At 40.2% G+C, this 219,460-nt stretch overlaps 3 protein-coding genes and 1 pseudogene across 21 annotated transcripts in view; 2 read left to right on the forward strand and 2 right to left on the reverse strand.

Moving 5' to 3' along the window:
* Positions 1-73,090: 73,090 nt before the first annotated feature.
* Positions 73,091-73,220, forward strand: LOC112448948 (uncharacterized; annotated as a pseudogene).
* Positions 73,221-76,166: 2,946 nt separating this feature from the next.
* On the forward strand, positions 76,167-202,364 carry ITSN2 (intersectin 2). Of its 11 annotated transcripts, none has more exons than XM_059891815.1 (40): positions 76,167-76,245; positions 104,712-104,775; positions 105,865-105,893; positions 115,955-116,047; positions 119,126-119,189; positions 119,922-120,085; positions 122,147-122,353; positions 122,470-122,566; positions 123,626-123,765; positions 126,454-126,517; positions 127,076-127,213; positions 127,677-127,762; positions 128,532-128,794; positions 129,618-129,767; positions 132,480-132,620; positions 133,618-133,705; positions 136,690-136,829; positions 146,596-146,732; positions 149,564-149,700; positions 150,701-150,798; positions 154,493-154,659; positions 154,954-155,098; positions 158,250-158,455; positions 160,372-160,436; positions 163,128-163,294; positions 165,880-165,925; positions 166,104-166,225; positions 167,224-167,320; positions 167,737-167,928; positions 188,421-188,542; positions 190,198-190,304; positions 191,187-191,370; positions 193,909-194,007; positions 195,652-195,819; positions 196,217-196,432; positions 197,016-197,137; positions 197,781-197,863; positions 200,329-200,412; positions 200,813-200,986; positions 201,451-202,364. In XM_059891815.1, exons 4-40 carry the CDS (start codon positions 115,966-115,968, stop codon positions 201,606-201,608), a joined length of 4,920 nt encoding a protein of 1,639 aa, XP_059747798.1. In that variant the 5' UTR covers positions 76,167-76,245; positions 104,712-104,775; positions 105,865-105,893; positions 115,955-115,965; the 3' UTR covers positions 201,609-202,364. The 11 variants fall into 11 exon arrangements, with proteins under 11 accessions (XP_059747798.1, XP_059747797.1, XP_010808589.1 ...); XM_059891814.1 differs by lacking the exon at positions 105,865-105,893 and adding an exon at positions 112,626-112,894; XM_059891813.1 differs by lacking the exons at positions 76,167-76,245; positions 105,865-105,893 and adding exons at positions 76,370-76,591; positions 112,626-112,894.
* Positions 202,365-204,116: 1,752 nt separating this feature from the next.
* Positions 204,117-216,191, reverse strand: FAM228A (family with sequence similarity 228 member A). Its single transcript, NM_001077061.2, has 8 exons — positions 215,835-216,191; positions 213,506-213,574; positions 212,386-212,577; positions 209,946-210,026; positions 208,324-208,411; positions 208,049-208,205; positions 205,013-205,157; positions 204,117-204,318 (listed from the first exon to the last, which is right to left on the reverse strand). Exons 1-8 carry the CDS (start codon positions 215,910-215,912, stop codon positions 204,172-204,174), a joined length of 957 nt encoding a protein of 318 aa, NP_001070529.1. The 5' UTR covers positions 215,913-216,191; the 3' UTR covers positions 204,117-204,171.
* An 806-nt stretch (positions 216,192-216,997) lies between these two features.
* Positions 216,998-219,460, reverse strand: part of FAM228B (family with sequence similarity 228 member B) — a 42,431-nt gene continuing 39,968 nt past the window's right edge. For 5 of the 9 annotated variants that reach the window (XM_059890989.1, XM_059890984.1, XM_059890983.1 and 2 more), the window contains one exon: positions 218,873-219,460. This exon is cut by the window's right edge and continues 437 nt beyond it. Coding sequence is in view for 4 of the 9 variants with exons in the window: in XM_059890985.1 (XP_059746968.1) it covers positions 218,834-218,861 (28 nt within the window). In the remaining 5 variants the exon portion in view is untranslated. 9 annotated transcript variants of the gene reach the window in all.

The raw sequence follows: 219,460 nt of genomic DNA on the forward strand, positions 1-219,460 counted from the left end.
TAATTTTAATTTACATTTCCCTGATGATTCAAATTTAGGAAATTTTCATGTGCTTATTTCTTGTGAAGTATCCGTTCAAGCCTCTGCCCATTATTTACCAGGTTGTCAGTATTTATCTTATTAATATGAAGGAGTTATTTGTATACCCTTGGTAGGAGTCATTTGTCAAGTTCAGTTCAGTAGCTCAGTCGTGTCCGACTCTTTGCGACCCCATGATCGCAGCATGCCAGGCCTCCCTGTCCATCACCAACTCCTGGAGTTCACTCAAACTCACGTCCATCGAGTCAGTGATGCCATCCATCCATCTCATCCTCTGTCGTCCCCTTCTCCTCCTGCCCCCAATTCCTCCCAGCATCAGAGTCTTTTCCAATGAGTCAACTCTTCGCATGAGGTGGCCAAAGTACTGGAGTTTCAGCTTCAGAATCATTTCTTCCAAAGAATACCCAGGGCTGATCTCCTCTAGAATGGACTGGTTGGATCTCCTTGCAGTCCCAAGGGACTCTCAAGAGTCTTCTCCAACACCACAGTTCAAAAGCATCAATTCTTGATGTACATTATACATCAATGTATACCTGACATATACATTTGTCATGTATATGCATACAAATATTTTCCCAATCTGTAGCTCACCTTTTCACTCCAATGATGTCTTAGATGAAAAATTCTTAATTTTAATTAAGTCCAACTTGTCAATATTTTATTTTATATTCAGTCCTTTTTGTAACTTGTTTAAGAAATCATTGCCTATAGCAAAGCCATAAAAAATATTCCTCTACATTCTTTTAAAAATTTATTAACTTTCACAGTTAGCTCTATGATCCATCTCAGAATGCAAAAGTAGGAAGCCAAGAAACACCTGGAGTAACAGGCAAATTTGGCCTTGGAATACGGAATGAAGCAGGGCAAAGACAGAGTTTTGCCAAGAAAATGCACTGGTCATAACAAACACCCTCTTCCAACAACCCAAGAGAAGACCCTATACATGGACATCACCAGATGGTCAACACTGAAATCAGACTGATTATATTCTTTGCAGCCAAAGATGGAGAAGTTCTATACAGTCAGCAAAAACAAGACCAGGAGCTGACTGTGGCTCAGACCATGAACTCCTTATTGCCAAATTCAGACTAAAATTGAGGAAAGTAGGGAAAACCACTAGACCATTCAGGTATGACCTAAATCAAATCCCTTATGATTACACAGTGGAAGTGAGAAATAGATTTAAGGGCCTAGATCTGATAGATAGAGTGCCTGATGAGCTATGGAATGAGGTTCGTGACATTGTACAGGAGACAGGGATCAAGACCATCCACATGGAAAAGAAATGCAAAAAAGCAAAATGGCTGTCTGGGGAGGCCTTACAAATAGCTGTGAAAAGAAGAGAAGCGAAAAACAAAGGAGAAAAGGAAAGATATAAACATCTGAATGCAGAGTTCCAAAGAATAGCAAGAAAAGATAAGAAAGCCTTCTTCAGCAATCAATGCAAAGAAATAGAGGAAAACAACAGAATTGGAAAGACTAGAGATCTCTTCAAGAAAATCAGAGATACCAAAGGAACATTTCATGCAAAGATGGGCTCGATAAAGGACAGAAATGGTATGGACCTAACAGAAGCAGAAGATATTAAGAAGAGATGGCAAGAATACACAGAAGAACTGTACAAAAAAGATCTTCACGACCCAGATAATCACGATGGTGTAATCACTGACCTAGAGCCAGACACCCTTAAATGTGAAGTCAAGTGGGCCTTAGAAAGCATCACTACAAACAAAGCTAGTGGAGGTGATGGAATTCCAGTTGAGCTATTTCAAATCCTGAAAAATGATGCTGTGAAAGTGCTGCACTCAATATGCAAGCAAATTTGGAAAACTCAGCAGTGGCCACAAGACTGGAAAAGGTCAGTTTTCATTCCAATCCCAAAGAAAGGCAATGCCAAAGAATGCTCAAACTACTGCACAATTGCACTCATCTCACACACTAGTAAAGTAATGCTCAAAATTCTCCAAGCCAGGCTTCAGCAATATGTGAACCGTGAACTTCCTGATGTTCAAGCTGCTTTTAGAAAAGTCAGAGTAACCAGAGATCAAATTGCCAACATCTGCTGGATCATGGAAAAAGCAAGAGAGTTCCAGAAAAGCATCTATTTCTGCTTTATTGACTATGCCAAAGCCTTTGACTGTGTGGATCACAATAAACTGTGGACAATTCTGAAAGAGATGGGAATACCAGACCACCTGACCTGCCTCTTGTGAAATTTGTATGCAGGTCAGGAAGCAACAGTTAGAAGTGGACATGGAACAACAGACTGGTTCCAAATAGGAAAAGGAGTATGTCAAGGCTGTATATTGTCACCCTGTTTATTTAACTTATATGCAGAGTACATCATGAGAAATGCTGGACTGGAAGAAGCACAAGCTGGAATCAAGATTGCCGGGAGAAATATCAATAACCTCAGATATGCAGATGACACCACCCTTATGGCAGAAAGTGAAGAGGAACTCAAAAGCCTCTTGATGAAGGTGAAAGTGGAGAGTGAAAAAGTTGGCTTAAAGCTCCACATTCAGAAAATGAAGATCATGGCATCTGGTCCCATCACTTCATGGGAAATAGATGGGGAAACAGTGGAAACAGTGTCAGACTTTATTTTTCTGGGCTCCAAAATCACTACAGATGGTGACTGCAGCCATGAAATTAAAAGACGCTTACTCCTTGGAAGGAAAGTTATGACCAACCTAGATAGCATATTGAAAAGCAGAGACATTACTTTGCCAACAAAGGTTCATCTAGTCAAGGCTATGGTTTTTCCTGTGGTCATGTATGGATGTGAGAGTTGGAGTGTGAAGAAAGCTGAGCGCCAAAGAATTGATGCTTTTAAACTGTGGTATTGGAGAAGACTCTTGAGAGTCCCTTGGACTGCAAGGAGATGCAACCAGTCCATTCTGAAGGAGATCAGCCCTGGGATTTCTTTGGAAGGAATGATGCTAAAACCAAAACTCCAGTACTTTGGCCACTTCATGCGAAGAGTTGACTCATTGGAAAAGACTCTGATGCTGGGAGGGATTGGGGGCAGGAGGAGAAGGGGATGACAGAGGATGAGATGGCTGGATGGCATCACTGACTCGATGGACGTGAGTTTGAGTGAACTCCAGGAGTTGGTGATGGACAGGGAGGCCTGGCGTGCTGCGATTCATGGGGTCGCAAAGAGTCGGACATGACTGAGTGACTGATCTGATGTGATCTGATCTATGAAGGGAGATGGGAATCAAGGTCCATTTTTGTTTCCTATATGGGAAGCCAACTTGCCTAGCACCACTATTGAAAATAGCATCTTTTCCTCTGAATTAAATTTACAACAAATCATGGAACTGTACATGTGTGGGTCTGTCTCTGGGCTTCTTTTCCTTGATCTATTTGTCCCTCCTAGTATCTACACCACACTTTATTTTAACTTTATGAGAAATCTAATGCCTAGAAGTCTAAGTATTCATCTTTATTCGTTTTTTTAAAATGGCCACCTTCAAGAGTTCTCTAGGTTCTTGGAAATTCCAGATAAATTTTAGAATTGACTTGTAAGGTTAAGTTGGTGTACTTCTAATCCAGATGTTAGTGGTCAAATCTTTGTCTGATTAGTCCTTATACATTACATGTAGTTTATAATTTCATAGATAAAATATTGCATAAAAGTTAATTTTCAAAATTAATTGGAAGAATTCAGGAAAGAAGAAGCAAGGAAAAAGCATTTGCCATCATATAACTGAGGATCACAATAAGAGCAATGAAGAGAACAATGAACACTTGAAAATGTGCAAAGAACACAGAAGAAAGTCTTGAGAAAAAAAGCAAAACAAATGAAAATGAACATTTTGAATCATCGACAAGAATATGTCCCAATAAGTTTACTGGACTCGAATGACAAAGAAGAAAATACTTCTGAGCATTCATGCAAAATTATCAACTCATATATAAAGGGAAAAACTTTCAGATGAGCTTAAGACTTCTCCACAGTCACACTCAATGACAGTGAGGAGCTAGAAAGTAGGAGTTATAAAGAAAGGAATGTGATCCAAGATTTTCATACTCAGCATATTAAGTATAAACGCAACAGATAAATATTGTCAAACATGCTAAAAGTCAGGATATATACAACTGACCCTTGACCAACACAGAGGTGTGGTTAAAAATTTGCACATAACTTTTGACTCTCCCCAAATTTAACCACTAGTAGCCTACTGTTGATCAGAAGTTTTACTGATAAAGTTAACATATATTTTATATGTATTTTTGCTTCTTCATTTCTCTTGACATGTTTCTATATGGTGCCAATCCTTGGGGGAACTTCCCTGGTGGTCCAGTGGCTAAGAATCTGCCTTCCAATGCAGGACACGCAGGTTGCATCCCTGGTCAGGGAACTAAGATCTCACATGCAGTGAAGCAACTAAACCCAAGAACCACAACTAGAGAGACTATGTACCACAATGAAGATCCCACGTGCCATGACCAAGACTCAACACAGCCATAAATAAACAAACAGATTTTTCAAAATGTTGCGTTATGGGACCAACCCTTCCTCCATCACTTGCTTTAGTTTCAGTGCCCGTATCATAGAAGGGTCCCTGCCATAAAAGAAGTCAGAAGCTGGGGACTTGCCTGGTAGTCTAGTGGTTAGGAGTCTGCAGGGGACGTGGGTTCAATACCTGGTCTGGAAGGATCCCACATGCTGTGGGACAGCTAAGGCCATGCACCACAACTACTGAAACCCATGCTCTAGCCCCTGCAAGCTGCAACCAGAGAAGACCAAGTACTGCAACTAAGGGTAGCCACCGCTCGCTCCAACTAGAGAAAGCCCACACGCAGCAATGAAGGCCTGGTGCAGCAAAATAAATAAATAAAGGTCAAAACCAGTTTTGAATAATCTAAATCCTTCTGCCAGATTGGCTAATGTCGATTTGTTTCCTGGCACTGCTTCCTCTACATCTTCTTCCTCGTTGTCTGGCACTGGTTCCGAAGCACTCATCTCCATTAAGTCATCTTCTGTTAATTCGTCTGGTATGATGTCTACTAGATCTTAAATTTCTCCAAGATCTATATCCTGAAACCCTTCACCCCTCCCCCAACCTTTTTTTGCCAAACCCACAATCTCTTTCTTTATTCCCTTGATTGGCTCTGTCATAAATCCCCTAAAGTCACGCACGACATCTGGACATAGTTTTCTCCATCAGGAATTTATTATTTGGGGTTTGATGGCTTTCACAGCTTTTTCTCTTACAATGATGGCATCTTCAATAGTGTAATCCTTCCAGACATTCGTGATGTTCTCTCTCTTGGAGTCCTCTTCCATAAGGTTGACAATTCTTTCCAAAGAGTATCATGTGTAATGAGTCCTAAATGTCCTTATGATCCCCGACCTACAGGCTAAAATAGACATGTTGTGTTTGGGGGCAAGTAGACCACCCAATCACCTTTGGTGTTGAACTCATGGGGCTCTGGGTGGCCAGGAGCATTGCCCAATATCAAAAGAATCAGTCTCTTACTGTAAAGGTGCTCCCTGACATTGATGGAACCAATCCAGAAAAAGGGTTCTCATTGTCCAAGCCTTCTTGCACAACCAAAAGACTGGCAACTGATGTTTATCTTTTCCTTCAAGGCTCAGGGGTTAGCAGTTTTATAGATAAAGGCAGTCCCAATCATAAACCCCACTGCATTTGCCCAAAACAGTAGAGTTAGTCCTTCAAGCCTTAAATCCTGGTGTCCACTTCTCTTCCTTACTAATAAAAATGCCCTTCATGGCATTATTTTCCCCCATAAAAGGGCACTTTCATCTGCATTAAAAACTTGTTCAGGGGCTTCCCTGGTGGCTCAGTGGTAAAGAGTCCACCTGCCAACGCAGGATACACGAGTTCAATCCCTGGTCTGGGAAGACCCCACATGAGGCTGAGCAACACAGCCATGCACCACAGCCACTGAGCCTGTGCTCCGGAGCCCGGAAACCACAACTAATGAAACCTGCACACGCTAGAGCCTGTGATCTGCAATGAGAGAAACCCCGCAACGAGAAGCCTGTGCACCGCAACTAGAGGAAAACCTGTGCAGCAACAAAGACCCAGCACAGCCGATAAGCAAATATATATATAAACTCTGTTCAGGCAGATATCCTTTCTCATTAATGGTTTTCTTAATGATGTCTGGGAACTTGTCTGCTGCCTCTTGGTTGGCAGAAGCAGCTTCTCCTGTTATCTTAACGTTTTAAAAGCCAAATCTCTTTCTAAAATTATCAAACCATCCTTTGCTGGCATTAAAATCTCCAGCTTTAGATTTTTTACCTTCCTTTTGCTTTAAGTTTTCATAGCATGACTTTGCTTTTCCTCGAATTATATGAGTCTATAGGTGTGCCTATCATAGCAAATCCTGCACCCACATAAAAACTGAATTTTCAATACCAGATAAAAAGGTATTTCTCCAAAAAGTACAAGGTTTCATCCTTGCTGGTGAAGCTGCAGCAACAGCTTCATGAGTTTCCTTTTCTTCTTGTAAAACAGCCCTTACACTGGATTCATTTATCCTGAAATGGCTGCAACCACAGATGCAGACCTCAATCTTTGGTACATATAAAGCAATTCAATTTTTTCTTGTAATGTCATGCCTTTTCTCTGTTTTGTGGGACCACTTCCAACATCAGTAGTGGCACTTCATATGGATCCTGGGTGTTACTCAAGGTTTACGGTACTGCAGTAAACACGAAGAAAAATACGCGAGACCCACAAGAGATCACTTTTTACTACAACACGGAATTTACTGGAGCTACCAACTGCTCATGCAGAGAAAATGTGTCACCGAGTGCTTTAAGCGACTCAGCGTGATAGCAACAGGAGATGGCTACAAAATTATTAGAGCCATGCAGTAGGTTCCACAGTTGATTGTAGGCAGTTATGACTTAATATTGTATCTTTGTTACTTTTTGTTTACATTTCTCTTGACTGAAAATGTCACCATGTACAGTGTTTGTGTAAGTTTTGATAAACATTAACTTGGCAACATCTGCTGAATCATCGAAAAAGCAAGAGAGTTCCAGAAAAACATCTATTTCTGCTTTGTTGACTATGCCAAAGCCTTTGACTGTGTGGATCACAATAAACTGTGGACAATTCTGAAAGAGATGGGAATACCAGACCACCTGACCTGCCTCTTGAGAAACCTATATGCCGGTCAGGAAGCAACTGTTAGAACTGGACATGGAACAACAGACTGGCTCCAAATAGGAAAAGGAGTATGTCAAGGCTGTATATTGTCACCCTGCTTATTTAACTTCTATGCAGAGTACATCATGAGAAATGCTGGGCTGGAAGAAGCACAAGCTGGAATCAAGATTGCCGGGAGAAATATCGATAACCTCAGATATGCAGATGACACCACACTTATGGTAGAAAGTGAAGAGGAACTAAAAAGCCTCTTGATGAAAGTGAAAGAGGAGAGTGAAAAAGTTGGCTTAAAGCTCAACATTCACAAAACGAAGATCATGGCATCTGGTCCCATCACTTCATGGGAAATAGATGGGGAAACAGTGCAAACAGTGGCAGACTTTGTGGTTTGGGGCTCCAAAATCACTGCAGATGGTGATTGCAGCCATGAAATTAAAAGACGCTTACTCCTTGGAAGAAAAGTCATGACCAACCTAGATAGCATATTCAAAAGCAGAGACATTACTTTGCCAACAAAGGTCCATCTAGTCAAGGCTATGGTTTTTCCTGTGGTCATGTATGGATGTGAGAGTTGGACTGAAGAAAGCTGAGCACCAAAGAATTGATGCTTTTGAACTGTGGTGTTGGAGAAGATTCCTGAGAGTCCCTTGGATTGCAAGGAGATCCAACCAGTCCATTCTAAAGGAGATCAGTCCTGGGATTTCTTTGAAAGGAATGATGCTAAAGCCGAAACTCCAGTACTTTGGCCACCTCATGCGAAGAGTTGACTCATTGGAAAAGACTCTGATGCTGGGAGGGATTGGGGGCAGGAGGAGAAGGGGATGACAGAGGATGAGATGGCTGGATGGCATCACTGACTCGATGGACGTGAGTCTGAGTGAACTCCAGGAGTTGGTGATGGACAGGGAGGCCTGGCGTGCTGCGATTCATGGGGTCGCAAAGAGTCAGACACAACCTAGCAACTGAACTGAACTGAACTGAACTTTTATAATAGATTTTTAAACATTTTATGATAGTGAATGATGAAATTGACTAGTATCTACATATATGTTATTCATTCATGGCAATCCTAACTTAAAATTTTTTTTTACTATTCCTAGACCACTTAGTCCATCTGTGAGTTTTTTAAATTTTGTCATAAATCTCCAAAGTTTTTCCAATGTATTTATTGAAAAAAATCCATGTATAAGTGGACTCTAACAGTTTGAACCCATGTTGTTCAAGGGTGACCCATTGTTCCTTTTGGAAAGTCCTACAGGACAACCTTCAGCCAACCAAGAGAGATGGAGAATTTGGAGCGGTGCATTCATTAGATCAGAGCATAACGCAAAGGACGAAAAAGAAGACTCTTGTCCAGAAACTTACTGAAGACAACTGACAAAAGCAGAGTGAAGCTTGTCAGAGGGGACAGCCAAAGTGAGAAAGCCATGGCTCTGCATTGAGAGAATACAGAGAAAACTGCCTGGACTGGGCTAATCTGGAGAAGCAGCCAGACCTCAGGTGGGTTATAGGGCCAGGAGGAGAGGTGAACGACCCAGGAAGTGCCATCAGGCCTCACCTAGCTGAGAGGCGAGGCCACAAGTCCTGGAGCCCAGAATTCAGCTGTGAAAACAAAGCAGCAAGGGGCACCCAGGCACCCTTGAGATCAGCAGGTACCCGACAGCATGTCTACAGCACAGTCCCTTCTGCCAACACCACGAGAGAGAAACAAGAGCTCCCCTCCCTCTGCAAATTGAGAGCAGGCCTAGGGACAGCCAGGAGGGCACACGGCACTTTATCCAGGAAGAATAAACACTAACATATATCAAGTGCTTGGAGAAGGCAATGGCACCCCACTCCAGTACTCTTGCCTGGAAAATCCCATAGATGGAGGAGCCTGGTGGGCTGCAGTCCCTGGGGTCACAAAGAGTCAGACACGACTGAGCAACTTCACTGTCACTTTCCACTTTCATGCATTGGAGAAGGAAATGGCAGCCCACTCCAGTGTTCTTGCCTGGAGAATCCCAGGGATGGGGGAGCCTGGTGGGCTGCCGTCTATGGGGTTGCACAGAGTCGGACATGACTGAAGCGACTTAGCAGCAGCAGCAGCATATCAAGTGCTTAATGTGTACTAAGCATGGTTATAAGCTCTTTACATACTTTGACTCATTTAATCGTCACAACTCTAAGAGGAAAATATTCTTACTTCTGTTTTAGAGAAACTAAAACTGCAATGGAGGCACAGAGAGGTTAAGTAGCATGCCTTGGGCCACACAGCAAGTAAGTGGTTGTGCTAAGACATGCACTCTGACAGCCTGGTTCCAGAGCCCATGCTCAAATCCTTATGTAAATAGGTTATTTAAATCAGTCAACAAAGATAAACCTGAATCTTTATATATATGGAACTGGTAAGTAAATTATGTTACACTAATTTCAGATTTAATGTAGATGTGACAAAGAAAAGAGATCTTTGCATCATACATGGAGAGATCTATTCAATGATATATCAAGTAGAAAGAGCACAGTACAGGAAGGTGTGTTACATGCTGCCTTAAAAAACCAAAGGTTTCATAGACACGTATACTTGTATCTCTATAGATACCTCCGGAAATATACTCCACATCTCAAAATAGTTGTCACTTTTTGGAGAGATGGACCAGGAATCCAAGAGATCAGGGTTGAGGAGAAACCTGCTTTTCTTGCCATTCCCTTTTGTGCCTTTTGAATTTTAGACCATGTACATATGTCATTTAATCAAAAACAGGTGACCTAGGTAAAGAAAGAAAGCTGAGAGGCCTCCCGGGGACAAGAGAGAATAAAGGCCACCTCACCATTTTGAGTGATGACCTCTGGCAGGGAGAAAGTTTCATTAGCAATCACCCCGTAAGTGGAAGGAATTCCCTTTGGAGGAAAAAGAGAAAACGAACATGACAAGATATGTAACTGGGAGGTTGGGCTGAGGCACCCAGTTTTGATAGATTTCAGATTCCAAAGTGAGGTGTGAGGCCCTGTGGGCATTTCAAAGCAGGTGCCAATAACAGGTTAGACAAGGAGCCCACACTGAGGCCCCAGTGGGTTGGGAGGGGAGAAAGGGAGAATTTTGTGAGGAGGGCTTCTCTGGAGGGAGCTTTGAAACCTTCTCCTCAAAGGGAAGGGAGCTACAGCTGGGGGCCCTGGAGACCCACTATGCTGTCCGAGCAGGGTTGGTTACAGGGACCTGTGATGGAGAAAGCTAAAGGGGAGACAGGTGCTACCTGCCTCCCACCGAGCAAGAGCCGGTGGTAATTTTAAGTGGCTCCTGCCCTGAGGTAATTTTAAGTGGCTCCTGCCCTGAGGTAATTTTAAGTGGCTCCTGCCCTCAAGGGCAGCTTTGTGGGGTGAGAGGACACAGACAGAAAGCAGACTGGCAGGAGTGGTACCAAGAAGCACACAGGTGCAGCCAACCAGAAGCAAGGGCGTTTCTCAGGTCCCAGGATGGTGAAGGCCCAGGAGCAGAGATGCACGAAGGGCCTAGAAAACCGCCCAGGAGAGTGGACGTCACTGGGCCAGAGAGGGGAAGCCAGCCAGCACCCGCCAGTAGGTACTTTCCTACTGGTCACTTCTCTTTGTGCTCCCATGTCCACTCCTGGCTCCTCACAGGCAGCAGCCAGCGGGCAGGGGTCGGTGAGGGCCACAGAGAGCAAAGAGAAGCTATCCCCCCCTCTGACACTTCCTCGGTCACAGATTTTCACCTGCAACCGGTCGCAGCTGAAGGAAGGGATAAGCTTTAATTACTAGGTTGAGGTTGTGTTTGGAACTTAAAGGCACCAGAAAGATTTTTATTACCTGAGAATGAGCAGAAATGTGATCGAAGCGCTGGAATCTCCACCTGGCGGGGAAGGCAACGGCTTCCCTCCCACAAAGAGCTTTAAAAGGAGAGCAGGAGATAACAATAAGCTGCTTCTGTGGTCACAAAGCTCAAGTTCCGCTTGTTCGATGAGCTGGTTACACAAAAGGATTGGTTAACACGGGTATATTCAAAGACCCAGATTTAGTATGTGAATTTTTCCTTCTAATTATGAATGAGTAGATTGTATCATAAATGATTAGAAAGAACTATTAAATAACATTAAATGTAGATGGCAGTGAAGATATGTGTAGTCATCGAGAAAGAATTAAAAGGCTGCTGATGTGTATGACTTCGACCAATTATCCATTTTGAAAAAAAATCAGTTATGATGACAGTTTGCAAAATGTTTAATATCAACACACAAATTAAAATCAAAGGCAGTGACCACAGCTCACTTGGTTCAAGCTCATAATGGATGACTTAATTATATTTTTACGTCTATCATTCCACATATAAGAAAGGATATTGAGTCACTTGGGGCTTCCTTGGTGGCTCAGACAGTAAAGAATCTGCCTGCAATGCAGGAGACCCGGGTTCAATCCCTGGGTAGAGAAGATCCCTTGGAGAAGGGAATGGCTATCCACTCCAGTATTCTTGCCTAGAGAATTCTATGGACAGAGACGCATATGGGCTATAGTCCATGAGGCTGCAAAGAGTTGGACATGACTGAGTGGTTAACCAGAGAAGGCAATGGCACCCACTCCAGTACTCTTGCCTGGAAAATCCCATGGACGGAGGAGCCTGGTAGGCTGCAGTCCATGGGGTCACTAAGAGTCGGACACGACTGAGTGACTTTACTTTCACTTTTCACTTTCATGCATTGGAGAAGGAAATGGCAACCCACTCCAGTGTTCTTGCCTAGAGAATCCCAGGGACGGGGGAGCCTGTTGGGCTGCCATCTATGGGGTCGCATTGAGTCAGACTCGACTAAAGTGACTTAGCAGCAGCAGCAGCAGCAGAGTGGTTAACACACACACACACACACACACTTGAGTTACTCTTCTCTATTTCCACCTCCTTCTTCCTGGAGTTTCTCTCTTAAATGTTCTACAAATTTATTTATCCAAATAAATCAAGTAAAGTTTTCTGCACCCCCATTTTTAGTTCACAAGCTGTCTTCTGCTGTATTGGGAGCCAAATAACACATTTTATTTCTCCATGTCATGAGAAAATAAAATAATTTTTAATTTTCTTACAGCTCATCTCTTCTCCATTACATCCAGAGATATAAAGATCTCTATTGAATATTATGTGTACACTCTGGAAATCAGATCACTGAAACTGTGAACTTATTCTTCATTTTAATATGATGTAATCGTCCTGGACAGATATGCAGGAAGCACCCGGAGATGACTTTATATCTTGCCATGTGCTTGAAATGAACTGATGGATATTCTCATGTATTAATGAGAGAGACCCAGGTCAGTTATATTACAGATAATAAAACATTTACTTTTAATCCTTGGAGATTATTCAAAGACTACACAGTTAATTGCACAGACACATGCATTTTATTTTTGTTTCCAGACAATATACCTCTGATTCTTTTACAAAGCATGACGGTCTTCTAAGCCAAAACCTAATTTTGGAAGTTTAGTTCTCCTAGAGTGGAATTTTATATATGCAATATTCTCCCAATGGTTGACAAAGGTTTAAGTGTTTGTGGGGGATGCAGTTCATACTGATGTTTCTGCAAACAGCAAGTTTCCCAAATTTTTGTAATTTATATACCAGCCAAAGACTGATTTCAAACATATCATGAGTCCCTACTGGAGAAGGCAATGGCACCCCACTCCAGTACTCTTGCCTGGAAAATCCCATGGACGGAGGAGCCTGGTAGGCTGCAGTCTATGGGGTCGTGAAGAGTCAGACACAACTGAGAGACTTCACTTTCACTTTTCACTTTTCATGCATTGGAGAAGGAAATGGCAACCCACTTCAGTGTCTTGCATGGAGAATCCTAGGGACGGGGGAGCCTGTTGGGCTGCCGTCTATGGGGTCGCACAGAGTTGGACACGACTGAAGTGACTTAGCAGCAGCAGCAGCTACAGCATGAGTCCCTACTTGATATGAATAAGAAGACCAACCCACAGTAGAAAAATGGGCCAAAAAGAAAAGATACGGATCATTCCGAGAAAAGAACATCTATATGGATCTTATACAAATGATAAGGTGCTCAGCTTCATCATAATAAGGGAAATAAAATTTTAAATGACAATGCAATTATCAGTTTCATCTACAGATTGATAAAGACCAAAAAGTTTGATGACATCTGAACTGACAAGACGCTTACTCCTTGGAAGGAAAGTTATGACCGACATAGATAGCATATTAAAAAAGCAGAGACATTACTTTGTCAACAAAGGTCCATCTAGTCAAGGCTATGGTTTTTCCACTGGTCATGTATGGATGTAAGAGTTGGACTATAAAGAAAGCTGAGTGCAGAAGAACTGATGCTTTTGAACTGTGGTGTTGGAAAAGATTCTTGAGAGTCCCTTGGACTGCAAGGAGATCCAACCAGTCCATCCTAAAGGAGATCAGTCCTGAATATTCATTGGAAGGACTGATGTTGAAGCTGAAACTCCAATACTTTGGCCACCTGATATAAAGAGCTGACTCATTTGAAAAGACCCTGATGCTGGGAAAGATTGAGGGCAGGAGGAGAAGGGGACGACAGAGGATGAGATGGTTGGATGGCATCACCGACTCAATGGACATGGGTCTGGGTGGACTCCGAGAGTTGGTGATGGACAGGGAGGCCTGGCGTGCTGTGGTTCATGGGGTCACAAAGAGCTGGACATGACTGAGCAAATGAACTGAACTGAACTGAACTGAACTGAACTGACAAGCTTGTAGAAAAGCAGACACATACACCTATACAACTTTCTCAAGAGGGCTATTTAGCAATATCTATCAAAATGACAAGGGAAGTCAAAACCTGCAGAACCGTATATTAAAAAGGGTAAAATCTGCTGTATATAAATTATACCTAAATCTTTTTCACAAAAATGTTAATGTCAAGTTTCCTCATAAGAAAGTCTCTGTTGCCTTTAAAGAGAATGAGATTGTTCTATATCAAGCATTAGACAATACATTTTAATATATATTAAGTGAAAAATGATAGTGAAGGACAGGGAAGCCTAGTGTGCTGCAGTCCAGGGGGTCGCAACGACCCCCGCCAAACACACATACGCAACTTAGTGACTGAACAAGTGAAAAAAAGCAGAATGTAGAATGGTGTGAGTCAGATGTTCCTTTCAAGCAGACAAATGACATATACTTGTTCACATACGCAGGTTTGCATGTGCATATGCTCTCCAGAAGTGTGCACACAAACAGTGGCTGCCTCTGGGGAGGGACCCAGAAGCCAAGAGACCAAAGGGAAATATTTTCCTCCTGTATGTACTTTCATAACCGCTTAATTTTGTTCCTTTTAAACATATGCATGTATTACTTTTTCAAGTATAATAAAACTGTAATACGTAGGGGAAAATACAAACATACATACCCTCAACCCACAACTCCACTTCTAGAAATTTATTCCAAAGATACACTCGTTCACATGCAGATGGCATTGTTTGTAAGAGCCAAAGATTGGAAATAACCTAAATGACCACCAATAGGACCTTGTGAAATCGTGGTATTATGAAATTGTGGAACATTTAGAGGCTGTAAAAAAAGATTGAGGAACCTCCTTACGTACTAAAATAGAAGTAGATCCAAAATGTTGTTTAATTGCTAAGTCATGTCCAACTCTTTTGCCATCCCATGGACTGTAGCCTGCCAGACTCCTCTGTGCATGGGATTTCCCAGGAAAGAATAGTGGAATGGGTTGCCATTTCCTTCTCCATGGGATCTTCCTGACCCAGGGATCGGACCCAGATCTCCTGTATTTGCAGGTGGATTGTTTATCTCTGAGCCACCGGGGGAAGCCTGGATCCAAGATACATTAAGTGAAAAAAGCAAGATGCGGAGTAGTACATACACCATGGTTGAGATAAAATGAGGAAGACAATATTCATGCGCATTCATTTAAATATGTATAAGTCACTCTGAGAAGATGGATCAAAAACCATAAAATGGTTGCCTCTGGGAAAGAGAACTGGGCATCCGGGGAACAGAGGTAGAAAGGAAAAGTTTTCACAAATGTTTGTTTGTGCTCTTTGAATGTTGAGCCATGTGAAAGAATTACCTATTAACATAAACTCTCGGTTTCCCTGGAGTAGTATTACCATTATAGCTGCGGGATAATATGACAGAGCAGCTCGTGATGAAGATAAGCTTCTTCTAGCGCAATCATCGTGTCCTTCCCCACTGTAATGAAACAGAATCTGCCTTACTGTTTCATTCATGCACAAAAATGAACTGGGTCTGTTTCTCGGGAACACTCCAGGTTGACAAACTGACCGGCCACTGTCTTCACAATCACCATGTGTCAGTTGCTCAGTCGTGTCCGACTCTTTGCAACTCCATGGACTGTAGCCTGCCAGGCTCCTCTGTCCATGGAATTCTCCAGGCAAGAATACTGGAGTGGGGTGCCATTTCCTTCTCCAGGGTACAATCATCGTGGCCCATCACAAAAGGTTTCTCACCCTTTGACAGGGATGCCTGGCGTCTGGCGTGGAGAGTGCAAAGGCCACCACGGGGAAGGCTAGAGGCACTGATTTAGGAATGAAGCTTTTCCGAAGTGAACAGCTTCTTCACACTAATCTCCATCTCCAGGCACAAATAACTCTCAGCCAAGCACAATGGTCACACAGCCGGGTCAGCCTGCTGTGCTGTTTCCCAGGACAGTGCTGTCTGAGCCAAAGAAATAGCCAGGGAAATTCAAGCACAGCACTATACCACTACTTCTTTTACCAGCAATTTATCAATATTTCTAAATATCTTCCAAGATAATGAGAAATAATTTAAAGAAGAAACAAATGTATATGCTCAGAACCTGTCTCCAGAGCATATCACCATAATAATGATTAGAATATAGCAAGTATGTGAAAAGGAGAATCCTAATTGAAACTCTTTCCTATATTATATTATATGATGAGTGGACATTATTACTTGGAGAAAAGACAGTAAAAATACTAGACATGATAAGCTATGAGTGCATTTATTCCCTAAAAGTATTTTCCATATTAATTTTTATGACACATTCAGTATCTGAGTATATTTCTTGGTCATAAGGGATTCTGAACATTTGTACAGCTTTTGATAGCAAGTTAGATCTCTTTTGACAGCAAGTGAGAAGAGATCTGATCCAAACACTGGCTGAAACAAAACAGGAACTTACTTGATTATGTAACTGAACAGTCCAGGAATAGGGCTTGCTGCTCTGCTGCTATCTTGGATTGAAAGCTGAAAAGCATCACCAGGGTGCCTCTCTCTCTCTTTCACAGCTCTTTTCTCAGACTGGTTCCCACTTAAGATGTCAAGATGGCTACAGCAACTCTGAGCCTTACATGAAACATGAAAATATAGCAGGACAGAAAATGAATCTCTCTCCCAGAAGCCCCAGCAGAAATATCACTACTTCTCATTGATTCTGCCTCAGGCTGACCAGGGGATTGCAATATCTGGATTGATTTAGGTCACAAACTCTGTGCCTGAGCCAGGGGTGAAGCCCCAGCCTGAGCAACCACACTGGAGGCAGGGATTTCCACAGATGGGAGCGAGAGTCCAGTTACCAGCAGCAGGCTGGCTGTGTGGTGGGCAGTAAAGAGAACAGCTGACAGTAAACAGCTGTAGCCTGGGATAATTGGTGTGCGATGGAAATCCAGTAGAAATGAGGATCTACCGAGAAAGAGGGGCACACTGAGAGAATGAGAGTTAAAAGTGGGAGATGTTTACATCCATCACTTGACATTAATATTTAAAATTTTAAGAGTCTATATTTCTGGACTTGGTATGCAATTTCAAAAAGAAAGAATAATTTATGTTCCTAGACTTGATGTGCAATTTCAAAAAGCAAGAATAATTGCTTTATTCTTCAAAATTAAAAAAAAAAAAAAACAACTTCATGAAATGAGCTTTGAGAAGAAAATTTTATCCTGAGAATTACTGCAAGTATAAGATTACTCTCATCTAAAAGCATGTCAGAAATAAAAGACAGTGCTGGGAATCAGCTACTGACAGCTCTAGACAGAATGTCTAATTTGAAAATGATTTATTCTTTTCCATGTAAGGCTCTTCTATAATATGTAAATTGGAGGTGATTCGTACAACTCATGTAATGCTAAGATAAGAGCTAGAGTAAGAAGTTTGGGTTAGAAGCAGAGTGACTTTTAAAAATAGTTTTACAGTCAGTTTCCATATTCATCAAATACTTAATGGCAAGAAATGTAGTCCAAGAATTTTTCTAAGTCACTGCAGAGAATTAATAATTATCAGAAGAAGAAAAACATTTTACTAGTTTCTGAAGAGGCATTGTCCTGCCCTTGGCACAGGACCGGGTGGATTTAGCGTGTATAATTTCTCCTGAGTGCCTCTGGCAAGGCTATTAGTAGCCTACCCAACAGCTATTACCCACTTCTTTCTGCTTAAAAAAACCAAAAAACAAAAACAAACAGACTACATACTTAAGACAAAAGCCCTATTTCAATTGGGTAATGATGTGCCCAGTTTCAGGGCCTAAGCAAATCGTATCACTCTCATTTCCCTTTTGTGATCTCGCAATGGGCATGAGGTCAAGTTCAGGCCCAAGATGTTTGCTGGAAGCCTCAATGTTTCTTCCTGCTTAGGGAGATTTAAGAGAAAGAGAAAGCCCTTCTCTTGTCTCCTTCCTTCCTGCTTGGGACTTGGCACTCTGACGAAACCATGTCTAGAGCAGCTGCGCCATCTGGTGGCCAGAACAGGCAGGACATGGGAGCAGCCCTTGTGCGCCCAGTCATCCAGCTGTTGAGCACCCCAGTCGTCACCTGCTTTCACACGTTTCCTTAAGTGGCATATTATGGGTCATGTGGTTTGAGCACTTTTAGTCGGCTATTCTATTTCTCTAGCCAAAGCCATTCCTAAATAATACGGCTCCTCCTCAAATTTCTGACTTGGGATTGCCATACTAAATACCACACAGCTAAATTTTCCTTGCAGAGTCAAAACTTCATTCTTAAAGAACCACTATTTCTTAAATTGTCTTATTTATTTAAGTTTGATCCAGTGGTTGCCTTCAAAAAATAAAATTCAAGCCATATCCTTTTTAATCATTTCTTTTGGCCAACTATTAAATATATTTATTACTGAGATAACATTCCCTCACAGCTGACACCTGTCCTCCTGTTTCAAATATGACAATCAGTAAGCCTTGAGGAGGAAAGTGGACAAAGAGGAACTTTCACTCAAAGCCATGCAGAAATACAGCAGACCTCACCCACAGAGGACCTTCAGTGTAAGCAGAATGACAGGACTTCATCAAGGAAATTTAAGCATCAGATGGAATGCAATTAGATGATCTTTAAGGTTTCTCCTTAGAAGGAAAGTTATGACCAACCTAGATAGCATATTAAAGAGCAGAGACATTACTTTGCCAACAAAGGTCCGTCTAGTCAAGGCTATGGTTTTTCCAGTGATCATGTATGGATGTGAGAGTTGGACTGTGAAGAAAGCTGAGTGCAGAAGAATTGATGCTTTTGCACTGTGGTGTTGGAGAAGACTCTTGAGAGTCCCTTGGACTGCAAGGAGATCCAACCAGTCCATTCTAAAGGGGATCAGTCCTGAATATTCATTGGAAGGACTGATGTTGAAGCTGAAACTCCAATACTTTGGCCACCTGATGTGAAGAACTGACTCATTTGAAAAGACCCTGATGCTGGGAGGGATTGGGGGCAGGAGGAGAAGGGGACGACAGAAGATGAGATGTTTGGATCGCATCACCGACTCAGTGGACATGAGTTTGGGTAAGTTCCGGGAGTTGGTGATGGACAGAGAGGCCTGGTGATGGACAAAGACTTGGACACGACTGAGCGACTGAACTGAATCAAACTGAAGGTTTCTCTCAGTTCTAAGATTAAAGGGTTTTAATGGTCTCGGATCTCACATCTTAAAACTAAAAACAGCTCTTTGTGTTTGATTCTGGAAAACATTTTATTACCATCTTCTCTCCTTAAATATTTAATTGAAAGTGAAAGTTGCTCAGTCGTGTCCAATTCTTTGCGACCCCATGGACTATATAGTCCATGGAATCTCCAAGCCAGCATACTGGAGTGGATAGCCGTTCCCTTCTCCAGGGGATCTTACCAACCCAGGAATCAAACCCAGGTCCCCTGCATTGCAGGCGGATTCTTTACCGGCTGAGTCACCATGGAAGCCCATACGTACCCATTTTTTGCTTTCTGACTCCCTATCCGTAACGTTGTGTAACTGAAATTCTATAGCACATTTGAGTACTAAAAGTGTTCTTAGTTTACTAACAACTGAAGATTAAAATTAATCCAACACATTTTTCTTAATCTTTTTTTAAATTAGATAATTTGTTTATTAGATAGTTTTTTCTGCAAATGTGCAAGGAATCTCCATGTAGTTTTAGAATCCTCCTTCTAGTATGTTTTGTTTTTGTTTAGTCACTAAGTCATGTCCAACTCTTTTGCAACCCCATGGACTGCAGCCTGCCAGGCTCTTGTGTTCATGGAATTTCCCAGACAAGAATACTGGAGTGGGTTGCCATTTCCTCCTCCAGGGAATCTTCCCAACCCAGGGACTGAACCTGTGTCTCCTGCATTAGTAGGCGGGTTTTTTTTTTTTTTTACCACTGAGCCACCAGGGAAGTTCTCATTCTTGTATGAAGACCTACAAAATTAAAATCTGAATTTCTTGGTATATTTGTAGCCCATATCTTTCTTGTTAGTTTTTGCATAAGCCTTGCACTATTTTTTCCAGCTTTATATTGAGATACTATTGACATATAACATGCAAGTTTGAGGTGTATGATGTGATGATTTAATACATGTGTATATTGCAAAATGATTATCACAATAAGGTTAATTAACACCACCATCCCCTCATATAATCATCTTTTTGTGTGCATAGCGAGGACATTTAAGATTCACTCTCTTAACAACTTTCAAGTATATAATTCAGTACTGTTAATTATAGCCACCATGATGTACGTTCAATCCTTGGAACTTACTCATCTTAGAGCTGGAAGTTTGTGTCCTTTTAAATCTTTATCCTCCCTGGACTGTCTCTTTTCCAACCCCTGCTTAAAATTCTGTCCTTCCTTTAATCCCATTCATGAAACTTGAGGGTTTTTTTCCTTCTTTGTAGTCTTTATTAAGATATAACTAAATAATCTGGGGAAACCTTTTTAAAATTGCACACATCCAAGTTCGAGTGCAAGAATTATGATTCAGTGGGTCAAATGTGGGGTGCGTTTTGCCAAACAACCTATGTTTTAGGGTATAGTTTTCCCTTAATCTGTTCTTCTGTCAATTCTGTTTTTAAGCTGAAAAAAAATGGGAAATGGCTGTTGGTTAGACTACCAAGTTCTGTTCAGCATCACATGGTTAAATTTGGATTTTAGACTACTGAGGGAAAAGGGTTGGCACTGCTATCAAAAAGAGACAAAGGGGCAACTTCTTCTCAGAAGGGAAACATTCACTCACCAGGAGGAAAAGAATGATAAATTATGCTTCATTAAAAGTAATAACTTCTATTTATCAGAAGATACCATTAAGAGAATGGAAAGGTAAGCCACAGGATGGGAAATTGTATTTGCACCAAGTATTATTGAAAAGAGGCTTGTATCTAAAATGTATAAAAAACTCTTGCAAAGCAATAAGAAAAATATGGACAACCCAATATATAGATATTCATATTAGCGTGTCTGTGTACTCAGTTGTGTCCAACTTTTTGCAACCCACCAGGCTCCTCTGCCCATGGAATTTTCCATATAAGAATACTGGAGTGGGTGACCATTTCCTCCTCCAGGAGATCTTCATGACTCAGGGATTGAACCCACATCTCCTGTGTCTCTTGCATTGGCAGGCTGATTCCTTACCACTGAGCCACCTGGGAAGCCTTAGCTATTCACGAATAATACTAGAAACTGCCCATGGGAGAGCCAGTTCTCAAACATTTACTAGCCCAAGAGGATGTGAAGCCATATTATAAAAATGTTAGCCAAGTAAGAACTTTCTCACACTTCATCTCACTCCTAGTGTTATCTCTCTCCTGGCTCTTTGCAGAATTAAAAACAAAGAGCACAGAGCTTATAGTCTGGAGAGAAGGTAAGAACAAAAAAAGCAGTACACACAGGTGTGTACTGCAGCAGGTACCAGCAGGGAAAAATTTTAATTACTGACTTGAGGCTATTTTCACACAGCGTTTTAGGAATATTTTCACAGGGTATATAATTCTGGGTTGGCAGCTATTTAGTTCAGCACATTAAAGGTATCATTGCTTAATCTCTTGGCTTCAGTGATTGCTGCTAAGAATTTAGCCATCAGTCTATCCCTTCTTTTGTGGTAAACTGTCTTCTTGCTTCTGGCTGCTCTTAACAGTTTCTCTTTGTCTTTGGTTTTCCTGGTTTCCTTATGATGTGTGTATGTGTGGCTTTCTTTTTATAGGTCTTCTTGTGATTCACGAGCTTCTTGAATTTGCAATTTGTTGACTAAAGCTGAATGACTCCCAGCTAGTATCTCATTAGACGTTGCTTCTGTACCACTGCCTTTTACCTCTTTGCTGCTAAGTCACTTCAGTCGTGTCCGACTCTGTGTGACCCCATAGACGGCAGCCCACCAGCCTCCCCCATCCCTGGGATTCTCCAGGCAAGAACACTGGAGTGGGTTGCCATTTCCTTTTCCAATGCAGGAAAGTGAAAAGTGAAAGTGAAGTCGTTCACTCATGTCCAACTTTTAGCGACCCCATGGACTTCAGCCCACCAGGCTCCTCCATCCGTAGGATTTTCCAGGCAAGAGTACTGGAGTGGGGTGCCATTGCCTTCTCCATTTTACCTCTTTAAAAACTCCAATTAAACAAGTTAGACCTTTTGATTCTGCTCCATTTCCCTTTGCACTTTGTTTTCTCTCTTTGTGCTTCATTTTGAGTGGTTTCTTTCAACTGGTATTCATACTCTAATTCTTTCTTAAATGTGTCTAATTTGTCCTAAATTCATCCATTGGTTTCATTTAGGTTACTCTACCTTTTACTATTAGAAATTCTATTTGGTTATTTTTTAAATCTTCTGTGCCATTTTTTAAAATATAAAAATACTTTACAATTTTCTCCTAAAATATTCAAGCTTCTATTTTAAAAATATATATTTATTTATTTGGCTGTGCCAGATCTTAGCTGTGGCCCACCAGATCTTCAATCTTTGTTGTGGTAGGATCTAGTTCCCTGACCAGGGATCAAACCTGGGCCCCCTGCATTAGGAGCACAGAATCTTAGCCATTGGACTAAGTGGCTAAGTTCAAGCTTCCCTTTTATCTACTTGAATTTGATAAACATAGATGCTTTGCAATCTGTATCTGGAATCCTTGAGGATCTGTTTTTGTAGTCTAGTGTATCATTCTTGTTCACGGTGTTTTTCCTCTTGTATACCTGATTCTTTTTTTTACAATGTCCTGACAATTTTAATTATTTGTAAAAATAATTTGAGGCCTCTGATGATGTTCTCTTTCTCCAAAAAGAATTTTCATTGCTCCTGCCAGGCAGTTGGAGGTACCAACAACCTAAGTTTACCCTAATCCAGTTTCACAGCTTGACATTTTCTGGGCTACATAGATGAGTCGAAAGCAGATGACAGTACAGTTCACCCTTATTCCTGGTGTCTGTCCTTTTCGTCTCGACTTAAGCTGGAAGGCACTTATCTCTAGTGGGCCATGGACCACAACTTTTGTCACTCTAACCCAAAGGCAGTTAAGCCACTCAACCCCTGCTCTGTATTACTAAACATCCTCAGAACACAGTGGCACCACTTCCAGGCACTTCTCTAGATGTTCATCTTCTCCAGGACCTTAGCCTAGGAATTCCTCACTATTTGTTAGTTTGCTATTTCTAGAAAGATCATGTTATATCTTGTTCTGCATTCCAGCTGTCTTCAATGGGAGGATTTATCTAAATTACTTAACTCATCATTCCTGGAAGAAGTCTACTGTTGACTTTTTTTTTTTTTTTCCTTTTTTGGCTGTGCTGTGTGGGATCTTAGTTCTCCAACCAGAGATTGAACCCAGATCCTGGCAGTGAAAGCACCGAGTCTTAACCACTGGACTGCCAGGGAATTCCCTACAATCCACTCTTTCATCTCCTCCTACTTATCATCCTATAACTTTTTAAGGAAAAATAGACATAGAGGAAACAAGGAGAGCTGGATTCTGATATGGCCTTCTCCATTAATTTGCTGTAGAGCTTACAGCAAATTACCTAAGTTTTGGCTCTTAATTTTGTGGAAACAAATTAAAATTAAGCCTTCCATTTCTTTAAGGAAATTAAAGAAAAATGTTAAAGGGAAAATATATTATGTGGTACTGAAAGAACTTTGGTGCTGTTCTCCAAAATGGCTTAGTCTGTGCTGATACAGATAACAAATTGCAAACTTATAAACTAAACTTAAAATGTTTTGTTACCTAATCATTCAGATTTAATCAAGAAAATCTGACCATGTTTCATACTGATCATAGATGATACATTTTTCTACAGGGCTTTCTTCTTACTCAACATGAAAAAATAAGAATTCCCTTGCCATCATTTTTTAAAACAAGAGATATATACAAATACTATGCTTTCAAATGTGTATGAATGTCACAGCTTATAAATTATGTTTTAGATAATAATGGCAAGTTTTAAAATGTAGCTAATGTAAGACGGTATTGTTAATGTATTAACCAGGATAGACTAGTTATGTTGCAGAATTAAACAATCCCAAACTTTCATATCATGGTTTCCCAGTTGGTAAAGAATCTGCCTGCACTGCAGGAGACCCCGGTTCAATTCCTGGGTCAGGAAGATCCGCTGGAGAAGGGATAGGCTACCCACTCCAGTATTCTTGGGCTTCCCTTGTGGCTCAGCTGGTAAAGAATCCACCTGCCATGTGGGAGACATGGGTTCGAACCCTGGGTTGGGAAGGTCCCCTGGGGAAGGGAAAGGCTACCCTCTCCAATATTCTGGCCTGGAGAATTCCATGGACCATATAGTTCAAGGGATCACAAAGAACCAGACATGACCAAGTGAATTTCACTTTCAAACTTCCGTTGGTTTAGCCCATTACAGTTTATTTTTCCCTCACATGAAGTTAGCCATAGGTACCATGGCTCTTCTGGACACCTCCCTTCCAAGCATGCCTGACATCCAGGCTATCTCCCCTATTTTTGGTTACACCATCTCGACATCTGGCTTCTTCTGCTGGGGTGGTAGGAAAAGAGAGGCATCAGGAACTAACAAACGCTGTCTTCTCTATGCTTTGTCCCAGAAGTGACACACATCACTTCTCTTCACATCTCATTTGTCACAACTAGTCACATAGACCCACTTAACTATTAATACCTGGGAGCTGGGAAATGCATGGGAGCACATAGATACTCAGTGACTAATACATTATAATAAATTACATCGCTTTAGATGTGATTGAACTTAAAATGAACTCCTTGAAATATTTCCAAGTAAGAGTTGTTCCCAAAGCAATAGGAAAATCATGGTGTAATTTCCAAAGTTTGAAGAAGCAGATATTCTGCTGTCTGCCCCCTGCAGTGGTTAATTTCTTAAAGAGGTTCTGACAGCTTCAAAACATAAAACACAGCATGGAATTTTGTTTATTCTTGGATAGTTGCCTTCTATTTAAAAGGCAGGGATTGGATTGAATGATCGCTAATGTCACTTAAGAACCCTTGAAATGATTGTTTAAACAATCAAAACGAACTATTGTCTATTTCAACTTGGATTCATTTTTATTTCAGAATTCTGATTTTTTTTTAACCAAGATGAATTATATACTAGAAGTTTCAGTCCCTCAGAAAAAAACATTTGATAAGTGAACTAGAGATAAGGTAAATCTTATGCATCTGGTTTGTGTCACACACGATTTATATATTAGGACCTTCACTTTTTTAATGAAGGCCTTTTCTTGGCAACAGAAGTTAAAAAACGGAAACCCCATTTCTCAGGTGCAATGGCAGGGGGTAAGATCAGTCTGGGCTTCCAGGTGGCTCCATGGTAAAGAATCTGCTCTGTGATGCAGACACTTGAGTTCAATTCCTGGGTAGGAAAGATCCCCTGGAGGAGGAAATAGCAACCCACTCCAGTATTCTTGCCTGGAAAATTCCATGAACAGAGGAGCCTGGAGGGCTACAGTCCAGAGTCAAAAAAGAGTTGAACATGACTGAGCACGCACGCTTAGAGATCAGTTTATTCAAAAAGTTAACATGAGCTTACATCATTAAAACTTTGCTCTTCATATATAATTTTGCGTGCCTGAGTTTTAGCAAGAAAATTCTTTAGCAAGATAATTTTGCAAAACTTGTTAATAATGTGTCCTGTGTTCTGTTTATTGGTAAGATGTTGAGAGAACATTGGTAATAATCTCTAAACTTGTGACTGCAAAATCAGACCCGAGAGGGTTCAAACAGGTAGATGAAGCAGATAACGTGGGAGTTATGGAGACAGGATGGAGCTTGTTTAAAGTGGAGACCCACTACCAGCATATTGTTATGCTAGAATTTGGGTTCACAGTGTCAAGATCTTCTAATTTAGGAGTGAAGGAAAGAGCTGTTAAGAAAGGGGGAGAATGGAAGAGGCAGGATTGTTGGCAAGAGGGAGAAAGACATTAGCTTATTTCTACTCTTTCTTTCCCTCTCTCGGGCAAGCAATTTCTTTCTATGTGGGAGAGGAAGGGAAACTAAGAAAGCAAAGGCTGTTGGATAGACAAAATTAAAATAGTAACAAGGCTCAAAAACAAAAGGGGGCAAGGATTAATAACAATAGTAATAGTAGTAACTAATAGTTTTTGAGAACTTACTATGTTCCAGGTCATATTTTAAGAGCTTTACATGTAATTATTATTTAATCCTTATACTCAGTTCAGTTCAGTTGCTCAGTTGTGTCCAACTGTTTGTGACCCCATAGACTGCAGTTGCCAGGCCTCCCTGTCCATCACCAACTCCCAGAGCTTACTCAAACTCGTGTCCATTGCATCGGTGATGCCATCCAACCATCTCATCCTCTGTCGTCCCCTTCTCCTCCTGCTTTCAATCATTCCCAGCATCAGGGTCTTTTCAAATGAGTCGATTCTTCGCATCAGGTGGCTAAAGTAATGGAGTTTCAGCTCCTAGCACTGGGTAATAAAGTATTTGACCTCCAAAGAAAGGTTTGTCTTTAATCCTAACTCCAGGAGATAACCTTTACATTCTTGGAATTTTCCAAGTGGTAAAGTGTCTTTGTTATTCATGGTGAGCCCCCTGGACCACACTGAACATTTGTGCTAACAAGGTGACCCCTGGTGGGCCCCTGGGTAGTTTATGCTAACAAGATGATTCAAGCTGGGGGCTGACCAGGGCAATAGACCAATTATGTGGTTAGAAGGCTGGGACTTTGGGACACGTGGTATCAACCTGACTTCCAAGGAGGGAAGGGAAACTGGAGATTGAATTCAATCACATGCGCAATAATTCAATCAATCAAATCTCTGCAATGAAGCTCCAAAAAAATTCTGGGCACCAAAGCTCAGGTGAGCTGTGGTTGGCAATACTTTTTGAGAACTGTCACACTTCAGTGTCTGGAGGGTAACATCCTGAGGATGGTGGAAGCTTTGCATTTGGAACTCTCCCATACTGAGCTCTATGTGTCTCTTCCTTTGGTTCTAATTTGTATTCCTTGCTTATAGAAAAACATGACTCAGTATGACATCTTTCAGAGCACTCTTTCTGCTGTTGTTCAGTCAGTGAGTCATGTCCCACTCTTAGTGAACCTGTGGACTGCAGCACACCAATCTTCTGTCCTTCACTATCTCCCAGAGCTTGCTCAAACTCATATCCATCGAGTTGGTGATGCTATCCAACCAACTCTATGGCATGTTAGCATTCTCCATTGATAGTTAAGTGTGTTTCTGGCCTTCAGCTTGGGAATTGGCAACAGTCAGGACCAAGGAATGGCCTGTGGGAATTGTTTCCACTTCTCTTTTGGTGTTTAGTGGAGAGCAGCATCCTTGGAGGCTGGGCATCTCTGTGAGCCTGTGTGCTTTGCTGCTGCTGAGTCAGTTTGGTTGCTCAATTGTGACTCTTTGCGACCCCATGGACTGCCAGGCTCTCTGTCCATCACCAACTCCCAGAGCTTACTCAAACTCGTGTCCATCGCATCAGTGATGCCATCCAACCATCTCATCCTCTGTTGTCCCCTTCTCCTCCTGCCTTCAATCTTTCCCAGCATCAGGGTCTTTTCCAATGAGTTAGTTCTTCACATCAGGTGCCCAAAGTGTTGGAGCTTCCTCTTCAGCATCAGTCCTTCCAATAAATATTCAGGGTTGATTTCCTTTAGGACTGACTGGGTTGATCTCCTTGCAGTCCAAGGGACTCTCAAGAGTCTTCTCCAGCCCACAATTCAAAAGCATCCATTCTTCAATACTCAGCCTTCTTTACGGTCCAACTCTCACATCCATACATGACTACTGGAAAAACCATAGCTTTGACTATGGGGACCTTTGTTGGCAAAACGATGTCTCTGCTTTTTAATTTGCTGTCTAGGTTTGTTATAGCTTTTCTTCCAAGGAGCAAGCATCTTTTAATTTCATGGCTGCAGTCACTGTCTGTGGTGAGTCTTTCTAGTGAATTATCAAACCTGAGGATGGTCATGAGAATCCTGACTTTGTAGCCAGCTGGTCTGATGTGAGGGTGGCCCTGAGAACCTTGAAATTTTTGACAGGTTTCTAGAATGAGGGCAGTCTCCTGGGGCTGTGGTTTGTGACTGTGCAGTTTGCTGAACTCTTTTGCAAGCACCCAAGGGATTATTATGATGCAAGAACTAATACCAAGAGGGTCATTTACCTGAGGGCATAAGGGAAAAAGCCAGGTTTCAAACTCTACAAAGAGTGTGATATTGCTGTTCCATCATCTCAAACTCTATAGAAAGGATATCTATTATACCTTAAAGTAGCTTTGCTTAGAACTGTTTTTCAAGTGTACTGTGTAATAAATCCTGTATTTTATATTGCCATTCATTCCACACACACACACACACACACACACACACACACACACACACAAACACACACTCTTGAAATAAAATATGATACACTCTGATACTTTCTAATCCAAATTCTTTTTATTTCCTAAATGTTAGAAACCTACCAAATTGATTTCTGATACACTTAAGAATTTTGCAACAGCAGTATAAAGAATGCTGGTTGAGAAATTTATTTTAAAATAGTACTTTACAATTCTGGCTTCAAATTAGAATAACTTGGGGAATTTTTGAAGAAAATTCTGAAGCCCAGGCTCCATCCCTATAGATCTTGACTCACTTAGTCTAGATGGGGCTCAGGCATTAACATTTTATGTTTTTAGTTTCTGGGTGCATCTAATGTACAGCCAGGAGATAAGAACTGTTGTTCAAAAATATTATCTTCTTTAAGATTTCAAGCGGACGTTTTAGGGAATAAATATGCTCTTTTATTTTGAAATAAAACTGCATGAAGAAAATGCACAGTTAAATCTGGTGACTTGAAACTCTTGCAGCTCACTTTCATGGCTACAGCACTGTTGACAGCATTTTACCTAAACTGGAAGGGTGATTTTTTTTGACCAGTTAAAAATAAACATGAAAACTGACTCTGTAACTCTAAAGACATGTAGTCATGTCTTGGTGACTTTTCTTTTCACTTAAAAGTGATTTTATTATCAAGAGGAGAAAAAAAATTACAAAATATTTCAAAGTAATATTTTATATTATATATTATTTATGCTACATATGCAATCAAGAAAGTCATATTTAAAAGCATACCTGTATAGTTATTAATCTAAAAAATAAAGTATATTACTATTACCTGTGTGCCTCTCTCTGCCCCACTTTCCTTTCTTTTTTAGAGATAAAACACTATCCTAAATGTTGTTATTTCATAATTTTTCAAGCCTTAATACGTTTGCATACATCTATAAAACAGTGTTTAGTTTTGCATGCTTCTGAATTTTATTTGAATGGAATCATAGTCTAAGCATTGTTTCTTGCACATTTGCATTAAAAATTATATTCTTGAGACTCATCCATGCTGTTATAGCTTTTGTATTAACACTGTTATGTGTATTGCACCCTATATTGTTACAGGGTATCCATTCCACTGCTGATGGACACTTGTGCTGCTTCTAATATGCTATTATAAACAGAGTCACTCTGATTAATTGGCCCATGTCCCCACGTACACGTGTTTGAGGGTTTCTTTAGAACATATACCTTGCAGTGAGAACACTGGGTTGTATAATATGTACATCTTCAACTTTACTATATAATGCCAAATTGTTTTCCAGTTACCATCTCAATGTACACTCCCACCAACAGAGTATGATTATGGCTTGTGCTGTTCCACGCCATTGGCAACACTCAGTATTATCAGACATCAATTTTTGCCAGCCTGACAGGTATAAAATTGTACCTTAATGTTATCATTTCCCTGACACAAGGAGCAGCTATAAAGCACATTTTCCACATGCTGCTCCTTTGTCATCTAATTGTGTTTTCTCTGCTGTGAAGTCCCTGTTTCATCTTTGGCCCATTTATCCACTGGGTTTTCATTCTGGTTAACTCCCTATATGTCAACCTACCAAATTCTCTTAAAACATACCACAGTGAGCTGCCTCCAAAGATAAATCCCTCCAAAGCATGTCTGTATGGAATTCCTTACAAAAAGTTTTCAGGTGATCATTTTAAATATGCTGAATTTGTAAGTTTAAATCAGGACATTGAAAATTATCCAAACTACCCATATATAGTTGGAGATTCCTGTTCTTTTCCATTCCAGATCTCCCTTAGTTTAGTTAGTACTGAGCTACAGTCTCTAGGCAGATAAATCACAGTGGATCACAGGCAAGATTCTGTGTTAACTGCAGGACAGAAACCTGTGTAGAGAAGAAAAGCTTCTGACAAATACAAATATTGTGGAGGAAAATAGGTGATAATGTGATTGGAAAGCAGCTTGTCAAATGGACTGTTATTTATGCTTTCCCGCCAGAGGATAACAATCATTCCCAAATCTAGACCAATGCATTAACTCAAAAAAAGTTAACAATGATTTCAGTAGTACAGCTAGAAAAATAAGAACAGAAAACTTGCCCTGCTGGGTCATATCCACACTAGGAATCAATCCCAGTAATCACGCCCCTGGGTTTCCCTGGTGGCTCAGTGGTAAAGAATCTGCCTGCCAGTGCAGGAGATGCACAAGACATGAGTTCTACCCCTGTGTTAAGATGATCCCCTGGAGAAGGAAATGGCAATCCCTTCCAGCGTTCTTGCCTGGAGAATCCCATGGACAAAGGAGCCTGGCAGGCTACAGTCCGTGCGTGCATGCTAAGTCACTTCCAGTCATGTCTGACTCTTTGTAACCCTATGGACTCTATCCCGCCAGGTTCCTCTGTCCATGGGATTCTCCAGATAAGAATACTGGGCTGGGTTGCCATGCCCGCCTCCAGGGGATCTTCCCGACCCAGGGATCGAACCTGTGCCTTCTAAGGCTCTTGCATTTCAAGCGGATTCTTTACCGCTGAGCCACCAGGGAAGCCCAGGCTATATATAGTCCACTGGGATCGACTTAGCAACTAAACAACAACAAATCATGACTCTAACAGAACTACTGGGTTGCTTATCCAGCTTAGATTCCATCTCATCTTTATAACTATTCTCACATGTAAAGGTTCAACTCCTTTGTCCTCAAAGCTCTCCAGTTCACTCACCTAACAAACCCCAACCTTATTGGTATTTTAAAAATAAAATAGTATGACTTTTCTCTAAAATGTTATAATTCTGGATGTTCCAAAGAACTCCAAGGAACTCAATAATTTCCCCCCTTTTCTTCAAATTCCTAACTTGAAAATTTTTAGTCTGTTGATGTAGTAGAGAGTGTGTGGATGTGTGTGTGTGTGTGTGTGTGTGAGTGATATTTGACTATTTCAGTGAAGAAATGTGCTGCAGAAGAAATCTTTGAAACATACTATCAGTGTTGGCTTCCCTGGTGGTTCAGATGGTAAAGAATCTGCCTGCAATGCAGGATACCCGGGTTCAATTTCTGGGTAGGGAAGATCCCCTGGAGGAAGAAATGGCAACCCACTCCAGTATTCTTGCTTGGAGAATCCATGGACAGAGGAGCCTGGTGGGCTATAGTCCATGGGTCACGAAGAATGGACACGACTGAGCAACTAACACTTTCACTTTCTTTCATCAGTGTTTCCTCACTGCTGCCTTCTTTATTCAAAGTCCTCTCTGTTACATTAGTTCTTAAAGTCTTGTCAACAAGTGCAAAATGTAAGATGATTTACTTGACTATTTGAGCTTCCCTTATCTTATTTTTAGGACTTCCCTGATGGCTCAGAGGGTAAAGCGTCTGTCTGCAATGCAGGAGACCTGGGTTCGATCCCTGGGTCGGGAAGATCCCCTAGAGAAGGAAATGGCAACCCACTCCAGTACTCTTGCCTGGAAAGTCCCATGGACGGAGGAGCCTGGTAGGCTACAGTCCATGGGGTCACAAAGAGTCGGACATGACTGAGTGACTTCACTTTCACTTTCTTTATCTTATTTTTAACTGCTTGCCAATTCTATTATATTTCACTGTACTGTAAGAAGACAGATATTTCCTTCTTCATTGTTTTAGGGAAAGCAACTCTAGACCTGAGCCTGCTACTGTGTTCTGGTGAGAGGGTACCCAGAGAAGGCTACTGTGAACTGTGAAGATAAGGTGAGACTGCAGTTAGATGAGCTGGCTCAGGAGGAGAAAGCTTCATTCTAACCTCCCACAGTGAGAGGAAATCTAATTCTGCTGACTCCAGGAAACCCTCTAAGACAGAAGAATATGATGTTCCTAGCAACAGAATCAACTCTGCCTGGTTTTCCAGGGTCCTCAGAAGCAGAGTCATCCCTCTTCCTCCTATTTTGTCTAGGGAAACGTCTAAACACTATGTACTTCAGGTTCATTCCAGGCCAGACTAATACTAACTAGACTGCTTTTGGTGATAAAGATAAAAAATCACTAGTTCTGTTAGGTTCAAAAAGCACCAGTCTTTAAGCCCCAAAGAAGGCAGTGGAGAAAATCCTAAGACTGCTGTTCAGAGGAAGATCTAGGAATTGCTACCACATGAAAGAAACCTGCCTCAGATCCCATGACAAATGATGAGAACCCTGCTCCATTCTGGTACTATGTCAGATTTGTGAACTCATCAACATCAGGAATTCTTTCTAGTGGTCATGAGTTTGTTTTCCCAACCTGTTATTTTGACATTTTTCAGTCATCTATGCTGCATTAAAACAAACAACCCCTCTCCACACACACAAAAACAAAATAGCAACAGTCAAAAACAGGCTTGAAACAACAATTTATTATTTTTCACTATGCTATGGGAAGGCTGGGCTGGCCTTGCCTAGGTCACTTGTATGGCTGTGGTCAGCCAAAACCTCAGGTAGATGGCCTGAGATGATTCACCTTCATACAATCCAGGCCCTCATTTGGGATGTATGGAATGGCTGGGATTCTCAGCCTCTCTCTCCATGAAATCTATCACTAAAGGCTTTTTCCATGTTGAGAGAAGCATTCTCAGAGGGAGAGAGCAAAAAACAAAGTGTCCGGAGGCCAAGATCAGAAATTTCTAAGCTTCTTTGGTCATATTCTAATAAAACAGAACAAAAGGCCAGAGCAGATTCAACGGAAGGAGATTTCACCTTTTCAGGGGATCAAGAGCAAAAAGGATGGGAGGAATGGTTGTAGCCATCTTTGCAAACAATCTACCACATATGTTTAATATTAGAAAACCCATCATGGTAAGAGCTGAAAAGAAAAAATATATATATCTTTTCAATACATGAAGCAAAGACATGTAATAAAATCCAATACATATTTAAGATTTAAACAAAAACAACACAGTAAGAAGACTAGAAAGGAATTTTCTTAACCTGATAATATATATCTACCAAAACCTACTCCAAATGTTTTTACATTTAAAGGTGAAAGAGAAAATATTCCATTAAGGACCAGGAAGAACATAGGGATATCATATCATGATTTCTAATTTATCTTTTTGTCCAGAGTTCTTAGCAATACACTCATGTAAAATAAATAAATAAGGGTTGGAAAGATAGAAACAAGCCTTCATTATATGCAGATGATAAAACACTAGAGTTAAAAAGAATTTAGCAAGTTCACAGGAAATCAACATTTAAAAAATCAACTGCATTCATATTCATCAGCAATAATAATTAGAAAATGTAAAGAAACTCTTGTAAGTATTGAAAACTAGCAAGTTTCTGTTTTCAGGTAAAATGAAGAAAGCATATTTCAAATCTCTCCCACTGAATGCAGCTATAAAATGGACAGAGTGCATGAGGCAGCCTATTGATGACTCTAGACATAAGTTGGAAAAATTCTCAACATCATTAGCTACCAAGGAAATAAAATAAAAATCACAAGATATCACTTTTCCCACTATGATGGCAATAATAAAAAAGATAGGCACTAATAAGTATTTGTGAGGATGTAGAGAAATTAGAACTGTCATGCAATGCTGAGAGGAATGTAAGATGGTGCAGCCACAAATTGAAGAGACATCCGAGAGAACTGAAACTTGCCCCCACAAAAACTTGTACATAAATATTTATAGCATCATTATTCATAATAAACAGAAGTGGACAGAACTTCTGTCCACTTAGACAGAACCCAAACAGACAGAACCCAAAAGTCCATCAATGAATGAATGGATAAACAAAATGTGATATATCTATACAGTAGAATATTATTCAGCCATAAAAAGGGATGAAAGATGGATTCATCTATTTTTCATAGATGAAAAAATGCTAGAACATGAATGAACCTTAAAAATAATATGCTAAAGTGAAAAACATAGACAGAAAAGGCATATATTATAGGATTTCCAACTCTGTATTAGTCAGGGCTCTCCAGAGTAGAAATTGGCTCACACAGGTGTGGGGACTGGTGAGTATAAAACTGGCCAGCAGGCTAGAGATTCAGAGAAGAGTCGAGTTGTAGGCTTGAGTCTAAAGCAGAATTCCCTCTTCCTCCAGGGGACTCAAGGTTTTTTCCCCTAAGGTCTTCAAATGATTGAATGAGTGACTGGTAATGAGTATGGGCTTTCTTTCTGAGATGATACAAATATTCTGGAATTAGACAGTGATGATGGTTACCCAACTTTGAAAATATTAAAAAGCCACTGAAATGTATACTTTAAAAATGTGAATTTTATAGTATGTGAATTATATCTCAGGTTATGACCAACATAGACAGCATATTAAAAAGCAGAGACATTACTTTGCCAACAAAGGTCTGTCTAGTCAAGGCTATGGTCTTTCCAGTGGTCATGTATGGATGTGAGAGTTGGATTATAAAGTAAGCTGAGTGCAGAAGAATTGATGCTTTTGAACTGTGGTGTTGGAAAAGACTTTTGAGAGTGCCTTGGACTGCAGGGAGATCCAACCAGTCCATCCTAAAGGAGATCAGTCCTGATTGTTCATTGGAAGGACTGATGTTGAAGCTGAAACTCCAATACTTTGGCCACCTGATGCAAAGAGCTAACCCATTTGAAAAGACCCTGATGCTGGGAAAGATTGCAGGCAGGAGAAGAAGGGGACGACAGAGGATGAGATGTTTGGATGGCATCACCAACTCAATGGACATGGGTTTGGGTGGACTCCAGGAGTTGGTGATGGACAGGGAGGCCTGGCGTGCTGCGGTTCATGGGGTCGCAAGGAGTCGGACACAACTGAGCGACTGAACTGAACTGAACTGAAAGCTGTTTTAAAAATTCTTAAACATTTTTTTAATTTAAAATTTTTTAAAAAGCAGAAGTTTTTATAAATATAAACAAGCCTATTCTAAAATTTATTGGAAAGACAAAGGAACTAAAATGACTAAGACAATTTTGAAATGGAAGAATTTGAAGGAAACACAGTATCCAGTCTTAAGATTTGTATAAAGCTATAGTGATCAAGACAGCAACCATGAATTCAGTCCTGATTCCTAAGATAAAGGGATTTTAATAAGGAGAAATTTTTTTTAATCTAAAAATTTTTTGTCATTTTTATTCAATTATTTATATTTTCCCATTTCCAAAAAAAAGTTTAGTCACCTTACCAAAATAAATACAGTATTGAATGAAGAAAAGACAAGTGAAAACATAAAATTAAAAGTCTAAAAGTCACAAACACAAAAGGCATAAGATCCTCTTCACCTCTAGAATTACAAGTAGATTTAGCTAAGAGCTTTTCTAGAAGCCAGTCCACCAAAAGAAAAGTGGCATGCTCATAGTATTCATAAAAAATAAAAGCAGATACTCAGGAGAGAATATTGTTCCCTGATTTTGCAAACTGAGAGAACATTCTCCCATTTAGGAAAACACAAGTGTGTGGGGGCAGTAGAGTGTAAAATATTGACGGCCTTGGAGCCAGCAGCTTCAGCAGTGACAAGAAGTAGCATTGTTGGCACAAACATCAACAATTTGACACCAGGTATTGGCAGTCTGGGAGCAGAGATCAGTGAGAGTCAGCAGCCAGCAGGGGTGTGGCCTTCAGTTTGCCTCTGAAGAGAAGAGTAAGAACAGAAATGTCAAGGCAGCCAAGAGAACAAATTCACAGAACACTTGTGATATACCACATAGATTCCAAGAATTCTTTACATGGAAACAGAGTTCTTAGAATATGGGGAGAAGAGAGAGAGAAATATTGCTATGTGACTTCTCAGACCACCAATGTGATAGGTTTTTCTTTTCATTTTTTATAAGACCAACCCATATATCTCTTTTAAAAAATTAAATAGAAGAGTAGAATTCTGACCCTGTGAGCCTTATTCTCAAATTCCCACTTCTTTTTAAATATTTATTTTTACTTATTTGACTGTGCTGAGTCTTAGTTGCAGCATGTGAGATCTTCTTCTGATTGAACCCCAGCCCCCTGCATTGGGAGCATGGAGTCTTAGCCACTGGACTACCAGGGAATTTCCTTTCATTCCTCTTAAGCAATTCTTTTAGCTATTATGGTAAATGAAGATTTAGCTGTCTTAAATAATCTCCCTCAAATATATTTGCTCACATATATTTCTGCATATCCATTTACCAAATTAGTTACACTGGCATTTTTATTTAAATAAATGTTTATTATTTACATCATTATGATTAGTTTATATTATTCACAGTTATGATAGTGTGTACTATGATAACAATTCATTCCTGAACAACTTTTATGTTTTTCCCAGTACTGATAACTGCCTTGGGGGTCTTTTGGTTGTTTGCCTTTTCCCATGTCAAAATCAGTAATTCAACTCCAAACTATCCAACAGAACTAAAAAATCATTTCAGAACACATTAAAATACCTCAGATACTCTACATGTAGTTTTCTCCCTGGAAATATCCATCTTGGAACCCTCTTATCTATACTGGTTGCTCACTAGGTTTACTGCCCAGCTAACATCCTGAAACTTCCCAGCACTAAAATCCTGGGAATTCTTTCCCCCTTGCTTATATGTCAGATCTTCTGTTTCCTGGATACTATGCCTTTCTTTTTCCTGGCTTCTTCCCTTTTCACATCACTTAGTGTTTCTGAACAAAAGTGTCATTATTTAATCTTCCTTACCAGGGTGATCATTTGCCTAGGTATAAAATTGTAGATTGGAAATAATTGTTCTTCAGAATTTTAAGGCACTGCTCCATTTTTCCTCCAGACCAATCCAATGTTCTTGTTTTGTTTGCTTCTTTTCTGAGTCCCAGATTGCTTCTCCTGCCTGAATTTTTGTAATGGTTTGTTTGTGCTTCTACTGTTGGTTGTCTTCGTCTCTCTTGCTTAAATCTTCCTCAACTACCTAGTGATCTTTTGTTGTTCATTCACACTTTAAAATAAGGCTCTAAAACACTAAAAGATTGTGTGCTAGACTTTCACCTGGTGAGTTTCACTGTGGAATGATGAAGCATATATGTTAAAACTTTCTAATTTTCTATATAGCTACTTTTTCCAGGGAAAAAAAAATCTTGAATCTTCTGATTGGTGGGTGCTAGGGAATAAAGCTGTCAGCCTTCTGGTTTTCAGCTTTTTGGGCACGGAGAAACTCAAGAGAATGAGTGGAGGGTCATCCTGCACCATATGGACTTTGTCATTCTTTACAGTATGATGCTTCTGCTTTGCCTACCTCTGTGCTTGTCCCTGAATTGGAACCTGTCTTTTCAGTTTGTAGATCAAGCCTCCAGTCTTTGCTTTGGGCACTGGAGATAATCAGTATGTTATATCAAAGAAAGCAAGAGTCAGATACTTCTGCATAGGAAAAGATATTGGAAAAAAAGAATATTTAACAGCTAAATACAGCAGATTGAACATATGGCACTTATTTCTGTTGCCTCTAGAAACTCTGCTAAAATGAGAATAAAATTCTTGAAACGAATAAATACAGTAAAGGGAGAACATGAACAGTGATGAAGCAGTCAGAGTTCTGGCAGAAAACCAGTTGGCACACCCAAAGGAGACCTGAATAGAATTTAATAAGGAAACTATTTACAAAGGTGTGGGCAGGATTAAAAGAACCAGTAAGGGATGGTGAAGTATGTTGGGGGAGCTATCACCATCTTTATGCCTGGAGGGGCATATGGAAAGTGGACTTTTTATGTTGGCTCACAGATTAAGTCTCAATAGATTAAAAGATTGATATCATACAAAGTATCTTTTCTATTATAGTTTTATCACAAATAAAACTGAAAAATTCACAAATTTGAGGAAATAAAATACTATACTCTTAACAACCAAGAGATCAAAGAAGAAATAACAAGGGAGATTAGAAAGTACTCTGAAAAGAATGAAAATAAAAACACAACATACCAAAACTTACAGGTGTAGTGAAAGCATTGCTAAAGGGGGGGGAAAAAAACAAAAACAAGAAAGATCTCAAAACAATAACTTAACTTTACAATTTAAGGAACTAGAGAAAGAAGAACAAACTAAACCCAAAGTTAGCAGAAAAAGGAAACAACAAAGATAAGGGCTTCCCTGATGGTTCAGATGGTAAAGAATCGGCCTGCTAGTAACAGATGTAAGTTAGATAGATCCCTGATACAAGAAGATCCCATGTGCCATGGAGTGGCTAAGCCCACGCACCACAACTATTGAGCCTGTGCCCTAGAGGCCAGGAGTTACAACTGCTGAGCCCATGTACCATGACTTCTGAAGCCCACATGTCTTAGAGCCTGTGCTCAGCAACAAGAGAAGCCATTGCAATGAGAAGCCCTCATGCTGCCCCTAGAGAATAGCCCTTGCTCACTGCACCTAGAAAAAAGCCTGTGCAGTAACAAAGATCCAGCACAGCCAAAAATAAATAAACAAAATTTAAAAAAGAAATGAAAATGGAAATATTACCAATTCGACAGAAATAAAAAGGATTGTAAGAGAACACTATGAACCACTGTATGCCAATAATTTGGATCAGTCAGTCAATCAGTTCAGTTGTTCAGTCGTATCTGACTCTGTGACTCCATGGTCTGCAGCATGTCAGGCTTCCCTGTCCATCACCAACTCCCAGAGCTTGCTCAAACTCATATCCATTGAGTCAGATATAATATAATTTGGATAATCTAAATTAAATGGACAAATTTCTACAAACACAAAATGAACCAAGAGTAAATCACAAAGAAATAGAAAAATCTGAATAAACCCATAACTAATAAGGATGTTGAATTAGTAATCAAATATCTGACAAAATCCCTAGACCTGATGACTTCATTGGTTAATTCTATAAAACATTTAAACAAGAATTAATACCAATACTTCTCAAACTTTTCCCAAAAACTGAATGAAGGGAAACTTCCTAACTCATTCTGAGGTCAGCATAACCCAGATACCAAAGTCAGACAGACACTGCAAGAAAAAAACAGCAGACCAACATCCCTTATGAATGGATGCGAATATTCTCAACAAAACACTAGTAAACCAAATTCAGCAGAATATCAAAGGGATTATATACCATGACTAAGTGGAATTTATTCCTGGAATCCAAAGATGGTTCAACATGTGAAAATCAATGTAACATTCTACATTAACAGAATGAAGAAAAACCACATAAACACTTCAACTGATGCAGAAAAAGCATTTGACAAAATTAACACCATTTCATGATAAAAACACTCAACAAACTAAGAACAGAAGACAACAAATTTCATATAATAAAAACCACATATGAAAACACATAGTGAAAATCATACTGAATGGTGAAAGTCTGAAAGCTTTCCCTCAAAGATCAGGAAAAAGACAAAAACACCTGCTTTTGCCACCTCTGTTCAACACAGTACTGGAAGATCTAGCCAGATAAATTAGGCAAGTGAAAGAAAGTGAAAAGTGAAGTCACTCAGTCGTGTCCGAATTTGGCAAGAAGAAGAAACAAAAGGCACTCATATTAGAAAGGAAGAAGTAAAATTATCTCTTTGGAGATGATATGATCTCATATGTAGAAACCCTAAAGACTCCACAAAGAAACTGTTACAACAAACAAATTCAACAAAGTGGCAGGATATAGTGTCAACACACAAAAATCACTTGCATTTCTATATACTACAATGAACAATCTGAAAACAATACACAAGCTGTCCCATTTACAACAGCATCAGAAAATATAAAATACTTGGAAACTAACTTAACCAAGGAGGTGAAAGGCTTTTAACAATACAGTGAAATCCAGAAAACATTACCAAAGGAAATTAAAGATATAAATAAATGGAAATAACCTATGTCCATGGATTGATAGAATTAATATTGCTAAAATGTCAATACCTAAAGTAATCTACAGATTCAGTGCAATCCCTATCAAAATCCCAATGACACTTTACAAAAAATAGAAAAATTCATCCTAAAACTCATATGAAACCTCAAAGGACATTGCAAAGCCAAGAAAATCTTTAAAAAGGAAAGAAAAATAAAGCTGAAAGAGCCAAAACTTCTGATTTCAAAACATATTGTAAAGCTACAGAAATCAAACTCATTTTATTTATTTATTTATTTTTAATTTTATTTTATTTTTAAACTTTACAAAATTGTATTAGTTTTGCCAAATATTGAAATGAATCTGCCACAGGTATACATGTGTTCCCCATCCTGAACCCTCCTCCCTCCTCCCTCCCCATACCATCCCTTTGGGTCGTCCCAGTGCACCAGCCCCAAGCATCCAGTATGGTGCATCGAACCTGGACTGGCAACTCGTTTCATACATGATATTATACATGTTTCAATGCCATTTTCCCAAATCTTCCCACCCTGTCCCTTTCCCACAGAGTCCATAAGCCTGTTCTATACATTAGTGTCTCTTTTGCTGTCTCGTACACAGGGTTATTGTTACCATCTTTCTAAGTAATCAAACTCATGTGATATCGCACAAAGACAAACATCAGTTCAGTTCAGTTCAGTCGCTCAGTCGTGTCCGACTCTCTGCGACTCTTTGCGACCCCATGAATCGCAGCATGCCAGGCCTCCCTGTCCATCACCAACTCCCGGAGTTCACCCAGACTCATGTCCATCGAGTCAGTGATGCCATCCAGCCATCTCATCCTCTGTCATCCCCTTCTCCTCCTGCCCCCAATCCCTCCCAGCATCAGAGTCTTTTCCAATGAGTCAACTCTTCGCATGAGGTGGCCAAAGTACTGGAGTTTCAGCTTTAGCATCATTCCTTCCAAAGAAATCCCAGGGCTGATCTCCTTCAGAATGGACTGGTTGGATCTCCTTGCAGTCCAAGGGACTCTCAAGAGTCTTCTCCAACACCACAATTCAAAAGCATCAATTCTTCAGCGCTCAGCCTTCTTCACAGTCCAACTCTCACATCCATACATGACCACAGGAAAAACCATAGCCTTGACTGGACGAAGCTTTGTTGGCAAAGTAAAGTCTCTGCTTTTGAATATGCTATCTAGGTTGGTCATAACTTTCCTTCCAAGGAGTAAGTGTCTTTTAATTTCATGGCTGCAGTCACCATCTGCAGTGATTTTGGAGCCCAGAAAAATAAAGTCTGACACTGTATCCACTGTTTCCCCATCTATTTCCCATGAAGCGATGGAATCGGATGCCATGATCTTTGTTTTCTGAATTTTGAGCTTTAAGCCAACTTTTTCACTCTCCTCTTTCACTTTCATCAAGAGACTTTTGAGTTCCTCTTCACTTCCTGCCAGAAGGGTGGTGTCATCTGCATATCTGAGGTTATTGATATTTCTCCTGGCAATCTTCATTCCAGCTTGTGTTTCTTCCAGTCCAGCATTTCTCATGATGTACTCTGCATATAAGTTAAATAAGCAGGGTGACAATATACAGCCTTGACGAACTCCTTTTCCTATTTGGAACCAGTCTGTTGTTCCATGTCCACTTCTAACTGTTGCTTCCTGGCCTGCATACAAACTTCTCAAGAGGCAGATCAGGTGGTCTGGTATTCCCATCTCTTTCAGAATTTTCTACAGTTTATTGTGATCCACACAGTCAAAGGCTTTGGCATAGTCAATAAAACAGAAATAGATGTCTTTCTGGAACTCTCTTGCTTTCTCCATGATCCAGCGGATGTTGGCAATTTGATGTCTGGTTCCTCTGCCTTTTCTAAAACCAGCTTGAACATCAGGAAGTTCACGGTGCACGTATTGCTGAAGCCTGGCTTGGAGAATTTTGAGCATTACTTTACTAGCATGTGAGATGAGTGCAATTGTGTGGTAGTTTGAGCATTCTTTGGCATTGCCTTTCTTTGGGATTGGAATGAAAACTGACCTTTTCCAGAAAGATAAACATAGAGACCAATGGAATTGAATAAAACCTAGGAAAAAAATCCTCACTTATATGATCAAGTAATTTTTGACAAGGGTGCCAAGACAATTCAATGGGGAAAATACAGTCTTTTCAATAAATTGTGCTGAGAAAACTGGATTCCTACATGCAAAAGAATAAAGTTGAAACTTTACCTAATCCCATATATAAAAACTAACTCAAAATGAATGAAAGACATTCATTTTGAATGTAAGTTTGGTGTAAGACTCCGAACTATAAACCCTTAAAAGGAAACAGCCAGAAGCTTTACAATAGTGAATTTGGCAATGATTTATTGGCTATGACACCACCAATGGCAACAAAATAAAAAAATAGGCAAACTAGACATTATGAAAATTTTTAAATGTTGTGTATCAAAAGACAGTATCAACACAGTTAAAAGGTAACCCACAGTTGGACTTCCCTGCCAGTCCAGTGGTTAAGACTCTGCACTTCCACTGCAAGGGGTGTGGGTTCAATCCCTGGTAAGGGAACTAAGATCCCATATGCCATTCAGTGCAACTGTATTTAACAAAAAAGGCAACTCACAGAATGAGGGGAATTTTACAAAACTACATCTGATAAAGGATTAATATCCAGAATATACAGAGAACTCCCATAACTCAACAACAAAACTCCAATTCAAAAATGGGAAAAGGCCTTGATTAGACATTTCTCCAAGAAGATATACAAATGGTCAATGACATGAAAAGATGCTCAATATCAATAATCACTAGGAAAATGCAAGTGAAATCTACTGAGATACCACCTCACATCCATTAGGATGGTAACTAACAAAAAAGAGAAAACGACCAGCATTGGCCAGGATGAGGGAGTGTAAAATGGTGCAGTCCTTGTAAAAACAGTCTAACAAAAAGTTAAACTAGAACTACCTCAAGACTGTATAGTTCTATTTTTAGTCATATACTCAAAAAAGTATTGAAAACAGGGACTCAAGCAGATACTAGCATGCCAATGTTCATTACAGTACTATTCACAATAGCTACGAGATGGAAACAACCTAAATATCCCTCAATAAATGAAAGGATAAATGAACTGTGATATAAACACAGTGGGTATTCCTTAGTCATGAAAAGGAATGAAGTTCTGATACATGCTACAGCATGAAAGAACCTTGAAAACACTATGCTAAGTAAAATAAGTCAGACACAAAAGGAAAAACACTGAATGATTCCACTTGTATGAAATATCTAGAATAAGCAAATTCATAGAGACAGAAAGTAAACTAAAAATTTCCAGGTATAGGATGAGGAATGGGCAGAGAAGGTGATGGCACCCCACTCCAGTACTCTTGCCTGGAAAATCCCATGGATGGAGGAGCCTGGTAGGCTGCAGTCCATGGGGTCGCTGAGAGTCGGACACAACTGAGCAACTTGACTTTCACTTTTCACTTTCATGCATTGGAGAAGGAAATGGCAACCCACTCCAGTGTTCTTGACTGGAGAATCCCAGGGACGGGGGAGCCTGATGGGCTGCCGTCTACGGGGTTGCACAGAGTCGGACACGACTGAAGTGACTCAGCAGCAGCAGGAGGAATGGGACCAGATGCCATGATGTTAGTTTCCTGAATGCTGAGTTTTAAGCCAACTTTTTCACCCTCCTCTTTCACTTTCATCAAGAGGCTCTTTAGTTCTTTGCTTTCTGCCATAAGGGTGGTGTCACCTGCATATCTGAGGTTATTGATATTTCTTCCAGCAATCTTGATTCCAGCTTGTGCGTCATCCAGCCCAGCGTTTCTCATGATGTACTCTGCATATAAGTTAAATAAGCAGGGTAACAATACACAGCCTTGATGAACTCCTTTCCTGACTTGGAACCAGTCTGTTATTCCATGTCCAGTTCTAACTGTTGCTTCTTGATCTACCTACATATTTTTCAGAAGGCAGGTCAGGTGGTCTGGTATTCCCATCTCTTTAAGAATTTTCCACAGTTTATTGTGATCCACACAGCATGGCAAATAGATGGGGAAACAATGGAAACAGGTACAGACTTTATTTTGGGGGGCTCCAAAATCATTGCAGATGGTGACTGCAGCCATGAAATTAAAAGACACTTGCTCCTTGGAAAAAAAGTTATGACCAACCTAGACAGTATATTAAAAAGCAGAGACATTGGTCAACAAATGTCCATCCAGTCAAGGCTATGGTTTTTCCAGTGGTCACATATGGATGTAAGAATTGGACTATAAAGAAAGCTGAGTGCAGAAGAATTGACGCTTTTGAACTGTGGTGTTGGAGAAAACTTGAGAGTCCCTTGGACTGCAAGGAGATCCAACCAGTCCATCCTAAAGGAAATCAGTCCTGAATATTCATTGGAAGGACTGATTCTACAGCTGAAAGTCCAATACTTTGGCCACCTGATATGAAGAACTGACTCACTGGAAAAGATACTGATGCTGGGAAAGACTGAAGGCAGGAGGAAAAGGGGACGACAGAGGATGAAATGGTTGTATTGCATCACCAACTCTATGGACATGAGTTTGAGTAAGCTCTGGGAGTTGGTGATGGACAGGAAAGCCTGGCATGCTGCAGTCCATGGGGTTGCAAAAAGTTGGACATGACTGAGTAACGTAACTGAACATAGGGAGAATGGGGAGGATAAGGAGTTACTGCTTAATGGGTACAGAGTTTCTGACTGAGGTAATGAGAAAATTTTGAAAATAGATTGTGGGGGTGACTGCACAACCCTGAGAATGTAATTAATGCCACTGAACTGTACTTAGAAAATGGTTAAAACGGTAAGCATGTTATATATATTTTACCATGATGAAAGTAAAAACCTATGAAAGAAAGTAAGAAAGTGAAGTCACTCAGTCATGTCTGACTCTTTGCGACCCCATGGACTGTAGCCTATCAGGTTCCTCCGTCCATAGGATTATCCAGGCAAGAATACTGGAGTGGGATGCCATTTCCTTCTCTAGGAGATCTTCCTGACCCAGAGATTGAACCTGGGTCTCCCGCATTGTAGGCAGATGCTTTACCATCTGAGCCATAAGGGAAGTCTATTGGCAGGTTGGTATAAACCCCTGACAGGGTTTCTGCCATAAACCATATGAGGTCACCGCAAAACACAGAGCAGGGCTCCTCACTTGCTTTGTGCAGGGCGTGTCATTTATTCACACACGCACACTGTAGAGTTAGTAAAGTACGGCAGAAAACATGTTTGTTAGGAGAACAAAGAACTAGAGCTCCAAGCCTCCTTACCTTAACCTATAGTGCGGGGAGCGAGCTCCGCCTGTGGCAAAGGTCATGAAGGAGGCTTGGCATATGCAAAGGCGGGATCAAGCCTCAGGAGTCTCCCTGGAAATTCTCGAGCATCTACCCCCAAAACCAGAGTCTGCCTACTTTATGCTTTGTGCTTTCACCTACACCTCTGACTTTACGGGGGGCTGTCCCCCACTACCTCTCTCTGAAAAAAGAGTTAGCTTACAGCTCCAGTTAATAATTCCTGGGTCTGACAGTGTTTAACCTACAAACTCCTTTGGAAATCCTCTAGCCTGCCTGAATAGGTTTTTCTGGCCACATGTGATTGTTCAGAGCCTCCCAACTGTGAGAGGCAGGAGATGTTCTAAGCTGTCTAAACACAGATTCCTTTGAGTAGTTAAAAGATTGATTAGAAATTGTATTGGTGAAGGGTTTTTCACTTATTGGGCCAATGTTTGCTGCTAAGTCTCCATACTCCTTACCTACTGTGTCCTTGGCAGTGTATTGATTGATATAATGGGTGTATAGAAATGTAAGTAGTAGCCTCAATGTTTGTAACCTTGGACCCTTGAGTTAATTCTTTTCTTGATTGAGCCCACCTCACCTTTGCCCTATAGGAATGCAGCTTTGTCCAATGCTTTTTTGGAGGCTGGTGCCTGACTTTGGAATAAATCACCTTTAGAGAAAGATAAGTTTCTTAAAATGTTAACAGGCCTCCTGGCCAAAAGATGATGTAATTCATCTGAACTTTTGCATATGATAAGTTTGAAAGCCTGGCTTCGATTAGGACCAGGAACTGCTGTCCTTGCATGACTCCACCCCTTCCCCCATTATCCTCTATGCACAACTTAAGGTATAAAAACTACTTTGGAAAATAAAGTGCGGGCCTTGTTCACCGAAACTTGGTCTCCCCATGTCGCTCTCTCTCCCAAATTCTGGCTGAGTCTCCATCTGGAGCGCGGAACCGCCATGCTTGCTAATTATGCCTGGGCTTCTAAGATCCAACTGGGGAGGCCTCAGTGTTTCCTCTCCTTCGGGAGAACAGAAGGATGCCTGCGGCCTACGTAAGTGGTGCAAACTTCTTGTCTTGAAGTTTTATTGGTCTCCCGCGTAAACCAAGCTACTCAGCCTCTTTTCTCCACTGAATTTTCCTACTGAGCTATCCTCATCCTACTACTCTTTATATCTTTGATAAAATATTAAAATAAATAGGTCGCCGACGCCGTCCCCGCTTCGAATACCCTGGATCAGCCGGGGCTGGTCCCCGGCACTATAGGAAACAGAAAAAAGGGTGAAATTAAGGTCTCTATGCATTATTTCTTCCCTGGTGGCTTAGAGGGTAAAACATCTGCCTGCAGTGCAAGAGACCCAGGTTTGATCCCTGGGTTGGGAAGATCCCCTGGAGAAGGAAATGGCAACCCACTCCAGTATTCTTGCCTGGAAAATCCCATGGACAGAGGAGCTTGGTGGGCTACAGTCCATGGGGCCGCAAAGAGTCGGACACGGCTGAGCGACTTCACTTCAGTATGCATTATTTATTATCCCAAGTCTACTGCCTTTCTCCAGATTAATAATTAAATATTTTCTTAGAACTCCCCTGGTGGCTCAGACTATAAAGAATCTGCATGCAATGCGGGAGACCTGGGTTCAATTGCTGGGTTGGGAAGATCCTCTGGAGGAGGGCATGGCAACCCACTCCAGTATTCTTGCCTGGAGAATCCCCATGGACAGAAGAGCCTGGCAGGCTACACTGCATGGGGTCTCAAAGAGTTGGACACGACTGAGTGACTAAGCAGAGGACATGCCATTATTTATTGTCCCAAGTCTACTGCCTCTCTCCAGATTAATAATGAAATATTTGCTTAGAACTCTAGTTTACAAGATTCACATGGGAGTTGGTTGTAAAATACTCTGGCAATACCATACTTGTTTGGGAAACTCCGGCATACAAGGTAGGTTCTTAAAGTACAGTCTGAGAATCACCAGTATCAGAGTTACCTTAGGATGCTTGATAAAAATGCAGATTCTTGGTTCCAACCAAGATCTACCAAAACAGAGTAAAGCTTATGAACCTACATTTTAACTATCCTTCCAAAGAGAAACTATGGCTAGATTTTAGGCAATTGTATTTATGCACAGTGAGGCTTCCTAAATTTGGAGAGAAGGCCTATGCCTGATAGCTCCCTGGAACTTTGCAAAGATAGAACACTTGAAAGACTTGGGCTAAATTAACCCAACTTTGGAGTTGCTGAAGGTATGAATAAGACTTTTTTGTCTAGACTGAAGAGAATAAAATTTTAAGAGTGAAAAGTTAACCATTTTCTACATATTTGAGAATTTATATTCAAGAGCTTGAATAACAGAAAGGCATTGGCTGTGTTCTGTTTTCAGGGTGAAAAAACTGGCATACGATATTATTGTGCTCATTGTGTATGCAACTCTGAGTCTGATTATGGCATCATACAGCATAATTTTAAATGAGACACAGAATAGGGGAATGCCTCCTTATGTAGTGTATAGCACTGGTTTTCAAACCTCAGTGTGCATTAGAATTGCCTCACCTTCCTCATGCCCCCACCCCTACCCCAGAAATTCTGATTCAGAAGGCTTAAAGCAGGACTCAGAAATCTTCATTAAAAAAAATAAATAAATAAAGAACTCTAGGATATTCTTATGCAGATGGTCCATACTTGGAAACACACTTGAGTTGCACTTGATACGTCCTGAAATAGCTCTCTGGCTTCCTGAGTAGAACATCAATGGAACACTTGTAAAAGGACTGAACTACCCATTTCACGAGTCCTAAGCAGTGAGCTAGCAAGGACTGAAGAATCAGCAACAGGTAGGTAGAGACTGAACACTTTTGATACTTGGTTAAGCTCCTTGGAGAGGGAAAGCAACATTCTAGTCTTCCTGACTTTAACAGTAAAACAATAGCAGTAACAATAAACCCATCCCCACCACCCCCACCACACACACACACACACACACACAGACACACATACACACAAATTTGCCAGTCAGTGGTGGATGCACACTTCATCCACTAGGGGGAGCCCAAGGATTTCCACACACAAGCTTCATACCCTAGGGGAGGAAATCTGATACAGGCCAAGGACGTTTGGGGACTTTATTGCTAAGGATGGAGCAAAGAATGAAAGTATCTAAAAGGCTAAAAGCCCTTGCTTACATGCAGAATGTCCTTTCTTTATGGCTGCCATTCAAATCTTTGCATCTTAAAAAGTGGTGCTCTGAGGCAGCCTAGGCCAGATTTGCCGGGATTGTTAAAGAAGAAATTATTCTAACAATACTGTACTGTATACTTCAAAGTTGCTAAGGGAATACATCTCAGAAGTTCTCAGTACTCGTTCCCCCACTCCCCAAAAAGGTACTGTGTGAGATTAACCTTATTGTGGTAATCATTTCACAATATATTTGTGAATCAAATCACTATGTTGTACACCTTAAACCTGCACAGTGGAAAATGTCACTTGTATTTCAATAAAGCTGGAAAAAGAAGAACAAGTTATTCTGACACTTTTTTAAAATGGTAAGGAAGACTTTATTCAAGACTATTGCAGCAGATGTCAAGATTATCCCAATGGGGAGAGAGATCAGGCTCAACTCTGAATATAGTAACAAATGGGGATTAACAGCCAAGGAGCAGAAAGGGGAGATCAGTGGATAGAAAACTCAGTGGATGTAAAATTATTAAAAGGAGACATCAAAAATAGGGGGTCTTTGTAAACTGACTTAGCAGGATTCTGTCTGAAGGCTGGGCAAGGACTTTAGACATCAAAGGTAAAGGGTGAAGAACTTGATCAGATATTGAGAGTTATCAGGTATTAAAGAGACTTGAGAGTCTCTAAACTAATCCGGCAGGATTCTTGTAAAAACTAGGCTATGCAGGCCTGGGCCTATTTGCTGCTGTTGTTGTTCAGTCGTTCAGGTGTGTACAACTTCTTGCGACCCCCTGAATTGCAGCATGCCAGGCGTCCCTGTCCTTCACTATCTCCCAGAGTTTGCTCAAACTCATGTCCATTGAGTCGATGATGCCATCCAACCATCTCATCCTCTGTTGTCCCCTTCTCCTCCTGTCTTCAATCTTTCCCAGCATCATGGTCTTTTCCAGTGAGTAGGCTCTTCATATCAGGTGGCCAAAATTTTGGAGCTTCAGCATCAGTTCTTCCAAAGAATATTCAGGGTTGATTTCCTTTAGAGTTGACTGGTTTGATTTCCTTGCAGTCTAAGAGAGACTCTCAAGAGTCTTCTCCAGCACCGTAGTTCAAAAGCATCAATTCTTTGGTGCTCAACCGTCTTTCTGATTCAACTCTCACATCCATACATGACCAACGGAAAAACCATAGCTTTGACCATGTGGACCTTTGTTGGTATAGTGATGTCTCTGCTTTTTAATATGCTGTCTAGGTTTGTCATAGATTTTCTTCCAAGGAGCAAACATCTTTTAATTTCATGGCTACAATCACCATCTGCAGTTATTTTGGAGCCTAAGAAAATAAAGTCTGTCACTGTTTCCATTTTTTCTCCATCTACTTGCCATGAAGTGGTGGGACCAGATGCCATGATCTTAGTTTTTTGAATGTGTATGCGTGTGTGTAAGCGTGTGCATGTGTGCTCAATTTCTCAGTCGTGTTCAACTTTTTACAACCCCATAGACTGTAGCCCCCGAGGCTCCTCTGTCCTTGGAATTTTTCAGGCGAGAATACTGGAGCAGGTTGCCATTTGCTATTCCAGAGGATCTTCCTGATGCAGGGATTGAATCTGTATCTCTTGCATCTCTTGCATTGGCAGGTGGATTCTTGACCACTGCACCACTTGGGAAGCCTATACACATATATATATGTATATATATACATATGTGATATGTGTGTGTAAATATACACACAAACACACACATACATACAGGGGAATATTAGCCATTAAAAAAATGAAATAATACCATTTATAGCCACATGGATGGACCTAGAGATTATCACACTAAGCTAAGTGCTAATAAGTCAGAAGAGAAAGACAAATACTACATTACACCTTGTGGAAAAACCTGAACAAACTTATTGACTAACTCAATACCATATATCACTTATAAGTGGTATCTAAAATACAACACAAATGAACATATCTATGAAACAGAAATAGACTCACAGACAGAAAACAGACTTGTGGTTGCCAAGCGGGAAGAGGGGTGCAGAGGGAAGGATTAGGAATTTACGATTAGCAGATGCAAACTATTATATATAGGAAGAATAAACAACAAAGTCCTACTATATAGCACATGGAACTATATTCAATATCCTGTGATAAACCATAGTGGAAAATAATATGTATATATGCATAACTGAGTCATTTTGTAGCATACTAGAGATAACACAGCACTGTAAATCAACTATACTTCAATAAAATTTAAAATGAAAGTAGTATATTTTAAACTGAAATAAGATCATAACATGTGCTTTGCAACTTATTTTATCCAAATGATAAATCATGAATGTTCTGCTTTATAGCCTTCAAATACACTGGTTTGCTTTTCATAAAACTTTTATACTTCTGGGAAAAAGATGGTGGTTTGAGAAGACATAGCTAATTCCTCTCCTTCTGGTTTTCTCTCCCCCACCAAAATGACTAAAGAAATGTAAAATAAAGAACAATCTGTGTCCTTTAATTGAGATAGAGAAAAGCACCCAAATATCAGATGTTTTGAGGAATTTTACTATATTTAGGGCAGATGATATTAAAGAACATGCAGATACGTTTGCCAGATTTAGCAAATAAAAATACAGGGTGCCCAGTTCAATATGAACTACAGATACCAATATACGATAAATAATTTTTAGTATAAAAACTGTACTACTGGCTCAGGCAATATTTGTTGTTTATCTAACATCTGAATTTAACTGGGCATCCTGTATTCTGTCTGGACTGTCTGAATGGACTCATACTCAGAGTCCATTCACAGCTTCCCTGAAGGAACTTCAAGACCAGGAAGGAAGGAAAGAGAGAAGAAAGAAAGAAGGGAGGGAGTGTGAGACAGAGAGGGGTGTTAAGAGTCTAGATTTGGAGGGACAAGCACTGGGATTGACAGGCATGGTGAGGTCGACTGGAAAGGCTGCATCTGGGGTTCCAATTAGTTGTTAAGGATACTTGGGCTGTAGTGGCCTTTCGCTCCAAAGCTGTCAATGATACTAAGTTGTATAAAGCCTAAGGTAGGAAAATGGGCCCTCTCATACACTGCTAGTGGATGAATAATTTTAAAGCAGTTTTTCCAGAGGACAATTTGTCTGTCAAACTCTGTCAAAAGCTTTAAAACATGTATACACTTTAACTTATTAATATCACTTCCAAGAATTCATTCAAAAGAAACTGTGTGGTCTTTAGAGTACTGTTTATAATAACAAAGTAATGGGCACAACTTAAATGAGAAACAATAGGGGAATGCTCAAGTTATGGTACGTCCATACAGTAAGAAATATACTATGCAGTCACTAAAAATTATTCCATAGATTATTTATTGACAGGAAGATTTTTTTTCACATGTAGTTTAATTTTTTTTAAAAAGGCCAACCTACAAAACTGCATTATGATAAGATACTATTTTTGTAAGAATATAGATATTTAAACATACATGTACTTTATGCATAAAAAATGACTGAAAGGGTATATACTAAATGTTAACAGTGGTTTTCTCTAATTAATTGAATATGGGTGGTTAGTTTTTTCTTTTCACTTATGTCTATTTTATATATTTTCTTCAGAATGTTTATTACCAGGGTTAATTTTTTTAAGTTTTAAAAACTTTCTGATTGGTGATTTTATACTTTTGAGCAATTATAAAATGAGATTGCAATTATAAAATAGGCTTTAACATGAAGGAGCATCTAGTCCAGATAAATCAACACTGAGTTTCAACTGGATGCAAGGCCCTGTGATACAAGCTGGGGATAGACATGAGTTGGACACACTTTCTGGCCCGCCCACCCTTCCCCCACCTGCCAAGAGTCTAAAGTCCACGTTCTTTGGGGAGGTTCCTTGGTTCTTGGCCTTGCTGGCTCCAAAAACCCATTTGTCAGCCCATTCAAGATCATCCCTCATTTTAACCAAATTCACAGAAGTTGATGAACAAACTAAGATAATGTATTAATTTGTGCTGAGAATTATCACAGTCACATGGGCTAGGATAATCCTCTAAGCATGACCAGAACATTTTTCACCCTTACGGGGTGAACTACGTAGGGAACCAAAATATTATTAGCATCTTGTTTACTGAGACTGGAATCCTGCCAGAGGCAGGGAGTAACTTAAAAGTTCAATGAGACCTGGTGTTAGTACCTTTCCCCTCAATAAACATAGCCCTGCCGATGAAACCAGCACACAATTGCACTCATCTCACATGCTAGTAAAGTAATGCTCAAAATTCTCCAAGCCAGGCTTCAACCTGAACCATGAACCGTGAACTTCCAGATGTTCAAGCTGGACTTAAAGGCAGAAAAGGTAGAGACACCAGAGATCAAATTGCCAAAAGCAAGAGAGTTACAGAAAAACATCTATTTCTGCTTTATTGACTATACCAAAGCCTTTGACTCTGTGTGGATCACAACAAACTGTGGAAAATTCTTCAATAGATGGGAATACCAGAGCACCTGACCTGCCTTCTGAGAAATCTGTATGCAAGTCAAGAAACAACAGTTAGAACTGGACATGGACTGGGAGGAGCCAAGATGGCGGAGGAGTAGGACGGGGAGAACACTTTCTCCCCCACAAATTCATCAAAAGAGCATTTAAACGTCGAGTAAATTCCACAAAACAACTTCTGAACGCCAGCAGAGGACATCAGGCACCCAGAAAAGCAATCCAACTCTTCGAAAGGAGCGCGACTGAACAAAGAGAAGAAATACAGCTCCACCCATCAGAACACCGACACAAGCTTCCCTAACCAGGAAACCTTGACAAGCCACCTGTACAAACCCACACACAGCAAGGAAAAGCCACAACAAAGAGAACTCCACAAACTGCCAGAATACAGAAAGGACACCCCAAACTCAGCAATTTAAACAAGATGAAGAGACAGAGGAATAGCCAGCAGATAAAGGAACAGGATAAATGCCCACCAAACCAAACAAAAGAGGAAGAGATAGGGAATCTACCTGATAAAGAATTCCGAATAACGATAGTGAAATTGATCCAAAATCTTGAAATTAAAATGGAATCACAGATAAATAGCTTGGAGACAAGGATTGAGAAGATGCAAGAAAGGTTTAACAAGGACCTAGAAGAAATAAAAAAGAGTCAATATATAGTGAATAATGCAATAAATGAAATTAAAAACACTCTGGAGGCAACAAATAGTAGAATAACAGAGGCAGAAGATAGGATTGGTGAATTAGAAGATAGAATGGTAGAAATAAATGAATCAGAGAGAGTAAAAGAAAAACGAATTAAAAGAAATGAGGACAATCTCAGAGACCTCCAGGACAATATTAAACGCTACAACATTCGAATCATAGGGGTTCCAGAAGAAGAAGACAAAAAGAAAGACCATGAGAAAATACTTGAGGAGATAATAGTGGAAAACTTCCTTAAACTGGGGAAGGAAATAATCACCCAAGTCCAAGAAACCCAGAGAATCCCAAACAGGATAAACCCAAGGCGAAACACCCCAAGACACATATTAATCAAATTAACAAAGGTCAAACACAAAGAACAAATATTAGAAGCAGCAAGGGAAAAACAACAAATAACACACAAGGGAATTCCCATAAGGATAACAGCTGATCTTTCAATAGAAACTCTTCAAGCCAGGAGGGAATGGCAAGACATACTTAAAATGATGAAAGAAAATAACCTACAGCCCAGATTATTGTACCGAGCAAGGATTTCATTCAAGTATGAAGGAGAAATCAAAAGCTTCTCAGACAAGCAAAAGCTGAGAGAATTCTGCACCACCAAACCAGCTCTCCAACAAATACTAAAGGATATTCTCTAGACAGGAAACACAAAAATGGTGTATAAATTCGAACCCCAAACAATAAAGTAAATGGCAACGGGATCATACTTATCAGTAATTACCTTAAACGTAAATGGGTTGAATGCCCCAACCAAAAGACAAAGACTGGCTGAATGGATACAAAAACAAGACCCCTACATATGTTGTCTACAGGAGACCCACCTCAAAACTGGGGACACATACAGACTGAAAGTGAAGGGCTGGAAAAAGATTTTCCATGCAAATAGGGACCAAAAGAAAGCAGGAGTAGCAATACTCATATCAGATAAAATAGACTTTAAAACAAAGGCTGTGAAAAGAGACAAAGAAGGTCACTACATAATGATCAAAGGATCAATCCAAGAAGAAGATATAACAATTATAAATATATATGCACCCAACACGGGAGCACCACAGTATGTAAGACAAATGCTAACAAGTATGAAAGGAGAAATTAACAATAACACAATAACAGTGGGAGACTTTAATACCCCACTCACACCTATGGATAGATCAACTAAACAGAAAATTAATAAGGAAACACAAACTTTAAACGATACAATAGACCAGTTAGACCTAATTGATATCTATAGGACATTTCATCCCAAAACAATGAATTTCACCTTTTTCTCAAGCGCACATGGAACCTTCTCCAGGATAGATCACATCCTGGGCCATAAAGCTAGCCTTGGTAAATTCAAAAAAATAGAAATCATTCCAAGCATCTTTTCTGACCACAATGCAGTAAGATTAGATCTCAATTACAGGAGAAAAACTATTAAAAATTCCAACATATGGAGGATGAACAACACCCTGCTGAATAACCGACAAATCACAGAAGAAATCAAAAAAGAAATCAAAATTTGCATAGAAACGAATGAAAATGAAAACACAACAACCCAAAACCTGTGGGACACAGTAAAAGCAGTCCTAAGGGGAAAGTTCATAGCAATACAGGCACACCTCAAGAAACAAGAAAAAAGTCAAATAAATAACCTAACTCTACACCTAAAGCAACTAGAAAAGGAAGAAATGAAGAACCCCAGGGTTAGTAGAAGGAAAGAAATCTTAAAAATTAGAGCAGAAATAAATGCAAAAGAAACAAAAGAGACCATAGCAAAAATCAACAAAGCCAAAAGCTGGTTCTTTGAAAGGATAAATAAAATTGATAAACCATTAGCCAGACTCATCAAGAAACAAAGGGAGAAAAATCAAATCAATAAAATTAGAAACGAAAATGGAGAGATCACAACAGACAACACAGAAATACAAAGGATCATAAGAGACTATTATCAACAATTATATGCCAATAAAATGGACAACGAGGAAGAAATGGACAAATTCTTAGAAAAGTACAACTTTCCAAAACTCGACCAGGAAGAAATAGAAAACCTTAACAGACCCATCACAAGCACGGAAATTGAAACTGTAATCAAAAATCTTCCAGCAAACAAAAGCCCAGGTCCAGACGGCTTCACAGCTGAATTCTACCAAAAATTTAGAGAAGAGCTAACACCTATCCTGCTCAAACTCTTCCAGAAAATTGCAGAGGAAGGTAAACTTCCAAACTCATTCTAAGAGGCCACCATCACCCTAATACCAAAACCTGACAAAGATCCCACAAAAAAAGAAAACTACAGGCCAATATCACTGATGAATATAGATGCAAAAATCCTAAACAAAATTCTAGCAATCAGAATCCAACAACACATTAAAAAGATCATACACCATGACCAAGTGGGCTTTATCCCAGGGATGCAAGGATTCTTCAATATCCGCAAATCAATCAATGTAATACACCACATTAACAAATTGAAAAACAAAAACCATATGATTATCTCAATAGATGCAGAGAAAGCCTTTGACAAAATTCAACACCCATTTATGATAAAAACTCTCCAGAAAGCAGGAATAGACGGAACATACCTCAACATAATAAAAGCTATATATGACAAACCCACAGCAAACATTATCCTCAATGGTGAAAAATTGAAAGCATTTCCTCTAAAGTCAGAAACAAGACAAGGGTGCCCACTTTCACCATTACGATTCAACATAGTTTTGGAAGTTTTGGCCACAGCAATCAGAGCAGAAAAAGAAATAAAAGGAATCCAAATTGGAAAAGAAGAAGTAAAACTCTCACTATTTGCAGATGACATGATCCTCTACATAGAAAACCCTAAAGACTCCACCAGAAAATTACTAGAACTAATCAATGATTATAGTAAAGTTGCAGGATATAAAATCAACACACAGAAATCCCTTGCATTCCTATACACTAATAATGAGAAAACAGAAAGAGAAATTAAGGAAACAATTCCATTCACCATTGCAACAAAAAGAATAAAATACTTAGGAATATATCTACCTAAAGAAACTAAAGACCTATATATAGAAAACTATAAAACACTGGTGAAAGAAATCAAAGTGGACACTAATAGATGGAGAAATATACCATGTTCATGGATTGGAAGAATCAATATAGTGAAAATGAGTATACTACCCAAAGCAATTTATAGATTCAATGCAATCCCTATCAAGCTACCAACAGTATTCTTCACAGAGCTAGAACAAATAATTTCACAATTTGTATGGAAATACAAAAAACCTCGAATAGCCAAAGCGATCTTGAGAAAGAAAAATGGAACTGGAGGAATCAACCTACCTGACTTCAGGCTCTACTACAAAGCCACAGTTATCAAGACAGTATGGTACTGGCACAAAGACAGAAATATAGATCAATGGAACAAAATAGAAAGCCCAGAGATAAATCCACGCACATATGGACACCTTATCTTTGACAAAGGAGGCAAGAATATACAATGGATTAAAGACAATCTCTTTAACAAGTGGTGCTGGGAAATCTGGTCAACCACCTGTAAAAGAATGAAACTAGAACACTTTCTAACACCATATACAAAAATAAACTCAAAATGGATTAAAGATCTCAACGTAAGACCAGAAACTATAAAACTCCTAGAGGAGAACATAGGCAAAACACTCTCTGACATACATCACAGCAGGATCCTCTATGACCCACCTCCCAGAATATTGGAAATAAAAGCAAAAATAAACAAATGGGACCTAATTAAACTTAAAAGCTTCTGCACATCAAAGGAAACTATTAGCAAGGTGAAAAGACAGCCTTCAGAATGGGAGAAAATAATAGCAAATGAAGCAACCAACAAACAACTAATCTCAAAAATATACAAGCAACTCCTACAGCTCAACTCCAGAAAAATAAATGACCCAATCAAAAAATGGGCCAAAGATCTAAATAGACATTTCTCCAAAGAAGACACACAGATGGCTAACAAACACATGAAAAGATGCTCAACATCACTCATTATCAGAGAAATGCAAATCAAAACCACTATGAGATACCATTTCACACCAGTCAGAATGGCTGCGATCCAAAAGTCTACAAATAATAAATGCTGGAGAGGGTGTGGAGAAAAGGGAACCCTCTTACACTGTTGGTGGGAATGCAAACTAGTACAGCCACTATGGAGAACAGTGTGGAGATTCCTTAAAAAACTGGAAATAGAACTGCCATGTGACCCAGCAATCCCACTGCTGGGCATACACACTGAGGAAACCAGAAGGGAAAGAGACACGTGTACCCCAGTGTTCATCGCAGCACTGTTTATAATAGCCAGGACATGGAAGCAACCTAGATGTCCATCTGCAGATGAATGGATAAGAAAGCTGTGGTACATATACACAATGGAGTATTACTCAGCCATTAAAAAGAATACATTTGAATCAGTTCTAATGAGGTGGATGAAACTGGAGCCTATTATACAGAGTGAAGTAAGCCAGAAGGAAAAACACCAATACAGTATACTAACGCATATATATGGAATTTAGAAAGATGGTAACGATAACCCTGTATACGAGACAGCAAAAGAGACACTGATGTATAGAACAGGCTTATGGACTCTGTGGGAGAGGGAGAGGGTGGGAAGATTTGGGAAAATGGCATTGAAACATGTGAAATGTCATGTATGAAACGAGATGCCAGTCCAGGTTCAATGCACGATGCTGGATGCTTGGGGCTGGTGCACTGGGACGACCCAGAGGGATGGTATGGGGAGGGAGGAGGGAGGAGGGTTCAGGATGGGGAACACATGAGAAATAAAGGAATTTTTTTATTTTTCAAAAAAAAAAAAAGAAAGAAAAATTCTGATACATACCTGGCTGAATGTTCAGGAACTCACAATAAAATACTGTTTTTCATTTAAAAAAAAAAAAAAAAGAACTGGACATGGAACAACAGACTGGTTCCAAATTGGGAAAGGAGTACATCAAGGCTGTATATTATCACCCTGCTTATTTAACTTATATGCAGAGTACATCATGAGAAATGCTGGACTTAATGAAGCACAGGTTGGAACCAAGATTGCCGGGAGAAATATCAATAACCTCAGATATACAGATGACACCACACTTATGGCAGAAAGCATAGAAGAACTAAAGAGCCTCTTGATGAAAGTGAAAGAGGAGAGTGAAAAAGTTAGCTTAAAACTCAACATTCAGAAAACTAAGATCATGGCATCCGGTCCCATCACTTCATGGCAAATAGATGGGGAAAGAGTGGAAAAAGTGGCTGACTTTATTTTTGGGGGCTCCAAAATCACAGCAGATGGTGACTGTAGCCATGAAATTAAGAGATGCTTGCTCCTTGGAAGAAAAGTTATGACCAACTTAGACAGCATATTAGAAAGCAGAGACATTACTTTGTCAACAAAGGTCTGTTTAGTCAAAGTTATGGTTTTTCCAGTAGTCATGTATGGATGTGAGAGTTGGACTATGAAGAAAGCTGAGCACCAAAGAATTGATGCTTTTGAACTGTGGTGTTAGAGGAGACTCTGAGAGTCCCTGGACTGCAAGGAGATCCAACCAGTTCATCCTAAAGGAGATCAGCCCTGAATATTCATTGGAAGGACTGATGTTGAAGCTGAAACTCCAATACTCTGGCCACCTGATGCAAAGAACTGACTCATTGGAAAAGACCCTGATGCTGGGAAAGACTGAAGGCAGGAGGAGAGGGGGACAACAAAGGATGAGATGGTTGGATGGCATCACTGACTCCATGGACATGAATTTGAATAAGCTCCGGAAGTTGGTGATGGACAGGGAGGCCTGGCATGCTGCAGTCTATGCGGTCGCGAAGAGTTGGACATGACTGAGAGACTGAATTGAACTGAACTGCCAATGAAACCGTAAGTACAAATGTGAGACCGTCTCGTCCCAGGACAGTAGTAGCTGGATGGACCCTGCCAATATTCATCCCAGATGCTCTCTTATGAAAATCTTCCCAGAATAACTAATACACCTTCATTTACTTCCGATTTCACTGTCACCATATACTCCCATAATTTGCTCAGATCTGGCCATTGCATTTCTTCAAAGTAATTTTTGTCTCTTTTCTTCTCTGCAATTTTTTTGTTTATGTAGTTTAACTCTAAAGATTATCTTATTTTCTTAATTTTCCTTTCTTAAAAGCCATCTAATTTATACACTGACATACAACAAATTTTAACTAGTAAATGTATTTTTTAATTAGGAAAAAATATTCCAAATTTAGAGGGGAAATAATGGAAAGCGTTTTGGTGAAGAAGTTAGGAACCATCACACAAGGCCTTCTATAACTGCTCATTTGCCCTTCAACCATGATCATCCTGGGGTAAAATTCTTATGCTCAAAAGTGAAACTAAGCCCCTACCACATGAGATAGAAGACACGAGGCACAGCTCTCTCTCCTGAAGCGGTCATAAGGAGTTGCCACTGGTGTAGCTTCCTTGGTTGCCAACTAAGCTACCCAAATTTTCTGTAATTGGAACCCAAGTCCGCACAGTCTACTTCACATTCAAGAACATGATGTACCCACTGTGGGTCATCCAAAAGGCAAATTAAGTACATTCCTAGGGTGCTGGCAACGCTTGTGCAACACACACACGCACACAATTTGGAAGTATTCAATATTTGAGAGATTTTTTAAAAAAGGCATTCAAATAGTCATCATGCAAAATTCAAAACAAACAAACCATAGAACTTATTAGATTTCTTGATGTTTACTTTAAGGTTTAGTATATTTTGATGTTTTGTTTTTTAATTTCACACATGGATTTAGAGCCTCTAAACTCTTAATCCAGTACTAGGGATATTAATTCTAGTATAAATGCTGTTAGAATTTTTAACATCAAAGCCATGTTCATCAGGCAATTACATCTATGAATTCTAAATTTCAGCATGTTTCAGCCACTGGATACATACTTGACTCCTTCTAAGAAGCCATGAGAAGTTTTTCACAACTCCTTTCATCATACATCAAAATAGCTCTCAAAGTTAATTATACTTAGGGTTTTGTGCCAAAACCCCAACACTTAACAATCATTATTTTTTAAGTATTGAGAGTACAGTATAAACTATCAAACTACATGTCAAAACCTGGGCCCTGCCCCAAGGCTTATCAGATAAATTACAAAAACAAACTCATTCAGACTACTCACTGCATCAAATTAAAAAGGCTAAACTTGAATGACACAAACTTCAGGAAACTTTTCTATAAATCCCTAATGAGTTACCATAATTCTAACCAGAATTATTTGTTGGTTTGAAGGTAAAATTCTGTAATTTTTTAAAATCTACTAACAATGGCACTGCCAATGTTTCAGGAAATAATATTTAACTTAAAAAGAGAATGCTAGAGTTGTAATATAATTTCAGCTACTCTCGTTGTCCCAAATGAAAAAAATCAAACAGCATCATAAAACTCTTAGATATCACCTAGATTCTCCTTGATCATGAGTGAACTGAAATATATCAAGCTATTGTAACAAGAGCCTCAACAGCAGTAGCATACTGCAAAGAGATTTTAATATTTACTTTTCTTTCATTAAAAAAACCATCCATCAGTACCAATATGTCTGCCTGACAAAGATATTACAGGAGACATCTTTTGTGGCATCTGTCTATTCCTATTGTTCCTCCTTTTCCCTTGGCCTCCAGAGACTACAACCTCAATCACAAGACTGGAGCTGAGTCAGGCTTGTTTATACAAGGCTTAATCAACTGTGGCCAAGGGTGATATCTTAGGAGAGGCCTAGTTTGTTTTCATTGTATAATACTCCACACAGTAGAACTCTTAAAACATAATAAAAATGTTTGACCCACCCTTGACCACAGTTGAAAAAGCAAGAGAGTTCCAGAAAAACATCTATTTCTGCTTTATTGATTATACCAAAGCGTTTGACTGTGTGGATCACAATTAACTGTGGAAAATTCTGAAAGAGATGGGAATACCAGACCACCTGACCTGCCTCTTGAGAAATCTGTATGCAGGTCAGGAAGCAACAGTTAGAAGTGGACATGGAACAACAGACTGGTTCCAAATAGGAAAAGGAGTACGTCAAGGCTGTGTATTGTCACCCTGCTTATTTAACTTATATGCAGAGTACATCATGAGAAACGCTGGGCTGGAAGAAGCACAAGCTGGAATCAAGATTGCAGAGAGAAATACCAATAACCTCAGATATGCAGATGACACCACCCTTATGGCAGAAAGTGAAGAGGAACTCAAAAGCCTCTTGATGAAGATGAAAGAGGAGAGTGAAAAAGTTGGCTTAAAACTCAACATTCAGAAAACGAAGATCATGGCATCTGGTCCAATCACTTCACGGGAAATAGATGGGGAAACAGTGGAAACAATGTCAGACTTTATTTTGGGGGGCTCCAAAATCACTGCAGATGGTGATTGCAGCCATGAAATTAAAAGACGCTTGCTCCTTGGAAGAAAAGTTATGACCCACTTAGATAGCATATTCAAAAGCAGAGACATTACTTTGCCAACAAAGGTCCAACAAAACCATAGTCGAGGCTATGGTTTTTCCTGTGGTCATGTATGGATGTGAGAGTTGGACTGTGAAGAAAGCTGAGCACCGAAGAATTGATGCTTTTGAACTATGGTGTTGGAGAAGACTCTTGAGAGTCCCTTGGACTGCAAGGAGATCCAACCAGTCCATTCTGAAGGAGATCAGTCCTGGGATTTCTTTGGAAGGAATGATGCTAAAGCTGAAACTCCAGTACTTTGGCCACCTCATGCGAAGAGTTGACTCATTGGAAAAGACTGATGCTGGGAGAGACTGGGGGCAGGAGGAGAAGGGGAGGACAGAGGATGAGATGGTTGGATGGCATCACTGACTCGATGGACATGAGTCTGAGTGAACTCCAGGAGTTAGTGATGGACAGGGAGGCCTGGCGTGCTGTGATTCATGGGGTCGTAAAGAATCAGACACGACTGAGCAACTGACTTGAACTGAACTTGACCACAGTTGATTGGGCCAGGAGCAGACACATGACCCAAACTAGACCAATCAGAATCTCATCCCAAGAAATCTGGAATTAGATCTAAGGGATTCAACTTTTCTTTAGATGACTAGACCTAAAACATGGAGGTTGGGTCCAATGGGGATGGGGTGAGGGCATCTTCACCTGTGAGGAGAACTGGAGAAGGATGGGAAGTCAGTCTACAGACAGAAAATGAAGCACAAGGGCAGAGATGAGAGAGAGAGGGTGTCTATTGAGTATTTAACACCATACCCTCCTATAACCTTATATTGTGTTGTTCAGTCACTCAGTTGTGACCGACTCTTTGCGACCCCATGGACTGCAGCACACCAGGCTACCCTGTCCTTCACCGTCTCCCAGAGCTTGCTTAAACTCATGTCTATTGGGTCAGTGATGCCATCTGACCACCCTATCTTCTGAAAAAGGTAGTATTCTATATATAACAGGCTTCCCTGGTGGCTCAGACGGTAAAGTGTCTGCCTATAATGCGGGAGACCTGGGTTCGATCCCTAGGTCGGGAAGACCCCCTGGAGAAAGAAATGGCAACCCACTCCAGTACTCTTGCCTGGAAAATCCCATGGACGGAGGAGCCTGGTAGGCTACAGTCTATGGAGTCACAAAGAGTTGGATACCACTGAGCAACTTCACTTTCACTTTCTATATATAACCTTATATAGAATACTACTTTTTGTTTTAAGCCCCTTCAGTTGACTGCTGTTATTTCCAATCTAACATCTTAACTCAACCTGGTCACTCTGACATGGAACTGAGAGTTTTATGTTTCCTTTACAAAGACTTAAGAAAAACATTTGCCTAGGGGCTAAATCCTTTTGAAACACATGAAAAAAACTCTCACCATGGTGAACATATGGGTAAAAAAAGCTTCATTCAGCAGACTTCGATCATCAAAGGAGTTTTCTCTAAGAATTTGATAAATAGCCTTGCCCAGTATAACATTATTTTCAATATATCAAAAGCCTTGAAAATACTGAATTTAAATTTGTAAAAATGAAGGTTTTTATTATGTTTAAGAGAGCTACTGCATAGAGTATTATACAATGAAAACAAACTAGGCCTCTCCTGGGATTCCCTGGTGGCTCAGCTGGTAAAGAATCCGCCTGCAATGTGGGAGACCTGGGTTCGATCCCTGGGTTGGGAAGATCTCCTGGAGAAGGGAAAGGCTACCCACTCCAGTATTCTGGCCTGGAGAATTCCATGGACTGTATAGTCCAAGGGGTCACAAAGAGTCGGACTCGACTCAGTGACTTTCACTTTCACTTTATCCTAGGAGATAGTATCACTGTCTCCTAGGATACCACCAATAGTTTGTGTTCAAGCAAAAAATATACCATAGTAAAAAATAAAATATAGTACATATACCTTAGGAAAAAAAATTTTAAATAGAACTTGGAAAAGGGCCATCTGACTATTCTAATCAGGTAGGAGAATCTTAGAAACCTCTTCAAGGACTCCTGAGAACTATTCAACAATAATTAGAAATGTAGATGACATTATCTTCTGTCATAACACTTTTTTCAGCATCCAGTGACATTTATTGAACATCTAATATGGGCAAGAACCATGTTATCTTGTTTACTGCTATATTCTCTTTGCTTAGCACAGTCTTGGCATATAGAAGGCACAGTAAATATTTCTAGATAAGCAAATGAATGTTGAAAAATAAGAGTCAATCCATGTTATCTGGTAAGTAGAGAAATAATATGTCCAATGAGATAATGACCAAAAGATGATTTTAAAGCAATCCTTTTGTATATATTATATTAAAAATTCATATGAATTGGTAAAATGGGAATACCATAATTATAAATGGATCAGATCAGATCAGTTGCTCAGTCCGACTCTTTGCAACCCCTTGAATCGAAGCACGCCAGGCCTCCCTGTCCATCACCAACTCCTGGAGTTCACCTAGACTCACGTCCATCGAGTCAGTGATGCCATCCAGCCATCTCATCCTCTGTCATCCCCTTCTCCTCCTGCCCCCAATCCCTCCCAGCATCAGTCTTTTCCAATGAGTCAACTCTTCGCATGAGGTGGCCAAAGTACTGGAGTTTCAGCTTTAGCATCATTCCTTCCAAAGAAATCCCAGGACTGATCTCCTTCAGAATGACTGGTTGGATCTCCTTGCAGTCCAAGGGACTCTCAAGAGTCTTCTCCAACACCACAGTTCAAAAGCATCCATTCTTCGGTGCTCAGCTTTCTTCACAGTCCAACTCTCACATCCATACATGACCACAGGAAAAACCATAGCCTTGACTAGACGAACCTTTGTTGGCAAAGTAACGTCTCTGCTTTCGAATATGCTATCTAGGTGGGTCATAACTTTTCTTCCAAGGAGTAAGCATCTTTTAATTTCATGGCTGCAATCACCATCTGCAGTGATTTTGGAGCCCAGAAAAATAAAGTCTGACACTGTTTCCACTGTTTCCCCATCTATTTCCCATGAAGCGATGGGACCGGATGCCATGATCTTTGTTTTCTGAATGTTGAGCTTTAAGCCAACTTTTTCACTCTCCACTTTCACTTTCATCAAGAGGCTTTTTAGTTCCTCTTCACTTTCTGCCATAAGGGTGGTGTCATCTGCATATCTGAGGTTATTGATATTTCTCCCGGCAATCTCGATTCCAACTTGTGCTTCTTCCAGCCCAGTGTTTCTCATGATGTATTCTGCATATAAGTTAAATAAGCAGGGTGACAATATACAGCCTTGACAAACTCCTTTTCCTATTTGGAACCAGTCTGTTTTTCCATGTCCACTTCTAACTGTTGCTTCATGACCTGCATACAAATTTCTCAAGAGGCAGGTCAGGTGCTCTGGTATTCTCATCTCTTGAAGAATTTTCCACAGTTTATTGTGATCCACACAGTCAAAGGCTTTGGCATAGTCAATAAAGCAGAAATAGATGTTTTTCTGGAACTCTCTTGCTTTTTCCATGGTCCAGTGGATGTTGGCAATTTGATGTCTTGTTCCTCTGCCTTTTCTAAAACCAGCTTGAACATCAGGAAGTTCACGGTTCACATATTGCTGAAGCCTGGCTTGGAGAATTTTGAGCATTACTTTACTAGCGTGTGAGATGAGTGCAATTGTGCGGTAGTTTGAGCATTCTTTGGCATTGCCTTTCTTTGGGATTGGAATGAAAACTGACCTTTTTCAGTCCTGTGGCCACTGCTGAGTTTTCCAAATTTGCTGGCATATTGAGTGCAGCACTTTCACAGCATCATCTTTCAGGATTTGGAATAGCTCAACTGGAATTCCACTACCTCCACTAGCTTTGTTCATAGTGATGCTTTCTAAGGCCCACTTGACTTCACATTCCAGGATGTCTGGCTCTAGGCCAGTGATCACACCATCGTGATTATCTGGTTTTGTGAAGATCTTTTTTGTACAGTTCTTCTGTGTATTCTTGCCACCTCTTCTTAATATCTTCTGCTTCTGTTAGGTCCATACAATTTCTATCCTTTATCGAGCTCATCTTTGCATGAAATGTTCCTTTGGTATCTCTGATTTTCTTGAAGAGATCCCTAGTCTTTCCCATTCTGTTGTTTTCCTCTATTTCTTTGCATTGATCGCTGAAGAAGGCTTTCTTATCTCTTCTTGCCATTCTTTGGAACTCTGCATTCAGATGTTTATATCTTTCCTTTTCTCCTTTGCTTTTCGCTTCTCTTTTCACAGCTATTTGTAAGGCCTCCCCAGACAGCCATTTTGCTTTTTTGCATTTCTTTTCTATGGGAATGGTCTTGATCCCTGTCTCCTGTACAATGTCACGAACCTCATTCCATAGTTCTTCAGGCACTCTATCTATCAGATCTAGGCCCTTAAATCTATTTCTCACTTCCACTGTGTAATCATAAGGGATTTGATTTAGGTCATACCTGAATGGTCTAGTGGTTTTCCCTACTTTCTTCAATTTAAGTCTGAATTTGGCAATAAGGAGTTCATGGTCTGAGCCACAGTCAGCTCCTGGTCTTGTTTTTGCTGACTGTATAGAGCTTCTCTATCTTTGGCTGCAAAGAATATAATCAATCTGATTTCAGTGTTCACCATCTGGCGATGTCCATGTATAGAGTCTTCTCTTGTGTTGTTGAAAGAGGGTGTTTGTTATGACCAGTGCATTTTCTTGGCCAAACTCTATTAGTCTTTGCCCTGCTTCATTCCGTATTCCAAGGCCAAATTTGCCTGTTACTCCAGGTGTTTCTTGATTTCCTACTTTTGCATTCCAGTCCCCTATAATGAAAAGGACATCTTTTTGGGGTGTTAGTTCTAAAAGGTCTTGTAGGTCTTCATAGAACCGTTCAACTTCAGCTTCTTCAGCATTACTGGTTGGGGCATGGACTTGGATTACTGTGATATTGAATGGTTTGCCTTGGAAATGAACAGAGATCATTCTGTTGTTTTTGAGATTGCATCCAAGTACTGCATTTCGGACTCTTTTGTTGACCATGATGGCCACAGGATAGAGAATATGAATAGTTCATAGGAGAAAAAATTAACCTTATTAATAAAAAAGTAATAACAATGTTGATCATTAGGACTGATCTAAGAGAAACAAGTTGAAAAATTACTCTGTCTAGTAATTTAAAAGTTGATGAAATATAGCTTTGAGGAGGATATAGTGAAACTGGTATATTCCTACACTGCTTTGGCAGACTAAAATACATTTTATGGAAACTATCAGAAATTATTTTGCTGAAGTAAAGTTCTGAAAATTGATTCTGAGGATGGCCATCAAAAGAAGGAAAAATGGTATCTATGAAAATGTTTACTGTGAAATATTTTTATATATGTTTCAGTGTTTAGAAATTAAATGTTATTTATAATAAAAAACTAAAATCAGCAAATAACAGGAGAATCATGCAAATTACAGTACTTCATCAATAGACAGTATGCAGTTTTTTTAAGAAATATGGAAAATACGTGGAAATACAAGAAATACAATAAAATACACTAGGAAAATATACATGGAAAAATAGCTATGATATACATTAAGTGAAAAAAAGTTAAAAATAAAATTTTATTACACTATGACCTTACTAAATTACACTGTGACAGTCAAATAATAAATATATATCCATATACACAAGTCCTAAAAGTAAAATGAAAGTTTAATTTGTTAGAATGGTGCAATTGTATTATTTGGATTCTAGATATAATTCTAAATCTACTGATACAATGTTATTTGAGTAATAAAATAAAATAAGAACTCCATTTTTCTGAAGAAAAAATAGAATTTTAGGAAAAAGAACAGAGAGAGTTAGAGAGACATACACAGAGGGTTAAGACTTAATGGCAACCAAGACCCAATACAGGAAAATAAATAGATTTTAAAAAATGACAGTCTGAAATCTTTTTAAATTCCACTTCCCACAAATGAGTAAATTCTAGGCAGACTATTTCAAAGTATGATAAAAATTCTGTTGCTTCAAAATGGAGTGTCTACAACATTGAACAAAAGAAACCAGGTACAGATGGGTACATACTGTGTGATTTTACTTATATAAAATCTGGGAGCTGGCAAATTTATGATGTGCATACTTTTAACACCTGAAAATTATACCTCAATAAAGAAGAACAGAAATGGTCTGTAATCAGATAAGAACATTTCACAGAACTGAAAACCAGACACAGCATTGAGAAGATTTTATTTTCCTTAAATTGCCTATTTGGAATGTAATAAAGCTTTTCTAGGTGTTTTGAGTCAGACACGACTGAGCAATTTCACTTTCAATTTTCACTTTCATGCATTGGAGAAGGAAATGGCACCCCACTCCAGTGTTCTTGCCTGGAGAATCCCAGGGATGGGGGAGCCTGGTGGGCTGCTGTCTATGGGGTTGCACAGAGTCAGACTTGACTGAAGTGACTTAGCAGCAGCAGCAGCAGCAGGTGTTTTGAGTAATCTACCCTTACTAAACCACCTTGGTCAGTGTGGGTGGTCATGAATGGTGAGATGTTTATTTAATTACTCCTTATGGCTCACATTGGCCAGACAGAGTGTACATCTTAAGGCCACTGCTGCCTCTCCTCTTCAAATGACTGGGTGGATTCTCTTTCATAAAGAGTTATGTTATGTACATGATAGACTCTTAAAGGAATCCAAGAAATATGACCATGTAAGTTCCAGCCTGGAAATCTGGAACTGTGGCCAACACAAAGAGGAATTGCACTGCAACCTGAGATCCTGGCTGCAGAGGCAGGCATCCCAAGCTCCGGGAGCATCACACAGTGTATCTGACTATAAAGGGAACTTGACCTACTATTTGCATCTTCATGTTTTGGGTAATTGTTCTTCCAAGATAAATTATTTTGGAAGTTCTTTATACACATTTAATATGAAAACAGAGAAATTATTAAATGCTGTAATAGAGTGAGAAGAAGCCTCGTAGAGTAGAAAGAGCACGGACTTCAGAGTCAAAAAAATCAGGAGTCAAATTCTAGCTCTTCCACTTCCTAAATATGTGACTGTGGAGAAATGATCCAATTCTTCTGAACTTCCATTTCTTTGCCTGTGAAATGAGGTTTATAATACCTGCCATGCATTGTTATCTTAAGGATTGGAAACTACATGAGTGCCTGGCATGCTGAGCAAACAATGGTGTCAGTAACTGTTAAATATTAAGAGAACTGGATACCAGCCATTCTCAGCACTTCTGGCTGAATGGCTTTGTTCAAGACACTCATGTTTTTCATTTATAAAAAAAGCCAAAAACATCTACCTGTTGAAGAATGGCTTCTGAGCTTAATTTGCAAGCAGTCTATTTTTATTCTTTCTTGTGCTCCTACATGTGTCTACTGAAATAAGTACTTTAACACTAGATACTAGAAAAGGGGGGAAAGGTCTATTTATTGGATAAGTACAACACAAAAGGAAAAAAAAATCAGAAATGGTAAATGGCAACAGTACCTAACCTCCATCTGAGGCCCAAGGCAGAAAATGCTCCGGAAAGGGTGGATGAGAATGGCAACTGACTTCAGGTTGCTGCCCTCATTTTTAGCAGTGATTTCATTGCTCTAATTTTTAAATGTTCATTTTGTTCTTGAATGAAATCAAGATAGGGAAAAGTTCAAGTATATCACTCAGGGTCACAGGCAAGATGGCAGAGTAGAAGGACATGAGCTCATCTCTTCTTACCGAAACACCAGAATCACAACTGCTGAACACCCATTGACAAAAAAATACTGGAACCTTCTAATAAAATACCCTACATCCAAAGACAAAGAAGAAGCCACAATGAGATGATAGGAGGGACGCAAGTGCAATAAAATCAAATCCCATACAGGGTGGGTGGGCGACCCACAAACTGGAAAGTATACTGCAGAAGTTCTCCCATAGGAGTGAAAGCGTGAAGTCTGCATGCAAGTCTCTTAGATAGCCTCATCCACCAGGCTACAACCACAATCACAGAAAGACAAAATGAGATGGCAGAGAAATATGTCCCAGATGAAAGAACAAGACAAAACCTCAGAAGAACAACTAAGTGAAGACAGGCAATCTACCTTTAAAAGAATTCACAGTAATGATAGTAAAGATGATCCAAGATGTCCAAAATGAATGGAAGCATAGATGGAGAAAACAACAAGAAATGTTTAACAAAGACCTAGAAGAACTAAAGAACAAACAGATGAACAATAACTGAAATAAAAAAATATACCAGAAGGAATCAAGTATATCACCCAAACAAGCAAACAGTAGCTTCCTATTGGCGAAGGGTCTATCTTCCTACAGTTCTTGACTCCAGAGCAAGGATGGTTACCCCATCTCATCTCTCTCTGCTGAGTGGGCATAAGGCCAAGATAGGGGCAGTTATCTTTCTTTTATTTCACAGGCTCAAGATGCCTTATTTAGGGAGAAGAAAATGGCAATACTAGAAATAAAAATGCTTGTCCCACCAGTCTGGGCCAAGTAGTACAAAGTGATCTGATCCACTGTATATTTTAAATTAAAACACTGTTGCTTTCTTGAACCCAGAATAATGTGGCCTGTGTTTCTCTATTTAAAAGGGGAAAGAAAATCACAAATCTGCATGGGAAAATTCCCAACAAAAGGCTTATGCCTGACTTTACCCCTTTTTAGTCATACCAACCAAGGTTACATAATCACAAACAGAACTTTACCCTACTTCCTAGGATTGTTGTTAAGTATTAAATGAAATAAAATTACTCTGTCAAGTGCAAAATGCCACATAAATATTAGTCAGGTTATTACATGAAGGAAACTGGTATCATTCCAGGTTTGTGCTGGAGATAGCAACAATGAACTAAACAGACAGCTGGGCAAATCTGCCAGACAGGAAGCATGTCTGACTCTTGAACACAGGCTAGATTCCCTTCTGCTGAGCTATACCTGCCAAACTGGAAGCCCCTGGTGCTCTGGTCATGAATGGACATGTCCTGTCCAGGGCTTCCAAGGCCTCACCCCAGTCTGGCCTTTGGCTCCACCCTGCAGTGCTGGCCCAGGGCCAAGTCTGGGTTAACTTCCCCTTCTAGTTTGCCTGGTACTGCCTTTCCGGTACCATCAGGCATTATGCCAGAGTCAGGTTTTGTAGAGCAGAAGTGGCCCAAGAATGAGAACATTCCTTCCTTCATACTAGGGAACTTCCCTCCTCTTTCCCCTAAAAGCACTCCTATTTCTACTACTTCTCTGGTTCTCATCTGCTCCAGGGCTCCAGATTAGGGTGTGGGAGGTCAAGAAGCTAAGATAAGAGGGAAGGAACTAGTTTGTCTCATTGACCATTCCTCTAAATTGAGTCTCAACTGCTCTCCACTAGTGCTACTTCCTTGCTAACTTCTTGCTTTCAGGAGCTGGAACGTAATAGGTTCTTAATAACTATTAACCAAAGGAACACAAATATCAGATTAACGAATCAGCAAACATAGGTATACCTTGGAGATTTTGTGGGTTCAGTTCCAGACCACCACAATAAAGCAAATATCTCAATAAAGTGAATTTTTTGGCTTCCTAATTCATATAAAAGTTGTGTTTACACCACACTGACATCTATAAAGTCAACAGCATTACACCTTAAAAATATACCTATCTTAACTAAAAATACTGTATTGTTGAAAACCCTAACCATCATCCGAGTCTTTAGCAAGTCAAAGTAACATCAGAGATCACTGAACAGAGATCACGATGATAAATAATGATCAAACAGTTTGAAATACTGTGAGAAGGAATAATATTGAAATATTTGAAATATTGTGAGAAGGACTAAATTGTGACACAGAGACATGAAGTGAGCAAATACTGTTGAAAAACAGCACCAACAGACTTGTTTGATATGCAGGGTTGTCACAAATCTTCAGTTTGTAAAAATGCAGTATTTGTGAAGCACTATAATACATGCCTGCATGCTCAGTTGCTTCCGTCCTGTCTGACTCTTTGTGCCCCATGGACTGTAGCTCACCAGGCTCCTCTGTCCATGGGATTATTCCAGCAAGAATACTGGAGTGGGTTGCCATTTCTTCTTCCAGGGGATCTTCCCATCCCAGGGACTGAACCTGCATCTCCTATGTTTCCTACATTGGCAGATTCTTTACCACCTGGGAAGCCAAAGCACAGTAAAATGAAGCGTGATAAAATGAAGTACACCTGTGTCAAACGAAGTCCAAGGCCTTTTCTTGGACCCTGACCTCCCCTATTCCTGCCTGCTTTTCATCTGTTTTTATATTCAGAAACTAGGGCAGCTTCAGCTTGGTTTCCCAGATTAACTTTGATTTTAGTTCTTTATGCACAAAGGATCACTTTCAGCACATCCATACTTTCATGTGAGTTTTAAGGAACTTAAAAAGGGACAAACCTTACTTTCTATCTATTTCTCAGAAGGGACAGAATCAAGGTGGCAATATATAAATGTGTGTGTGTGTGTGTGTGTGTGTGTTTAGGAGTGGCATGAAAAGATTGAGAGGTTGTGTTATTTTCTATAGGAGAATGGAAGAGACACCCTAGCTGGAAAGCACAGTTGCTAACAGTAGAGGCAGATTAACTCCTACCAAAGACAGAAGGTAAAGGGGGCACAGCTTTTAAAATCATGCTGCTGCTGCTAAGTCACTTCAGTCGTGTCCGACTCTGTGCGACCCCACAGACAGCAGCCCACCAGGCTCTCCCGTCCCTGGGATTCTCCAGGCAAGAACACTGGAGTGGGTTGCCATTTCCTTCTCCAATGCATGAAAGTGAAAAGTTAAAGTGAAGTTGCTCAGTCGTGTCTGACTCTTAGCAACCCCATGGACTGCAGCCTACCAGGCTCCTCCGTCCATGGGATTTTCCAGGCAAGAGTACTGGAGTGGGGTGCCATTGTTTTCTCCGTAAAATCATGCTACTCACTCCTATCTCCAGATGCCCTAGATCAGGAGGGGAGAGCCAGGGTTTTCTGGTGTTCAGTGGTGGAATAGTGTTCCACTGCTGCAACACATCAACTATGAAACCCAGGTGGTATCAAATACTCAGATATACATGTAGTTGGAATGACAGAAGGAGATGAGAGAGAATGGGGCAGAAAAAAAGTGTTTTAAAAAATAATGGCAGGAGGAGATAAAGCGTTCTCTTCTGAGCGTGAAGTCGGCTTTTGGTGTTGCTTCTGCAGCTGCCGTTAGCCATTGATGATCGTTCTTCTTTTCCTTTTAGGAGATGAAGAGGGAGAGAACGTAATCTGAGTGGTTTCGGGTATTTAAAAAAAAAAAAAAATAATGGCTAAGACTTTGCTTAATTTGATGAAAGACAGAAATTTGTAGATACAAGATTATAAATGAACACTAAGCAGAATAAACACAAAAAAGGTTCACACTGATGTACACCAGAGTCAAATTACTGAAAGCCAAAGCCTAACAGCAACTCTCAAAAGCAGCAAGAGAAAATAACATATTACACAGAGGGAAAATGATCCAATCAACAGCCAACTTTCATCTGAAACCATGGAGGCCAGAGAGAATGGAAAAACACCATTAAAATGCTGAAACTAAAAAAACCATCCTGTCAATCCAGAACTCTATATTCAGGGGATATGTTATTCAATTATGAAAGAAAAATAACAATTATTTTCAGATAAAGTACAACTAAAAAGATTTGTAGCCAACAGATCCGCACTAGTAGAAACACTAAAAGAAGCTCTTCAAGTTGAAGGGAACTATAAGATGGAAACCTTCATTCAACGGGGAAGAATGAAGCACACCAAAAATGCTAAGCATCTGAATAAATTTTAAAAAAACCTATTTTTTGTTCCTTTTCTCTTAATTTCTTTATAAATTGCTTATAGTACTGTCTTGGGAGATTTATTACTTGCAGAGGTATTACATATTAGCTCATAGCCTTCCTACTCTGTATTTATCTTATGGGATGCTTAGAGTCTGGAATTGCTTCTGCTCTCTATTTGAGCCTCTTCCCATTACTAAGAATTTGTTATGTGGGTTGACTGGGTAGTAATGTGGTGAGGGACAAAAATCTTTGAAAACCAACAGAAACGGAGATTGCTAGAATATGGAATATATATGGTTGGGAGGGAGAATCACTGCAGGGAAGGAAAACATTGAGATTAAATGCTCTCATGGTAAAAGCGAAGTTACCAGGAACAGGCCTTCACTCTGTCCTAATCTGTGGCAGAACTTGGGGAAGAGAAATGTAACATACTTAGTCCACTACCTAATTTCTCAACCTTCTCACCCTACAATAATTCCTAATCTTCTTAAGGCTTGACAGGTATGTCTATACGTCTTTAGATAGTACTTAGTTCCTCCAGGTATCTGATTTCCAGTTGGTGCAGGAAGTGAAAAAGAGGTGGTAGGATTTGGGAAATATTAAGGGGAGAAATTACAGATACAGTTTCAAGGCGCACCCCGTGATGAGAAGAGGAAGTCAAAGAACTGGGATTGTGGTGCTATCACCCATATGAATCATCAATGCTGAAAGAGTAGGATAGGATGGACACACTAGCCTCAGAGCTCTGAATGGAACCCTGGGATATAATTGTTTTAGTGTTTGGGGTACTATAGGCTTCCAGTTGTATTCAGGACCTCAATTTCCATCTGAGGTTCTTAGCTTTTTGGTCTATTTTAGGAAGACTTAAATTTTTTCCTTAAATTTCTTTATAACTATTCCTTTCTATAAGGTTCATTTTTGTCCTACCAAGGATTTGGCCTCCTCCTTTAGAAAGAAAGAGGACTCAGGGTGAATGGTATCAGGTCCAGAACCCAGAAACACAAATGACATTGATCAGACAATGGGAGGGAAATGGAGACTGGCTATCAATTGGCCTATTGGGAATAAAAATAGGTTTCACCTTACAGACCAACCCTTTGGAGATTTTCGTTGAGAAGGATTCAGAGGCTTGGACTGAAGCACAGACTCCAAAAGGGATCATAAATAATTGGCGATGTCTGTCATGGGAATAAGACCATGTGCTCAAGAGTGCTGTCTGTAGCTTGGGTGGTTTGTTTGCAGACTGATTGGTCCCTAGCAGATACAGGAATAGACTGACTGGTCTCTAGCAGATAAATGACTTCCTAGGCTAACACAAGGAAGTCAGGTTTTTCTGTGTCACTGACTCAGGACCTGTCTATCAAGTCTAAGTCAGGTCCAAATCTAAGAGTTAGGAAAAACATCGAATATGAGAGCGGGAAAAGCCTGTTTATCATTACTGATGTTTGCTAAGTTCCTCACAGGAGTTGCCTGTTTAGTTCAGATAGGCCTGGTCTCCGGAGTCACGCCTCTTAAGTCTGCTGGCTACATTCACATGCCCCAACGTGTAACAATGAAAGGAAGCCATGGGATCTTTTGCTCTGCACAGATTTCTCTTTTTCCAACAAGTCATGGTGTATGAGTTTTGTACATGGGTCTATCCTACGTGTAAAGCCAACAAAAATCTTGGGTCTTGCACCCCCACTTTGTTATGCCCATAGAAACCACCAACGCCACCTCTAACCTCAAATAACGAAAAGCCTTTCTCTTGAAGGAGTGCTGTGTCAAGGGCAAGCCCCCCATAAATGGTGGTGACTTGAGTTATTTAGTCTTTTGTGAAGAGACTAGGAGCTGAAAGGGGAGAAAAAACAGATGCTGAATTTGAGCTTCACCTGTCAGACGGCTCTCAGGTGGGGAAGAAAGTTCAGCACCCGGCGGAGAGCCGCAGGTCGTGGAATTCACGGAGAGATGACTGTCTTCTTACTGCTTGGCCAGAGTATTCGAGGTAGCTGCTCTGCGTGTGGATGAGGGCTGGAAGGCTCCTTTCTTGTCCTTTTTTGTTTGTTTTATAGAGGAGGGTGAGGGACGCTGAATGGACGACTGTTAGGTACGATGAAAGTGAGTCCTTCTTGGGTATTTGAAGGAAAGGCCGGTAACAAACCCATGAACAAAGGTGGGAATAACCTATGCCCGCCCCATCCCCATTCCAGGGGAATTGAGCTCCCAGGTGAGAAGGCTCCAGAGAGAACCCCACAGGGACTTGGGGTGGGGTGAGGCGCCTGCATCAGGGACGTGCTGGACACCCCTTGGCCCTCTTCCGAAACCTTGGGGTCTGCGGTGGCAGGAAACGCATCACCCAACCCCAGCATGTCACCTCGGGGAGGAGGAGCCAGGTGGGTCGGCACCCCTCCAGGAAGGGCTGCGGGTCCAGGGCTTCAGGGCCTCCCCGAGGGAAGAGACGAGCATGTGGACCAGGCCCGCGGGGTCCGCGGCCTCGGGACTTCGAGGGTGAGGAGCCGCACCCGGGCCAATTTCGGGTTCCCAAGGGAGTACGAGTCAGTGCCCGCCAGCGAGCGGGCGGGCCGTCAACTGCCCGGCCCGTCGCCTCCCTCCCCGCCCCCCGGCTTCCTGCGGAGGCCGCGGCCGCCATGTTGTGGGGCTGAGGCGGCGCCGCGGAGCCCGAGCGGCCGTGACAGGCTGCGCAACAGGTTCGCTGTCGGCGGCCTGACGACGAAGCAGGCGCGCAGCGGCGGCTGCCGAGCAGGTCTCCCGGCATCCGCCCGCGCCCGCGCCGCTGGTGCCGAGGGGCGCGGGGTCGCGCTGTGACGTGCGGGAGGCGCGGCGGGCGCGCCAGGTGGGTGAAGCCGCTGCTCGGGCTGCGGCAGGGCGCGGGGCAGGTGCGGGCGCTGCGGCGTCCGCCGCGGGGAGGCTTGCGGGCCGGGCCGGGAGGCGGCTGCGCGCCCCGCACGACGCGGACGGGCCCTCGGGAACCCGGGAGGCCCCCGAACTAGGCCCCTGGCAGTCTTGGCGGCGCCGGGCGGAAACCTCCGGCCCCGGGTTCCTGCCCCCGCGGCGCGGCCAGGGCGGACGGCCAGGAGCCGGGGCCGGGCTGCCTCTTCCCCGCGGCCAAACCCTGGACCCCTAGCCGCGGCCTCTTCTGGCAGGTGCGGACGCGGCGGCTGGCCCCCTGGCTTTCGGGGTGCGGGCAGAAGCGAACCAGCCCTGAGGGGCACCCGCCCGCTTCCTCGGGGCCCCATTTTATTTTCACAGAGTTGGTTTTCCTCCTTGGCAATGGTTGGTGCGGAATGTCAGGTGAGCCGCATCCCAGTGCGTCAAAGTAGCCCGAGTCACGAGAGGCCAGTGGGCGGATGCTCTGAGTCCGCCGCTCTCATTAAACCAAAGTTGGGAAATGTTACAATTTGAGTTCAGCGTTATTGACTTCCAGGGTATACAGGAAGCACGGAGAGCTGTAATCTCTTGGACCAGAGTAAAAGTTGATTGCTTTTATAATTCTTTTTGAAGACGCCTGCATGTGTATAGTGAATGGGTAAACCGAGGCTGAAATGCAGATGGCGTGCATTTTATAAAAAGATGATGTATTTGGATTTATTAATCCTGTGCGTTATAGTCGAGTGATTGCTGATGGCAAGTATGCTTGAGACTTGTATTTATTAGGAATATTTTTGATAGAATACTTTGTGATAGGAATTAAACTTAACACAAAAATGTTTGCTTTGCTAAATGCACTAGTTTGTTTTTGCTAGGGTTTACTTGCTTACCCAGAAATAGGCGAGTGTGCCTTGAAATTTTGTGTTGTCCTAGTCAGCTTAACTTAGGTAGCATAGACTCCAGGTTAAGCTTCTTAAGCCTCTTAAGAAAAGTAATTGCCTCTCTCCCTGTACTTCTTTGCTATGTTGTTAATCAGTGGTAAAACCTAAATACAATCTAAAAACATCACGTAAAACCCTTACATAAATTAATAATGACGTCTCTCAAAATTTAAAGATAGTAGCAATTTTGATGTGCTAGGTTTCTTTGGCTGTGCCTACCATTCCCTTGTAATTTATTTCCCCCAGCTTTATTGAGATATGCTTGAAATATATTCCTTATTACTTCAAAAGTAGGTAAGGTGAAAGTTGTTTCTAAAAGCTTCATTTAAGGACAAACAGAATTTTGTGTTTTTTTGGGATGCCATGGAAAAAAACGTGCATGGCTGCTGATTTAATGTGGTAGTAATGAGCCTCACGAACGCTTGCATCTTTTTATAGTTTAATGCATGTAATTGTTTTTTTTTGCTTACCTTTATAACAAAAGGTAGAATTGTTTGAGAAAACTTGACCTGTACTGAATTATTGAGCAGGGAGGTACTATTGTTAGTTCAGTATATCTCATGGCTAAAATTCAGATCTCACCAGAATATGAGAAAATTTATTCTACAATTGCTGGGATTAGAATTATAGTTTTTAAAAAATTTGTATTTTCACAAAATCTGGATAGTAAAAGGAACTTATATACATCCATCACCCAAACTCAGCAGCTTTCAAGACCTTCTTTACCCATCTCTTTCTTCCTTTATTTTTTTCACTCTATAGACTTACCATATCTCTTTTTTAAAGTGTAAATTTTCTTACATAACCTTAAGATTTTTACTTTGTTGTATCTTTAATGCAGAGTTTCAGAAATTTCTATCTAGTAAGACAAAAAGACCATTTATTGGATATCTACTTCAGCTACTTTCCTCAGTATTAAAATATATTTACCATTTTTGTCATTTATTGAACACTTACTGCCTCCCAGGCTCTGTGTTGTGTTATATAATCATTTAGGCTCACAGAGACCCTATGAATAGTTCTTTCCCACCCATCAAATAGATAAGGGAAATGTCAACCTGGAGGTTAACAGAGCTTCTTTAGGTTAACTGAGTTACTCTGGGTCACTGAGCTAGTAAGCCAGGTTTCAAACCAAGATTCTTCTAACTTCAACACCTGTTCCTTATCTGGTACATTCATCTTGGTTCAGAAATGAAAACAAAAGGTTATTTGGGCATTCAGTATTTGTTGAGTAAATGAATGAAAGTTTTGATACATATTATTCCATCAATAAGTAGCATTTTTATATACTGTATTTACTTGTAAAGCATTTATATTAGCAAGTTCCAAAAATGATTCAGAATAAACTAATTACCTTACTCAAAAAATGGTGGTATTTTATTACCATACAACAGTGCGTGTGCCTGTTTTTCTTTTTTTATATTCTAATATTTTCAGTACCTTATTTATGGAAAAATGTATGGAATAACTATTAATATTTATGAAGAAAGGCTAAAAATAGGCAGACGTTTTTGTGTGCCAATTGTTAAAGGCAGGACTCCAAGTGTGAAGTATAAAAATAGTGTTTAGGATTAGTTCTGTAAAAGAATAGTCCTATAGATGAAGCTGCATCAGAAACGCTATATTTTTTACTTGAGTTTGTTTTTTACTTTTTACCATTCTCTATCTACAGAGCACAGCGACTAAATTAGAGTCCTGTTGGGTAGAGTGTGCATATAGGTATTCTTGAGAAGGAGGAACTGAACTGGTCTTAAATGACCTACAGGCAGAGAGGAAGTGGGGGAGGGAGGAAGGAAACTGAGCAGAAAAGAATACATCTGAGCGAATACATCAAGAAATAATGTATAACTCTAAGAGGGCACCATGTTTCATTTTCAAATATTCTGAGAGATTAATTAAAAAAATGAATTTCACAGCTATATGAAGACACTGAATGATTTGTTTGTGAAGTTATTCAGCAGTGGTTATGGTAGACATTTAGAGATCTAATACCAGATGGCAGACTTTTAACTTGTTTTACTTAAGCAACTGTTTTATGTTTTCTAGATCATTTTTTTCACTAGTGCATATTCATTTTAGAAAAAGTATATGTATTTCAATAAAAATTTTATTTATTTTGGTCTGGATAAAAGTACAGGCCTTTAAGTTAAGCCTCCTGCTTATATCTGTTTTGAGCAACTTATTTTAATTCTCTAAGCTTCTGTTTCCTCATATGTAAAATGGGGAAAATAACAGTACCTATCTCAGTGCTGTTGTATGTAATATAAAGTCCTTACCACAGTGATTTCTGCTTGGTATAAGTGCTTAATAAATGTTACATATTATTATTCCAACTTATTTCAAAGAGAAATTTCAAAACTGAACTTAGTCGTCTTTCTATTTTTTATTTATTAAAGAAAATTTTGCTCTTGATGTTTAATCTTACCATCAAAACAATCCATAAAAGAAGGCTGGAAAATAGAGTAGAACTTAGCCACAATCCTTTCTCCCAACAAAGAATCTGCATTTTTAGTCCCCTTAATTTGGGGGAGGGTGGGAGGCATAGCCTAAAAGAAGCAAACGTTCTATATCTGGAAAAGAAGCTACTGCTTTGGTTTATTACTTCAAAGTCTTTGAATCCACATGCTTAAATAACTTCTACTTTTCAGTGTGAGGAGTATTTGGCTACTATGAGGTTGATAATGGGAAAGAATGACCAAGAACAGTGTCAAACTGCAGAGCCCACATAGATAAGGACCCATTCGGGTTTGCTTGGACAGTTTGGAGGACACTGATAACTTGCTGTATCATTTCATTTTTGCTTAAAAATAGGTATTTGGACACTTTCTTCACCACCTTGCCACTCCTCCACACTTAAGAATGATTGCTTAAATATGAGAATTAAGTAGGTCAAATTAATAAATTTCACAAATTATGCAACATTTGAGGACTTTACTTTTAGTGAGTGTGTGCTAAGTTGCCTCAGTCGTTTCTGACCCTTTGTGACCCTATGGACTGTGCCTTTGCGATGCTATGTATGGACTGTAGCCCACCAGGCTCCTCTGTCCATGGGATTCTCCAGGCAAGAATACTGGGGTGGGTTGCCATGCCCTCCTCCAGGGGCTCTTCCTGACTAAGGGATTTAACCTGTGTCCTTTACGTCTTCTGCATTGGCAGGCAGGTTCTTTACCACTGGTGTCACGTGGGAAGCCCTTTTAATGAGTATGAAATACTTTTTGGTGAATATAAGTGAGAACTTAGAGATTAATGAAGTTTGCTGGGAATGAAGCAGACTAGGAATGCTTGTGTAGCATTCATTCTCTAACTTTATGGTAAGCCCTTAAAACCTGAATGATAAAGAAGACTTGAGATTTAATTTCCCTTTATTCTCTTCTTCTCACTAGAAGCATTTTCAGCTTTACCTCTGCTAAATGTCCAGTGAAATGCTTAGACAACCTGTATTAGAAGACTTTCCCTCCCCACTTCTCCTTTCTTCTGGTGTCTGGTCTTCATTCCATATGTGTGTGTGTGTGTGTGTGTGTGTGTGTGTGTATATTTTTTTTTTTTGGCTGTGCAGCATGTGGGATCTTACTTCCCTGACCAGGGATTGAACTCATGCTCCCTGCCATGGAAGTGTTGTGTCCTAACCACTGGACTGCCAGAGAAGTCCCTTCCTTCCATGAATATGAAGTTTTTTCCTCCTTCCAGCATCCTAGTTCCTACATCCAGAATCTAGGGTTCCATTGTTCCCTGAAAGCTGAGTTACTTGGATGATTGAGATGGAAAGAGCCATGCCATTCAGGTTTGAGACAGATACAGATAACTCAAAGCTTTCTGACCACTCCTTTCCGGGACCTGGGTTTTATAGTCTTTATAACCTGGTGGTCATCCCATCTTGAAAAAGTACGTGCTGCAGCTGCCTCTTATATCCATGTTTACTATTGCTTTCCTCATTAGGTTGACTTTACCCCAACTTTATCTTTCTAGGGGTTTCAATGGGGGGAAAAGAAGCTCCTCTTCCCTCTTTTTCTGCCCTCTGCTTTAACTTTCTTTTATTCTCAGCCTCTTTCTTCTTTAAAAAGTTAAACCTAACAGAAGTCACTCATAATTCTTGATACTGAATTCATTCGTTCTTCTAGCAAATAATGAATGTCTTCATGCCAGGAACTGATCCAACCACTGAGAGTATAAACAGTAAACAAAACACACAAAAACCCTGCCCTGTGCTACTTGTATTCAGGAATGGGGAGTGGAGACAAAAATGGCTAGGAGTTAGAATTTGCTGAGTGCTATGGAGAAAAGTAAGGTAGGAAATGGGGCTAGGGAATGTGTGGGCAGTTGGGTGGGGGTAAATGGAGAGAAGAGTTTGCCTCATTCAAAATTATTAAAGAATTCAAAATTGGGAGGATTATTGTACACATTTTATGAGTTAATTTAATAGTATTTCAGATCATTGTATTTAACAGAAATGTTTATCATTCACTATCTGGTTTGGACCTGGTAGATCTCTTAATATTTCTATTTTCTAGTAACTTAAGCCAGAAAACAAAAAACCTCAGGTACAACGTGAACCTAGAGCAGATAAACTATTTATCAAATAGCATAGAATAGATACCTTAATTTGATTTTTTCTAAAAGTGCTATATTGTGTTTGTTTTTAAATTCTATAGACTTTTGGTTTATGCTATTTTTGTTATGAGTAGCATAAGGTTCCTTGTGTAAAACTGGAAAGCTGCAGGGAAATTGAAGGAAGAAAATTATAGTCCTTAATAATCATATTATCAGAGAAATGTTGAGTGTTAATATTTTGGTAGATCTCATCTAGAAATTTTTCTTTGGGAAAAATGGGGATTATATATTCTGCTTTTGTTATCTGCTTTTTAGTTTAGTAGCACTTATCAAAACCATAGTTCTACTTTATATTTATCTACAATAAAATTTTTATTGGCTAAATAATATTGTCTTGCTTATGCTGCTGCTAAGTCGCTTCAGTCGTGTCCAACTCTGTGCGACCCCATAGACAGCAGCCTACCAGGCTCCCCTGTCCCTGGGACTCTCCAGGCAAGAACACTGGAATGGGTTGCCATTTCCTTCTCCAATGCATGAAAGTGAAAAGTGAAAGTGAAGTCGCTCAGTCATGTCCGACTCTTAGCGACCCCATGGACTACAGCCTACCAGGCTCTTCCACCCATGGGATTTTCCAGGCAAGAGTACTGGAGTGGGGTGCCATTGATACTGGATGTTAATAATGTCTAACGTCTATTGATACTACTGTATCCTGGTTACTTTTGAGACACTTTACATACTTTTGCTCATTTAGTCTTTAGTCTCTCTTTAAGAGCTGTTCTATGATTATTTATTTTACAGCTAAGAAAATTGAGCAAGGACAAGTTTGGTAATTTTCCCAAGATCCCACAGCCAGTAAGTGGGAGCCATAGGTTATGAACTTATTCTGACTCCATAGCCTGTGCTTGTATCACTGTCTCATATTGTTTCTCAACATTAAGGTAGTTTATAGTTGTTTTTGTTGTTATTTTAAGTTGTGCCACAGCTAACATCCTTGTAACCATATCTGACTTTATGATTATTTCCTTAGAATAAATTTCTAGTAGTTGCAGTAACATTGGGTCAAAAGGTGTGGGTACTTTCTAAGGCCCATGTAAATGTATTGCCAAGTTGTCTTCCAGAAAAACTTGTCAGTACCAAAGTGTTCTCTTAACCAGATAAAACCAGATTCCCCACATGCTTAGGAACACTTCTTTTTAAATCTAATAATTTGATAAAGACCCTTGTTTTAATTTTTCTTTCTCTGAATATTAGTAGTGAAGTGAAAGTTGGCCAGTCGTGTCCACCTCTTTGCAGCCTCATGGCTATACAGTCCATGGAATTCTCCAGGCCAGAATACTGAAATTGGTAGCCTTTCCCTTCTCCAGGGGATTCTCCCAACCCAGGGATTGAACCCAGGTCTCCCGCATTGCAGGCAGATTCTTTACCAGCTGAGCCACAAGGGAAGCCCAAGAATACTGGAGTGGGTAGCCTATTCCTTCTCCAGCCTATTTTACCCAGGAATCAAACCAGGGTCCCCGGTGTTGCAGGCAGATTATTTACCAACTGAGCTATCAGGGAAGCCCTAATATTAATAAGGTAATACTTAAAGTTTTTTTCTTTGAGAAATATTTGTCTCTGTCCTTTTCTCACTTCATTGGCATGTTCATCTCTTGGTTATTTCTAAGATTTCTTTAAATACTAAGAATAGTAACTCTTTGCTTATAGGTATAAATTTTTTTTCCAAGTTTGTATCTTAGCTTTGTAAATGAATTCTTATCAATTGTAATGATAATAGCTAGGGTTTATGTAGTAATCACCGTGTGTGTGCGTGCGCACGCGTGCGTGCTTAGTCACTCAGTCATGTCCAACTCTTTGTGACCCCACGGACTGCAGACCACCAGACTCCTCTGTCCATGGAATTTTCATGCCAAGAATACTGGAGCGGTTTGCCATTTCCTATTCCAGAGGATCTTGCCAACCCAGGGATTGAATCTGTGTCTCTTGCATCTCCTGCTATATTAATTGATTATATTAATTAACTCATTTAATTTTTATAATATCTCTTCTCTATGAGGTAGGTGCAGTTATTAGCTCCATTTACAAAGTACTCTGACAGCATGTTTTAAATTCTCAAACGGTTTTTTCTTCTGTGTCCTTGCCCATTTCTGTTCTCAGTTCCTTAGAATCTCTTTTCCTAGCCTAATGGGTGATACCTTTTGTTCAGTTTTTCATTTCTTAGTTTAGAAGTTATTTTCTCTGGTATTAGTCATCTAACAACTTTCTAGTTCCCCAAGGCAAAGTTAGGTGCCCATCTTCTGTCTTTTCTTTATACCTGTTGCACTTACATGCAGTTATCATTTTTGGTCTTATTCCTCTTGTGTATTCCCTGCTCTTATACATTTTATACAGATGCTGTACATCTGAATACTCTGTAAATATTTGTTGATTTGAATTAAAGGTGCTCATGATACTGTTGGTGATATAAGAAAGAAATCAACTTTCCCAGTATGTAAAATAGAGAAACTTAAACTAAGGAAGTTAACTCTGGAACTCAACTTTGAAGGCCAGTGGGGAAGGAGGCAGAAAGAGGGGGGCCTAGAGACTGAGTGCAAACACACATGGAATTTCCCGTTCTGGGAACAACAAGTGATTTACAGTGATTTTGAGGTTTATCAGCTTTGCCTCTGGGAAAGCCTGATGTAATAAATCCCTCCTTCACCCAGCATACCTGGTCTAGTGTTAGTATTTCAGTCTTTCTTCTGGAGCTCTTCTGTTATAAAACAGAGCTCAGTTTCTTTTCTGACTTCCTCATTTTTCCAGTGTGACAGGAGCGGGGGAAGTTGGCAGGTCCTGGTATAATCTTGATAAGATCTTGAAATGCCCAGGGAAATTTTGTGACTTGGTGGGGAAGGCCCACTGGCAGCCTTTGCTGAAAGTGGAAGCCTTGGGCTTGGGGAGAGAGGAAACCCTGCAGCCCTCTGTGAAGACTTGGGTTCCTGCACGCCCTTTGCTGGTTGTCAGCACATGGCACGAGACCTCAATGTCTTTTCTCTCTGGCCTTCATTATGTTTCTGTTCTTCTAGCTTTGATACAAGACTAAGAGACGTTCTTCTCTGGCTGTAGTCTTGAGGTATACTGACTGCTGGTCTTGAGGAAGAAGTGAGCACTTTACAGATTGACAATATAATTTATTTGTCATTTAATTTGATATTTTTTCAAATCCTCCTCTTCACATCTCATCGTGTAACTAAAACTTTTTTTAATTATGAAAATAATTCATGCTGATTGAAGAAACTTTGTAAAATAGAGGAAAAGAAAAGTAAGAGAAAAGTTATTCCAACAACCAATTACAACCACATTTTGGTGTCTCCCACCACCCTGTTTTTGCTCTTTGTTTTTACATACGTATTTTTGTACATGTTTTACAATACAGCACTGTAGTTAGGAACATGGCTTGTGCTATCTGGGGTTTTAGTTACAGCTTAGCCTTTTATTAGCTTTGTGAGTATAACTGTCTCAGTAAGCCTTAGTTGTCTTTTCTTTAAAAAGTGGCAGTTTCATAAAATATTTATCCCTAGAGTTTTTGTGAGGATGAAGAAATAATATGTGTTCAGTGTGACCATCTCATAATGACTTTTCAATAAATCTAACAGTAATAATCAGGCCTGTCCTTTGGTTAGGTCATCGAGGGGTGCTCCTCTGGCCTGTGCTTGGAGAGAGGAGGTAGGTCAGGTTACTGTACCTTTCTTTTCTGAAATAATTAAAATTCAACTTCAAAATTTTTTTTAACATTCTCAAGGGGCCTATGAAAATGTTTACACTGAGACCTCCTTTAAAATATGACTTTTATCTTGGCCTAGCCTCACAATGGGTGAGTGGCCCTGGGCCTCAGACTTCTAGGCCCATCTCAGATACATGGTGATGATGGTATCAATGATGTTTCAATAACAGTGGCAAGTATAGACCTGAGTGTCAGGCTTGGTGTTTGGTAAGTATTCAGTGATTGTTAGCTGTTCTTTTTAATAATGATAAATACACATTTATAGTATGTTATAAATTATAAATTCCAGTGGATGTTGGCAAATTTTATATGCAGAGTACATCATGTGACATACTGTGCTGGATGTAGTACAAACTGGAATCAAAATTGCTGGGAGAAATATCAATAACCTCACATATACAGATGACACCACCCTTATGGCACAAAGTGAAGAGGAACTGAAGAGCCTCTTGATGAAAGTGAAAGAGGAGAGTGAAAAAACTGGCTTAAAACTCAGCATTCAAAAAAGAAGATCATGGCATCCAGTCCCATCACTTCATAGCAAATAGATGGGGAAACAGTGGAAAAAGTGAGAGACTTTTTTTTCTTGGTCTCCTAAATCACTGCAGATGGTGACTGCAGCCATGAAATTAAAAGACACTTGCTCCTTGGAAGAAAAGCTATAACAAACACAGACAGCATATTAAAAAGCAGAGACATTGCCAACAAAGGTTTGTCTAGTCAAGGCTATGGTTTTTCCAGTAGTCATGTATGGATGTGACAGTTGGACTATAAAGAAAGCTGAGCACCGAAGAATTGATGCTTTTGAACTGTGGTGTTGGAGAAGACTCTGGAGAGTCCCTTGGACTGCAAGGAGATCCAGCCAGTCCATCCTAAAGGAAATCAGTCCTGAATATTCATTGGAAGGACTGATTCTGAAGCTGAAACTCCAGTACTTTGGCCGCCTCATGCAAAGAACTGGCTCATTGGAAAAGACCCTGATGCTGGGAAAGATTGAAGGCAGGAGGAGAAGGGGATGACAGTGGATGAGATGGTTGAATGGCATCACTGACTCAATGAACATGAGTTTAAGCAAGCTCTGGGAGTTGGTGATACACAGGGAAGCCTGGCGTGCTGCAGTCTGTGGGGTTGCAAAGAGTCAGACGTGACTAAGAGACTGAACTGATAAATTATAAAAGCATAAACAGTTTCCAGATTATTACATAATCTTCCTGAAATTTTTTTTAAAAAGTTATTGAGGTATCTATCTAGATATAGATATATCTGTATATTTAGATAGATCAATCTATCTACCTATATATATCTAGATAGATGTCTATCTATATATATCTAGATTGATCGATCTATATATATCTAGATCAGATCTATCTAGATATATAATTCACATATCACTATGAATTTGACTGAAGTGGCAGCATAATACTTGGCTCAGTGTGTTCTCCCCTTATTGGATACTCATATCGTTTCCAATTTTTCTCTAGTAACTAATAATAGCTGCAGTAAATGTCACTGTAAGTAAAGCACTTCCCACATTTATTATTGTTTCCTTGTGACAGATTTCCAGAAATGAAATCATTGACTTACAGGATAAGAATTTTATTAGGATTCTTGCTGTATATTTTCACACTACCTTCTGAAGAGCTCTGATGGTTTGTACCCCCATGAGTATGTCTGTAACCCTCCTCTCTTCTCACCTTTGCTAGCCCTGAATACTGCTAGCCCTAGGGTCTGGTTTTTTTTTTTTTTTTTAAAGTAAGTCTGTAAGGAGAAACAAAATAAAAATTTGCATTTTCTCGATTGATTAGTAATGTTAACATCTATTAGCCAGTTTTATTTCCTCTTTGGAAATTGTCTATTTAAAGTCTTAGTGTTTTCATTATCTAAGTAGTTCTATGTACATTAAACATGATAACTATCATATTTGTTTTGCTTTTTCTCCAATTGTATATCTTTTAATTTTGTATTCAGCAGAAGTCTAAAAATATTTGTATGGACGAATCTTTACTATTTCTTTTGCATATATAATAGCTTCAGGACTTAGTTATCTTTGTTTTAGGGAGGTGATATTTTACTTGAAGGTAAAGCATCTACCTGAATTTTTTCCCTCTATACTATTTTTTAGAATATTTACTTATTTTTTTGACCGTGTGGGGTCTTAGCTGTGGCCCACAGGCTTGGTTGCCCCATAGAATGTGGGGTCTTGCCTCCCCGACCAGGGATCGAACTCATGTCCCCTGCCCTGGAAGGTAGATCTTCAACCATTGGACCACCAGGAAAGTCCTCTCCTTCTATACTTCTTAATCAAGTCAAGGAAATAGTTTTGCTTTAATATTTAGTCCTAATATGAGACGGAAGAGGATAGACCAACTAGCCAGCTCCCACCAGCCCACCCCTTACAGCAGTGCAGGCTGAGTCACAAGCTATTCTTAGGTATTTTTTCCCCTTTCATGTGGGTGAATTGTCTTGTTCAGACTTGTTGACTAATTCTTCTAAAATTGGTCTAATTTAGATCTTCATTATCGGAGCACTAGCTACTTCAGTTATTAGTTTACCATTTCTGTTCTTTTTTTGCCCTATTGGTCGATTCTTTGTGGACTAAACTTAACATTTATAGAAGTCCAAGTTCACAGCTTATATTCAGACACCTTAAACTGAAGATGTTAAGTTGCAGAACTAGAACTGAGAACTAAATTTGTGTAGAGCAGTTCTCTTTTTGAAGCTTTTGAGTCTCAACATGCTTTGTGTATTTGGGGCCCTAAACCTCTTAGTAGAAATAATAATCACCTTTTACTCAAATGTAATCAATATTTGTAAGAAAAACATCTCCTTTTTATTAGTAATTGGTACAACTGCAGTTGTCATACCAATTCAGTGAAATTAAGCCAATTCTTAATAGTTGAAAATGAAGATGAAGTAATAGTAGTAACAGCCATCATTTATGAGCACCATCAGTGTGCCAGCTGTTTTACAGACATGATACCTGAGCCTTAAAAGAGCCTGGCATTTAGGTGCCATCAATCACATTTATAAGTTAGAAAACTGAAGCTATGTCATGTGCAAGTCTCCTAAACTAAAAGTAACTACACTGGGATTAGAACTCGAATTGGTTAATCTGCTTTCAAAGTTCAACTTCCAGATTGTCAGCTTGCTTGTCCTCAGTGCAGTTGAAAGGATGCTAATCTCTCAGTGTCAAAGCTTTTGTATTAAAGGATATTTTAGTACCCACCCTATGGCTGAGCACTAGGTATATGAAGATGAGACATTCACAGGAACTCCCAGTCTGATAGAGATGGGCAGGCATGAAAATAAAGGTTACAGTATTTGGTGGTATGTAGTTTATTGGAGATATATACAAAATAAAATGAGGATGTGGCAAAAGAAGGTTTTTAAGTGGAAGTATCACTGAGAAGTGTCAGATTCAGAGAGGGGGGTAATAAGAATAAGATGGCATAGAGGTGGAGGGGGAAGGTATTCTAACACTGGAAATGTAGGCAGAGGATAAACCCTAAAATATCTTATATGCCATGTGGAGAAAATTAAATACTTTTTGAAAATATCAGTTTTATCAAGATATAATTCATATACTATAAAATTCACCCTTTCAAAGTTTACAATTCTGTTATTTTTATTACAATCACAGAATTGCACAAGCATCATCACTAATTTTAGGTTACTTTATTTGTCCCAAAGAACCCCCTATGCCCATTAGCATCCTCTCTCCATTTCCCAGCTCTGCTGCTGCTGCTGCTAAGTCGCTTCAGTCGTGTCCGACTCTGTGCGATCCCATAGACGGCAACCCACCAGGCTCCCCCGTCCCTGGGATTCTCCAGGCAAGAACACTGGAATGGGTGCCATTTTCTTCTCCGATGCAGGAAAGTGAAAAGTGAAAGTGAAGTCGCTCAGTTGTGTCCAACTCTTAGCGACCCCATGGACTGCAGCCTACCAGGCTCCTCCGTCCATGGGATTTTCCAGGCAAGAGTACTGGAGTGGGGTGCCATTGCCTTCTCCGTTTCCCAGCTCTCAGTTCAGTTCAGTTAATTCGCTCAGTCGTGTCCGACTCTTTGCGACCCCATGAATCGCAGCACACCAGGCCTCCCTGTTCATCACCAACTCCTGGAGTTCACTCAGACGCATGTGCATCGAGTCGGTGATGCCATCCAGCCATCTCATCCTCTGTCCTCCCCTTCTCCTCCTGCCCCCAATCCCTCCCAGCATCAGGTAACCACTAACCCATGAATTTGCCTCTGTGAATTTGCCTCTTCTGGACATTTCATATAAATGAGACATAGAATACATGGTCTTTTGTTACTGACTTCTTTTACTTACTGTAATGTTTGTTTTTAAAGTGCATCCATATTGTACCATGTGTCAGTAATTCATTTCTTTTTATGGTCAAATATTCCATTGTATGGGTATACCACATTTTGTTTATCCATTCATCAGTTGATGGTCATTTAGGTTTCCACTTTTGAGCTATTATGAACAGTACTGTTGTGAGCATTTGTATACAAGTTTTTATATGGACATAGGTTTATATTTTCATTTCTCTTGGGTTCATATCTGAAGGTGGAATTGCTGGGTTTTATGGTAACCTGTGCTTAACATTTTGAGGAACTGCCAAATTGTTTTCCAAAGCAGCTAAATAGTTTTACTTTCTCACCAGCAAGGTATGAGGGATCCAGTTTAGTAGGAGATCAGATCCCCTGGAGAAGGAAATGACAACTCACTCCTGTATTTCTTGCTTGGGAAATTCCATGGGCAGTGGAGCCTGATGGGCTATATAGTCCATGGGTCACAAAAGAGTCTGAAACAACTTAGCGAGTAAACAACTCGCTAATAGTATAAAATAGATTTTATACTATTGGTAAGCACAGTCACAGTGGTTGAAAACTATTGGATTCTGTTCCTGCTTCCCAGTGTCTTTCAAGACATAGGTCAGAAACCTTTTTCTAATGAATGGAACTAAAATGCAAATAATTTCCTCAATTCTGTGGGCTACTTAAAATCTGAGTTATTAAGGATTACTGAAATTTAGTATTTATGTATTAAAACTAACCAATTTCTAGAGCTTACTGAGTGTCCTAATTCAGTTTTTTTCTAAGAAATCTGTTAACTCTACAAAACTTTGGCAGCATCAGGTTGAATTGAAAAATTCCTACTATGCACTCCCACAACAGTGGATGCTGTTTCAGTGTATCATTGGGTTGTCTTGAGTTTGACTTGGTTCCATTTCTGCTATTCTTGAATTGATTGCAGTCACAGAATTATGTTGTTTTAATTTTGTTGACCATTTGTATAACTATTTCATTGCTATAACTTCATCATAGAGTTATTTTTCTACTGAAAAATAGGAGCACATAGGTAGGTTGAATCTCTTTCCTGTTCCACATAGGTAGGCAATAGTTAGAATAGTTTGAGAATGAATGGCTTACATAATTGGAAGGTTTCTTTCCCACTCTAGTATTCCACTCTAATACATTTTTAAAGTGGAAATTAATGTATGTTATAATTAAGGGTTTTAACTATGGAGTACATGCACTCCCCAAATTGGCTTTGAAAGTCTGAAAGCTTTGAAATTGTTCACCACATTTTGTGCATTTGTGTTTTTTCCAGAGAGAGAAACTGGGTTTGCCAAATTTCTTTTTTAAAAAAGAAGTCCATGGCCCTCAAAATTAAAGAATTCAGATGGATGAAGAGAATTTGTAAATTTGAGATTTGGGATATTTGGGGGAAGTGAGATCTTGCTTTGGTTATGTGTTGCTTCTCAGTGATAGATATTTTCTGGATACACATCTTTTAAAAGGGTGACTCATTCCATGTTAGAATAGCTCTCTTTTATTCTTTCCTGATAATTTTTTGTCCCTGTCAGTACTTTGAGTTTGCCTTGAAAGTCCTCACTGCATATTTATTATTACTATTTTCTATTTTATTATTAAAGTAATATTTATCTATTATTTTATATTTACTTTCTTGTATGATTGGATTGCTCTTTATTCAAGGTGTTATTTTTGCTGCCCTGATTGCATGCTTTACTTGAATTGGTATTTTTAAAAAATGGTTTGATAGAATAAGAAAATGAATGCTTTTCTACCCATTGACTTCTAATTTCTTTTTCCTTTACTCTCTTGTTCTGTTTGTGTTTTGATTGAGATTGGAAAGTACCAGTAGCTGGTGAAAGCTCTTCCCATGCAGGCCTTGCTCGGGTGTTGTGGCATCAGCTTGGATATTGGGTTCTCAAGGCCTCTGCAGGACAGTGTGGCTGGAGGAGTATACTTCTTCTCTGTAGCTGTTTTACCATCATGTGCAGCATGGTTGGATTTGAGATATGAGACTGGCAATTTCGGTTAAATGTTTTTGATAAAACAGACTTGTTACTTAATATTGTTTATAATAGACTAAGAAATTGTCAGGGGGAAAAGAAAAAGAGAAATTGACAAGGTGAGGTTCTGGATGATATTGGCTATAGGGTTAAAGTATGGTTATAGTATAATACAAGTATATTTGGTCTGTGTCCCTGGTTCCTGGCACAGAGCTCCTAAAACCTTTGAAATTCCCTGAGTGATAGGAAAGTTGCTTTCCATCATACCTGAGCTTATGTTAATGAGGTGACTTAAGAGTGGCACCTCTGGATAGCCTCAGTGTAAGGCTGCTGCTGCTGCTAAGTCGTTTCGGTCATGTCCGACTCTGTGCGACCCCATAGACGGCAGCCCACCAGGCTCCCCCGTCCCTGGGATTCTCCAGGCAAGAACACTGGAGTGGGTTGCCATTTCCTTCTCCAGTGCATGAAAGTGAAAAGTGAAAGTGAAGTCTCTCAGTCGTGTCCTACTCTTAGTGAGCCCATGGACTGCAGCCTACTAGGCTCCTGCATCCATGGGATTTTCCAGGCAAGAGTACTGGAGTGGGGTGCCATTGCCTTCTCCACAGCGTAAGGCTAGATAACCAGAAAGACTTAGAGAACTAGAGGATTGGAATTTTCAGCCCCATCCACCAACCTCCAAGAAAAACAAGTGAGTGTTGGAGTTTGAACTTCTGTTTATATACATAAATTCGCAATTTTGAATATTTGCATCCTATTCCAGAATTTTATATTTTAAAAAAATTTCCATTGTATCATAAACATTGACTATCTACTATAACCTTGAAATTATCATTTGTGAATAGATGCATTTTATTCTAAGTGAATATAACCTTATTTTCTTGTTCCTTTCTTCGTTAGATAAATTACCTTATTTGTATTTTTTCTGCTGTTGATGACTCTGTGATACATATCTTTGCATTCTATTTTCCTCCTTTGGATTATTTTCTTAAGATAAATTCTTACAAATGGGCCAGGTGGGCATTTTGTTTTGGATGAATGTTGTCAAATTTAAAGGTACAAACTTTACCTTAAACCTTCTACTTCTGTGATATTTGCCTTCTTTAAAAAATTGATGCATTTTTTTTTCGGATAATTTAAAATTAATAGGAAAATTGAGCAGATAGTACAGAGTTTCCCATACACCCTTCTACCTATTATTAACAACATGTTAATACAGTACACTTATTGTAATTAATTAACCAGTGTTGGCACATTATTATTAACTAATGTCCATGCTTTACTTACTTTCCCTTAGTTTTTACCTGATGACCTTTTTCTGTACCAGGATCCCATACTATAGTACATTTAATTGTCATGGCTCCCTAGGCTCCTCTTGATTGTTGTTACTCTTAGTTGTGACGGTTACTCAAACTTTACTTGTTTCTGATGACTCTGTCTTGAAGGGTACTGGTTAGGTATATTATAATGTCCCTCTGTTGGGATTTGGTGTTTTTGTCACAAGACAGACAACCATGGACCAAGTAGGCAAGTGAACCAGATGTGTACATTGCAACGTAATTTGCCAAAATGAATATGTTTCTTGTATACCAAAAATATATGTTAGTATATCACGTTTACTGTAACCATTAAGTACCTAGAAGTAAATGAGACAAGAGTAGGACTCTACTGAAGGATGCAAAAAATACACATCTGAGAACAGTCTCAAAAATTATGAAAAAATAGGACAGTGAGTAGAGAGGGATTTGCATATTCTAACACTATGGTAGTTAGAACCCTAAGATAGGAGTACACAGGAAGACCCACTGAACAGAAATAAACACAGGCTATGAGTAAACTTAGTGTATAAGAGGAGAGATGCATTTTACACTAATTAGTAAAAGCTAAATTATTTCATAAATGGTCTCAGAAGAAGTGGTAGACATCATTAGTGGTGGAAAAGTGGAGAAAATAATTTAGACTTATATCTGTCATTCCATTCCAAAATAAAAAATTCTGAATAAATCAAATATATAAAAATTTTTAAATGTACATGTACTAGAAGAAAATTTGGGCAGTTTCTCATATGAGACAGACCTTTCTTAGCATGAGAGCATACTCAGTGGTCATAAAGGAAAAGATTGATAAAAAGAACAAAGTTGGTATAACAACAAATTGGATAAAAAGTGTTTGTAACATGTAAGTCTGGGAGACTGAAAGGGCAGAGTGTGAAGTAGTCTTCTAAGAGAGTAGGGGAGCAGATGAACTAGGGAAATGTGGACTTGTCAGGCAGGACGTGGGGTACACTGGAGTTAGTGGTCAGGAATTTAAAGTGAGACCAGGCAGCATTTATATAGTCATGTAATAACTAGAGAGTTGGATTTACAAAAGACTGGTATTTTGCCAGATGTGTAGTATGTAGGGGGAGAGGGAAGCTGAGGATGTTTACAGCAAACTGCTTATAATGGTGAGCTGTGATATTTAATTTGGGCAAGGAGGGATATTAGGACATGAGGAAGGGTGTAAGGATATAAGGAACATTGAGGGACAGTTAAAAGGTGAGAAGATCAATAGTTTGTAGGTCCAAGTAGGGTCAAAGAATTGTTGGCGTTAGGCAACTGGAGAGATTCAGCTTTTGAGATGGTGCTGGTGTAAGGGGCATGGGAGACTTGAAATGGATTACAGAAGAGGGCATTTACTGGTAATAACAAGGCCTGGGGTGTGACATGGAAGTTGCTGCCTTAGATGGAGGATAAAATTTTTGGAACACAAGAGGTCAAAGACTTCTTGTTGTTCAGTTGCTATGTTCAGTCTCTAAGTCGTGTCCAACTATTTGCTACCCCATGGCTGCAGCATGCCAGCACGTCAAAGACTTACTTAGAAGCCAGTCTGTGGGCAGGATGATCTGTGAGAACATTGACATCACCAGGAATTCTTATGGGAATAATGCTGGAGAGTAGATACTGAGCAGTCAAGGAATTACTCTGGTGATTGTAGGGGACAACAGTGAATGAGGAGAGCCAGTGGTCAAGTCAGATGCTCGAAAGTCAAAAGCTAGTTTTCTTTTTCCACTTTTATTGTGAAAAATGTCAAACATATACAGAAGTTTGAAGTACTGTGCTCACTTATTTTCTGTATGCCTTCATTTAGTAGTTGATTTTTTAAAATTAATTTTTTAAAGTCTTTATTGAATTTGTTACAGTATAATTTCTGTTTGATGTTTTGTTTTTTGGCCACAGTGCATGTGGGATCTTAGCTCCCCAGCCAGGTATCAGACCCACACCCCCTGCATTGGAAGGCAAAGTCTTAACCACTAGATTGCTAGGGAAGTCCCTAGTAATCTATTTTTTACTTAAATGTGTTTTGTATTTTTGTGGGGGCTTTTGTGATAAGGCAGGATATAAATGCATTTCCAAATTCCTTTCCAGAAAGAGGGTGCCGATTTACACTTGTATTAGCTAGGTATTATTAAGACTGTGCTTTCAGGGATCAGTTTTGTAGTTCATATTAGCTAAGAATTGGTGCAGTACTATTACAGCTCTTGTTACAGTTCCTTGCATTGCTCTTAGCTCTTCAGTATATCATGTGAATAAGCTGCTGCTTATTTTCCCAGACCACGCTCTTCTCTCTGTTTTTGCATGTACTGTTACCTCTGCCCAGAAAATTTTTTCCCCATATTCATTCATTTGACACATATTTTTATGTATAAGGCATAAACTAATTTAAACACAATCTGAAATGCATGTGCCTGGTTGATTCTTGGGAACTGATTTGCATGTGACCCTCTCTTCTTTTGGGCTGTAGAGGAGAGAAATTTGTGTTTGGGCTCCTGGGGGGCCTGGGATATAAGAGACTGTTTTCAGTCTGACTCTTTGGACTATTATTGTCTAGGCCTGAAGGAAAGATAAAAAGTTACAAAGAAAAGCTGTACTTTCTCCTTTTCTCAACTTCTTTTTTCCTCTGCTTCCAACTTAGGTACATTCATCCTTACCGCTTTTCCTGTTTTTTATTCTGTCCCAGATTCTAACTTTGTACTCTAGAGCTGTCAACTTCCACTTTCTCTGGACCCAGACTTGTTAGGTAACCTCCTTTCCTTTTCCCTTTTCAAAATTAAATCTCTCCTTCTTCTTAAAGTGGTTTTGTTCTCCTGTCTAAAAAGTAAAGACTTATAACCTCTATTCTTTCCTAAAGCTTATCTCTCCTCCTACCCTTTTTCTCCCTTCTTGTAACAACACATACTTGTTGAGTCACCTACACTTCACCTCCAGATTATTGCTTCAGCTTGCCTTTAACAGTCAGCTTACCATCCTGGAACTGTCTTCACAAGAGATTGCCAAAACTAATGGCTTAGTTTTGACTTATGTGACATTTGGCAGTATGACCATCATCCTCTTGAAACTCTTATCTCTGTATCCCAATTTCTCTCCTTTTTCTCAGCCTCTGTTTTGATTGATCTTCTCCTGTTTCCTGTACATACTTTTTATGGGTAATGTCATTCACTGACATGTTGACAACTACTCCCAAGCCTTAATGACTACCAAAACTGGGTTTCTGCCTTAAACAGAATTCTTAACTGTTTCTAACATGTTCCACCTAAGTGTCTTTGCAGGTGTGTCAGATTAGATGTGCTCAAAATGGAACATTTTGTTGCTTACCTCACAAATTTATTATCCAGATCCCTGTTTCCTCAGAGCTTCTGTTGGTTAATATTATCACTTTGCAGTTGCTCAAGGTAGAAACTCATCTGTGATGCTTTTCTTTCATCATCCACATTAGCTGATCAGAAAATCCTGTCTCTTCTGCCTCTACACAAGTTCAGATTTTCACCATCTGGACTATACTAGGGACAATGTCCCTGCCTCAAGATATTCAAATGCAATTCAGTTTATGTATTATTTGTCAGAATTCTTTCTCTCTGCCCTTAAAAGACCAGGTTCTTCTCTTGTTTCTTATATATGCTTACCCTGGATAATGTCCTTCATGGACATGGCAACAACTTCCCAATACCTGAGGACTACCAAATCTGGGTCTCTAGGTTGGATACATACTGTGTTTTGTTTGTTTGAGAGGCTGCAGCATGCAGGATCTCAGTTCCCTGACCAGGTATCAAACCTGTACCCCTTGCATTGGAATCACAGAGTCTTAACCCCTGGACCACCAGGAACGTCCCATATGCTATGTTTTAAATATTGACTCTCTGTGACTTGTGTAGTGAAGTTCAAAATCAATAACATGACATACTTTGTTCCTTAAGTTGAGATCTTGGCAAGTTACTTCATGTCTTTGACCTCTTTTTAATTGTTTCTAAATAAAGGGAATGGAATTCGGTATGTGTTTAACTCTTTTTTTTAATCATGAGATAATATAGAGAAACCTCAATATGTAAAACACAAAAAACAGAGCTGCTTTCATTAAAATTGGTATCTTCAGCAGCTCTGCTGTATCTCCTTGAAATTTCTAGAACTCTAAGGTGCATGATTTGAAACTATTGAGTTTCAAGAATGAGTTCTTTGAAATCACATCACTCTCAAATTATATATACTCTCTGAGTCGGAAAGGCTCTGCTCTTTTACTGGCTGTGTTCTTTCCTTCTTTAGCAAGTCCTTCTCTTAGATTCAAATACGTCTCCTTTCTTTGTAATAGTGCCTAGCAACAGACCTGTACAATGTATTTTACTATGAGGGCACCATTAAACCCACTTACTTTAACACTGACCTCATGTTAGATAATTCTGTGTGTGTGTGTGTGTGTTGGCTGCACTGTGCAGCTTGCAGTATCTTACATTGAATTGAGGATCTCAGCAGTGAAAGCCTGGAATCCTAACCACTGGACTGCCAGGGAGTCCCCTAGATAATTCTTATACAAAAATTGCTTTCTTTGTGATATGTACGGTACTTTGATTTACCTCCCAAGTAGTGTTAGTTCTATCTTCTTGATTCTCATAGCATTCTTCATATCCTTTTATTATAGTTCATTGTTCATATTTGAATGAATAAATATATGGATGAAAGAAAGAATGAGTGAATAGATGGGGAACAGGTGTGGAGAATTTATATACCCTGTAAATTTCATCTTACTGCAGGAACTATAAAGAAGTAGGTATTTTGCTCTAATCATTCTTGCATGGAACTGACCTTGATCTCCTTGCAAATCAGATGTGGAAAGAACATTTTCCCCAACTAATCAGCAAGTTTAGAGAGTTCCCTTTTATGTATGTAGCACGTGAAGTGGAGGAGGCACTGGAGAAAGATTATATGACATGCCTTCAGGAACTTGATGATCTTGCTTTTGAATGTCAGACCTTCAGTCAAATCGATACTAATCAACATGATTCAAAGTATAGTTGAGAAACCCAAGGCTTTCTCTTCATTCCAATAAAAAGCCTTTAGAATTCAATGGGAAGTAAACCTTTATCTCTAAAAGTGTACATACAAGCAGAAGAAAAATTACAGAAGGTCCATATTACAAAGGATAGTTTTGTCTAAGATCCATAGCTCTGATGCCTGTAGGGTTTCAGGGAAGTAGTTTGAAACCGCTTTTTGCCTTCTTACCAGTTTCTCTTCTGTATATGTTTTCAATTCAGTATTAATCTTCTCCATGCCTCCCTTGCTTTTTTATTTTTTTCCGTATCTCAACCATCTTATTCATTTACGCAGTTTATTTGTTTAGCAAATATAGTTATTGAGCATTCTCTCTGGGAGATCTGGTTTAGGCAGTAAGCATAGAGGTAAATAAAAAAAGGTCTTTGTCCATAACAAGTGAAACAGGCAAACGTGAAATTGGGATACAGTATGATTAAGTTACCGTGGGATGAACAGGTGTTATGAGCATACCTAAGAGATGATGACTGACTGCCTGAGGACAGAAATCTTCCAAGGAAGAGGTGACATACGAGTTGGGGGTTGAAGAATGAGAAGTGTGGTGAATGTGACAGAGGGGAACAGCTTTTTAACAGAGGAATAGGAGAGTGAAAAAAGCCCCTCTGATAAAGGAAAGGTTGGTATAGTTAGGACATCTGAATCTAGGGGACGTGTCTAGCGGTGAATGTGATAAAGTAGATTGGGGTGGGATTTTGAAGGGTGCCGTATTTCATTCTATGAAGTTTGGACTTTAACTTGTGATCAGTAGGGGAGTTTAAGCAGGAGAAGGGCATTAGTGGTTGTTGTCGGGGTGGGGTGGGAACTAGCAGCTCTGTGGAAGTCAGGAAGACCATTTTAGGAGGTTCATGCCCTGATTCATGTAATGACCCACTTACTAAGTCACAATTTCCCAGGGATAGGCCTGGGAATCTTAGAACTAGAAAGTATCCGAGGTGATAGAATCAGGCAAATTGGGATGCTTAAAAACAAAGCATTGGACATAAGAAAGGTGTTGTCTGGGACCAGTTTTGCTACTGACTAGCTATATGAGCTCATGGAAGTCTTCTCGTTTTTTCGTCTTGCAAATTGAGGGTTTTACACTAATTACTGTAATTGTTTCCTTCTATAATTCTGTGCTTTTAAACAAGTCCAACCTTAATTGAACTACTTTTTACTTATAATGGCTATAATTTTTTTTCCTTCTGTATCTTATTGACCCTTTGAAGAAGACGGATTGCCTACTCCTATTCAAGTATTTCTGCTTTTCTCTGCTTTAGTATGAATATATATTTCCCACATACTCCAAATGGTGTTTGGATTATGTTAAACTGAAGCAGTGGTTTTTGCATTATGTCTGTTATCTGCCACACATTTTCTTGGTTTCTAAAAAGGAAACAATGCCAGTTCTCCACTTACTATGAGCAGGAAAATCTGCACGTAAATATTCTGAAACCATTGATAATTAACACAGTGTTCAAATTATATGATAGATGCAAACTGCCAAGATTGCCCATCATTACATGTTATCCGTTTTGAAGAGTAGAGAGTGATGTTTATTGGATGCTGACTTCAGTCATACATGCCTGAAGCAGACATCAGGCCTGTAACTGGGGAGACGCTGATCACCCTTTCTTCCTCTCAAAGGGTTATACCAAGAGGGAAGAAATAATAAGCATTCCCTAGTTTATGCATGTGATTGATGTAGGCCTGAGTGTTAGAAGGCGTCTCTGGCTGGCTTGTTTTTCTTCTTTCTTTTATTGTAAATGTAGCAAGAATGAGTTGATCTGGTACTTGCAGGAACCTGTGACCCACCCAGCATTAATTATTATACCCATTTAAGAGAGGAAAAGGCAGATGAAGTCCATGGAAAGTTCATGGACTTTAGAACTAAACAGGTTTCATCACTTACTGGCTACATCTCTTAACTGAATTTTGGCAAGTAATTTAATCATCCCATTTCTTCATGTGTGAAATGGGCACAGTATCATCTGTCCTGCAGGGATGTTGTGAGGTTTGCCAGTATTATCAAAGGTGCCTAGCTTTGTCTGGCTGGCACCTAGTAAAGAAACTCCTATGTGTGAGGCTCCTTGTACAGAACCTGAAATATTTTAGATTCTCAATGACTATTGAGCATGAGAAATAGATAATAAAGTATACTGAATTTGTAGTAAGCATTTAGTAAATGGTAACTATTATGATTACAAAAAGTAAAACTGTTGATTTTTTATAAATGCTGGAGAGGGTGTGGAGAAAAGGGAACCCTCTTGCACTGTTGTTGGGAATGCAAACTAGTACAGTCACTATGGAGAACAGTGTGGAGATTCCTTAAAAAACTGGAAATAGAACTGCCATGTGACCCAGCAATCCCACTGCTGGGCATACACACTGAGGAAACCAGAATCGAAAGAGTCATGTGTACCCTAGTGTTCATCGCAGCACTGTTTATAATAGCCAGGACATGGAAGCAACCTAGATGCCCATCAGCAGATGAATGGATAAGAAAGCTGTGGTACATATACACAATGGAGTATTACTCAGACATTAAAAAGAATACATTTGAATCAGTTCTAATGAGGTGGATGAAACTGGAGCCTATTATACAGAGTGAAGTAAGCCAGAAAGAAAAGCACCAATACAGTATACTAACGCATGTATATGGAATTTAGAAAGAAGGTAACGATAACCCTGTATGCGAGACAGCAAAGAGACACAGATGTATTGAACAGTCTTTTGGACTCTGTGGGAGAGGGCGAGGTCGGGATGATATGGGAGAATGGCATTGAGATATGTAAAATATCATATGTGAAACGAATCACCAGTCCCGGTTTGATGCATGATACAGGGTGCTTGGGGCTGGTGCACTGGGATGACCCAGAGGGAGGGGATGGGGAGGGAGGTGGGAGGGGGGGTTCAGGGTGGGGAACACATGTACACTCATGGCGGATTCAAGTCAATGTATGGCAAAACCAATACAATATTGTAAAATAAATAATTAAAAATAAAAAATAAAAGCATACACAAGATTTTAAAAAATCAAATGTATTTGTTGCATTTTTCAAAGTTTTAATTACTATTTCTCTGCAAATATAGATTATGCAGTAATTATTCTACAGCAGGTCAGAGAGAATTAGTATAAACCTAACAAATATGAAATAGTAGGCTTTAGAAGCTTAATGATTCTGTGGATGGACCTAGAGAATATTATACTAAGTGAAGTCAGTCAGGCAGAGAAAGGCAAACACTGTATGATATCACTTATATGTGGAATCTAAAAAAATAACACAAATAAATCTATATACAAAACAAATAGACTCACAGACACAGAAAGCAAACTTTCAGTTACCAAAGTGGAAAGGGAGGAGGTAGGGATAAATCAGGAGTATGGGATTAACAGATATAAACTGCTATACATAAAAAAGATAAGCAGCAAGGATTTAGTGTATATATATGTTCAATATCTTATAATAAACTATTAAAAGAAAATAATCTGAAATATATATACACACATATATAACTTTAAAAGATGTCATCTGAACAATCTATATATAGTTGGGCAAACATATTTTGTATTAAAATTCCTGAATATAGCATATATAAAGTTAAAAAAAAAAGCTTATTGGTTCCAGCAAATGATGCCACTGTATTCAGATTTTACCACAGTCAATCAGATATTATATACATACATATAATAATGTGATACCTGCATGCACAGGTGGTTAACCCCCATGTACCAGGTGAAGAATATTCTGTAATACCAGTACCTTTCGCTTCCCTAAGGGGATTTGCCTGCCCTCCTTGCCCTTCACATTATTTGATTCACTTTTTGGTTTTATTTCAGGATTATACTTGTGATTATTGAGCATCTGTTATATTCAGAGTACATGATGACTTGCCAGATGTCCTAGATAGATGATCTATAAACTTTTACACCTAGATCTAACTGATTAAGGCTTCATGGCTATGGGATCCTATACCTTCTTTGTCTTTTGTAAGCCTGTGCTTTTCCTTCAAGCTGTCTTTGGTAATGCACACATTTTTATGCAGTTATAAAATGCATCGTAGGTAATGCTTTTGGAGGATTTCTGCCACATATAAAAATTTTCTCACAGAGACTTAATAAAAATAGGGGCCCTAGCTACTGTGTATCTATCAATAGTTTCTTTGCAAGATTTGGCTTATTTTGGTTTAACATTACTTGTGATAATTTAAAATTGGGGAAGTGAAAGTGTTCTACTTATTTGTAGAATTTCTATATCTGGAGATGTTGTAGTCAAAACTTGATTTATGAAACTTCCTTCTGTGTTGACTTTATTTAGCTCCTGACACCACGCTTCATCCAGTCACAAACTATAATTCTGGGAGTCCATGGTCTCATATCTCATAGAAGTTCTATCTATTGTAAACACTTTGTTGGTCCTCTGGTTTATTCCCGCTCCTCCCTTCCCCTCTCTTCCTGCTGCAGCCTTTTCTTCACAATTGACTGTCTTAAGTGAAATAGGACTCTATCCCTCCTTAAAACCTGTTAAGACTTGTCAGACATAGGTTCAAGTCCAAAATTCTTAACTTTACAGCTATAACTAATTCTTACTCACCTGTGAAGCTCAACACAGTACCTCCTTTAGGAGTTCTTGACCACCCCACCACAGTTTAGATAATCTTTTTCTGTATGGTAAGCAACTCCAAACCTAGAGTTCACATTACCTTTGAGAAAAGAGGGAAGAAAACCAACTTGTACATGAGTAAAGTTTCCTCCTACCTAAAAAGATTAAAGGTTCCAAGTTCCATTGCAGTGAAGCATACTAGCATCTAGAGAAAAAGAGTGTGCACTCTGAGAGGGAGGATGGTATATCGTGGCAACATACAGAAAAGTTAGGAGTCAGAAGACTAAAACTCATTGCATATTAATAAACTGGATTTTATATACCATTGTTTTGTTAGTGTGACTGCCTTTGTGGTTATACAGGTACTGTCATCTTTCCCTTGAGCACCATGCATTCACTGGGCTATGGTGCCTTGTAACACTTCTTGGCAGCTAGTCAACCAGCTCCTCTGGGGACACCTTCCACCACGATGCACACCTCTTTTTGCCTTCTTTATTCAGATGGCTTGTGCAAACATTTTTCCTCAGGCTTCTAAAAATACTAATATTTGAATGATTTGGTTAGATAGATGAGTTACTGAGCAGTCTTAATAAAGTAGTGTTTTCCTACAATGTTATAAACCATGGTTTTAATTAAGTGCATTACTGAATTTGCTAGGTCTTCACTCGCCCTAATTGGTCCTGCCCTCAAGATTTCCTGGAACAAATTTTGAATTTATTTGTAATAAGATGATGAATTCAGGGTTCAAAGTTATATTGTATTCTTCCTTCCTGGACACCCAGGAAACCATTTTTAAGTCATTTTAAAAACACCCACAATGTGTCAGGCAGTGTACTGGGTTATGTTTAACACTTAAAAAAATAAAAACTCATGCCAATTATTTTTACAGATGAGAAATCTGAGACTCTGTAAGATTAAATAACTCGTGATCACAGCTAGAAAAATAAAGTTGAGATTTGAACCCAGAGCTGTTAATTTCCAAATTCCCTTCTCTTCCTAGTGCAGAATATTTCCTTAGTACATTTGTTATGTATAAATAAACATACATGTTTTAATAGTTACTTTTAGTCCATTTTTATAAACCTGTAGAGCTGAATTAAACAGCTATGCTACATATATTTTGGATATTTTTCTTGCTCGAGGTTTTTTTTTTTTGTTTTTTGGGGGGTTTATTTTTTGAAGGAGAAGAGTATTATGACTTCCCATGTTATTGTACACTTAATTTATAGAGTTGACTTCTCCGGAATAAATTCTTGGCTGGTTGTAGCAACCCTCCTCTTTCGCAAATTAGTTTCTACAAAATTGGTTTAATGCCAAAGGTTCTTTATTCAGTATTTACCATTAAATATGACTGATTTTCTGTTAAATGGTTTTATTTTAAAGGCAGCACCGTTACCCAACAAAATCTTCTGCTCTTCCCCAGATGTAAATTCTGCCTGTTCAGCAGCAGCCGAAGCTCTGCACTGTTTTCTGGTGGAAGTGTGAGCTGAAGGGGCCAGGCATTCCTGGTGCTTAGCAGGTGTGCTAAGCTGTGATCTGCCCTTGCTGTATTATTAATGGCACCATGTTTTCATGTTGCAGATGGCTGAGCGTTAGCAAGGAAAATTCAGGACCATGATGGCTCAGTTTCCCACAGCAATGAATGGTAAGTAGCTTCATGCTTGTGGTGAGATAAAGTGGTTATGAGATTTTGGTAGAAGTTATAAAATATTCATTTAGATATTTTCCCTTAAATTTATAAATGCAAAATTTCAAGTATTCTTGTTTAAAGAATTTAGATAGTTTATATCAAAACACTGCGTGTGTCTTCTATTAGAATATTATGCAGTAAATCCCAAAGCTCAATATAAGCATGGTCTGCAGTATCATCTGGAGTGTGTGCTTGCCTTTGAGCAGTTAAGAGTAACCTAAACATCCATTGTGTTTAAAGCATAAAACTGGAAGACAGAAAGCATAGTGCCATAAGTGGAGAATATTAAAGATGTTTTTGATAGCATGAGATGATTGTAAAGTGATTAAACCAGTAAAGATTCATTTATTAATATACACATAAAATTAGTTTGTTTTCCCTTTTATAAAGGGTTATGTGTATACCTATACACACAGTTTCTTAATAGGAAACATTTTAGAGGACATGTTTAGGTTATTTCAATAATAAAAAGTTTTCAAGGTTTTTTTTCTGATTCAAGTTTTGTTTCTCAGATATATATTACTCACCTTTAGTAGGTATTTTTTACTGTGTGTATCATTTATGATTGAGAAAATGCATTATGTTTTTAAATTACTAAGGTAATCAAAGATGCTGAGTTCTTAATTATGAGGTAGATTTTATTAGCTAATTATAAATATAAGAAAATAAAGAGTCCAGTCAATAATTCTTTTAACATTAGAACTGAAAACTGTAATTGAAAAGAACACTAGGGGAAAAAAGAGGGAAAAGCCACCAATAATTCCACAGCCTTCACATAGGATTGTGTTAATGTTACCAATTGATCAATTCCTTTTTTTTTTTTAGTGTTTTCAATCATAGGGCCAAATCAGTACATTGTTAATAAAGAAAATATATGTTGTGTATCTTAAGACTCCGGATTGCTCTTGTGACATTTAGAAAAGTTTTAGAAAAATGAATTATTTTCATAAAAAGTAAAGATAAATTTTAATATGTGGTAGGATGCTGTCATTTAAGGATGGACTTGAGATAAGGGTTTTGTTGTTTTGTTTTTTGCCTTTTCAGATGTGAGCATTGCTCCTTCTCTGGAAATGGTATGGGATTATAAAGATTATTTGATGCCATGGACCATTTCTTAAAATGAATTTTTTTTCCTTAATGAGTGTTAAATGTAAGTTTAGAATGAGAGTAATAATTGTGGTAATAATGTGCTCTACTCAAATCTGAGAATTTCTATGCCACATACTAAGGAATTTGCTGTAAATACATTGTTTAGTTATAAACTTCAACCTACATGTTAAGCAGGCTTATAAATAAAATGAGCATAGTAGAAATCATTGTAGACCTGGTCTTTCTTCATTGTTTTTTTCCATTCTCTGAACATTTACAGATCACTTTGTAGCTTATTCCATTATATGTAAAATATTGGAAACAAACAATATGTTCAATAATAGCAATGAAAAGAGATTATTTGAATAATTGTCTAAAATGTTGGACAAATAATTTAGGAATGCTCAGTTGCTGAAGTCATGTCCTACTCTTTGTGACCCATGGACTGTAGCCTGACTTTCTCCTCTGTCCAAGGGATTATCCAGGCAAGAAAATTGGAGTGGATTGCCATTTCCATCTCCAATTTAGGAATAGTATATAAGAATAAAGATAGTAATTTTTTAAACTTCTGAAGAGGTGATAGCTAATGCAGACTGTAGTACCTTCCTACTTACTTTATAAAGTAACTGAAGATTGAAGATAATCTTATATATATCTGAGTCCAGTTCAGGGTTTAAAATCTTATTGAAAGAAGCATCATGTATAGCACAAACCTTCAAGAGCAGTGTTTTCTCCTTCAATACATTCTCAGTTATAGATTGGGTTAAACTTTTTTGATGCCCAGTAATGGAATTCCAGTTGAACTATTCCAAATCCTGAAAGATGATGCTATGAAAGTGCTGCACTCAATATGCAAGCAAATTTGGAAAACTCAGCAGTGGCCACAGGACTGGAAAAGGTCAGTTTTCATTCCAGTCCCAAAGAAAGGCAATGCCAAAGAATGCTCAAACTACCACACAATTGCACTCATCTCACACGCTAGTAAAGTAATGCTCAAAATTCTCCAAGCCAGGCTTCAGCAATATGTGAACCGTGAACTTCCTGATGTTCAAGCTGGTTTTAGAAAAGGCAGAGGAACAAGACATCAAATTGCCAACATCTGCTGGATCATGGAAAAAGCAAGAGAGTTCCAGAAAAACATGTATTTCTGCTTTATTGACTATGCCAAAGCCTTTGACTGTGTGGATCACAATAAACTGTGGACAATTCTGAAAGAGATGGGAATACCAGACCACCTGATCTGCCTCTTGAGAAATTTGTATGCAGGTCATGAAGCAACACTTAGAAGTGGACATGGAAAAACAGACTGGTTCCAAATAGGAAAAGGAGTCCGTCAAGGCTGTATATTGTCACCCTGTTTATTTAACTTATATGCAGAGTACATCATAAGAAACGCTGGACTGGAAGAAACACAAACTGGAATCAAGATTGTGGGGAGAAATATCAATAACCTCAGATATGCAGATGACACCACCCTTATGGCAGAAAGTGAAGAGGAACTCAAAAGCCTCTTGATGAAAATGAAAGTGGAGAGTGAAAAAGTTGACTTAAAGCTCAACATTCAGAAAATGAAGATCATGGCATCCGGTCCCACCACTTCATGGGAAATAGATGGGGAAACAGTGGAAACAGTGTCAGACTTTATTTTTCTGGGCTCCAAAATCACTGCAGATGGTGACTGCAGCCATGAAATTAAAAGACACTTACTCCTTGGAAGGAAAGTTATGACCAACCTAGATAGCATATTGAAAAGCAGAGACATTACTTTGCCAACAAAGGTTCGTCTAATCAAGGCTATGGTTTTTCCTGTGGTCATGTATGGATGTGAGAGTTGGACTGTGAAGAAGGCAGAGCGCCGAAGAATTGATGCTTTTGAACTGTGGTGTTGGAGAAGACTCTTGAGAGTCCCTTGGACTGCAAGGAGATCCAACCAGTCCATTCTGAAGGAGATCAGCCCTGGGATTTCTTTGGAAGGAATGATGCTGAAGCTGAAACTCCAGTACTTTGGCCACCTCATGTGAAGAGTTGACTCATTGGAAAAGACTCTGATGCTGGGAGGGATTGGGGGCAGGAGGAGAAGGGGACGACAGAGAATGAGATGGCTGGATGGCATCGCTGACTCGATGGACATGAGTCTGAGTGAACTCCGGGAGTTGGTGCTGGACAGGGAGGCCTGGCGTGCTGCGATTCATGGGGTCGCAAAGAGTCGGACACGACTGAGCGACTGATCTGATCTGAATATTGGAACTTGTCTCTAACTGCCCTCCCTGGACCAAGCTGTTTGTCTAAATATTTCTGACATAGTGCTCAAATTTTGCCCTGTCTACTTTATCATCCTGAGACTAACCACAGACTTTTAAGACTTTTTTGGTTCTTAGAGCTGTATTGTCTAATACAGTAGCCATTAAGTACATGTGACTATTTAAATTTAAATTAATAATAATTAAGTAAAATTAAAAAATCCAGTTCTTCAGTCACACTGCCAAGTGTGCTCAGAACCACATGTGCTCGGCTAGTGGCTACCGTATTGGACAGTGCAGATACGTCTCAGAAAGCTCTGTTGAGTGGGTATTCTTTCTTTTTGTGCTTACCATTTGCTTACAGAACTAAAAGATCATTGCATCATATTTTTACCACTTACAATTTTATTTCTGGTGTCTTCTGCATGAGCAGAGTCATCCTTGCCAAAACTGTTTTAGTCATGGTAGGTTTGTTTTCTGCTTTTCAGAAATTTAATGAAATTATAAATACAGAGGGCATGATACATGAGCCATAAGGTGATAGGCAAGAGGCCACTTTGGATACATGTTGCTGCCAGTTGGTATCATAGTATACCATGGCTTGTTTCAACCTCAAAACTGTAGAGGTACTAAAGGCTGGTTATGTGAGTATGACATTCTGGAGCCCATGACAGTGGTTCTGTCTAAAACCTGGAAGAGAGAAGGAAGAAGGAGAGAAAAGAAACAGCTAGTAACTTAGGAGGGAAAAAAAATACCATTTTTATTTTTAGAACCTTTTATTTTATTACCTTTTAGAATTTTAGAGCTCTTTACTCTTTCTGTAACTAAGAAATTTTTGTTGAACATTGGGCCTGTAGAATCAGCTCTAGTGTGAGACTGCATATGTAACAACCCAGGCATTTATTACTCAAGTCCCTACAGTTAGGCTTTTGTTCTATCTAGACCAGTATTCCATTTGTGTTTTAGAGATTTAACTTAGTACTGGATCAGTGTGTATCATTTGATTATTATTTTGAAATGAACAAATATACCAATGAAGACTGTTTCTGATATCATTTAATTTTTACAGTGTACAGGTGGGATGTAACCCATCTGAATCATGTATGCTGAGAACTGTGTGTTAGAATATTGCTCTGCCACTACCCAGCTTTGTGGCTTAACCACGTGGAACTTATTTATGTGTGTATATGTACATACGCATATGTATGTATACATAGATGTAAAACAGGAATGACAGTACTTATTGCATGGGGTCTAGCATATAGCTGATGTTCTGTAAACGTGTTTTTCCTTCTATATAGACTATAAGAATATATTTGTCAGAGCCAGTAGATGAGACTAAGCAACAGAAATCTTTATGAAAATACCACTTTCTCAATTTAGTGATGAGTTGGGGGAATTGGATAGGATTTTAATATATTTCTAAAGTAATCATCAGAGAATGTAAAAGGTTTTAGGTTTTTAAGGAAATAATTGGAAACATCAACTCCAAAACTTAGATTTTCCTGCCTTTCTGTAACACTTATGAATAAATATAGATTAAGATATGCTTTACTTGAAGTTCAAAGTAATAAGTTGTTCACTCTTTAGAAGGTTCTTTTAGTATATATTCTAAATAAGAAAGCTAGAATTGGGTCAACTATTTCAAAATTGGCTTTGAATTACATGTATTTCATAGCTTTAGTGTCCAGATTTGAATATTATTTGAATACTACTTAAAAATTATTCCTTCTCATTTGACTTAGAATATTTTTATTCTGTTCAGTTCAGTCCTTCAGTTGTGTCCGACTCTTTACGACCCCATGAATCACAGCACGACAGGCCTCCCTGTCCATCACCATCTCCCGGAGTTCACTCAAACTCATGTCCATCGAGTCAGTCATGCCATCCAGCCACCTCATCTTCTGTCATCCCCTTTTCCTCCTGCCCCTAATCCCTCCCAGCACCAGAGTCTTTTCCAATGAGTCAACTCTTCACATGAGGTGGCCAAAGTACTGGAGTTTCAGCTCTAGCATCATTCCTTCCAAAGAACACCCAGGGCTGATCTCCTTTAGAATAGACTGGTTGGATCTCCTTGCAGTCCAAGGGACTCTCAAGAGTCTTCTCCAACACCACAGTTCAAAAGCATCAGTTCTTCGGCACTCAGCTTTCTTCATAGTCCAACTTTCACATCCATACATGACTACTGGAAAAACCATAGCCTTGACTAGATGGACCTTTTTTGGCAAAGTAATGTTTCTGCTTTTCAATATGCTATCTAGGTTGGTCATAACTTTTCTTCCAAGGAGCAAGCGTCTTTTAATTTCATGGCTGCAGTCACCATCTGTAGTGATTTTGGAGCCCAGAAAAATAAAGTCTGACACTGTTTCCACTGTTTCCCCATCTATTTCCCATGAAGTGATGGGACCAGATGCCATGATCTTCGTTTTCTGAATGTTGAGCTTTAAGCCAACTTTTTCACTCTCCTCTTTCACTTTCATCAAGAGGCTTTTGAGTTCCTCTTCACTTACTGGCATAAGGGTGGTGTCATCTGCATATCTGAGGTTATTGATATTTCTCCCCGCAATCTTGATTCCAGCTTGTGCTTCTTCCAGCCCAGTGTTTCTCATGATGTATTCTGCATATAAGTTAAATAAGCAGGGTGACAATATACAGCCTTGACGTACTCCTTTTCCTATTTGGAACCAGTCTGTTGTTCCATGTCCAGTTCTAACTGTTGCTTCCTGACCTGCATACAGGTTTCTCAAGAGACAGGTCAGGTGGTCTGGTATTCCCATCTCTTTTGTTCTGTTAGTAACATTAATCATGACAATATTTAATCATGATTGTTGTGTATGACTGTCTTGGCTTGTGGAGCCCCTTTGAGTATTAGAAAATCTCTGAGCTCATTTAAGACATTTATTTTATTCTTCTTTATACCATTGTTGCCCCATAAATGTTAGTTGCATGAATGTATATAAAGTATCAAAATTTCTGGTTGGAGTCATGCGGAACTAAGCAGTAAGCATTACCAGATAGATTGAGTTGACCACTGTGAAGCCAGGTACCAAAGAAAGGTGAAAGTACCATGTGATGAGACTGACACCACTACCCTTCTGCTGCAGCAGACCTCTCTGTAGTCTGAGGGTAGCGGACTGTCTCTGCCTGGGGATGTACACTGAAGTATGTTAGAGCCGCTCAAACTTCCCCAACCAGACTGTTCAAATTTAAAATAGTCTTAAGGTTTCTGACTAAAAAGCATCACATTCAGTATTTTTCTGGCAAGAATACCTTTATCACAAAAAGAGCCTATGAAAGGTTTTAACGCTCTGCCTTCTGCCTAATTATGCCATTCCCTGGGATTGGATTGAGTGAGTGAAAGTCACTCAGTCACGTCCAACTCTTTGTGACCCATGGACTATATAGTCCATGGAATTCTCCAGGCCAGAATACTGGAGTGGGTAGCCGTTCCCTTCTCCAGGGGATCTTCCTCACCCAAGGATTGAACCCAGGTCTCCCACATTGCAGGCGGATTCTTTACCACATTCTGAGCCACAAGGGAAGGCCTGGGATTGAGTAAGGAAACTAATTTATTGAGTACATGTCATGTGATAGGCATGTGTTTGATGTGTTATATTTTTGTTTTGAGTTGGATTTATTGAGGTATACTCCACCCTTTTTTCTTTATAGTTTGATGAGTTTTGACGAGTGTATACAGTTGTTTCCAGGAATGTATATCACTGAAATATAGGTGCCCAGTATAATTTTAAACACTAGATGGATTTGATCTAATATTTCTTAGCCCCAAATGACTGTTTTTTTTTTTTTTAATCTATAAATATCTTCTCGTAAAGACAAGGTTTAAGATTGTAGTTAAACAGGGAATTTGCCGGTGTCCCAGTGGTTAGAACTCGGCACTTTTACTTTGGTGGTCCAGGTTCAATCCCTGGTTGGGGAACTGAGATCCTGCAAGCCTGAGGAAACAGCTTTGTAAAGCAGATTTTTATGGACTGTAGTCAGCAAACATGTGTGAGTTTACATGCCTAAACATATTTGGTTTCTTATTGGTAGAAACTCAGTAAACTGGAAGGGTAATCAGAAGTGAAGTATAGATGACTGTCAACCATGCTGAATTGTTTGTTGTTCTGTTGCTAAATTATGTCCAACTCTTTGCAACCACATGCACTGCAGCATCCCAGGCTCCTCTGTCCTCCACTGTCTCCCAGAGTTTGCTCAAATTCATGTCCTTTGAGTCAGTGACTCTTTCTCATCTCATCCTCTGCCGTCCCTTTCTCCTTTGCCTTCAGTCTTTCCCAGCATATTGTCTTTTCCAGTGAGTTGGTGCTTCTTGAATATATAGCTTTAAAGACCTCCTCAGAGGGCCAGTATAGCTATATGTGAAGGATTGACACCAGAAAGATTTGTAAATGAATTTGTCTTTTTCCAAATCATGATCTTGCCTCTCTGACTTTTTTTTACTCCTTCTAATTTTTTCAGGTATTTATTCCTCAGTCAATTTTAAGTGTGTGTGCTCTGTAATACTCTGCTGGTTCTGAGGATAGAAAGATAAACACACAAAGCTCTTGTCCTCCAAGGACTCATTGTGTGGTAGAACAGATGGATAGAAAACAATTACAGAACCTTTGTAAGTGCCCTGTAGAAGCATGGTGAAGTCCCTTGAGAACCTAGAGGAGGAAGCAATTAATTTGACCTGCAGGTGTCAGAGACCTCCTGGAAGAAATGACCCATGCCCTGGACCTTGAAAGGTAAAGTTTGAAATGGAAGAGGGTTATATGAATGGCAGTCCAAGTAAAGGGAACATGTCACAGGATGAGAAAGACAAATGTTATATATTGATATATGGGGTTTGTAAGAATTTCCTTTTGTGAGATACAGATATAGTACCAACCTCCTCGTGGTCCTCAGTTTTTGTTTTGAATACAGAGAAGTCCATACTCCTGGGACTCAGGTGTTCAGGGTCTGCCTAAGACTGAGAGTGGATCAGTCAAAGCCATCTGGTGGGAGATGGCAGACTCAGAGTTACATACAGTGTAAGGTGCTTCCAGCAGTTTAGGAGAACCTCACCAGGGCATCCTCCTTGGGGAAGAAGACTGCCCGGCCAGCTCTGAAAGAGAAAAAGTCATGCTTCTCCCTTCTGGTGCCTCTGGGATCTAAGGTATTTCTCTCCAGGGCTTGGGGCTTGGGGAGAGCTTGGGGCTCTCCACTGCCACAAGATTTAAGTGTCCTGTTTTGCTTTAGCTTCACTGTTTTCTAATGATCCAGAATGGTTAGGTGCAAGAGGGACAGGGACGTTTTTGTAAACCCTAACCAGAATTAGTTTCGAATCCTTTAGGTTTCTGTTCAGCCGAGCTGCCACCTGAAGGATGTACCAACAGCCTGTCCACAGTTGTTTCTAGGAGAAATAGAGATGCATCATGTCCAAGAACCATCAGGGTAGAATCCTCAACTTTCACATTAAGACTTGTATTCACCTGTGACCCCCTCCCCCAACCCCTTTAGTCCTGATCATTAGCCAGCAAACAGCCAAGGGACAACGATGATCCCTTTCTCAGGACAGGACATTCAGTGGCCAAACTATCTTACTTTAAGGAGTGTGAACCAGGAGGAGATTATGAAAGTGGACTCAGACTCGATCAGTGCATTGTGAACAGTTTTTTCTGATAAATGATTCATTAGCATCAGAGCGCTGATAGACCAGAAAGCTAAAATCATGATACAGGTTTGTTTTAAGGGCCACGCTAGTATGGACATAGCAGGCTGATTGGTAACCTAAAAAGTGTCAACACCAGTAACCCTAGAGAGCAATCAAAAGTTTGATGTAGTCCATCTGCCAAGAGCCAAAAAGAGAACAATGCCCTGTGTAATGAGACCCCCTCCCCAGACAGGAATCCTTAACTCTGGCATGCACTGGTATCCTCTGCCTCAGAAACAGAGTCAGACTTCCATCAGAATCTTGATTTCAGTCTAAGTTAGAGAATGGGCCCTGGCCATCAGTAGTGACCCAGACTATTCAATTAGCAATTAAAATTTGTTTCCATCTTGCAGCCCCAAAGAGGGTATCTTTAATCTGTCAGTTGTAATTTTCCAGGTGGCAAATCAAACAGCTGGGCCATTGGCAACATTCCAAGTATCTGAGTTCTGTCCACTGAAGAAAATGTGTCTCGCTTTGGTTCTGCTTAGCTCTGAGGCTGAAGAGTCATGGAAGCCCAGTGGACGCTGTCAGAATTCCAGCTGTTGTGACCCATAAGTGAACTAGGCTGAGGCATTTCAGGGAATTTCATTGAACCAGTAGCTTTGCTTCAGACAGTAGAGTAGGAATAAAGTTTCCCCTTAGCGAATTTGCTGCCACTTTTTCATGTAAAGCCTGGCCTTTGGGGCCAGGCTGTCTTCTGTTCTTGAATATACCATTCTGTTTGACAAGCAAGGCTTCTGAGGGTCCTTCTCACCTTGTTAGTTGTGGAGTTTGTGTTTAGTCCCTAAATGGAACTATCAGGCCAGAGAGTCACTGGGCCTGCATAGGTCAAGCATTCAGACCCAGAGTAGGCTACTTCCCTTTGCCAAAGCTTCCACTTGGCAGAATCTTCAGTAACAAAGATTTGTGCTGTTTCCAGTGCCCAGAGTCTAATTTGTTGGGGTTTACCAGCTAGCCCTGCTGGTGGAAGTATTTAGTTTAGCTAGTACTAGTATGCTGCTGCTGCTGCTCCTAAGTCACTTCAGTCGTGTCCGACTCTGTGCGACCCCATAGACGGCAGCCTACCAGGCTCCCCCGTCCCTGGGATTCTCCAGGCAAGAACACTGGAATGGGTTGCCATTTCCTCCATTGCATGAAAGTGAAAAGTGAAAGTGAAGTCACTCAGTCATGTCCAACTCTTCGAGACCCCATGGACTGCATGCAGCCTACCAGGCTCCTCCACCCATGGGATTTTCCAGGCAAGAGTACTGGAGTGGGGTGCCATTGCCTTCTCCGAGTAGTAGTATACCTGTCCTAATTTATGTGTTTTGACAAATATACTCTGGTTATGTAAATTGTTAACTTAGTAGAAATTGGGTGCAGGCTCCATACTATCTTTGCAACTTTCCTATAAGTCTAAAAGGATTTCAAATAAGAAGGTTACTTTAAAATGTATCAGAGGACACTCCATAACTTCCAGGGTAAAGGTCAGCTAAGGATGCTATTTAAGACCCTTTAAAGCTAGTCCTTCCTACCTCTTTCTTAACCTCTTTCCCACACTCACGTGGTGCTTTAGCTATCAGTCTACTCAGGGGAGTGTCTGGAACATGCCTTGACTCCTCATGCTCTGACCTTGTTTTGTGAAATATCCTTATCCCTCCTCTTCACATGGCAAAATTCAAGCCAAGCTTCAAGGCTCTGCCTCAGTCTTACCTTTCCTGTTAGCTCATCACTGATGCTTCTCAGTCAGGATTAGCACAGCTTTTTGTATATGTTTCTGTTTTAGGATGCCTCACAGGTTAACACTGTAAGTGCTGATAGTCATTTTCTAGAGTAAGATTTCCTTAAGGATGGAACAATACTTTATTCATCTTTTTATTTCCAGTATTTAGCTTGTTGCTCATTTCCAGTGAGTGGTACACAGCAGTTGTTCAAGTAGATGTTAATTGGGTAATGAGTGAAAAGCGTCAGGACCATACTTGGTATGGTTATGAATAGAGCTTTCTTCTTTGTGTCACTCCAGTATTAGGACTGTCATTAAAGGAGCATTTGTGATTCATGTTTACATTCTGGAATTGTATTTAAGCATTCTCATATATGCAGTATAAAATCTTTGTCTTCATTTATGTTTTAGGAGGGCCAAACATGTGGGCTATTACCTCCGAAGAACGGACTAAACATGACAAGCAGTTTGATAACCTCAAACCTTCGGGAGGTTACATAACAGGTTTGTGTTCTTATTTTATTTGTGATTATATGCTCCTTTTCATGAAATATCTTATAATTAGTTTTAATTTGACTGCCATCAATTTGTACTATTTAATGATAAGTTCCATGGTGGTTCAGATGGTAAAGAATCGGCCTGCGATGGAGGAGACCTGGGTTCGACCCCTGAGTCAGGAGGATCCCCTGGAGAAGGGAATGGCTACCCACTCCAGTGTTCTTGCCTTGAGAATTCCATGGACAGAGGAGCCTGGCGGGCTACAGTCAACGGGGTTGACAGAGTTGGACACGACTGAGTGCGGTCATGTATGGATCTGAGAGTTAGACCATAAAGAAGGCTGAGCTCCAAAGACTGATACTCTTGAATTGTGGTGCTGGAGAAGATTCTTGATAGTTCCTTGGACAACAAAGAGATCAAACCAGTCAATCATAAAGGAAATTAACCCTGAATATTCATTGGAAGGACTGATGCTGAAGCTGAAGCTCCAGTACTTTGGCCAACTAATGCAAAGAACAGACTTATTGGAAAAGACCCTGATGCTGGGGAAGACTGAAGGCAAAAGAAGAGGGGGGCAGAGGATGAGATGGTTAGATAGCATCACCAACTCAACGGACATGAGTTTGAGCAAACTCCCCAAGATAGTGGAGGACAGAGGAGTGTGGTGTACTATAGTCCATCAAGTCACAAAGAGTCAGACACAACTTAGCAACTGAACAATAAATACCAGGGCTTGGAAACCTTTAGGTCTGACTTCGGAATCCATCCTCTCAACAATTATCAGTTCAGTTCAGTTGCTCAGTCGTGTCTGACTCTTTGCAACCCCATGAACCACAGCACGCCAGGCCTCCTTGTCCATCACCAACTCTCGGAGTTTACACAAACTCACGTCCATTGAGTTGGTGATGCCATCTCATCCTCTGTTGTCCTCTTCTCCTCCTGCCTGCAATCTTTCACAACATCAGGGTCTTTTCAAATGAGTCGGCTCTTCGCATCAGGTGGCCAAAATATTGGAGTTTCAGCTTCAACATCAGTCCTTCCAGGGAACACCCAGGACTGATCTCCTTTAGGATGCACTGGTTGGATCTCCTTGCAGTCCAAGGGCCTCTCAAGAGTCTTTCCAACACCACAGTTCAGAAGCATCAATTCTTCTGCACTCAGCTTTCTTTGTAGTCCAACTCTCACATCCATATATGACCACTGGAAAAACCATAGCCTTGACTAGATGGACCTTTGTTGACAAAGTAATATCTCTGCTTTTGAATATGCTGTCTAGGTTGGTCATAACTTTCCTTCCAAGGAGTAAGTGTCTTTTAATTTCATGGCTGCAATCACCATCTGCAGTGATTTTGGAGCCCAGAAAAATAAAGTCAGCCACTGTTTCCACTCTTTCCCCATCTATTTCCCATGAAGTGATGGGACCAGATGCCATGATCTTCGTTTTCTGAATGTTGAGCTTTAAGCCAACTTTTTCACTCTCCTCTTTCACTTTCATCAAGAGTCTCTTTAGTTCTTATTCACTTTCTGCCATAAGGGTGGTGTCAACTGCATATGTGAGGTTACTGATATTCTCCTGGCAACCTTGATTCCAGCTTGTGCTTCTTCATCCAGCCCAGTGTTTCTCATGATGTACTCTGCATATAAGTTAAATAAGCAGGATGACAATATACAGCCTTGATGTACTCTTTTTCCTATTTGGAACCAGTCTGTTGTTCCATGTCCAGTTCTAACTGTTGCTTCCTGACCTGCATACAGGTTTCTCAAGAGGCAGGTCAGATTCAGAATTTTCCACAGTTTATTGTGATCCACACAGTCAAAGACTTTGGCATGGTCAATATAGCAGAAATAGATAGTTTTCTGGAACTCTCTTGCTTTTTCGATGATCCAGTGGATGTTGGCAATTTGATCTCTGGTTCCTCTGTCTTTTCTGAAACCAGCTTGAACATCTGAAAGTTCATGGTTCACGTATTGCTAAAGCCTGGTTTGGAGAATTTTGAGCATTACTTTACTAGTGTGTGAGATAAGTGAAATTGTGCGGTAGTTTGAGCATTCTTTGGCATTGCCTTTCTTTGGGATTGGAATGAAAACTGGCCTTTTCCAGTCATGTGGCCACTGCTGAGTTTTCCAAATTTGCTCACGTATTGAGTGCAGCACTTTCACAGCATCATCTTTCAGGATTTGAAATAGCTCAACTGGAATTCTATCACCTCCCCTAGCTTTGTTTGTAGTGATGTTTCCTCAGGCCCACTTGACTTCATATTCCAGGATGTCTGGCTGTAGGTGAGTGATCACACCATCGTGATTATCTGGGTCAACCATTATAGTTTAATGTTATTTGTACTTCTGTAATAATAACTATCTTAACTTTTCTCCCGGTAGGGATTTGATTACCCTGCTTACAAGGTAAAATTTGGTCTGTTACTGTCTGTTGAATGCTGGCAGAATACCCGGAATTCCTAAGTCAGAGACACAGGACACTCTTTGTAATAGCACAGCTGGCAGCCTGAGCATTGGCACATTTCTCTCCGTTTCCCTTGTCCCCTGGTTCACATAGGGGCCATGCGGAGAGCCCAGAAGGATGCTGTACTTGCCATGGTTGTGTTAAAGAAGAGGAACACTCAGCCTCACGGAACCCACCATGTTTTAGCAAGCAAAAAGCAAACTTGTTCTCTGTCCCAGTGGAAAACATTACCTCCTCCCTTAAAACTGCTCACAGCAAAACCAATTCTGAGAATTGATCCAGGCAGAGAGCTGTTAGGACCTTACATTCCTGGCCTACACGGCAAGAGATACAGGATTGTCAGATACCCATGAGGAGTACCTTCCCCAAACCTGGTGTTTTTTTATTTAGAACTCTTCTGGGGAATAGTGCTTTTAGCTATAAATTTTACAAGATAGGATTATTATCAAGTAAGACCCCAATTATGAGGGAAAACTAAGATGAATAATGTGATTTTCTTTAATAATTGGAATTAAAATAAATCAATAGAATTGTTACTAGTGGCCATTTTTGTTATTCAGAGACATCAAAGTAATTCCATTTACTAATACATTGTTTGATTATTTTGTTTTTATTGCCTTCAGGTGATCAAGCCCGTACCTTTTTCTTACAGTCAGGCCTGCCGGCTCCCGTTTTAGCTGAAATATGGTAAAATGTGTTCTTTTGTAGATGAACTTAACTTTTTAATACTTAGTGTTAACATAAAGTTGTTTTTACCTGTAGTCTGTTGTTAATAAGTAAGAGTATTCAGCTTTTTAGAAAATAAATTTTAGTGAGTAAATGACTGAAAATCAACTGGGGTTTTGTTCTGTAGGACAAAGTTCTAATTTCCTTAGAATTTGTAAAGAAAGGAGATGTATACATTTCTGTTGAAAAACACTTCTTTGTAATTTGGCAAGAGTTTCCACCTTCATTATGTTATTTTGTAGTTATTTATTTCATCATAATTTAAGCCTCAGATTAGCTCACCCTTCCCTTGTTCCTACCTTAAAGAAATGGTTCTCTATAATATCTAAGGTTTTGGTTTTCTAATGTATTTACAGTAAACATCAACCCCTATTCCACCTTTCTCTCCAGTGCAGAGGGCCAGGCACTTAGCAGGCATTTGGTAAATATTGAACAAATTGTTTAGAATGATTTTACTCTTGTATAGTTTCTTAACATTTGCACCAGTGGAATTCATCCCAAAGGTATCTAGAGTCTATATAGACTCATAGTATTTTATTAGATACTATCTTTGGTCAGTATTATTGTACAGGTTTTAGCTTTTTGTTATACACTCACATTTAATTAAGCGATTATCTACGTGTAAATGCGATGTCATTTACAAAAGTAATGCTGATTCTGTGTACCAATCCATCGGCCTCATTGTCCTTTTAGGGCTTTATCAGACCTGAACAAGGATGGGAAGATGGATCAACAAGAGTTCTCCATAGCGATGAAACTCATCAAACTAAAGCTTCAAGGCCAACAGTTGCCAGTGGTTCTTCCTCCTATTATGAAACAGCCTCCTATGTTCTCTCCATTAATTTCTGCTCGTTTTGGTATGTGTTTCTTAATTTAGTTCAATATATTTGATAGTTAAACTTGATTCCTAGGCATAATGTTTGAGAATCAGAAAAGGATTTGTTGGTGTAAAATGACCGTCCTCGGACTCCCAAGTTAACTTTCATGTCTGAGATTAGAAATGTTAAGGTCGCTGTCATAGCTTGGGAGTCCATGTGTCCCAGTTTCCCAGGGCCAGTGTGATTTATGCCTGTTGTTCTGGCATCTAATCTGGTTTGTGCTCCCTTTCATAATTCCCAGTTGGATGATAGATTATATGATCCTGCTAGTCATCTGCTAAGTCACTTCAGTCGTGTCTGAGTTTGTGCGACCCCATAGACGGCAGCCCACCAGGCTCCCCCATCCCTGGGATTCTCCAGGCAAGAACACTGGAGTGGGTTGCCATTTCCTTCTCTGATGCATGAAAGTGAAAAGTGAAAGTGAAGTCGCTCAGTCGTGTCCGACTCTTAGCAACCCCATGGACTGCAGCCTACCAGGCTTCTCCGTCCATGGGATTTTCCAGGCAAGAGTACTGGAGTGGGGTGCCATTGCCTTCTCCACCTGCTAGTCATAGCTGATCCTAAATACTATTCTCATTTAGTTTCCTCTATACTTTGTATGTATAACAAAAAATATGAACAATTTAAGTTCAAAATGGTTTAATTTGGGGAGTAATTTTAAATTTGGGGAAGGAAATGGCAACCCACTCCAGTATTCTTGCCTGGAAGATCCCATGGACGGAGAAGCCTGGTAGGCTACAGTCCATGGGATCAAAAAGAGTCGGACACGACTGATAAATTATACATTAGTAGAAATTTCTTTAAAGGTTAATTTGCCAGACAAATTTAGGGCTAAAAGTTGGAAACTTTGTGCTAATTAATTTACATATTCATCTGAGATCACCAGTCTTCCATTAATTTTGATTAGCCATTTTCTTACTAATTATTCGTGAGGAACACTCATTGGAACATTCAAGTAGAATCTCTTTATATCAGAACCATGGTCTTCCACTCCATATGTTAGATCTTAAAATGCTAAATTCTTTCACTCTTGCACTGAATTCTAGAGATAAATACCAAATCATTGTGTAATCATATTAATATAGTATACTTTGTATTCTGCAGTTAGTAAACAAATGAGTCATCACTTTGTCCCTTTTAAAGAATTGTCCTTGAATCCATACGTGTGTTGCATATAAGAAAAATGAAACAGATGGCATGCTTTTTTTCCTGCACATAATGTATATGCATAAATGGGTCTCCTTAAGTATGTAGAATTTAGAACATCCTTTGCGGGGGAGGGAAGAGTTTGTGGAGTGTGTGTGTGTGTGTGTGTGTGTGTGTGTGTGTGTGAACTCAACAGCACTGTATTTATCATCGCTACAAAAAAACCCACATTCAATCAGGTGATACATACTCTCATTGAGGATACTAATGGGTAGTTGGAAAAGGCCTACTTAGTTTTATTCATGATACTAGAAAAGAATTTTAGCTTATAGACATTGCCTCAGTTCACACAGGTCAGAATATTGATATTAAAAGAAGTAGTTTAGGGCTTCGCTGGTGGCTCAGTGGTAAAGAATCTGCCTGTCAGTGCAGGAGGCACGGGTTCGATCCCTGAGCCAGGAAGATCCCACATGCCTTGGAGGAGCTAAGCCCGTGCACCGCAGCTCCTGGGTCTGTGCCCCGGAGCCCGTGAGCCGCAGCTCCTGAAACCGGGCACCTCCAGCCCTTGCTTGGCGACGAGAAGGCTCCTGCGACGAGAAGCCCTGCACCGCAGCTGGAGCCCCGCTCACCGCAACTAGAGAACGGCCTGAGCAGCAGGGAGACCCAGCCACAAATAAAAAAATTTAAAAAAAAATAAAATAAAATAAAAGAAGTAGTTTACCTCTTGCACTGCTGGATCCAGCTTGCTTTAATGAAGTTTTTAAATCCATTGATAGTTTGCCCACAGTGTTTCTGTAACATAGCAGCTGCTCACTGTACTGTAAACTTGTATTCTGTCCTGTGTTTTATAATTGGTTTACCAGCACCAGAAAATGTGTTCTGTTTTGTCCTTAGGAATGGGAAGCATGCCCAATCTGTCCATTCCTCAGTCATTGCCTCCAGTTGCACCCATAGCACCACCCTTGTCCTCGGCGACTTCAGGGACCACCCTCCCTTCCCTATTGATGGCTGCTCCCCTAGTGCCTTCCATTAGCACTTCATCATTACCAAATGGAACCGTCAGTCTCATTCAGCCTTTATCCATTCCTTATTCTTCTTCAAGTAAGTGCTTTGTGTCTAATGAGTCAGTATTTGTATGTGAAGAAACTGTTATATTTGCATCCCAATAGATACTTTGTGAAATTGTTTGATGTGAACCTTTTTCTTTTTTTTTTTAGCATTGCCTCATACGTCATCTTACAGTCTGATGATTGGAGGATTTGGTGGTGCTAATATACAGAAAGCCCAGTCTCTGATTGATTTAGGATCTAGTAGGTATGAATACTTAAAACTTCCAACTTTTTAGGCTTTCAATAAGAGCTTCCCAGGTGGCTCAGTGGTATAGAATTTGCCTAATTCACCTCCAGTGCAGGGGAGACAGGTTTTTGATACCTGAGTCAAGAAGATCCCCTGAAGAAAATGGCAACCCACTCCAGTGTTCTTGCCTGGGAAATCTCATGGACAGAGGAGCCTGGTGGGCTCCAGTCCATGGGGTTACAAAAGAGTTGGACGCAACTTGGTGACTGAACAACAAACAAAGGCGTATTTAACAAATGACTGTTTGTTTTTTAAACTTGGAGCTTATCCATTTTTTACTTTCTAATGGCCAAATGTAAATACTATAGGTAAATTTACTATTTGTAATTCACATAAAATAATTTTATGTTTAGAATTATTAACTGTCTGTGGTATTTTACTTCTGAAAAATTTCTTTTATGTAAAGTAAAAATATCCTGCTGTATTTTAATCAGTCAATTTTTTGCCCAAAGCTACATTTTTTTCCTTGCAAAAAATTTCTCAAAACATCTCATGATCATTACACATTATTTCTTGAGCAAAAACTACTAATTGAGTATCCTTTAAATTTCAGAAGGCCCAAAAGCATCAATGTTCATTCATCATCACTCCTCCTATAAATCACAATAATACTCTTTAAAACAATGACCCAGAAAAACAATGTCTGTATCCTTGCTTAAACACTCACTGATTGTGTAACTTTGTTTTTCTTAACATCACTGAGCTGTAGTTTGCCCATATGAAAGATGGAGACAGTAATATCTTTTTAAGTTTGTCATGGGGATTAGACATAATATTTATAAAGGCCCTAGCACTGTGTGGGGCCTGCCGCACGATAGGTATTTGGTATATGGTAGTTCGAAACTTCATATGGTATTTACTTTCCTAAAATACCGTAAAGATAGATTGTTGTTTCAATATCATATACAAAACCAATTACTGTTATGTTATAGAAGGTAGGATTCTTATTGTCTCTGACTTATAAAGTTTAAATGTATTTTATGTAGTAACAAAAATTTTAAATAAATTTTGTTACAGCTCAACTTCCTCAACTGCTTCCCTCTCAGGGAATTCACCCAAGACTGGGACCTCAGAGTGGGCAGTTCCTCAGCCTTCAAGATTAAAATATCGGCAAAAATTTAATAGTCTTGACAAAAGCATGAGTGGATACCTCTCAGGTAAGTGGCATACAGTGCTTAAGAATGTGAGAAAGTTATGATTTTCTATGGACTTCTATTGAAGAACTTTTATTTGAAGTTGTATTTTGTAGCTCATTTAAAATTTTAACTTCCAAAAAAAATAGCAGTCATTTGATAAATACAAATAACGGTTAAGTTATGTAAGAGTTCAAAGTTCTTATAATCAAGTTAAACACACAGATACACACCCAATGTTTTGAGAAGACGACCTCTCCCTTGAGAAAGTCAAACCTCATTTTCCTTGTCTTGCGACCAGAGTGTGATACTAAGCCTCAGCTGTCCTTCCAAACACCTCACGTGAACACTGTTCACCCTTTAATGCTCCGACCCATGTGTAGCTATAAAACTGAGATAACCTGAGATCCCCCTGGGACATCTGAGTCCATGCTGTAACAAACATCCAAATTCACTAATTGAGGGTGGTGAAGTGGACATAAACAGAGGGTACTAGGCAAGTAGAATTCTGGTCTTCTCACTGGCCCTCTTTCCTCACTCAGCAACGACTTAGAGTTTAGACAGAGTAGGTGTTTATAGTAGAGCTTTATCAGATGTTAGATCACTTATATGTGGAATCTAAAACGTGGCACAAGTGAACCTATCTACCAAATGGAAACAGACAGAGGCATAGAGAACAGACTCGTGGTTGCTGAGCAGGGGCGGGTAAGGAGAGGGATCGACTGGGAGTTTACGGTTTGTAGATGCAAACTACTACGTGGATAAACAACAAGGTCCTAATGTACTTCACATCTGTGTTCAGTATCCTGCGATAAGCCATAATGGAAAAGGATACTGAAAAAGAATGAATATATGTATATAACTGAGTCACTTTGCTGTACAGCAGAGGTTGACATTGTAAAAAACACTGTAAAAGAATCTTCCTTTTAACGTAAAAAAAACCTCCACAAATCTCACATCTTGTATGAAGTGTATTGAGGAGTATTGTTAATTAATTGAGTGAGGCTGTAAGCTATTTCCAGTGTATTTCCTGTATGTGGTTTCTATTAAAAAAGAATGGAAAAGATTTTAAAGTTATATAATATAAACATTTGATGCTTGTCACAATATGTGGTATATTTGAGTCTGTTCCATATAGAATATGTTGCTTTGATTATCCAAATCTTTGTGTTTAAAGTTGAGTGAAGCCATGGATTTAGCAGCATCTGTGCTGGCTTTAGTGCAAGTGATTGCTGAGGAAGAGCCGGCAGTTGTGTGCCTTCTGTGTGGGGTTGTACGGATGCCGCTTGACTCAGGCTGGACGCAGGGTAGGGCTGACTCTTCGGGCGCTTGTGGCTTATGCGCCTGAGAGTGGGAGGCGTGGTACCTGCTCTACCAACCAGGAGGCCCTCACCAGAGAAGCCTCCGATTCATCACGGCCAAAAAGCCCCAGACAGGCTCACCACGAGTGAGTGTTCCTCTGAAGCCAAGAGGGATTTCCTGTTCTGAAATATTTTCATTGAAGATCAGGAGCCTGTTACGGAAACACGTTTTTGTTTTGTCTCACTGGAAGAGAGAAAAGAAGTTGAACAGTTTACCATACATAGTAAGCATTTAATGAACGTTAGCTGTCTTTATTATCAGATGCTCTCATATAAGTAGGCCCCCATTGCAGCTAAGATAGAGGAAAACTTTGGGTTACAATTTTATTCATCACTTTCACAAACATTTATTAAGCATCTAGGTACTAGGCATGAGTTATGCATTAATGGACACAGCAGTCAAGGCTTTTGTCTTCATAGAACTTAGCATAATAGGCGAAACAGATAAACAGGTAAACAAGCAAATAAATGTTTCATTACAGATTATGTTACGAGATATAAAGGATAGAAGCAGGAAATATATTGAAGGGTAGAATGGACAGAGAAGGCCTTTCTGAGAAGGTGACATTAAATTTTGACTTCACAGGTGAGAAGGGCCTAGACATAAAATGATGTAGAACTGTAGGACTCGATGTTGCACCTGGTTGTACAGGACAGGGAGGGTTAAGAGGAGACTCTGATTTCTGGCTTGAGCTACTGGATGGCCTTTGATACCATTCACAGAGAAGATTGGGGTGAAGATGAGGAAGAGAAGCCTAGTTGGGGATTGAAAGAGTAGTTTGGTATGTACTTAGTTTGATATGCTTGTGAAATACATAAATTTTTCAACTGGATATAGACATCTAAACTTAAAGGAGAGGCTTGGGCTGTGGATGTCCATTTGGGAATCCTCTGCTTCCAGGTACTGTTTAGTCATAGAAATGGATATGAATGCACAGAGAGAACAGAGTGCCCAGGACAGATCCTTGAAGAATGATTTACACGTTATTTATAAGAGGAAGAGTATAGACAAATGATGAGCGAGATAAGAGCAAATCTGAAAATGCTAGGCAAAGCTGTGCTTGGGAGCTTGGCCTCTAATACTGGCATAGTCCTTTGTGTCAGTCACTTGTGGGGACCATTATCTTCTGGAAGGACATGGGAGCACATTCTTCTACTGACTGTAGATTTTAAACTCCTTGGTCCAGGGGATGTGTTTATTTTGATGACTACTGAATGCTCAGTGCCTCGTGCATGGTAAAATCCCAGGATAGCAGCAGTGTTATTTCACGAGTACAGCTATTTAAGTTTGCATGACTTTAAGAGGCTAAAGAATCTTCTTTTATGTATTTTTTTTCCCCCACTAAATCAGGTTTTCAAGCTAGAAATGCTCTTCTTCAGTCAAATCTTTCTCAAACTCAGCTAGCTACTATATGGTGAGTTTGCCCGTTAATTATGATTTTTAACTAGACATTCTGTATGATTTTTAATTAGACATAAGAAAGAAGCCATTTCTGTAAATGTTTGTGACTCAAAAATGTTCCACAAAAGCAACTGTGTGACAGTTAATGCAAACCTGCAAGCAAATAAAATTGCTTTGTAAAATGTTACCCTTGAGAATTTGGCATTTAATTATCTTACAAGTAAAACTTGTTTGCTTTTATGTAATACCTTCTGTGAAGGATTAGAGAGTATCTCATTTTCAGTGTAGAGCGTGAGGTGATTTGATAAGTGAATTAACCACGAACCAAGACAAGCTACCTTTTTGAAGGGAATATTTCCCTTTTCATTTCAAAATTTCTTCCCTCTCTGGTGATATGGAAATTAAAGGCAAAAATTAGCTCACTTTTCTGTATGTACTTCTCACTAAAATATATTAACCCAGCTGTTTTTCTGTCATTACTCTTGCTTTCAAAATAAAAAGATTGAACTCTTCTGAAAATATTTTACTCTAAATAGGCTTTCTAAGTTGAGAAACTTTACCCTTTCTTCAGGACTCTGGCTGACATCGATGGTGATGGACAGCTGAAAGCTGAGGAGTTCATCCTTGCGATGCACCTCACTGATATGGCCAAAGCTGGACAGCCGTTGCCGCTGGCTTTACCTCCTGAGCTTGTCCCTCCATCTTTTAGGTGAGTGTCTCTGAAGGTTAAGGGGTGTTGTTTCAATCATGTTTGGCAGACAAGATTTTTACTCTGGGAATTCCTGAGGTCTCTGCTCTACTTTTGTGGAAAATCAAGCATTTACATTGCCATTTGATTTTGGTATTTAGTGAGTAACACTGATAAGAGAGTAGATATTAGAAGTACGTATGTGTTTTCACCACATTATAGATAAGGAAACTAATGCCTAAAGAGATTCAAAATAAATTTACCCAAGAATAGCAACTGGTCGAACCATGTTCTGAATCCAGATCTGTCTATCTTGATAATTTGTATACTGATGTTCAGTGTAACTATAGACCATAATGTTTTAAATATCTTTAATATTATATGCTAAATATTAAATTGCTGTAGTCATTGATAGTCTATATAGTCTGGTCTAAAATTTTCAGATCTCATAATGCTAAATTTATTTGTTGTTTGCCTTTCTTAGAGGAGGAAAGCAAATTGATTCCATTAATGGAACTCTGCCTTCATATCAGAAAGCACAAGAAGAGGAACCTCAGAAAAAATTACCAGGTAACATTGAATGTCCAAGTTGTATATTTTATAGTGAATGCTCTTTTTTACTGTGAAGTAGAAATGAATATTTAGAATTTTAACTTTGTTAATATATTAAATGCTATATGAGAAACTATTTGATGAATAGGATGGATTTTGACATCAATAAAATTAAGACTGTCAAAATTGAGAAGAAGAGACTGGTGTATATATTTGGCAAGATTGTATGTATTAGATGTCCAATTTAAAGTGTTTCCCACTTTTGGAAAAAGCATTACAGCAAGCTTCATGATGAAATCTTGAGCTTTAAAAAAAAGTTTAAATATTGGTTGAAAATGTACATATATTTATATTATATTTAAATAGTATATATTTAAAAATACTAAAAAGTTATATAACATATAACTTTTAACATATATATAACATGTATGTCATATATATATGGCATATAACAAATATAGAGCCATACAATTTTGGTTATCCTTGAAGAAATACTGAGAAAAGAATTGAAAAGTATTTTTATTGGCAGGAATAGTAAAATTATTTTTCTCTTGGACGGACTCAAACTTAGTGATTTGTTTTTCCCAGAATGAGTTTTTTTCCCCAAAATGAATATTCTTATAAGAAAATAAATATTGTATTATTTACATTTGAATTAAGATTATCCTTAGAAGTATCCAAAGAGAAATTGCATTCACATGACCACAAGGCAGGAGGATGTTGAAACCAGATTATAGGTTCGGTAGGTGCTTCATGCTGAAGAGTGCTTACGCTGTACCTTATTCAGTTACATTCGAGGACAAGCGGAAAGCCAACTATGAGCGGGGCAACATGGAACTGGAGAAGCGACGCCAGGCCATGATGGAGCAGCAGCAGAGGGAGGCAGAGCGCAAAGCCCAGAAGGAAAAGGAAGAATGGGAACGAAAACAGAGAGAGCTACAAGAGCAAGAATGGAAGAAACAACTTGAATTAGAAAAACGCCTGGAGAAGCAGAGGGAATTGGAGCGACAACGGGAAGAAGAAAGGAGAAAAGAGATAGAAAGACGAGAGGTTATTTTTTTTTAAGTTATTTTATTTCCAGGGAAATCATTTCCTTTAATAAGTGGCTACATTTCATTTGATAAAAAATGGTACTTTTATTTTTCTCAGCCTCATTCATTCATTCTTACCCTGTATGAATCTGAATTTTCCTTCCCCTATGAGGGCAAGAGGGTCCTTGCTTATGAAGGGTTTCCAGGGCTGACAGCTGATAGAGAAAGCATATCTGCAGGTGGTATCTCAATCAGAGCAGGATTGGTCGCAAAGCTGAGTTGAGTGAGGAGCTAGAAGAAGTCAGTTGGTCAGGTCATTAAATGAAACTAAGCTTAGGATCTAGAGTAAAAGGTCAAGTTAATTGGAGAGGCAGAAAGAAAGCCTTGAGAGGAATTAAGAGGGTGAGCTTACACAGATCCTTGGGATAAATGTTGCTGTGCGGGGTCCCTGGGAGGCCTGGCTGTATTTTCAAGGACTGTGCATGTAAATTACAGTGCCACTGAAATAATTGTAAATAAAAGTTTTTTATTCCCTGATACCAGAAGAAAGGTGCAGTTATTCCTACAAACATCTATATGTATGGAGTTGTCCTTTTGTTTATTAAGGGAAAAATAACTGCAGCAAGAAGATGGTGCTTGACGCAGTCAGAAAGTCTGCTGAATGAATTTGTTTTTGTGAAAGTCTTTAGGTCCATTGATAACAATAGGTTTGCCCTGTTACCCTTCGACCTCGAGTCCACTCAGTGCTAAATGCTGCCTCAGCTTTACTTTGTCTTCCCATCAGTTTTTGAATGATGCAAAAAGTGTTAATTTTAAAATTAACCTTGGTTCATTATTTTCAGGCCGCAAAACAGGAACTTGAAAGACAACGTCGTTTAGAATGGGAGAGAATTCGTAGGCAGGAGCTTCTCAGTCGAAGGAATAGAGAACAGGAAGAAATTGTCAGGTTAAACTCTAAAAAGAAGAGCCTCCATCTCGAGTTGGAAGCACTGGTATGCTTACAGATTTAAGTGAAATTTATCTGAATGATGCAAGAGTTACTTGTTGAGAATTATTACTGTTTTTTAAATCTACCTCATGAATATATTACATCTTAATATAATTAATCATATTTTCATATGTGCTTTTTAACAGTCTAGACAGTATAGTTTACTAAAAAAGGATAGTGAATCCAAACGTTGAGAATTGTTGTGGTTTTAGTTTAGATGTGGATAGGCAGTGTACTCTTGGGTAAGACATTTCCCTTTTCTGTACCTCACTTTGTGCATCTGTAAAGTAAAGCTTTGTGCTGGTTCAGTGATTTTCATTTTTTCATACTGGAAAATGGTCTACAGAAGGATAAGCAAGAGGTGGGGAGAGGAGCCAAGGTGGCAGGACAGTGTCTCCTCTCCCCACTTCTACCCACACTTCACAACAGAGAATCGCACATTAATCTGTGGCCGTTTTATTGGGGAAAAAGCTTTGATTGGGAAAAAAGGATTCTACTGCTAAAAAGGAAAAAAATGATCGGAAACTGCTGACCTAAATGATCTCTTACCGTTTCTTTCGGTTCTCTAAGACTATGGTTGTTAACTAATATTGGCCATTATGCTTATCAGTTTTCACACATCAGATGTTGGGGCATCAAAGTATTAAAAGACTTTGCTTGAAATGCAGGATGAGAAGATATAAAGGGTCTGAGTAAGGCATGCTGTTGGACTACAACTCTGAAGTTCCATAAACCTGACCTGATTGTATAGTAGGGTTTTGCAAAAATCCCAGGGACGGCGGGGCCTGGTGGGCTGCTGTCTATGGGGTCGCACAGAGTCGGACACGACTGAAGCAACTTAGCAGCAGCAGCAGCAGCTATGTATAGTAGAACCATATTTACATCTTGTTTAATTGTAATCTGATGTTTTATTTGGCTGATGAATTACATTTTTAAAAAGTCATAGTATCTTTCATCAAAAAGATACTGTTTTTTGCCTTCAAATAGGTAGAAAAGCATACCACAGTTATTAAGCATGCCATAGTACCACAGAACAGTCCTGAAAACTTTCACTTCTTTGTGTAGCTATTTGGATATCTGTCTGAACCATTATGTTGGCTATATATTTTTTTCTTCAAAATACTGTGGGAGGAATCCTTAAGACTGTATATACCCACAAGAACTGGAGTAACACACCAAACAGTAGCAAGTAGCACAGGTTAATGTGCAGAGTCTGGAAAAGCCTATTCTTAAATTTGCTGAAGAAAATAACATGAACTCCAGAATGGGCACAGCATATTCCCTTCAGCATGTATTTCTCAAATATGAAACAGACTTTTCAGTAAAAACCTCACTATTGGTGATTTTTAACCAGTGGCCTCTTTTTTCCTCACCCCACTGTGTTTGCTAAGCCTGCCATAACAAAATACCAAAGACCAGGTGGCTAAAACAACAGTAGTTAATTTTATCACAGTCTGGAGGCTGGAAGTCCAAGATCCAGGAGTCAACATGCCTGGTTTCTTCTGGGGCTTCTCTTCTTGGCTTGCAGATGGCTGCCTTCTCACAGTGTCCTCATGCGGGCTTTTCTCTGCCTGTGTATCTCTGCTGTCTCTTTTCTATTCAGATGTTCTTGTCTTACAAAGATACCAATCGGATTGGAGTAGGGCCCCCATCTGACCTCATCTAATCTTAATCGCCTCTTTAAAGGTGAAGTCTTTAAAGGTCCTGTCTCCAAATATGGTCATATTCTGAGGTCACTGAGAATACAGTCAACATATGAATTTGGAGGGATACGATTCAGCCCATAACACCTTTCCCTTCTTAGCTTCCACTGAGAATCTCTGCTATTTTTTGTTCCTTTTTTTTTCTTCTCAGAAAGAAAAAAAAATATTTTTATAGGAGAAGAGTATCATGGCCAAAGAGGCCCTCTTGGACACTGTTTAATGAAATGAAAGTTGCTCAGTCATGTCCGACTCTTTGCGACCCCGTGGGCTATAGCCTGCCAAGCTCCTCTGTCCATGGGATTCTCCAGGCAAGAATACTGGAGTGGGTTGCCATTCACTTCTCCAGGGAATCTTCCCAACCCAGGGATCAAACCCAGGTTTGATTCTCTACCTTCTGATCCACCAGGGAAGTCCTGGACACTGTTTAGTTGGAGGAATTAGCTGGTAGTGTTGAAGATAGAAGTAGAAGTTCAGAGAAGGTAACCCTAAATGTCACATACTAACACCCTCTCGTCGTCATTATTTTTTGAGATTTTTTTATATTTTAATATTAAAAATTAGTGTCTGAATGCTGGGTTCAGAAAACAAAATTCAGTGTGTTGTGTCTGTGCTTTCTCACTTAACATCTAAGGCTCTTATACTCAGAATGGTACATTTCCTGCTAATAACTCTTGAGTTAACTTGGTATTAGACATTTATCTTAGGGGCTTCCCTGGTGACTCAGATGGTTAAGAATCTGCCTGCAATGCAGGAGACCTGGGTTCAATCTCTGGGTCAGGAAGATCCCCTAGAGAAGGGAATGGTAACACTCCAGTGTTCTTGCCTGGAGAACTCCATGAACAGAAGAGTTTCCTGCTACTTACTCTCTTGAGTTAACTTGGTTTTAGACATTTATCCTAGAGTGAATATAAATGACAAATGACATTTACAATTTAAATAAAAATATTATTCTCTTGATGGGAGCATTTCTTATTAGCATTTTATATAACTGTATTTATATGGTCTTCCCGTAGAATGGCAAACATCAGCAGATCTCAGGCAGACTTCAAGATGTCCGACTCAGAAAGCAAACTCAGAAGACTGAGCTGGAAGTTCTGGATAAGCAGTGTGACCTGGAAATCATGGAAATCAAGCAGCTTCAACAGGAGCTTCAGGTGAGTGCTTGGCTGCTGAATCGTCCTTCACTGTGAGCAGTTACTAGTAACTCTTCCTAATCTAGCGGTTTTTTGCTTTTGGGGTCCTGAACCCCGTGGAGCCTCTAGTGACCTCCTTGTAAAAGGGTAGTAGACATACACAACCTTGTGGAATATCAGGAATCTCATGGACTCCCTAAAACTCTGCCTGACACCTGGCTAAATTCTGCTTAATATTTATGCATTCCCTGAGCATTTGCCACTTTGTGTTTTAAGTCTTTAATAAATACATACATAAATATATATTAAACTAAGGTTATTGTGACTACTTTTAGGAAATTTTTACCTAATGTTGTTCTTTCAGAAATTGTGGTGAGAATATAATTACTAAATATGCCCTCAGGGACCTGGTAATTCTGCTCTTTATTTGTGTAGAAAAGAGACCCTGGAAGCATTTTGCATCTCAAGTCCTCTTAACCAAATGTGTTTTTCCATAAGGACTAACAGTAATTAACATAATGTTTTTACTTTCTCACAGCAGATGTAGACAAGACGCCAAATAACATTTCCTGTCTGATTTACACCTGCTTTCCCAGCTATCCCTGAGTTTTTGGCCCCTCTTTGATCTTCATCCTGGGGTATCATAGCCCAGGTATCATAGCTTCCACACACCATTCAGAGCAGATACCAAAGGCACCTCTTAGGCTGTGCCTGTTCTCATCCTTTAGGACATGGGAAATTGTCAGGCTTCTCGACATACCCTACTAGCAAAGCTTTCTTCCCCACCTTTTATTTTCAGCCAGTCTTTTGTAAATGGATTTATGTGTAAATATTTGTATTTTAAATCATGTTTGACTCCATTCTAGTTTATCTATAAGTTGTAAGCAATTTATATATTATTCTATATATTAATCCTATACTAAGCTTTACGAGTGATCAAATTATGTTTTTACATTTTCAAAAAATTCTTAGACAACATTACAGAGTTTTAATCAGGTATTACTTTTTCTTTTTTAAGGAGTATCAAAATAAACTTATCTATTTGGTGCCAGAGAAGCAGTTATTAAATGAAAGAATTAAAAACATGCAGCTCGGTAACACACCTGGTAAGTCTCTAAGGTTTGTTTTGCCTCTTTTATTCTTTATTCTTTTCTGAATGTGTCAGTCATACTCTGCTACTTTTAAAAAATAGCATCATTCTATTATAAATAACATTTTTTGACTATAGTTAAACTTTTTAAATTATGTGAAAGTGATCCCATGTTGGGTCATTTTTAGCAATAAAAAGTAAATGCAAATAAAGTAACAATTGTGATCTGACTTCCTGTCTCACACCATTTTTATTTATATATTTTAAATATTAATCAAATAAAATGTTAGATTACAGTTAAACAAGACCTCAGTTTGGCTTGAACACAATGCTGTCTGTGCATTTTGGCAAGATTCTTCACTAATTGTAGAAAGAACTGTTTATGAGGACACTTTTCTATGAAGCCAAACCTGTTGGACTCTAGGGTAATAGTGTACAGCAATGATAGGCCTAAGCAACTGGCATACCCTTCCTGAGACTTTAAATCATCTAACTTTGTGATTCATGTGAAGAATTTTTACCAACTTGGCCCTCTGACATCTGTGGAACAAAATATTCCAGTGTAATTTATAAGAATATAACATTTCTCTTGATTCAAGTCTCAACCAGAAAACTGAAAAAAAAAAAAAATCTCTATGTTGGATAGCATGCCAATAATAGCGTAGCAGAAGAAAGATTTATTTAAAGAAAAGTAACTGCAAATGTGTTAAAACTAGCTAAAGTATCCTAAATGTCTCCCACTGAGTGCCAGTTTTTCACTTTATGGCTCTTTATTACACTTCCGGTTGTTGAAGAGGTCCAATTAAGTAGAGTTATCCCTCTTCTTTGCCCAAGTTCTGAACAAATTAAGAAATAAGGCAAAAGAGTAAGACATGAGAGACCAAAATACCACTTCATTATTAATAAAGCTGACATTAGATAGCATGATTTATCTGTGAGCAGTACAGCTGCCCAACGTAAGACATTGGGTGCATGAACAAAATAGAATGCAGATTCCTGTGGGCAGTTCAACCTCAAGAAAGCAAGGGATAGGAAAGATATAGGGGCACTTATGCCCAGGTCCTTATCTTGATCTCACCAATTATGTAAGAGTTAAAAGAAGCTGGGACTGTTATTCTTATCAAAGTCCCCTTACATGGAAGAAGCACCAGGCATAGAAAAATCAATCTTTTGAACTACTTTTATCATGTCCCCCACCTTCCACTGACGTCTCTTCTCAGACCATGTTCCTGGAACAGGGTGCTTTCTTTTCTTGGTTATTGAAAGTGTATCAGCTCCCACCTCACCCCTCACAGGCATTCCAGAGGCAACATAAGACAGCCCTCCTGATCAGTGCAGGGTACAAAGTATGTTGTCATCCTCACTCTCAGTGTCTGAACTGTGAGTAGGATGTAGATTGTGTCTTGTTAGGGACCCAGTAGAGCTCTGCTTCTGGTAGAGCATAGATAACCATGCTATCTAACATCAGCTTTATTAATAATGAAGTGGTATTTTAGTCTCTCATGTCTTGCTCCTTGGCTTTATTTCTTAATTTGTTCAGTTAGCTTTTATAAATTTATTAATCTTTGTTCTAGTCCAGTCCAGAATAGGAAGCTCTTATTTGGAATTTACAAAGTACCCAGTATCCCTCAGATTCCTCACTCCATAACAGTAACCATGTAAAATTGTCAGCCACGCACCAAGCACCATGCTAGACAGTTTTCATGCATTATTTCCTTTCATCTTTACAACAACCTTGTGAAGTAGTAGTTGTTATTCCCATTGTTCAGTTTGGAAAAACTGAGATTCAGAGAGACTAAGAAGTTACCCAAGATTGTCTCAGCTTCCCAGGTAGCACTAGTGGTAAAGAACCTGCCTGCCAGTGCAGGAGACAAAAAAGACATGGGTTCGATTCCTAGGTCAGGAAAATCCGCTGGAGGAGGGCATGACAACCCACTCCACTATTCTTGCCTGGAGAATTCCATGGACAGAGGAGGCTGGTGGGCTACGGTCCATAGGGTTTCAAAGAGTCTAACATGACTAAGCGACTTAGCATACACACGAGATCATTTAATAGTAGGTTCAAATTCTTGTGTATCTGACTGTAAAGCTCACTGCACTACGGTGTTGCCTCTTTCATTTATCCAACACAGTGCTCGTAGATAGGATATGATCACATTCCATATAAAAGCATCCATTATTACTGTTGCTCAGTTTGAATACTAAGAATGAATATTCTTTGACTTTTATTTTTCCCAATGCTTGTCTCCCACTAGAATAGAACCCATGCTTATCTTTCATGTTTACCTACTGTTGAACAAAGAACAGGGCCGTGCATATAACAGATGTGTAATTTAATGATTAAATATTTATTGAAATACTGGAAAGCTCTTAGAATTATAAAGAATTTAGCAAGGTGCCTGGATATAAAATCAGCATATAAAAATTAGTAACTTTACTGTATATCAAAAGTATTTATTCAGAAAATATGGAGGGAAGTCTCACTCACATTAGCATTCTCATTGTTAAATGAATAAAGAAAAGCACAGCCATACAATTTTACTGATTAACATAAAAGATTCCTGGATAAGTAGCTACATATTATATTCTACTCCTGAATGAACTAGCTCAACATTTTAAAGATGTTGTTTAGTTCTCTACTAATTCATCTATATATTCAGTTTAATTCAGGTTTCTTTAAATGAAACTTGGTACAATAATTCACAAATTCACCTAGAAGAGACAATACGCAAGATGGGGTAAGATATGAAAAAGTGGGAGAACGAGACTAGCTCTATCAAATACCAAAACATAAGTTATGAAAGGTGTAATACCTAAAATAATGTATGTTTGATCAAAATTAGACAAAGCACTGGAACTAAATAGAGAATCTAGAAACATAGTATGTGTGTACAGCTTTTGTCTCTGTAGTTATACCAATTTGACCAGACAATAACCATTCATTACTAGTAAGGACAAGAACTTCTGCAAAAAATAAACTGTGTAATGTTTGTATTTCAGATTTAGGGATCAGTTTACTTCAAAAAAAATCATTAGAAAAAGAAGAATTATGCCAAAGACTTAAAGAACAATTAGATGCTCTTGAGAAAGAAACTGCATCCAAGCTTTCAGAAATGGATTCATTTAACAATGAACTGAAGGTAATTATCTTCTATTATATTCATTTTTAATTTGCTGCCTCTTTACCTTCCTTATTTTGATTTAATTGAATGAATAACTAAAGCTAATATGTTCATTATTTACATAATTTATTTTATTATTTGAGCTACACCAGGATTGCAAGATTGTTTTTAATGTTCTCCATATATATTATAAACATTGAGTCGTGTAAACATACAATTTACCATAGTTTCCAGTTTTTGATGACTGTTTTTATTGGCATCTATACATTTAAAAAATAATTACCTTTGTCAATATTAGTATTACATTAGATTTGTCAGTATGGATCTCAGCCAGAATGATCTTAAGCAAATTTGAAAATGGGAAATATGGAAAATTTTAAATAGTCCAGGTGGTAGAGGCTCTTTTAACACACTAAATTCTTTTTTATAATTTAATTAACCTTTGTGAAATAATGCAATAACCAGTGAAATCCAAAGCATAATTTGGCACTAAAAATTTTGCATGGAAAGTAGATTCGTGACTCATTATTTGCTGCAGTGGAAGAGCAGATGTCCAAAACATATACCATATGCTTCTCATTCTGTGCAGTACTAGTTGTATGCTGAAGCCATACCTATGAAAGAAAATATTAAAAGCCAAAAATCAGACTAATGGCACATGATTGAAATTTGGGACTAGTCTCAGTTACTCCTTTGCTAACAAAGTGTGAAGTTTTCAGAGCATAAAGTATTACAAGGTTTTTCAGGCAAATCTGTCTCTTCATTTGACTTTCATCTTGCTAACTTATTTAGAATAATGTTACACCAACCATAAAGTAAACAGTATGATCAAGAAAAGAAACCATGGTGGCTTTAGTGAAGGAGGGAAATTTGAGGTGAATAATGTTAATGACATATTCTACACCAGCATATATTCTGTAGAAAAAAAATTTAAAGAAAACCAAATAATTTGTCATTGATGGACAGACAAACCAACCAAGTTATCTTCCCTACATTATTTTTTTTAATCTGTACATAGTTTAATTGGCTTTTTATCTGCCTTATCTTACAGTGTGGGAATATGGATGACTCTGTTCTTCAGTGCCTTTTGTCTCTGCTAAGCTGTCTCAACAACCTCTTCCTCTTACTTAAGGTTATTTTCTAATATCTAGCTCTTTTTCTTTGAGTTACTTTACTGTTTCTTTTTTTAAACACTAGACTATTCTTTGCATTTATCTAAGTGTCTTTGTTTGAAATAACCTATACAATATAAACATTTTTCTTTCTGCTTGCTTAAATATCCTTCTGCTGTTTCACTGCCTGTTTGAGTCTAATGCCAGGAATCAGTAAGGTTGCCCAGAGTTCTCATGAGGAGCCCACGACACTTAGAAATATTACCTGATTCCCTGTGAGTGAGGCTAAATGATGGGATGATTATTGATTCAATTAAAAAGGAAACTAAGGGAATGTGAGACTAAATTATTTACCCATATCACTGAAAATTACTGTTTAAAGTAAAACTTAAATACTTTCTGACATCTAGGGCAAGGTTACATCATGTATATATCAGGCTGCTTCCCAAAACTATGATAAGAACCAATAATGTAGATGCAGCTTTGGTTTTGTCTAGTTATCAGGTCTCATATTTAGATACACTTGCACCACAGAGAAAAATGTTTAAATCATAAATAAGCAGTTCACTTTTTCATGTGTAAATAGCACAAAGAATATTTAAAATACTCAATGAATTCCTATTTAAATTTAATTTAAAGAGACTTGCTTTATATTTACCACTAGCTGAGCCTAGTAGATTTTTAAATACATTCTACTCAGTACTAAAGTGGATGACAACAGGGCACTTAAATGTACATACACAGTGAAGGCAGGAAGTAGAACTCAATTGCTACCTAAGGAAAAGTAGATGGAAAGATGATATCAGCCTTTCCTTTATGGTTATAGCATGAATGGCCAGATTATCTGACCTTAGAATCTGTGCTTCAGGTCACACAGACGTTTAAACCTGTTTCTTCATGTACGCAGTGAAGTTTGACGATGGTTTGTGGACTATGCTCACACACACAGGTCTGATTCTTTGAGTTAGCATTTGATTCTCCACAGGCCAGCAGATTATTCTTGTTTCTTGTTTTACTTTCTTCCTTCCGCTTCCTGCCTTCCAATCTTTCACTGCTTGTTGATGCTTTCATCAGAGGCAATTTAGGAATCTAAAAGGGGATGAAACCTATGCTGTCAGAGTGGTCAGGAGAATGACTGTACAGAAAGCAAGAAAAGAGGCTTTCTGCAGCCATTAGAAATGATACAGAGCAGTCAGTTAACTTAGTACTGGAAAGTTGCCATTGAATTGCCAACAAGAAGACCTTTGAAGACCCTTTTGAGAGTGTCATCTCAGTTGAATGACCACCAGAAGCTGGATTGCTGCAGATCAGAAATGAATGGGAGCCGAGGAGGGGTGGAGTGAGTGGGAAAAGCTTTAGAAGAGTGAAAAGAGAGCATGGAGAAAAAGAAAGCATTGGTTAAAAAGAGAGTATTGGGGTTTTTTGGTTTAAGAAAGACAACAAAGGATACAAAGTTTTAATTATGCAAGATGGAAAAATTGTGAAATCCAGTGCACAGCATAGTGACTATAGTTAGCGAATTTGAACTGTACAATACAGTATTGTTAGGAGGATAGATCTTAAACATTCTCAGGAAAGAAAGAAAGAGGGAGAGAAGACAGGGAGGGAGGGAATGAGAGAGGGAGTGGTAACTATATGAAGAAATGAATATGTTAATTAGCTTGATTAGGGTGATCATTTCACAGTGTATATGTGTATTAAAACAAGTTGTATACCTTAAATATATAGTTTTTATTTATCAATTATACTTTATAATAAAGTTGAAAAGTAAAAGAATAATTGGAGCCATGCTTGAAAGTGGTATCACCTTCTTGTGCAGCATAAGGATACATGAGGAATGGATAGTTTTTGTTAGGACAGAAGCATGAAATGGAGAAAATAGAGCTTTTTGGGTAACTAACCATATCCATCAGAGGGTCTTAATTGCCTGCTACTGCTGCTGCTGTGTCACTTCAGTCGTGTCCGACTCTGTGCGACCCCAGAGACGGCAGCCCACCAGGCTCCCCCGTCCCTGGGATTCTCCAGGCAAGAACACTGGAATGGGTTGCCATTTCCTTTTCCAGTGCATGAAAGTGAAAAGTGAAAGTGAAGTCTCTCAGTTGTGTCTGACTCTAGCGACCCCATGGACTACAGCCTATCAGGCTCCTCCGTCCATGGGATTTTCCTGGCAAAAGTACCAGAGTGGGGTGCCATTGGCTTCTCTGCTTAATTGCCTACTCAAGCCAAATATTTTATTGCTGAATTCCCAACACCTAGAACAGTGCATGGAACATCATGGGTGGTAGTACATACTTGCTGAATGGATGAATGGTTTTGAATGTTCTCAGTCAGAAGATAGGCAGCATTTGGAGTTATTATTGGTATAGAGTTTAGAAGAAAAAAGTAGAAATTAGTCAAAACCAGTAGGAAACCATATATCCCAGATTTTAAGAACACTTCTCATTTCATATAATTTATTCTTTTAAGTAAAAGCTACTTTTTTAATTCAAAAAAGGAAAGAAAAGACTTGAAGGAGATAGTAAAGAGAGAGAGAGGGAGGGAGGGAGGAGAAAAGTGAGAGATTGAGACTTTTAAAGTGGTGATAATTGATGGAATAAATTTCCAGGGAAGCAGATTAAGATATTCTTGTTCTTCAAGATAAAAAGAATACTTCCAGTATAGCATATGGGGATAAGATAGGCATGAAGTCAGTTAAATTTGTTGGTGGAGAGTAGGAAGTTGACAGCTTCAAAACTTAAAATCAGAAGCAAGTTGGATCGTTGCAAGAAATCATGAATAGTTGAGGACATGGAATAACTCAGACTAGAAGGAAATGGATTAGATGCAGGAAGGTTTAATGCTTTTGAGATGGAAAGATGAGGGAGATCCAGTCTGGCTTAATGTAGCAAGATTATTGGCTGGTAGTGAGGAAAATGAATGGAAGATTGGGAGATTTCAGGAGAGAAAAGTAGCCGTGAAATAATACATCTCAGTGTGGCTAGAGAGTGCAAGTTTAGTAGAGGAAAGCAGTCCACATCCTGAGCAGCGTTGAATGCTTATTCACAGTTGGAGTTCATGAATTTAAAAAAGAAACAGCATGACTAATTGTCTTTTTTCTTTCCACCAAAGTTCAGCTGCTTGTATGTAAGTACAGATAAGGGTAATGACATAGATTCATAGATTTAAACAGGTTTGAGGTTTTAATAGACATGGGCAGAGAGGGACGAATAAGAAAGCTACAGATCTTAACACAGTAATTATGATAAAATGAACTATGACATATGTTCTGAACATGAAGGGATATGAAAAGAGGAACGGCTGTTGATGGAAAAAGAGAGGATGATGGGGTCAGCAGAGCAGAGGTCCCAGAGAGGTTGAAAAACTGTTGAAATGGATGCGTCAGATATAAGAAAAGCTTGAAGGATAAGTAAGAACTTATGTTTGGGAAATGGGATACTGATCAATGGTAGTTTTCTTTGAGATGATGACAAGATATAATAATGCAAGTGATAGATCAAATGGACTCCTCCCCCCCAAAAAAAGAGGTCATCATTGAGGAGATCAGCCTGAATTTAGGTTTTGATGGGGTTATCTATGTGGATGTCAAAGATTGGGAGAATAATGAAAATGAATGAGTGAGGAGCAGTGACCAGGTGATTGATAGATGACAGTAAAGAGGAAGGGGAGGGTGGAACTACTGGATGGTATTCTGAGCCTCAGAAGCACGGAATTTGTACGAGTGAGGAGAAATAGTCATCTGGAAAAGGCAATGAAGAGCAACGAGAATACTCAGGCCAGAAACCCAGTCAGTCATACTTACTATTACCTCAGGCCAGAAACCAGGTAAACCGTCCTCAGCCAGGCAGTCATATTTACTATTACCAGAATGGCCCAACTGACATTACGTGTCTCCTGATAGGATGCTCTGAGAAAGACACATCACTTCTATGCTGTTTTTGCCAAAAATACTTCATCTGTGTAAATGTAAGGAAATAATTAGGCAAACCCAAACTGTGGTTTGGTCTATAAAATACTAACCCACACACTAGAAATGTGAATCTCATAAAAAAATGGAAGAGACCTCACAACAATGAAACAAAGTGTATGGTCCTTGATTGGATAGTGGATCTAAAAAAAAAAAAAAGCTTATTAAGGACAGTGTTTACCTGATTGGGAACATTTTTGGAATAAGAGTTCTGTATTAAGTAATATTACTATGTCACTAGTAACATTCTTTAGTTTGGTGCTGACGTTAACACTAGTTATGTGGAATAATGAAGACGTTCTAGGGGGTGAAAGCATCAGTGTATGAAACTTAAGTCAAATTTTTTTAAATCTGAAAATTTTCAAAAAGAAAAATTTAGAGTTGCAAAATGTTGTCAAATGTTTATGAAAATGAAATAGTAGTTTAAGTCTATTTTTAAGTTACAGCCAAACATTGAGAAATGAAGAGGAGATGTGGGGTAGTGTAAATGAGCAGATTCCTCATATTTCATATCAGGAGTCAATAATTATTTTCTAATTCATAAATCAAGCTGTACTAATAATAGATAAGATTATTACAGGCTTTCTCTGTGACTGGCACTGTCCTAAATGTTTTACTTATATTAATTTATTTAATCCTTAACATTACCCCTGTGATATACCTTCTATTATTGGTTCACATTTCACATAGAAGTAAATTAAGCTGCCTAGAGTCACACAGATAGCAAAAAGAAATTCAACCCAGAGAGTCAGGATTTGACCTTAAATGGTTATATTAGGGAAAAAATGAAAATTTATTAGCTAAGTGTTCAATTTAAGAAGCTAAAAAAAGACTAGCATAATAAAGGAGGAAAAAAGTAGAAGGAAATAGTGAAATAGAACACAGATATTTAATAGAAAGAGTTAAGAAAACCAAATTTTTACTTTTATAGATTAAAAAATTAACAAACCTTTGGCAAGACATTTTTATAAGGAAGTAAAAGTAAAGTTAGGGGTAAAAAGGAAAAATAACTGAATACATTGCAAACAATAAGAGGGAATATTATGACAAATTTTGCATATAAATATAAAAACATAGGTGAAATGAACAAATGATTTGTTAACACTGATTCAAGAAAAAAATAGGTAGCTCTATTGTCATGAAATATTTTAATTCTGTAGTGTAAAATCTCCTCTAAAACAGAGTCCAGACCTGGAATTTTACTGACGGAATAAATAACTCCAATTTTATACATCTGTTTCAAAATATAAAAGAGGGAGTATTCCCAACTTATCACATGAAACTATCATAAACCTCATAATTTGATAAGAATAGTGTGAGAAAGGATCATTATAGATCAATTTAGCATAGAGGCAAAAATTCTAAATAATATTGAAAAGTTGAATATGAAAATTTATAAGATACTCAGCTATGACCAAGTAGGATTTATCTTATCCAGGCAAAGATGACTTGATATGTAAAAATGTTTTACTGTAATTTGCCATATAAACAGGTTAAAGGAGAAAAACAATATGCTCATCTCTCTAAATGCAGAAAAGGTATTTGATAAAATTTAGCACCTATTTATGATTAAAAAGTGAAAAAGTTATTATTAGCATACTAGGAACAGAAGAAAACTTCCTTAACTTGAAAAGAATGATCTGTTGTTCTGTTAAGATGGAGAACAACTCTGTTCGTAAGTGCATATTGTTTACTTGTTTTCAGTTCATTGATTATTTTTAAAATCGAAGTATAGTTAATTTACAGTGTTGCGTTAATTTCTGCTGTCCTGCAAAGTGATAGTTAACTATTAGATTTAACCAGGACCTCCTAGAAGCATGACTTAATTCAGAGGAGTGAGTCTAATGATACTTTCTAGGATCATTGTAACTCAGGTAGAGGAAGTGTTTTTGGCAAGCCCCATGGTACTCTTCACATCTTACTAATATGCATAGACTATGGTTTATGTACGGTTAAGAGTGCCTGCAATGCAGGAGACCCGGTTTCTATCCCTGGATCTGGAAGATCCCCTGGAGGAGGACCTGGCAACCCACTCCAGTATTCTTGCCTGGAGGATTCCATGGACAGAGGAGCCTGCAGGCCACAGTCCCTGGGATCACAAAGAGTCATGCACAGCTGAGTGACTTACCTTACCTTACCTATGGTTTATATATTTTCATTCACCCAGTAAATACTAACTAAATAACTGTAGTCTACCAGGCTCTGTCTTGGCTGGGATTATCTTGATGAAAGACAGTCCTGTTGTCAAGAAACTCACTCCAGTGGAGAGACGGTCATACAGTTGGAAGATGCTGCCTATGACAGGAGAATGTACATAATGCCTTGCAGAGCGCAAAGAAGCTCGTTAATTCAGACACAGGAGGAATGGCTAATGAAGGAAGACTTGGAACAGTATTTTTCTTTTAACCTTTATGTATTTATTTGGCTGGTCTTAGTTTTGGCATGCAGGATCTAGTTCCCTGATCAGGGATTGAACCCAAGCCCCCTGCATTGGGAGCATGGAGTCACTGGACCACCAGAGTAGTCCCTGGAACAATATTTTAAAGGACAAGTTAGAGGGCTAACCTTGCAACCATATTAAGATCAAACATTAATTTGGCTCCTCTCCACTTTGCTTTTAAAATTACAATTCTCCCTTTTTATGACTTCAGCCAGTAATATAGCTAATATTTATTAAGGACACACTTAGTGCCCTACACTATTGTAAGCATTTTATGTGTGTTAACCCATTCAGTTCTCATAGCAATGCTGTGGGGCATGTACTGTAATTAACCTCATTTTACAGATGAGGAGACTATGAGGTTTCCTAAGGTTACTCAGCTAGTCACTGACAGAGCCTGATTCAGATCTTGGGGGGTATTATTCCAGACCCATGCTCCTGAAGTCCTTTCACTAAACCAGGCTACTTCTCCATAGAATGTAACCATGGTAGTCTTCTGCTTTTCAATAGAGTCTAGAGAAAGGTGGAACAGAGAGAACTGAGATCTGTAAGAGAACTGAGAGCTGAGATCTGTGAAAACTTTGCTATGAATGGTGCTATTTGTATTATTATTGTCTTAAGTCTTGATCTTAGACATTTTGGACATAGTCTCTGGATATCACATTTATTCAGTTAAAAGGGTTCACCTATAAAATATTTTTATTTCTGAAAAGAAATAAAGCTTAGGCTACTTTCCTTTGTTTGCTTGTGACTTGGAGTTTTTATTTTCGTGTATAGATAGATGCCCCAAGACATCTTTTACCAAAAAATTCTATCCAAATGTGGTCTAAGCTCCCACCTTTGCTGTGAAGCTTCCTTTGTTTACTTTAGGTTTTTGTGGTAGTTTCTTTGTTTTTGGAGTTTTTTCCTCTTCTTTATCCCAGCCTTTTTCTACTGTCTTGTTCAGGATTCTATAGATTCCAAGTAAAAGAAATTCAGTTCAAAATAGTTAAGCTAAAAAGAGTGGTAACTGGAAGAATACTAGGACCACTAACTGAATCAGTAGAAGGGGCAGTTCCTAGACATGGGAGTGAAGTCAGAGATTTGGTTCCCCAGCACTCCTCCTTGCTCCACCTCTCTCTCTCTAACCTTTGCTTCTCTCTTTGCTGTGTTGACTTCATTTCTACCCCTGATGGCCTCACTAGAAAATGGGGCAGCCCCAGGTTTACCTTACCCTCACTTTAATGAGTTTAGTGAGGGAAAGGCTTCTTTCTCCCCTCCTCAGTATATCTGAATCCTGGGAAGGGATTGTGGCCCAGCTTGGATCATGTGCATGTCCTTTGCACCAGTCATTCTTGCCAGGGGAATGAGGTGCTATGATTGTTCTGATCACGTGACCACACTTGGGTGGAAGTGGGAGGAGCACTGAGTGTGACAGACTCTTCAAAACCACATCGAAGGGTGGTTTTCAGGGGATAAAGCAACTTCCCCAAAGGAGGAAGAGGATGTTAGTAGAGAAGGGGAAGGAGTACTGAGTGGATAATCACAGGTTTCTACTAAGACACTCAACTATGTTCCAGATTTTGGCACTTTTCTCTACCTTGAGGCTGAATTCTTTGAAGACAAGGACTATAGACTCAGGAGTCAGATGGTCTTGATTGGATCCCCTGTGAATCTTTATAGCATTTTGCACAGAACTAGATGCTCAATAAACATTTAATTCCTATTTAATACTTTTCATTATTTTGACCCACTCTAGTCATGGTTTTAGGTAGACGTTATCTTTTCCATTTTAGTTATTAAATTATTTAAATTAAATAAATATTGCATAATTTATTAAATAATTATTTCTGTGTTTAGTTCAATATCTGACTGGATAAAAGTTATGGATAACTTGCTTCAACTACACATGTCAAAACTATGACTCAACAAAATTCCTCTTCAAATGTTGTAACAAGCAAACTGTTTTCCCTGAATTTTTAATGGATTGCTTTTCTATTGAAAACAAAGTACCAAATCAAATACTTGGCTTGTAAAAGATTTTTGTTCCTTAGGAATGAATTAGTATAAAAGTAGTTGATTTTAACATAAATTTGTCCTCAGTGGCTATATACCTTCAGTACTTAATGTATTTAAGATTTTTTTAATCATCTTTTTTAAGACTTTTAATCTTTTTTACTTTAGTTTAACTTGCTTTATGATTTTTATATTTAAATACAGTTGCCACATTTTTATGTAAGGCAAAAGTATTTAAATCCATGCCATATTAACTTTTTATTTTCTCCTTAGGAACTGAGAGAAAGTTACAATACACAGCAGTTAGCCATTGAACAGCTTTATAAGATCAAACGTGACAAACTGAGGGAAATTGAAAGAAAAAGATCAGAGTTAATACAGAAAAAGAAACTAGAAGATGAGGCTACAAGGTAATGTAGTTGATAAATTTATTATACTATATTGCTACTAAAATTCTAATTTTTGTTGCCCATATCTTTAGTTTGACTATGAAAAATATAAGGGGAATAAAATCATTATCCTAAGATGCTAATTAGATTCTAAAGTTTAGAAGTTTAGTCCTCCTTTTGCAGACTGAGTTTACAGTAACCAATTGTAAATGTTCCCTTAGTGAAAACTACAGGCTTTGGAGTTCAACCTGGGTTATCTTGATCTACCATGAACTTGGTTAAGTCACTTTACCTTTTGGAACCTCAGTTTTTACCATCTGAAAAATAGAAACAGTAATGCATATCACATAGCTAATTCAGAATTAAATAAGATTAAAGAACCAACTATAGTGTTTAGTAGGTAATAAGCACCATTATTTTTGTCTCTCCATAGTAAATCTATTACTGTTTCCTGAGAAATCATAAAAACCAAGTACTTAATTTTATAGAGGGTAATATTGAGTGCAGAAATGCCATGTTGATACAGTTTTCTTTATATATATCTGGGCTACATCAACTGCCTACATTTGTAGCAAAGAAAAGTGAGACAGTTGTGTGTCTGAAGCATAGAGCCATTCATTTAGAGACTGCACATGACTTTTTTTTCTTTCCGTAAGATTCTACTTCTGATACGTTCCTATGTTTCTCCCAAGTTCTGTAGTATCAGAAATTGTTATAATTAACAAATATCAACACACCAGCATTTCTTCACCCTGGAGAAGAGTAGAAGAGTAATGTCCATGAAATAGCTACTGGGAAGACAAGAAAGACACATTACCATATAGCAGGCCTCTTTTCTTACTAACTTCAGAATAACCACCTCAGCACATTTTTATTTAATGGTCACTGTGGACTGTGATGCAGGTAAACTCTGGGTTACTCCTTGTCTCTAGATTCCTTATAGTTCTAGTAGGGGATTCAGACAGCTAAGCAAATAGCTGTAACATTTTTTACTCCAAGACTCATCCTTTTGTGACTCCCTAGCAAGAGATACTGGAATAATATAGATGTAGAGGCAGTAAAGTTTAAATTAAGGAGATTTTTATCCGCCACCTAACTTGTGCAGCATTGTGTGCCACAAGGGAACTGGACAACGGCTGCACTGCTAGTCACTGTGCTCAGGTTTTCTGTTGGCACATGCGAGTATCTTGATATCTCTCCATCATTGCTCATGGTTCCTTTCAGCCCAGTAGACCATATTAGTAATACACATTTTCATTTTATTCACCATCTTCACACATTATCCTACTTTAGTAGAGGGAAGCAATCAGAACATGTAGGATTGGTTCAGAGCTGGGTCTTAGTACTATATCTTGATTTCTTGGCCACTTGCCCAGCTATGTTGCCTTCTTACTCAAAGCTATTGGTAATAGTCAGGTTTTCCCATTGTTGGTCTGGTCTCTTTGCCTTGTGTCCAACTTTTGAAGCATCTTCTGGCCCTGGACCAGTTTCTCATCCACAAACTTAGAAACTTTACCAAAATTTAATTTTATATTCTCTTAACTCTCTCGTCTTTTGTTTATCCCAATAAATATGTGGCAAGTACCCTGATAGTGGTGTTCATAATGCTATGACAATTTAAATAAAGGTAGGTTGGGTCATCCTAGACATGAGAGACTGTCAGGGAATGTTACCAAGAAACTAGGAAAGGGAATATTGGTTGGAATTAAGTCAAGACTGCTAGAGAAGCATACTTCTGAAAGGAGAGGTGGATGTTGGTTATAGAAAATAGTAGAGAGAGCACTCTGCAAAGTGATAGAAGGTGTAGGAGGGTTTGCAGAGGGTTGAGTGGAAGCTAGTTGTGTGATAATGAACCAGGAGTATGAAGTATAAGACATTGGGGGATGAGGAGAAAGGGTTCATGACTAAGTGGGTCTACAGTTTTTAAAATTATCTAGGATTTCCAAATTCTTCCAGGAATTATAGGAATAGAGATACAGAATTAAGCAAGACTTTCACCTTCGTGGGGCATAAGTGCCCCCCAAAACCCAGGATGCATCAGTCACAGCCCGTGATAGTGTTTGCTGAGGCTTGAAGAAGATGTTAAATTTGGTGGTGACTGCTCTGCCTTCAGTAAGATCATCAAAAGTATGTGCAGGAAGAGCTGTGGTGAGCATTAATTCTGTATGATCACAGGTCATCTTGACTAGCTAGAAACGAAGCTGCAGCTGTATCAAATGTCATAGAAACTTGTACAGAGGCATAGACCTCTCCAGGAAAAATGATCTATTAACCAAAATCTAACAAATGAAAAAGACTTTTAAATGATAATATAAGAAGTAATCTGTCTGTCTAGAAGCATTTCCTATTTTCACAGCAATGACTAAATCCCGAAAACAGGGATTAGCTAGGATAGTGAGAGTAAGAGTTTGATAGCAGTCTTGGTAAAGAATCTAGAGAGAAGGAAAGGAAATTTAAATACAATTTTTATATTTGTTTTCTGATTAGTTGCATTTTAGTTTTTTACCACTTTTTTTCCCTTGGGTTTAGGAGGTTGGCTGGCAGGAAGAAATCTGGGAGTGTGAGAAATTGTTAGTCATACACTTCAGCTCATCTGTTTATCCATAGTTTCTCTCTTGATTAGTTGATTGACTAATTGGTTTTCTCCTTCAGCCCTGATTCCCCATGGTTTCTCCACTCCCCCTCACATGTCTTTGCTGTATGTAGTAAATACATAATTATGTTTAAGATTATATTTAAATATATAAGAAATATTAATTTTTCTTCAGTTTGTCAGGAAGAAGATCTATTATATTTTTATTTTGCATGAAAGAAATTTAGGACATTATGCAAACTTTTTCTTTTTTATAAAGGAAAGCAAAACAAGGAAAAGAAAACTTATGGAAAGAAAATCTTAGAAAGGAGGAAGAAGAAAAACAAAAACGACTCCAAGAAGAAAAAGCACAGGAAAAAGTTCAAGAAGTGGAGCGGAAAGCTGAGGAGAAACAAAGTAAGGATAAGGATAAAAATAATTGGTTTGATTTTTCTGAAACAGAGCAACAAAAGCAACAAGAAAAAAAGGTTCTAATGAGGCAAGAAGAAAATTTAAGTGGATGCTAATTCTTTTTCTAATTTAAACTTGGATGAGAAATATGTAGTCTTACTAAAACAGATTGAGGGTAGAAATCTTAAAATGACGAAAAGAAAGTAGTCATCACTACCGATGCATAAACCTGGACACAGTGTTCATAACTGAAGTAATTTAAAATACTTTATTTCACTAGTGTAACTAAACTGTTTATTTTAATGGAGTAACAGTAAACTGTTAAGTCTTTGCACAGTGAAATTTTCTCAGATGATACACGTTGTTTTTAGTACCCCTTCCCAGTGTATTTCTAAAATATTAACAACTTAAGTATTGTATCTTTTCTGGATACGCATATTTTTGAATCATTATTAATGATACAGTGTATTAAAATTTTTTAAAGTTAAAGCATTTATTCTACAAATGAACAAAGTAAAATATCTTTAGTAAGTCTAGTATACTTGTGAGCCCTTCTGCTGTGTTTGGTTTTAGAACCATACTGATGAATCTGTAATTAACCCTGTTTATACTGACTCACTTCCTCACCTGTGACCTCCCTTTTGTATTCATCTTCCCTGTGATAGTCTGACCTCCACAGATTAAATTAAGCCCCTTGCAGCTTAGTCTCCCTCCGCCTGGCACAGCTTGGTCACCATCCTCGCCTTCCCTTATCCATGCGTGTGACACAATCCTGCCAGTCCTCTCTTTGTTTTGCTGCATCCTGCTTAAGACAAATATCCTTGTTTGTTTTTTATATTGATTCTGTGACTGTTAAAAATACTTAAAGCCTATATCAAGTGGATTCTCATTATACTGTTTGGTGCTCAGTTTGTTTGTTTTTTTTTCTTTTTGAGCTCTTCATTGAGTCATAGCAAAGATGTGTATCTATGAAAGAAGCAAATAATGATAATAATCTTCTCTTTAGGTGAGCCAGCTGGTACTTTGGTGAATTACAGAGCGTTATATCGCTTTGAAGCAAGGAACCATGATGAAATGAGTTTTAATTCTGGGGATATAATACAGGTTGGAAACAAAGTCTTTTCTTTTCTCATGAATAAGCTGAGTGCACTGTACTATATTACTTTCAATAATAATATTGAGTATACTATTATGGGGCTTCCCTGGTGGCTCAGACGGTAAAGAATTATACAGTAATTTACCATTTTAAAAATACATCTTCAGCATCACCTCATTTGGTTCTTAAGACATACTGCAGATCTGCAGAGGACATTACAGGTAAGGAAGACTTACATAAGCTGTCATCCTCAGTGGCACGCTGCCAGCATGGAGTGCGAGTACATGTCTTTTCATTTCTAAACCCAGTGTTCTTTTCACTAGGCCATGCTGCTTTATGCCATAAAAAGTGACACTGATTTTATTTTAATAAATTACAGTGGCATTTGGGAGAGCTAGTTATTTTCTGACAACCATTAAAAGAGTTGAAAGAGTTAGGTTCTGTAGTTCTAACTAGATGCAGAACAAAAAGGATTTTATTGTATAATCACATGCCATGTAAAATGGATGAATAAGAGAAGACGCAGGGAATAGCATCGATTGAGCTATTGTGATACATTAGGAAGAATACAGGCTGTAAAAGCATAGCGACTTGGATTTTAGTCCCGTCTTCAGTTTTCTTCTTAGAAAACAAAGGTTATATTACCTAGATTACCTAGCCAGTGTCTGTTTCCTTTTTTTAACCTGCGTTGTCACCAGTTTGGTGTATTTTATCAGTTGAGTAGCAAAAGCTGAATGGTACTTGGACTAGGGTTTACAAGAACCAACTATTCAGATGCTCAGTATCCTCCCCAGCTACACACTGCTTCTGTTGCCATTGCCACAGTGGCCATGCGTAGCTGCTCCTCAGCTGAGGGAGGTCCATTACGTAGGCAACTTGAGTCCCCAGTCCCCTGACCCTGCCATTCCTCCTTGTCTAGTTGGCGGTGATGAGGTGGTGTCCAAGAATGAAGAAATACAGCCTGTCTGGGCATGTCTGGCCAAGAGCCTACTTATATTTTTTTATTATATCTTTTGTTTCAGCAAATTCTTGTTGGAGGCTGTACTAGGCTAGGGATATAGTAAACAATTCAGTCTCGGCTCTGAATAAGTTTATAGTTCATTGAGAAAGATAGATATCCCAAAGAAGTAGAAGAAGGGTGTGGACAGCTGCCCACTTTAGAACAGATCTCTCCCACAGTCAGAGGGCCAATCTGGTGGTGGTGACAGCAGGAACATAAGGTTGGCTGCGAGTTTCTTGAGTGTTTATGTTCTTTGCCGAATCGTTGATGTAAAGAATGTCATGAGTTACTGTCAGATATCTGATTTGGAGGCTTCCCAGGTAGCACTAGCGGTAAAGAACCCGCCTGCTAATGCAAGAGATGCAAGAGACGCAGGTTCAAGCCCTGGGACAGGAAGATCCCCTGGAGGAGGGCATGGCAACCCACTCCAGTATTCTCACTGGAGAATCTCCATGGACAGAGGAGCCAGGTGGGCTATAGTCCATAGGGTTGCAAAGAGTTGGACATGACTGAAGCAGCCTAGCATGCATGCACACACCTGATTTGGACAGCTTAGTTAATAATTGTGTTCATTCACTAAGAGAGGAAGATTAAAAGGAGGAAATTTAAGTGGGAATTATAATGAGTTCAGTTTGGGATGAGTTTCAGATTTCTAGGCAGCAGTTACATATCCAGAGGTATCTAGAGAGATCTCTGGAAAAGGTCAGAGGGGGCCAGTTTGGATGTCATTAGTGTGTTGTGATGGTCATTGAAGACGTGACTGTGGCAGAGCTCCCCTAAGGGGGAATAAAGAAGGGGGAACGTGGCTGAGGGAGCACTCTCTGGGAAGCATGGACACTGAGGGATTGTCAGAGGAAGGGGAGCCAGAAAAGAACGACTAAAGAAAGAAACAAAACAGAGTGTGGTGTCAGGGGATTTTGAGAAAAGAGTGGTCCACATGTAAAACAAGACAGAGCTTTAGAAAAAATAACCACTGTATTAGCAACAGCACAGTTACTATTAACCTTGAGAAGAAGAGTATTAGTTGAGTGGAATAGTGGAGGAAGAGGCCAAATTTCTGTGAGTTGAGGAACAGTTGGAGGGAAGGAAAGAGGAGACAGTGAGTATGTAAAACTCTTGAAGGAGCTTGGCTTCTGAAGGGGAGAAGGAAGTGAAGGTGGAAAATAATGACAAATGTGGATTGAGGGAAGTTGTTCTGTTTTCTTGTTTTTTTAACTTGGCAGAAGCTTGACCAAGTTTAATGATAGAAAGGGTCTGCAGAGAAAAAGGGTTAATGATACCAGAAAGAGTAAATTACTAATAGAGAGAGACTTTTTTTCCCAATTAAGCTATAATTTACATTTAGTAAAGTGCACAGCCATCAGTGAGTAGCTCCAATAATTTATACACATATGTAAATCTTTGAAAGGGCTTCCCAGGTGGCTCGTGGTGAAAGAATCCACCTGCCAGTGCAGGAGATATGAGTTCATTCCCTGGGTCAGGAAGATCCCCTGGAGGAGGAAATGGCCACCCACTCCAGTATTCTTGCCTAGGAAATCCCATGGACAGAGGAGTCTGGCGGGCTGCAGTCCATGGGGTTGCAAAAGAGACACGACCTCGCAAGTAAAACAATGACAACATAAATCATTGAAGCCACCATTCATATCAACACATAGAACACAGAACGCTCAGGAAGGCACCTCAGGCCTCCCTGTCAGACCTCTCTGTTCTGACCAACGGATGGAGACGCGAAAGATTCTTGACAACGTGGAGGGCTTGGGGTCTAGAGCCTGGGAAGAGGGAGAGGTGGAAGGACTGGGTCATTTTCCTTTGTGGTTGGAGGGCTGGATGAAAGAGTGGATGGGATCATAAATTTTGCTGAAGTAGAGGTGATGTCAAATCTGAGGGCTTCTGTATTGTTGTTAAGATAGGAGGCAAGATCTAATCAATTTAATGTGAGAAAATGGCAGAGGAGGTTTGAGAAAAGTGAAATAAATTAGAAATTCCTCTGAACCCTGGCAACATTTTTCATCACAACCTGTTTCTAGTCTTATCTGTTAATGCTGTTTTCGAAGTAATAGTTTCTCTAGGCCTGTGAGAATTTATGTAAAATTTCCTAGCTTAGGTCTCTATGTTAATTGCCAACTAGAAATTAATTATAATCATAAATGACAAGTATAAAATTGATTAAAATTGACTGCTTACAAAGCAAATCTGGCCTAACTCTGAAGAATAAATGAATGGGCAGTTTCTTTTTCATAAGGTTGAAAATATTAGGAAACAATATTAAAGAAATTATGCTTTTAAAAGTTGGTAAGAAAAAGAGGAAGTTAGTGTTTGAACACCAGTGCTCATACATTTCAGTAATTCCTCACCTTGAGACCAAATATTTAAATCAGGTTTAGGTTGTATAATTCCTGGGGTTTGTTATTCTTGCCTTCATGGAGATTCTACTGGTCTTTGTGAACTATTTTTGTGTATTAACTTGGATAAAATTAAAAATTTAAGTTTAAAAGGGCACCTTGTCAATTGTTAGAGGTAGTAACCTATTGTAGAAAATGCTTTAACCATGTAGTTCAGTTCAGTTCAGTCGCTCAGTCATGTCCGACTCTTTAGATGGACTTGATTCTGAAAATTAGGCTGCTGGACAGTGTTCTGCATCTCTTCTCTTTGCAAATATGTGGCTTTTCAACCACTGCTAATTCTTCTTTTTGTTTCCATAGGTTGATGAAAAAACTGTAGGAGAACCTGGTTGGCTTTATGGTAGTTTTCAAGGAAATTTTGGCTGGTTTCCAGGCAATTATGTAGAAAAAGTGACATCAAGTGAAAAATCTGTGTCTCCTAAGAAGGCCTTACTTCCTCCTACAGTATCTGCTACCTCAACTTCTGAGTAAGTTTTTAGCTAATAATGGAATTTATATGTCACTGCACATGTTTGAATCCCTAATATGTATTTGTGTCAACCTGATATTTAATCATGTTGTAATCTGCACTGGACTCTGTCAGAGTACCTTTTGTTCCAAATTTAATACTGAAGTTTAGTAAATAAAAACATAGGTCATGATTTTTTTTTAATAATTTGTGTTTAAGCACAATGTATATTATATATGAGTAGATAAATTGGTAGTACTTCATTAGATTCTAAACAATTAAGTATACTTACATCATATTGTTATATTTATAGATCACTTTCTTCAAACCAACCAGCATCTGTGATCGATTATCGAAATGTATCTTTTTCAAACCTAAGTGTTAACACATCATGGCAGAAAAAATCAGCTTTTACTCGCACTGTGTCCCCTGTGTCTGTATCACCGATTCATGGACAGGTTTGTATGTTTCATTTTTGTGTGTTTTATTCTTTGACATTGCTCATGCTTCATGTAAAATAGAATGAAGATTTTTGCACAAAGGCTTCATTGATTCATTTACCAGTTTGTAGCATTTTGTTTTGGTTCTTAACCATTCATATGTGATACAAAGTTGAAATTATTAGGGATTTCTCAACAGTTTATTCTCTTAGTAACAAGTTGGTACCAGCTAAGGTTTCTAAACTCAAAATATCATCTTTACAAATTTGATTATATTCTTAATTTGTAGTTATTGTAAGAAGAGCTGTGGGCTTGGGGTTTTTTTTGTTTGTTTGTGTTTTCCTTAAATAAGTCATTGTGTAAGAACTGTATTACATGTGTATTTAGCCTCTGGTTTAGATGTAAACAAGATGCAAGCATTTACATTGCTGGTAGTTTAGTCTCTAAGTCATGTCAGACTCTTGCAACCTCGTGGACAGGCGCCTCTGTCCATGGGATTCTCCAGGCAAGAATACTGGAGTGGATTGCCATTTCCTTCTCCAGGGCGTCTTCCCGACCCAGGAATCGAACCCCGGTCTCCTGCATTGCAGGCAGATTCTTTACAGACTGAGCTATGAGGGAAGCCCATTGTTACATTAACATTATTAAAAAGAAATTGCAGACTTTATCAGAATAGAGTCCTGCAGATTTCACCTTACTCAAAAAATGTTTATTGTGTGACCATAGGTCCTAGGCATTTATTCTGTGCTAGAAATTTAATGGAAGAAAATTCTGTCGTTAGTCATCAGCTAATGAAGACACAAATAAAAAACTGTATGAGAAGTGTTGTAATGAAGATATTTTATGAAATCCTAAGGGGTATACAGAAGAGAGAGTATTTCAGTTCAACCAGTGGGAATCAGAGCAGGCTTCACAATAGGCTTCACAATTTCAGTAGAACACTCAAAAATGAGCAAGCTTTTAACAAACAGAGAAGGAAAGTTATTCCTGTGAAAGAACAATTTGGGGAAAGTCACTGAGGCATGTTAACACAGGAGTTTATAGGAAACAAGTATTGTTTATAGTGTGGCTAGATTACCAGATTCATAAAGAAAGTGTTAAAATGTAGTTGGAGAGAGAGGTTGAGATTTATTTGTGAAGCATTTAATGTCATACTAAGCAGCTGGCAGTGGAAAGTCCATGTGAACGTCGCTCAGTCGTGTCTGACTGTTTGCGACCCCGTGGTCTATAGCTTGCCAGGCTCCTCTGTCCGTGGAATTCTCCGGGCCAGAATACTGGAGTGGGTAGCCGTTCCCTTCTCCAGGAGATCTTCCCAACCCAGTGATCGAACCCAGGTCTCTCCCGCATTGCAGGTGGATTCTTTACCAGCTGAGCTGCCAGTGGAAAGCCCATGAAGGTTTTCAAAAGGAGAGTTGAGTTGTGTATTTTAGAGAGAGAACTCTGGCAGTCATGTAGAGGCCAGATTGGTAGAAGGAAGCAAAGGGAGGAGACCACCAAAGGGAGGATATTACAGTAGTAACAGGTGATGCTGTGAATCAGTGTCACAGTAGTGAAAATATACAGAAGAGGAGAGGGACTTAAAAAAGTATTAGTCAACCAAAATTTGGCAATCCATCGAACGTGAGGAATGAGGAAGAAGTTGAAGTTAAAGATACCTCTTCAAGGTCTTTAGCTCAAGTGACTGAGAGGATGGTGGTATCATTGTACAATGTAGGAGGAATGGGTTTGGTGAGTTCTAAAAGTGATTACATTTCAGATGTATAACTTAGGTATTTGTATACCAAGCATGAGGGCAGGCCCAGCAGGCAGCTTGATTTACAAGTCTAGAGGTCAAAAGATAAAGTTACAGTTAAAATATAGATTTGAGGGCTTCTCTGGTAGCTCAGTGGTAAAAAAGACACCTGCTAATGCAGGAGACATGAGTTTGATCCCTGATCCAGGAAGATCCCACATGCCACAGAGCAACTAAGCCTGTGTACCACAACTACTGAGCCTGTGCACTCGAGCCCACGAGCTTCACCTACTGAACCCATGCACCCTAGAACCTGTGCTCTGCAACAGGAGAAGCCACTGCAACAAGAAGCCTGAGCACCACAGCTAGAGAGTAGCCCCCACTCCCTGCAACTAGAGAAAAGCCTGAGCAGCAACGAAGACTCTGCCCAGCCAGAAATAAATAAATAAAAGTATATAAATTTTAAAAGATACAGATTTGAGAGATCCTAGGCATAAATAAGATTTTAAGAGAAATCATGTGAAACAGGAAGAGAAAGAGGCTGGACCAAAGAGGAGCCATCAGTCACCAGACTGTGAGCTTCAGAAAAGTGGAGGGGTTTCAGTGATGTCACTGCCAATCAGAGATCAGGGAAAGAAAGGGTTTGAAGAAACTTTTGGCTCTGACGTTATCAGTAACCTTGTCAAGAAGTTCAGTAGTAAAACGATTGCAGAACCTAAATTAGAATGGACTGAGGTGAAATTGGAAAGCAAGTGCAAGATTTCTGTTTCTTTAAGAAAGTTAGAAGTAGAATTAAGTAGAGAAGTAAAGAAATTAAAGATTCAAAAGAGAGAATTCACGAAGTTACAAAATATTTTTAGAAAATGGGAGGACCTGGTAGAAAGTTTAGAGCCCAGGTAGAGGGGTTAGCCTTATCAACAAAACAGAAACACTCCTTCCTCTGAGAGAAGACAAGAAAGGAAGAAGAAGAATATGAAGAAGTTAGGAGACAGAAAACAAAAGTGGAAGAAGGTCGAGCACAGCTGCATCTCCATCCTTGTGGAATAAACTGGATCCACTGCAGTGCGGAGACTTGGAAGTGAGGAAAGAAAGGTTTCCCTTTTCATTTGTTACCTGATACATACTTAGTGGGTCTGTGAGTACGCTTCTTCAGTACAGGGTTTGCCTTCCATACCCATGGTGCTTAATGCCAAGGTGTCTCCTTGAATGGTAAGTGTTGGGTCTTTAAATTCATAGAAGGCTATTCAGATGGTTGTCTGTCATATATAATTTTAAATCAGTAGATTAAGATTATCTTAAGTCATCATTGATAATAACTCACTGCCATACCAAACCAGTCTGTTGTTTGAGCAGTAAGTATGTTATATCCTGGGAAACAGAAATGACAGTTGTCATTGTTTTCTGTTTGTTTCTGATTTTGTGGTTTTGTATTCACAGGGACAGGTTGTAGAAAACCTGAAAGCACAGGCCCTTTGTTCTTGGACTGCAAAGAAAGAAAACCACTTGAACTTCTCAAAACATGATATTATTACTGTCTTAGAGCAGCAAGAAAATTGGTGGTTTGGGGAGGTTCACGGAGGAAGAGGATGGTTTCCGAAATCTTACGTCAAAATCATCCCTGGGAGTGAAGTTAAGCGGGAAGAGTAAGCACTTAGTTTTGTGTGTTTACATGAGATGTGGATGTTGCCAGTTTCACTGATGAGTCAGCCAAAGTACAACTGGCTGTGCAGGAAAATTAGAAGTTTAAACTTAAGTCTGAATATCAGAATGGTGATTCCTAGAGTGAAATACCTAAGGTATTTGTACCAGTTTTAGAATATCTTTTATTCTAGTTATTTCAGATTCCTAAAGTTTTCAAAGTGCTTAAAATTTTAGATCGTTTGCTTTCTTTGCACCAGCAGGTTAGAGAAGTTATTGTTCATTTCCTTTGGAGCTTTCTCCCTTGTTTACTGTGAACTGTCAATATTTAGATAAACCTTTACTGAGGGCCTTGCCTCTGCCTCTCCCATCTCTGGATCTCCAGAGTTCCTTGCAGGTCACCTTTCTTGGTGCTCATGACACACTGTGTTGTAGCTATTTCCCTTCTTACCTATATTCCTTATTAGATCATAAGCTCTAGGAGGTGGGATTCATGTCTTTTTTGTTTGCATTTTAGATTTTCGATACCTAGTGTGACCTTAATGCCTAGTAGCTGCTCAATCATACTTGCTTAGTGAAGAGAGGAGCTAACGAAAGAACACACGAATGAAACTTTTGCATGAACAAAAAACAAAACCGGATGGGGTCTCTGGTCTTTATTTCCCAGTCTGTAGGGGAGTCAGGTCATCAAACATCTTTACTACCAAGAACTAAGTACTCTAATGTAGCTGTGGATAATTATCACTTGTGTTTTATGTGGAAGTTGGTCTAAATAGAAAAGCAAAATGATTTATTGAAAAGGAATGGGGTCATTGGAAATTAAGATCCTTGAGTTCTGATTCTATTTTTGCCAGACTGTATGGGGTAAGCCTTCTTGGTCTCGAGTTTTTTCACTGATTTAATGAAAATAACTAAAAAATCTTTAAAAATTCTTTCAGTGCTAAGGTTCTGTACATTAATTTTTAGTTCAAATGTCAGAAGACATTTACTTTTCAAACTGACGTGGAATTCTAGAGCGTGTGATAACAGTAGCAACAGTAATAGCTGATGTGTGTGCTGGCACTGTGCCAGACCCTTTATGGTAATTATCTTATTTAAACTCCATAGCATTTTACAGAGAAGGAACACATAGACACAAATAGGTTAAGTTTAAATGCTTAAAAAGACATTTCTTCTAACTTTTCATTCGATTACTGATCCTTTCTAACAGATAGGGCACACAACTTGAAAACCTATAGTAATGGAGAATTCAGCCAGGCAGTCCATTTGGTGTGCCCATGAGTTGTAGTAAGAGTCCACTTTTAACCCGAAAACTGCTTCACTATACAATTTGGTCACATAATTGGGGACCCCTGATATATATACAGATGTCTAGTTCTTACTGCCACAGTTTTCTAGATTTTTTAGAACAGTTTCCTAGGTTAAATTGAAAAATAAAAGCTATATATGTTTCCAGATGTAAAAATAAAGTGCTGTTATTTTTATATATTTTAAATGTACTGTGCTGTAAACAAGTAGTAAAATTTATAATTGTCCTTATTTTTTCCTAACCAAATCCAGCCCCATATGTGCTTCACCAAATGACTGCCCATTTACCGGTGTGTAATGTCTTTTAGATTTAGAAAAGCCAAATAACTCACATTTGAAGAACTATTTATAAATCATATTGAAATTAAATAGATTTTAAAAATTTAGTAGTTTGTAAGTAGGCAGTTTATAATCCACTAAGATTTTGAAGTGTATGAGCGTATTTCTAGCTTGTGTACTGAGACAATATTTCAGTTAATTTTAGCCCTTAAAAGAGCACACTGCTAAAAACGTGCTGTCTTCATCAAACCGTCTTTCTTTTTTATTTATGTGATGATACCCTTTTTATTGTATTATTATTGTTTTTTATCTGTTTTGTGTGTTTATTTGGCAGACCAGAAGCTTTGTATGCATCTGTAAACAAGAAACCTGCCTCTGCAGCCTGTACAGTGGGAGAAGGTGAGCTTTGGTTAATTTGTAAATTGGATGGAGGTCAGATTAGCTACTGACTAGTTATATAACTGACTTCCCACAGTTGTTACTCTTATTGCTTTTGTGTCTTCAGTGTTAAAGTGAAATTAGAAGAAACCTGCTGCCACTCTATTTCACATGAATATTTAGGAGATAGAAAATAAATGACTGAAAATACTTGACACTTTAAAAAAATCAGTACTATAAAAGTTCATATCAGTTCAGTTCAGTCACTCAGTCGTGTCCGACCGTTTGCCACCCCATGAACCGCAGCATGCCAGGCCTCCCTGTCCATCACCAACTCCGAGTCTACCCAGACTCATATCCATTGAGTCGGTGACACCATCCAACCATCTCATCTCTGTTGTCCCCTTCTCCTGCTCTGTCTTTCCTAACATCAGGGTCTTTTCAAACGAGTCAGCTCCCAGTAGCATATTGGGTATCTACTGACCTGGGGAGTTCATCTTTCAGTGTCCTATCTTTTTGCCTTTTCATATTGTTCGTGGGGTTCTCAAGGCAAGAATACTGAAGTGGTTTGCCATTCCCTTCTCCAGTGGGCCACATTCTGTCAGACCTCTCCACCATGACCTCAATAAATAAATAGATAAGTGTTGAAATGAAATAGCATAAAATTTTTTGTTTTCCTTTTATTATATATTATAGATGTTTAAAATATAAGGAAATTTTAGTACATTTAGTTGTTTATGAATTGCCTTTTTTTTTAGCCACACTGTGCAGCTTGTAGAATTTTTAGTTCCCTGACCAAGGATTGAACCCAGGCCCTTGGCAGTGAGAGCATGGAGTCCTAACAACTGGCCCACCAGGGAATTTGCTGAATTGCATTTTAATTACAGTATGGCACATAAATTATTAAGTAGGATTTGAAATCAAGATATACTTTAATCATAAATATTACAAAGAAATTTTTGTTGCCCCTTGGGTGGTTTGACTATCTTAATTTTGAAAATGTGTTGAAAAATGTCTATCCTTACTTCAGACAGTGTTTTTATGTAATAGTTTTATAGGTTTATAAATGAATTGTATATATCCATTGTAAAACTAGTTGAATAGTTTACATTTTGTTTATATTGCTCAAGAAAATCAGTTTAATAGTAATTTAAACAGTTTATTCATTATCTACTACATTAGAGATTCTATTCTAAAGCCTAGAATTATGTTTTATTCATCATATACAAGGATGAATAAAACACAGTTTCCCAGGTGCTAATAGTAGAATGGGAAGGATAGGCATATAATTGTAATAAATTCTAAATGAAAACACAATTTTGAGTAGGACCTATGAATCCACAGAGGTGGCCACATTGAATCATCTTAAACAATGAGTAGGGTCTTGCTTAGTGATGAAGGAAGAGAAGGCTTGGTGGACAGAGGGAAAGGCGTGAGCCAAGGCTCAGCTGTGAAAGGTTAGGAAAGGAAAGGAAAGGAAATTGAAGTCGCTCAGTCGTGTCCGACTCTTTGCAACCCCATGGACTGTAGCCTACCAGGCTCCTCTGTCCATGGGATTTTCCAGGCGATAGTACTGGAATGGATAGCCATTTCCTTTTCCAGGGGAATCTTCCCAACCCAGGGATCGAACCCAGGTCTCCCTCATTGTAGACAGATGCTTTACCGCCTGAGCCACCAGGGAAGTCCTAGGGAACTTGAGTTACCAGCAAGCCTAGAGCCGGAGGTGTACTGTGGAATAAAGGCAGTGGAATGATGCTAGGAAAGTGGTGAGGAGCATTTTGAAAAGAACCTCGCTTATTACAACATACCTTAAGCTTGCAGTCCATTTTTTGTTTTATTGAGTCAGCTAAATTGAATAGTATGGGAATGTGGATAGTAAATAGTTTTTGTTTGATGGTTCTGGTCATCTTCAGTTTATGATCTGCAGATCAAATTTCATGTCAACAAATACATATAAAAACTTAAATAGTTCCCTTAAGGTTATTCATTAACAAATATTTATGGAGCATCTATTCCATGCCAAGCACCGTGCTAGGAGCTGGACCATTGTGATGGAAACTGGCCTCTCATATTGATGTCAGCTGAAGAGTGGGCATTTGCATAACTGTATATAAAAGAATTAAAGAGAAAAGAATTTAAGAGATTAAACTATATGTAAGAAGGTTAAAAAAACTTTTCCATGTCTTGACCCTGTAGAGATACTGATATATATTTGTAGCTTTGGGGTTATTCTCTGTGACATGATGATGATGATGATGATGATACAGTGGGAAAAAAGAAACCTGTGATAAAGCTTTCCATCCATCCTAAGTCGCTTCAGTTGTATCTGACTGTGTGGTCCCATGGACTGCAGCCCACCAGCCTCCTCTGTCCATGTCATTCTCCAGGCAAGAATACTGGAGTAGGATGCAATTTCCTTCTCCAGGGATCTTCCTGATTAAAGGGATCGAACCTGTGTCTCTTACAATTCCTGCACTGGCAGGCGGTTTCTTTACCACTAGCACCACCTGGGGAGCCCCAGTCTTTTTCTAGTAATTATTAAGTAATTACTTCATTCTACTTTCTACGTTAACGTCTCTTTACATTAGGTTTCCTTAAGTCACAAGGTCTTTTACAGCTAATTTACTCAAAATCTTGGAAATTAACACTTTTTTTTTTACTTCTGTAATCTTATAACCAAAATTAGTTTTTCTTTTTCTTTATTCCCTACAGAGTATATTGCACTTTATTCATATTCAAGTGTAGAACCTGGAGATTTGACTTTCACTGAAGGTGAAGAAATATTGGTGACCCAGAAAGATGGAGAATGGTGGACAGGAAGTATTGGAGACAGAACTGGAATTTTTCCATCAAATTATGTCAAACCAAAAGATCAGGAGGTAGAGTTACTTTGGTATAGAAACAGAATCATTCCATTCCTGTTGCTCAAGGTTCATATTTATAAAGGATGCTTACATATGGTTTTGGTTGGGCTGCTTTGGTTACAAGGAGACCATTTAAGGTAACTCCAATAAAATATAGTTTATCACAGAGATCCTGTTAGATAAAGGAGAAGTGATTTTATGAAATTCCAAGAACAAGAGCCATAGATAGGGGCAGACCTCATGATAACTGAAGTTAGGGAATGGTTTGGATTCAGGGAGGCTTAAAAGGAATCCGTAAATCTTTGAGGCTCTGCCGTTATTATGACCCAGCGCACACTTAGAGTTCCTGCTGCCTTTCTCCTACCACTAGCAGCAGTTCCCAGACTTTTTTATTTCAGGAACTTTGCACATTCTTAAAAGTTATTGAGGACTCCAAAGTTTCTGAAAATATATGGATTATATCTAGCAATATTTCCCATATTAGAAATTAAGACTGAAATTTTTAAAAATTTACTAATTCATTTTGAAATAACGAAATTAAACCCACTATATGATGACTTAAATAAATTGCTTTTAATGGAAAACAAATATGTACTTCTCCCTCTTCAAAAGTGTTTAATGGAAAGAGTAGTATATTCTTTTGGTTGAAGTAGTTGAAGAAAATTCAACCTCACACAAATATGAGCGATAACAAAAGTATTTTAATAACATGTTCGGATACCTGTGGATATTCTTTAACACTGCTGTACCAAAACTTAACAAGTACTAAATTCTTATAGATTACTTGCAGTGCAGAATCTGAAGCCAAATCAGTGAACATTCCTTATTGTTTTTTTTGTTTTTTTTTTTTTTTAAATTCACCAGTCTGTTTTGCATACCGAGTGTGATGACATCATTCATTGATCATTTGGCAAATACTGAATCACTGAGTTATGCAAGTATTCACTTATTGCTACATTTCATTATATAATATTTTAAAAATTACATTTGTGGCTTAAAGACTTAAACATAAGACATGACACCATAAAACACCTAGAAGAGATCACAGGTAAAACATTCTCTGATGTAAATCATACCACTGTTTTCTTCAGTCAGTCTCCAAGGGCAATACAAATAAAAACAAAAAATAAACAAATGGGACCTAATAAACTTACAAGCTTTTGTATAGTAATAGAAACCATAAACAAAATGAAAAGACAACCTACAGAATGGGAGAAAATATTTGCAAATGATGTAACTGACAAGGGCTTAATTTCCAAAATACACAAACAGCTTATACAACTCAACAACACCAAAAAAACAACCCAATTGGAAAAAAAAAAAAAAAAAAAACCCAATTGAAAAATGGGGAGAAAACTTAAATAGACATTTCTCCATAGAAGAAATACAGATGACCAATAGGCACATGAAAAACTGCTCAACATATCACTGCTTACTAGAGAAATGCAAATTCAAAAGTACAGTGAAGTACCACCTGACAGAATGGCCATCATTAAAACGTCTACAAATAACAGTTCCTAAAAATAAGAAGTGTGATTGGGCCAACTTATCCTGTAAAGTCAAACAGGTCATAGTTGCCGGTATGTATATCACTACAGATGGTGACTGCAGCCATGAAATTAAAAGACGCTTACTCCTTGCAAGGAAAGTTATGACCAACCTAGATAGCATATTCAAAAGCAGAGACATTACTTTGCCAACAAAGCTTCATCCAGTCAAGGCTATGGTTTTTCCTGTGATGTGAGAGTTGGACTGTGAAGAAGGCTGAGCGCCGAAGAACTGATGCTTTTGAACTGTGGTGTTGGAGAAGACTCTTGAGAGTCCCTTGGACTGCAAGGAGATCCAACCAGTCCATTCTGAAGGAGATCAGCCCTGGGATTTCTTTGGAAGGAATGATGCTAAAGCTGAAACTCCAGTACTTTGGCCACCTCATGCGAAGAGTTGATTCATTGGAAAAGACCCTGATGCTGGGAGGGATTGGGGGCAGGAGGAGAAGGGGACAACAGAGGGTGAGATGGCTGGATGGCATCACTGACTCGATGGACGTGAGTCTGAGTGAACTGTGGGAGTTGGTGATGGACAGGGAGGCCTGGCGTGCTGCGATTCATGGGGTCGCAAAGAGTCGGACACGACTGAGCCACTGATCTGATCTGATTCTTTATTCTTAGGTCAGGTTCAGGAGGAACATGGCAAAAAAATTAAAAATAAAAGCATTACCTTGTATGTAACAGGAGCAAAACTCACATATGCCTTAACATAGCCAGAGCACATGTGTTATATGTGGTGGGCATTGATTCTGACCCCCCAATGATGAAATGTATTTGTATTAACATTTAATATTCAGAAAAGATTCAGAAAATGAGCTGTTCCTGTTGAGTTGCCAACATCAGCTACTTACATATAATGTATTCTATCAGAATCAGATCTCCCATAAGTATTGGATTCTTAACTTACTTGATCAGTATAAGGTTAATCATTATTTTGCTCTTACTCTAAAGAAACGATAACCCTGGGAATTAGAAATCTCTAGTCCCTAATAGCCTGTGTACTTTTAACCCTGGATTGTTGAAAAATGATAAAACTGTATCTTTTCCTTATAGGGTTTTGGGAGTTCTAGCAAATCTGGAACATCAAATAAGAAACCTGGTATGTATCATGATGAAGCTGACAAACTACCAAAGTGTTCATTAATAGTCTTGAATTCATAGTCCCTTATATTTCTTCTTAAAAAAAAAACCTGGTATATGTATCATGATGAAGCTGACGAACTACTAGGGTGTTTAATAGTCTTGAATTCATAGTCCCTTGTTTTTCTTCTTTTCAGAGATTGCTCAAGTAACATCAGCATATGCGGCTTCTGGTTCTGAACAGCTTAGCCTCGCACCAGGACAGTTAATACTAATTCTAAAGAAAAACACAAGTGGGTGGTGGCAAGGGGAATTACAGGTAATAACTTTTAAATAACATTTGTTAATTTTATTATAAAAGTAATGCCTGCTCATTAGAAAAATAAGATTAATAAAAATTTAATTTATCTTATTTGACTGATTAATAATTAGTTTGATAATTAACAAAGCTCCAAGAGGTATTTACTTATTAGGAGAACATTAGAAAGGTCTTCTTAGTTTATAAATATTATTTGTGTGAAGTATGCAGAGAACTTTGAGACTGAACAATCTCCAAATAGACTTCTACAAATAGTGTTGAGATGCATATTAAATCTTTCAGTTGTTTAATATTGACCTCGAAGGCCAATGCAGAATTCAAGTGTTCTCAAGATACCCTCCCTCCTAACACAGATTGTAAATTTGGAGGGCCCTGAGACCACTCCCAGATTCAGTAATTTCCCATAAAAACTCACAGGACTCACTGAAAGCTGTTATACTCCTGGTTACAATTTATTACAGCAAAAGGATTTAGATTAAAATTAGCCAAGGGAAGAGATGTATGGATCAGAGTTCAGGAGGGTTCCTAACACAGAGCTTCCCGTTGTTCTCTCCCCATGGAGTCATGGGCAGCATTAAATCTCCTGGCAACAGTACACATGGAGTATTGCCAAGCAGCAGCTCACTTGAGCCTTGGTTTCCAGCGTGTTTATTGAAACCCCATCAAATAGACACGGTTGATTGCTCACATGGCTGAACTCAGTCTCCAGTCCCTCCAGAGGTTGTGTTCATATTATGACCCAGAGGGCCCACCATAAATCACATCATTAGGCTCTCCTGCATCGTTACGGCCCCCCACATAAACTGAGACACTCTTTGAACAGTCAAGACGTCTCAAAGGTTTAGAGATTACCTTCCAGGAGCCATAGGCAAAGGCCAGGCCTCCCTTTGGGCAAGGTTAAATTCTTTACTACACAGTTTGGATTTTCTTATTTTTAGTTTATGTCTCAATAATTGTCTTTAGTCTCATTTTTTGTGTTCTTTTTGCTAATTTTATAGGCCAGAGGGAAAAAGCGACAGAAAGGATGGTTTCCTGCCAGCCATGTTAAACTTTTGGGTCCAAGTAGTGAAAGAACTGCGCCTGCCTTTCATCCTGGTATGGAAATGGGTTAACTTGGGTTTCATCTTAGGAAGTTTGTTTGTTTTTTTTTTTTTAACTCAGCATTTCTTAGATTAGCCAATTCTTTGAAAAATATTTTTAAAATTTGTTCTTTCTTTACCTCTGTGAGAACTTCCTTTCCAAAAAGTTCTGTTAGAAACAGCCAGCTGTTCAGTGATGCTTGGACTACATCACTCCTTGAAATTGTTTAATTGCTCTACCATCATACTTCAAAGCAGTCGCTTGGATTTCCAAACTACATTTGGGAAATTCTTGCTTTTGTGAAACAGGGAATAGAGGAAGGAGGGTGGGAGAGAACAGCTAAAGGAAATGTTAGCAGAATTTTAACATATGATGCTAATAGGAAGACTTACTCAATTTAACTTGTTACTTTGTCATTATTCCTCTGCTAGTGTGTCAGGTGATCGCCATGTATGACTACACGGCAAACAACGAGGACGAGCTCAGTTTCTCCAAGGGACAGCTTATTAATGTTCTAAACAAGGATGATCCTGACTGGTGGCAAGGAGAAACCAGTGGGGTGACTGGTCTCTTCCCTTCAAACTACGTTAAGATGACGACAGATGCAGATCCAAGTCAACAGTGTGAGTAATATCAAACTATTTACTTCTTAATAGTGCATCAGCTTTAACATACAGAACTGCATTCCTTACTTTTCTCAACCAAATCTTAGCACTCTCAGTGAATGTATATTAATGTTTAGAGTAAGAAAATAAAATAAGAAACTTTCACAAAATCAAAAGTTATATTGCTTTTTTTCAAATACTTTTTACCTAGCTTCAGACCTTACTGTTAGACTTTATCTGAAAAAAGTTCTAGTTCTTTCATGAGTTCCTTGGTATGATAGCAGTCTACACTGCGGCTTCTCTTTACACCAGCCTTTTTCAGCTTGAGAGAGAGTAGAGACTAGCTGGCAGTTAGCGTATTCACCTGTGCACAATGACCCTTTTAGTGTACAGGTGCTATTAATTTTGCAACCTTATTTCCCACGTTATTACACATCACCCAGGTTAGAAGAAAATTATAAAATTTATTTTACAAATAAAGTGCTTGCAAAAATCTCATTAGGTGATCTTTTAAGGTAGGTAACTCATGCCACAGAGATATATGAATTAAGATCCGTTTCACTACTTTTACTGCAGGGGTCCATATCTCAATGTATATGATTTGGTATTACATAAAATTATCTCTTGATAGTTACCTAACCTTTCTTACCCTTGACAGTAAATGTAGCATTAGAGAATAAACAGTACTTGGAAATATTTTTTTAGCTTCATAAAATAGAGGTCACCTTTCCTCACCCTTTTGATCTTTTTGTCCTTCTTAATAAAATACATCATGGTTTGTGTTTTTATCATTCTTGTGAAATTATCTAAAAGCTTTAGCCTTTCATTTTAACTTAGCTTCTAAGAACATATAAATGGTAACCCAGTCAAAGCTGAGCTGTGTTTACAATTAAGTGCAAGTATTATTAATTTACTTTGTACTGTATCTATCATTTTAAATTATTAGTGCATTATTTTCACTTTAGAGCTCATAAAGATCATTGTGATTTGGGGAGAAGACGGTCCTTTAGATAGAGCAGCTGAATTTCCCAGTCTGGATGTGGAGTCCAGTTTTTTATGCTTTGAATATTCCTAAAAATACCTCAGGGTTTCAGAAGAGATAGTAAGGAAAATTATAAAACTTGGATTACTTAAATGAAAGACCATTTTTAAATTCTGCTGATGGTTTGGCAGTTTTCAGGGCTTGCCAGTTTGTCTGGTTAATAAAAATACCCGAGGGGTCTTTCCTGGGCCTGAGAGAGGAAGGTCTGGAAGATCTTGGGCTAAGTGATCCTTGGAGGCATTCTAGTTTATCAGTGCATTTGACTTTCATAGTGTCTACAATGTAAAGTGATCGTTTTCCAAATGTTTTGTTGTTATCTTGTTTTCCAATGGTGGAACATATTTTTCCCTTTTAAGTCTTTTATAATAAGAAATATAAGAAAAAATGGAAGTGATCTAAAGGAAGAACAGCCAGGAGTATACGCGTCAGTGAAAACTAGTTAAGTTTTAGACTATCGTGTGTGTTTCTCAAGCCTTTATAAATATTACTTTCATTTTACTAGGTAGGTAGGATATTTTCTAAAGGTTGAGAATTTTCATAGTTCAAACTTGTTGATGTTGCATGTAATCAGTAGAATTTTTCTCACCCCCTTGATTTGCTTTATGTTCATTTTATCCCTCGTTTTTCTTTTTATAGGACCCAGTGTTGCCTTCCAGTGTGAAAGCACCCCAGAGACCCACTATCCAAGTTTGACTCTAGCGTGGAGACAGGGCAGGCAGCCCTGATCAAATATCTCCTACACAATTCCTTAGCTTCGTTCTCAAATGTTAGAGCCACTTGTGATTATTTCTCTGTGTTTCTAATTTACAGTTAAAATTTATTTGTAACAAGTTAAAGGATAGTGGGTCTTTGTGTGGCTTTCCCTGCTGTTCACTCTGGCATCCTTTAGCATTTTTCTCCTTTTTTAATTTGGTAATTGTAGGTCATTAGCATGCATACTGAGTTTGCCCTTACATGGTGGGAGTTCAAACACACAAAGACCCACTATTTGCACAAACTGTTCTTGCTGGTTTGGAATGGGCTGCCATGCTTTTCTAATGTTACTGCAACATGTATATTCATTACAGAATTCAGAATTGCTTATGTTTTGCTGTTATGTTTGACCTAATCCTAATCACAGTGAGCCCTTAATTGGTTCAATATGCGATTTGTCCCCCAATAGGCACTGTTTTCCTCTATTACTTTCTAATATGCCACTATAAGTACCAATATTTAAGTTTGTTAAAAGGCCGAGAATTGGAAATATCCTTTTCTCTATTTTCTGTGTATTTTGATGTGGGAGTGATGACACTTTGGAGGAACTCTTCTTACACATAGAAGAGGGAAGCGGCCTGCCTTACCCAGCCATATGTGCAGAGCAGGGTGGGTTTTATCTATAGCAGCTGTCCCAAAATGAGCCCTGTACCCTGGGAGTCCACTGGGGTCTCTGGGCTCGTGAAGATACTGCTAATGTGCTGCCACAGTCAGTTGTTACTTCTTTACTGATTGCCTAAAAATGGATTATTTTTGAAGAATGAAAGGCTCCCATCATTGACTACAAGATATGAAACTTTCCCTACCTTAGGCAGAGAATTTATATCTATACATTTTAAAGTCAGAAATTCATGTTATCTATTTTAATGAGGTAACTCCATGTCCTAGGTCACAAAGGGGCACTGGTTGACTTTCTTCTTAATGCATTTAGTAAAGATCATAAGGAATGCTTGAAGAGTTTAAATGCCCTTGAAGCAGGCAGTCTCTATCTAGTTGAGAATGAATTAGAGTGAAGGAAAGCTGTGTGGGAGCTGGCATTCCTCTGTGTCCATGAAGCTGCTTTGTGGCTACAGAACTGATTTTACCATTCAGAATTCTCTACCTAATATCTGTTCTTCAACCACATTGGCAACTTTGGCATAGGACTTTACTTCTTTTCCTTGAGCCAAAAACTGCAAGGATAGTAAAACATTATTATAAATGTGAGAGTACTTAGTTGACTTTTAGTGGATAGTATTAAATCATATTTGAAAATCAATGAGAAGATTATGCAATTTAAACTGTTTACAAACTGCAGTGCAATCTACTGTTTCTGAATGTCCAAGTATTATCAGGAAAAGTGTACATACAATCACAGAGTCTTATTTCCTCACAGAGTTCTTTAAGAAGAGTGAAATGTGTTTTTATATCTCTGAGGCATATTTTGTGCAATATTTGTGTTAATGTGCCTATACATTATGAATGAATGATTTTAGTCATATGTTGCCTAAATCATAACTTTACAACACTTGAGGAAGAATCAACTAAACCGTAGTTAGAACTTCACAAAATATAAATGTCTGTGTTCCAGAATACTTCACATCATTGGAATGTATGGTGACAGGCATGTATGCTTCCTGAGGCAGGGATTTCTAGTTACTAGACCACCTCAACTTTTAGCATTTGGCATGATCATGATACTTTTATAAAATATGACATTAAATGGAAAGCAATAATATTATTTTACAGGTGGCATAACAGATTTGCCTGCAGTCACTAAAGGGTACAGTGTAAAGACTGAGTCCTTGTAAATTCAGCTGATCTTCTAAATTGTATGGGTTACTTGGTCTTGCCTTTTATTTTCTGAACATGTTACTTGGGTTCAAATTCAGGGCAGTCACTTTAAATGCACCTTAAACCCTGAGGTTAGAAATAAGACCACTTAATTAATCACATGATATAGTATAACATTCTCTCTTTATAATTTTGAATTTGGGCTTATTTAATACACTGATAAATTATTTCAAAGGTATCTTTGTAGCTCAAATTGCTTCACTTTTACACTGATAACTATAAAGAATGACATTCTGGTAGAGATTAGTGTCTGTAAATTAATTTGAAAAGAATATATTCTTCAGGTACTATGGACCAAGTCTTATAATGGCGTATTTAAACTGAGTGTCTGTCTGGGAAATAAATTTACTGTATTTACAGAAATACCTCTCTCTGTTTAGGTATTTTGTCATACATTTGACAGGAAGCTAAAAGTAAAGGAAATGGTATGACATATAATAATAACTTGTCCTTCTTAAAAGAGCATGCAGTCCTTTGCAATACCTCATATTCAGCCACATATTTGCTCTCTTCCTCATTCAGTATAAGAGGCAGCTTCAGTTTACTTAGAAAGAGACATTAGAAGGAGTTTATCAGGAAGATAGAATTTTTAAAATGGGAGCACAACTGAGCAAATCTGAACCCTGTAGGAAGTGAAGAATCAAAATACCTGTTTATTTTAAAATTGCAGTATGTTGTAATCATTTCTACAGTATGTGATTAAACCTGATGGGTTTTCCAGCAATGAAAAAAATCAGTTCTAAGACCAAAGCTGATTTTTTTTCGAAAATTTGAAAATCTAAATCAATCCTACCTGTTGTATAGTTTCCTCTAAAACTTTATCCTAGGGAGTCATTTTAAAATAATACAGCTATTAAAACAGTATAACTGCTACATTAGTGTTTTAAAAATATAATATGAATTCTGATAGTTTAAAATAAAGTAGGGGAAGGAAAAGTAGAGAAAGAAATGCCAATTCCAGTCCAAAGCTTTATTTGCCAAGTTTTCTTAGGATGAATTTTACCAAGTTATAAATTCTTGTAAATAGACTCTAATGGAAAGACTGAGAGACTTTTGCCTATAGTGGCATTATTGGATGCTGCTGTGATGCTACTGTAATGTAATAAATTATTGTTGCAAAGTGCTGTTTTTTTGCCTTAAATTTTTATTTTGTGCGTCTTGAAAACTATAGTATCAAAGATATTGAGATTGTGCAAATGCTGGGCACGCTTGGCATGAGGTCATTCATTTTCATTTTTACAAAACTGTAATATAACTATGCAAGTGTGTTTATTAAAGGGACACAAACTACATTACTTGTATTGTGTATTTCTTTTGAAGCATCCTTTAGAACTTATTTTTAACTGTTTATATTGTAGTCCTGTTTGAATTTCTTTGGATGTCTGTTTTTCCTTAACGTGGTCTCTTGGTCCAGACCCGCAAGTTGTATTGTAGTACAAGGGACAAAAGAAATTTTTAAGTGGTAACGATTGAGATAGTTTGATCCAGGATAAGTGTATGTATCTCAAAAGCAAAAGAAATTTTGATTTGAAAGCAAAAGAAATATCTAGGATAATAATAGACTACGTTATTTATAATTTTTAATCCAACTTTATCTCTAAAAAGATTGGAAGGAATTTACAAGTTAATACTCACTGCAAATGTAAGACTAAAACATTTTTAGTACAAAATAATAAGAGTCTATATTCAGCAAAAGAAATTCCACTGGATGCTTGGAGGCACCAGAGTTAAGCAGTTTTACACTTCAGTAGTCAAGTTGGTGGTTTCACCTTGAGTGAAAAAAAGTAGATCAAAAGTCAACCCATCTGTCAATGTATGATATAAACTGTCTCTTTGCAAAAACCTATCTTGATCTCTGTAAAGTCTTTCAACGAACATGTGTTGAGCATTTGTATAAGCGAATGCAGAGTACTAGGTGCTGAGAATATGGAAATGAGTGTCAGGTGGTCCAGGTCTCAGGTAGGACCTAACTGTAAGAGGACCAGGCATGAAAGCAGGTAATTATAAAACAGCATGCTAAGCACACTGAGAGAGATTTACTGGGCACCAAGAGAGTACAGGGACTTCCCAGGAGGTGCTAGTGGTAAAGAACCTGCCTGCCCCTCCAGCAGACGTGGATTCAGTCCCTGGGTCAGGAAGATCCCTTGCAGGAGGGCATGGAAACCCACTCCAGTATTCTTGCCTGGAGAATCCCATGGACAGGAGCCTGGCGGGCTATGGTCCTTAGGGTTGCAAAGATTTGACCACAACTGAGTGACTTAGCATGCATGCACACAAGAGAGTATGGAGGAGGAATGCCTAATTCATCTGTAGATTGGTGAATTAGAAAAGACTTCCTGGATAAGGCAACTGCTCGATCCATAAGATAAGTAGGAGAAAGCCAGATTGGAGGGTAGAGTGGTAGGGAGAGTGATAGAGACAAGTAGCAGCCTAGATACAGGAGGAGAGGGGTGACTATAAGCAGTTCGTTATTGCTGGAGTGGAAGTGGAAAGCCAATAAGACAAGTTGAGGCTTGAGAGCAGGCCGGGGGCTAAACCAGAGATTGCTCGTTTGGCTGCTCGTTGGAATCACCACTTGGGGGGCCTTTGACAAGCTGTTGATGCCTGAGTCCTGATTTAAATGGCCTGAAGTGAGGCCTGGGCATGGGGATTTTTAAAAACTCCTCAGATGATTCTTATGTGAAGCGAAGGTGGAGAAAAAACCATGAAGCAGCATTAAGAATAGTTTCTGAGGGAACACTGGGAGGAGTTGGGGGATTTATGGATTGTGTGGGCAAGTGAAAGGGTCAGTGTGATTCCCAGGTTTGTATCTTGGTGACAGGGAGAAATCATGGTGCCACCAGCTGCAGTAAAAATCAGTTGGGAGAAAAAGATGAGTTTGGTTTTGACTACAAAGTACCCATGGGACATCTAGATAGAATTCTCCAGCAGGTAATGAGATATAATTAAGATATACAGCGTCAGATGTACATCAGCTGGTGGCATGAATGCATATTGATAGTTTCTGAGCCAGTGAAAGTAAATGAGGTGACCTGGGGAGAAAATCAGACCTTTGAGTGTATCAGGGGTTAAGGGTTATGTCGTGAAAGGAACCCATGAAGACAAGAAACAAAGGTTCTAGGAGAATAAACAGATGGTTATGCTAATATCACCATTGTTATAAAATAATAAAATTCTACCTATATAACCATTGCTCATATCAATAAAATGAAAAGAGGAAATGTGCTATTTATTGAATACTTATTAGTCTAGGTATTTTTCTAAGGTCCTTATTACTGTTTCCTTTTTATAGGCATGGAAATTAAAACACAGAGAAGTTAAATAACTTGGTCAAGTTACACGGATAGTCATTGGTAGAGCTGGGTTCAGACCCAAGTGGTTGGCTCCAGAGTCCATGCTCTTAGCTTCTGCTCTCCAATGCTAATATTGCCTCCCATTTTCATAATAATGAAGTTCCTGCAGTACAGCCGTAGGTTGAACCAATGAAAAGAAGAAAAATCAAAGGCTGCAGTGTTTTCTCTGTGTAAAAGGTACATGCAGAGAAGATGAGGAAGCAGGGGCTGAATATTATAATAAGGATAAGAATCTCTTAAGACGAATATTCAAAAGGATAAAACTGAACATAATCACTTTTTTGGTAACAGCTTTGTTGAGACATAATTTACACTCCACACAGTTCCCCCAACTATACAAATCAGTGGTTTTTAGTATATTCACTGAGTTATGCAGTCGTTACCAGAGTCAATTATAGAACATTTTCATCACCTCAAAAAGAAACCAGTATCCATTAGCTATCACCCTCATATCTTCCTAAGCACCCTGCCTCCCATGCAGCCCTAGGCAACCACTGATCTGTGTTTTGTCTCCATGTTTGCCTGTTCTGAACATATACAAATGGAACCATAAAATGTTTGGGGTTTTTTTGATTGGCTCATTTTGCTTGGCATAATGTTTTCAAGGTACATCATGCTATAGGGTGTGTCAGTACTTCATTCCTTTTTATGGAATATTCCATTGTTATTTATCCATATATTAATTGGTGGACATTTGGGTTTTTACTCTTTGGTTCTTATAAATAATACTATGTACATTTATGTACAAGTTTTTGCATGGTCATACAACTTCATTTTTCCTGGGTCTGTACGTAGGAGTGAAATCGCTGGATCAAATGGCTTGACTTTTGGGGGAACTGCCAGACTGTTTTCCAAAATGGCTACTTTTTTTTTTTTATTCCCACCAGCAGTGTACAAGGGTTTTTGTTTCTCCACATTTTTACCAATGCTTGTTATTATCTGACATATTATTAAAGCCATCCTTGTAGGTGTGAAGTGATATCTTGTGATTTTGAATTACATCTTCTCCGTGACTAATGATGATGGAGCATCTTTTCATGTGCTTGTTGGCTACCTGTATGTCTTTTTTGGAGAAGTGTGTGTTCAGATCCTTTGCTTATTTTTAAGTTGAGTAAATTGTCTTTATAATCACTTTTAAAACTTTTAAACAACGACAAATATTGAAAGAAATGCTTAAGAGAGATGTCTTAATGATGTTATCAAAGGCAAAATCCAAGAATGATAAAATGAATGTAATAGGAAGTTGTGGCTGCTTTGAATCATGGCTCTGTGAGCTCACCCCTAGGAGCCTTCGCCTCATCTGTATAATGAAGAGAGTAATATTTATATTACAGGTGAAACTTAAGCAATTTATGAAGCACCAGTCCAGAGTCTTAGCATATAGATACTGGAAGTAAGAGTTAATACTTACCAAGCATTTGCTGTATCCTAAATGATGAACTAAACACCTTGGGTGTGATGGAATATAACTAGTGTCCAGATCTGACTCCAGAGCTTGTGCTCTTAGCCATCCCTCACTAACTTGGAGTTGTTGTTACTTCAAATCACAGAATTAGAACGATCATGATTTAATTCCAAGATACAGATGAGAAGAGGGTAAAGAGCATTCAGATCAGATCAGTCGCTCAGTCGTGTCCGACTCTTTGCGACCCCATGAATCGTAGCACACCAGGCCTCCCTGTCCATCACCAACTCCCACAGTTCACTCAGACTCACGTCCATTGAGTCAGTGATACCATCCAGCCATCTCATCCTCTGTCATCCCCTTCTCCTTTTGCCCCCAATCCCTCCCAGCATCAGAGTCTTTTCCAGTGAGTCAACTCTTCGCATGAGGTGGCCAAAGTACTGGAGTTTCAGCTTCAGCATCATTCCTTCCAAAGAAATCCCAGGGCTGATCTTCAGAATGGACTGGTTGGATCTCCTTGCAGTCCAAGGGACTCTCAAGAGTCTTCTCCAACACCACAGTTCAAAAGCATCAATTCTTCGGCGCTCAGCTTTCTTCACAGTCGAACTCTCACATCCATACATGACCACAGGAAAAACTATAGCCTTGACTAGACGAACCTTTGTTGGCAAAGTAATGTCTCTGCTTTTGAATATGCTATCTAGGTTGATAATGACTTTTCTTCCAAGGAGTAAGCGTCTTTTAATTTCATGGCTGCAGTCACCATCTGCAGTGATTTTGGAGCCCAGAAAAATAAAGTCTGACACTGTTTCCACTGTTTCCCCATCTATTTCCCATGAAGTGGTGGGACCAGATGCCATGATCTTTGTTTTCTGAATGTTGAGCTTTAAGCCAACTTTTTCACTCTCCACTTTCACTTTCATCAAGAGGCTTTTGAGTTCCTCTTCACTTTCTGCCATAAGGGTGGTGTCATCTGCATATCTGAGGTTATTGATATTTCTCCCCGCAATCTTGATTCCAGCTTATGTTTCTTCCAGTCCAGCGTTTCTCATGATGTACTCTGCATAGAAGTTAAATAAACAGGGTGACAATATACAGCCTTGATGAACTCCTATTTCCTATTTGGAACCAGTCTGTTGTTCCATGTCCACTTCTAACTGTTGCTTCCTGACCTGCATACAGATTTCTCAAGAGGCAGATCAGGTGGTCTGGTATTCCCATCTCTTTCAGAATTTTCCACAGTTTATTGTGATCCACACAGTCAAAGGCTTTGGCATAGTCAATAAAGCAGAAATAGATGTTTTTCTGGAACTCTCTTGTTTTTTCCATGATCCAGCGGATGTTGGCAATTTAATCTCTGGTTCCTCTGCCTTTTCTAAAACCAGCTTGAACATCAGGAAGTTCACGGTTCACATATTGCTGAAGCCTGGCTTGGAGAATTTTGAGTATTACTTTACCAGCGTGTGAGATGAGTGCAATTGTGCGGTAGTTTGAGCATTCTTTGGCATTGCCTTTCTTTGGGATTGGAATGAAAACTGACCTTTTCCAGTCCTATGGCCACTGCTGAGTTTTCCAAATTTGCTGGCATATTGAGTGCAGCACTTTCACAGCATCATCTTTCAGGATTTGGAATAGCTCAATTGGAATTCCGTCACCTCCACTAGCTTTGTTCATAGTGATGCTTTCTAAGGCCCACTTGACTTCACATTCCAGGATGTCTGGCTCTAGGTCAGTGATCACACCATCATGATTATCTGGGCCGTGAAGATCTTTTTTGTACAGTTCTCCTGTGTATTCTTGCCACCTCTTCTTAATATCTTCTGCTTCTGTTAGGTCCATACCATTTCTGTCCTTTTTCGAGCCCATCTTTGCATGAAATGTTCCTTTGGTATCTCTGATTTTCTTAAAGAGATCCCTAGTCTTTCCCATTCTGTTGTTTTCCTCTATTTCTTTGCATTGATCGCTGAAGAAGGCTACAGCTTTAAATGAATTGAGACTGGTAAAGTTGCATTTCAAGGTACTGGAAGGACCTGCTGCTGTGAAACCTGTGTCACCAGTGGTCATCTGTTAACCACCATGAAGTCAGTCAGGCAGTGCTACAGAATTAGTGTTCTAAACTCGGCAGTTTGGGGTATAGTATTATATAGTCATAAACAAGCTGGAAAACACAGGCTGTATAGCCATACCATTGGGTAAAGTTAGAGGTGTAGCAGTCTGCTTAGTAATAACAAGAAAAAACTATATGTGCAGATGAAACTCCTGTTGCCCCAGGTCAGTACTGTAGTAATGGGCGAACTAATACAGAGCGTGAAGGGTACACAGTCTGTTTGAAATTGGCTGTTAGATACAAGTTATTATGCATGCGTAACGGATTAGAAGTTTAGTAAAGGGACCAATGATGTCACAGAGATACAAAAAAGAGTTAAAGGTGAGTTAAAGGACCCGGTTGGCTTCTTCAGTGCCTTTGGGTTTTTTTGCATTCCAAATATTTCTACTGAAATCTTTTTTTCCTCAAGAATCCAGCAAGCCTGGGGCCAGGTCAGGTTCGTACACACAATTGCCAGTGTTTCACGCCAAATAGGATTGTCATGTAAGCACCATTTAAAAGGGCCTGGAATTTCAAAGTGTAAGACTTGAATCAATGTACCTAGATTTAGGGATTTAGTAGTTCTAAATCCTACAGTAAGTCCCTTAACTACTAAGCCTCAGATTTTCCATATGCTTATACATAGGGGTCAAATTTGTATTTGTTAATCAGAGGATTGATCAGAGGTTTGTAAACAGTCATACCCATGTTGGTTATTTGTACTGTTAAAATTGGAAGTTCTGTGCTGGGTGGACATGAAGAAACTCTTTCATGACATCTTTTCTTAATATTCTGTATTCTGAATAATACATTAATTCCCTCAGTTGAGTCAGTGATATAGGATCAAGTCTGGGAGACTAGAAGATAATGCAAAAAGTCAGCTTCAACTAACTGCTTTTTGAGGCCAGAATCTGCACTTCTGTCTGCTTTGTGGAGGTCTTTGCTGTCTTTTAGGCTTATAATATTTTACTGTAAATTTAAAAATAACACCAAATTGATTTTACTTGGGTAAATGCAGATCCAGTTGCGTTTATCATTAGAGCTGCTTTTGGCAGTTCTAGAATGTGTCTGTTTTCTGATAGTCAGATATATTGCTTTCCGATGGTCTGCGGCGTTAGACTATACACCGACAGACCTTTTTGTACTTAAGCGACGTAATACCTGATGGCATGGAACTTGACAAGCATCGAAAAATGACACAAGAGCTTAAAAAATGGCTCACGGATTATTTAAATTTCCAAAAGCAAAACCACAAATGTGTATATGGCTTCATGGTGGGAGCATGCTACCCGGCACATGGTTTGCACTCAGTAAATATTTGCCAAGCAGATAAAAGGCTATTCTCTTACAAAATAAGATGTCCAGCAATTTCCTATTGCCCTGATAAAGCTTCAGTATTAAAGGCAGCCTTCAGAAAATGCACCCAGCTCAGTCATCTGGATTTACTGTTAAAATCTCATCTTTTCACTGATTTTCCACACAGTGAGACTGAAAACCATTATGTGACACCCTGGCAGCTGAACTTGGGGACACAGAGAACAGCATTGTTCAGGGGCGTTCCTCTCCTCAGAATGGGCAAGGACCTTTCTGGGACTTCGTGATGTCATCTGAACAAGCCCTCTTTGTGTCAGTCATCACAGATTGCCTTTTGTCCTTCACTTTTTGGAATCTTCGCAGCTATCTGCGAAGATGCCTTATTTTCTTGCTTGCACTGTAATTTAGAAAAGTGGTTCCCAATTATAGTGGGACACAGAGTTTTCATAACCATTATTCATTCTTCATATTTTGTCTCTCAGTCTCCACATCCTAAAAAACAAGTGTATGTGGGGAGGGGGGACGTGGTTGGAGGGGTCTTGTGGCCCAGCCTACCACTCATTATTTCTTTGGGAACTTTGACCTGATAGTAGCCATGATCTCTCATTTCTCCTGCTTTCCCATTCTTATTGTCTATCAGAAAGAACTTCCCAGGATGTTTTCAACATTCTCTGACTTCCTGTAGTTAATATCGATGCACCATCTCCTGCAGCTCAGAGTCTATCTTCATATCATCGTGATTTTAAATACTTATAAAACCTACTACTATGTGTCAGCCACTGGAGACATAGAAGATTGTAAAATAGATAAAAAGTCCTGTCCTCTTGAAGCTGATATTTGAGTAGGGTAAGACAAAACAGGGGAAAAGAGATGGCACCCCACTCCAGTACTCTTGCCTGGAAAATCCCATGGATGAACGAGCCTGGTAGGCTGTAGTCCATGGGGTCGCTAAGAGTTGGACACAACTGGGCGACTTCACTTTCACTTTTCACTTTCATGCATTGGAGAAGGAAATAGCAACCCACTCCAGTGTTCTTGCCTGGAGAATCCCAGGGACGGGGGAGCCTGGTGGGCTGCCGTCTATGGGGTCGCACAGAGTTGGACACGACTGAAGCGACTTAGCAGCAGCAGACAAAACAAGACGAGTAAGTATGTGAAATTTTAGAAAATTGAAGCAAGTTAGGGAAAGAAAGTGCTGGGTGGGGAGAGATGGATGCAGAGGGATTTCAGTTTCAAACTGACTACTCAGAGCTTCTCTGACATGGTGATGTGAGCAAAGACTAGACAGATATGGGTATCTGGAAGGAAGCACTGTGGACACGTGGAAGGTCACTAGATAGAGGGAACATTACATGCAAGGAGCATGCCTGTGATGCTTGAGGAGCAGCACAGAGGTCAGGGTGGCCGGAATGAGAAAGGAGCAAGAGGAGGAGGCAGCGAGGACAGAGGTATCCACAGAGATGGGGGAGATTGTTTCTTGTGGGCTGATTTTAAGAACTTTGACTTTTTCTCAGAGTGAGAACACCCCATTGAAGGGTTTTGATCCAAGGAGTGACATGACCTGCTATGTTTTAATAGAATAGCTCTGGCTTGCTAGATTACATTGGGGGTTGGAGGGGATCAAAATGATGGTGGTGGATGAGGTAGGACGTGGTCAGATTATGGACCACTCTGATCTGTTTTGAAGATGGAGCTATAGGTGGATTGAATGTGAGGTGTGAGAAGAAGAAAAGTATCAAAGATGTCCCTGGTTGCCTGAGCAAAATAATGTGTATTCTCTTGTTTATATTCTCATTATATGAGCCCTGTTAATTGTGTTCAAATCTTTCATATTCTTACTGATTTTCATTAAGAGAAATATATTAAAATCTACTACTTCAATGATAGATTTTTTAGTTTTTCTTTTTTCTCTATTTTTTGGGGGATGTAATTCTGTCAGCTTTTTATTTTAGATTTTGAAGTGCTCCTGTTGCAAATAAGAATTATTACATTTTCATGAGTTGTTTATGATATTTTCTTATATAGTCCTTGAAATCCTGTTTTGTCTGTTGCTAATAAATCCCCCCACACACTGCTCTTTTATATTTTGCATTTGGATAGTTTTTTTTCCAGTCCTTTACTTCTAATATTTCTGTTACTTTACATATTAGGTGTCTTTGTAAATAGCATCTAGCTGAATTTTTTTTTTTATCCAGTCTGGAATCTCTCTTTTAACTGATAGTTTTAAGGTATTTACATTTATTAGAACTGTTTGATACTTTTATTTATATCTATCTTTTTAGATATGTTTTATTTACCATGTATTTCCTTTGCTTCTTTTTTAAAAATTCATACTGAATTTATCCCACTTAGTCATTATTATTATTTTCTAATATAAATAACTTTTTTCACATCATTACTAATATTTGTGCTCACCATTCTCTTTTTTCTACTTCCCTTTGCATCTCTTTATTTCTCTATTCAATTTTTTTTCTTACCGAAGTACATCTCTTAACAGTTCCTTTAATCTCATCTATTAGTTGTAAATACTCTCAAACTTTGCCTGAAAATGCCTTTATTTCCCCCTCTTCCATGAAAAATGGGCTTCCCTAGTGGCTCAGAGGGTAAAGCATCTGCCTGCAATGCGGGAGACCCTGGTTCTATCCCTGGGTTGGGAAGATCCCCTGGAGAAGGAAATGACAACCCACCCCAGTATTCTTGCCTGGAGAATCCCATGGGCGGAGAATCCCATGGGCGGAGGAGTCCACGGGGTTGCAAAGAGTCAGACACGACTGAGTGCTTCTTTCTTTTCTTTCTTCCATGAAAAATAGTATAATTAGAATTCTAGTTTGACGGTTACTTTTTCTCAACACTCCCTATTCTTGGGTTGCATTGTCTACAGCCAGGTCTGATTGCTGTTCCTGTGTAATTGTTCTGCCCCTTCTCTCTTACTGTTTCAACAATTTTTTCTTCTTGGCATTTTGCAGTCTAGGTATGGGTTTATTTTATTTTTTTCCCAGGAGTCATTGTTGCTCCTGAATCTGTATAATCATAACTTCCATCAGTTCTAGAAAATTATCAACCATTCTCTCAATATTATCTCTTCCCATTCTTTTTATTCTCCCTTCCTTGACTCCTATTAGATGTATGTAAGGCCTTGTCATCTCCTCCTCCGTATCTTTTAACCTTAATTTTATGTTTTCCATTTTTTTGTCTTTCTGGGCTCTATTCTAAGTAATTTCTTCAGCTCTTTTTCAGATTTACTAATTGTTTTCTCAGATGTGTTTTATCAGCTATCTCATCTATTAATATTATGATAATATTTACCTTCCTGTTCATTTCTTTTTCAAATCTGCCTATTGGTTTTTTAGACCCTACTTAGGATTTCAAGTACATTATATATATCTTGAGTTATTTTAAACATACATATTTTATACCCCCTTTTGTTCTAACGTTCTTGCAGCTCTAATCCTCAAAATGAATGGGGAGTCTGTCCTTGTTTTTTGTAATTTTTTACTATGAACTCAGCTTTAGCAAGACTTGGTTTTTCTTTGTAAACCCTGTGGAACCAAGGTTGTGAGAGTGACCCTCCAGACCATTTGTACGTTTTCTCTGGGCAAGCACCCTGAAGGTATCACCAGCCAGAAATTAATTTTTGTGTTAATTCATCAGTTCAGGAGTTCTTGAACTCCAAATTTATGTGAGATGCAGCCCAGGCATTTCTGTTCTTTACCCAGTGGGGACTAAATGCTTTCTTGTCATCTCACTGTTGTGGCAGGAGGATTCTTTTCCTAGTCTATCCTAATAGTCTTCAGTATCCTGATGGAGCCTCCTCTCGTTAACCAAATCCAAGCAGAAGCCAAGTAAGGAAGGAGCTTACAAAAGTAGCCTTAGAGTTTGGCCTGGTTAGAGGTTGAGAATTTTCTAGAATTGATGAAAGATGTGACTCCACAGATTCCGAAGAACAATGACTTCTGGGGAAAAAAATAAACCCATACATACCTAGATTGCAAAACACCAAAGAGAAAAAAAAATGTTGAAAATAGTAAGCAAGAAAGAGCAGAATAACTATACGGGAACAGCAGTCAGACTTGACTGCACACAACTCAACCCAACAATAGGAAGTGTTAAGAAAAAATAACTGTCAAACTAGAATTTTAATTATACTATTCATGAAAGGGCGGGAGATAAAGCCATTTTCAGGCAAAATTTGAAAGTATTTACCACTAATACCACGAATGTGACTAAAGGAACCATTAAGAGATGTGCTTCAGTAAGACAAAAGTATAGAGCAGAGCAGGGGAAAGATGAGAATTGGGTCTGGAGATGACAAAATAGTCTTCCATTCAATAAGTATTTCCTGACCTCCATGGGCAAAAGCACTGCTAAGTGTTATGTTATAGACTGTCAGACACAGTGCCTGACCTCCATTAGGAGAGATGGCCATACTAACTGTATACAGGTGAACTACAAGTCACATTATGTGAAGTATTATAATATAGATGCAAACCAGTATCATGGAAACATGAAGGAGATGCAGTGTGGGAGCAAGTGGGACAGGGGATGGGAGAGGTTTCCCCGGAGAAGGATCATGTGAGCTGCACCCTGAAGGGGTAATGAGATGGCTTCTGGGTGGAGAAGGGCTATGGACAGAGCCCAGGACAGAAGTGGAAACAGCCACGCCATGGCCAGTGTGTACAGCTCATCGTGAGGACTGATGCAGCGCATCATGAGGCCAGGGTGGCCAGAAGGTGGGCGGCACGCTCAGAGGCAGGCTGCTGCTGGATTCAGGAGACTCCGGAGCCTTGTGCTCCCCCCGAGTTAGGACCTCATTCTGCAAAAAAACAGCAGCCATTGAACATTTCCATCAGGGAGGAAACCTGATAAAAAAATGTAGTGGCTGGCTTGAGCTGTTCGATATAAATATAATGTAAGTCACAAATATAAGCCCATATGTAATTTAAAAGTTTCTAGCAGTTACATTTTTAAAAAGTAAAAAGAAACAGATGGAATTAATTTTAATAATTATTTTTACTTAACCCAGCATTATCCAAAATACTATCATTTCAATATTTAATTGTGTAACAATTTCGGTACTGATACATTATTTTACATTCCGGGATGTTTGTACTGGGTCTTTAAAGTCTGGTGTATGTTTCACATTTATGGCACTTCTCTATTTGGACTGGCCGAGGTTCAAGTGCTGAGTAGTCACATGTTGCTAATGGGTCCCATATTGGACAGTGCAGGTGTAGAGGATGGCAGAGGGGTGTATTCTATCCATAAACCCTAATTCCTCAGTTCTCGACAGATTCACTCTCCCCTCAAAACAGAGGGTCAAGTAAGTGTGGGCAGCTCTTGAGTTCACTCAAACTGAATGTTTCTTTAGAGCAGGATTTCTCAGAGCCTTGGTATGTCCATGCACCTTGTGACCCCAGCAGAGAAGGACATCTGTAGCTTTGCCCACACTCATTTGACCCTGCAGGTCAGGAATGCCAGGAATACACTGTAGTGTTTGCTGGACTGGGGGAAGCAGAGAGTCTGGAGGTAGGCAGAAGCAGAAATGCAGAAGGACACACCAGGAAGAGGAGAGTGACAGGGGCTGAGGGAGAGACCGGAGGGCTGGAAGCAGCAGCTCATCAGAGGTGTCAGGGCTGTGCGCAGGTACAGGAGGATGTGAGCTCCCAGGGGTCTCTGGACTGGCAATGCTGAGTCGTCATTACCTTCACAAAAGCAATGTCTTGCTGCTGTATTTATTAATAACCAACAAGGACCTACTGTATAGCACAGGTAACTCTGCTCAGTGTTCCCTGGCAGCCTGGATGGGAGGGGAGTTTGGAGGAGAATGGATACAATGTTTGTGCATGACGGAGTCCCTTAGCTGTTCACCTGAAACTATCACAGCATCGTTGGCTATTCTCCAGTATAAAATTAAAAGTTAAAAAACAAAAGCAAAATGCAGTGTCAGTGGAGCAGTGGGACAGAAACCAGTGACTCTGAGTTGGAGAGGTGACAGAGAGAGCTGGGGTCGGGGGGAGTGAATGACAGACCCCTCTAGAGCCATTTGGCAGTAAGACTAGAGACGGGTGTCTGAGGAAGGAGCAGCGTTGAAGGAATGAGTGTGTTTGTTGTAAATATCGTGGTAGGAGGGACACGTGACTGTGTTCATAGCCTGGAGGGACCACTGAGGACTGAAAGGGGAAGTGGAAGGGCGGCGAAGGGTCCTGCCAGAGAGGGTGGATTAGGGATTCTGGCTTCTGGAAAAAGTGGGATCCTCTTGGCCCCTGACACAGGCAGGAAGTACAGGGATAAGTGAGCAGGGAGACAGGCAGGAAGTTAAAGGGGCATCATGCCTGTATTTTTTTTTCCCTGACATCAGAGATAAGAGCATCTGAAAGTGATGGTAGGGGTCAGGTTAGAAATTTTGAGGATAAACATTTAAGAACCATAAGTAATGAAATGCACAAATGTCAGCCAGGGTATTAGTACAAGGATTGTCCCACATTCATCCTGATGAAGCTAACGTCATGTATGTTCCAGCTTTAGAAACAATAAACTACTTGAGACTATTCCTATTATTCGCAGACACTGAACAGACAGGCCAATGCTTGCAGGTTTTAACATACATCATTCTTTCCTAAAGTGGGATATCCTGTTGGTGCCCAACACAATGGCTGCAAAAAGAGGGCCCAGGAGAATTCAATTGATGTTAATGGTTACATGTTTATGGTGGTGACTATTAGAAGAAACGTAACCAGCACATCGAACCCATGATTTCCCTAGGTATTTTGCTCAAACATGGACAAAAATGTTATCTAAGTAGTAGTAGAGCTAGAATGTGAATGTGGCAGAATATGAAGGACCAAGATTTGTAAACCACCAGCAAAGAGGTGGAGCAGCCTTAGAAACTGTTGCCATTGCTTCCACCAGAGTCAGCTGGGTGGTGGGTGATCAGCAGCACCACCACCAGCAACACTGGTCCCAGGCACCAGCCTCCCCCAGCCTCCTGGCTGCAGAGCCGGGGCAGGCAGGGACATGAGGCAGCCTTGCTTGTCCCCAGTTCTTGCTCATTCCTACAGTTCTCCCTGCAGAACAGGGTGAAACACAGTCCCCAGAAAAGCCTGAGAAGTTTGACCATGACAGTTGGCACCGTGCTTTCTTCTTGGTACCACCAAACGGAACCCGCCTTAATTCAATTTTTGTTTGACCGTGGGAGTAATTTTTTTTAAGTTGTTGGCAGCATGTGCAGAAAGTAGAACAGCTGTCTTCACAACTCTCTGTAAGGCCCAATCTCTACAAAACACATAAACATTCCGAAGCAGTCAGAAAGAGAACCTCCTTTAAAAGCCTGGTCTGATCCTGGCCTTTTCCACCCCTGTGGCTTTGTGCGGTTGACCCCGAGCGGACATCTGCCTTGATCCAAACTCCGCTGTCTGCAGAGGCCACTGACGGCTGCCCCTGCTCCTGCGCCTCACTCCCCAGACCTTCCTGCTGCCCTCCTGTCTGCCTCTCAGACACACACTGCGACTGCCTACTGCTGTCACTGGCGGGGCCCCTACCTGCTTTTTCTTTTTGTCTGATAAGGGCTTTCTGAGGCCTTTCCCCTCCTCTTGTACGTAAGCCAAGCCTTCAGTTTCTAACCCAACGACTCTGAGATTAACGTCACTTCAGTTTGACACTGAGCTCTGCCTGTGCACTGATCTGAAGTGAATGCGTATTTCTCACCCTGACGCCATGCGAGACTGCCCTGGGCCACCCTCAGGCTCTGTGGCTGCAGAGTAGCCTGAACCACCAGTTCTTTGTTTCCTAGGTTTGAGGTAGTGTTCCTGCTGGGAACTGCTGGGTTCTGGGCACTTTAGGTTTCCTCATTGATCACTTAACTTTGGGTCTTCTAGAGAAATGTTTCTCAAACACTTTTTAAACAGCAGCTCACAGTAAGAACTACATTTTACATCCACAAATACATACCTAACTGAAAATTTTCTCAGGACAGTACTTACCGATCCTGTTTACGTGGCGCATGCTAAGTCACTTTAGTCGTGTCCGATTTTGCGACCCTGTGGACTGCAGCCCGCCAGGCTCCTCTGTCCATGGGATTCTCCAGGCAGGAATACTGGAGTGGGTTGCGATGCCCTCCTTCAGGGGATCTTCATGACCCAGGGATCAAACCCGTGTCTCTTATGTCTCCTGTATTGGCAGGCGGGTTCTCTACCACTGGCGCCACCTGGGAAGCCCCTTGTATAATGGTAGCTTCTATTCATTTGTTAATTTTGTTCTGTTTCTGTTTAAAAAATCTGTTGATAGAATGACTCACAAATGGCTTATGACCTGCAATTTGGAAAACACTGTTCTCAAGCATTTGATTCCTTTAATTATTACAATAGTTTGAGAATGTGTTGAGATGGCTAGAAGAGCATAGGTTCTTCACAAGCTCAGCACAGTTTAAGGCCTCTTTGAGGCTGTTTCTGAAAGTCCTTCACACTGTCACAACTTCCTTAGACATTCAGGCCACATTGAGCCGTTACAGGCATTGCTAATAGCGGCAGTGGAGCACCGAGGGGCCGATGGTGAATCCAGCTTCCGCAGTGTACACTGCTCTGCTCTCCCAGGTCCCAGGGCCCTTTGGCTGGCCATGGGATTCTTTGGAGGCAATATTGGTAAACTCAGTGCATCCTCCCAGTAGATGTCTCTTTCCTTCCAGGAGAAGAAAGTAATATTTTGAAACTCTACCCTGCTTTTCCACAGGGTGTGCTGATCTCCAAACACTGGACACCATGCAGCCGGTGGAAAGGAAGAGGCAGGGCTACATCCACGAGCTGATTGAGACGGAGGAGCGCTACGTGGACGACCTGCAGCTCGTCGTGGAGGTAAGGGCGCCAGGCTCTGCGGGCTCCCTACAGCGTGGGGGCTCGTAGCAGGGTGTCGCCTTTGACAGTGGAGTCACCAGCAGCGACAGGCGCTCTCACACCCTCCGAATGCTTTCTCTGCCTGTTGGAGGGGCCTTGACGGTCTCAAGTCAGCTCTTGCTGTCAGATTAAGTCATTCAGAATGAGGAGAGAAGGGGCGCTCGGTGCCTCAGTGGGCTGTGAGGTGGCCTCGTCAGGAAGGACAAAGGTACAGCCTGGGTGGGAAGGCTTGACGCAAACGTGCTGCCTCAGACTTTGCTATCACGATGTCTGCACTGCCAATCTGACACCTGACATTTCTGACATTTTCATAAAGTTTAGTTGTTTCCAGTGGAGTTGTGAGGCAGTGGGAGTGTTCCTCTAATGTTTTTATCAGTTTGGAAAACCACTCTGCCACCTCATAAGACCCTCTCAGGTGTGAGGCGTCAAGTCAGGGTCAGGGGTTTAGGGTGAAAAGCACTGTCCACAGGTGAGTGGACAGCATTCTCATCAGCATTCCCTCCCTGAAAGGACCCGGCCACCACATCCTCCTCTGCTCTACTCACTGAGGCTGACGCTAAGCCGGTCAACAGAAGGCATAAACAGTAACACAAGTCAATCAGCGGATGAAAGTACAATCAGATGCTCTCCCTGTCCTTCCAGAGCGCCTCAGAGCAGAGTGACCTTGTTTCCAGGTCTCTCTCTCCCATAGGAGCATCCAAGCATCTTCCATCTGACTCTGAAACCATAGAGGTTTAGAAATGTCAGTCCATAGACTTATCCGAGTTCTTGGACTCCAGGTTCAGCTTGATGCTATAAATGTCAGTTTAGAACAGTTTCAACAGAGTAATGTCACATGTATTTTGGAGAGATTACACATGAAGAGAGGTGTCTCAGATGATGTCGCCATTTCCTTAAGGCTTTTAAAGTCATTTCCTAGTTGTTTAGTGGAAACTAGCTTTGTGACCTTGAGGACATCACTCTCAGCCTTCATTTCTTCATGGGTCCATTGGAAATAATAATACCTGACTCAGCATGACCTACATCATCATCTGTGAAGTTAACTGAGAAACTTACACACACATGTGCATGCACACACACACATGCATGTGTGTGCATATCAGAACTTTGTGAAACCTAAAGTTCTATGGACTACCAGTGTAAAGTGTTATCACTTCCCCTTCGGTCAGCCAGCCTCTGAAATCCACATGTGCTTGGTGGTCAGCATTGGGGGTGAGGTGAGGCATCGGTGTTTCTTTTGCTGCACTTTTCACTAACTGCTTCCAGACTCCTGTGGTGCAATCTGACAACAGTCCTGCTCCCTCAGTTCTGCAGGCCCTCCTGGTGTGGGGTGCTTTATGCCCACGGTTTAATTAACCTGTGTAAGACCCCTAGGAGGTGGATATGAGACTCTCCGTGATGGGACTGCTGGATTCAGTCCTCAGAATCAGCCCTGAGAGGAGCCGAAATAGCAAAACGTAGGGTAATTTTGCAGTTTAAAATTCAACAGTCTGTGTATGTTTATATAAAAGTACCTTGCTCTTCCTGGTTTCTGAGTATGAAGATATCATTTCCTTTAGACCACACAGGCTGTGTACTGCCCTAGAGCTGACTTCCTTTTCTTGTTCTGAATCTAGGTTTTTCAGAAACGAATAACAGAGCCAGGTTTTCTCGCTGAAGGAGAGATGGCCCTGATCTTTGTTAACTGGAAGGAGCTCATCATGGCTAACACGAAGCTGCTGAAGTGAGTTGTGAGCACCGCTTTTGGTGGCAGCGGCCACCCCAGCCCTGGGACCAAGACTTCCACTTCACTCCCTGCAACTGAGCTGCTTAACAGAGAACTTCCACTGCTTTCCTCTCCCTCAGGCTTTCTATTATTATTTTATGAAATGCTAACTGTAATGTACTGTAAACTACATCATTATTGAAGCAAAATATAACAAAATATTTGATTAAGTAAAGAAAAAATGAAGTCATTAAACAATACATTAACATATGATTCCAAACCATACTTGACTCTGTATCAGCTAGAGTCAGGAGAGAAGCCACAGCTTATGTCCCAGACATAAGCAGCTGGACTGGCAGTCCTCTAAGCGTAGTGTGAAATTCCGTCCCTTCCGCCCACGAGGACAGGCTCCTGGGGGAGCTCTGAGCCACCCCACACTCGCTGCTTCTCCCCACTCCTTGAGGTTTAGCAGCTCTCTGGGCACAGTGTCCACCACTACCTTCACCTCCACACCCGGCCTCTGCGGACTCTTGCTCCCTTACTTCTCCTGCAGAGAATAGAAATTTCTTTCTTCTTGGTTCAGCTGAAAACAAGTTAGAAAACTTTCAAAAGAAACTTTTTTAAGAAACTAAGCTGAAACCAAAAGAGTTCCAAAGACTGAGGAACACCCAAGCGCAGAGTCTTCATTTTTTCTTCTTTGCTCACAGTTCACCCAGGTTGGCTGGGCAGGCGGAGCTTCAGGTCCTAACTGCCTCCTCCTCCTGACTTTTCCCCCATAGTGCTAGAGATCTTCAGGTAACTCGCTGGTCGTTATTACTGTTAGTCTCCCAAGATATTCACTGTTCATTGGCGACGGACACTCAGTTAAACAAGAAATGAGAGAGAGTGTGTTGGTTGCAGGGCGCTGCGGGTGCGGAAGAAGACCGGGGGTGAGAAGATGCCCGTGCACATGATCGGGGACATCCTGGCCGCTGAGCTGTCCCACATGCAGGCCTACATCCGCTTCTGCAGCTGTCAGCTTAATGGAGCAGCCCTGTTACAGCAGAAGACAGACGAACACGCAGACTTCAAAGAATTTTTAAAGGTAACTCCATCCCGGGAACGCAGGCAGGCCAGCCCTGTTCTGAACCAGGAGGCAGAGGCGTGTGGAGGCCTCTGGGAGGCCTCAGGAGTAGAGACGGGTATGATCGTCACTTTCTGTGTGTGCCCAGTTGCTTCAGTCGTGTCTGCCTCTTTGCAGCCCCATGGATTGTAGCCCACCAGGCTCCTCTGTCCACGGGGGGAAACACAAATATGGCAGAGAATTTTCTGACTGCTTTGAGTTGCCTTTCCTGTTGAATTGAATTTTTTCTTGGCTCTGGGACCATTATTTTGCCCATCTTAAATAGCATATTTTTTTAAGCCTACTTAATGTAAACAGCTATTTTCTACTCCAAAAAGCATCCAGAATGTTACTTTCTTAATTTTGTAAATTGTTTTAATTTTATACCCGTCTTATTCAAAGGAAGAATATAAAATAGCTTACGTAACCAAATCAGATCATTCCAGGAGGCAACACAATATCATGCTTGTAACGAAACAGACTTCCAACTGTGTGGGCTGAAATCCCAGCCCCAACACTGTAGTCCACTGTGGAACTGGGGCGACTTTCCTAACACTTGGTGCCTTCAGTCCCTTCATCTGTAACCTGGAGATAATCAGATATTACTTTTAAAGTACTTTAGCACAGAGACCAGCACATAGTAATGCTAATTTTATTTATTTATCTTACTATGATCTCAGGAATGCAAAAATGGTTCAATATAAAGCACTGAGGACAGAACCCTTCAATCGGTGGGAGGCAAGGGGTTGCCTGGAAATGAACTAGAAGAAAAGCATAGAAAGAAACCCAAGATCACAGAAACAAACATTCACCAGAATAATTAGATAAATGTAGAATTATGAGTATATGTGAATGTTTTAATTATCAATTGTAGTATTAAATATAGGACATTTACCTTCTCAGTTCAGTTCAGTTGCTCAGTCATATCCTGCTCTTTGTGAACCATGGACTGCAGCACACCAGGCCTCCCTGTTCATCACCAACTCCCGGAGTTTACTCAAACTTATGTCCATTGAGTTGGTGATGCCATCCAACCATCTCATTCTCATCATCCCCTTCTCCTCCCGCCTTCAGTCTTTCCTAGCATCAGGGTCTTTTCAAATGAGTCATTTCTTCAAATCAGGTAGCCAGAGTATTGGAGTTTCAGCTTCAGCATCAGTCCTTCCAATGAATATTCAGGACTGATTTCCTTTAGGATGGACTGGTTGGATCTCTTTGCTGTCCAAATCATAGTAAAAGATTTAATTTTTTTTTCAAATAGTTATAAAAGTAGCAGTATAAATAGGATATCAGTATCACCACGATTGTAACAATAGCAAAAATAAAAAGTGTTTAGTCTTTAAATAAAAGGCATGGTGTTGATTACATTAAAAGTAGATCTAACAAGCTGCATTCTAAAATGCTGGTTTTTAAAAACACTCAGAAGATATCGAAATATATAGCTTGAAGATGTTTATCTTAGAAACATAGAATATCCAAAAACAGAAGGAGGGGGCAATTTTTAAAGTGGGGAATAATTAGGTAAATTATAGTAAATGTGTTACTTTTCAGTTGTTAAAAGTGATCGTCCTAGAGTACTAGCTACTCTGTTAGGTCCTGTACTACTCCAAGGTGTAGAATCAAATAAATATGGTCCTTGGCCTCCTGAAGTTTACAGTCTGAATGGGAGGTCATAGAGACACTCAAACATGGTACCTCTACCTGTGTTACTCAGTCCAGATATGGCGTGATGATAAAGAAAGCCATAGGGGCTTGAAAAGGGTCACGGGAAGGGAGGGGAGACCCTGGAGTAGAGGAGGCTAATCTGAGTCTTCAGAGATGAGTGTGAATTAGCCAAGTGAAGAAAAAGCAGCAGGACAGTGTCAGCCTGACTCAGCCAGGTGCTCAGTAAATGGTATTGTCATTGATGAAGCCCAGTGATGCACAGCGAGAGGTGGGGGAGACCAAGAGCTGCTTAGAAGACAGATTGGCATCAGTGGTGACTCCTAGGTGTGTGGGAAGGAGGCGGGTGGGTGCAGAATGATGCTACCAACTCCGATAGGAATAGAGGTAGAAGACGATGCTTTTATGACAGAAGACGAGGACTTCATTTTGAGGTATGCTGAGGTATTGAGGTGCCTTTGGAACATCAGATGAAAAGGAGAATAATTCGGCTCCATTGATGGTCTGGGTTACACTGTGGGACTCAGTGGGACACTGGGGGGAAAGAAAAAAGGAGTGAGGAAGACTGAGAAGGTCAGTGGACTTGGAAGACAGCTGAGAGAGCATGGTCTTTCTCAGTAATGGAGGGAAGGCTCGCACAGCCTGTCAAAACCACCTTAAGAAAGAACTGAAAGTATTCGTGGGGTCTGGCTCACAAGGTGGGATATTCCTACTGTTAAATTGATGGGTATCATTTTGGATCCTGAGTTTTTAAAAGAAATTCAAAATCTGAAAGATGTCAAAGTGAGGAGTAGTTCCAGTGTTCGCTCGTTTTTCTTAGGCTCTGATTTCCTCACGAGCCTCTCAATTATTTTGCAGAAGTTGGCATCTGACCCTCGGTGTAAAGGGATGCCCCTTTCCAGCTTCCTGCTGAAGCCCATGCAGAGGATCACCCGCTACCCACTCCTCATCAGAAGCGTGAGTGTCCAGTGGGGAGAAGCAGGGTCCTTCAAGGCTGATGGTCAGGAAGCCTCCAAGCATGCCAGCCACCTGCCACATGGTCTGACTCCATGTCTGATGCACCAGGCACCAAGTGTGTGTGTGTGTGCCCACAGACACACACACATGTTGTCTGCAGGGATAAATCCTGGACGTGGGCAAATAAAAGACATATCCAGGGTCATTTGGGCTGCCTGTCCTCCCCCTTGCCAGGAAGCCTCTGGCCTCTCAAGGTTATGCATGTATGTTGTCTAGACAGAACAACACCCTCTAGGTCCCCAGCTGTGGAGCCCATCTTGAGCCCAGACAGAGTCCCCTGTTAGTCCCACAACCTTGGGGTCCAGTCTTCCCCCTGAGATCTGCAGTCATCTACCAACTAAATGCCTAACCTGGACATCCCAGGAGTCTCCAGCTCAGTGTCCTAGACACATCCCCTCGCTGAGGTCCCCACCTCAGCTTGCTGATCACATAGTCCCACTAAAATTCCATTCACCTTTTTGACACCATGTGAGCCCCTTGAGCCAATAAACCATCTAAGGAGAAGGCAGACCTTCAAAGGATTATTCCACAAGTAATCGTTGAGGTAATTTCAGTCATCTTACAAAGAAACACAGTAGAAATACCATAAGACTGTTGCTTTTATTGATTATGTCTTGACCACCAGTCTATAAGCCATGTTAGACCCTATCAGAACTAATTAGCCACATCAAAACTAATACAGAACTAATGTCACAGTTCTGATACCAGACGGACCCATTAATACACAGTAATCCACAGTTAATCCCTTACCTGAAATATTTGGGGCCAGATGTTTTTCAGAATACAGAATATAATTCAAACGCTGTGCATTACATAATACCCCAGCAAAGCCTGGGCAGCACTGATAACTAACATGTTAAGAGTCTGAAGTGAAGTTAATGAATAATCACTAGGCATAGACTTAATTAGTACATCTCTTCAGTTTAAGTCAGGTTTTGCCACCAAATGAGTAATGAAAAAAGCATTCGGCTTTCAGAGTTTTTCACATTTTGGGACTGTGAATGAGGGACCGTGAACCCAGAAAACCAGACAATAGTGGTCTACTGGTAGGCCCACCCATTTCCAAGCAACCACACAAAGATGCATTCTCTATGCTTTTACCTTCAGGAGTGTACAGTCACTTCAGAATGAGATGAGTGCATTTTCCTACATGCTGACATCATGGTTTTATTGTTTTATTCTGTAACAGGGGATTCACTGCTTTCAGCAGATTTTTCAGAAAGATCAGTGACCCCAGAAATACAATGAATGGTTGCAGCAAATTAACACACTTATCAAAGGTGCAGCCAGTTTATACTGGAGGGTTCACCTGGATTACTGGGAGGCACCCTTACACCGCCACCCCCCAACCCCAGACTCAGCCAGAGAGCCAACAGAGACCCACAGTGCAGGGCGCTTGGTCCATATAGCACTTGGCCCACCCTCTTGTCCCTGAGTCACCTATCTCCCCATCATGGGCCCCTGAGCCTCTCAAGGGTGAACGACTGTCTTGCTCACTGTTGTATTCCCAGCACCCAGCACCTGGGCTGGTGGGGCAGGTGGAAGCCATAAGACATCCCACATGAAACAGCCCCTCTCTTCCAGATTCTGGAGAACACCCCAGAGAATCATGTAGACCACTCCTCTCTGAAGCTGGCCCTTGAGCGGGCAGAGGAGCTCTGCTCTCAAGTGAATGAAGGAGTTCGGGAGAAGGAAAATTCAGACCGACTGGAGTGGATCCAGACGCACGTGCAGTGCGATGGGCTTGCGGAGGTGAGGGCTGCGGGCCTGAGCTGGGTGCCGCCCGGCAAGCTGTGGGTGGGGATCCAGGTTCATGCCTTCTCCTAGTGTAGACAGTCTACGCCTCAGCTCAGCCCATACAGACTCAGCATCCTGCCCCCTTCTTGGGTTGTCATTGTCCTTTCTCATAGAGAGATTTATGTTTTGCATTCTTTGAATTCAGCTGGGTCAGTGTTCTGTGGGTTTCTAAGTAATCTTTTTCACTGCGCCGGTCTGAACTCTGAAGAGAAATAAACATAAGGAGCTTCTGTGTGAAAGTAAAAGATTACAGCTACATTCCCACTGGAGAGGTCTGCCACCCCTCCCTCAGGCCTAGGACCTTGCCAGGGGTGCTGGGACTTGCAAAGTGACACCTTCTTCTCTCTTTAAGCAACTTGTTTTCAACTCCCTCACCAACTGCCTGGGGCCCCGGAAGCTCCTGCACAGTGGAAAGCTGTACAAGACCAAGAGCAACAAGGAGCTACACGGGTTCCTCTTCAACGACTTCCTGCTTCTCACCTACATGGTCAAGCAGTTCGCAGTCTCCTCGGCCTCCGAGAAGCTTTTCAGCTCAAAGTCCAGTGCTCAGTTCAAGATGTATAAGACGGTAAGTGTCCTGGCAGTAGCATCAGGCACATAATGAGGTGCTTCCTCTCTCTTCAGGGCCTACTTCTTTCCTGGCCTGGGCCCTTGCCATCCTCAGGGGACTCTTCACCTGCCTCCAGATGGCTCACACCTCCATTGTCAGTCACTTCCCAGGGAGGAAGCCGAGTGGCTGGGCCTTCACTGCCCTCTGACAGCCTCCGTAGATCCCAGCTGTGGATTCCAGCTCCTTCCCCGGCAAACACAACGGGCAGTCCCGCCTCCGTCCGCATTCAGCATCAGGTCTCTCTGTGAAACCAAGGCTGACGCAAAGGGCTGAATGTCAGGGCCTGTGGAGAGACCCTGTCACGTGAGCAGTCACGGACACTTGGTGCTCCTGTCCCCACTTCAGTAACAGCTGATATACCCCAGATATTTACTTTCGTGAAAGAGGAAGCAGTTTCTTTTCTCCTGAGTAAAAGACTCTGGCAGCTAGAGCCCTCTCCACTGCTCAGCAAGACTCTTCGGGACAGACAAGGCTCTGGACATAGGTGGGTGGAGGGTTCCGACCCATTTCACAGCCTGTGTTTTGGCCCTTATTCTTTCAGCCCATTTTCCTGAATGAAGCCTTGGTAAAACTGCCCACAGACCCTTCCAGCGACGAGCCTGTCTTCCACATCTCTCACATTGACCGGGTCTACACCCTCCGAACAGACAACATTAACGAGAGGTCAGTCTTGACTACATGTGTGACCTGCCTTGAGGCCCAGGAGAAAGCCTGACCTCTCCCTCCACCATAACCCACCTCCAGTCTGTGCTCCCACCCTACTCATCCCCGCCTCTGCCAATCGCACTGGCAGGCCTGGCTTTAGACGGCCCGGTGACCGCGAACACCCTGCTTCTGGTCTGTCCTGGGTCTTCTGAAGGGGGAGACCAACACCTCACTTCCTGCCGCGACCCCTCAGGGGCAGCCTGTGCTCCCTCACCTGCTGAGGCCCCCTGTCCCATCCCTGCACTGGCCGGGACGCCTGCCCTCGCCCGCTGCCCTCTGCTGGGAGCCTCCTCCCTCCCTGCCCGGCCAGCCATGCCCGCTGTCCTCTGGTGCAGGTCCCCCTCTGCGTGACCAGAGCCCGTCATTTACTGTGCTCAGCTGTCACTGCATCTTCCATCTCTGTGCGCCCAGCACCTGACAAGTGCCTGGTGCCACCAAGAACTGTCTAGAAATTCTCAGCTTGATCCTCAATAAGCAAACGAGCCCTTCAGTTGCATTCACGCTAGGTCTAGGATTAGGAAGCTCTCAAAGCCGAGTGAGGAGCTCTGGGTGAGTGACCCTAAAGGAGGTGTGTGATGGCTGCACTCTGCTTCTCCTCCAGGACGGCCTGGGTCCAGAAGATCAAGGCCGCGTCTGAGCAGTACATCGACACCGAAAAGAAGAAGCGGGAGAAGGCCTATCAAGGTAGTCGGTGGTGCCCTGGAGGGCTGTAGTTCGCCACACCAGGGTGCCCTGGGGACTGGGTGGGGTCCCAACTTCAGAGTCCAGGCTGCAGAGAGGGGCTAAACAGGGACAGCCTGAAAGACCAGACTTGCTGCCCACTACGTCCTCCACAGCCATTTCAAAACTCCAGGGGGCCTCCTGAGCCCCTCCACTGCCTACTGCACAGATGGGGGTCGTCCAGCACAAGCCCCGGGATGCCCCTGTGGCATACAGAGTCTCTGCCCCTCCTGCCTGCATATTTACTCTTCACTTCTGTTTGCAGGCAGAAGGGTCTGACCTTCACATAACCGGCCCCACCTCCTGTTGGTCCCTTTTACTCCATCAGACTTCACCTCTGTGAAGATTCCCATCAGCTCCTCTGCACCCTGCTCCTCCTCCCTGGCCCAGCCTGTACCCCGGCCCCCCCTGGGGACCCACCCATCCTCCCTGTCCCAACACCCGGTCGTGGACCTTGAGTCTCCCCCTCTCCCTCACTTGCTGTCCCCTCACCCTGTGCAGAAAACTTGCTCATGTGACACCAGTGACCACCCCCCAACAGCAGGAAATTGAGGACCCTCCCTCCCCAGGCCCCCATGACACCCCTGAGGCTCTCCCAGCACCCAGTCTTCTTTCCTGCTCTCCCTCCTAGCCCTGCTTCCTCCCACTGCGCCCCGTGAGTCTGCCCTGGCTCTGGGCCTCCCCAGCTCATGTCACCATGTCTCTGTGGTGCTTTCAGCGGTTGCAGCTGGCCTGCTGTCTCTCCAGCCCATGCTCTCCGGACACGCCTGCTGCACCCCTCCCATGGGATGAATTCACCCCCACCCACCCCCCACTCCCCTCCCCACCCCCCCACCGCCCGCCGCCGGAAGTAGCTCCTCCAGAGACTCTCAGGGCACAGCTCTTGTCCTCGGCCATGTGCTGGAAATGTGCCCCCTGACACCCCCTTTCCCCAGGCCTCTCTAGTCAGCTGCCAAGTCCCACATGTTCTCTCTATGGTCCTGTCTATGGTTCTCTGTCTGATCCTGCCCTCTCATGGTGGCAGAGCCCTGGTAAGACCCCCAGTCTCCCACCAGGCTGTGGCATGAGGCCCTTCCCTGACCAGTCCTCCCACTTGTGTTCCTGGCTGCTGGAGTTGCAGCTCTTTATGTTTTTTCATTCAGGTTTCCCTTATTTTGTTACATACTCCTGAAAGGTATGTGTAAATTGGCTTTTGCTAACTGAATCCTATTTTAATGGTACTTTAAAGTCTTGCTATTGAAAAATCAATGATTGAAGCTTTTCAGAAAGCATATAATGATCTCTTAATTGGTCAAAGATAAATCAAAGTTTTTCTTTATTAGTTTTGCTTCACAGCAATATCTGTATGTACATTTATGCACTCTCCATGTGTTCAATTCTTAGACATTTATTGATTACTTACTCTGTGCCAGGCCCTGTGCTAGGCTTAACCAGGCCTGCAAATGAATACAGCCCAGCCCTGCCTTCAAGGAGACTGAATGCAAGGGCCTCCTGAGCTGAGGGCACACATGGGGGATGAGCTGCTTCTCACAGAGAAAGTTCTACTTGCCCTGAGTTTTGAAAAGTCAGGAGCTCACCAAGCAGCTTTCTTGTTAGTTTTTAAACCCCTACAAGCAAACCCAGCTTAACTATCTTTACATTTACCAAGAAGATCTGAGTTCACTAACTCATTTCTCCCCATATTAAAAGCATTTTTGAGTACCTCCTTAAATAGAATAAGGTCTTAAGTAAAAGTTATAAGTTAAAGTGTTTATATGTAATTGGAATTATGGGGAATGGCTAAGAAAGTAGACTTTGGTGCCTGACATTTTAAGTTTTGACCTTGCCATTTAGAGACTCTGTGACATAAACATGTTATAGTCATTTCTAAGACGCCATTTGCTCATATATGACAATGGCAGTTATAAAGAGCTATCCTGTAGAGTAAACATTGCAGTTTAAATAATATAACTTATTTAAATGCCCAACACAAAGTAAGTATCCAATAAATGGTAGCTGCTTCTGAGTGCTGAATGAATATAATATGATGTTATGAATATCACTACTTGCCAGGCAGTTGAGGGGTTTACACAAGGATGAATTTTAAAAACCTGCACTCCACCATTGCCCCTGGAAGAGGGGATGGACTGACCCAGAATTGCAAATCGGGCAGCCTATGATACACGGTGAGACTGGACCTGTGTGTTTAAGAGTGCACAGGCTGCCCACAGGCAGAGATGGCTGCCGGGTGCCCCAGCAGATGACCCAGCCTGGGCGGAGGCACAGAGCAGCCCCATGCTGGTCTGCCCGTTGCTGCTTAGGTGGCAGGCATGGCTGGGGACTGCTGGGGCTGGTTAGAAAGATAGACTGTATTTACAGCTTAGCGCCATAGCTACACTGTCTGTGTTCTCAGAGAAGAAATTAACGTCACTCGTCTTCCTCTTTTGTAGCTCGCTCTCAGAAGTCTTCAGGCATCGGGCGTCTGATGGTGCATGTCATTGAAGCTACAGAACTGAAAGCCTGTAAACCAAATGGTAAATGCTTCTTTCATTCAACAGACGTGGTAACAACCCTGCTCTTTGCTTATGACTCTTCTGTACACTGAATAATGGGACACTTTTTGAAAGTCGGTATTTCCAGTGCCACTAAAATGGTTATTGGGCCAAAATTATTCTTCCTCTATTTTCCCAGAGGGTACTGATGCCTCCTTCCTCGGTGCTTCTGAGTGGAGAAAGCAGGAAGCAGGCTGCAATGACACCTGCTCTTGGGGAGTGGCCCTGCTCAAGCCCTCACAGTTGGTTCCTCCCCAGGTTTAGGATGCTCTCAGTATTGGGAACGGAGCCCACAGGCCATGGTCTATAGAGAAACACCATATCCGCTCTGCTCCAGGAAGGCCCCTCCATCACATGCCACGTTTTGTTTTTTTTCATTCAGGAAAGAGCAATCCGTACTGTGAAATCAGCATGGGCTCCCAGAGCTACACCACCAGAACCCTCCAGGACACACTAAATCCCAAATGGAATTTTAACTGCCAGTTCTTCATTAAGGACCTCTATCAGGACGTGCTGTGTCTTACCATGTTCGACAGAGATCAGTTTTCACCAGACGGTAAAGTATAACTCAGGAAGGGGTATGAAGGTCCCCCCACACACTAGGATCCGGGGTCTGGAATGCCTAAGGGCAGTGATACAGCCCATGGCCCTCAAGAGCTCTCAGTGGCCACAGGTGGGGCCCCTTCTCGGGGGCAAGGGGTGGGCGGCCTCAGGTATGTGTCAAGTCTCCCACCCCGTCACCCCTGCTTACCTGATGGAAACGCTGTGCTCGTAGCACCTGCTGAACGGGTGAGACACTCCCTGACCAGCGAGGCTTGGGGTCACCACAGGCAGCTTCCTTCACACAGACCCCTTGTTCTGCACGTATCCATCCACTCAGTCTCCAACAGCCATTAACCAAAAGGAGTTACTTGTTTTGGATGCGAACATTTTATAAATCCTGCTTCAGACATTCCCTCCAGGATAGTTTTTTTAACAGTTTTTTAAAGAAGACTTTTGACACTCATGTCTGTTCACCAGATTTCCTGGGTCGCACTGAAGTTCCAGTGGCAAAAATTCGAACAGAACAAGAAAGCAAAGGCCCTACAACCCGCCGACTCCTGCTGCACGAGGTCCCCACCGGGGAGGTCTGGGTCCGCTTTGACCTGCAGCTTTTTGAGCAGAAAACTCTCCTATAGGGGCCTCAGGGATCTGCCCACTGGGCTGGGGCCGGAGAAGACAACCGGTGCTGCCCCTGAGCGGGAGGAGCGTCACGCGGCTTCATCCATCACAAGGCCATGCGCGCTGGGGCCTCTGTTTTATTGCACACTAAATCGCTCGCTATCTATGCAAACACGATCTTTCCTAGAAATAAACCAAACCCCATAGCACAGTGCCTTGTATTAGTGTTAACATGTTCGGCTGTGTTTGGATGCCAGGGTTTCCATTTTCAGGGCGATACAAAGTATTATGTGGAAATGAGGCATCAGACCACCAGACGTTATCACTTGGTTGAATGTGTCCACTGTGGGTGGTTTGGGTGACGCTGTAACCATTCCACACCGTGTGGCCCCTGCTGGGTCACAGCCACTCAGGAGGAGAAGGACTGGAAAGAAGTGCTGCAGCCTCAGCTTGGGAACAGCCTGCTGTGTAAACAGTGTCCACTCGTGCACTGACTGGAACAGAAACTTGAGCATTTTATTCCTGACTAGACGTTATCATTCTCTGCTGAGACAATATAGTTTGAAATCTAAGGGAGAAAGCTTGATCTACTTTAAATACTGTGAACTCTTAATGATGCGGAAAATATTTTTCAACTTTAACTTTCTGAAGTATAAATTATTTATGTAAATCCCTTGTTTTGCGTTGTCATAGGACATGCATCTTTAAGCTTTATCATTGCCAATATGTACAGAAAGAGAATAAAAATATAAGTTTATGAATGTAGCTTCAAAGCCTGACTGATTTACTGTCTATGTGAAAGGCCTTTTTAAAAGGTGATTTCAGGGACTGCTTGTAACGAAACCAAATTTCCTTTCTGCAACAGTTAGACACACCCAGGACAGAATGTGCAGAGGGAGCGGGCAGGAGCCCCAGAGCCTCATCTTGAGTGCCACTGACTTGCTATGTGACTCTGGTCAACATACCTACTGTTTCTAGGGTTTGGTTTCTTTGACGGCTGAGTCTCTGGGAGCTACATGGTCCCCTTTTAATCTCCTCTGCTTGCCTTGCTGAGTAGAAACCTCAGGGGGAACTCAGCCGTGAAGGGAACGCACAAGTATTAAGGATCATCAGCAGGCCCCTCGGCCTGTCCAGCTCCAAAGCACCATTCTCTCCCCCTGCTCCCCGTCCTGTTGGAGCCACATCCACAGCCATTTACTTGGCTTCTGGATTCTGAAGCATAAAATCTGTCCTGAACATTGATAACAAAGAAGGCCTTATACATTAAATCCCTGGGTTACTGACTACAGCCGGGAAAAGAGCTGCCTTTTGGAAGGAGTCATGCGGGGCTGCAGGAGCCCTGCCTGATTTCTCAAGGAACAGGTCTTCTCTGGAAGCTGGAAGAAAGAAAGGATTCAGATGTGCGTCCATCACACCCTCTGTTTTCTGCCTAAACATGATCACGGACAAAGAAAAACTGGACAACATAATTCAGAATATTCAACTGAAAGAAAACCCATCATTCCAGTATTGACCCTGGGCACTGACTGGCTAAAAGAAATATGCCCCAGTGTCAAAGGAAGAGACACTCAGTACCTGAACCCAGACAACTGAGTATGTTGCTTACTGCAGGGAAAGCTGGGCTGGCCAGGCTCAGCCACACAGCAGAGCAAACTGCTGATCTTTACAGGGTTCTGGGAGTCGAGCTGTGTTGGATCAGAAGGCAGGTGTGGGTTGATATCCAGCCGACTTTCAAATCTTAAGGCTGCCACTGATGGGTCAGGCAGGTGTAAAAGCTGTGACCACAGCTACAGGATAATTCTATAGCTGGGACTATGGGACTTTATCACTGTGATGAACTGCAGCTGGTGCCATGTTCTTGTCAGATTTAGGACACAGGAGCCTGCAGGAGGTGAGTCAGACGACTATGACATTACAGAAGAGCAGTTAATGTCAGTACTTCCAGCAACTCCATTCGCCCCTGTTGACCAAGAAACACAGCTCTGCTCCTTAAGAAATCACATTCTCGCCTGATAAAAAGGACCCTGATTTTCTGAAAGGCGAGGAAGGGAGGGTGCACCCTGAGATTACCTACACTTCCGGGAGAGGACTGGGCACACACTGGAGGAGTGCCCAGCAAGCCCCTCCTGTGCTTTTTCGGGATAACGGTACCCTGCAGACAAGCGGGATAGCCGCGCCTTCTGAAAGGGGACCCAGGTTCTGAGCAGCCTGACTGACATCACACAGTCTGAGTGGCTGCAAGGAGAGCGTGTGCCCTGGGGAATGAGTGTGTGCCTTGGCACCTGAGGGACTAGACTTGGGCTAGAGAACACTGCCACCTTTAAACTGCAGCTGACCTTGAGCGAGTTACTGAACCTCTGAACTTCACGTAACCGGTACTACCTTGCTGGGAAAACTTTTAAATGCATGCAAAGTACACAGTTCCTGATTCACAACCAGAGCTTGATAAACTGTAACTGTTATTAGTTGGATATTCCTTGCAATATTCCACTTCTGGAGAGAAAAAATGTTGACAACATTTTAACTGCTGTACAGATACTGGAAACCATTTATTACAAATGGTCCGGGCGCGGCTCCGCCTCACCTGTCTCCCAGCTGCAGGGCGGCCAGGTGCTGCCCCAGGACCTCTGCGGTCATCACTCTTCTGTCCACGGGCTGTGACCTGCGCCTCTGCTGGCCTTCTCCTGCCGCCCAGGAGCGGGGTCTGTGCTGTCCGGTTCCTAAAGCCTGTGGGAGAAGAGAAGAGTTGGGTGAGGGGTGGGGAAGGACAGGAAGGAACTTCCCGGCCCATCCCAGCTGACATCTTCCAGGCAGTTTCTGGGGGATAGGCTGAGCTGTCAGCTGTGCCCTAGGGCTGTGAGCTCTGGGCAGGAAATCTGCACATGAAACTCCCCTACCTGTCTATGCTTTTTATATATCTTATCTATCATTTTCCCCTAATTTTTTAAGTATAAATTTCATTTCAAAAGATTCCCACCTACTGTGACTAAACTATGGAGAAAAAAAATCTGGTCTAGTTTGGATGTAATAAGTAGTAAATGGTAGGAAAATGGGAGAGCAAAAACTCAGGAAAAAAGAGCTGAGGAAGCCTTAGCGGGAGGATCCTCTCTGAGCAGGTGGTCTCTCCCCTTATGAAGGGCACAACCTGTCCCCCGACAGTGGGGTCCAGGGCCCCACAACCTGCCTCTTTTCTGAGTGTCTTCGCCCAAGGCTGTCTTGTGGAAGGAAGCCCGTCTCTGCAACAGAACTGAGCTCGAGGAGACCCCACCACTTCCTCTGCCGCCTCTTTTTCAGCCCCTTCTTTGGCCACTGCCTGCTCTGCCCTTGGAGTCTGAGATGGAGGGGTCTGTCAGTGCTCTCTGGTGGGTGTTACACAGCTGTACCATCCCCGCCCTGCATCACCCCCGCAATCTCTGCTCACCAGGCCCTTCTTCTCATGCCTTTTACTCTCCTGGCTGATCTTCGAGGAATAAAACCGCCTTTCAAAAACAGTTTGATTTACGTCACTAGTCATTTTCACCTTATAAGGTGGAAATTTCTCTTCTGCACAGACAAGCTTTTCAGGACTATAAAGAATAGTAGAAGAAAATGATTTCAACTCAGTATAAATAGAATTGTACCATTCAATAATTGCCTGAAAATTTAGTGAACTCAGCACTCACTTCATGAAAATGAGAGACTGAGAAAACATCACTTGGTGGCTGTCGATCAGTCTGCCCCCACCCACACCCCCGCAGGCTCCATCCTTAGGCGGTGAGTCATGTGACCTTCTACGGCTGTAGCTGAGGCCTGCGACCCAGAGCCTCAGTCCCTAGAGTTGTAATTGGGACAGAGGACCTTCAGGCAGCCTCAGAGGGCTCAAACCAGAAAGGCAGAACCAGGGCATCCATTTTCCAGGACATGCACAAAAAAGCAGAGAAAGAGAAACGAAGCAGGTTCACAAAGAGAAGCTATGATAGATGCCCCACATCCATCATCCATCAAGTCCCAGAGAGGCAAGGAGTGACCTTGTGGTACCTTAAGCAGCCTGGCTATCTTTCTGACTGCCAAGGTCTGACTGTGTCCCCTCACAATTCATATGTTGAAACCCCACCAGCAAAGTGATGGTATTAGGAGGTGGGGCCTTTGGGAGGTGATTAGGTCATGAGAGCAGAGCCCTCCTGATTGGGATTAATGACCTTGTGAAACAGGCCTGAGAGTGCCGTCACCCTTTCCACCAGTGAGAAGACTCAGTGTCTGAATCAGGAAGCCAGTCCTCACCAGACTCTGAATCTGCCAGCACCTTGATCTTGAATTTCCCTGCCTCCACCAAGAGAAATATATTTCTGTCATTTATAAGCCACCCAGTGTCAGCTCCTGTTACCGCAGCCTGAACAGATGGAGACACTGACTGTGGCTTCCATGAGAGATGGGTGCTTTCTAACATACCCAGGCCCCCTTCCCTTTTTTTCAAATTGAGAAGGACTCCACTTTTTTTGATCAAACTGTCTCTAACAAAGTTACCTCACTCTTAAGTCCTTTTATTACTTTATTGAACAGCAATTTGAGGCACCCACAGGTGCATCCTCTCGGAAGGTTTCCCAGGGCTGTCTCCATCCCTGCCCGGGAAGCCAAGGCCTCTCTATGGAAATCACCTTCACCTCCACTCCTCCATTCATTCATCCCACAAGTACTGACTCCTCATCTGCTATCTTCCAGCTAAGGGCTGGGAACACCAAGATACATTAGCAACCCCTGCCCTCAGGGAGCTTGCTGCAGAGAGAGGAGGCAGGAAGGGGAGCAGAGGAACAGCCAAGCGATAATCCCCCAAGTGCTGACTTGATCCACATATTTCTGTGCTTTGTCATATTTCTTTTCTTTAGAGAGAGGGGATTTTTTTAGACAAAGCCAGAAAAGGTAGCACGGCCCAGAGAGCACCTTATGTGCTAGTTGGGCTGGACGTTATTGTAATGGTTATGGGAATCTACTAAAGGGTTTTTAGTTCGGGAGGTTGATCACTTTGAAGAGATTCCTCTGGCTGTGAGGTGGAGGGTCCATCAGAAGAGACAGACTCAAAGGCAGAATATCAACTAAAGAAATGTGACCGTCTATAAAGGCTGAGGAGCCAGAGAGGGGAGATGAGGAAATAACGCAATATAAAGGCTTTGCCTTGCTAGGGGATGAGGAGTTATATAATTATTGATGTTTAAATAAAAATATTTGTTAAAATTTGTAAAAAAAAAAACAAAAAACCACGAAACCAAAAATAGAACACAAAACTTTCAAATCACAGGAAAGCAGAAACAAAGTAGTGTTGTTCATTCCAGCAAAACTCAGGATGGGGGATAAAAAGGAAACACCAAGAGAACATGACAGACATGACAGGAATGCTTTTTTTTTTTCTTTTGCTGTAGAAAATTTGCAAAGGCCAATGCTCCTACTGCAACAACTTAAGAGAAAATAAAAAAAATTCAGCCCCTTGAAGCCCCACAAAATTCCTGTTTTAAAGTCACTGGCCAGCAGTGGAGCAGTTCTTCCAGAGGAAACAGTCCTTCAGAGGGAGCTGTCGGTCTCGGGCTACCTTCTCCCCTGGGAGCTTTGGTCAACATCAGGTAGCAGGGACTGATTTCTCCATCCTCCCAGCATATCTTTGGCAGATTTTCTCTCCCAGGCCTGGTGCTGTCCTGGAAAGTGGGTAGTTAACCCTGTTCTGAACAAACCCCCTCCCTGGGGATGGGGGAAAGTCAAACCAGGGCACTGGAACTAGGTTTCCCCATCAGGGGCGGAGATCCTCCAGGCCCTGAGGATCTCCGCAGCCTTCCTCACAACTTCTCTGAAAAGGAACAAAGTAAGATGCTTGAACTATAAAAATAAAACAATTGAAAATAAAAACTCAGTGGATGGATTTAACAACAGATGGTTAGATACAACCGAAGAGATAAAGAGTAAAAATACCTAGAATTAAATTTGGAGCAACTTGGAAATGACACAAGAAAGGGTAAGAGGGAAGTTACAGTGAGAAAATCTAAAATACGGTTAACTGGAATTCAGAAAGAAAACAGTATATGGCAGAGGTAACAAAGAGAAAATGAATGAAAACCTCCCTGAACTGACTGAAGACATCACTTTACAGATACAAAAAGATGCATAAATGCCAATTAGATTCAAAAAAAAAAAAAAAAATCCACACCTAGGGACATCATAGAAAACTACTGAAAATCAAAGACAACAAGAAAATGTTAAAAGCATCCAGATAAAAAGATAACTGTCTCCAGAAGAACAACAGCAGGATGGGCAATTTTAAGAGCAAAAGACAGGGATATATGTTGAAAGAAAATATCTGCCAACCTAACATTCTTAATCCTGTGAGAACAGCCTTCAAAAATGAAAGTAAAGTCTTGAAAAGGCTACATGCTGTGTGACTCCAGCTGTATAACATAACCAGGCCAAACTCTGGCCACAGCAAAAAGACCTTTACCTGCATTTGCTGTGTGTTTTGCTTCCCACAGGCCTCGCAAAGGCTTTGGGCCTGTCCTTTGAAACCATGCTGTGGAGACTGAACGTGAACTGGGGCAGTCTGGCATACTGCCTGGCCTTCTCTAGCTCTTTAAATTCTTTTAAGGTACATCGTTTTCCTACAGGAAGATAAAAATCTAAATCAACACCTTTAAGGTCAGCTCCAGTCACCCTTGCGGTAGGAGATCACTAGAGAACTGAAGTCTCTAAAGGTGAAGCCCCGTGATCACAAAGTACCTGTCGTGTACTGAAAAACAGCTCTCTGCTCTTCATCTATCTCTTGCTGTCTTATAAACAGAGGATCACAGAATGGTGGGACCGCAACCTGCAAGAAAATGACTCTCTGAGGACCCAAGTACAATTTGTTTTAAATCTGTCTGAAGCATTCGAGTGTGGCCTTACTATACGCTAAAGCAGCTGAGAACAAGGACCCAGGAGTAATGTCATACAGAGCAAGGGAAGCATAAATGCCACCCGCCTCACCCAAGAATATTTCACTGAGCCTTAAGTGGCTGAATGGAGCAAGGGCTACCCAAAGAGAAGACACATACTCCCGTTAAGAGTTCTACAGTATCAATGCATCAGTCAACAAGTATCTGCTGATGCAACTGCAGGGGTGGCTGCCTCCCAGCGGGGTCCTGTATTCAGGAATCTCTCAGTCTAGAACAGACAAGTCAAGGATGACAACTACCTCGTCGTGAGAGGCATCAGCTTAGCTGCTTTAGGAGCACAAAAAGAAAGAAAGAAAGAAAGTCACTCAGTCATGTCCGACTCTTTGTGACCCCATGGACTATAGCCTATGAGGCTCTTCCGTCCATGGGATTTTCCAGGCAAGAGTACAGGAGTGGGTTGCCATTTCCTTCTCCAGGGTATCTTCCCAACCCAGGGATTGAACCCAGGTCTCCCACATTGCAGGCAGACGCTTTACCATCTGAATCACCAAGGAAGCCCTGGGAGCACAAGGCAGAGCTCTAAGCCAGCTTGGGAGGAAGGGCACTCCTTGAGGGCTGACCACTGGTCTCTAAGGGCCTGTGAGAACCTCAGGGCAGGAGAACAGTACATGCTGAGGTCCAGGGCCAGCTACAGAGGCCGTGGAGGAAGGTGGTTTTCTCCCTCCCTCCGCATCCTGAGTATAAGCTTTAGACAGAAGAACTATTCCCCCTTTTTACTTCCCCACACACTTGATCTTGACCCAATGCTATTTGCAAGGACAACAGCCACTGAATGAGGAAACAGCATAGTGACTCCCCAACAGAATACTCAGTGAGTCCCCCAGAGCCAAAAAGACCTTCCTATCTTCACAACCATGACCGGCCTTAGTTTTCGGGGAAAAGAAAAAATAAACCACTTTCCTCTTCAGAGATCAGGTGGCCACTTCTGCTATGCAAGAGTAAAACACGTGAAACCTACATCTCAAAATGGTAATACCTATACTGTCAGTGTAAAAGGTGAAGATGCATTACAAGCTCAACTACTGGCTCCTGGACAGCCTTTCCTGCGTCCCTCCATCCACCTCTTCCATGAAGGAGCTCTCCCTGCGCTGGTTCTGTGACACTCCTGTCACATTCACTGTCCACTTACCTTCCCTGACCTCCTGGGCTTCCAGTTGCTGAATGTGAGTGGATAGAGGACTGAATGAACAAATGAATTATCACACACACATATGTGCCTTTTCCACAATGTTCATTCCCAAGTGATCAAAATTACTTTGGTTTCTTAATCTAAAACTCAGGGGAAATGCTTTTGTGGATTTTGTTTTAAGTGAATGCAGAATAACTATAAGACTTCTAAAACAACCAGGTTTTCCCCAACCCCAGAGCTTCTAAGAATAAATAGATAATAATAGGTAATGTACTTACCTTTCCATAATTTGGGTCCTTTTTTGTCATATAAAAAGGATTGTATACTTCAGGATCATAAAAGTCTCCAAATATAATTTCCTTTAAACAAAAAAGTACACTTAAGAGCAAAGCACTACAAACAAGTGTGTTTTTGCAAGATTCAAAAAAGCCAAATACTTTATTCCATTTTTTATATAAAATCATAGATTCAAAGGGTTCAGAGAAACCTTAGAAGTAATCTGGACTGCACTGAGAGTCCACTACCTTCTGGAAGAAGTAATCATCCAGCTTTAGTCTCAAGTCACTCACTAGCCTTATTTGAGGAACTTCTCTGCTTCATGAGGGCTTCCCTGGTAGCTCAGCTGGTAAAGAATCCACCTACAATGCAGGACATCCTGGTTCGATTACAGGAAGATCCCCTGGAGAAGGAACAGACTACCCACTCCAGTACTCTTGGGCTTCCCTGGTGGTTTAGATGGTCAAGAATCCGCCTGCAATGCAGGAGACCCTGGGTTTGATCTCTGGGTTGGAAAGATCCCTTGGAGAGGGCATGGCAACCCACTCCAGTATTCATGCCTGGAGAATCCCCATGGACAGAAGGGCCTGGTGGGCTACAGTCCACAGGGTCGCAAAGAGTCAGACACAACTGAGCAACTAAGCACAGCACAGCTCTGCTCCATTAGGCAGATACTCTCTTGGTCATTCTAACCACTAGGAAGCTTGTCCTTAGAACAGAGCTGAAGTCTGCCTTGTCACTGCCAGTTCTCCCCATGAAGCAACACAAAATACATCTAGTCTTCATCCGCGTCAGCCTTTTACAATACATACTTAAAAGATTTCATTTCCCCTCATGTCATCTCTTCCCTAGGCTAAACTCGCTATGTATTTTTTTCCACTTTTCCTCCTGTGAAGTGTTGTCAAGCCTGTACCCTTTTCTAAGGGTTCTGTAACTGGTGACTGTCCGTGGGTGGACAGGCTGGACCCAACATTTCCCACTCAGAGCACTGCCTCTCAATACTGCCTAAAAGCTTGGATGATTTCTTGGAAGCCAGCTCACATGGCTGACTCACATTGAATTTACTGTCATTTTAAATCACTTGACTTCAACACATGGTTTTTCTAAGGCATGGCTTTCTCATTGTATGCTTGTGCAATCACATTTTTGCACATACTTGTAAGACTTTGCACTTTGTTTCAAAGTGACCTGGATTTACCCTTGAGCTCTGCCTCTTAGGGTGCTTGCTGCTGCTGCTGCTAAGTTGCTTCAGTCTTGTCCGACTCTGCGCGACCCCATAGACGGCAGCCCACCAGGCTCCCCTGTCCCTGGTATTCTCCAGGCAATAACACTGGAGTGGGTTGCCATTTCCTTCTCCAATGCATGAAAGTGAAAAGTGAAAGTGAAGTCGCTTAGTTGTGTCCGACTCTTAGTGACCCCATGGACTGTAGCCTACCAGGCTCCTCCGTCCATGAGATTTTCCAGGCAAGAGTACTGGAGTGGGGTGCCATTGCCTTCTCCATTAGGGTGCTTAGGAAGATGTATTTAGTGTACACATCCAGAAATTTTGCTCATTAAATATACTTACATCTATAGTATTCCAGTCACATTACTCTAGATCTCTGCTGAATATGTGGAAATTTAGGTGGGCCTCAATTTCAAAAGAGAGTCCTGATTTCAAAGTTAAAGAGAGAAAAATCTTCCATAGAAGAAGCCAAAATTTGTTCTCATTTAATAAAACTGAGAAACAGAGGATAGAAACTGGAGGTCCCTTCACCTAATGGTTGCTAACTCAATAGCTGTGGAGAAGTCCCCTCTCCTTCACCCACAACGTACTGAAGAGACTGGAAAGCCACACACACCTGCCCAGCTCTGCTTTTAACTAGGACTTCTGATGTGACCTGGTTTATGGACAATGACCCCTAAGGGGAAATCTGCTAGGAGCTTCTGAAGACTTTTTGCTTCCTGATCAAAGGATGAGATATAAGAAATGGGCCCTCAGACATCATTTCTCACCCTTTCTTCCTGCCTAATACCCAGAGCTATAAGAAACCAAATGTGCTTACAAATGTGAGGATGATGGGCATAGACTGAAAATACTCAGGATATCAGAACAGGAAAAAAACAAAACAAAACTGGGTTATTAATGACATTCTTAGACTTCCAGAACGCACCATGAGACCACAAACCCCTCTGTTTCTTATTGAGTAACCAATAAATGTTCTTACGGCTTAAGCCCGTTACATTATTAACAATCACCAAAAAGCATGCCTGATAAATCTAGTTCCAAATAAACACTTCTGTTCCCTCTACCTTAAACTTTGGATTTAAAAATGCAGTAGGCTGTTTTACAGTTCCATGAATTCATCTTAGATACAAAAACAAATTTGAGAATCTGCATAATCAATGAAAATATCAGCCCAAATTTTCAAATAATATTTCACTAAAAAAGTCTCTCAGTACCGTTTTATTTGTGTGCTTTAAAAAATATTCAAAATTCTCTTGTTTTGTTTTCTCCAACGCTTTATATGAAATTACTTTTTCCATAATTCTTTGCTGAAGAGGCTTTGCGACATTTTCAGTCCATTTTTTATGCAACAGCTCTTTTTTTCTTTCCTTAAAGGCATCCAGATGCTGAAAATACGTATCCAGTCTCTAATGAAGTGATACAAACAAGGAAAGAAAACAAGTTACTAAGAGGTTTTACATTTATTTTAATCTGAATAAGTTGGGGGGGATACTTGTTCTCACTCCTAAACTCTCAGCACATTCAGGCTGCAAAGTCACAGAATAAGATAATCAAAGAACAGACTAAAGTTCAGAAAGAGAACCTGAGAGCATAGAGCATGCAGAACCCATGGACAGTTTACACCACAACAGTGCCTCCAGACCAAACCACATCCAAACCCTTCCTAACTCAGGAAACTGTGCTTTTCAGGATTCAAAGCATTCCCTGGTCACCATTCCTCATCTCCAGCCTTTATCATCAGTAAAGTCTGTGATAAAAGTGGTAGAGGAATAAGAGCACCAGACTTGATTCAACACCTCTCTTTCTCTCTGAGGGTAAACCCACCTTCGTCTTTTGAGGCTCATATGAGAATATATATGTGAACCTCCTTTATACACTATGTCACAGTACAAACGTTCAGGTATTGTATACCTCTCACTGAGATGAAAACCTCCTTAAATTTGTTAATTCCATAGTGATGATCAGTACTGATTCGTCATTACCCTTAAATACTAATTCATTTCTCGTGGCTTTATAGCTCCCCACTGTGATGTGGGAACATAAGAGAGTGAGGTAAGTTCTAGGCAAAAATTTCTATTCAGTACCAGGGGAGTAGTTAGAATAATCTCTCAGATCCCTTAAGGATAAATCTGGGAAACCTGACCTCTTAGTGATCCTGCAAGGAGAAAGCACCAGCTCAGATCTATGTAGTATCAATGGGTGATTCAAGGGAGGCTCATTCTCCCAGAAAAAATGACTCTCTCTGACATGGTAACATCCTCTTGGCCACACTGCTCTATATCACTCTTGCTTATCTAGAACACACTTAGAATCCACTCTGTAGCCAATTCTTACCTTTGCAATACAATTTTCTCTAAATAATATTGCATATACAGCTTCATCAATGTCTTCTCTGGCTAATGCCTAAAATTATAGAATTAAATATTAAGATGTAGATCCTGAATAAACAAGCCTGTGACAAAACTCAATGTATTTTACCAATAATTTAAGTGTGAATCTAACATCTGTACCTCAAAACATATTTTGTAACTTATTATGGAAATGTTCAAACACAATTCTCCATGAAGCCATCACCCAGGTCCAAGAATGATCAATTCAGTCAATCTTATTTCATCTAAATCCCTACTCACTCCCTTGCCCGCTACTAGATTATTTTGAAACAAATCTCTTACATCACACCATGATTTTTAAAGTACCAAGAAAGTGTATTAAAAAGCAGAGATACCACTTTGCTGACAAAGGTCTGTATAGTCAAAGCTATGGTTTTTCCAGTAGTCATGTATGGATTTGAGAGTTGGACCATACAGAAGGCTGAGTGCCAAAGAATTGATGCTTTTGAATTGTGGTGCTGGAGAAGACTCTTGAGATTCCCTTGGACTGCAAGGAGATCAAACCAGTGAATCCTAAAGGAAATCAACCCAGAATATTCACTGGAAGGATTGATGCTGAAGCTGAAGCTCCAATACTGTGGCCACCTGATGCGAAGAGCCAACTCACTGGGAAAGACCTTGATGCTGGGAAAAACTGAGAGCAGGAGAAGAGGGCGACATAAGTTGAGATAGTTGGATGGCATCACCAACTCAAAGGACATGAGTTTGGGCAAACTCCAGGAGACAGTGAAGGACAGGGAAGCCTGGTGTGCTGCAGTCCAAGGGGTCACAAAGAGTAAGACACAACTTAGTGACTGAACAACAATAAAATGAAGCCTCTTTACAGGCAGTCTGTGGGTATGTTTTAAAAGCCCTTGAAGTTCCCTGACTTCTGCTAGGTCTCTTTATAAGTTAAAACCTCCTTATAAGTCAAAACTGCAGAAGTTTGACTTAGTTTGACTGGACCAGAGCCAGTTAGTTGGGAACTCCTGGCTAAGAACCAAGATGGTTTTACATTTAGGGACTAGCTGTTTCCATTATGAGTTTGGGTAAAGCTGATGCACTTAAATCCTTACTCTAGGGCTTTTCATTTGGATCACTATGAACTGATCTTCCAGTCTTTACTCTTACAGAAGTAAGTAGGAACAAATGGAAAAGCAATAAAAATTAAGTATCTGCAAGAGAAGTGCTGTTACCTAAAAGAATTATCTACTGAAAAGTGATAGATTCTTAAAACTATGTTATTCAATCTCTGGCTTTTCTTTCAGTTCTGTCACAGTGAGTGCATCAGAATGAACTAAATCCCACACTCAAATACTAACTCTGTGAATAACAGAAATCTTGAAAGGGACAGTTGTATTTTTACTTGTAGATATAACAGCTTTGCATGAAATCTAAAATGATATTCAGATAGCTACTAGGGTCCTCTCCAAAATAAAACTCTCCTGATAATATGAACAGACTCTTGCTTTAAAATAAACCCTTCTTAAACTTATTTTAACATGATAATTGAAAAATCATGTAAAACAATTAAATGTTTTCCCCTAATACAACAATACAAATTTAGAATAATCAATCTATTTATCTGAAGTAGAAACATACACTAACAATCATCTTGGGAAATCAATTTTTTAGCCATCCTATTAACACTATTAGCAAATGTTATACATACTACTGGTTATATGCAGATTTTCAAACCAACTTTTTTTTTTAAAGGAAATTCTTTTTGTTTTAACAGCTCCCTCTTGGTGATTTTGTAAGAAAATATAAGGAGGATGTTAATGATTTCTAGCAGCACTTTTGAAATCTGTATTTTTCTGTGCATGTACACGCATGCATGCACGCACGCACACAATCTCACCACTCTTACTGCCACCACAGTAAAAGGGGAAAAACAGGGGAAATATCCAAGAACTTCTCTATAAGATAATGAAACTTTATGAGAAAATCATTGCTTTACCAGATCCTGAAGTATCATGAAGTAACTGCAAGCGCAGGCCGGGCCTCCCCTGCTCTCCTGCAGGGCAGCTCCAGGACCCCTGTGATTACCCACTGCTGCCCTGTGGCCGTCCTCACCCTTCCTGACCACGGGAAACAGGACGACCACCCTGGGCCAAATGTGACCCCCGCCCCCTGCCTTTCCCACTGGATGAATTTCTTAAGCACCAAGTCTGTGCCAGGCGCTGTTCTAGTTCTGGGGAAAACAACTGTGATTAAGACACAATAGATCTTAATTTCAAGGGATTTATGCCCCATCACCAAAAGACGGGCCCCTAAATACCATATAATTTTACCTCCATCAACGTGACTGACTCGAGTTCTGGCCACTTTTCTAATTGTTCAGGCCCAAAATGTTTACCACAGTTGGACATTTTTGTGGCAGCCATATATATAATACAATCCCTGAGGGGAGAAAGAGTAAATTGAGGAGATAGGCGAGTCCAGTTGAAAAAGTGTAGGTCTTTGAGCTCAGAGAGCGGTTAAACACTTCATAGTCTCGGTTAAGTAAAACAAAAAAATCCTCCAGCGCCCCTAAACCTGTTTCACAAAGTGGGTGACTAGTTAGGCTCCCTGACCTGCGGCCTTGCGGACCCAGCCAGGCAACGCCTCAGGGTCCGCCTGGGCCACGCCGCGGAGGGGCTGCTGGAGTGGTCGCGGGCCTGGCCGCTCCCTGCCCCCCACCTCGAGCGTAGGGCCATCCGGAAATGGCACAGGGGACTGACCGTTCTGGGAGGGGGAAAGGGAGCGCCTTCTAAAAACAAGCTAAAGCCCCCTGTTTAGACCCCAACCCCTCTTCCTTCAATCCGCCTACGCCTCTTATCCACCCGGAAGTCAGCAAAGAGGGGAGCTCGGGCCCCCCACATCCTCAGCCTCGTGCCGCCCCAGCCCCTCCGCTCCAGCCGGCCTTCAACCGTCCAATCCTTTCAACCGTCCACCCTAGGTTTTCTTTCTTTTTTTTTTAAACAAAAAATGTAGGTCATGTAAAGTTTACTAAAGAGAATGTACCATTTACCTGTATGATCTAGGGCTACAAGTAGAAGCGCGAGGATAGGTTTTCAGCGCCCCTTTTGCCCAAGGAAAACCTAATTGTCTTCTCCTGCGCTCCAGATCCCGCCTACTGAGCTCCTGGGTGAGTGAGTGAAGTCGCTCAGTCGTGTCCGACTCTTTGCCACCCTTTGGATTGTAGCCCCCCAGGCTCCTCCGTCCATGGGATTCTCCAGGCAAGAATACTGGAGTGGGTCGCCATTTCCTTCTCCAGAGCTCCTGGGAGCAGGAGTCAAACTCAACATGAGCCAGAGGCAGACATGCAGACCCAGAATCAGCTAGTGGGTAATCAAAAGGAGTTTTTTAATTTTCTAAAGACTGTTGGGAAAACATAGGGAGACTATGTGGGTATGGATTTTCAGGGTGCCTGACAATTTAAGGAAAGAGCAAGTGAATTGAGGTGGGTGCTAAGTAAGGCAACAGTTAGTATTTTTATTGTATCTCTGAGGCAACATTTAACTCCTGTGGGAAATACATTTGCAATAACTGTCAATATATAGTACGGTCATTTCTTAATTATCATACAGACAATTGGACTCAAAGACAAAGTTCACTGCAGATGCTTTTCTTAGAGAACATTTCTTGAGTGCTTTCCTTGGTCCTCAATCTGAGCGCTTCCTGCAACAGATGGCTTCCTTTGAAGCAGCCTTCTTTTGTGTCCTCTTTGACCAGTCAAGGACCAGGGTGTGTACTCCTTGGTTGCTAAAACCTTTTGAAAGTGACAGAAGAGAAGAGTTAAGTGCGACTGATATTGGGATGAGGGGCTTCCCAGAGCAGAAGGAATTCCTCTGCTTAGCTGCGCTGATCTCCCTGAAGCCTAGTCCTCCTGTTGGAGCTAAGTGGCCTGGAGGCAGGGTCCCCTCTAAGCCTCCTGACTCAGCCTCTCCTCACTCCATCTGGATTCAAAAACATACAGAGATTCCAGTACAGAGCCAACCCTATTATAGGTGTGATAGTTTACTGATGTGGGATATGATCTGAGGGTCCTGCTTTCGGATGTCAGTATGTCTGGAGTGCTCATTTACACTAGGATTATTGTGATTTATAAAATACTAGGTTCCTTTCGTCCCTTCTCCTTTCAAACCTCTAAATCTTTGTCCTCCATCTTCACTGTCAGTTCATGAATGACCTTCCGATTTCATTGAGAAAATGAAGTAAACAGAAGTAAACAGTCTTCATTCACAAAATTCACCAAGGTGTCTTCATCTATATCCATGCATTCTGTGTCCTTCCTTCCTCTTACAATGACAGATTGTCCTGACCTCCAGTTGAGTCCTGGATTCTACCTCTCCACAGGTAAAGGGGATAGGGAGGGTAGAGAAATGGATGAGGGAGGAATTTTAAGTAGAGTTCTTGAGAGAGATGATATTGGTGCAGGGATCTGAGTGAGTGAGGCATGGAGAGATCCAGGGAAGGAGTGTTCCAGGCAGATAGAATGGCAGAAGCAAAAGCCTGATAAGGTGTGCCACAAAACAAGAAAAGGAACACAGTGAGTGTGGAAAAAAGGCAGGTGATAAGGGTGGAGAAGAGGCAGGTGCCCAGCTGTACAGGGGTTAGAGGACCCATTAAGGAGTTAGGATAAAATCCAAAGTGTGAGGCAAGCCATTAGGATTCCTGGTTTGGGGTAGGGGAGAATTTTGGTATAATAAACATTTCTAAAAGACTATGGTGCTGCATGAGAACTCATTATACAGAGGCAAGAGCAGAAGAAGGAAGACCAGTCAGGAGGCTAGTGCAAGAGGCCAGGTAAGACCACAGTGGCTTGAACCAGTGGCAGGACTGAGGAACTGAGAACTGAACACACTAACAGACATAAGCTAGAAGACATGGGAACTGAGGGAAAGCGAGAAATAAAAAATGACTCCTAGACTTTTATCCTGGGGCTCCTTCTTGGATTATGGCCCTATTCACTGAACTAAGAGAAACCTGACAGGAAGAGGGGCAGAAGTGCAAAAGTAAAGAATAATCTTGTTTGGAGCTGATTGTATCGAGATACCCAAAACTATTACAATACATAAGGAGGGTGTGTAAGGTATGATTACAAAGTAACTTGTATTTTTCCTCACTGTCCATTAAAACCTGTTGTGTTGGGTAGTTCTCCAGCAACTTCCTGTTTTATTTTCCTCACTGCACTTATTACTAGCTCAGTGATATCATATATTTGCTTATTTATTGTCCATCTTTCATCAAAATGTAAGCTCCTTGAGATCAGAGATTTATCTGTTTTTTACCTTTAGTCTTCAGCCTGTCAAATACCGCATGGTTCAGAATAGGTGCTTGTTAAAATTTGAGGAAGCAAGCAAACACATGAGAGGGTATTAAAACATGACAAATAAAAGGAATGAAACCACAAATTTAAGTTTTTATACATTTATCATGAGTGAGTTAAAAAAGAAAAAAAAGGAGCTCCCTTATCCTTTAGGAGTAGGAGTGAGGAAACAGAAAAGAAGAATGATAGAAAGATTGACTGGAGACTCAGACTAGCAAACCATTTCCATGTTGATTTCTAACTGGGAGATGAGGAAATGGGCTGCAACTTCTCCAATCCACTCCTAAAAGAAGCTACGCTCCAGAGACTCGGGACACAAGGTGTAGAGAAGAAAACTGAAGGGCAGTAGCACCTAGGCCTAGAAGCAGTAGGCCAGGCTACAAGAGTCAAACGGCACCAATTCTAACCATAGTCACCTTAGACGAGAGGTGAACATCTATATTTCCATACATTTTACATTTGGGGACTTTTACTTTTCAAACCTTACTACTTTTAGTATATGGTCCTTTTGAAAAATTTTGCCTTTCTTGGCTAAATTAAGAGGAACAAAATTTGAGACATGGCTTGAGTGTGGTATCTGATAAATAGCAGAGAGATGATTGAGAT

The sequence above is a fragment of the Bos taurus genome, chromosome 11, assembly GCF_002263795.3.
Source record: "Bos taurus isolate L1 Dominette 01449 registration number 42190680 breed Hereford chromosome 11, ARS-UCD2.0, whole genome shotgun sequence".
Lineage (NCBI taxonomy): Eukaryota > Metazoa > Chordata > Mammalia > Artiodactyla > Bovidae > Bos > Bos taurus.

Coding starts and splice junctions, on each gene's coding strand:
- ITSN2 (XM_059891818.1), top strand. CDS start 104,745: ATGATGGCTCAGTTTCCCACAGCAATGAATG. Junction 150,799..154,492: donor ATTCTGGGGATATAATACAG/GTTGGAAACAAA, acceptor TTGTTTCCATAG/GTTGATGAAAAAACTGTAGG. Junction 197,864..200,328: donor GCGGGAGAAGGCCTATCAAG/GTAGTCGGTGGT, acceptor CCTCTTTTGTAG/CTCGCTCTCAGAAGTCTTCA.
- FAM228A (NM_001077061.2), bottom strand. CDS start 215,912: ATGTCCAACTGTGGTAAACATTTTGGGCCTGAACAATTAGAAAAGTGG. Junction 210,027..212,385: donor TAAAGCACACAAATAAAACG/GTACTGAGAGAC, acceptor TTTTGTTTAAAG/GAAATTATATTTGGAGACTT. Junction 204,319..205,012: donor GGCATGAGAAGAAGGGCCTG/GTGAGCAGAGAT, acceptor CTTCTCCCACAG/GCTTTAGGAACCGGACAGCA.